General features: G+C 46.8%; 2 protein-coding genes across 2 annotated transcripts; one reads left to right on the top strand and one right to left on the bottom strand.

Annotated features, from left to right (window-relative positions):
- Nucleotides 1–2504: 2504 nt before the first annotated feature.
- Nucleotides 2505–59616, bottom strand: ALG10 (ALG10 alpha-1,2-glucosyltransferase). Its single transcript, XM_078679861.1, has 3 exons — nucleotides 59326–59616; nucleotides 12924–13121; nucleotides 2505–5697 (listed from the first exon to the last, which is right to left on the bottom strand). Exons 1-3 carry the CDS (start codon nucleotides 59488–59490, stop codon nucleotides 4648–4650), a joined length of 1413 nt encoding a protein of 470 aa, XP_078535987.1. The 5' UTR covers nucleotides 59491–59616; the 3' UTR covers nucleotides 2505–4647.
- Nucleotides 59617–60015: 399 nt separating this feature from the next.
- Nucleotides 60016–163335, top strand: TPRKB (TP53RK binding protein). Its single transcript, XM_078656957.1, has 5 exons — nucleotides 60016–60087; nucleotides 104890–105078; nucleotides 138470–138592; nucleotides 140655–140831; nucleotides 162978–163335. The coding sequence occupies exons 2-5, from the start codon at nucleotides 104938–104940 to the stop codon at nucleotides 163062–163064; spliced, it is 528 nt and encodes a 175-aa protein (XP_078513083.1). The 5' UTR covers nucleotides 60016–60087; nucleotides 104890–104937; the 3' UTR covers nucleotides 163065–163335.
- The last annotated feature ends 82687 nt before the right edge of the window (nucleotides 163336–246022 follow it).

Below are 246022 nucleotides of genomic sequence, written 5' to 3'. Positions count from 1 at the left end.
ACTGTTAAGACTGTTGAAACGAATAAGCCAGACCCAAATTCGGTGCAAAATCAGTGATTTATTCCGTGAAACAGAATAGCACCCAGCAAGCCCGCATGACGCGTTTCGCCTCTAGCCAGAGGCTTGATCACATGATACATTGCTTAAATGTGATGAGGGTACTTATTTAGCTCGTGAAAGAGGGGTGGCGCTCGTTGTACATAGCCTACCCTTATTAACCCTGTAGTGGCCAGTAAACATACCGACCTCTCTTTATGTTAAATAAATGGCACAGTGCCATGCTTTCCAAATTAGGACAGTTTGATTTGTGCAACACATATGCAGTGCAAAATACGTTTAAATAATTTAACATATTATGTAGTTGGTTACAATCTTAAAAAAATCACATTCAGGAGAAAAATGTATATATAAAAAAGGATTTGTAAATAGTTGCATTATTTACAATAAAAGACATAGTGTCTATTGTTTTATAAAATGACAAGTCCTCCGAAAATTTTTTTTCCTATATTGTCCAATCAAACCGCAATAAATGTGTGCAAAATTCATATTGTATATACAATTCTATAAAAGCCTTAATAAATATCATCATTAAAACCATCTTATTGTTAACATAAAAGACCAGTTGGAAAACATCAATTTCATAATAGGGTATACATTGGTTATTAACCAAGTCCTTTCAATGTAGTGTAAGCTCAAGTTGTAAAAGTAAGAATCCTCATTGTTAATCCTGCCAATAAAGTGCTCAATAGTGCAAAATTGTGTAATATACATCATTAAAAAAAATTTGTAAAGTCTAGGAAGGATATGAAGGGAGGTTATTGGTTCTTTATAATAATTCATACACCAATTCGTTTGTTATTCGTTGCTTTATCCCTTATATGTGACTTTGTTAAATTCATTATATATTCATTTTTTACTTGGATTGTAAAAAGAAACTGGGTATATATCTTTAACGCGAATTACGACAGTGCTGTTAAGATACCCTTGGTGTGTTGGTACTACAAACATGTGTACAAATCTTCACTCACGTTAAGACCACGTGGGGTCCTACTATCCAATTCTATAATATACCTAGTTTCCAATAGACGGAGCTTAGCATCTCTATCACCTCCTCTCTTGAGTGGCATGACGCAATCAATGGCATAATATTGTAAAACTGAAGGGTCACTATTGTGTAGATTCTCAAAGTGGCGGGCCACCGGGTAAGCTTGATCTTTTCCCACGATGGCCCTTATGTGCTGCAATATCCGCTTGTGAACAGGCAAGCGGGTACTACCCACATACCGGAGTTCACAGGGACACTGCAGCACATAAGACTGCAAATTCAGTCCTACATGTCATGCGTTTTTTGATCTGTACAGGGTTGCTTTTAAAAGGCACTGTGTATTGGGTTTTGTTACAACCATGTCTGCAAGCCTTACAGACAGAGCACTTCTTAAATCCTCCACTAAGGGCACCCCATGTAGCGGAAATCGGCTTCTCAAGTAAGTTACTTACTAGTTTGTCTGACATTGATAAGGATTTTCTAAACGTTATATTGGGTTTGTTTGTAATGTATTTCCCAATAACAGGGTCCCCGTTATTAAATTCCAATTTTTGTAGAAATGAAAAGCAGTGCTTCCCCTCTGTTGTTTTAACTTCTATACTCCGCCCCCTTGGTGTGGTCAGCATCCTCGTGTAGTCCCGTGTAGTGGAACTTCACATCCCACAATGTCCCAATGTTCAGCACAGTGGAACTGGATGCAAGCTGAATGGGGTGATATTTTTCAGAGACAGAGTCTGTGGGAGGCACAGCTGTAGGAATCCGCTGGGAGGTAAGCCATGTGAAACAACTCCGTGCTCCCTCGAGTCACGCAGTGCGGGCCAGGAGTAGTCGTCTCAGGCGGTGGGGAGGAGCCCAGGATGAGGATGAGTGTGACGAAAGCATATATATATTATGGAAATACAAGTATCTTACAACTAATTTCTTCCCCCTTAACGTTGTGGATGTGCTTTTATGTATATATATATATATATATATATATATACACATATATATACACACACACACACACACACACATATATATATATACACACACACACATATATATATATATATATATATATATATATATACACATGTATGTATATATATATATATATATATAGATCATATCATCATGTGATCAAGCCTCTGGCTAGAGGTGAAACGCGTCATGCGGGCTTGCTGGGTGTTGATTTTCTCAATGGAATAAAGCACTGAATTTTTGCACCAGAATTGGGTTTGGCTTGTTCGTCTTTGAAATAGTCCAAGTACAGGGATTGTAGACGTGTGGGCGTCGGACGAAGCAATTCGAGTTATTTATATATATATATATATATATATATATATATATATATATATATATATATGAAACACACTGTCGAGATCCCTTCATATTAAGGCAATAATAAGTGGGTTGTTGTCACATCAACTTGAACTGTACCGTTAAAAAAACTTAATAAACAATGGAGAAGACAGCATAGCTTACAGAACATTTACTTTATTGCTCAACATAACCGATGAAGACTGCACATAAATTACTAATTCCACTGCTGGTAACATTTAAATGTACGATATTTCCTACTGGCACTCCCTACACATCTCAGCCTGAAGTGAGTCCTTTTATAAGCAGACTTATTCAGGGCGCCAGAGTTTGTTTATCACGTTTTTTTGCAGTGCTGCACTAATTGCTGTCAACATTGTCTGAGGTCAGACCCAATTACGTTATATAATAACGAAGAAAACAGTTTATTTTAGAACAATAAGGAAGCCAGACTGTAGAAACAACATATCTAGAAAACACACATTCAAAGCAGCCTTCCAAAAATCGTCGCCACGACGTCACGCTGCCCTCCTCATCGCCAACCCCATTTCACCACCCCGTATCCAGTGTGATGAAACCAAATAGATTTCCAGGGTTCCAAAATCATTGAGCCTGTGTTAAAAGAGGGCATTTTATTTCAATAATATCTAGACGTAGTTGTGCACAGTCATAAATATTCCTGACAACTCCTCCTGAGCCACTTTCAACTGACTCTTCAAAAACGGTGTGACATTTCACTCCCAGCATTTCATATATCTCAAAGCTCTTCGGGGCATGAAGGGAGATCCAATATACTTCAATAACAACCGCGCAGCCCCCTCCCTCCCTCTCTCCCCCACTAAAGAGCATGGATGTTTTTACCAAATACCCGGTCTGCGCTACTCATACCCTATTACGGACACAATTACTTGGCTTTCCCTCCTCGTCCAGACTGTCTGCCTCTTGTCACAAACGTGACAGGCTGATGGCGAGGATTGTTTACTTGTCTTTTTGTAGAAGCCCGGGTACTAAATCTCTCCTCCCTCGCTGTCGACAAATACCTAGGCCCTGTCAACAATACAGGTGCAAGGCATACATGGACACGGGGGGAGAATTAAGGGCTTTTAACAGAGACCCTCCTGAGGTCTGTGTACTTTCAATCTAAAATAAGAACGTGCAGATGTACTTTTTGCAAGCTAAATGGAAAACATTTTCAGATTTACCAAAATAAAAGGGAAACTTGTTTTGTAAACCTCAACGAGGTCACTGCTGGTTTTAATTCAGCTCAACAAATGTGATCACTCCTCTAAAATGCATGTATTTAATTACTGCTGAGATGACCATAAAGTCATTGTAAGAAAACATGAACATTACAAATGTCATATTCGTACAAAAACAATATCCAGTCACTGGATAGTTCTAGCTATAAACGATCAAGACATGGCACAAGCCTGCCACCTCGTGTTGAAATTACAGAATACTGCTATAAGATCAGAACACATTGATGTCATTCTTGTTACACTGAAGTCATTTTAAATCAACGATTCGATAACAAACGAAAATTATCAAACAAATACGTACAAGCAATGTATCAAAGCTTGCAGTTACAGAATGAACATTATTTCCTGGACTACGTATTTAAAGTGGAAACATAACACAAATATTATTCCAATGTTCTACTGTGCGGGTTGCTATGGAAAAATAACAGACATGACGTTTAGAAGACCCAGTCATACTCTTCCAAGTAATACAAATCTTTCACACGTTACCTGTTTTAATATTTGTGCTGATCAATGGAAAAAAAATGATTTGGTTGGTTGTGAATCAAACAAACAAAAAAATCTAACTAATAAAAGAAGTTAAAACCATCCCTAAACCCCTCCGCAAAAACGTTAAGTATACGATGATGTGTTTTATTATTTACAGGTGTAAAAAAAAAAAGTGGTTTGTAACGCAAGGATGTTTTATGTTGGCTACATACTTCACAGTAAAACATCTTCCAAAGTCCAAAATAGCTTCCAAAGTCCAAAATAGCTTCAAGAAGTAAATCCTCTAGGAGAGCAAACAGGGTAGATGTGCACTTCCTTCAAATATATAAACTGGTGAGTTCGGTATGATGGCTGCAATTGTTGCATATTTCTTCCACATGATTAAAGCCAGCAGCCAATGGAGACCAAATGTTGAAAATACCATAGCTGGTCAGATTATCAGTGCGGTATCCCACTTCCCATTGGAAGAGGTCTATAACTTGGCCTGTGTAGAAGCATGATTAGGCATGTTACCCCACCAGCTATGTTTTTAAACCAGAATTATAAAAAGAGTTACCACATGAACCTCTGGGTTTCTTCACTATCCGGCCACTGAAAAGTTCGGTTTAGAAAAAGGTGCAAAGTCACAGCGTTTACGGCCCCGTACAATGTCAGTTCCAGCAGTAGTCTGGGCACCGAGGGGACCTGGACATTGAGCCTGTAAATGAGGTAGGGCAGTATAAAATAGCGGAACTCCAATAATTTCTGAGGAATCGTGGCCGCCAGCAAGCAGGCAAGAAACATCAAGTTCCAAAACACAGACTTGCCTTTCAGTTCATCGAGAACATTCCAACCAGCAAACACATAAACAGGGACAGCCACAAACTTTGCGAGCGCGTGCTTCTGGAAGATTCTTTGCCAGATATAGAAGGTGTAGTGCCGGTTATCTGCGAGCAAGTACTTGTGCACGTGGGTACATTGCCAGACAAGCAGCAGGCAGGCTGCAGTGAGGAGGAGGTAGCGGACAGGCTGCCTCCATACGGACTGAATGAAGTCTGCGATTCTACCAGGTGACAGCATGAGGCAAGGGAAGGAAAAGGCAAGGGTGAAGGCAAAAAAATAAAACAGTTGAGGGACGTTCAGACAGGCTTCATGGTTGCTCCTGTCTCCAACAACTATCCCACCATTAACAACTACAAAAACAACAAAAGTAAATATCACAACAAGGTATGGCCAAGTCAAAAAGGCGAGTGCCTTCAAGTTGGTGAATTTCATGAGGTGTTTAATGAGGAACTGCACCCCCCGCGCGGCTTCTGAAAGCGACCCCTTGGGTGGCGCTTGGCGCGCGTCCTTCAGCTCAGCTGTCCACGCGTCGCTTACCCGCTCGGCGACCAGGCTCCCTCCGCAGAAGAGCGTCCAGATGATGTTCGTCTGCCGAAACCAGACGGCGCCAAAACTCAGGAGCGCGGCGGTCTTGTGGTTTCCACAGAGGCACATGAAGTAGGAGAAGAGGACGAAAAAGGTGGAGCCCGCGTCCGTGTAGTAAAGGAATGTAAAAAAATAAAGAACAGGGAACATGGAAAGCGTGAACGCAGACAGGATTTTCTTGAAACTCGTAGCTCCCTGCAGAGGGAAACAGAAAAAGCAGCGTATTAAATAACGTTTTTGCTATACCATTTTCAAAGCAACTTGTATGAATATGTCATAGACTATTCAGCCAGGTTAACAGGAGAGAAATAACAGTTTCATTAAAAAAAAAGTAAAAGTCCTTATTTCGGGATTGGCAATTTTGTGTGAGCAAACAATAGGCAGATAGATTAGTAAAGGTTCATTAACCCCTTAGCTGTGGCGGCTATTCCACCGCAGCGCTAAGGGGGAGGCGGGGCAGCGCGGCGCTCCCGTACTAATGACGGAACCGCTCTGTCACGGCCCTCGGGTGGGCTGTGCTTGTGACGGAACGGTTCCGTCACAGCCCCGCCCGCTCTTTAGAACGTCAGCGCAGGCGCAGAATTCGCGCCGCGCAGACGCGGCGAGCGGGCCGTGACGGAACCGTTCTGTCACCAGCACAGCACAGCCCACCCGAGGCTTGTGACGGAACGGTTCCGTCACGAGCGCGTAAAGGGTTAAGGTGCTGATAAGCCACAATCTTTGCAATCAACGCGGTTTCAATAAAACATGTATTATTATGCTGAGGTATCACTGCTAATATTCCTGGAATAGATTTAGGCCCAGATCTCTGTACTGGGGTGAATGTATGACATTGTTCTGCATTCTATGGTGTAGCGCTCTAGTGGCTAGACCACGTGACCCAACAAGGCATGCTGGGAGCGGCGGTGGCCATCTTTTGCACAGGAGTATCTCTGTGCGGGAGTGACCATGGCGCTCTCCCTTATAGTTATAATAAAGATTCACCTGAACCACCACAATTCTGTTGCACGGTCTCATCAATTGCGGGAACCGGCTCCTACACATTCTGTCTATCAATTGCTATTTTTGCATTTGTCACTTCGAGTTTGACGGGTATGCCCAGACGTGGGTCCCGTGCTCTCCATGCCAATGGAGTCAAGCTATCCTGGCTGATGAGGGCGAAAGCCTGAAACTGGTCCTAGGATGCTTGTTTCCAGTCCAGGGAGGACCTGGCCTGGCAGTTCGGGCTGTTTCCATTAGCGCAGGGTCAAGACTGATTTGCATATGGCTGGATCTCAACTGGAATGGCATGGTGAGCAAAAAAACGATGGATTTAGGCCCAGATCTACCTACTGGGGTGAATATATGACATTGTTCTGCATTCTGTCCATCAATTGTTTATTTGCAATATTCCTGGAATAACAGGAAAATTGACATCCCAGATATGATAACGTATCAAAAATGTCACCTCTTTGTGCAATATTACAAGATTAGGTTAAATGAAAACAAGCATTGGCAAAGCCAATAGACTTGACACTATTCAAGCTCTGACGAAATAAATAAAAATGCCGCCTGAAATGCAAAACAATTTAGAAAAAAGTACTCCTCTATATAAACAATGCACAATAGTTCCTCATGCATTCCAGTGGAAGAATATAAACAAACAGCCAATAGAAAGGAGGTGAGACTAAAAAAACTCTTGTGAGGTGATGGAAGATGAGATTTGCAATGTCTTACATCAATGGCTGATGCTCCCTGACCCAAACAAGCCAATGACTAAAGGAGGCTGTGCCAAAGCCTCAAAATATTATCCACATAATACAACAAGTTTACCAGCAAAAATGCAATCACGTTTCCATGTCAAAAGTAGAAATTAAGAATTGGATATGTTCTTTCATGTTGTACAACATTTCATTTCCACAACCACTAGCATTTGTGGCATTTCATTTTTAAATGTTGTTAGGCTAGTCTACATCTGTTGCAAAGTCCACATTTTTGTAGAACAATTTACAATGTCAAACTTTGTAATATTGCTGTAAATGAAAATTGCCACAGCGCCCAGTACAGAATCAGCACAAAAAACGTTTAAGAGAGAAAAAGCATTTCAAGTCCTAAGGCCTATACTGTTCAATTAAAAGGCTACAATGGGGCATCCTGTGTATTCATACTTATTTAGAGTTTTTGTAAAGTGCTGAAAGTCGTCTTGATTACCTCAGAATGAACAGGTGATGACAAAAAACAGGTTACTGAGGAAAAGGGCACTTTAGAGTCCTAGCAGATAAGTGGGGACCATGACTGACATTTTCAGTCAATCAAGCAGGATTTCTAAAGTGCAACTAATCACCCAGAAGGGTATCCAGGCGCTGAGGGCCTTGCTGTTTCAGGTGGATTCAGTTTAACAGTCAGGTCTTGCATGCCTTTCAGAATTCTAAGAGAGGTGGAGGTCCCGAGGTGAAGGAGGAGGTTGTTCCAGGATTTAGCCACGAGGTAGGAGAAGGAGCGTTCTCCACTGTTGCTTCTGCGAATGGGGGGTGGGGGGGGCTAGGGAGAGGGGGGCGGAGCGAAGGTGTCTGGAAGGTTGGTGGAAACTCAGGCGATGGTTGATGTATGCTAGTTCTTGGTCGGGCTGGGCTTTGTAGGTGTGGATTAGCTTCCTTAATTGGCATCTCTTCTGTATGAGGAGCCAGTAGAGTTTCTTGAGGTGAGGGTTGGTGTGTTTGGAGAGGCCAAGGATGAGTCTGGCCACTGAGTTCTGTATGGTTTGCAGTCTCTTCAGAAGGTCAGTGGGGATTCCTGCATAGAGTGCATTGCCATTGTCCAGGCGGCTGGTGACTAGGGCTTGAATGACGGTTCTCCTGGTGTTGATGGGGAGCCATTTGATAATTTTCCGGAGAATGCTTAGAGTAAGGAAGCAAGCAGATGAGACCGTGTTGATCTGGCTTTTCATGGTGAGTTTGCTCTCCGGGATGATGTAGAGGTTGCAAGAATCGTCTGTTTGAGTGGGTGAGAGTCCTAGTTCGGAGTTGTCCTAGTTTCAATTGTCAACAATGGGCATGCCAGAATCTAAGGCCTCTTACACCAAGGGCTATCATTCTGGCCTTAAGCCTCTTAATTAGTCATGAGTTAGTCAGATGGGACTCAAATGATAGAGATTTCAGGTGAGGCATATTGAGCAGTATGTATTTTTTTGCTATTGTGGGCCACTGCCCCAATACACTTGGTGAACTTACATTTCATCCTAGCATCTACTTCCTGGTACTAGAGTGCTGTAAGGGAAGGTTTGATGTGATCCAGCTTGCAGAGATTTAAGCACATTCTGGCTGCCTGACTCTCGAATCTTTAGAGCCTGACCATAAGTTCCTTAAGAACGACAATGCAGATCATGTTCCATTAGTCAAGGTGTGCCATGGAAAGGGTTCTTATCAGCTACACATGATGGTCAGTATGGAATAGGAGATGAGGAGGTTGGCGATGGGCCAATACTTTCTTAGATTCGTAAAATATGCAGATGTTGTTTCAGGAGGGGTATGATGAATATATGTTTCAAGGATACAGTAATGATTCCAGAGTAGATGGAGGCAATAATCATATTTGCAGGGCCTTTAGCAAGAGAAGGGAGGAATTGTGTGGGTAAGCACCACTTCATTGTCAACAGGTTTTAAAGCACTTGTGTTAAAGGGTAAAGTATGAGAAGGTAAGATGGTTGCTCACAATTATTAGAGATGGACCTGCAAAATTTGGCAATTTTGGGCATTGAAGAGCTGAAGTAGGTTTTCACAATGTTACCAGTGTATGTGAGGTTTGCCTTTCCAGGCTTCTGGGATTATTCTTTCGTGGGAGATACAGAATATTTCATTAGCATTGACTTTTGAGCTTGCTATTTACACATTTTTAGTTCAGCTAATTCTTCAGTAAACCACCTACTGACTAATTTGGTGCCCATATTGGCTGTTCTAGCTTTAGCTGGTGCTAGGATGTCTGGAGAAGACCACATTTTGTCGTAGAGGTTGTCAAACATGATTCTGGTTTCAAGCGAGTCTAGTTGGTTGAATCTGCTAGTACTGCAGATAGAGTCAAATTCCTCTGTGCTTATGTTGTTAAGATGTGTAATAGGGACATCGTTTCAGATGCATGTGATAGGCTAAGTTTTGGTTTGACAGATTGATAAGAGTTAAAAGGTTGAGCCAAAATGATTGGTGACCGAACTGTCATTTCAGAAATTTCAAGAGTAAGTGTGTGCATCAGAGATCCAATATATGTCTCACTATACACCTGGGGCCAATCACCTCGAACTGGGTGTTGAGAGCTTCCTATTATCAAGGAGGTCTGCATTTGGTTTAGAATCTGACCTGTCAACCAATACATTGAAGTCTTCTGTGGCATGTAATAATATTTAGAGTCCTCAAACAAAAAACATACTATCAGAGTTACACATTTCCTGAAATAATTGGATTTAGTATACATTAGCAAAGGGTTGAGTTGGATTTAGTATACATTAGCAAAGGATTGAGTTTTCTTAACATCATTTCAGATAGTTACCAATCTGATGCGTGAATCCAGCCTCAACTCCTAGTCTTCTGTCAGCAAACACATTTCTACAGTATGTTTGTGGAGAAGTGTGGCTCAGGGGTTAGAGGCAGCAGACCCGGAAGCTGAGATCGGTCCTGGACCAGGGTTCAATTCCCCGCCTTGGCGGAGTCTTGGGCTAAAAATTCCACGGACTCGATAATTCTCGCCCCGGTGCCTCCTCGACTCACGGGTTCACACTCTGCGACTCTGGGCAATAGCTTGCTTAATCTCCACAACGGCCCCTCGCGGCGGGATGCCTGACTTTCACCTTGTGGATACCCTGCTATCTCACAGGGGAATACCAGGAAGGGTTCCCTAAGCAAGCGCCGGGAAACCCACTGCGGGTAGCTGTGCGCTATATAAGCTCAACTACATTTACATTTACATTTACCGAAGCATGTCCTTTGCATTTGTTGGTGATAACTACTAGAACCTTATAGAACAACATTAGTAAATGAACATGTACTTGTTCAGAGTCAGGTATATATGTAACTCTGCGGCTACAGGTCCAATTCTTGAGATGTCACACAGATGTGCAGATAGCCTGCAGTACACTGCTGAAGTAAGCTCTGGCCTCAGTACACATTCAGACTCAACATACGGGGTGAGGGGGTGAAGCCATTCCATGCACCCAGCACCTGCTTGGAATGATGAGAAGTTAAGCTGAGCGGAGTCCAATGTCGGCGACATTGAGCTCATTAGCGAAGCAACTGTACTTTTCCTATGCAAAATACAACTTGATCATAGCCACTGATTCCTTAACACAGACTCTATATATACATAATACAACACATGCTTAAGAGAGGAACAATCGAGACATATACCTGGTCAACAATCTGTGTAGTCAATGACATAGGATTGCATTCTTGTTTAAAGGCTACTTTGGTGTCTTGCCTGACACATATAACATTCACACAAAGGGAGAATTTGTGTATATTTGTAAGGATTGTGACTACAGCGTGTGTCTGTGTGTTGTAATCGTACAACAACCAAAAAACACTTTTAGGACAACATAGGATTCTGTGAAGACACAGTCTCTTTTTTAGGTGCACAGGATTGTTACATGTTGTCAATAAAATATGATGAATTAGGATACAGGCCACATTTTGCATTTGCTTGTAGCAAATCATAACGCCATAGCGAATGAGGAAGGTCAAATTGTTTTGGCAATAGAAGCTACACAAAAAAAAGAACAGAGAAACTGAACGAAATGGTCATTTGGTGATATAGTATGCCATAATAGCATGGACCATTGTCTATACTGATAACATGTAATCTCTCAATTGATATTTATAAAGGTACACATAGATGTATATTCAAGGATGGATTTACATTTTACATATAGATGCTCAACCATATGATCTTTGACGCATCTTGGGAGCTTTTGACTGACTTGGTTTCAGCAGTCCATTTATATTGACAATTGTGAACTGCATAATGGCTCGGCATATGCATGTTTGTCTACTGCACCATCTTGCCACAGCCTTAATGAGTAAATAGTCATCACAATAAAAAATAATTGCTCTAGCCTGCCAGTCTTGGTTTGTCTCGAGGGTTATCCAATCATCCCTTCGGTGCGTGCACACATCAACACCTCCTTCCAATTGTGGTGGTTTTGATTGCTTTGTCAATGACAGGCAGTGTGAGGCAAACAGAATCCTACCACCCGCCCCCAGACAACTATACACACAGCACTGTCCTTCAGCGTTTGGTTGATGCAGAACAGATCTGCCTGTGCTGAAAACTTTCTGCTCGTGGAGACTGATTTCCCACTTCTAGCAGCTACAGACCATGCCAGAACATTAGCCCAAAGCACATTCGTGTATGTATATATATATATATATATATATATATATATATATATATATATATATATATATATATATATATATATATATATATATGCACCTCACCTGTAACCAACTTAGGTCTTGATTCACAACGGTAAACTTACACTTTTGTATACCTTTACTATTTTCGGGGTATTCACAAAGTACGAGTTTAATTTCACTAATAGTAATTTTATGACTGCAGTGACTCTGCACATAAAAAATAGTCCTGTCCTATCAATTTATATGCGTAGTTCTCCGCCGTCGTAAACTTAGTGTTAGGAACATTAAACTCGATTTCTAAGGTGAACCACTCTATGAGCATTTCAATAGTTAGGACGAGTGAGAAACTAATGTGTAAGGAGGTGCAGGACAAAGTAACATTCAACAAACATAAGCGCAACCCAGGCAGGGTGATAATAGAGGCTGGAGGGTAGGGGCCGGTCTCCTCGAGGGACTGTAGTCTCGGTTTTTCCTGTGGAATGCCACAGTCCGTCTTGATGGGTTTATCATACGGTGAAACAGCCGGAAAATAAATAATTGGCTCCGCGTTACATCTTTGCAGTTCGCCCCTTGTTTATTTCCGGGAGAGTCGAGCGGCTCAGTTTACGCAGAAATTACAGTGGAACTGCAGCAACAATGCATTCACAAGCTCCCTTGAAGTGACTATCTACAGAGAGAACACAGTGAAAACTTATTTTAAGCAAGCGAGGCTGCGCTGCATAGTTCAGACACTCGCCGCTGTCTTTCATTTTCACATCACAGAAGCGCCATCCGCGAGACGTAAACAGTTGGAAAGTCGGATTAAATATGCTTTTGATTATTTTTTTCCCCTAAAATAAAGCGCTTCCATTAAAATACATTTTCTTTAGCTTCACTCCCGCGTGTGCACGGCCGAATACAAAAACCTTCGCATCAGAAGGTACAAACATCAAAAGCCCCCTGTTTACTGTTTATTTATAACGCTCGCTGGCTGCCAACAAAACAACCTCAGCGCCACTGCTGGTCCGGTTTAAGGGGTGTGCTTTGTGTCTGGTACCGTACCTTGTCTTTGTAGTGGATTCTGCAGACGAGTGAGTACAGCAGGTAAAGGTTGCCGACGCTGAAGAGAAGGTTCACGAAGCGGAGCATGGCGGCGGAGCAGACCACACTCGCAGGCCATCCCAGGAGCCAGGCCGCTGGCTTCACGATGCCAATGGACACCAGGTACAGGCCGGGCAAAGTAGTGATCATGGGGTCCCACTGTAACAAACACAAGCAACAGAGAGAGGAACGCAGACGACAAAAAGAGAAGAAGGAAGAGTATTACTGACATGGAATGAGACACAGGGCGAAGGCTTGAGAATGCATGCATGAACCACAGTGAGCATGGACAGTGAGCCAAATTAGGTTTCAAAATACACACTGCGAAAAGAACACGCAATTAGCTCCAGTTTCCTCTCATAGTAAGGAGGGCATCCCTGAAACTTCCATAAACGGTTTGGCACCCTTGGATGTTACTAGCATGCCAACTTGAAGACCATTCCATGCAAAAACCAGATATTACTCCAGACACTCTGTTTGGAGTAAGCGTGTAGAAAACAACATATGTGTAGTACACTGATCACATCCCATAAGGATGACTCCCTTAAGTCTGGTTTGTGAGGTGCAGCTTGAGTCCTGTGGCACAATGAGCATGGGTGCACCAGTCTGAAGTTGTGCTCTCTTGATAGGGGACCTGGCCTGGCCAATTGGGCAGGAGTGTTCCTATTGGAGCAGGACCATGAATGATTTGCATACGGCAACCACCTGAAGAGGCATGGTAGGCATTAAACCGATGGGCTGTGGCCCATACTAAATACCATTTGCTGACACTAAAACAAGTAATCCATCCATTTTTTGTTTTCCTCAGCCTGAACATAGCGGGCATATGCTTGCAGTAATATGAAATTAAACTGACTGACATTCCCCCCCTCACAAGACCTCTGCAACAAACATAGCACCTTCTTCCACCGCAAAATCAAGAACATCTAAGATAACTTTGACGAAGACAACCAACAGACGTAACCCCCAGCCATCACCCTGACGCCTCAAAGCCAACGATTGACAGCTAGATAACCCTCAACACGAAAGACACATTGAAGATGATGAAGTCAATCCACTCCGGGGCCCTCACGGACCTCTGCCCCCACCACATCTTGAACAGAGCCGCCGATACCATCGCAACAATGCTTCGCCACACCATCAACGGCTACATGGCAAACGCCTCCTTACCCGACAACTGAAAACATGCAGAGATCCACCCCTCCTAAAGAAGCCCTCAGCGGACCCCACCGAGCTAAAAAACTACAGACCCATCTCCCTGCTCCCGTTCCCAGAGAAAGTAATTGAGAAAGCCATCAACAGCCAACTCGCCCCCTTCATCGAAGAACACAACATCCTTGACCTGTCACAATCCGGCTTCAGAAAAAAACACAGCACAGAAACCGCCATCCTCGCCGCAACAGACGACATCCGCTACCTACTGGACAAAGGAGAAACAGTAGCCCTCATCCTTCTCGACCTCTCAGCGGCCTTCGACACAGTATCCCACTGCCCCCTAACACGCAGACTCCACGACGCAGGTACTCGGGACAAGGCCCTCGACTGGCTCTACTCCTTCCTCTCCGGCAGAACACAGCGGGTCAGACTCCCCCGTTCCTCTCTGACCCTACACCAACCACTTGGGTAGTCCACCAGGTGTCCTCCCTCAGCCCAAGGTTCTTCAACGTCTACATGCCCCATCATCAGAACCTACGGACTCAACATAGTTTCATACGCAGACGACACCCAAATCATCCTCTCCCTGTCCAACAAAGCCAACGCAGCCAAACACAACTTCCAAGAAGTCATGGAAGCGGTCGCCAAATGGATGAAAAGCAGCTGCTTACAACTCAACACTGACATAACAAAAGTACTCATCATGTCCCCACACCCCGACACCTGGAAAGGCACCTGGTGGCCCACCGCCCTTGGCAGCCAACTCGCCCACATGGACCACGCATGCAAACTTGGAATATTCCTAGACTCCGAGCTAAAAATGAACCACCTGATCAACTCAGTCACAACCCCCTGCTTCCACATCCTCCGCCGCCTACGTAAGACCTTCAAAATGGATTCCCCTCGAGCACAGAAACACACTCACCCACGCCTTCGTCACCAGCAGACTCGACTACGGCAACGCACTCTATGCCGGAATAAACAGAAACCTCAACCGCAAGCTACAAAATATCCAGAACGCCGCCGAAAGACTGGTCGTCAACTTACCACGACACTGCCACATCTCCCAACACCTGCGCACACTCCACTGGCTCCCCACCGAGGCAAGAATCACCTTCAAGATCCTCACTGATGCACACAAAGCCCTCCACAACACCGGACCAGCATACCTCAACAGCCAAATCAACTTCCATGCACCCCAAAGAACCCTACAATCAGGCCAGCTCTCCTAGACCAGGTTCCCTGCAGGTTCCCTGCACCGTTCCCTGCACCAGAAATACCAGATCAGGAGGTCGCTCCTTCTCCTTCCTTGAGGCCAGTGCATGGAACGCCCTACCACTCCACCTCAGACAGACATCACTCCCCATCTTCACGAGAAACCTCAAAACCTGGCTCTTCGACAGACCCCCTCCTTGATGGACTGGAAACTGCACGCCGCACCTTGAGACCCTTATGGGTGAGTAGTCGCGCTTAACAAACCCATGATTGATTGATTGATTGAAGATGGCAGGAGGCCATCTTGCTATGGTATTGTATATAATGTATAATTGTTTTAAAGTTCCAGTATTACCACCACATACAGAACCAAGAAGTTGGCTACATGGGAATGGCAGAGCAATGATATACTACAAACACAACCAGTTCATTATGTTGGTCTGGTTTAGGGGCACTTGCCATATAGGATGTAGTGCACTGCAGTTCACATAAACAGCAAGTGTCCCATTGACAATATCTAGGGAGCTGAAGTATGCTCTAAAAATTAACAATAAAAAGAGAAGGAAATAAATAAAAGGGGACCCTTAACAGGAGAAAATGGAAAACTAAAAGGACAAGCTCACCAGCCCTGCCATTGAAGTGCACTCATTTTCAGGTGGAGGTGCATATGTAACCAGAGAAATACTTTTATTCAAAGGGCAATAGAGCCAATGGTTGTAGAGGTAGGATGTGTTGTTATACACTGTTATTATGGAAAGCAGACTTTAAAAGACACTCCTACAGACAAATTACAGAAGACAGCTGACCAAAAAACCCTCTAAGGGCCAGATGTACGACCATGTTATTTTGCGCGCAATTTGCGACTCGCAAAATGACATGTACAACAGTGTCAGAGACACTGTTTGCGAACTCAGCAATATTCTTGAGGCACTCGCAATTTGCGACCCCATTGAGAATGGCTGGCACTCCCAGGTATGGTGGACTGCTGGGTTGAGCAGACCTCCATGTCTGGGACTGCTTTTAAATAAAGCAGTTATATATTTTTTTTAATGCAGCCCGTTTTCCTTAAAGGAAAACTGCATGCATTCCAAAAAAATAAATTAAAAAAAAATGAAATGTTTGTTTCATTTTTTAAGGGCAGATAGTGGTCCCTGGGACCACTGCCTGCCCCTAAAAAATATTTTCCCCTGCATTTTCCCCAGGGGACCCCTTCCCTTTTGCAATTGCATTTCCACTCTCTTGAAGAGGGCGGTAAATTGCGAGTGTTTTGCAAGCTAAATATTTGTACATGGCTTGTGGGGGTCGCTATTAAGAAGGGGACGCCCCTTCCTAATAGCGAGTCCCTAAACACTATTTTGCAAGTCGTAATTTATTTGCCACTCGCAAAATAGTGTTTGTTCATGGCCTACATGATTTTTGCATGCGCAAACGTGTCGCAAACCCATTTGCGCATGCATAATCCAATCGTACATCTGACCCAAGGTGTGTAGATGTATGTACATATATTACAGAGTGGCAGTAGACACTATGTAGTTATAGTTAGGATTCTGAGGTAAAGGAATTTCTCAGATTGTTGCTCACTAATAACTTTGCCCACATTTGGCGAATCTCCACATACCTTTGCAGACATATTCCTTACTCTACATTGGCAATAAATGCAGTTCTGGGTTGGTTGGTTTGTTAAGGGGTAAAAAGAAAAAGGGAAGCCCTAAAACACATTTTTCAACCAATGCATTTTCCATAGACTTTTAAGTTGGACGTAGCTGCAAAACGGATAAACGGAGTTTCATGAAATTTGGCACAATTATAAATTATGTTATGCAGATGACTCGTTTAGGGAGTACAGGTAAGTATTTTTCAAGTTATAAGGGATTTAAACCTAGTGATATCTTAGGCCACGAAACAGTACAATTTTGCAAAATACCGCAAAATGACTGCAGTACTTGCCGATGACATGGCAGTATATGATTGGGTGATGACTGCCTTTACAAAAGTGCAGACATGATGTTTTACCCACACTTTGGCTGTGTTCTGGGTTAGGGCCTTAGATGTACGTAAGTAGTAGGTTGTATATTTTCACTTTATTAAAGTGGTAGTTTGTAGAGAAAATTATGTAAAAGTTTCTATCTTTTTTAAAACAAATTTACGAAGTACTACAGTACTACCTAGGAAGTACTTCAGTACTTAAAATTTTAAAAATAATTATATGTATACAATTTTTAAACACTGTGCTACACTATATGTCACAAATACAGTGTCCTAAATTGAATTTTACATTTTTTACATATTTAATTTTTCACATAAAAAATCTGAGGACTGGAGTAATATCTACAAATTACCACAGTACTCAAACATATATTTTTCAAATTACATTTGTTAAAAAAAATAAAAAATACACTGCACTGCACTATATTTCAGTGTATTTTTTACATATTCTTTTTTTATGTTTTCCTGTTCTCAAGCAATACTCCATAAACCATCCTAAAAATATACAGAATATAAATATATTTCCCTATCTTTTATCACTTTAATACAGTGCACATAGATAGGGACCAACAATAACACCTACTACTGGCACGGGGGAAAACATGGCGGCTGCTGGTTAAGCAGTCGCAGTGCTCCGTGATCGGCTCCCGAGGAGAACGCCACATAAACATGGAAAAACCGAAAGGAATCTCGAGCGAGATGGGATCATAATCGCGGAGAGTTTTGGCGGCCTCTATTTCTTACCCATTTAACCTTTTGTTGCATTAAAACGGGGGAAATCGTTTTTGAGATCCTCGGTGATGCAGTGGGGCTGTGCAGGTATCGGAGTAACGGCTCAAACAGTCCGCTTTCGCTGTCCATGTGGAGCTGCGGTGGAGATCGGGGAGAGCACTGGAAGCTGTCGGGCGGAGCGGCGTTGTTTCTTCGCCTTTCCCGATTATCACTGTGGATTCAGCTCGAGCTATCAAGGTAGAGGTGGTCGACGGCCACTTTTTTCACTTGTCTCCCGCGGTCAGAGCAGCAATATGAGCTGATTTTTCCTCGTGAGGTGGAGGGTGTTTTCAGCGCGATTAGCCCTAGCAGAGCAGAGGCCAAAGACGGGGGTCTGCATTTCTATCACATACGGCGGTTCCCTGATTCTGATTCTGATTTTCACAGTGTTCCCAGCCTACAGGATTCTATTCAGGAGTCAGAATCTAAGGGAAAACAACTACCACAATTGCGTCTCTGGGCAGCCGCGCTGGAGCTGAGGAGAGGGAGAATTATGAGGGGCCTGGGGCTACCTTATCAAGCTGTTTCTTCTCCTGTTATCTCTCGAGGTGCCCCAGGGGATATAAGCTCCCAGGTAAGACTTGGTTATTCTTCCGAGACTACAGCACCAATATTGGAGGTGGAGGTGGATACAGATATAGATACAGAAGATATTGTGGATATTGTGGAGGGACTACCGCCTGGAGGCTGTAAGGAGTCTCACGACATAGTAGATCCTTCCTCTGCTATATTATCAGGTCAGGAGAGAGCAAAGCGGGTAGTACCAGCCTCTGAGACTTTAGGAAAAGTGCCACCCGCCTACAGTAAGGCTCACGCCAAAAGTTACGGCAAGAGAGGACGGAAGAAGCAAGCTGTGGTACAAGAGAGAAAGGGTGGGGTCCCAGGTCTGAATAATAGGGAGGCAGACCTAACTACAGCAGTGGAAGAGAAAAAAATCATCCTCTTACTTAAACACAGAGGTTAAAAGTAGAGGCACTAAGCATAACGCTAAATCTAAAGCTAAATCTAAAAAACAGTTATTAGTGACAGAGAAATGCTCTAAAATTACGCCATCTTTACGATCTTATTTCAAAGCTATCCCCCAGATACTACATCTTGCAGGGGATCAAGGAATGTTATCTGAATCGGAATTGGAACCCTCTCCTTTAACAGAAGTTTGCAATATGGCCTCTTCTCTTCTCGATGTTGAGCTGGGGCATGAAGGCATTGAAGAGGGAGACATTGACCACGAAGACTCCACGTTGGATTCAGGAGACGGGGTAAAAATTCAGCCTCCACAACCTTCCCAGCCAGATAAGGAAAAGGGCCCTAGTCCACAGGTCTTGCTCGTTCATGCGGTCTCAGAACGGGGGGCTTTACCGAACACTCCTTCAGGAGTTTCAGACCTAGATCTCCAGGTTCTTACTAGGGTTCCTGTTAGCGGATCCAATGTAGCAGCAATGGCCCTTGGGAGAGATCTCATCGATCAGATCGAATACCCCACGGTATCCCATACGGATCAAACTGAATCCGAGGCTAAAGATGACATAACTCCAGCTTCTATATTAAGTATGTTTTCAGCCCTTACGATGGAAATAAGGAAGGGGTTTGCGGAGTCTTCTGCCAACCAAGCTGATATAAGAAGTTATTGCGAGTCCTTGGACAACAAAATTGATGGGCTCACAATTAGAACTGGAGTCCTTGAAGAGACAACATCGTCATTATCAGTCCATCTGGACCAGGCCAAAATGGATATCCAGAGGCTTTCCAGAGAGGAGCAAGCACTTACCGATAGAATGGAGTCATTAGAAAACAACGGGAGGAGGGGGAACCTCCGTATTTTTAACGTACCAGAGGGCTCTGAGGGATCAGACATTAAGCAATACATAGCGGTATTGCTGAAAGAATCCTTGAGTTTAGATCATTCATTGGAAGAGCTTGCTATGGATATCCAAAGAGTACATAGGGATCCTTTCAAACGCAACGCTCAGAGAGTAAAACCACATAAAATCTTGGTTAACTTTCATACATATGTTCTGAAAGAGCAAATCCTCAACTTAGCGCTTAAACAAAAATCTCTGGCTGGAAAGGGGTTCTCTTTCTTGATAAGGTCAGATCTTTCAAGAATCACCTTGGAGAAACAATGGGAGTTTGGGAGGCGTCTCGAAGCCTTTAGAGCACTGGGAGCTACAGCTCAACTTACATTCCCTGCAGCCATGAAAATCATGTACAATAATAAGATGGTTAACATTAGGTCTGTCCAGGCAGCTGATGATCTCTTGATGCAGATGGGTAGTAAAAATAAAACATGAACAGCAGTCTATTGACTCAATTAGAGAGTGGCCTAAATTCTTAGCAGTAGCAATAAGCTTTGGGGCTAAACCTGTTATGCTCTCTTTTTCTGATTTAAAGTCTCCAATTGAAGAAGGAAGAAGGGGAAAGATGAAAAAGGAAAGGAAAAAAATAAAAATAAAATCACAGCAAGTTAATCTTAAAACTCTAAAAATTAGAAAGGGAAAATGTAATGATTAGCTATCACTAGGTATTTTCCTTTTTTCTTTTTTTTTTTCTCACGTATAGAGGGTGGCGTTTCTTTTTGGGAGTTCGCGGAGGGGCGCTATCAACCGGACATCGTTCCGGTCAGATATCGCAAGGGTTTTCCGTGGGTGGTGGGGAGGGATGGGGGGAGGCACTTAGCTAGGGAAGGTGGTGGTGGGAGGGAAAATGAAAAAAAGTCCTCAGTAAGCCAAGACATGTTAGAAAGAAAGAAGTCCTGCAATCTTATGGAAAGTCTTTTGGGCAATATGGGGTTCTATCAACAGGATATGCCTATATCTCCTTTGTTTATGAACTGTTATGACAAAGATGGTTAATATAAAATACTTCTCCTGGAATATTAATGGCCTGCGCACCAAACCTAGGGCAAATAAAATCATACAATACCTGCGAGATGTGGAGGCGCAGGTCATCATACTCCAGGAGACCCATTTAACATATCCAGAAATGGCTGACTTGATTAAGAAAAATAGATGGATTGACTTTGCAGTCTCAACTACTCAAACGGCAAACACTAGAGGTGTCTCTATAATTTTTAAAAAAAGGGGCCAAAGCCAGGCTATTATCTCAACAGGTGGACCCAGGTGGCAGATGGGCCATAGCATCTGTGATGATGGCTGGATCTCATAATTACAATCTTAGGCTATTACGGTCCGAATCAGGACGATCCATCCACACTGGAGGTTATCTTTTCTCAGTTGCTGGCTTTCCCAGAGCCTACCATCATAGCGGGTGATTTTAATGTGGTACTAGACCCGATCTTGGATAAATCCCCCAATAGTAGATCCTTAGTTCTATCTAAATCTAGGGTTATGCTACACTCTGCAATGAAAACGTATGGATACCTGGACATATGGAGAGAGAAGTCAGGGAACCAGCAAGGGTGTCCTTCCGGAACTATAAGTACAAACACCAATCAAGGATCGACTTTTTTCTAATTAGTCGGAGGCTGGCTGATCATGTCAAATCCATTGAGTATCTCCCAATACATCTTTCAGATCACTCTGCAGTGGTAATGGATCTAGCACAAGGAATGGAGAGGGTAATATCAAGATGGTCCTTCGTTCGCTCACTTCTCTCCTCTTCTGAGGACATGGTATACCTCAATCTTGAGTCTCACAACTTTTTTTTAGATAACAAAGACTCAGCATCTACCAGGATCATTTGGGATTCGTTTAAAGCGTTTCTGAGGGGGCTCATAACAGGGAAAGTATCATATAAAAGAAAGCAATACAAGGAACAAATTTCTTCAATTGAAAAAAGTATAGTTAACCTCCAAAATCTTATCGACACTAGTAGAGGGGCAGATGAATCCACCATTGAGACACAAAGTAGGGAAATGGCATCTCTGAAAACTAATCTTGGTACAGTATTAAATCTTAGATTGCAGCAGAGGTGGCAGGCAAGCAAACTGGCCCATTTTGAATACAGCGAAGGGGCAGGTAAAATGCTTGCCTGGAAGAACAAAACAGACCAGGCCCGGAAAACGTAGCTACTATTAAAATGGGTAACAAATCTTTTACATCAGATGTCGAAATAAGGAAAGCCTTAAAAGAATTCTTTGAAACCATCTATAGGGAGGAAACTGCAACTCGCCCTGAGGAGGTCACAGACTGGTTATCACATATAGACTTACCTAGATTAACGAATGAACAATCCCAATTTCTGGATAGAGCCATAACTGAAGGAGAAGTAAGGGCCGCTATAAATAGAAGTAAGAAGGGTAAAGCTGCAGGGCCTGACGGCCTCCCTGCAGAAATTTATAAAATCCTAGAAGCTGAGATAGTTCCCTTTCTTAGTCAGCTGTTTAATCAAATCCTCCTTGAAGGTCACTCACCGCCGACATCATGGGACAATGCATCAATCACGCTCATCCTGAAACCCGGGAAACCTAAAGACGCCTGTGAATCATATAGGCCAATCTCAATTTTAAACGTGGACTATAAGATCTTCACAACAGTATTGTCCTCCAGGCTGGCCATGGTAGCCCCGTCAGTTCTACACGCAGATCAAAAGGGATTTGTAAAGGGGCGACAGCTATACGAACTGACTTATGAGTTAATAGGGGCAATAGACACAGCGGTTTCACAGAACCTGCCCCTGTCTGTCCTCACGCTGGACGCAACCAAGGCCTTCGACAGGGTCAATTGGGTATACCTGTCGGGGGCCTTGGCCAAATTCGGCGTGGGTGAGGGATTTCGCCGTACAGTTGGTCTGCTGTATCAAAGTCCAATGGCGAGCTTACTGATTAATGGGGAGTTGTCAGATCCCTTTTCTATAACCAGGGGGGCACGGCAGGGTTGTCTGCTCTCCCCCCTCCTGTTTGACTTCTATATTGAGCCTCTCGCACAACAACTGAGGAGAGAGACTACCATCAGATCTTTTTGTCACAGAGGGTGGGAGAGAAAGGTGGCTCTATATGCCGATGACCTGCTTATCTTCACATCAGATGTCACCACAGCCCTCCCTGTAATATTTGAAATAGCTCGGCGTTTTGGCCAGATATCGGGGTACCAGATCAACACTTCCAAGCAGAGATGTTGGTTTGGAATGATGACGTCAGTGCTTTGGAAGTGCAGCCGGGTCAATCAATGCGTTATCTGGGCTTAAATATTATAAAAGATCTTAACAAACTCGCTATTACAAACCTCACAGCAGTCGCCAAAGAATGTAGAAAGTTGATGCAATCATGGTCCCATTTGCAACTATCCTTAATTGGTAGAGTAAATTTGATTAAAATGTCCATCTTGCCCAAAATCTCATTTCTTTTTAATACCATCCCTCTTTATTTTGAACAGACTTACATTTCTAAATTACAGTCAGATATCACTTCTTTTATTTGGAACAACCAACTTCAAAGAATTGCCTGGAAGAAGCTTAGGAGGCGATGGGAGAAGGGGGGCTTGGCTGCCCCTGACTTAAAACTATATGCTTGGGCATTTCAGCTGTCGCATATTTGAATGCTGTTAAAAAAAACGACAGACCATGGGGTAGGCCTGATGTTCTCAGCCATGTTGGAGGGGGAAGGTCTTAGTCAGTCGGGGTTCCTATTCAAATTTGGGAACCCGAAATTCTTTAAAAAGATTAAATTGAAGGTCCTATAAGGATTAGCGAAAATGTGGAATGAGTTAACAAACTTTATAAAACAAGGGTATTTCTGTGATAAGACACCACTCTGGGGGTTACCTGAAAGCCCGGCCTGGCTAGAAGACACTCTAGCCATCCCTCTGAAAGAGGCAGGCCTCAAAGTTTGGGGAGATCTTTTCTATGAGGGAGATTTGCTTTCGTGGGAGCACCTCCAGAATAGGACAGGGTCAACAATTTCGAGGTTTAAATACTTACAAATGACCAGCTGGACACAGGCCTATAATTCTATACCTTTAAAAAGAAACAGGTTCATTCTTGGAGGGTTCAGTCAAGTAATAACGAACTTAGTGAATACTGGTCCATCTAAAAAAAGAGGTCTCAAAATGGTAAGACTCCTGCTTGAGGAATCTGATGGTGAATTCACGCTACCAGTCCATCTGTGGGGAACCCTAATACGGGTCAAGATCTACTAAAGCTTTGGTCAACCTCATTTGAGCTCCTAAAGAAGTTAGTAAAACCCTCATGGCTTCGCAGGAATCATCTATACACCCTGCATAGAGCGTATTACTCTCCCCAGAGGTTATCTAAATTTGCTTTAGGGAACCCAGTCGTATGTCCAAGGTGTGGACTCCAGGCAGCACCGGACACTCATATGTTTTTTGAATGCCCTCGTATCACTGCATTTTGGGAAGCAATAGGGAAGACCCTCACAACAACGTTGGGCTTCCCAGTTATCATCGATCTATCCTTAGTAATCTTTGGGATCCTGACAGGAGCACAAGGAGCAGCAAGAAGTCTTGCCTTCTACACTATTCTCCTGGCAAGCAGGGAGATTTGCAGGAGGTGGAAGGACCCCCTGCCTCCTTCACATGGGGACTGGTTGGCATCCATTTTACAGACGGCCAGAACGGACCTAGCTAGATTGGGAAGTAAAAACAAAAGAGCCTTCTGGCACATGCTGGTTTGGGCACAATAAAGATCCGTTTTTTTTTTTTTTTCCCCCGGGTCCAATGATTACACTACTATGGTGCCCATGTTTTAGCCTTCGATGCAGCAGATAACCGGTCAAGCCCGGCGCAGGACATGCTGAGGGCTTCTCCAATGGCAGCCAAAAGTGAGACTAAGCTAGCAACAGCTGTGGGATGTCGGGCCCCCCCTCTCCATAAGACCCCATCCAGTATAACACTGAGACAGCGGTTCTTTGGCTTGTTTCTAGATGGCTTTCTTCTACCATGGTGGATATGAGGACAAAAAAATAAAATAAATAACACCTACTACTTACCTGTATGTAAGGCCCTAACTCAGTGTCTTACGTTTTATACTTTCTCAGTAACAACTGTGCATATGTTGGACAATATCAGAACTGTACAAGACGGACTCCAAGTATGCCATATGGATATTATGGATATGATGGCCTTAGTCCTGCTAGCTAACAGTGCACCATCGGTACCCCTAACCTGATAAGGTAACACATGTATTGTGAAACCATAGAACATGACAACCCTGACTCCCCAAGAAAATCGTGGTAACAGAACTACAACCCTTTTGCTTAGTTACTTATGTATACCAAAAGAGATACACAAGAAATGCACAGTAAAGTGTTTCAATATTTATTGAAGCATTGTAATTCTTGAGTAAAATACTTGTGCTGCAATAACAAATAGAAGGAAACAGAATAATGTGATTAGCATTACGAGAACGGTGAAAAAGATAAACCATTCAACCATTTTGCTTATTACAGAGAATACATGCTTGCAACAAGAACTGTAATATATTGCACTCCTACCTAGCGCATCCTAACCTGCATGTCTAGGGTGAGTAAATCGGCCTAATTACTGCAAGGCTATGTAACTCCCCGTTACCGGTGGGTAAGTGTCATCAGGCTGCCCGTCATGGTGGAGAGCTATGCAGCATCCCTCTCATGAGGTAAACATGAAGCAGCTGGGCTGGAATTCAGCCATGGGTCTACCTCTCAGTGCCAACGAAATGTCTAAATAAGGGAGTGATGTTGTTCATATAATAAACAGCATCCATGATACCTTGCCGAAGTCCCAGTCAAGCTGATATTATTTTTGCTATTCGGATAGCTCTGTCGCCAAACGGCAAAACAAATAGCATTTTGTGTATTGAACTTAGCCCATGTACAGAATGTTCAAAGTATTTGATAATGTGCTAGGAACAGGAAATGTAAGCATAGCTCAGTTCAGAGAACAAAATCCTGCGCAGGCACACAAACAAATGTGTGTTAATTGTCACCGTGTTGAAGAAAGAAGGCAACTTAACGTGATCATGTAAAATGGTGGTGTTTTCCTGAGACCATAATGTGACAATTAAAAAGGCATCACAATGAGAGCACCATAGCCCGTTACTGCACGACATGGACTGTAAAGTCCATGCTGTGCAGGAAAGGGGGTGCATGCAGACGGGTAGGTGGGGGTTCACCATGTGCCACCCTGCATGCATCCGATCTCCCTGAGTGAACAGGGGGCCCTGTAAGCCCCCCTAAGTTTTCTCACCGCCACCCTTTTCATGGCAGGCTCACCGCCATGAAAAGGATGGGATGTGAGGAAATTCGTAATATGCTTGATGGTGCCGCAGCAGCATAGCAGGCATATTTTTGCCCTCAGACTGCCGCGCCACCGCCACAGATGGTGGTTGCAGCAGGCCTATTGTAGTCCGACCTCAATACTCTTAGTACGGCGGTCGGACCGCTGGTGCAGCAGTCCACAACCGCCACCGCACCTCCACTGAGAGTTTGGTGGTCCTATGGAACGTCAAACTCTTAATCGGACCTAAGTGTTTTCTAGACATAACTTTAACAGAACTTTACCAATTTATAGCTGCAAAGATTACTCTTTCCACCCCATAATATATATTCCCGTCACATTTCACCTACTTCTGTTCAGCCATTTTCACGCTACGTCAGTTTAAACTACGCTCTGCTACGCCACTCTATTCAACTCTATGTCACTTAATTCCGGGCTATTCAACTCTACATCACTCCACTCCACTGTAGGGAATTCCACTCTACGACACTCAACTCCACAACACTCCATTGTATGTTATTCCACTCTACCCCACTCCAGACTTTTCTATTTCACTCTACACCACTCCACTGTATACCAAAACACTGTACGGAATTCAACTCTATGGCACTTGACTCTACGCCTCTCTACTCTACATTATTCCTGTGTACGCCACACCTCTCAACGCCCCTCCATGCTAAGCTATTCAACTTAACGCCACTCCACTCAAAGCCACTCAACTTAATTCTACATCAAGTTATTCCACTCAACGCCAGTAGACACTACGCCACTCCACTGTGCCCTACTCTACAGTACACCCCATAGTCTGCGCCACTCCAGACTATACTACTCCAGTCCACGCTATTCTGCTCTACGCCACTCAACTCTATGCCACTCTCTGCTATTCCACTCTATGCCACTACAGTCAATGCCACTCCATTCTACACAGTCCACTGTATGCCACTCCACAACACTGCACGCTATGCCACTTGATTCTATGCCACTCAACTCTTCGCTATTCCAGTGTACGCCACCCCTCTGTAAGGCACTCCACTCTATGCTATTCCACTGTATGCCACTCTACGCTTCTCCTACCTGGCGGCTAAAACCTGGAACTCACTTCCCACCCACCTTCGCCTCACTCAGAACCACCTAGCATTCAGAAAGCAACTTAAAACATGGATATTCGACAAGTAACTCCCCACCCTTCTCCAAGCGCCTTGAGACCCTCTGGGTATGTAGCGCGCTATACAAATTAACTGAATTGAATTGAATTGAATTCTCCACTCAACAACTCCACTCTACATTAACCCACTCTTTGCCACGCTACACCATCCCACTGTATGCTATTTGAATTCACGCCACTCCACTCAATGGCACTGTACTGTTCAGAACTCCACGCTATTCAACTCTATGTCACTCTGCTCAACACCACTCCGCTCGATCCCACTCCACTGTACTCCACTCCACTCCACTATAAGCTATTCCACTGTATGTCACTCCACTCTACAACACTCCACGCCACTCCATGCAGCTCGACAACACTCCGCTCGACAACACTTCACTCTATGGCATTCACTCCATGCCACTCAACTCTATGCCTCTCCACTCTAACATACGCCACTCCAACGTACGCTACTCTCTATGCCAGTAGATCCATCTGAAATGAACAACCAGGCCTATCCTAAATGTGTTTAAGGACATAAAACTTCCCCAATCTTCAGCCACATCTAGTTCTAGTGAGCAGATTACTTTACAACAGGGATATTCAATGTTTAAAGGGGGGGGGCCAGATTATTTTTTTAGGAAGTTACAGCGCCATTGTGAGTATTTTAGGAACTCTTATCATACAAGGCAGCGCTTTCAAATGAATCCTGCCACCAAGGATATCACAGGAAGCGACAACACAGAGTCACAGTAGAATGGGCTACTGAATCCAAACTTTAAAAACAAGCATTTGCAATGCAATAGGTCTCGCATTAGGAAAGTTTGAGCCATTGGTATTGCGAATTACATTTTTTTTATTTAGCTATAGTAATAGCTAAAGTAATAGCTTTGTCATTTACAATGCCAATAGTTTTAACTTTCACAAATGTGACACCTATAGCATTTGCAATGCAATATGTGTTGTGAACCTGGCTGCCTTCCTGTTAGAGACACTAAGATTGTGTAGATCTGCCCCTGAAGGTGCTAATCACATCGAGTAAACCTATTGGAAACCAATAAAGAAGAGGTTAATTGGGGCTAGAGCAAGAGTAGAAGGCAAAGAGATAAATAGAAGAGTAGAATGAAAGGTAGCAAGAAAGGGGCGAAAAGAAAAGGCAAGAATGCACAGTAGTTAGAGACAAAGGCAAAGATTAAAAAGATACAGAAAGACAGAAAAGCGCGGAAACTTCTAATAAAAAGACATACAGTGAGAGAAACAGAAAGAAAAATAGAGAGAAAAGGGGATAGAGAGAAAGAATAGCAGACAAACAGATAAAACTGTCTGTGAGGGTAAAATCGGAATAAAAAGAATGAAATAAATTCGGACAGAAGGAAAAACTTAGAGAGACAAAGGCAGTGAAAGACTGATAGATATAGACAAAAGAGGTGAAAGAGACAGAAACAGCACAGCTAGTGAGACAAAGACAGAAAAACACGGTGAGTGTAAGAAGAGAAGGGAGAAGCAGGAAGAGTGCCATCCTGCCATAAAGCAAATGTGTATTATCGGCAGAGTTTATCACTCAAAAACCACTAGTCACTATTTTACGTTAGTATAGGAGGCTGTGAACTCGGAAGAAAAGCTATCTTGCCTTCTGACACTGTGCACCTGTGTACAAAGGCTCTTTCTTCATATCAGCGCCTCGCCAATAAATAAAATGCACAAATGACCAAAGCACACTGCGTCCTTCCTCTGTTGGTCTGGCTGCGTTGTTGACCATATGTGATGACGATTATGGCACAGCCGTACTGGGACTGGAAGCTGCACCTGACCAACACGGTCAGATTTTTTACCAGATCAAATTATTTTGCAATGACGTTGGAACACAGAGGCCAAAAGGAAATGGGGCACGTGCCACAAAACGCGACTATCTTTTAAATTAACTGTCATCAGTTTGATCTGACGGAATGAATCAATGGATGAACATTGTGCAAATGTTGTGACACTTTTAATAGCACCAAACGATTACAAAAAAAGATGTACAATGTAGTACCGTTCAAAGTCACAAAGAAAGCTACTTAACAAATGGCGAGAATTGGCGTGGTGGGAAAAAGCGTGGATGCAGGTAGTACGAGTGAGAAAGCAATCGTGAGGGAATTCTCCTATCGATGGCATGTGAGCAGACATATTTTGGCCGGCTTTCAGTTCACCAACCATCAGACATGCGTGTTCTTTACAGCACTTTAAACATACGTGATACGCAAGCAGAACACAAAAGCAATATGCCACAAACAGCCCCAGAAAACAAACAGTGCTTCGTGCATCATGAGCTGGCGGCGCCTGCGTCCTGGTGTGCATGGGTGCACGCATCCTCGATTAAAAAGACTTCTACGAATGAATAGCAGATCTAAATTGGCAGACCCACAGCAAGCTCCGACATGAACACTCAGTGAAATAAACACTAGCAGCTGACGTCTGCTGCGAGCTGCATCCACTGTTTAGAATCGCGGCATGGCCAATTCAGTCTTTCATCCTTTCGAGGTAGGTAAACGGAGTAATGTCGACACCTATTCGAATAATGCTTTGAAAAACCGTCAATCTAAAAAGCCCGGCAGGTATTATTGATTTATGTTACTGAGTCATTAGGGAGGTGTACATGGCAAACCGAGTTCCCTTCACTCCATAGGCTTAAAACTCAAACTACATTCAAGAAATTGACGAAGCAGAAATGCACTGGTAGTCTCAGGGAACAACGGTCCGAAAAGTACATCTGGATGAAGTTACGTGCGCAACAAAAGACAACGACTACTATCTATCTGCACGGCCTTAGGAAGCCTGCAAGCTGCGCCAGGTTACTTTGCAGTGGATTCGAGCCGCGCTATATAAAAATGCATAAATACATGAATAAATAAATACCGCCTTCGGGTAAAGTCCGCGCTATATAAAAATGCATAAATACATAAATAAATAAATACCGCCTTCGGGTAAAGTCTGCGCTATATAAAAATGCATAATTAACTAAATAAATACATACCGCAAAACATCCTTGTTACTCTGCCGGCCTGCGACCAGGAAGTCAGGCAGGCCGGCGCGACACCCGGAAACAGGAAGTAGGAGGGCGGGAGCCTACCCCGCCTCCCACGGAAGAGCCGCGATTGGAGCCGTGTTGGGAGCAGGGAGCACCGGAGCAGGCAGGAGCCTACCCTGCGCCCCGGTGCCGAAGGAGGGAAGAAGAGTCCTGCTGCCGGGCCCTGCAGCTGAGGAGAGGAAGCCGGTGAGTGCGTTGCTGAGCGGCGGGCGGGCGGGGGGAGGGGGGGGGAGCATGTACGCGCGCGCGCGCGTGCGCGGCCTGTGTGTGTGTGCGTGCGTGTATGTATGTGTCTTGGAGTGCGTGTGTGTGACTGTGGGGGAGGGTGTGTGTGTGTGTGTGAGCGAGTGTCTGTCTGCGACGTGTGTGTGTGTGTCTGTGTCTGTCTGTGTGCATGCATGCATGCGCGGTAGGCTGGGAGGGCGGCGCAGGACGGAACGTGCGCGTTCGCGCACAGCAATCCAGCCTGGACTGCGCTCATGCACCTTCTCGTCCGTCCTTCCCTCGAGACAGCTGACTATACGTCTCCGTCCCTGGAAGCATCCTTTGGATGCTAATTCCAGGGCGAGACCTAAAAAGCACATTCCTCGTTACAATAGTAAAAATAATATTGTTAATGAAACATTAATCTGTGGCTGAAAAAGCCACATACTGAGATCTTTGTGGCTTCCCAAGGGGAATGATGTGTTATATAAATGCTACAGATCTATACATTTTAGAACAGATGCAGGCAGTTCTGCATTCTTCCTGTTCAGCTCCGAGAATTGCTACTGTCCTTCACCCTAACACCCTTGTTAGAATGTCTGCTGCCTTGTACAGATCACATCCCATTATTTTATGAGCAAAGTCAGCATCCAGTGTACTACCTTCTTCACTGGTTACGGGGACCCCCAAAAAGCATCTTCAATGGAAGTTCCTAACCATATTTTTTTTTATGTCAGATGCATTACCCTTTTTAAAAGGCCACAACTGGTGAAATAATGAGTTACCACTCCGGGGCAAATGACTGCTCTAGTTGTCCCATGCTCAGATGTATGATCAGTGAGCCAGATCTGAAGGTTGGTCAACTGGAATCTGTCCTCTTGCTCCCCATCAGTATTGGGGACACCAGTGATTCCTTATATGATTAAACTGACAGCTGGAGTAATTTAGGCCAATATTTAACTTCAGTTTGATGCTGTAACACACAGACTCCCGGCAGAGCTCAATAAAAAAAGTTATCCACTCAAGGATCATTCGCTTGTTAATCCCAAAGCTTCCAACTGTTTTTCTCTGAAACTTGCCTCCAATTCACACTTTCCTATCCAGTCTGAATTGGATCTTCACAGACTGTCGAAATTACATTTACATTTACATTTACATCCGAATGACATTCACATTTAATAGGGAGGTTTTGACCTCTCAACAGGGATTATTTTGAAAGGTTGATTTGCAGTTTTTACACTGATACAACAAGGCTACACATATAGGCCTGAAGTGGATGGCACATTAAGTGCTGTAGTCCAGTAGTGGCATTTACCTTCCAGGCCCTGGGTACATCTGGTACCATATATTAATACATCTAGGTAAGTAAAATATGCCAATTAGGAAAATGCTAAATCAACCATGTTTAAAGGGGAAGCTAGGGCACTTTATTACTCGATAGCAGGGGTAAAATGCACAGAGTTCTAAAACCAGAAATAGTTTCATACAGTCAGATTCTTAACTGTTGTTGCATCCCTAATTTCAACGCAAAAACAAAATGCAAGAGATAAACATGTTTCAAAGTCACAGGTTCAAGAATGATGAACATTTACACTAGCACATCGGTAATGCCATTTTGAATCTGTGTCAGTATGGTTTATTTCTATATTTGCAAATCCAGGGTCCAGTGACAATACTTAGGTGTTTCTACGTGAGTATACAGGTAAATGTTGGTGACTGCCCACATACTCCTATGCTTGTGGATATTCACCAATCCTTTGCAGGTAGTTTCTCCACCATAAAAAAAAATCACATAATGTATTCCAATCAGAGGCAGAGTGTGTGGTTCTTAACAGAAGAGTGTGTTACTTAATGGGAATGCAGTGGAAAGAGTTGTTTAATGTGAAAAATAAATTGGTTTCACACAAAAGGGGAGTCACCCTTATGGCCAAAAGGGACACAGTAGTTTACAACAGAATAAAAACAATTTCCCTTGCGTGCCATGCCTATATCTTTACACCTATATTAGCCACGCCAAAAACATATCTGCATGAGTACACATCTTAGGAAATATACAACAATATAAAAAAAAACACAGTCTCTGTCTCTCTTTAGTTCAAATAGGTATTTATTATATAGTTACAAAATATACACCTCATATACAACACATTAATTAGTTAAAACAGACCTCCTGCATACACATAATGTCCAGGTATATACATTATTTCCCATTCTCATCAAATATAGTAATTTGTAGAAAATCCGTCGAATTGGCATTTCGGTGGAAATCGATATCATTCACATCACCATGATCAAGACATATACTTTAAAACAAAAACTTTTAACTGGTTTCTTCAGAATTGTAATTGCATTAGCAATTCGGGAAATGATCGGTACTAACTGCACTTCAGCCAGGTCAGCTATTAACAATCCATCCTTTCACTCGAAGAACCTTCTTGTGCTAGACCGACCATGACACTGTCTACAATGCCTAAAATTACATATGCTAATGCTCGTATAGTGCTTCAGGCTATGTGGTTCGCCTACAAATTGACTTTTTGACTGTGAATGCAAGTTCACAGCTGAAAATAACTCTCTTATGTCTGCCTGAAATTCAAAAAAGAATTCCTAACAGGCAAAAATGCATTAAATACTGCAGATTTTTCTGCAACAAGTCCCCAACTCCTCTCGGCCCTTTTAGACCCCAGATATTTTATTACAAGACCAAATACTCATATTGCGCAGTCTCTTTTCTTACTCTTTTTGTTATTCACAGCACATAAATGCACTACATAGCCCAAAATCCTGCAGGAAGTGCCAAAACAGTCACAAAACAAACAATTAGAAACAGAGTATGAGCAGCACCAATTGTCGCATAGCATCCTCTTTTCTTGCTGCTGAGATAAGTTTTGGCATGGTGCTATGTGGCATTATTTTAGAAAGGAGCAAGTTTGTTATTAGATGTTGACTGAAAGTGTTGTTTGTAAACCGAGTGTGCAGTGTGGCAAAGAGAGCTTCTTCTCTCAAGGGAGGCGAGACACTATCAGTGTTTGTTTGTAAAGAGTGGCATAGTGCAAGTGTTTGTTCAAGGATTACTGTCGGGATAGTGGTTGCTTTCTACACCAGCAGGGCACACGCGGGTATAATGGCAGGCTTCTGCTGCAAGCAGATACAAAGTATCCATTCTCTCTTTTTTTTTAATGTTTGAAGCTGCGAGCATGATGTGAGGGTGGCAATAAATGCGCAATGCGGCTGTGTGCTAGCGCACCCTTTCATGTGTTGTTAAATGTGCAAATAAATGTTGGTTTGACCATCACAAAAGTATTGGAAACACATTAGAGATGTCATCGAATTCATAAAATGTATTTTTTGCTTTCGGTTTGAGTGTGCAATTATTAATATGCAGACATATTTATGATATTCTAATTCTGAATTCTTCTCCCCATTTAATAACACTGAATATTCGGTTGGGGAAGATTTTTTTGAAAATTAAATATATTTGAAGGAGGTTCAATTCCCCGAGTATTACTGACCAACAGGTAATTATGGAAATGAATGCTGGCACGGACCATTCAGATAATGGGGAGAACAGAGGATGAAACATTTTGACGATTTTTGTTGCTAATTCTTGGACAATTCTGCCATTAGCTCTAATACCAAATAAGAGGCCTCTTTTAAAAATCTAGTCGTTGATATAGGCAACCGAGTGGCAACCGTCATTAATAATTCTTCGTCCATGCCTATTGAAGGCAAAAAGATCTCAAAAACTCAGCACCTTGTGGTGCATCATGGTCCAGAGCAGGAAATGATTGGTAGTTGTTCAATTGCACGGGGTGCCAAGCACCCTGGGTCCAGTTGGTTTGACCCGTTATGGATTCAGATGGTGGTCATTATAAAAAAACATTTAATTATTTAAATGATTTACGGATTAATAACTTGTACTATGATAATTCTTATTAGGATCATTGTGATGTATCTGATGCAGCTAAAAAGCGTAAAAAAGAGGTTGTTCTGGATTCTGAGGGGAATCCTATCTTTGATCCCGCTCTATTGCAACATCCAAGCTCGGCAGAGTGGTTCCCACCATCATTTGTGGATGTTTACATTAAGTCCAGAATTAGGGGCCTGGTGGATAGGGCTACTCGGGGCCAAGAGGAGCGATGAGTGCCCTGGGCCTACAATTTCTGATAAGGTGGCATTAACCCCTTCATTTGCTTCAAAGACTGTTACTTTTCTAAGTAAAGGGATAAGGACACCAGGAAAGCGTGGGTATCTTGCCAGGATATGCTACTAGGCACTTTGGGCCCATTAGCACCTCATTTTGTGCTGGGCGGTGCAAGCAAAGCCTTCAGGGGAAGTCTAGTACCCTAAAATAGTATCCAGGTGAGCTCAGAGAGATATTTGTTTCTTAGGAAACGCTAAAGCTGGTATTTCCTACAAGAGGAGGAAGGGTTTGTTACTAAAAATTTACCCGAAAGCGAGGGACTTAGCAAGCCCCAACATTGCTTTGAACGTGTAGAGTTCCTTTATTGGGGATGAATTTAATAAGGAAATAGGATGTTATGTTAAGGTCTTTCTCCCTTAAACTAAGCCCGCTCTTCACAAATGAGATCACTTCTAAGGCCAGTGGAATATGGAGTTGTTTCGCTGGCCAGCTGTTCCCCTTCGAACCAGCTGCCACTTCACGTACACCAGGCTGATGTTTCTTCCAACAGAGAAGGAGGTGTGCATCAGCTTTGGACACTTTGGCGGTCAAGCAAGCCTCTTTGCAAGAATGGAGAAGTATTTCCAAAGACCCATGGGATCTGCAAAAATGGAGTGCTTATCAAATAGACTTTTATGCAACACTTTACCAACACGAATTTCAAGCCCAATGAGACATTCTCAAATGAATGTCCTAATCTAGAAAGAACCCATGTTACTTGCATGTATTCCTAGTAAAGCTCTTGAAGTCTGAGATCGTGGTCACTGGTAGATCTTCCTGCGTTCTTCTGAAAAACGGCAAATGTCATATTAAGGAAGTCGCCACAAATACTTCGAGGGGACCGATTGACTGAGGTTTTGGGTCACAAGCTTTACTAGGAATACACGCAAGTAACATGGGCTCTTTCTAAATTTGGACATACATTTGTGAATACACAACACTGTGGGTGAGCACCACAAAAATAGCAGGGGGATCACTAAGTTGATTAGAAGTGTCCCTTTTAGTCCTGATGAAATGCCACAGATCCCAGTGGGGCGGGTGGGGGGGGGGGGGGTGGACTCCTGGGAAAGAAACATGCAGACCTCAGATATGAACCAAAGGAACATTATTTCCAGTGTGGTTCTATCACTTTGATTTTAAACTGAACAAGGACACAAATATAACTCATTGTTTGATGTCCTTAGTTAATTTTAACTTTCACTTCTGCTCTCCAATCTACCACTGCATGTACTGAAAAAAATCCTCCAGGGTAAGCGTCTGTCGTTTTGAAGCTTTCCGCTTCATTTCTCACACAAAAAAAGATCTCCAGCAAAACGCCCCACCCCGAGGGGCCCATTAAGCATTGCAGCACCCACCCAACAAGGAACACGGCCTGATTATGAAGCATGCCACCTCAGTAGGCGAGGGCCTGTGCATCCCAAAAAGGATGTCTAGTGACCTCTGAGAAGCAACTGAACCCTCAAGGTGGGTTTCACTTCTTATAATTATTGGAACTGTAAACTCAATTGATATGATATTTCCAGGGCCACTTTACTACTGGGTGCTCCACAGATTAAAAATAAGACATTTACAGAAGCAGCCAGGTTATTCCCAAATGGTTCCACTCGACAAAAATGCAAAAGCAGAAGTTGCATGGTGGTTGGCTCACGTGGATACCTTGAAAGAAAAAACATTTTTTCCTACATTCCCAGATCTTGTATTAGAGCCAGATGCAAGCCTACAGTAAAGGAGCACAACATGTGGCACCTTTTGGACAGGAGGAACAGACATTGAAAAATCTACTTGCCCACTCGCTATGGCGAGACAGATTTGATCAGATCGAGCTATTTATAGGACCTACTCCTCCATTCATGTGAGTGAAATTACACTGGAAAGGAAGAGGTGTTCTGTTTATTCAGAAATTGAATAAGCAATAAAGACAACTTTAAATTGTGTTTTTATCTTGACACATTTGTGGTCTATTCAAGGACTGAGGTCAAATGTCACCTTGTCTTTTTAGAAATTGCTGCTTATGTTAACCTGGAAAACAGTGTTCACTTTTCTTTCTCTTATTACAGTTAGAGGTTTTTGTCAAGTGATATATCAGACAATAATTGCGAAACAAAAGGCTGTAAGATGTAAGTTTCATTCTTGCACACCACATTTAAAAAGCTTTTAAATGAATAGTACAAATATTTCAAAATATATCAGAAATTACGAAAGCACATTACTTCTGCAATTCTTAAGTGTGATGCAAACAAAAATTTAAATAGGAGCAAAACAAACAGAACACTACTTGGTAGTGAGCAAATTTTAACAATTTGCAGAAACTCGATGTGAGAAGTTGGCCTGATATATGGAAGAGGTGTGGCGCCGCGGCCAGGGCGACTGACTCCCGAATCTGGGGATCACGGTTCGATCCCCGGCCCCGGCAGCAGATTAGCCCAGCACCATGTGACTCTGGGCAATAGCTTGCTTAATCTTCCCGACGGCCCCCAGCGCCTAGAGATCCTTACGGGTGATTGTGCGCTTTACAAATGTGGAATATTATTATTATTATATGATGTTTCCAATTCTGGAACCACCTTGTATCAGTCCAAATATCCCCTTATGGTGTCTGGTTGTAAGTCAACCTTATAGACAAGCTATCTTAAGGGTAGCATAGACTAAGCAGCCTTAAAGGCTTAACTCAAGAGGTCGTGTTAAGCAAGCTGTTTTACCAATCACAATCCTGTAATATCAAATGAAAGGACACCACACAAGAATATATTATAAAAATATATGTATTTATTACTCACAATAATCCCCAGTACTCTTTATGAATAAAGGGGCACAAGCGTTAAATCAAAAGCACAGTATAACATACAAAGTTGCACAAATATGGATGAGGGCGAGGGGCCACTCAGACCATATACTAAACAAGTGGTATAAGAGATACCAATCGAACAGTGGTTAGGCCTAGGGCCTAGGGAATCGCTGGGAGCAGTCGGGACAAGCAATGCTGAAGTCGGGAAAAGCCCGCGGGATTCGGGTGCAGCGCTGAAAGCGCACGCATGCACCAATGTTAGTCAATGGTGCGTAAAAGTTACACAAATAGAAGTTAAGGACACTTCCGCTGAACCTAGAGGGACAAAACTTAAGACACAGACCCTAGAGGTGTGTACCAGTGTGGGAACACCGGCGTTGCAATGTTACCTCACCCACAGGAAGCGGGTGCAGAGGGTCGAAGTAGTGTCGGGTTTCGTCACGCTGATTCATGGTGCTTGAAGCTGAAGAGGCTGCAGGCGCTGTGAAGGAGAAGTGTCCGGTGGGATCCAAGGGTGGATCGAAATCGAAAAGTACCTGAAAGCAGAGGGGACAGAGTCTGGGTCACTCAGCAGTGACCAGGGTGGAACCAGGACGGAACCAGGCAATGTCGGGCGCAATCAGGTGGTTTTCGAGGAGCTTCTCTCCGCTGTCACGTGGGCTCTGGGGCATCTACGAAGTCCAGGAGCAGGTCACGATCTGTCCCACGCAGGCTCTCGCCGTCAGCGCTGTCGGCTTCAAGATTGGAGCAAACAACACTTGGCAAAAACAATCCACGCGGAACCGGAAGATTGCTTCTCACTCAGACCAGGAGGGTCAGAGTGGGGGCTCCTTTTCAGGGGAGCTGGTGCAAATCTGGAGCAACCAGAATCGCAAGTCATTTTTCAAGTTTCGTCGGCACAGGGGCCACAAGCCGGCTGGCAAGTGACCGGGCCAACGCGTTGAGCCAAAAGAAGCAGAAGGGCCCCACGCAGCACTCGTCGAGTGTGGAGGGCTGAACTTCAGTGCAACAGTGGCTCAGGGTTGGGGCTTCTCAAACCCCGGTGTACAGCTTCGAGGGTCACTCGTGGGCTGCACGGTCAGCGTCTCGTGGTCTTTCCAAGATGGCGTGCCCCACGCTTCCGGTCGCCTCCACGGGTCTCAGCTCTGCAGGGACTGTGGATCGGGCTGTTAGAAGGCAGGCAAGCTTGATCTCGTCGATCTCTGTCGCTCGAGTTCCGGCGGGAACTGCAACAAAGCAGACGTCGAGGGCTGGATGGTGCCTGTTTGCACAGGGTGGTCACTCCTTGACCACAAGGGAGATTCTTCAGTCTTCTACGTTGAGTAGGATGTCGAGGGGTCCAGAGTTTCGTTTCTTATGTTTCATCAGGATAATCTGAAGTGCTTTGGCACTGCTCCCACTCTTATTCGAATCTGGGGGGCTGGATTACCTGCTCGGTCCCCTCCTATGGGTGGGACCCAGGAAGTGGGTGGATACACCCCCTTCCTTTGATCCAGGCCGCGCTGGCACGAGGGCTGGAGTGCCCCAGGACCGGTTTGGCCGGATTATGCAAGGGGCAGCCTTGTGCTCCCCATGCAGTGTCTGGTTTCTTTCAAACCTCCCTGCTACAATCCACTATCTCCTGTCTGGGGGGGTGTAACACCTCCCTGCGACAGGAAACCCTTTGTCCAGGCCCCTTGGGCTGAGTTTCGGTCAGCTTCAGGGGGTCAGACTTGTGTCTGTGGCAGAAGCATCCATTTTGTGGATCTGAGGCCCTTTTAGAAATTAACCGCATTTAAGTAAAGTAACATGTCTTACCCCTCTAGAGGGGTGGAATGCTATCCCCGTCGCCAGAACTGGCGAGGGGATAGTATTCCAAATCGTAGGACACCTTACACGACATGTTTTGATAAAGCCAAACCAAAGTTGCTATATAACCGCGAGGATTATAATGCACTTAATAGTATATGGTATGGCATTATCCTGAAACAGCTTAGGGATTTGTTCCAGACGGCTGCAGACAGGCTCAGCTCATGCTGGAGCTCCATTTCACATTACACCACGCACTCTGCCTCCAGGATTGATAAGGCCTTCCATAGGAGTGGCTCACAGGTTTATATGTGTCCAGATATAGGTTTAGATATAGGTATACTATATCTAAGCAAGGGGTGATTACACCATCTTACCCCAGCTGAGTGATCAGCCAGTTGTGTCAATTTAAGAACCAGCCAGGGGTGGCAAAAGATATGCTGCAGCCCCTGGTAGGCCTTGGTGGCACCTATGCCCTGAGCACCTATAGTGCATGGTACAGGGGCTGACAAGGAGTCCATTTCCAATTGTGGTATGTACCTAGGGTACATGGAATCCATTTTACAGAGAGAGCAGATAGTAGGCCTGGTTCCCTGCTAATCAGGGCCCCAGGCTAAGTCAAAAACCAGCTAAACACAAGGCAAAAAATCTGGGGTAACCATAGTCAGGTAGCCACCTTCCTACATAAACCCCCCCCCCCCACCCCCCCCCCCCCCCAAACGAAAGGAGATAAGGCTATCCTTGGCCAGGTAAGCCTATATTGCCTGAGTGGCCATATAAGGAAGTACCTGCACTAGCATGGGTACCCCCTGTCTCATGGTCCACTAAGCAGTCCCTCACCCTTGGGGTATTAGAGGGTCTCCACCATAGGGAATCACTATCTTGGGTGTGTTTATGCAGAGTTAAAGGCTGGTTTGGATATGGAGTATTGAAGTGAGGCTCCACTAATTTAGGGCTCAGCTTCCTCCAATTATCTTCCACCATGTGTGCCTTTCTTTCTTTAACTGAGTTGCACTGTGCTCTAAGGGTCAACCTCTGGCTACCTAAAGCTGGACGCTGGGTCCCTCTGTTTGGCTTGCTGGAGGGACAGTTCAGGTTTGGGCCCTTTGGGTCCCAGGTTTGGCTGTGCCCAACAGAATCCATCTGTGGGAGGTCCCTAACTACTTTTTTAAGGGGGCTCCCTCAGGAGTTTTTAAAGTTTTCACCTCACTAGGGCTACTAGTTTTGGTGCCCCTAATCTGTTGATGGAGGTGCTTTATTTGACAGGGGGCCCTCTGGGTCTCACTGTCCTTCTTGTCCTCTGCAGCCCTGGGCTGACTAGGGCAAGGTAGAGAGGGGCAGGTTACCTGCTACAGACTGGGTCCCACCTGAGAAGGGTCCACTGACATCAGAGGCTCTGTCAGGCTAGGCCTAACCACCTCTGGGGCAGTTCCTTCATCAGGGGTAAGATCAGTTCCCTGAGGAGGCTGATCCTTTCCTAAAGTCTGGTGAGGGGGAGATTTCTCGTCCTCCTCTGTGCTCTCAGTTTGTGTGGAGTTATCCATCATTTCAGGCTTCACAACACACATATCAGTTTGAGTTTGGGCTGTGGCCATCACAGCCCCACCAACCTTTTCAGGCGGGGACTCAGTTTGGGTTTCTGCTGTTATCATAACAGCTTTGCTATTCTGTTCAGGAAGAGCTTCTGCTAAAGATGGGGCAGAGAGTTGCTCAGCCCTACCAACCTTTTCAGGAAGGACATCTTGAATTGGGACTGTAGCCAATACAGCCCCACTAACCTTTCCATTGGAATTTACCATTCTAGAATGGGTTTCCTGTTCAACCTCAGCCCAGGCTGAGATTTCCAAATCATTACCAAGTAGGCAGTCTACAGGCAAGTTTTGTGACACTGCCACTCTCTTTGGGCCAGTGACACCTCCCCAGCTGAGACTTACTACTGCCATGGGATGATTTGTTTGGATGCCATCAATGTTTGTTACCTGGTATGTGGCACCAGGTAAATGTTGCTTAGAGGGGACTATACAATCAGCCACCATGGTGATGCTAGCCCCTGTGTCTCTAAAAGCTTCAACTTTCAAACCATTGATGATGGGTTCTTGTCTATATTTGCTCAAAGTATTTGGGCAATCAGAGAAGTTGGCAAACCCCATGCCAGTCTCATAAACAAGATTATTTGGGGATGGGGACCTGGATAGGCCAGGGTCCTCCTGGGCTCCAAAAGTAAACCCACCCAGATTCCTGGGTGTGCTCCCACTTCCTGGGGGATTACTGCTGACAGTAACAGGAGGTGTTGGAGCTGGCTTTGGAGGTATATTCTCTTTATTGCCATTCTTGGGACAACAGTTGTCTGTTTTGTAATGCCCAACCTGCTTACAGACATGGCAATAGGGCTTTTTCTCAGTTGAGGAAGTGTCTTGGGACCCACCCCCATTCTTGGAGTTTTGGGGCCCTGGGGAAGTCTTTTCTTTACTTTTATCCCTACCCTTATCTTGAGGCTTGGTAGACTCCTTCTTCTGGTTACTGTCCTGATTCTTAGGCCTAATCCTGGTTCTGACCCATTTATCTGCCCTCTTTCCCAATTCTTGGGGAGAGATCAAATCTGAGTCCACCAGGTGCTGGTGTAAGAGCTGGTTCTGACAATTACTTAGGATCTGCTCCCTCATAATCAAATTATACAATCCTGTAAAGTCATGTACTTTGCTGCCATGTAGCCAACCCTCCAGAGCCTTAGTAGCACAATCTACAAAATCAGTCCAGTCCTGTGTCTGTGTCTTCTGGGTGTCTCTGAACTTCAACCTGTACTGTTCAGTGGTTAAGCCAAACCCATCTATTAGAACACTCTTCAGGACTTTGTAATTGTTTGCATCCTCATGTCTGACAGTGAGGAGCTTATCTCTCCCTTTCTCAGAAAAGGAGTACCATAAGATTGCAGCCCACTGTTCTTCAGGAACCTGCTGTACCATGCAGGCTCTCTCAAGAGCAGTTATCCACTTGTGGATGTCATCCCCTTCCTTGTAGGGGGGCACAATCTTTGTCAGGTTTCTACTATCATAGGACCTGGGATTCTCTCTAGGAATATTGCTGCCACCAGTGGCATCTAAGCCACACATTTTCTGTTCTCTTGCCAAGGCAAGTCTAGCTTGAGCCAGGGCTACCTCCTCCCTCTCTATCTGGAGTTTGACAGCCCTCATTCTTGCCTCATGCTCTTTTTTCTGAAAGGGAGTCATTCCTCTCTGAGATTCTCTTGAGGCACTAGAAATATGAGAGTCCCCTGCTGGAGATCTCACCCTTCTGTTGCCTGGGAGAATGTTATAGGATCTGGGGAGGTGCTGGCCCTCTCCATTCCCAAGTAGGTTTAAGTTGGCCTGGCTAAGCCTGGCAACTATAACCTGGCTAACCCTCTGATCATGATCTTCAGGGTCCTCTACCTCTGAGTCCTCCTCCTCTTCTTCCACTGGGGGAATCTCATTCTCAGGGGGTTGACCTCCATCTCCTGATCCTAAGGGAACTTCAGTTGCCTTATCTAAGTCATCCTGTTCTAGAATGGCTATCAGGGAAGGACTGGTGGGACTTCTGCCCCTTTTTAACCCTCTTGATATGCGCAAGGCAACCAAGTCTTTGTGGGTTAGTTTGTCATAACTGGAAGTTGCCTTGGTAAGGTCAACTGTCACAGGCAGAGAGCCTGAAGCTTCACCTGTGCCAGACATGACTGCTAGTGAGGTGTAAGTGGTGCACTTACCTACACTAAGTGTTTTCCTACTGTACCTTGCTAGTGAGTTGTAGTCAGGGTGTGCTAATCCCTTTAATCTACAACTGCTAAGTTCAGTAGAACTTAATATGCTAAGCTTTTGATTTATATGTACCTAAGGTACTTGATGTGATCTTTCAATTTGATAAAAAGATTGCAATGGTAAAACAAACAGCAAGCTCAAATCCGCACCGCTGCTCACCAATGTGAGAAGTTGGCCTGATATATGATGTTTCCAATTCTGGAACCACCTTGTATCAGTCCAAATATCCCCTTATGGTGTCTGGTTGTAAGTCAACCTTATAGACAAGCTATCTTAAGGGTAGCATAGACTAAGCAGCCTTAAAGGCTTAACTCAAGAGGTCGTGTTAAGCAAGCTGTTTTACCAATCACAATCCTGTAATATCAAATGAAAGGACACCACACAAGTATATATTATAAAAATATATGTATTTATTACTCACAATAATCCCCAGTACTCTTTATGAATAAAGGGGCACAAGCGTTAAATCAAAAGCACAGTATAACATACAAAGTTGCACAAATATGGATGAGGGCGAGGGGCCACTCAGACCATATACTAAACAAGTGGTATAAGAGATACCAATCGAACAGTGGTTAGGCCTAGGGCCTAGGGAATCGCTGGGAGCAGTCGGGACAAGCAATGCTGAAGTCGGGAAAAGCCCGCGGGATTCGGGTGCAGCGCTGAAAGCGCACGCATGCACCAATGTTAGTCAATGGTGCGTAAAAGTTACACAAATAGAAGTTAAGGACACTTCCGCTGAACCTAGAGGGACAAAACTTAAGACACAGACCCTAGAGGTGTGTACCAGTGTGGGAACACCGGCGTTGCAATGTTACCTCACCCACAGGAAGCGGGTGCACAGGGTCGAAGTAGTGTCTGGTTTCGTCACGCTGATTCTTGGTGCTTGAAGCTGAAGAGGCTGCAGGCGCTGTGAAGGAGAAGTGTCCGGTGGGATCCAAGAGTGGATCGAAATCGAAAAGTACCTGAAAGCAGAGGGGACAGAGTCTGGGTCACTCAGCAGTGACCAGGGTGGAACCAGGACGGAACCAGGCAATGTCGGGCGCAATCAGGTGGTTGTCGAGGAGCTTCTCTCCGCTGTCACGTGGGCTCTGGGGCATCTACGAAGTCCAGGAGCAGGTCACGATCTGTCCCACGCAGGCTCTCGCCGTCGGCGCTGTCGGCTTCAAGATTGGAGCAAACAACACTTGGCAAAAGCAATCCACGCGGAACCGGAAGATTGCTTCTCACTCGGACCAGGAGGGTCAGAGTGGGGGCTCTTTTTCAGGGGAGCTGGTGCAAATCTGGAGCAACCAGAATCGCAAGTCGTTTTTCAAGTTTCGTCGGCACAGGGGCCACAAGCCGGCTGGCAAGTGACCGGGCCAACGCGTTGAGCCAAAAGAAGCAGAAGGGCCCCACGCAGCACTCGTCGAGTGTGGAGGGCTGAACTTCGGTGCAAGAGTGGCTCAGGGTTGGGGCTTCTCAAACCCCGGTGTACAGCTTCGAGGGTCACTCGTGGGCTGCACGGTCAGCGTCTCGTGGTCTTTCCAAGATGGCGTGCCCCACGCTTCCGGTCGCCTCCACTGGTCTCAGCTCTGCAGGGACTGTGGATCGGGCTGTTAGAAGGCAGGCAAGCTTGATCTCGTCGATCTCTGTCGCTCGAGTTCCGGCGGGAACTGCAACAAAGCAGACGTCGAGGGCTGGATGGTGCCTGTTTGCACAGGGTGGTCACTCCTTGACCACAGGGGAGATTCTTCAGTCTTCTACGTTGAGTAGGATGTCGAAGGGTCCAGAGTTTCGTTTCTTATGTTTCATCAGGATAATCTGAAGTGCTTTGGCACTGCTCCCACTCTTATTCGAATCTGGGGGGCTGGATTACCTGCTCGGTCCCCTCCTATGGGTGGGACCCAGGAAGTGGGTGGATACACCCCCTTCCTTTGATCCAGGCCGCGCTGGCACGAGGGCTGGAGTGCCCCAGAACCGGTTTGGCCGGATTATGCAAGGGGCAGCCTTGTGCTCCCCATGCAGTGTCTGGTTTCTTTCAAACCTCCCTGCTACAATCCACTATCTCCTGTCTGGGGGGGTGTAACACCTCCCTGCGACAGGAAACCCTTTGTCCAGGCCCCTTGGGCTGAGTTTCGGTCAGCTTCAGGGGGTCAGACTTGTGTCTGTGGCAGAAGCATCCATTTTGTGGATCTGAGGCCCTTTTAGAAATTAACCGCATTTAAGTAAAGTAACATGTCCTACCCCTCTAGAGGGGTGGAATGCTATCCCCGTCGCCAGAACTGGCGAGGGGATAGTATTCCAAATCGTATGACACCTTACACGACATGTTTTGATAAAGCCAAACCAAAGTTGCTATATAACCGCGAGGATTATAATGCACTTAATAGTATATGGTATGGCATTATCCTGAAACAGCTTAGGGATTTGTTCCCGACGGCTGCAGACAGGCTCAGCTCATGCTGGAGCTCCATTTCACATTAAACCACGCACTCTGCCTCCAGGATTGATAAGGCCTTCCATAGGAGTGGCTCACAGGTTTATATGTGTCCAGATATAGGTTTAGATATAGGTATACTATATCTAAGCAAGGGGTGATTACACCACCTTACCCCAGCTGAGTGATCAGCCAGTTGTGTCAATTTAAGAACCAGCCAGGGGTGGCAAAAGATATGCTGCAGCCCCTGGTAGGCCTTGGTGGCACCTATGCCCTGAGCACCTATAGTGCATGGTACAGGGGCTGACAAGGAGTCCATTTCCAATTGTGGTATGTGCCTAGGGTACATGGAATCCATTTTACAGAGAGAGCAGATAGCCTGGGGCCCTGATTAGCAGGGAACCAGGCCAACTAAGTCAAAAACCAGCTAAACACAAGGCAAAAAATCTGGGGTAACCATAGTCAGGTAGCCACCTTCCTACACTCGACTTCTAAACATTGGTTGTACACAATATAGTTTTATCAGTAGGTAGCATGTCAGTGGGAAATGTTGTGGTCATTTCAATGGAACATCTGCTGACTGTAAATGAGTGTGCTACCACTTCATGCTTTAGGATTGTTTTTATTAAAAGTGATAGCTTCTAAATATTATTTGAGAAACATTCCTGCCCCAACCCGGATGACAATGCTGTTAATGAACTAAGAGGCAAGTCAGCGGTTATCCGTATCCTATATGTCGCTAGATTTGCGTTATATGTGGAGCAAAGGTGTAGTTGATTAAATCAAACAAAAGTGATTTTTGTACAGCAGGCATGCTGAGGAAAATGGTGGCTCAGTGAATATATTAACCTAGGATCACATAATTTGAAAACAGTTTATGGGTCAAAAGCATTACAATTTGGTCGAGTAGATTATTCACGTCACTAGACCTCCAGATCTAGTAATATTTTTATGATTTTCCGAGGCTTGTGGAAGATGGTTCATGAAGGAGTCTGCTATGCATATACATTGTTTAGAGCTTCTTGAAGTAAAAAGCAAAGCAAAGTTTCCAGTTCTCCTACATATGGACAATTTGACTGCAGTCAGTCACATCAACAAATTGGGGAGACAAGGTTGAAACTGCTGGCAGAATCAGCAAGGGTTCTGAGGGAAGTGGGTTTCACACAAGAAATCTCTTTGGTGCAGAGTATCTCCCAGGGTCAGCCAACAGGGTGGCGGATTGCTACTCACTAAATATGTTGGGCAGCAGTGAGTGGAGCTTAGATTTCTAGGTGTTCAAAGCTTTGGAAACTGTGTGGGGACCTTTTGGAATGGATCTCTGCTTCCAGACTGTCTTCCCAGCTAGTTAACTTTTTCAGTCAAAGGCTGTATCCGGAGCCCTTGGCAGCAGATTCCCGTCCCATGGATTGCCCTGAGGGATACATTATGCATTCCCTTCTCTTGCTATGGTAGCCAAGAGCCTAGCCTAAATATGCAGGCAGTCAGCAAGGGTGGTGTTTATTCCTGACTGTGTTCTCTTTCATATTACACTGTGAATTAGCAATGCAGCCACTTAGGTAGAATATCTCTGTTTTTCTTCACATTCAAACCTGTGTAGTGAGATGCCTTAAACAGTATATCTATATAAACAAAGGAAGTAAGAACATCTGCACCTAAACTATTGATAGCCATAAGGAAACCTTTTACACAGGTTATTTAAACAATGTTAAGTAACTGAGTAAAGGAGGTAATGTCCATGTCTAATGATTCACAGGGCAATTAGAAGCCAACTCAGCCAGGAGGGGCCTGTTTTCCAAAGCATTCTGGACTGGCGCAAAGCTAAAGGACATTTTAAAAGCTGCAGGCTGATCTAGGGTGTCAACCTTTAGAACATTTTTCTGTAGCTTTATTTAAACATGCATAATATGAGCCTCCAGCAGTCTTGTATTAAGATTGCAGATTCTCCTAGCCACTTGTGAATGAGAGTCCTGACTTTATTAAACGCAACAGAGGTGAGAATTATTCCAACTTCATGTTGCACCCTCCTAGAAAACCGTTGGCAGTGAAAGTGTTTCTCTGATTAGTTTAGCCCCTGGACAGCCAGCTAGCAACCATTTGAAGACTGGAGGAACAGAGAGGCTGGAGGAGCAGTCCAGTTAGACTCAGAGTTAATGTGATGGGAAGGAATCTGTAAAGACCAAGCGGATTTAATGTGGCTTTAATTGGCATTTCTTTTATTGTTTCTGATCTTCTGCTTTATTAATGGACTTTAAAACATTATCACAGTCACATCAAGCAACAAGGACGCTGTGTGAGGATTGGTGCAATTTATACTGTGTTTCTAATACGTAGTGTTTTGTTACTTCTTGCTGGGCCAGCAAGATTGTGAGTGTTGTAGTGTGTTTAAGTGCTGTGAATAATAAACACTAAGAAAAGAGAGTGCATAATACTTGCTTCCATTATCTTTAATAAAATCAGGACTCTCCTTTACAACTGACTATGACAACATCCAATTGACAGAGGTTTTTTGCACCTATCACAGATTCCCATTCCCCTGTCAGGGTGGGAAGAGGATCAGATTTTGTAAGGGAAGAGCGTTCCACAATGGGCAAAATGTTTTCCCACTCAAAGAGGAAAAAAAGGGAATAATATATGCACTTGTACAGAAGGCTCTTTCCCCTGCACAGATTACTGAGCTATGTAGAACTCTGAAAAGTAGGATGAGGAGCCCCCAGGAATAATCACAATATTCCCAATAGTATGCATTTGCAAGCGCTGAAGCTGCAGCAGCTGTCTCGGGTAAATTCTCCAATGAGCGTCCAGGTCTCCTTGAGTTCATCACAAGCAGGCCTGCAAAGGCAGCTGCCGGAGGGGGTCCTCGATGCTCCCCTGATGCTGGTAAATTTCATGGAATCCCCCCCATATGGAGTGAGGGGTGTTTGACGCTCCTGATGCTGGTCCTCAGTCGGAGCTAGGACCTGCTCGGATCACCACAGTGGTCTTTTTCTCTCGATGACGGTCTCGCCCAGAAAACGCTCCTTGCCATGTGCCGACATAGGGGTTCACTGTCCTTACTCTTTAAATGGCCTATGGACCAATCGGCCCGCAGCAATCTACGGGCAGCCCCACCTGGCAAACCGGGTTGACAACTTTGCTCCACACATCGGCAGAGCAGCAATCATCACAGCGGGCCTCCTATGGCATGTGGGGGTCACCAACTATTGCCTGAACGCAGGCAATAAACCGATTGGTGCAGCAGCCATCTCCTAATGCCTTGCTACAGGGATCCAATAGCCAGGATCATGCATTGGGCCTATCTCACGCCAATGCTCTCCTATTCCTCACAGGCTACACTGGTCTAGGCAAGCAGGCAGGAACTGATGCTTAAGCCTCCAGGGGCAGGTAGGTGGTTTTGAATTCCCTGGGTGATGTATCCTCACCTATCACGGAGACTGGCAGGTTTTGGACCCTAGACCTGGTCGCAGGCAGAAGTCTTGCAGAACTTCTCCTCCTCGTACAACCTGACTGGCTGCTTGACAGTTAACAACTTTGGGGGCCTCGATCTTCCCTTCTTATAGTCCAGTTCCAGATGCCAAATGTGAAATAGAGTCTGAGACTTCAAAGTTTATGTTGGGGGCCTACTTCCTTTTGAAGTGCCTTCTCCTCTGCCCTGCCTCCAGAAGGAAGTCTGTCACAACATGAATGACTCAAAATCTAATAACCCAACAACGCAGGCCATGGGAGTGACTGAGACTCACACCTGGATGCCAGCCACAGTGATATGTGTATCAAAAGGTTGCCCCTGAGCCTCTGTCCTACTCTTTATGATTCTCTTATCAGCCCCATCTCCTTCCCGAGATGTGCCCAGGTCCCTTCCCAATGATCTGTCTCTGAATCAAAGAGCACCCTTTGAAGTTTACTGAAGAGCCTGGCTCTCCCTTTCTGTAGTGTGTCCCATCCAGCACACAGGGATGCAGAAATCCACAAATGTGTTTGGGGGCAGGTGGGTTCCTCTACCTGCTCATTTCCTCCTGTTAGTTAACCCTACGTCTTCCAAAATGGAACCCAGTTTTCCATGTATTTACCATTCACAGGCACACATACATCCAGCACATATATATAACTTGCACACACTGCAGCACTACTTCTTTCGTGTATTGTACCATTCACAAGCACACTTACACCCAGCACATGTATTGCACATGCACAGTGTGAGACAACACACCAAACCGTTGTAGGCCCAGGGCAAGTTATGGGCATAGCAGCAGGGCTTTAAATGAGTGAGCCAGTAGAAAGGCCTGTTCACTCCTACTAGCTTTTTAGGGATGGGCCTCTGCCACACTTTGTATGCCTCAGTGCTCTTTCGTTTTGCCACCCTTCCTTGTTAAGAGTGCTTCAATAATAATGCTTCCTTACTACTCACTTCCCAATCCATCGCCCTTCCTTCTCTCAGCCTCTTCCAATTTCAAAAATATGTGATGTACAGTGCTTCCATCATATCGCACCTCCAGTGGGCTTCATAGTGTTGGTTATATTGTGTTCTGTGGGGAAGGTGAGCGCAATCAACTATACTACATTGAATCTGATCATGTAGCTATTACTCTACTTCCACATTAAAATACTTCCTTAATATATGGGTATGTGTGCGTGCGAGGGATAAGGGGGGGGGGGGCAAAACGTTCCTAGTTCTTTGGTGAACACACACAATTTATTTAGTTATTTTTAGGAACTCCTATATGTACTTCACACAGGGGGAAAAAGCACCATCAGAGGTACCCTCATCAGCTTCTGCAATGCCACCCCCCATCTCCAGCGACTGTGAACACTACATCTTCCTTAGGTTCTCAACTTCCATCTTGACCACCCCAGCAACACCAACAAAATGGATCTCCTGGAATGCCCGAGCAACATTGGCCTCAAGCAACTTGTCACCAAGCCTACCTACATCACAGGACACACGATCAACCCCATTTTTACTTCCAGCAACACAGTCAAGTACAACCACACCTCACAGCTAGCCAACACATAGAACCTGGAAAATGATTTCTGAAGACTAGGCGAACAGTACTCTCAACTCCCACCTCCCAGACACCAACATCCAACCCAGAACAAGGTGCGAAGAACTTCTGCCAGTGGATCACAGAAGGTGCCAACACAATCACCCCGCCAAGCTGGCCAAATCCAAAGGACTAGCAGAAGTGCCAGCTGGTTCACCGGAGAGCTGAAATACACCAATAGCAAATATCAGAAACTAGAAAGGAAGTGGCAAACCAGCAAAGACACAGGAGACCATACCCCTTCAAAACAGCACTCACCCAGTAGCACCACTTCCTGAAAGAAACAACAAAGAAAGCCCTAGCAGACCACAAGGAAGCCATCACAAACCACAGAAAGGAGCTCCTCGCCATTGTGAAAGAGTTCTCTAATCCTGCAGCTGCAAAGAACGCCATCACACCCACAAACACAACCCCCGAACACCTGCTCACTGATTGGGACCCTCTCACAACTCAAGCCACAATCTGCATCATGAACTCCGTGCACTCTGGAGCACCCACAGACCCCTGTCCCCGCCACATCTTCAACCTCGGGCGCAAGCCCATTGGCGACGAGCTCAATAAAGTCCTGAGCAACTACATCAACTCGGCCTCCTTCCCAGGGGGTTGGAAACATACTTAAGTAAGGCCAATCCTGAAGAAACCTTCCACTAACCCAGCAGAACCAAAGAACTACGAGCCCATCTCCCGGCTCTCCTTTCCAGAGAAGGTTCTGAGGAGGCAATCAACCAGCAACTCACTGAAAACCTGAAACACAACAACCTCCTGGACCCCTCTCAATCCGGATTCCGGACCAACCACAGCACCGAGACAGCCCTTATCGTAGCCACCGATTACATCAGAGCCCTCCTTGACTGCAGCAAAATGGCAGCCCTCATCCTCCAAGACCCATCAGCCGCCTTCAACACCACCTCCCATTAGATCTTAATCAACAGACTCTACCACATCGGACTACAGGGAGACAATATCAAATGGATCGCCTCATACCTCACCAGAAGAACTCACAGAATGAGTCCCCCACTGTTCACCCTGAAACCCAAGATGATCTGCGGCATCCACCAAGGATCCCACCCTCTTCAACACTTACATGACCCACCTGGGCAACACCGCCAGATCGCACAGACTCAATATTATCTTCTACACTAACAACACCCAGCTCATCCTTTTGCTGTCAGAAGACCCCTCCACCATCAGAGCCAATTTCCACAGATGGGGAACTGGACTGGACGAAGGACAACTGACTGAAGTACAAGAAGGAAATGCTCATCTTTGGGAACAACAGATCACCATGGAATAAAGCATGGTGGCCTGCTGAACTCAACCCAATCCCCGCCCAGACAGACCACGCCTGCAACCTCAGCATCAGCTTGGACAGCAAGCTATCTCTGAAGAAACAGGGAAACGCAGTCTCATCCGCCTGCTTCCACATCCTTCACATGCTCCGCAAAATCTTTAGGTGGTTCCAAGTCAACACCAGAAGGACAGTGATGCAGGCTCTCGTCACCAGCAGGCTTGACTATGGGAACTCACTCTATGTAGGTATCACTGCACGCCTTCTGAAGAGACTATAGACAATACAAAACTCTGCAGTAACACTCATCCTCGACCTCCCCAGACTGACCCACATCACACCACACCTTAAGAAACTACACTGGCTGCCGATCTAGATGAAATGTCAGTTTAAGGTGTTGTACACAAAGCCCTGCACAACATGGGACCAGCATAAATCAACACGTTTGACCTCCAACCAACCTACCAGACTCCTACGGTCCGCCTCCCTCTTCCTCGCAGACAACCCCTGGATCCGCTGAAGCAATAGCTGAGGACGCCCCTTCTCACACCTGGTGGCCAAAGCTTGGAACCACCTTCCCCTGCACCTCCAGACCACCTCAGCACTGCAGGAATTCAGGAAAGGCCTCAAGACCTGGCTGTTCAAATTACAGGATAAGCGAAGCCGCTAGCAACTCCATCACTTTGAGACCCTCATGGGTGATTTGCAGCACTCTATATATCCCTGATTGATATTTGCCAGCTGCCACTTAAAGTGTACCAGTGGTTGGAAGTGTTTGGCACTAGCATTTATTTCTGAAGACAGAGACATAGTTTTTATCATAAAACATTGCCTCAAAACAAGAGAGAGAAAGACAAAAAAGAAAAAAGAGAGGGAAGGAGAAAGATAGGAAAACAATAGCAAAAAGAGAAAGCAGGGTTGAAAAAGAACATCCACGATTAAGATAAAGCAAAGTAGGTGGTGGAAGAAAAAGGCATAATGTGGAGTCAATTTTAAGCTGCCTTGGTATTGAGAAGCCCCAGTACTTGGCCATCAGGTAGGGGTGCGTAAGAAATATTCTGGACTCGCAGCACCTATTTTTTTCATTTAATCATTGGGCAGCTGTGACTGATGCGGGTAAACATGCACAATCAGTGTTGTCCTTCTACTCTGCTTTCGTGATCTGGACCGCACTTAAGTATGTGGGGCATGATGAGCCGCAGATAAAAGCACAACCATCACTTTATAATTTCCATTATCTGCAACTTGTAGCTAGCGCTTGCAGTGTACCTACCAAGTGCAGGTCTTGAAAGGTACTTCGAAAGTTTTCAAACCCGTCATTGGGTAGGCATTGGTTTGTTTTAATTTTGCTTTCAACTCAGCCATAAAGTTGATCTATTATTACCTTTGCCTCAAAGTGAAAGCTCACCTAAACCAAGTTTACCGCTTCCAACAATTACTCTTCATTTTTACTGATAACGGAAAATGAGACACACTCTACTAAATCAAAATACACACTTTATTTGAAAATGTGAATACAGTTTTGGATGTGAACATCTGATTAGGAGCTATGCTTTTAGAAAAGATATGCGAGTGCTTGTCAGAAGCTTTACGCACCAAACCATAAGTTTATCAGTGCTGTAAGATGAAGGGTAAGTCTCAAAAAGCTCCAACTTGGCATGGATAAAGGGGACCTCGGAGTTCCGGACCTCAGGGCATACTACTATGCCTGCCAATTGCAATGGCTATCCCTTTGGATGGCCGGACGCAACCTACAAGAAATAGGATACACTGAGTGGGATATTGCAGGAGGAGCTTTGCATACACTACTTCCGCTGTGCTGCAAATTTATGCGACAGCTTCCTACCCTGTTGAATACAGCGCTGCAGTGTTGGAAAGCGGCACTTCACTACACGGGCACACATTCGGCCTATGCAGGCAATATCCCCCTGATGGGTATACCACTGTTGGCTGGACGTATAACAAAGCGTGCCATCGTTTCCTGGGCTGAAGCAGGAGTCAGCACTGTGTCTGACTTGTTCCATGAGGGACAGTTACTAGACTAGGGTAACTTTGTTCGGGAGACGGGAGTGCCCGACCACCTGTACATATTGCATGCAGCTGTAACACAATGTGTTAAAACACATTGGGCCTCACATTGACAGGAACCAGCCACACATGAGTTGGTTAAAATGCTATATTACATTGGAAGGGGTAGGCACTTAGTAAAATGGTTATATGTCGGGATCCGGGCACATGCGGGAATAGCCCTCACTACGTTACGAAATGCATGGTCGGGAGACATAGGGCGGGACGTAGAAGATAAAGAATGGGAGAAAATTATAGAACACCCTAGGAAAATTACAAGAAACGCAAGATTAAAATGTATCCAATCCATGATACTTCACAGGGCCTACCTTACCCCTCATAGGTTGGACAAAATGTTTCCACAAACGCAGCACAAGTGTCCTAGATGCTACGAAGTGGGTGCCGATTTAGCTCACATGGTGTGGTCCTGTCCACATCTAGGGGGATTTTGGGACTCGGTCAGACGCCACATATCTGCAGTCACACAAAGGGACATAACCAACACTATGGAGGAATGTATCCTGTGTCTTCATAAGTCCCATTCGAAACACAAGGTACAATATAGGTTTGCGAACCTGTTATTAATCCTCGCTATACTGGCCATCACCATGCGGTGGAAATCCAAGAAACCACCCCAAACACATGTGGCATAGCGACATGATTAGGTCGGGCAGTGCAGAAAGTGCGGCCCTAAAACGGGAGGAAGCCAAAGGATTACGTAAAACCCCGATAGCACTGGAGTGGGATACAATGTTAGAAACTCTTTAAATGCAGGAAGTGGATATTGTGGAATATCATAATGGTTCAGAATAAGGAGTGTGGGTCTCAGAACCCGTCCCGAACGTTATACTTCTGCTAGCAAGACTACAAATCCTTGGTTAGTGACAGTTAGCACTGTAATTCATGACAGAAGTGTTGTTGTTTTATTACAGATGTAGCCTGCCGGGCCCTGGGCATCATGATGCCCTACTATGCCGTTTCATGTAGACAAACGACTGGAGGGAGGGGAGAGGGAGAGGGAAAACAAGTTGGGGAGTTTATGTTTTCTTATAATAGACAAAGACATGTTGGGAGAACGGACACATACCCGAATGGGAAGTTGTGAATATCTGGGTACTGTTACAGGCACATTTGTCAATGCTTGTGCAACTTATTTATGTGATGAGCAGAAAGTATGTAATGACAATATTAGTATATTACTGTGTTGCACAGCAGACTCACTATAAATATTAAGTAATACTTTAGCAATGATGCAAACTGTAATGTCCCAATTGCCCTAGGTATTGTGATAGCCGTATTGTGTAAAATAAAAAGTTTGCTAATAAAAACTTTGTTTAAAAAAAAAAAAAGTGCCCTATGCCCCAGAGGGACATCAAGACATGCCACACAGATGGAAAGAGAACATATAATTGAAGCGTCACGGTATGCGCCTACACTCTCTTCTCTATTGCTATTTCCTTAGTACGGAAGAGTGCAGCCATGTCTATTTCACTGAGACCATACCTCTGATGTTTATCTCTACTCATCCTTCGACCCCCTGGGCAGGCAGTGGCCAAATGATGGAGCTAAAGGATAAAAGAAAGACCGCTTTTGTGCCTGCACCAAGCCTTCACCGAAGTCATGCAGAGGCACGTAGTAACATGCAACTTTTCAGAGCCAATGGCAAGGCGTTGTTTCGATAATATAGAAGCACTGCAATAATAAAACACTTTGGGGAAAAAATGCAGGTCATTTCCATTTTCAAGGCAAGTTAATTTTATTACGCTGCCATTCCGTGACGTAACACCTATTACAGGAAATGTGTGAAACGTTAAATCACGATATGCTGGAGGATCTCCATAATGCTGACTGTCTGCTCCTAAACACAGCTCCTGCTAGTTCAACGCGCAGTGAATATCCCCACCCCAACCCCTAGAGTTTGTCCCTACAATACATTTGCTGGACCATGTACTTCCAGTGCACGTTCTGTAGCTCTGAATCCAGCTCCTCCATCGTCATTGCTAACAATGCACTCCCTACAGTCAGTGAGCTTCCAATGCACTTGTTGCAGGCTTAGTCCACCCAATACATCTCGTGCATGCCCCGCACTCCCAATGAACCACCCGCTTCATTGCTGCTCTGAGTGCACCCCATAGAGTTTTAGCTCCCAATTCAAGTACTCAGCATGCACCCACTGCAACTCTGGTGTTTATAATGCACTACTTGTACCCTCAGTCAGTGCTTACATACCACCGTATGCTCTTCCTAAAAATAGTGTGGTTCCACTGCATTTGCTGCAGCTTTTGTCCTCCCAATGCGTCCAACGCTCTGAATGTACCATCCGCCGTGTTGCTACTCTCAGAGCACCTCCTACATCTTTTGCTTCCAAATGGCTGGTGCTACAGATGTACTTTCGGTACAAAAGGGGGTGGTGATGGACGGAGCATCTGAACCAATCAAACACTCACACCCAGTCAAAAGATCTGGGTTTAATCCATCACCGTTCTTTAGCCCACTCTGCCACCCCAGTTCAGACATGGCTACATGCAAATCAGTCTGACCCTGTGCCTCATGGGAACAGTCCAGCCCCAACTGCCAAGCCATGCCTTCCCTGGACCGGAAACAAGCTTCCGAGGACCGGTTTCTGGCATTACAGCCTTCTTCAGCCCGGCTTGCTTGAATCCAGTGGCAAAGTGAGCAAGGGACTCACGTCTGAGCATACCCTGCCACACTTATGGCGGCCAAAGCGGTACAAAAGGGGGTGGTGATGGACGGAGCATCTGAACCAATCAAACACTCACACCCAGTCAAAAGATCTGGGTTTAATCCATCACCGTTCTTTAGCCCACTCTGCCACCCCAGTTCAGACATGGCTACATGCAAATCAGTCTGACTCTGTGCCTCATGGGAACAGTCCAGCCCGAACTGCCACGCCATGCCTTCCCTGGACCGGAAACAAGCTTCCGAGGACCGGTTTCTGGCATTACAGCCTTCTTCAGCCCGGCTTGCTTGAATCCAGTGGCAAAGTGAACAAGGTACTAGCGTCTGAGCATACCCTGCCACACTTATGGCGGCCAAAGCGGTACAAAAGGGGGTGGTGATGGACGGAGCATCTGAACCAATCAAACACTCACACCCAGTCAAAAGATCTGGGTTTAATCCATCACCGTTCTTTAGCCCACTCTGCCACCCCAGTTCAGACATGGCTACATGGCTCGGAGACAAATTTGAGAAAGGCCTACTTACAAAAATGTAATAATTCAATTTTGATGCAAGACACATTCCAGGTGCAAAGAAAGCCAGAGCACATTTTCTGTTCAGGTGTCCAATGCAGAATGTGGGGGGAAAGGTTCTAGTTGATTAGGTTGAGTGCGTTCTTGGAAAAGTAGATGCCAAGGTAATTGCCAGTAAAGCCATTTCATTTTTGGATTGGAAGGAGTGTGCTGAGAAAGACACTTGTCAAGTCAAATTAAGACAGTTCATTACTAATGGTTGGCTTCTGGAAAGGAATGTGAGCGATGAAATTAGATTTCTTTTTACAAGATTAAAGAATAGATGTCTATTGAAGGTGAACTGTGTGCTTCCTGGGAGAAGACTCGTTTTCCCAAGTTTCTTAAGGAAGCGCTTGGTGGATCTTGCGCATCAAGGTCATGTTGGCAGAACCAGTACAAAAAAAAGGGTGCGTAATTTCCATTGGTGGCCGGGGATGGACTATGAAGTGAATATGTGCGTCAGCCAATACACAAGTTGTAGTCAGGCCAACAAATCCCTGTGGGTTTATCCGGCTCCCCTGTGCCCAGCTGTATATCCCAAAGGCCCATGGGAAACGTTGGGTGTGGATTTTATTGGTCCCATGTCTGATCTATTAATCTGTAGGGGATATACTTTGGTAGCTGTGGATTACAACTCCAAGTGGGATGAGTGTAGGTTTATGAAGAAACCTAATACGGAGGTAGTGGGATTTTTGTCATTGTTGTTTGGGAGGGGTATCCCAGGTTATCGTTACTGACAATGAGGTGCAGTTTAAGTCAAATACCACGTACAAATTTATCAATGACCATTGAATCACAATCTCACTGTTGCTCTGTATAGTCCTCAGGGCAACGGGATGGTACAAATGGTTAGCTGCATGTTGAAGGAGACTGTCCAGATAGCATTGGCTGCTGGGGTAGATTTAACAAGGGCTGTCCAAGATAGCTTCTCAGCTTATCTTAATACTCTGCATTCTTCTACAATCAATCAATCAATCATAACATTCAGAAGTTTTGCCTTTTGTTGAGATGCAGACATTCATCTTGCGATGTATCCCCTGCGTCGGTTGTTAAGACTGAAGCTAGTAGAAGAGTTCCTAGTTGTGAGGAGGTGTGATGCAAGGTGAGTCCTTCATCCGTCGCCGGAAGGGTATGCAACATAAGGAATACGGTTCTTCCCACGTAGTTACATGAATATGTTTTGCATTAATTACTTGATTTTATTACTTTGAATACAAATTGTTAATTTTTTTATTATTTAGTTCATGGTTCTTAGTTCATGTATATTAGTTACTTTTGTTTAGGTCTGTTAAGGGGGAAGATGTGTTGTGGGTTGTTTACTCGAGTTCCATTTGCAATGGAATAATTTTTTGGGATGTTGCCACAGTAGTTCTGGCAGAGCATTCTAGGGAGACGGTTAATCTACTTTGGACGAGATACTTGAAGGGCTGTGTGCAGTCTGTCAAGAATAAACCTACTTTACATGACACCTGTCACATGTTGTTTATTCACAACATACAACTTATACTCCCAATGCGCCTATGTCAGCCGTCGCTCTCAATGCATGCCCTATGGTAATTTATTTATTTAATGCAATTTTATATATCGAGAACTTTACCCGAAGGTGTCAGAGCGCTTTACAAAAGGACCAGTTATATTACAGAAGGACTTCAGAGTACATGTTACATAAAAGATACGAACAGAAAAACTCTAAATTCACAGAGAATGTAAGTATAAACGTCTACTTCAGATACTAGTGATTAGAGTTACAGATATACAATTTGGAGATTCACTCGAGGAAAGTTACAAGATACAAGCGGATACGCTCTAAAATCACATAAGAATGGTAGTAAGTACATAGGTCTTCTACAGATACTAGTGGTTAGAGTAATTTCTCCTTAAGTAGTAGCTATAGGTGTGTTCCCAATGTAGCTCCTGCACACTGCTTCTTGGCACTGTCACTCAGTAGTACAATCTTTGTTAAATGTAGCGCATTTAAGGCAGTGTAACCTCCAAAAATGTTTTTCTTTGTGTAGCATTTAACAGCTCTGATGTCCCCAAGTTACCTCTCGGAAGCGGCCCGCGCAGTAGAGCTGCGCCTGCTGGACGTGGAAGATCTCGTCCATATACGGTGTGCGCTGCTCCCGCGTCACCCTAGAGTAGATTAGGCAGGAGAGCAAAAAGCCCCCGCTCACCACCGCCGAGAAGAGTCCGTCCTGCATCACTCGCATCCTGCAGCCTTGGTATACTGGCAGTGAGAACAGGACCCGAACTTGAGTCCGGCGCAGCTGTACCTGTGCTGGGCAGAGCTGGCAGCAGCGAGATTGTGAAGATGCAAGAAGCCAGCATCAACTCGACCGCGAGGATCGGCGCCATCTTGGAAAATACAAAAATAATTACCAACCATGAATACTTACAGCAAAAGTGGCAAAAGAGATGAAAAAGTAAAAGGCGAATTACAAACATAAGTCTTTGAGCTACTAACCTCCAAAGCCCCATGTTAAAACCAGTTTTAATATAGATTCATTAAAGAAACTTAGAACCAATAACTATCGTTATCCATATTAGTCTTACTATTGCACTTTCGAACAAAATACTGTACATTTTTGGGCAACTGCTCTGGAGGCGGTCAGCCACAACACGGCTTCTGTATGCGCTATAGACGTTACAATGAGTAGAGTTCAGGAAGGGCTTTTTATAGGCTGCGGTCTTTCTATTATGTCTAGTAATTTGCCGCGCAGTCCTTTTTCCCTTTCCCTGATAGGAAATTCGTGGAGGGATAGTTTCAGCCCTGGTTTTCAGCACAGCGGTAGGAGCCCAAGGCACAGGTCAGTGCAGGATCTAGAGGGCCGCCTCAGTTTTTGATCGTTCTCTGCTCTGCGGAAACGGCCGTTAACGGTCATATGTGTTAATTTGCACGGGGACTGATCTACCTTTTCGAGTTATACAGACCAATCTGCGTAACGCTGTGGTCTTCAAAACTGTTTAATGCCGAGCCCCCTACAATTTCTTTTTTTTTAATCACCCATAACATTTTTCACAATTATTATATGAAACAGGTACTGTTGAAATATGTCTAGACTTATTTAAACACTGCGGGTAAGTTATGTTACAGTTTTAAAAATGCTGTCAAATACACGATTCTCAAACATACTATTCTGGTCAGGTAGGCCTCACTAACCTGTAAAAGTATCAACAGATCGATTATTAGAAACGGGGGTGGGAGTTTTGAAAAATAGTTGGAGTCCTTCCCATTTGACACCTTGTCCCAGCTAGGATATAAATGACAAATTATGTTGGTGATAGCCCAATAATTACAGAGCTGATTACTGCGCTTATTCTTTTCCACTAAAAAAAGAACTGTTATGTGCATAATGCTTCTTTTGACCAGAGCTTGGCGCCACCTCCTTTGATCACTTGAGGCCCCCCAGTATGAGACCTCTGGTAACATATTGGGAAGTGCACCATGTTTTGGATTTTTGTATTCTTTTCCACTCACCCATTGTAATTTATACCAAGTTTATCACATGCAATACACCATTAAGGCCAGTAGATAGCACCAAATTCACAGTAGAGCGGTCATCTAGTTTCTGGTCAGAATGCTGTTGACTTCAGTGAAAGTGGCAAGTTTGGGCTTCAATCTTTCAGATTTTGTACTTTAATTCCAAGGGGCCTTTGGAATTATGCGGCAATCGAGGACCACGTTTTGTGACAGAGCTGACTAAACTATGTAATAAAGAAAGGAGAAAATTACACAGTTTTTACACAATTTAATGCCAATTATCCACCATGTTGGACAGGCCGCATGGTCGGGCTGCCCCCCCTCCCCGCAATGGGACCTGGACCCTGGCTCTCCCTGCATCCCCCGCCAGAGTCCCCGACGACCACCCGACGTACACTGCAATCCCTCCACCACAAGACACCAGCTCCGGACCCAGCTGGCCCGGGTCACCATCCACGCCCCGGCCCAGCCGCCATCTTGGGGCACTGCAGCACGAGGCCGCATGGCCTCAACTTGACCCTAACCCTGGGCCCGGCCGGCCCCGACATCGAGGCACCAACCTCCCCCCAGGAGGCAGAGTGACCACTTGGCGAGTCAATGGGAGAAGGAATCGTCAACGGCTCTCCTCCGCCAGGTGTCGATCACCCCCGGCCGCCCTGGGCGCGGGCTCCACCCCCCTGCTGGGTGTCTGGACTCCCTCATCCCGGACCTCCCGGCCCCCAGGCGCGAGGGTCCGGACATCAAAGGGGACCAGACCTATAACTGGGGCAGGGCCAGACCAGGAAGGCAGTTGTATCCTGGAGTCGAGAGACCCGAGAAGAACTCATCCGTGACTCATCCGTGACTGGCGAGGGAGAGGTGTGGCGCCGCGGCCAGGGCTACTGACGCTGGAATCTGGGGCTCACGGTTCGGTCCCCGGCTCCGGCGGCAGGTCAGCCCAGCACCATGTGACTCTGGGCAATAGCTCGCTTAATCTTCCCGACGGCCCCAAGCGCCTAGAGACCCTTACGGGTGATTGTGCGCTTTACAAATGTGGACTTTACTGCCTGCTGGCGCTGCCGCGGCCCTCTGCCTCGTGAAACCATCGTCTTGGCCTGCTGGCGCTGCCGCGGCCCTCTGCCTCGTGAAGCCATCGTCTTGGCCTGCTGGCGCTGCCGCGGCCCTCTGCCTCGTGAAACCATCGTCTTGGCCTGCTGGCGCTGCCGCGGCCCTCTGCCTCGTGAAACCATCGTCTTGGCCTGCTGGCGCTGCCGCGGCCCTCTGCCTCGTGAAACCATCGCCTTGGCCTGCTGGCGCTGCCGCAGCCCGACTCACCGACCCTCCAGCTCGAGGATTGTGAGCTCGCCTCTTGCCACCCCCTGTACCGACCCGGTACCAAGACTGTCCCGCTACCCCCTTTCCCTCACAGAGACTAGAAGTGAGAGGACCCTCCGGTCCGAGATATCCTGTATCGCTACTATCCTTGCCTTACGTGCCTTATATAAAGCATTGAACTCGACCTGGTGTGGTGCCTATTTGTGGGGAGGGAGGTGACTTGTCTGTACGATCGCCGGAGACGGTCCTCATCGGGGACCTCTCCCTCAGTATTCGGCCGACCCTCAGAGTCCCCGTCTAACATTGGTGGCCAGCGACGGGATCCGAACCTACGCATAATCGTACAGAAAGTCACTCGCCCCACGACACACAACCACCATGACAACAGAGAGCGGAACAACGGAAAAATTCCAGATGGAAAAATTGGAAGACTACAACCACCGGGAACTGAAGCAATATTGCATAGAACTTGGCCTTCCAACCACAGGTCTTAGCACAAAGGAAGACTTCAAACGAGCCCTAGAAGCTTGGGCAGAAACGGGTACGGCCGTACCCCGAACACGAACAACCGAGACGAGCCCCGCACCAACTGAAGAAAGAAGAGCGGGTCTCTCCCTGGAAGAGATCCGAGAAAGAGAAAAAAGCAGACTCCACGAATTAGAACTGGCCCGACTTCGCTTGGATGGAGAACTCAAGCTGGCGGAACAAAAAATAACTCTGGAACACTTACGGCTCCGAGAGGAGCGAGAAGAGAAGCAAAAACAGAGAGAGCTAGAGGAAAAGAAACTAGCGTACGAACATGAGCGCAACCTCAAGGAACTGGAAATCCAGAAACAGAATAAAGAACTCGGGTTCCCCGAACGACCGACCCTGCCTGCCTCTACCGAGCCCAAGGTTCACATCCCCAAGGATGTCATCCGGGAATACCACAAGAACGATGATATACAGCAGTGGTTTAAAGCCTATGAGGTGGCCATGACCTCCCACCGGATTCCACGGAGCGACTGGGGAGCCGGGTTATGGGGGAGGTTTGTCAACGAAGGGCGGGACGCCCTGCTGCAACTCCCGGACCATCTGATGACATCCTACGACCACATGAAGGCCGCCCTCCTCACTCGATACAGGCTCACACCCGAGATGTACCGCCAGCGGTTCCGCGACTGCAAGCGGATTCCGGGTACAACCTGGGTGGAGTACGTGAACTTCTTTAGCCGAGCCTTCGAGGGGTGGATCAAGGGCAACAAAGTGACCACCTACGAACAACTCTTTGACCTTATCGTATGGGAGCACCTGTCGAACAACTGCTTTGTGGAGCTCCGGCAACACCTCTTGGACAGTAAGCTAACCGAACCTCGACAACTCGCCGCCGAAGCTGACCGGTGGGAAAGCACCCGAGTTGGCCGGAACGGACCCAGCGAATCATCCAGACCATACCCCGGGCCCCATCGCCCCCGAGGAGGAGGAGGAGGCCAGGGTCGGGGGAGAGACCCCGGCCCCTCGTCATCCCCCAGCAGCCCCTCGACCCCGGTCGGCCGAGGAAGCCCTGCCATCCGGGCCGGTTTCCGGGCCAACGTTATGTGCCACAGATGCCAGCGACCCGGCCACTACGCCAGTGATCCCAACTGCCCAAAGAATCCGAACACTACCCCCCGCCAGGTCGCAGCGGCCGCCCTAGGGGAAGAACTAATCCCGGAAGACCAAGAAGAGTATGAGACCGACCCCTCTGAATGGGCACCCGCCGCCATGGCACTGGTCTGCTTAGGGGAGAGAGAGATGATTCCGCGGGCCCCCCTTCCCGCCAACACGCAGAAGTACAGTCAATGGGTCAACATTAATGGCCGCCGGGCGGAAGCCCTCCGCGACACCGGGGCCAGTGTAACGGCGGTCCGACGCCACCTCGTCACTCCAGACCAAATCCTGCCGAACATTCTTTGCCCTGTCCGCTCAGCAGACAATTCCGAAAGCCTATGCCACATGGCCTGCGTCCCCTTCGAGTGGGGAGGAGTAACGGGGATGTTAAAGGTAACTGTCCGCGATGATGCCCCCGTGGATTGCCTCCTAGGAAACGACCTCGAAAGCTCTCCCTGGGCAGCTGCGAACGGAGGGAACACCTGGGGATGCTCGGCCTCCCCGAATGGGTCTGCGTCACGACCCGGTCCATGACCGCCCGCGCGGTCCCCAGTCTAGAAGAGCCCGAGTGGCCGGAACCTCCTCCCGCGCTCATCCCAGAGGAGGCCGCCCCAGAAGCCAGTCCCTCGACCCAAACAGAAGAAGGATCCGACCAGCTTCGGGACGTCCCTGACCTGGCACAATGGCGGCAGGAGGGAGGCCCCACTCAGGAACAATTCCGTGCCGAACAGAAAACATGTCCCTCTCTCGAAGGACTCCGGCAGAAAGCCCTGGCCCAGAGCACCGGGGATACCTCGGGGGCCCACTGGATCTACTGGGACCAAGACCTGCTCTACAGCGAGCAGAAAATTGCAGAACTAGGAGCCAGTCGGGTGCTGGTGGTGCCCCTTCGCTTCCGAGACTTCCTCCTGAACTTAGCCCACGATGTCCCCCTTGCCGGACACCTGGGACAGGATAAAACCTACGACCGCCTGGTGACCCATTTTTTCTGGCCCCAAATGCGAAAGGATGTCACCAACCACTGCAAGGCCTGCCCCACCTGCCAAGCCAGCGGAAAAAGTGGCCGAAAAATCAAAGCACCTTTGCAACCCTTTCCTGTCGTCACCACCCCGTTTGAACGAGTGGGAATAGACATTGTGGGGCCCCTCGACCCTCGAACAGCCCAAGGACACCGGTTCATCCTGGTCCTAGTAGACCACGCCACCCGCTATCCCGAGGCCATCCCTCTTCGGACTGTGACGGCCCCCGTGGTGGGCCGAGCTCTGATGGGGATCTTCTCCCGGGTGGGGTTCCCCCGGGAGGTCGTCAGTGACAGGGGCACGAACTTTATCTCCAGATATATGAAGTCTCTCTGGCAACAATGCGGGGTCACCTACAAATTCACGACCCCCTATCACCCGCAAGGAAACGGACTGGTCGAGAGGTTCAACCGCACCCTCAAGGGAATGATTATGGGCCTAGAAGAACCCTTTCGGCGCCAGTGGGACGTGCTACTTCCATGCCTCCTGTTTGCCTATCGGGAGGTCCCGCAGAAATCCCTCGGCTTCAGCCCATTTGAACTCCTGTACGGGCACCCCGTCCGGGGCCCCCTCAGCCTAGTCAAGGAAGGTTGGGAGCAGCCTCCCCAGAAAACTCCCCCGGACGTCTACAGGTATCTCCTGGCTCTCCGCAACCAGACCCGGCGGTTCCGAGACACCGCCAAAGCCAATCTCGAGGCCAGTCAGGAGGACATGAAGAGGTGGTACGATCAGCACGCGTCCTCCATTGAGTTCGAACCGGGACAACAGGTCTGGGTGATGTCCCCGGTTGAACCCTGTGCACTCCAAGACAGATGGTCCGGGCCCTTCAAGGTGATCGAACGCAAGGGGCCCGTCACCTATTTAATCGACATGGAGACTGCCCGGAACCCCCTACGGGTCCTCCATGCCAACAGGCTCAAACCCCATTTTGTGCGATCCGAACTCAGCCTCCTGATGGCTACCGATAATGGGACAGAAGAAGACTCCGAACCCCTTCCGGACTTACTGAGAGCCCTCGAGCAGGATGGCTCAGTGGAAGGGGTCCAGCTCTCCGAGGCCCTGTCCCCGGAGCAATGCCAAGACTGCCAAACGCTCCTGAGGCGGTTCGCCTCCCTGTTCTCCCTCACCCCCGGAGTCACCCCCTGGTGCCTTCACGATGTGGACACCGGGGACAGCCCTCCTATTCGTCACCGGGCGTACCGCGTACCCGACCGGGTGCGCGCCTGCATCCAGACCGAGGTGTCCAAAATGCTGACCCTGGGAGTGATCGAACCCTCAGACAGCCCCTGGGCGAGCCCAGTCGTCCTGGTTCCCAAGGCGGCCGCCCCGGGCGTTGCCCCTGAGCTCCGGTTCTGCGTGGACTATCGGGGGCTGAATGCAGTTACCAGGACCGACGCTCACCCCATCCCCCGGGCAGATGAGCTAATTGACCGGATGGGGGCCGCCCGCTACCTGAGCATCTTCGACCTAACAGCGGGCTACTGGCAGATCGCCCTCACCCCTAGGGCCCAAGAACGTTCCGCCTTCTCTACCCCGGACGGGCACTACCACTTTAAAGTAATGCCCTTCGGCATGAAAAACGCCCCGGCAACGTTCCAACGGCTGGTAAACCAGGTACTGGCGGGCCTGGAAGACTTCAGCACCGCCTACCTGGACGACATTGCTGTGTACAGCCACCAGTGGACCGACCACCTCCGCCACCTGCGGAAGGTTCTACACGCCCTCCAGCAAGCCGGGCTCACCATCAAGGCCAGCAAGTGCCAGGTTGGCCAAGGGTCCGTGACCTACCTGGGACACCAAGTGGGAAGCGGGCTGGTGGCCCCTCTCCAACTCAAGATTGCTGCCATCCAGGCCTGGCAACCCCCTACGACCCAAACGGAGGTCCGGGCCTTCCTGGGGCTCACCGGATTGGAGTTCTGGACTTTTTAGTACCGTCCAGAGGTGTCAGGGACAACACCCGAAGACCCCGGAGTTCAACCTGTCTTGGTACACTAATAAACAGAAACACGGGCTTCTCGATGGTGGCGTCAAAGACCAAAGGTTTATTACTGCAGGGACACAGAAGTCACAGAAACTACACATGGGCAGTATCTAGGAGCCTGTTCGATTTGTACAAAGAGGGTTGTTCCTTATATACTAAATATTGGGCTTCAGGCAAATTCTTTACATGTTACCACAGTTCTAAACATTCGTGTCTTATACAATAAATATTTGGCGTTGCTCAGGAATCGTCAACAGTATCTGATGTCAAAACATTACAAATGAGGGGTTCCCACTAGTCCATCATAATCCCATGTCAATTCTTCATTCAAGACCCGGACCGCCTCATCGTAAATTTCGTTACCACCCCCTACTAAAGGCCCAGAAGGAAAGGAGCAGAGCCAGGTGTGGAAGATAAAAAGACAGGATAAGAAATGTTTGTGGGTCGTAAATGGGCACGGTTACCAGCTTCGGCCGCCTAATCATGATCAGGCCAACGAACACAAGAACCAGTATAGCAGGACTGGCCTCAGGCTGGGGAGGCAGCTCTTGCCGAGTCATGCTTCCAGAGCGTTGCTGGCCTAAGGTGCACGTGTCACTTGCAAGGTGAATCGCCGGCCAAAGCCTACGTGTCCTTTAATGAAAAGAGGTCATTGCGTGTCCATTGACTATGTGAGGGCAAGGAATACAAAATGGCTTCCGTGTTCTAAGATGGATGCCATGGGTAGATCACAAATGTGTTGGTAACAGAAGTGCTCTTGCTCGTAGCATAGCGAAAACACCAGGATATACTAAATGGATCATTTGCGGTTCACCGATACCAAAATTATGTATTTACGACAATGTTACAAACACGAGTAAAATCGTCACGGAACCTCAGACCCTCCTTTTGCCCTTACATAGGCAATTACTCAGTCTATATCAGAGTCAGAGTCCATTTCTATGCTCATTAGGTCAGCGACATGTCGTTGTATCATCATCCTGCCTCGTGCCTTTTCTCCTAATGCAGGTGGTTTCCTGAAACAGGTTGCAGCGCAGAGACTACATAGAGCGGGACCACACTGGATAATAAGACAGCACGAGAACAGAAATACTAGGATGACACCAATAACCATCAGAACCTTCCATCCCCACGCTGATACCAGAGTCCAAAACCACTCCATGAAGGACCAGTTTCCCTTATCTACGTGTATAGAGTCGGAAATCTTGTGTAGCTTAGAGATTGCTTCATAGACTGTTGGAGCATTATTAGGAATAAAGACACAGCAGCTCGATTGGATCATTCTGCATACCCCACCTCGATCTGCAAGTATTACGTCTAGAACCATACGGTTCTGCAACGTCATGAGACGATCCGCCTGAAGCTCAGCTGTTAAGTTACTAAGGGCACCTGCAGTTTCTGTAATAGTAGATTCAACTACCCGTGTTAGTTGGCGAAGATTTCTACTATTGGCCATAGGCCCCCAAAACGGAAGGAAACCTTTGAAGAAGTCTCCTGCTTCTTGACCAGCGGTATCTTCCTTGCTGAAGACACCTCTTGCTAATCTGGGTTTATGATAATCTGAAGAAGCAGTGTATGTCGGGGGTAACAATCGAGCAATATAACATGAACCTGAAAAGTCAGCAGGCAGCCATGTATATGCTCTGTCCTGACAAATGAAGTAGGTACCCCTAGCAGTCAGAAAGGCAGGGGAGGAGTTAGACGGAAATACGTAAGTCTCAACGCACTCACTCTTCCCTAGCTGAGCTTTCGGATTTCTCCCATTTCCTTGCAAACAGACCTGACCTCGGTGAGGCACGACCCAAACTGAAGTGGAGCTTTTACGCTTGCTTTCTCCCAAACTAAGGCGATACTCTGTAGAGTTCCAACTCAGATACACCAGTAATTCATCTCTAGGATAAGATGGAGTATTATTGACGTCTTTAATCATATCAATAATTCCCTGGACTAAAGCTTTGTTGGCTGAGTTGTATTTAGTGGACCGTGGTGGACGCGGAGGATAGGTCTCAAGGGCATATGAAAAAATGGTCTGAAAGGCCTGAAATGATCCATTATAGCTAAAAGGCAAGACTAGATAGGGAATGCCTTTATCCATAGTGTGAGGTATCAAGCCACACACCCAGCAGTTTGTAGTATTAACTATCAGTTGGTGTTGATGCAAGAGCTGTACAAATGTATTATTAATAAATTCTGAGCGTCGAGCTTGTTCGTGTTCAGGAAATGAGTGAAAAGAATGCATAGAAGAAACCGTAGAAGTAGTAGGATCAAGGGGAGGTACTGTAGCTACTGGCACAAAATCAAATGTACGCCAAAGACGATTCCACCCACCAGCGTTATTAAAACAATTAAAAATGTAACTGCACATTGCATTAGAAAGCATTTGCTGTGTAGTATTCTGTACAGTCTATTTCTGCGAACATAAATTACATTTTCTCGTTGTAGCTCAGGAAGCTCCATCTTCTACGACCGTTCGCGACCACTGATGATGTGTACGTAGATGAAAATGCCTCTATCAGCCCTGGGAGTTCCCAGAACTAACAGAAAGATCGACCTTGTGTCAGATCCCTGCAGATTCAACTAGGCACACAGCCACGACCCTACGGCTACCCAGACGGCAAGGCAATTTTAAAACAAAAAGAAACAATACAAAGTATTAGCAAACTTCCTGGCTGGAGGCAATGTATAGCAAATGCAAATCTGAAAATAGGCAGTTTTTCTGCTTTATTTGTCCATATCGCGAGAACGTAAGTTGTATCTCAGTTTTGCAGGAGCTGTCTGATCTGGAAACAATGTATTTTCAGCTGACGTTGCAATGTTCACGTTCGCAGATGGCAAATGTTCTTTTGGTGCAGATGGCAAATGTTCAGGGTTCAAAAGAGCAGTTTCAGGAGGAGAGTCAGAATTTGGTGAATCCGTGATCAGTTCTGCATCGCTGAAAGGTATGAACCTGGGGACTCGTTCCGTTTCAGAGGCACCGATTCCTTTCTTTACCCAGTTGTCGTAAGGAAGTGGCAGAGGCACACGTTTAGCATGTGTCGTGTGGATCCAATGTTTCCTTCCGACCACACGAATAGCAGTTCTCGTCGCTAACAGGACTTGGAAAGGGCCAATAAATCTGGGCTGAAGATTTTTCGTTCTTGCAAAATTTCGGATGACCACCTGATCACCCGGTTTCAGCTGATGGCCTGGACTCTCCGGTGGCTTTGGCAATGCGTCGAAAACCTGTTGGTGAATAAGACTCAATTTAGCAGTCAAGTCGAAAAGGTAATCAATTAACATTGGGTATTCCAGCTGCTTAAATTCTTTCGGTCTAGGTACCCCCCAAACATTTGCAGGACGACCGAAAACTATTTCGTAAGGACTAAGCCCTACTCTAGAATGTACAGTTGCTCTTGTTGATAGCAAAGCCAAAGGCAATGCGTCTGGCCAGGACAAACCCGTGGATGCTTGTATCTTAGCGAGTTTCAGTTTAAGGGTGCCATTGTAACCCTCGACTAAACCCGCGGACTGGGGATGATTCGCACTATGAAATTTTTGCCTAATCCCTAGGCCGGCACACACACTCTGCATAACTTTCCCTACGAACTCACTTCCGTTATCTGACCATACAATCCGTGGCATTCCGTATCGGGAGAAGTATTCTTTAAGAAGAATTTTGGCAGTGGATAAGGCAGTGTTGTCCTTCAGTGGGTATGCTTCGATCCATCTGGAAAAAGCACAAACTACCACTAGGACGTATTTCAGGTTATTACAACGGTCCATGTGAATGAAGTCTAGCTGGATCACTTCAAAAGGGCAGGAAGGAGGAGCGAAGTGACCTGCAGGTGTGGGGATTCCCTTGCCAGGATTATGCATCAAGCATACCATACAATTTCTCACCACTCTCTCTGCACACTTACTAATTCCGTCATTCTTCCAGACCGGAGCCAACATCTTACAAATCCCTTTTGAACTGATGTGCGCTGTTCCATGCGCCATCGTCACTACTGCAAGCACATACGCATCAGGCAACATCCAACGCTGTTGTTCCGACAAATCAATCCAACACCCACTCGAGTCCAATTTACCCGTGCTCTCTCTCCATGCACGTTTTTCCTCCTCAGTCGCCTCTTTCTGAATTTCCTTCACGCTTTCCACTGTGTCTTCACACATTCCAGACTCAGAAATCCATCTTGCAGACGTTGCAACATACATTCTACTCATCATATTTCTAGCTGTCTGTTTTGCGATCTCATCAGCAAAAGCATTCCCACGACCAACATCATCCGTGATTGCTTTATGAGCACTGCATTTCACAATCGCAACTTCAGTCGGTAAGGTTAGAGATTCCAACAAGTCATTAACTAGCTGACCATGTTGAATCTTAGTCCCATGGGACGTAATGAAACCTCTCTCTTTCCACAAGCGGCCAAAACTATGGGCCACGCCGAACGCGTACTGACTATCTGTGAACACATTCACTCTCTTTCCCTTAGCTAAAACGCACGCTCTTGTTAGCGCGATCAATTCTGCAGCCTGGGCAGAATTCTGACTCACTCTTGCAGTCTCTACAATCGTACTCAAAGTCGTTACTGCATAAGCAGCAGTCACATCACCATTCTCCAATTTGAAGCAAGACCCATCAACATACAACGTGCCATCTGGATCTGACAACGGAGTATTTTTTAGATCGATTCGTCCTTTTGTTTCTTCCTCAGTTCTGAAACAACAGTCGTGTGGTTCGGAATCACTCGACTCTTGGCTAGTCGGCAACAATGTTGCTGGATTCAATACATTGCATCTTTTGATCTGAATATGACTAGCTAATAGTGTCAATTCATAGCCTGATAATCTAGCACTGGTAAGGTGTTGCGTCTTGGTTCGGTTCATGAGTGTATCCACAGCATGAGGAACCATAACTACTAGCATGTTGTTCATGACTAAACCAGCAGATTGTCGAATGGAAGCTGCAGCTGCGGCTGTAGCTCTCAAGCAACTAGGCAACGCTCTAGCTACTGGATCTAATGTTGATGAAAAATACGCACAAGGGCGTTGTTTATCACCAAATTTCTGCGTCAAAACACTCAATGCACAACCTTCTCTCTCGTGGACATAGAGCGTAAATGGCTTACTGTAGTCGGGTGTACCCAATACAGGTGCTGAACACAGTGCATTTCGTAACTCAGAAAAACTCTGCTGACATTCAACAGACCATGGTACCGGACTCGGAACACCTTTCCTAGTCAAGGCTACTAATGGTTTTGCTAAAAGAGAAAAATTTGGGATCCATTGCCTACAATAGGAGGTAATACCCAAAAAGGCACGCACTTCTCTCTGCGTGCTAGGAACATTCATCTGTGTAATTGCTTTTATTCTCTCTGGGGTCAACTTCCTTCCCTCCTTTGACAAGAGATGACCTAGGTAGGTCACTTCTTGGCAGCAGTATTGCATTTTTGAAGGTGACACCTTGTGATTCAAACCTGACAAGTGATGCAATAAAGAAATCGTAGCTGTTTTGCAAGTTTCCTTGTCATCGGCAGCCACTAGAAGATCATCGACATACTGTACTAAAGCAGAACCACGAGGAAGTACGAAGGAATCTAACTGACTTTTTAATGCTTGACTGTAAATGGATGGGCTTTCACAATAACCTTGTGGAGCGCGTTTGAATCTAAAACTTCGTCCTCCTAGAGAAAAACCGAAAATATCTCTGCTTTCCTCGGCTATCGGAATGCTGAAAAAGGCATTTTTCAAGTCGACAACTGAAAACCATGCTGCTGTAGCGGGAATCAACGTTAACAATGCAGTAATGTCTGGTACCACAGGAAACTGTGGGATCACAATTTTATTAACCTCTCTAAGATCAATTACGAACCTATATACTGGAGGCTTTGTAGGGTCAGTTCGTTTCAAAATAGGCAGTACAGGACTATTACAGACATTACCTCTAGTCTCTTCTACAACATCTTTCTTGATCAGGTCTTGTACTATCAGTAGGAGCGCACGCTCACCTTCACTAGAGATTCTGTATTGTGGAATTCGTGGAAGTTTGACATTTGCTTTCAAAGTTACTACATAGGGTGGAATTTCCAATAGACCTACATCATTAGGACCAGTCGCCCAAAGAGTATCAGGGAGTGAACGCAGCTCTGGTGGGAGCGCATCCATCGACAAGTACATCGGGGAGATGATTCTTTTACCCAACGTAAGCTGTACTCCCGCTGGAGAACAGTACAATGTCGCGTACAGGCGTTTTAACAAGTCTAAACCAAGCAGATTTTCGTTACAACCTGTCGTCAAAATCAGGGGTGCTTTCAATTGACGGGGTCCAACAGAAATAGACAAAGGACCAGAAACAGGGTTGTGAACAGGGGCGCCCGAAAAACCTACTGAAACGTTTGTTGAGCCAGACAAAGGTGCGCCAGGGAGTTTTGCATGTATGATAGAACTTTTTGCTGCACCAGTATCCAACAGAAACGGTTCGACTATACCTGATGTTGCTACTGCGACATAAGGCCCACTCTGATCTACTGGTACTGATACTACTCCCTCTCTTTGTCCATGGCTGTCCTAGTATTCACTTTGCTGACCTTCCTCACTAGCTTCATAATAGTCTTCAACATGATACTGTGGAGACCTATTCTGTTGGGCAGATTGTCCATTTCGCTGGTCGAAATAATTAGAGGGGCGATCACTTGTCTGTGGAGGCATAGCACCTCGTCCTCGACCTCTAGAGTTTTGCATAGAACTACCACGACCTCTCTGAGCTGCCGCATCATTATTTTGTGTTCGAACTGGACACTCACTTTTGTAATGACCTTCCTTTTTGCAATAAGCACATTGATTCCACTGGTATTGTGGCCTCTGAAAGTTATAATCCGTTCTTTGATATGACCCTTGCTGCATATTAGTTTGATTCATGCGAGGCGGATAAGCTTGTTGTAAAAGTACTTTAGTTTTTAAATCTTTCGTCTTTTTATCTGATTTTTCCTTCTCTTCTTTATCCCTATTTTCATAGTACTGAGCAGTCGCAAGTATTTGCGCAGTCGTAGAGACAGCCCACGCACTTTCAGAATTCTTTAATTTACTACTAAGTTCTGGCAACAGATTGTGCACAAATTTATCGACAAATAATCTCTGGCCTCCTTCTGTGCTCATATCCTGACCACTATGATCCACAAAAGTCTCCTCGAATCTTGTGAAAAAGTCGGAGACGCTTTCGTCTTTCTTTTGTTTGCACGCGGACAATTTGTCCCAGTTAACGCGCAATGCTGGCATCAAGGTTTTCATTAAATCGATTATTCTACCAGGTAAATTAGCAATTAAAGGTTCTGGTTTGGAACCACCTATTTGTTGACCATCCGCTGCAATTATAGCTGCCCAGTCACCACCTAGGGCAACTGGATGATTCTCTTTACGAATTTTAGCCCAAATTGGTTGCGGTACTACATTACCAAACAGCAGATCTATGTCAGTTAAATTTAATACACAAGCGTCAACTGTCTGAGCCAACTCTTTGTAGTACCCTGCAGGATTTTTACGCGGATCTGGCAAAGCCTGTTTTACTGCTAACACTTCAGCTCGCTTCCATGGAATATGTATCCATACTCTCTGGAATTGGGCCGGAGCGGCTGCAATACCAAGCGGTGCATTAGCTTGCACAGCTTCGCGCCAAATTGGTGGAACCTCTCTCATTGGATATTGACGATTTCGTTTCGTACTACGTTTCTCTAACTCTCTCGGTGAAAGAAGGGATGAGTCGGATCTATAACTTAGAACCAGTTCCATCGCTTCTTTTATATTTTGTCCAACTATCATACCTGTAGCAAACTCTTTCTGAACATTAATTAATTCTCCTAGATTTGATTCAGGGTCATCCTCTTCCAATTCCTCACGTAGAAGGAAACACATTTCATCGAACACATATCGTTGTGTCGGTTCGTTCCATTGCATAAATGTATCTAATACATTTTGTACATTATATCTTCCAACTTTCGAAACCCATCTAAGAGCAGTGGAATCTAGTATTCCTCTTTCTTCAGTACTGGGAAGCTGACTACGTCTCTGCACAGAGTCAGAGGTAGGAGTCTTAATCAGAGTTTTATAGAAGGGAGATAGAATATTAGAGACAGAATCAGTGATTCTTCGACGAACAGAAAGCGGAGTCATAATATTAGCAGAGGCAGTGAATAGAGTAGCAGTTGGAACAGATAGATCAGGAACAGTAGGAGTAGCTGGAAAATTAGCTTGTGAAGTAGCAGGTGTGAGCGACACAGGCATAGGTAAAGAAGTCGGCAACCCTAGAAGAGGGGTTGTCGAAGGAACATTAATATTGACCACAGGAGGTACAGGAACTTGATTCAGGGGAGCGAGAACAGGGACACCAGGTTGTCCAGCAACCGGTAATTGAACATTCGGTATAGGTGGAGCCGTAGCACCTTGTGCATACGGTGGGGGTGATCGTAACAAGTAAGACAACAGGGGATCCTTTTCAGGGTCCTCTACTATCTTAGCCGTACTCGATGGTAAAGCAGGATAGCACTTGTCTATCGCTAAATTACGCTCTCTATCGGCCACCTCCATCGCTTTCTCAGACTCGTTGAGTTGCAGCTGCCTAGCAGACTGTTCTAAAGTCAACTCTTGCTCTTTCTGTTCTTTCTTCAACTTTTTAATTTCTCTCTGTTTAGATTCTTTTCGCCAATAACGGAAAGAATCAAACATTGCCGGCCGGGCTTTCTTCTTAAACAACCTTCTTTCTAGATTATCGAGAACTTCAGGTTCAAAACTACCATGTAGTGGCCAACTAAGGACACCATCTTTTTCTGTATAGCGGATCCATATCTCGTTATAAGAGATAGGGCCCACACCAAATTTGCAATATAGATCATAAAGGGGAGTTCCAATCGGAGGAACCAAACACGAGTCCTCCAACTGGGAATCACTGTTGCAACTAAAACAAGACAACATACAATTTTTCCGACTTACCATTTTATAATCCGGAACACAAGACAAACAAAACACAAAAAGATGCGCACTTGAACCGAGAACTTAGGCCTACCAGAACTGATAATTGTATCGATACCTGAACTGAACAGAATGATTATCGTAACTAGAATAACCAGTGATAACCTTACAGAACTGAACTGAACTGAGAACTAAAAGGATTATCCAAATAGGAGCAACCCTCACAAAATAACCAACTAGCAACCACTAAATACTTAACTGAGGCACTGAAGACGTCACCAAGGAGAAACCCGTCACGTTTCGCCGTACTGAGGACTGCACCTCGGGTCCAAGACAGGGCGACGGTCAAGGCAACGGACCACTGCAGCCGTCTGAACGGGAACCCTCGTGGAAGAGGACGTCGGGGCCACTTTTGCGATATGCCGGGATCGATGAAGTGGGGCGCCTCCCTCTGAAATCTTCACACGAAGCTCCTCGAATTCTTCAGGCTTTTGGACAGGTACCGAATGACGTCGCCCCGAGTTGGGCGCCAAATGGAGTTCTGGACTTTTTAGTACCGTCCAGAGGTGTCAGGGACAACACCCGAAGACCCCGGAGTTCAACCTGTCTTGGTACACTAATAAACAGAAACACGGGCTTCTCGATGGTGGCGTCAAAGACCAAAGGTTTATTACTGCAGGGACACAGAAGTCACAGAAACTACACATGGGCAGTATCTAGGAGCCTGTTCGATTTGTACAAAGAGGGTTGTTCCTTATATACTAAATATTGGGCTTCAGGCAAATTCTTTACATGTTACCACAGTTCTAAACATTCGTGTCTTATACAATAAATATTTGGCGTTGCTCAGGAATCGTCAACAGTATCTGATGTCAAAACATTACAAATGAGGGGTTCCCACTAGTCCATCATAATCCCATGTCAATTCTTCATTCAAGACCCGGACCGCCTCATCGTAAATTTCGTTACCACCCCCTAAAAGGCCCAGAAGGAAAGGAGCAGAGCCAGGTGTGGAAGATAAAAAGACAGGATAAGAAATGTTTGTGGGTCGTAAATGGGCACGGTTACCAGCTTCGGCCGCCTAATCATGATCAGGCCAACGAACACAAGAACCAGTATAGCAGGACTGGCCTCAGGCTGGGGAGGCAGCTCTTGCCGAGTCATGCTTCCAGAGCGTTGCTGGCCTAAGGTGCACGTGTCACTTGCAAGGTGAATCGCCGGCCAAAGCCTACGTGTCCTTTAATGAAAAGAGGTCATTGCGTGTCCATTGACTATGTGAGGGCAAGGAATACAAAATGGCTTCCGTGTTCTAAGATGGATGCCATGGGTAGATCACAAATGTGTTGGTAACAGAAGTGCTCTTGCTCGTAGCATAGCGAAAACACCAGGATATACTAAATGGATCATTTGCGGTTCACCGATACCAAAATTATGTATTTACGACAATGTTACAAACACGAGTAAAATCGTCACGGAACCTCAGGATACTACCGGCGGTTCGTGAAGGACTATGGCAGCATCGTGGGGCCCCTCACAGAGCTCACCTCCAAGAAGGGCCCCAAAACCGTCAACTGGACCCCGGACTGCCAATCGGCCTTCGAGAAACTAAAGGCCGCCATGTGCACGGCCCCCGTGCTCCAGGCTCCCGACTACAGCCGGGAATTCATTGTGCAGACGGACACCTCCGATCATGGTGTGGGGGCCGTCCTCTCCCAACTCAACGCCGAAGGGGTCGACCAACCAGTGGCCTTCATCAGCAGACGCCTACTGCCCCGAGAACAGCGCTGGAGCACCATTGAGAGGGAGGCCTTCGCCGTAGTCTGGGCACTCAAGAAGCTCCGGCCATACCTCTTCGGCACCCACTTCCGGGTGCAAACAGACCACCGACCCCTGCAATGGCTGATGCAAATGCGGGGGGAGAACCCAAAGCTGTTGCGCTGGTCCATCTCCCTGCAGGGGATGGACTTCACGGTGGAACATCGTCCAGGCCAGGACCACGCCGACGGCCTGTCACGCTTTTTCCGCCTCAGCGAGGAGAGTCCCCAGGAAGATGGCTGACTCTCCCCGCCTTCAGCTGGGGGGGACGCATGTTGGACAGGCCGCATGGTCGGGCTGCCCCCCCTCCCCGCAATGGGACCTGGACCCTGGCTCTCCCTGCATCCCCCGCCAGAGTCCCCGACGACCACCCGACGTACACTGCAATCCCTCCACCACAAGACACCAGCTCCGGACCCAGCTGGCCCGGGTCACCATCCACACCACGGCCCCGGCCCAGCCGCCATCTTGGGGCACTGCAGCACGAGGCCGCATGGCCTCAACTCGACCCTAACCCTGGGCCCGGCCGGCCCCGACATCGAGGCACCAACCTCCCCCCAGGAGGCAGAGTGACCACTTGGCGAGTCAATGGGAGAAGGAATCGTCAACGGCTCTCCTCCGCCAGGTGTCGATCACCCCCGGCCGCCCTGGGCGCGGGCTCCACCCCCCTGCTGGGTGTCTGGACTCCCTCATCCCGGACCTCCCGGCCCCCAGGCACGAGGGTCCGGACATCAAAGGGGACCAGACCTATAACTGGGGCAGGGCCAGACCAGGAAGGCAGTTGTATCCTGGAGTCGAGAGACCCGAGAAGAACTCATCCGTGACTGGCCTGCTGGCGCTGCCGCGGCCCTCTGCCTCGTGAAACCATCGTCTTAGCCTGCTGGCGCTGCCGCGGCCCTCTGCCTCGTGAAGCCATCGTCTTGGCCTGCTGGCGCTGCCGCGGCCCTCTGCCTCGTGAAACCATCGTCTTGGCCTGCTGGCGCTGCCGCGGCCCTCTGCATCGTGAAACCATCGTCTTGGCCTGCTGGCGCTGCCGCGGCCCTCTGCCTCGTGAAACCATCGCCTTGGCCTGCTGGCGCTGCCGCGGCCCGACTCACCGACCCTCCAGCTCGAGGATTGTGAGCTCGCCTCTTGCCACCCCCTGTACCGACCCGGTACCAAGACTGTCCCGCTACCCCCTTTCCCTCACAGAGACTAGAAGTGAGAGGACCCTCCGGTCCGAGATATCCTGTATCGCTACTATCCTTGCCTTACGTACCTTATATAAAGCATTGAACTCGACCTGGTGTGGTGCCTATTTGTGGGGAGGGAGGTGACTTGTCTGTACGATCGCCGGAGACGGTCCTCATCGGGGACCTCTCCCTCAGTATTCGGCCGACCCTCAGAGTCCCCGTCTAACACACCATTTCTAAGTACCATTTTAATTGAGCTCTTTTGAATTTATAATATACATTGATATTTGTGAAGCCAAACGCTAAAGCAATTTTGAATATCTTGTGGAATCGAGTAGGCTGACTGACTAAATTATGAGATTAATAAAGCACACAGCTGGCTACTATGAGTGTGTCCTGGTGCTAAAATCAAAAAGAGATGCAACTCAAGCACATGCACCGTAATCCCTGTAGGAGAGGAACACATTTTCAAATGTCTACCAAAGGCAGCATCAAAAAGACTCCTCCGAAGTTTGAATGGGAGCTTGTACCATGCTTTTGAGGAAAGGAAATGAAAATGCTCTGCCATCCTTCCTGATGCTTAATGCGGGGAACAGCCAGCAACACGGTAGATGCAGAACTCTGCACTCTAGAGGGACGATAGGACAGAAACTCCTCTCAAGATAGCCTGGACTGGCTTGAACCTCTGCCCTATGAACCAAGACAAGGAATTTAAATACGATCAGCTTTTTGACAGACAAAAGCGTAAGGAATTGAGAACAGAAGAGACTGAAATATGGTTGGGCAAGTGCAAAATGAGCCTAGTAGCAGCATTTTGAACCACCTGAAGGTGACCTAACAAGACTTTTGATACTCCGAGATAGAGGGCATTCGCGTAATCCGGGCGCTGTGTAATCAAAGCATGGATTACAGTCGCCCTGCAATGTAAGGGCAGGAGGAAAGTACATTTTCTAAGAGTATGGAGCATCGCAAACCATTGACCCGCTAGATTAGAGATCTGAGATTGCATGGACAGATGATTGTTCAGCTTGATGCCCAGATTATTAACCACCACAGCAGGAGGAGGGGTGGAGGTGGTAAGGCAGATGTCTTCTCACCAGTCGGATGTGTGGAACCCAAACAGAAGTATCTCTGTTTTATCTGTGTTACGTTTTAATGGACTGCTTTGCATCCACTCAAAGACCGCAAGCAAGCAGTCCTTCGAAGTAGATTTAATGGAGGCCAAGGGTCCATCAAAAGCAAAAAGCAGTTTTGTGTCATCAGCAAATGAGATAATTTTACAATCAAATGACTCCACCACTGAGGCCAATGGTGACATGAAAATATAAAAAGGGTGGGACTCAGTAAGGAGCCTTGGGAGACACCTTGATTCACTGCTGTATCTGCAGAGGCAAAAGATGCTATCCCGAACCGACTGAGCTTTGCTTTCCAAAAAGGACTTAAGTCAGTCTCATGATTTACCGACCACACCCAGTTTATTAAGACGTTGTAAAAGAATGGTGTGGGGGCAGTATAAAACACGGCAGTCAAATCAAGAAGTATAAGTGGCAGGTTTTTGGCCTGATTTAACAACCATTTAAAGTATTTAGAGAACTCCAATACCGCCATCTTTGTACTATGACAGGGACAGAAACCAGATTGACTTGGGTGCAGCAACTTGCCCTGCTCCAGATATTTGAAAAGCTGACCATTAATCAGCTTTTCAAGTATTTTGGCAAATGCCAGCAACAGATAACAAGGAACAAGCATTTACAATGCAATGGTTTCGCCTTTGGAAAAGTTAGAGCTATTGGCATTGTAAATGACAAAATTTGTATTTATGTGTTGGTTTTGAAAACAGATAAATAAATGGCATTGCCATTTACATTGCCATTAGCTTAATCTCTGCAGTTACTCTGCACTCTCTAGCACTCCCTAGCACTCCCTACTCACTCTGCTCTCTCTAGCACTCCCTAGAACTCCCTACTCACTCTGCACTCTCTAGCACTCCCTACTCACTCTGCACTCCCTATGCACTCTGCACTCTGCATTCCCTATGCACTCTGCACTCTGCATTCCCTATGCACTCTGCACTCCCTATGCACTCTGCATTCCCTATGCCCTCTGCACTCCCTATGCACTCTGCACTCCCTATGCACTCTGCACTCCCTATGCACTCTGCACTCCCTATGCACTCTGCACTCTGCACTCCCTATGCACTCTGCACTCCCTATGCACTCTGCACTCCCTATGCACTCTGCACTCCCTATGCACTCTGCACTCCCTATGCACTCTGCACTCCCTATGCACTCTGCACTCCCTATGCACTCTGCACTCCCTATGCACTCTGCACTCCCTATGCACTCTGCACTCCCTATGCACTCTGCACTCCCTATGCACTCTGCACTCTGCACTCCCTATGCACTCTGCACTCCCTATGCACTCTGCACTCTCTATGCACTCTGCACTCCCTATGCACTCTGCCCTCCCTATGCACTCTGCCCTCCCTATGCACTCTGCACTCTGCCCTCCCTATGCACTCTGCCCTCCCTATGCACTCTGCACTCCCTATGCACTCTGCACTCTGCACTCCCTATGCACTCTGCACTCCCTATGCCCTATGCACTCTGCACTCCCTATGCACTCTGCACTCCCTATGCACTCTGCACTCCCTATGCACTCTGCACTCCCTATGCACTCTAGCACTCCCTAGCACTCCCTACTCACTCTGCACTCTGCACTCCCTATGCACTCTGCACTCCCTATGCACTCTGCACTCCCTATGCACTCTGTACTCCCTATGCACTCTGAACTCCCTATGCACTCTGCACTCTGCACTCCCTATGCACTCTGCACTCCCTATGCACTCTGCACTCCCTATGCACTCTGCACTCCCTATGCACTCTGCACTCCCTATGCACTCTGCACTCCCTATGCGCTCTGCACTCCCTATGCGCTCTGCACTCCCTATGCACTCCGCAGTCTGCACTCCCTATGCACTCTGCACTCCCTATGCACTCTGCACTCCCTATGCACTCTGCACTCTGCACTCCCTATGCACTCTGCACTCCCTATGCACTCTGCACTCCCTATGCACTCTGCACTCCCTATGTACGCTGCACTCCCTTGCACTCCCTAGCACTCTGCACTCCCTAGCACTCTGCACTCCCTATGCACTCTGCACTCCCTATGCACTCTGCACTCCCTATGCACTCTGCACTCCCTTGCACTCCCTAGCACTCTGCACTCCCTAGCACTCTGCACTCCCTAGCACTCTGCACTCCCTATGCACTCTGCACTCCCTATGCACTCAGCACTCCCTATGCACCCTGCACTCCCTATGCACCCTGCACTCCCTATGCACTCTGCACTCCCTATGCACTCTGCACTCCCTATGCACTATGCACTCTGCACTCCCTATGCACTCTGCACTCCCTTGCACTCCCTAGCACTCTGCACTCCCTAGCACTCTGCACTCCCTAGCACTCTGCACTCCCTAACACTCTGCACTCCCTTGCACTCTGCACTCCCTAGCACTCTGCACTCCCTAGCACTCTGCACTCCCTTGCACTTCCTAGCACTCTGCACTCCCTAGCACTCTGCACTCCCTTGCACTCTGCACTCCCTAGGGAGTGCAGAGTGCTAGGGAGTGCAGAGTGCTAGGGATCGCCCTCCAGCCACCCTGGGCGCTGGCTCCACCCCCCTGCTGGGTGTCTGGACACCTTCATCCCGGCCCCTCTGACCCCCAGGCGCGAGGGTCCGGACATCAAAGGACTCCAGTCCTATATCTGGGCCAGCCCTGGAGCAGGACGGGAGTTGTATCTGGAGTCGAAGCCCTGCTGACCTCGTCGCGGCTGATCCTGACCCGAACTCTTACACCTGGAACTATCGTCGAGGCCCTGCTGACGCTGTCGCGGCCTGTCCAAGCTGAACTACCTTTGAGGCCCTGCTGACGCTGTCGCGGCCTGTCCAAGCTGAACTACCTTTGAGGCCCTGCTGACGCTGTCGCGGCCTGTCCAAGCTGAATTACCTTTGAGGCCCTGCTGACGCTGTCGCGGCCTGTCCAAGCTGAACTACCTTTGAGGCCCTGCTGACGCTGTCACGGCCTGTCCAAGCTGAACTACCTTTGAGGCCCTGCTGACGCTGTCGCGGCTTGACCAAGCTGAACCACCTTCGAGGCCCTGCTGACGCTGTCGCGGCCTGTCCAAGCTGAACTACCTTCGAGGCCCTGCTGACGCGGTCGCGGCCTGTCCAAGCTGAACTATCTCCGAGGCCCTGCTGACGCTGTCGCGGCCTGAACCCTTGAACTATCCACGCACCAGTGGGTGCCAAGACTGCCCCGCTACCCCCTTTTTCCCCGAAATCGAGACATTACGGATCCCTCGATCCTTGCCGCTATCCGGCCAAGAACTTGCTTTGAGTACTTATATAAAGATTCTTGTGAACCTCCTTCCTGTGTAGTGTCTATCTGTAAGTAGTGTGATTACCCTGCTGTTACGATTGTAGGAGAGGAGCCTCGCCAAGGAGGCCTCCCTACGGTGCTCGGCCTATTCCATACAGAGAGGCGGGTCTCGGGGCGGACAGTCAGACCCCTTCTGTCTCCCCTGGGGTCGCCTTTCCAACATTGGTGGCAAGCGACGGGATCCGAGTCCACGCAAATCGTACAGCGAGTAACACGTCACTACTGACAGAGACCCACAGCCACGATGACTACTAAGGAAGCCGGACCGACCGCAGAATTCCAGAAAGACCTGTTAGAGGAGTATACCCATAAAGAACTTAAACAATTTTGCAAAGACTTGGGTATCGCTACCACTGGACTAAGTACAAAGGACGATTTCAAAGAAGCACTGCAAACCTGGGTGGAGACCAGAGAGACCCCACCCCAACCGAATGATGACATTGTCCGAGAAGTACCCGTGAGTACCGTCATAGCCCCCATAGAGGAAAGAACCGCCAACAGGGACCCGGCCCTCTCCCACGAAGATGCCCAGGAGCGAGAGAGGAGTCGGCTCCATGAACTAGAGCTCGCCCGACTCCGGCTGGACGGAGAACTCCAATTAGCAGGAAAAAAAATGGCCCTTGAACAACGGCGATTGGAGGGAGATCTGGAAGAGAGGCGGCGGCAAAGAGAATTGGAAGAAAAAAAACTCGCATACGAACACGAGCGTGGCCTCAAAGAACTCGAAATCAAAGCCAACCTCGAAGGAACTGGCGCCACGGTAGCCCGGAACCCCTCCCCGCCTGCCGATCCAAAGGTCCACATCCCGAAGGATATCGTCAAGGAGTACTACAAGAATGACGATATCCAGCAATGGTTCAAGGCGTACGAAGTTGCCATGACCGCGCACCGCATTCCGCGATCAGACTGGGGTGCCGGCTTATGGGGGAGATTCGTCAGCGAAGGAAGAGAAACCCTGCTGGAGCTGGCTGACGACGTAATGTCCTCCTATGACCACATGAAGGATGCCCTGCTTGTCCGGTATGGCCTCACCCCCGAGATGTACCGGCAGAGATTCAGAGACTGCAAGAAAATCCCCGGTACCACGTGGGTCGAGTACGTGAACTTTTATAGCAGGGCCCTGGAAGGATGGATAAAGGGCAGCAAAGTGTCCACCTACGAGCAGCTGTTCGACCTCATCGTTTGGGAGCACCTCTCCAACAACTGCTTTGTCGAGCTCCGACAGCATCTACTCGACAGCAAGCTGACCGAGCCCCGGAAACTCGCCGTCGAGGCAGATCGATGGGTGAGCACCCGGGTCCCCTGAACACCGATAGGAGAAACCGGTCTGGGCGGCCGGGGGCACCCCCGCCAGCGGGGAGGTGGAGGAGGACAGAACCAGAGCCGAAGTTTCCCGCCAGCCTCGGGCCGGGGGCCCCCTCCCGGGTTCCCCCCGAGTAACACTTCGCCGTCCCTGAGGCGGGACCCCCCAGCACGGCCGGGGCCCCACCCGAACATTACTTGCCACAGATGCCAGCGGACCGGTCACTATGCCAGTGACCCCCTCTGCCCCATGAACCAGCGTCCCGGCACCACTGGGCCTCCGACCCGCCAGTTCGCTGCTGCAGCTCTGGGAGGAGAGGGAGAAGAAGACGTAGAGGTCTACGAGGAAGAACAAATCGAGTATGAACCGGCCGCCATGGCCCTAGCCTGCCTGGGCAATAGAGACATGGTCCCCCAGGCCCCGCTACCGAGCAACACTCGAAAATACCGTCAGTGGGTCCACATCAATGGACGACGGACCGAAGCCCTCCGAGACACGGGAGCCAGTGTGACCGCCGTCCGCTGCCACTTGGTGACCCCCGAACAGATCATCCCGAACGTACGCTGCCCCGTGAGGGCCGCCGACAACTCCGAAACTCTATGCCAGATGGCCCGAATTCCCTTCGAATGGGGGGGGAGTGTCGGGCACCCTCAAGGTGACCGTCCGGGACGACGCCCCCGTGGACTGCCTCCTTGGGAACGACCTCGAGTGCTCTCCCTGGGCCCAAGTCGAGCGGAGGGAGCACCTAGGAATGATGGGACTACCAGAGTGGGTCTGTGCGACGACCCGATCTATGGCGGCCCGAGCCCCGGCCGCGACCGAGGCCGCCCCGACCGAAGAGCCAGAGTGGCCCGAGCCACCACCCTCGGCCATCCATGAAGAATGCGACTCCGAGACCAGGCCCTCGGAGCCCGAAAACCACCACGAGCTCAGCGACATCCCCGAACTCGCCCAATGGCGCCAAGAGGGTGGTCCCACCCGAGAACAGTTTCGGCAGGAGCAGAAGACCTGCCCTTCCCTCGAGGGGACCCGCCAACAAGCCGCTGCCCAAGCTACCGGGGACACCTCAGGGTCCCACTGGGTCTACTGGGACCACGACCTCCTATATAGTGAACAGAAAATTGCCGAGCTGGGGGCCAGCCGAGTGCTAGTGGTTCCCCTCCGATTCAGAGACTTCCTTTTGAACCTGGCGCACGATGTGCCCCTCGCAGGGCACCTGGGGCAGGACAAAACTTACAGCCGCCTGGTGACCCATTTCTACTGGCCCAAAATGCGCACTGATGTACATAACCACTGCCGCACCTGCCCGACATGCCAAGCCAGCGGAAAGAGCGGGGGGAAGGTGAAGGCCCCGCTCCAACCTTTTCCAGTAGTGACCACCCCCTTCGAGCGAGTGGGAATAGACATTGTGGGGCCCCTGGACCCTCAAACCTCGCAAGGGCATCGCTTCATACTTGTCCTAGTGGACCACGCCACCCGCTATCCTGAGGCCATCCCCCTCAGAACCATCACCGCTCCCGTGGTGGGGCGAGCCTTGATGGGGATCTTCTCCCGAGTAGGATTCCCCCGGGAGGTCGTGAGCGATCGAGGCACAAACTTTATATCTAAATATATGCGGTCCCTGTGGCAACAGTACGGGGTCACATACCAGTTCACCACCCCGTATCATCCCCAAGGGAATGGACTTGTGGAGCGGTTCAACCGGACACTCAAGGGGATGATACAGGGCCTAGAGGAGCCACTACGTCCTGCTGCCCTGCCTCCTGTTTGCCTATCGGGAGGTACCACAAAAATCCCTGGGGTTCAGCCCCTTTGAACTCTTGTACAGACACCCTGTCCGAGGTCCGCTCAGCCTGGTCAAAGAGGGCTGGGAAACTACCGTCCAAGGCGCACCCCCGGATGTCTACCGATACCTCCTGACCCTTCGAAACCAGACTCGGAAGTTCCGGGCCCTTGCAGAGGCCAACCTGGAGGCCAGTCAGGAGGACATGAAACGCTGGTACGACCAGCACTCCTCCTCCATCGAGTTCGAGCCGGGCCAGCGGGTCTGGGTCATGTCCCCGGTCGAACCCTGTGCCCTCCAGGACAAATGGTCGGGGCCCTTCAAGGTGATCGAGCGCAAGGGCCCCGTCACTTACCTCGTGGATATGGAGTCTCCCCGGAACCCCCTCCGGGTTCTACACGCCAACCGGCTCAAACCTCATTTTGCCCGCACAGAACTGAGCCTGCTACTCGTCACCGACGATGGGACCGAAGACGACTCCGAGCCCTTGCCCGACCTCCTGAAGTGCACGGAGAAGGACGGCTCCGTCGAAGGGATCTCTCTCTCCCCCGACCTGACCCCCGCGCAGCGTCGAGACTGTCAGGAACTGTTCGGTCAATTCACAGACCTGTTCTCCCTCACCCCCGGGGTTACCCAATGGTGTGTCCACGATGTCGACACCGGGGACAGTCAGCCAGTACGACACCGGGCCTACCGGGTCCCCGACCGAGTTCGGGCCTGCATCCAGAAGGAAGTCACCAAGATGCTGGCCCTGGGGGTAGTCGAACCCTCCGACAGTCCCTGGGCCAGCCCAGTGGTCCTGGTCCCCAAGGCAGCCGCCCCTGGCACCCCGCCAGAACTCCGGTTTTGCGTCGACTACCGGGGGCTGAATGCTGTTACGAGAACCGATGCACATCCCATCCCCCGGGCCGATGAACTGATCGACCGCCTGGGGGCCGCCAAGTACCTCAGTACCTTCGACCTCACCGCCGGGTATTGGCAGATCGGCCTCACCCCTAGCGCCCAGGAGCGCTCAGCCTTCTCCACCCCCGACGGCCACTTCCAGTTCAAGGTGATGCCCTTCGGCATGAAAAACGCCCCGGCCACCTTCCAGAGACTAGTAAACAAAGTGCTGGCGGGGCTAGAAGAGTTCAGTGCCGCCTACCTAGATGACATTGCGGTCTACAGCCGCCACTGGGTTGAGCACCTGAAACACCTTTGGGAGGTCCTGACCGCCCTCCGCCGGGCCGGGCTAACTGTGAAGGCCAGCAAATGCCAGATAGGCCAAGGGTCCGTGACCTACCTGGGACACCAAGTGGGGAGCGGCCAAGTGGCTCCCCTCCAACCCAAGATCGACGCCATCCTAGCCTGGGAACCCCCGGCCAACCAGACCGCCGTCCGAGCCTTCCTGGGGCTCACGGGGTACTATCGGCGTTTTATCAAGAACTATGGGAGCATTGTGGGGCCCCTCACGGAACTGACCTCGAAGAACCGGCCACAGAAAGTGCAGTGGACACCCGCGTGTCAGGTGGCCTTCGAGACCTTGAAAACAGCCATGTGTACCGCCCCTGTGCTCCAGGCCCCCGACTACAGCCGAGAATTTGTGGTCCAGACCGACGCCTCGGAACACGGCATCGGGGCGGTCCTATCTCAGATGGACCCCGAGGGAATTGACCATCCAGTCGCCTTCATCAGCCGGCGGCTGCTGGCCAGAGAACAACGATGGAGCACCATCGAGAGAGAGGCCTTCGCCGTCGTGTGGGCCCTTAAGAAACTCAGGCCATACCTCTTCGGCACCCACTTCCGGGTGCAGACAGACCACCGGCCCCTACGGTGGCTGATGCATATGCGTGGCGAAAACCCGAAGCTGCTGCGATGGTCCATCTCCCTCCAAGGGATGGACTTCACTGTGGAGCATCGCCCTGGCAACGACCACGCCACGCTGATGGCCTGTCCCGATTCTTCCGCCTCGACGAAGAGAGTCCCCAGGACGATGGGTGACTCTCCCCGCCTTCAGCTGGAGGGGACGTGTGTTGGACACGGCCTCGTGGCGTGGGCCTACCCCTCCCACATGGCGGGCCCCGGACGACATCGGGCCACCGTCGATCTGCTGTCGACCCCCCTGACACGAACATTCCCGAACCCGCAAGGAGGGCCGCCCCCTGGCAACCTACGGCTCTCCCTCTTCCTGGCCCCCGGCGGGCCCTGCTCGCCAACGCCACCGGTTCAGCAACCATGCCTGGCCCCATCTCTGGCCCGACTCCATCTTGGGCCCATCACGTCCCGAGCACGTGGCAGCCGCCACCCTGGCCCCGGCCCCAGCGAAGCCCCGACATCGGGGCACCAAGATCCTCCCAGGTGGTCGAGAGGCCACTTGACAGATCCGAGAGGCGGGAAGTTTCGATGGCCCTCCAGCCGTCCCCGGATGCCTGGTATCGATCGCCCTCCAGCCACCCTGGGCGCTGGCTCCACCCCCCTGCTGGGTGTCTGGACACCTTCATCCCGGCCCCTCTGACCCCCAGGCGCGAGGGTCCGGACATCAAAGGACTCCAGTCCTATATCTGGGCCAGCCCTGGAGCAGGACGGGAGTTGTATCTGGAGTCGAAGCCCTGCTGACCTCGTCGCGGCTGATCCTGACCCGAACTCTTACACCTGGAACTATCGTCGAGGCCCTGCTGACGCTGTCGCGGCCTGTCCAAGCTGAACTACCTTTGAGGCCCTGCTGACGCTGTCGCGGCCTGTCCAAGCGGAACTACCTTTGAGGCCCTGCTGACGCTGTCGCGGCCTGTCCAAGCTGAATTACCTTTGAGGCCCTGCTGACGCTGTCGCGGCCTGTCCAAGCTGAACTACCTTTGAGGCCCTGCTGACGCTGTTGCGGCCTGTCCAAGCTGAACTACCTTTGAGGCCCTGCTGACGCTGTTGCGGCCTGTCCAAGCTAAACCACCTTCGAGGCCCTGCTGACGCTGTCGCGGCCTGTCCAAGCTGAACTACCTTCGAGGCCCTGCTGACGCGGTCGCGGCCTGTCCAAGCTGAACTATCTCCGAGGCCCTGCTGATGCTGTCGCGGCCTGAACCCTTGAACTATCCACGCACCAGTGGGTGCCAAGACTGTCCCGCTACCCCCTTTTTCCCCGAAATCGAGACATTACGGATCCCTCGATCCTTGCCGCTATCCGGCCAAGAACTTGCTTTGAGTACTTATATAAAGATTCTTGTGAACCTCCTTCCTGTGTAGTGTCTATCTGTAAGTAGTGTGATTACCCTGCTGTTACGATTGTAGGAGAGGAGCCTCGCCAAGGAGGCCTCCCTACGGTGCTCGGCCTATTCCATACAGAGAGGCGGGTCTCGGGGCGGACAGTCAGACCCCTTCTGTCTCCCCTGGGGTCGCCTTTCCAACAGTCAGTATCCTTCATTATAATTCATTTATCAGAAGAGCGTTTTTTTGTTTTAACAGTAACTTTGGCCCATTTGCTGAATCTGCATGAAACGATCCTAAAAAAGTTAACCCACCTCAGCTTCTTAAGGAAAGTTTTAAGCTCCTCTATCACGCGGGGTCCAAGAAATAGGGGGGGATCCCAAATGTGTGATTTCCTATGTTAATTCCCCAAGGGAACTTTGCTCTCTAACACAGAAAACAAGCATTTACAATGCAACGGTCTCGCCTTTGCAAAAGTTAGAGCTATTGGCATTGTAAATGACAATATTTTTATTTATGTGTTGGTTTTGAAAACAGAGAAATAAATGGCATTGTCATTTACAATGCCAATAGTTTAATCTCTCGCAAATGCGAGACCTATTGGATTTGCAATGCAATAGGTCGCGTATTTGCCTGAGTTTGAGCTATTAACATAGCAAATAACACATTTTACTTATGTTTCAAAAACACAGACACACAGCCACACCCACACACACAGAGCCACACACACAGAGACACACACAGACACACACAGCCACACACACACACACACAGCCACACACACACACACACATACACAGCCACACACCCACACACACAGAGCCACATACGATCTGGTCGTCATAGGAAGAATAAAGTATAGGATCCTGTTAGGATTGAGATGTCATAGATAAATAAGACTGACGAGTATTATTGTGAATGTGCAGTATTAATGCATTCACCTCAAAGCATGCATGGTGCATAACAGTGTACATTCTGCTGTGTGCTCAAGACCAAAGCCCTTATCTCTCAAGGCCACTCACGCGGGCCCTCAAGCTTACACCAGTATCCCCATTGCCTGATCCCATTATCAATCATCCTATTTGCCCTATTGCCCCGCAACTCTTCATCTTTTTCCCCCTAGCTACCTCCTCAATGGCGCACATCAGTACTCGTACAGATGTGTGCCCGTGCCTAAGAGGGAATGTTTATAATTATGTAATGCACATACATGTACACTTAAGTACACACCCGTGCTTATTTACAGAGAGAGGGGGGGCGACGCGTGGGTTGATTTTTTTTCTCATAAAAGCAGCGGTTTCAAAGTCCAAATTCCACGGTGGTTTCATGTTATTGAGCGTGACGTAATTGTGATGAACCACAGACGTTATACATGATGCCGGCTCTTCGTCACGCCCTTTGAAGTGTCTTGTGCATGACATGTAAAGAAGGTCTGTCCCCCAGTGAAAGCTGGGGCCCCTGAACCCTGCAGACAGCAGTTCAAAACTCTCGACCTCTGTAGTCGAAATATGCTGTTTGTAGTGCCTGGCATGATCACTGAAAGTACACACTGAAATATCGTATGTGCTGGGTATACAGACAGCAGAACAGTCTGTGCAGGATTTCACTTTCTGTTTAAAAAAATAAATAACGTTTCTTGTTTGGAAAAACAAGCAACTTTCATACTATCGGCGCCCAAATAAACATATCACATAACTGTCTAAAATGTAAAAACCCTGAAATGCTAATTTGGGGTAGTGGTGAAATGAGAGTGTGTCTTCAGCCTGTTGGGTTTGTGTCTCTGTCGTTGGACCAGACCCCACGTCACCTTGGTGTGTATTCTGTGTGCGTGGGGCGGGGCCGATGTGGTGTTTTGCCTCGAAGCAGCCCCACGGCAGGCTGCAGAATGTCGGTAGCTCAATTTACAAACCCAATGTCCAATAAATGTATTAGATGCATGTGACAGCTAGAGTGAGTGCAAAAGCTGAAACAAACCGTAAATGCAATTGTATAGCAAAAAGACGAAATGTAAACAATAAAAAAACACAACATTGTAAAAGTTGCCAAAGTGAAAGAATTGGTCAAAAACCACTTTTTCCGCTCGTTCCATTCTTACCTTGCCGGGCATAGATGCAGAGGGGATAGCCCATGCTGAACGTACGCTCTGCCTCCCTGACTACTTAAACTCTGCCTCAGCGAAGCCTGCAGAAGACAGACAACAGTCTTCAAGGGGCGGACTGGAAGGGCAGAGCAGTGGAAACAACAAGCAGCAGGAGCAAAAGGGGGGAGGGGGAGCAACAGAAAATGCCCCCGGAATCCCGCCGCACCGGAAGTCAGGCAAGGTCGCCTGTGACGGGGGCGGGGCCGTGTCCGGACCGGAAGAGGAGGCAGGCGGAGTCAATGCGTCTCGCGGCCCGGGGCTCCTGTGAGCGGTGGAGAGCCCCGGGGCCGCGCCAGCAGGAGGTTGCGCGCCGCGTGCTGAGAGCATAGTCCCCCGAGATTGGCCAGGTAAGTTCAAAAGGGCTGGGGGTGCTTGGTGCACTCGTGTGTGTGTGTGTGTATGCTCGTGTGTGTATGTATGTGTGCGACGGTGACGGCGGCGGGGATGGGGGAGGGGAGGGGGGGGCCTTGGTGCACTTGTGTGTGTATGTGGGGGGGGTGTCTCTGTATGTATGTGCGTTTGTGCATGGGCGCTTGTGTGTGTGTCTGTGTGTATGCGCATGCATGTGTGGTGTTTCGAGCTTCCCAGGAGACAGCGCCTGGCCACAGCGCGCGTTTGCGTGCGCGTGGCAGTTTCAAATCGCCATGCGCGTGGCCAGGATTGTCTCCTGGGAAGCAGACACGGCAGCAATAGGTTCTCGGCGGAGACGCACTTCCGCGCGGCTAGCCGAGACCTAAAAAGGCTGAACGGGATTACTTGGAGAAAGGAAGTGTGGTGCAGAGAAGTCTGAGTTTCTCAGCATTTTGCCCTGGGCAATGATTACGAGAAAGGCTGAGCGCCATTAACATATAGCTCTTGGCGGGTGTTTTTTGTAGAAGTGTAACTTTGTACCTCGGCTTGTATATAGTTAAATTAACTTCTTGAGCTTAATCCTCCACATCCGGACATCGAATTCTACATTTCTTAAGTAAAAAACTATATACCCTTTTTAAATCATATTAAGATTGTTATTCACCAATGATTAATGATTTGACTTGCACAGAATTGCATGAAGGCCATTTTAGTTACTGTTACTGTCCTTTATGTATCACAATGTTGTACTCAATTGAAATAACCCTTCAATGTACACAAGTGTTTTAACAAAGGACATGCCACTCTAGATTTTACAATATTTTGTTTTGAAACCAGAATTGAACTTTGGTTTACTTACTGTTTATTCTATATTGCATTTAGAACTACCACTTTTACTTGTGGAAAAAGTGCTGTAGAAGAGTATAATGTCTTTCATTTTTAGTGTGTACATGTACTGAAAGGCTCTTTAGGGTTTAATATATTGGATACACACTATGCAACATGTTTTTGATTCTTCTAAACTTTGCGTGCTCTCTTGAAATACCAACTGCTTTTAAAACACAGTCTGAAATAACTGCTTATTTGAGAGCAGTGTCTATAAGCATGAAATATCATACACTGGAAACAAAACAGTTTTCATACCAAAGAAGGACTCAATCTTCCCACCTTTTGTTAAATTGCATCCTAAGTGTTTGTTTCCTACTGCAGGCGAAAGCTGTTTCCTTAGTTCGTCCATTGGGGATTTTAAAGTAATTGGGTAAAATTTGTCATTTCTTGCATTGCCTGTATATGGAAATAGGAGGCTGAAAAACGACTAGTTAACTTTAGTTAAGTGTTGTGCCTTGTGTGCATTGCTTGTAGTGGATTTTGATCAATTTGAGCTAACATTCGGTCGTTAATATCTGAAAATTATGTAGCAAATGGGGTATTACTTGACAAGTAAGACAATCTCTATGTAAAAAGAAGCATCTGAAAAACTAAGGCAGTCTAATGACTCTGTTTATACTGTTATAGACCGTTATGTTAAAAGTGCAGCAAACACACTAATTGAGAATGGTAATAGCCCCTTTCCAACCAAGTCAGCTCAAATCTCTTAGTAACACCTGCACACATTACACTGTGGTGTTTGCCACTGTGTAGTTATAGTTGGGTCAGAGTTTCCTTTGGAAGAACATTATTTGTTTCTTTATTGACATTGTCGGCATTTGCCAAAGCTGCACGAAACCGTCCACCTCAGCTTCTTAATGGAAAGTTTAGTGCTGATCTGTTAAGCGCGGCCCAAGAAAATGAGGACCCTAAAAGTGCCCTGTTCCATGTAAATTCCATATAGGTAATTTTGCTCTCTGATTCGGAAACATGGCGAAATGGAATTGCATCTAATTAAGCCAAAAGGCAAAATTCTACACAAAAAGCTTGCTTTTTTAATTAGGTGTACATTATTTCTGCTTTTCTTGAGAAATTACCAATTAAAGCATTGCTTGGGTTGGGCATGAAAGGGTCCATGCTCCAGAAAAAGTTAGGTATATCTGGATGGTTGGTCCTGCGAGAGTCCCACATTACCAAAAAGTCCAAAAATAGAGCCTTCTGATTGGGAGCTTTTTCTGCAGTCAGACATTTCAGTACGATACCGCTGTACAAATATTTGTGATTGGTTGGCAGCAACTCTGAACAAAATTTTGCCGATTATGCCATTAGGGGAATAGTTTTCATATTCCTGAAAAAATTGAGAAAGCCCATATGGGAGCAGTGTGGGCACATAGTCCCAAAAAGACACCTCACCCCCTTAAGACAAATAAAAAAAAATAGAATTTGGGATACTGGTTCTACAATAGGAGCACCTGGTACTCTGTGCCCATACTGCAGTATCTGTGATGGTTCAGCAGTACCAAAAAACAAAGCCAGACCCTACAGCCGACCACCATTTATCAGGCTGTAAGGTTTGCTTTCTGTAGTGGGTTGGGTAGGGGGCCAGCCCAAAACTTCACACTGCCAAAGGCTGTGCACAGTGGGAGATTGGGCGGTGCAGGAAGATTCCCCCTTCCGCCACCCCCTGCTGCATGCGGACATGTTAAATTACATCATCCAGTCATCGTGACAGCGCCATATAGAGTTTGTAAATGTGAATTTATTCCACACGCTACACCTGTGACCAATTTTCTATCGCCAGTCACGAGATAATGGACAGAACACTTGATCAAATAGTATATCTATCAAGTCACCCACATTTCTTGACTTTTACCCTGTTTTTATTGTTGTTCGCCAACTTAACAAATCTCCATAAACTTTAAAGTGATCACCCCCTTTTTAAACCTTGAACACCCTCCAAATAGTTCTTTCACAATTTACCATAATGTGATCACCCTCTTTAAGACTTCATGTGACTCACAGTTTTAAGTCAGAAGGTTGACGGGTATGCATGGCAAGACACCTTCATGCATTTACCACTGACAAGACATCTGCCAGGTGCTATAGACAATCCTCTGTAGTTTTCTAACACTACGCACTTTCTTGAGCTGATCTTAATGGCATACAGCCTTGGCCACGTGCTAACAACTCTAGTGTGAGTTAAACTACCTGTAAGTGGCTCATCGTTCAATTATTTAACAACCTACAGTGCCTCAAATGTTCAGAAAAGGTGTGGAAATAAACATCCCCACCCTCTAAACCCCTTCAATACATATTTTTCTAGAGCACTATGTTTGAACTATTGAACATGGGCACATGACCAGACATCCAATGGTGGAATATCTATTATCAACACAACCTTTGGCTTGTCTCACAGATTCTTTTCAACAGTCTTTGACTTCAAGCCACAACTCAATATGAACCATATATCTGCAATCCAGATCAGGTGTGTTTAGAGCCTTTATATTGTTTAACATGGAGTAGTACATTGCACTACAAACTTTTCTGATTTAAAAAAAATATATTTAAAGGTATACCGTTTAACTTTCAACATGCACAACTGCACTTGCATCCAGGGTTTACGCTATTTCCATTCTTTGCACCCATGCATGTACACAGTCACTCAATGCTATACATGACTATGATGTAATCAATTATGGCATTTAACATAGAATGAGTGATGTAATATGAGAGGTCATTAAGCAGTGCATGGTAGTGACACAAATTATAGTGAGCTCATGAAACTATAATTTGTGAATTTAAGTGTCTTATCTCATTTCAATACCTAAACATAACGTCCCGTTAATCTTTGTTTTTTCCATGAAAAAATGTCTGTGTGTAGTAATTACACCGTTACACAGCTGTAGTCTCCGCTCTGTAGTTTTAGTTCAGCTGCACTTTCCATTGAAAAGGCATTTTTGATTTGCCTGTAAGTTTTCCACCTGTGGGCGGATCTGCACTAAATTTGGCAGTCAGACAACGTATTCATCTAAAGTCTGGCATGATGATTTACGTACAGATCTGTTCAGGGGATACAAATGATGTAGGGGTGAAAAAAAATATTTTTTGCCCATTTTAGTTACCCTAGGGAAATTTTGCTCGAGCCTACAGCAAAAATTGATGAACAGGTTTACCCCAAACTTGTGAGAAAAACTTTACTGTATTCCTCTCTCTTGCCCATGTGCTTCTCCCCAGCAACTCCACATTGCTATGTCCTGAGTAAAACATTTTACGCAGGAAGCATGCTTATGTGATTTAGTGTAAATCCGTTCAGTAGTTTGTGAGGGATAAAAAGCACGCAGCGCAAAGCATGGTGGATTTTAAAGGAGTTAACACTTTTATTTGCACATTTAGTTTGCAGGGGTTCGAGGACTATGTGAGGACCCAATCCTCGACCCGTCCTGTCCCAACATACCCCCTACTCACATTAACATGAACACCCTCCTAACCAACGCCCAACCCTCAGACAAAACAACACCAATACTCTTGAGAAACATCCTCCACAATCCCCCCCATCACCGCCTATTGGAAGACACCTGCCTCTCCACTTCCCCTAACCCTCCCAACCCTTGACCCTCCTGTCCCAACCTACACCCTCAACCAAATCTGCCCCCCAACCCCTCCACCCCTTACCTTAACAACCCTCAACCCTCCTGTCCCAACTCACAGCCTCAGTCGAATATGCCCCCCACCCCTCCTCCTACCCCTGAGACAATGGAGGTAATAACTGAACGCCTCACACGCATAGAAAAACAACTCGACACCCTCTTACCTATGACCCTGACTCACCTCATAACCATAACTGAAAACCTATCCCTTCTCCACAGTCAAATCAACACAATCACGCAGGCCATAAACAAAATCCTTCTCAACACCACTGCGCCCTCCTCCCCCGCCCAACACTCAATACTCCCCTCTCTCATAAACACCAGTGAGCCACCTTAACAGCCTAATCACCAGATGACCAGCTGGCGCTCCTCCTCTCGCAACACCCAATCTCTCAGACCAAGAAGAACGAACCCTGAGATGTCTCTGAGAGAGACAACGACACTCGCTAAAACCTATGACCCCAGAACAACTCAAACTCCCCCTTCCAACATCTAGGTAATCACCGGAATAGGTAGAGACAACAACCAACCTTGGTCTACAAGACTTCCCTCCCAATGCACAGCCATTCCCCAAGTTCCCCCCTCCTCCTAAATCCATTCCAACAGTGGCAAGGTAAACTGCATGCTTATAAACTACAGATCCGCAGTCAAGCACGCAATAGAGATGGCTGATGCAATAATGAGTCACGACATTGACAACGCGTTCCTCACCGAAACCCTTCCCAATGAAACATCATAACCTCTCCTTGACCTTCTAGTCCTCCCTGGCTTCTCCATCATTAAAAAAGACGGAATAGACCAACACAGTGGCAGCATTGCCATCATCCATAAGAACAGCATCAATATAGTTGAAATCAAAACCCCCTCCTTCTCCACCTTCGAATACCTCAACACCAACATAACTCGTCAAAACAACATCATCCTGGGTGGCTTCAACCTCCCCTGGAAAAACAAAAAGGACACTGTTATACAGTCACTAAATGAACTCCTTCTCACAATTTAGCTCACCCAACACTGTAAGGGACAAACCCACAACAAGGGCTCTACCTTAGATGCAATCATAGCCAAAAGCAAAACTATAACCATCAAAAACATTCTCCCAACCAACTGGTCAGACCACCACATCTTTATATTCAACCTCAATCAAACAGCACCTCCACCAATCAAAACACAAATTACCCATCAAAGGAGCAGAAACCTTAAGGACATCCCCTTCTCTGAAGAAACCATAACATCACTTCTCCCAACCTGTACAGACCACCTCTGCATGATTGAGCTCACTACACTGTACAACAGGACAATGACAACTGCTCTTGACCAACTAGTCCCCCTGAAACTGAAATGAGGCAGAGGCATCCCCTCCCAAGCCTGGTTCAACAATGACCTCAACTCCGAAAGAAGAAAAGTAAGAGCCGCTGAGAAACTCTGGAGAGGGAACCTATCCACAACCAACCTCTCCCAGTTCAGGAAAGAACACAGTAATTAAGAAAAAACACATAATCCAGGAGAAAGCCTCCTTCTTCCGGAGCGCACTAGACAAAGCCAAAAACAGCCCCAAAGAACATTTCAACATCATCCAGGAACAGACCGCCAATATCGAGCTCTCCCTAGACCCCCACCCTCAATCCCAACACTGCAAATCCTCACCCTTAATGAAACCTAACCCAACACCAACTCACAACATGCTCCCCGAAGCCGAGACCTCTCATCTGTCTACCCCCAAAATCTGCCCTCACCCAAGTCCCCCATCTTCCTCCAAGCGGTGGAAGGACTTCAAACCTCTCTCCAAAGCGGACATTTCCAATGTGATTGCCAACTCCAAACCCTACAACCACTACGCAGACCCTCTACCCGCCTCCCTAGCTTAGAACCTCAACCTTCCCCAACCCCCACTGTGGACAAAGATTATCAACAGCTCCCTAATCAATGGACTGATGCCCGACTGCATCAAACAAGGCCAAGTCACCCCCTTCTAAAAAAACTGATGCTGACCCATATGACCTCAAAAGCTTTAGGCCCATCACCAACCTTCCTTTCCTAGCCAAAATCCTGGAAAAATGTGAGCTCTCTCAAATGAACCAGCACCTGGAATCTAACAACCTACTTGACTCCCGCCAATCCGGGTTCAGGAAGGGATGCAGCACAGAAACCGCTATGCTAAGCATTACCAATGACATTCACAACTCCCTTGACTCTAACAGGTGCTGCTTACTTGTCCTCCTCGACCTATCAGTTTCTTTCGACACGGTACATCACAATCTACCCTTAGATGCCCTACAAAAGCGTATCGGAGCAGATGGCAATACCCTAAAATGGTTCTCCTCATTTCTACATAACCGCTCCCAACTCATAAAAATCAAAAACTCGATGTCCGACACCTCCCCCTCAACTCGAGGTGTCCCTCAAGGCTCAGCCCTCTCTCCCACACTCTTCAACATTTACATGGAACCGTTCACTACCATTCTAAAACAAGCAAGCATTGCTGACGACACCCAGCTGTACCTCGAGATCTCTTCCCTCAATGACATCCTCCGTCTCAACTCCACTCTTTCAAAAGAGTAGAAAATTGGCTAACACTCAACCACTTCAAACTCAACCAAGAAATTTTTTCTTCAATCACGAACAACCCCCTCAGATCCAAGAATGGATAAGCAAACGTGACTCTCTAAACTGCACACTTACTCAAGCAAACTCAGATAAATCACTAGGGATCTCTCTAGACTCAAGTCTTAACATGAGCTCCCACATTAAATCCACATCCTAAAAATCCTCAACAAAATCAAACCTTTCATACCACCTAATGACCTAAAAATTGCAACCCAATCTCTAGTTCTGTCCAGACTTGACTAAGGAAATGCCACACTAACTGGGACAGCTAAAACACACACAGCCCCCATTAGAGCCACCCTAAACGCAGCAGCATTTTGGTCACGGGTACCAAGAAATACGACCACATCACCCTTGCATTACAGGCCCTAAAATGGCTACCCATTGAAGCACGCTGCGCCTTCAAAACTGCCTGTCTCACCCATAAAGCATTCCACACAGGCAAACCGGACTACCTCGCTGCCAAACTCACAAAAGCTGGACAATCAAGACATCTAAGAAGCTCCAAATCGCTCCGCTTAATCCCCCCAAAAAGACATAAACAAAAAGCCCTCTCCCACTCTTGCTCTGGGAATGCCCCAAAAATCTGGAACTCTCTCCCTACCCACATCAAGACTAATCCCGCCATTACGATCTTTTAGAGACGACTAAAAGAATTTCTCCTCAACCGTCATCTCTGTGCATCTGGCCAATGTTCTCTATCTTTTTGACCTCCAGTACTCTAGATGCTACTCACTGTATTGTAATGTTTATGTTTCTATACATGTATACTGTTACCCCCAGGTCTTGTAAGCTCTATATAAAACTCCAAAATAAATAAATGTGTGCAGACCTAAAAGTCATAAAATGAAGGCATACCATCGGTTAGGTGGAGGTTAATGTTCCCCATTTACTACTTTGGTTGCACAGAAATAAAATCGTGGCCATGAACTGTAACAATACTGATTGGCCGGCTGCATGACTCTCTGTTGCTTCTACACACCCCTCTCACCCTCCCCCTTCTCTCTGTAGTACTTCCCCAACCCATGCCATTCATGTTGCTTCTGCTCCAACCCATGTTGCTCCCCCACCCTTTGTTCCCTCTACCTACTTTAATTAAAAAGGTTTTTTTATTCTTTAGCAATTTTGCACGGCATCAGGGATGCTGTGCATCCTGGCTAAAACCACTGGCAAAGTCTGTAGGTCCCAAAGGCAATACCTATTAGCCTTGCCTGTGCTGGTTAAGTCCTGCCTGCTAGACAACACAAACATTTGTGGTGTTACCAAAATCTTACAGTGAACTCAGAGCCCATCCATTAATTACCACTGGCTGGCTTTATTGTTACACTTATTTGCTTGCATCTGTGGCAGTGGCTTGCCTTCCTCTTCTTATATGTGCCATCCTCTTGGAGCATTGCCTGGTTACTTACCATCTCTTTAACTGGCTATTTTTCTCTTTTGGCTAAGCGTTCCATGAGAGTGCATGTGTTTTTCTGCTCTCTTCCTCTTTTGCTTCTCCTGTTAATCATTCCATGAGTATACATGTGTTCTAGTTTTTTCCTTCATGTGATTCTCCCGCCTGACCCCACTCTGTGTTGTTTTTTCTCGTGTCCTGCTCTCTCTCTTGTACTTCTCCCACCTACCCTTGTTGCTCTCACTTGTATGCTGCATTTCCCATTACCCCGCACACCAGGCTTTATTTTCATTTTATCCCACACCCATCCAGCTCCTTCGTTGCTTCCCCCACCCCTACTAGTTACTCCACTAGACCTAAGCACTTTCACGCTCTTACAATGTAATGTTTAGGTCGAGCATTCAAGACCTCTTGTATATACTTTAGTATATATACTTAAGTATATACTTAAATGTGTATGTACTTTGTGGGCTCTGGAGATTTATTTGATTTATTTATTTTATTTAAAGAGTTTTATATAGCGCTGGCTAGACCCGGAGGTATCAGAGCGCTTTACATGAGAATCAACAATGTAACTGAAAAAGCTCAACAATTACACAATAAATCCCCAAAAAAGAATAGGCAATACAATTAGGAGAGGGGAGAAAGGAGAGAGAGAGGTAGTGGAGGGGGCAGGGGAGGTGAGAAAGGGAGGATAGGAGAAGAGACAATATGGAGAGACGAAAAGAGCTCTGTCTAAGGACCGACAGGGTAAGGTGAATACCAAGGAGAGAATCCACGGCCCATCGCACCTATAGCTAAACCAGGTAGCTCCATCAAGCATCAGACAAAAAAAGGTTCAGTCTCAATACATTGAGAGAAGGGAGAAGGAGAGACATAAAAAGAGGGAGGATGCGGGAGGAGACAGCAGGAGGGACGAAAGGAAGTGCAACAATGTGGTTTAACAGTATAACAGAAAAAGATCAACAATTATACCTTACAACGACCAGTCAGCAATACGTTAGGAGAGGAGAGAAAGGAGAGAGAAAAGAAGTGGGGGGTAGGTGAGGTGAGATAGTGAGGATAAGGACAGAGACAACCGTAGAGACGAGAGGAAGTCTGTCTAAAGACCGACTGGGTAGGTGACGACCAAGGAGGGAATCCACGGTCCGTCTCCCCTATAGCTAAACCAGGTAGCTCTATCGGGCATCAGACAAAGTATTTCGGTCTCAGGTGTCGAGGGAAGGGGTTTGCAGAAAAACAGGATGGGAGGGAGATATGGCAGAAAGACGAAGGAAAGTCTGCCCAAAGACCGGTTGGGTAGGTGACGGTCGAGGGGGAGTCCCAAAACCCATCTCCTCTATAGCTAGCAGGTAGCTCCATCGGGCTTTGGCCAAATAGCTAGGTCTCAATAAGAAACAATTTAAGGAACATGGATGGCAAAATAAATAGAGCGTAGAAGGGAGGGGACAGGGAAGGTGAGAAAGGGAGGATAGGGGAAGAGACAACAAGAAGAGACTAAATGAAAACTGTCTGAAGGTCCACTGGGTAGGTAACGACCAAGGAGGGAGTCCACGGCCCATCTCCCCTATAGCTAAACCAGGTAGCTCCATCGGGCATCAGACAGAAAAGTTCAGACTCAATACATTGAGAGAGGAGAGAAGTAGGGATAATAAATAGAGGGGGGAACCGGGAAGAGACGACAGGAGAGACTAAAGGAAGTCTGGCTAAAGACCGACTGGGTAGGTGACGTCCAAGGAGGGAATCCCCGACCTTTCTCTCCTATAGCTAAACCAGGTAGCTGCATCGGGCATCAAACAGAATAGCTAACTCTCAAATGACGCGGGAAAATGCACAGGTAAACAGGGTGGGGACTAGGGCCAGGACAGGTAAGGGCAGAAATCAGTAGCAGGAAAGTGGAGAGGAGTAAAGCGGGGAGGGGTAGGGGGTAGGTAGTTCAGTAAAAGTTACATGATTATAAACAATTACTGGATGTCTTGGCTGAGAACCTTCCGAAGTTTTGTCTTAAAATCCCTAAACATGCTCAGAAAAACGTCTTTAGTCAGGGCCATTTTGTCAGCTACCTCCGCAGGGTTCGGCGAGGAGCGCTTGTCCGCCGGTGCAAAAAAGTTTAAGACTTGTTGGGTGTTTTGCTGGACGTCTTCTTTGGCCTTGGTCTTCTAGGTCTCTAATGGTGGTGGTGTAGGACCTATCCGGCATTCAAAGCTTGAAGGCAGTGCAATGAACCCTGAGTATAGTGATGAATGGTAGGCCCAGTTAGGCCGCAGTTGGCCCTATCAAATTAGTACGTCAGCCTCTAGGTACTGTGTTCTAGCCAGGGGTCCGAAGCTAGTGTTCGTGTCCCTACCGCCCACAGTCCGTCTTACAGCAGTGGCTGTCTGGATAGAAAACAACCAGCAGAGGTCAGTAAAATACCTGAATTGCTTTCTGCATTTTTCTGGCAACTGCCTCTATTTAACTTTCTTGATAGAAAACGACCAGCAGAGGTCAGTAAAATACCAGAATCACTTTAGCATTCTCTAGATTCCAGTCCATAGAAATAGTCTTCCTCCAGCACCCGTAGACAATAATATTTTTTTCAAATCCTGTATTTTCAGATATATGACCTCCGAAGGCCCTGCTTCTATATTAAAAACAGAGCTTTGGACTATACCATTTACAGCTGAAAGGCAATATTTCTCTCCATGTGTTCCCATACCTGGCGTGTCACACAGTTTGGTGCTCACTTTCCCTCCATGTTAAAGAACAGTAGATGTTTCTGCACCCAGGCTAATGTGCTGCATAGCTAAATACATATAAGGTTCCAAAGGCGAGAACGATTGCATTGCAAATGCTTTTTTTTGATTTACCAATCAAAGTGGCATCCATCATCTTTGATCAGTCAATTAAAAAAGAAAATGGCGCCCAATCTATTCCAACTGAGCACAAAGCAACATGAAAATTAAAGAGCATTGCAGACCATATGAATACAATAGAGTTGTTTGAATTTTTCAGCAGGAAAAAAACAAATTAATTATACAATATTTTGTGTGCATAACAAATGATGTGAACATTCTCTGACATTGTTATTTAGACAATATAACATTTTAACAAAAACAAATGTTGGTGAAAATGGTTCCGAGGGCATTAGCAAATGCAGATTTTTCAGAAGAGAGATAACTTATACACCCAGCGGATCTTATTCAACATGTTCTTATTCATGAGTCAAAAAAATGTATTAATCAAGGTTTTGGAGCACTGTTTTAGAAGTAGTGTCCTTTCTATTTACCAGAATAAAATCGTTCTTGTGAAACATATACAATGCTGCACGCTGCAGTATGCAAACATTCACATACGAATCCAGCAATATAAATGTGATCAGACAGATGGTACCTTCTGCAAACTCTCACTCTCTGCTTTGCATTTTATAGGGAGCACTCTTAGTACAAATGTTCTCATTTGAATTGGAAGCTATTTTAATTTTGTTAGAATCTTCAGTTTATACAAATGTGGCAATTCTTCATAGTCTACAGCACCTGGCTTGTTGCAGAATGGGTGGTGAGTGTGTACCATATACAACCAAAAATGAATGAGTATGAATGAATAAACAAATCTGTGCATTTTTCGTCAATCGGACTTGTGGAGAGGAAGCTCGTTGCAGCTGAACGAGGATAGGAAATGATGCCCCAAACGTATTTTTCCCATTTTTGCATTTAAAAATACACTTTTAAGATTAAAACAAGTCTGAAATGTATTCTAAGATCGGCAAAGCACTATTTATAAAATTTTAAAATCACGTCAAAGATTTATTTTCTGGAGAGGATTTCCAACTACTAGACATTTAACTGGTGGGCTGATCAGATGTTTACCCTCTTATTTACTTGGGTAGGTATTGCAAATGAGCAGATGTTTGCATGTTCCGAAGAAAGCACTTAACTATAGATATCCGTATCAGGGCAACTTTGGGTATTGGACAAAGAAGTGCAATTTTTAAATATTTTTTTTCTGTTCTGTAGGCCCAGTTGAGGCGTTTGATGCCAAGGATAGCTCACAAGTAACCCTCGACCCACAATGTCAGTGTGGTTAAGCACTTCTCTTTACACTCTAGTTGGCAATGGTTATTTGCCCTCTACCGCTGAAGACCTCAGATTTGGGAGACTGCTCATAAAAGGGTGCTTGTGTACTAATGGCATCTGCTAAACTTTATATCTCTTAGTTTTTAGATTAGGTACAAACTATTTTATTTCAGAAATGTAATTACTTGGGGGTGGTTTGAGTCCATAAAGAGGTTGATATTGATCTAATAATGCAAAATTGATCAGCATAGCTGCCCACTAGGCCCCTATCTCGGCCCGTAAAACAATTTCACGGCGTGGTGGGAGCAATCACTGGCCAAAGTATGGAATCAGACATGTGTACCTGTTAGTCGAAGGTTCCTATCAATACCTGCTTGTATTGAACCACTTCTTTCCCTACTCGAGACAACTTTCTTCACAGTTGATTGTGGTGTTCCATGAAAGTGCTCAAACTAAAATCGTTTTTACTCTCAATCTGTTTGTGACTTCTGCAGATTTTCTTGTGACACAGCGGCGCATTTCATGTGCTCAGACTGCAGAGAATGATTTTGAAACAACAACTGGAGCTCTTTCCGGGTTCAAGTGTGTCCCTCATGCTGTTTAATGATGTGAAGAACGCAGCAAGTCTAAGGAAAATGGCAATGGAAGGATCCATTGATGGGGCCTTGCTAAGCCCTACAATGGTAAGCAAACATCACTTATGCTAATGATGGCGTTTATTTTCTAGAAAGATTGGGGTGTGGGGATAGAGTGTTTTACAAAATGCTTTTATAGTTAGAATGGTGTTGAATATATAGACTTTTAGATGGGTAACAGTGAATAATGAGGACGATTTTCACTGACGAGTTCTGAATGACATCAAATAGACAACAATAGCGAAGCTCATGGTGTTTATGATGTCACTTAGAATCCCAAAGTGAAAAACATCCCCATAATTAACTTTTGCCCATCTAGAATTTCATCTATGCCCTCTGAAATCATCTTCCCCTGCTGTCAGCTGCTACGCAGTGGCAGAGGAGTAATGGGAGAGCCATACATAACATGGTCTCTGTTGCGTATCCCTGTCCCAAGGTTAAAAAAACATAGCTTACCTACCATCCTTACCCCCAAACACCACCATCCCTGCCTTCAGTCCACCTCCTGCAGCTGTGCGTTCTCTTTTCAGTCAAAGCCGACAAGCAGAGCAGTGCTGACAGGCTCTCAGGGATGCCTGTCAGCCCGGCCTGTCAGGCCTTAATGACATCACAACAGTGGGTAAACCAGTTTTGTTATCAACAGTTGCTATGTCATAGCAGTGAGTTACGAGATTCAGAAACTGAACTAAACGATAGAGGCTCTCTATAAGATTCTTGCATAACGAATACATCTGTATTTATGCATTATCATTATTTAATCTAAATGCAATTTTTGTGATAAAATGTCATGTCTGTATGGGCCATCTCAGCAATCACAGATGGCATTGAGTTCAGAGGGTAATCTGCACAATACACAAACAAGCCTGTATTAACACAGTCCCACACTTTTTTCATTGTAAGAGGGTTCTATGCCTATTCTGTGGAGTGCAGAAGCCCGACCAGTGAAGGTGCAAACAGAATATTAGCAACTGGCTCTCTGTGCTAATAAAGGTTCGGACTCTCTTCAAAAGACAAGTCCTTGCATAGTTTATAATCGTAGGCTTTGCCCGAGGGAATTAACAGCCTGATTCATCAATCTCCCGTTTTGTGAGCCCCTAATAGCGATTCATAACGAATCGCTATTAAGGACTTGCAAAACGGGATTCATGTAGGAATTGCATAAAGAAATGCGATTCCTACACATTCCTTATTTGCGATTAGCAAATTGCTAATCGCAAATAAGGAATAACTCCCCATTCATTCCTATGGGCCTAAAGGCTCATAGGAATGAATGGGGAGACATTCCTTATTTGCGAATAGCAATTTGCTAATCGCAAATAAGATAGCGATTTCAAGGGTGCCAGGGGTGTCCAAAGGACACCCTGTAGCACCCCTGAAATGTAATCTACATTGGAGTTGCGCACACACATGTCCAAAGGACATGTGTGTGTGTAACATGCAAAAGAAAAAAATGCACTAAAGTGCTTTAATCTATTTTTTCGCTATTTACCACAAAGTCAGACTTCGTGGTAAATAGCGGCCAAATATAGCGAAATAGAAATTTAAAATTGGTTGATGAATTGCATTTAAGGAATCTCTAATAGAGATTCCTTAAATGCAATTCCTCACAATAGCGAATTCTGTAATAGCGATTATTGCATTTGGGATGATGAATCCCAAATGCAATAATTGCGCTCGCAAAGGGCCAGATTCTCAGAATCTGGCCCTTTGCGAGCCGATTTTCGTTTCATGAATCAGGCTGTTACTGCGTAAGTTCAAGGCCTCACTGTAGATCTCATTTCTTTTTGTTATTCTGCTCATACTCTAACTCAGATTCATGGCTGGCACAGCTCTTTCACTTGCAATGAAATATGCTGAATTAATAATTTCAAGATAGTGCAATTTGTCATTCCATTTTGTGTGTGCTAAATATTTCTGCGTTTATCGTGCTTACCATGATTTTCTGAACAGCAGTGTCATTTGTCTCCATAATTAAACAATATTTCTGATATAGGCAAGCGTGCAATGCTCTTTTTTTATTCATATTTGTATTCATTATTTTTTTTGCAGACACATGAAATGTGCCAGAAAAATGCAAACTTTTTCAAAATGTGAACATGAAGGAGTTGGCCTGCAGTTAAGGCTCACAAAGCAAATGTAATTTATGTTGCTGGTTTGGAATGGAAGGCGTGAGGAGTTACAGTGCCACTTACATCAGCCTCCGCTAAGCCAATAAGAAAGAAATGGATTGACACAGCTCCCAGTCACTTCCCTTCTAGCAACCTCTTTTAATTCACTTTTTAATCCCAGGTGGGAAGAGGAGTAGAGTGGGGCGGTTGGAAACACCATAATTTCCTAGTCTCCCTTGTTATTCATTCTCCCAAGAGAGAGAAAGAAAGAAAGAGACTAGGGAGACAGACCTCAAAAGCACAGTTGTAAGGAAAAGAGTCTTCAGAACAGAGACGTCATGAAGGAAGATGTAAAAGTTGCATGTGAGAGATAGGCTCATACCTCACACAACACAGGTGAGAAAGGTGTAGATTAAAGGCACAGAGGTAGCACACATGCAATGTTGTAAGAGGGGAGGCCTCTATGCTGGAAATTTGAGAGAATGTGTGTATGACACAGTAGAGAAGATCCGAGTTTAGACTGACCGACCTAGAAAGTTCTCAAAGCAGTGCTTAATTTAAGCCGGTGGTTTCCGGTGCTGAGCACCGGCACTTATTACAGTGCATCACATGGTGGCACTGTTTGTCTAGTTTAGAGATGAGAAAAACATCAGTTGTTTATTAATTCAATGCACATTAAAAATGGCTAATATCTGCCGCCAAAGCCATTCTTATATCTTTGGGGTCCCTGCAGTAGTCAAAATTGTCACACTTGTAGTATGATGATAAGAATTGTTGTTTGTTACTGTCCGTGGCAGTGCTGGCAGGGGCAGTGGGTGGTGCAAGTTGCAGTGACCGCCTGACAAGGGCCCTGGCACTTAATATTTTACAAACTAGGCACTTCCTCAAAGGTACATGTGTGACAGTACCTGTGTTTGTTTATCTTTGGAAGAAAACTCTTTGATATGTATGTGCATATGTGTTGCTGCTTTAACGTCGAGCCACCAGCACACGGTGTAGAAAAAAAGAAACAGTACAGAATTGACAGCAAAAGAGGGTGACCTTTGAGACCCAAGTTAAAGAGGTCGAATACAGACATTTGAGTGAAAGATTGTCACAAAGGCAAGAGGCTGTGAAAGATCTCCGGCAACTATATGGAAGAATAACAGGTCTCAAAGGCACATAGCTAAGTGTGATGGAGGTCAAAGTCACAGAAATGTGAGCATTTTATCTATTTATTTTGAGGCACTTGCCTAGCTTTTAATTAATTGAACGAGAGCTCAAGACAGACCCTGGAGGTACAAGATGAAATTGGAAGGCCAAAAGTATGACAAACAAGTTGTTAGTATGAGAGAAAGGCATAGAATTGTGTGATACCTCACAGGCACAAGGGTGAGCGAAAGATAGACCCACAGTGGTGCATTTGGGAGCAGGAAATAGATATGGCACAGACTACAGGAGATGCATATCTCAATTTTCCAGGCATAAACAAGGCTGAGATAAGCACAAAGCACATTTGCCAAAGGTTCCACAAGCTCAGCTAAATGAACGCACTCACATGCACCTAAGGATTCTCCATATAGACCCAGTAGACTCTGATAAACATACTTTGAAACACATTTAGTAATGCATATTAAAATATATCAAACTGCGTTTATTTACTGTGGTGCTTTTATTTTATCCTTTACAGAAAAGGGGGTGGTGATGAACAGAGTGTCTGAATTAAGCAGACCACTCTTACCCAGTCCAAACATCAGGGCTTGATCCATCACCGTTATTTATCTCACTGCCCCTTCCCAGCTCAGAACCTGGCTATATGCAAATTAGTCTGTCCCTGGCCCAGTGCATCATGGGAACAGGGCAGACCAAACTACCAAGCCAATTCTTCACCAGAAAGGAGACAAGCTACCGGGGACCGGTTTCTGGCATTTCAGCCTCTTCGGCCCGGCTTGCTTGAATCCTGATGGAGCAGTGAGAAAGGGACTCATGTCTGAGTATACCCTGCCACACCTATAGTGGCCAAAAACGATACAGAAAAGGGGGTGGTGATGAACAGAGTGTCTGAATTAAGCAGACCACTCTTACCCAGTCCAAAGATCAGGGCTTGATCCATCACCGTTATTTATCTCACTGCCCCATCCCAGCTCAGAACCTGGCTATATGCAAATTAGTCTGTCCCTGGCCCAGTGCATCATGGGAACAGGGCAGACCAAACTACCAAGCCAATTCTTCACCAGAAAGGAGACAAGCTACCGGGGACCGGTTTCTGGCATTTCAGCCTCTTCGGCCCGGCTTGCTTGAATCCTGATGGAGCAGTGAGAAAGGGACTCATGTCTGAGTATACCCTGCCACACCTATAGTGGCCAAAAACGATACAGAAAAGGGGGTGGTGATGAACAGAGTGTCTGAATTAAGCAGACCACTCTTACCCAGTCCAAAGATCAGGGCTTGATCCATCACCGTTATTTATCTCACTGCCCCATCCCAGCTCAGAACCTGGCTATATGCAAATTAGTCTGTCCCTGGCCCAGTGCATCAGGGGAACAGGGCAGACCAAACTACCAAGCCAATTCTTCACCAGAAAGGAGACAAGCTACCGGGGACTGGTTTCTGGCATTTCAGCCTCTTCGGCCCGGCTTGCTTGAATCCTGATGGAGCAGTGAGAAAGGGACTCATGTCTGAGATAAGCACAAAGCACATTTGCCAAAGGTTCCACAAGCTCAGCTAAATGAACGCACTCACATGCACCTAAGGATTCTCCATATAGACCCAGTAGACTCTGATAAACATACTTTGAAACACATTTAGTGATGCATATTAAAATATATCAAACTGCGTTTATTTACTGTGGTGCTTTTATTTTATCCTTTGGCTTAATGGGGATTGTATCATTCTCAACATCCCTCGTAACCTTGGGCTCTACACGGCTGGTTAAATGGGAGTGCTAATGTGGCTTTTTGCCCAGGCCTCACACTTAATGAGTGCACCAAATGCGTGTTACACCTCTGCTTACATAGCAAGAAGATGTATTTATTTATTTATTTTGAAAGTTTTGTAGAGCGCGAACAAGACCCTTGCGGATATCAGAGCGCTATACAATAGGTAAGGATTGTTATACAACGAATAAATGCAGGTAAATCAAGTATACATAACATCTTGTGCAACGTAAAGCAATAAGGTGCAAAACAGGAAAGTTCCGTTAAGTCATGAACAATGGTAAATATAAAGACTAGGTTGTCTAGTTGAAGCCTTGTCTTAGTAAGGGATCCTATTGAGGGTATGAATGATCTCAGACTTTCCTTAGTCTATGTTCAGGTGAATTTTGCCATGGGAATCGATTTTACTTCCGTTTTAGGTCTTGGCTAGCGTAGGCTGCGCACATGCGCAGTCTCGCTGGTGAGATTTAATGACTCTGAGTAGCGAGGTTAAGCCCCGCGCCTCTTCTCCATTGGCTGGCCTCCTAAACGGTGGCCAGCCATTGGAGAAGAGGTCCCAGTGACGACATTCTTTGGATCTAAGCCCCGTCTGTTAGACGGGGACCCTGAGGGTCGGCCGGATACCGAGGGAGAGATCCCCGAGGGGGACCGTCTCCGGCGATCGTACAGACAAGTTACCTCCCTCCCCACAAACAGGCACCACACCAAGTCGAGTTCAAGGCTTTATATAAGGTTCTTAAGGCAAGGATATCAGCGATACAGGATATCTTGGACCCGGGGGTCCTCTCACTTCTAGTCTCTGTAGGGAAAGGGGGTAGCGGGACAGTCTTGGTACCGGACCGGTACAGGTAGTGGTAACAGGCGAGCTCACAATCCTCGAGCTGGAGTGTCTGTGGATCGGGCCGCGGCAGCGCCAGCAGGCCTAGGTGATAGTTTCTTAAAGCAGAGGGCCGCGGCAGCGCCAGCAGGCCAAGACGAGGGTTTCACGAGGCAGGGGCCGCGGCAGCGCCAGCAGGCCAAGACGGTGGTTTCACGAGGCAGAGGGCCGCGGCAGCGCCAGCAGGCCAAGACGATGGTTTCACGAGGCAGAGGGCCGCGGCAGCGCCAGCAGGCCAAGACGATGGTTTCACGAGGCAGAGGCCGCGGCAGCGCCAGCAGGCCAAGACGGTGGTTTCACGAGGCAGAGGGCCGCGGCAGCGCCAGCAGGCCAAGACGATGGTTTCACGAGGCAGAGGGCCGCGGCAGCGCCAGCAGGCCAAGACGATGGTTTCACGAGGCAGAGGGCCGCGGCAGCGCCAGCAGGCCAAGTCACGGATGAGTTCTTCTCGGGTCTCTCGACTCCAGGATACAACTGGTTTCCTGGTCTGGCCCTGCCCCAGTTATAGGTCTGGTCCCCTTTGATGTCCGGACCCTCGCGCCTGGGGGCCGGGAGGTCCGGGATGAGGGAGTCCAGACACCCAGCATGGGGGTGGAGCCAGCGCCCAGGCGGCCGGGGGTGATCGACACCTGGCGGGGAGAGCCGTTGACGATTCCTTTCTCCCATTGACTCGCCAAGTGGTCACTCTGCCTCCCGGGGGGAGGTTGGTGCCTCGATGTCGGGCCCGGCCGGGCCCAGGGTGAGGGTCGAGTTGAGGCCACGCGGCCTCGTGCTGTAGTGGCCCAAGATGGCGGCTGGGCCGAGGCCGTGGTGTGGATGGTGACCCGGGCCAGCTGGGTTCGGAGCTGGTGTCTTGTGGGTGAGGAACTGCAGTGTACTTCGGGTGGTCGTCGGGGACTCTGGCTGGGGGATGCAGGGGGAGCCAGGGTCCAGGTCCCATTGCGGGGAGGGGGCAGCCCGACCATGCGGCCTGTCCAACATGCGTCCCCCCCAGCTGAAGGCGGGGAGAGTCAGCCATCTTCCTGGGGACTCTCCTCGCTGAGGCGGAAAAAGCGTGACAGGCCGTCGGCGTTGGCGTGGTCCTGGCCTGGACGATGTTCCACCGTGAAGTCCATCCCCTGCAGGGAGATGGACCAGCGCAACAGCTTCGGGTTCTCCCCCCGCATTTGCATCAGCCATTGCAGGGGTCGGTGGTCTGTTTGCACCCGGAAGTGGGTGCCGAAGAGGTATGGCCGGAGCTTCTTGAGTGCCCAGACTACGGCGAAGGCCTCCCTCTCAATGGTGCTCCAGCGCTGTTCTCGGGGCAAGAGGCGTCTGCTGATGAAGACCACCGGATGGTCGACCCCTTCGGCGTTGAGTTGGGAGAGGACGGCCCCCACACCATGATCGGAGGCGTCCGTTTGCACAAGGAATTCCCGGCTGTAGTCGGGAGCCTGGAGCACGGGGGCCGTGCACATGGCGGTCTTTAGCTTCTCGAAGGCTGATTGGCAGTCCGGGGTCCAGTTGACGGTTTTGGGGCTCTTTTTGGAGGTGAGCTCTGTGAGGGGCCCCACGATGCTGCCATAGTCCTTCACGAACCGCCGGTAGTATCCGGTGAGCCCCAGGAAGGCCCGGACCTCCGTTTGGCTCGTCGGGGGTTGCCAGGCCTGGATGGCAGCAATCTTGAGTTGGAGAGGGGCCACCAGCCCGCTTCCCACTTGGTGTCCCAGGTAGGTCACGGACCCTTGGCCAACTTGGCACTTGCTGGCCTTGATGGTGAGCCCTGCTTGCTGGAGGGCGTGTAGAACCTCCCGCAGGTGGCGGAGGTGGTCGGTCCACTGGTGGCTGTACACAGCAATGTCGTCCAGGTAGGCGGCGCTGAAGTCTTCTAGGCCCGCCAGTACCTGGTTTACCAGCCGTTGGAACGTTGCCGGGGCGTTTTTCATGCCGAAGGGCATGACTTTAAAGTGGTAGTGCCCGTCTGGGGTAGAGAAGGCGGATCGTTCTTGGGCCCTAGGGGTGAGGCCGATCTGCCAGTAGCCCGCTGTTAGGTCGAAGATACTCAGGTAGCGGGCGGCCCCCATCCGGTCAATTAGCTCGTCTGCCCGGGGGATGGGATGAGCGTCGGTCCGGGTAACTGCATTCAGCCCTCGATAGTCCACGCAGAACCGGAGCTCAGGGGCAACGCCCGGGGCAGCTGCCTTGGGAACCAGGACGACTGGGCTCGCCCAGGGACTGTCTGAGGGTTCGATCACTCCTAGGGTCAGCATCTTGGACACCTCGGTCTGGATGCAGGCTCGTACCCGGTCTGGTACGCGGTATGCCCGGTGTCGAATAGGAGGGCTGTCCCCGGTGTCCACATCGTGGAGGCACCAGGGGGTGACTCCGGGGGTGAGGGAGAACAGGGAGGCGAACTGCCTCAGGAGCGTTTGGCAGTCTTGGCGTTGCTCCGGGGTCAGGGCCTCGGAGAGCTGGACCCCTTCCACCGAGCCATCCTGCTCGAGGGCCCTCAGTAAGTCCGGAAGGGGTTCGGAGTCTTCTTCTGTCCCAGTATCGGTAGCCATCAGGAGGCTGAGTTCGGATCGCACAAAATGGGGTTTGAGCCTGTTGGCATGGAGGACCCGTAGGGGGTTCCGGGCAGTCTCCATGTCGATTAAATAGGTGACGGGCCCCTTGCGTTCGATTACCTTGAAGGGCCCGGACCATCTGTCTTGGAGGGCACAGGGCTCAACCGGGGACATCACCCAGACCTGTTGTCCAGGTTCGAACTCAATGGAGGACGTGTGCTGATCGTACCACCTCTTCATGTCCTCCTGACTGGCCTCGAGGTTGGCTTTGGCGGTGTCTCGGAACCGCCGGGTCTGGTTGCGGAGAGCCAGGAGATACCGGTAGATGTCCGGGGGAGTTTTCTGGGGAGGCTGCTCCCAACCTTCCTTGACTAGGCTGAGGGGGCCCCGGACGGGGTGCCCGTACAGTAGTTCAAAGGGGCTGAAGCCGAGGGACTTCTGCGGGACCTCCCGATAGGCAAACAGGAGGCATGGAAGCAGTACGTCCCACTGGCGTCGAAGGGGTTCTTCTAGACCCATAATCATCCCCTTGAGGGTGCGGTTGAATCTCTCGACCAGTCCGTTTCCTTGCGGGTGATAGGGGGTCGTGAATTTGTAGGTGACCCCGCATTGCTGCCAGAGGGACTTCATATATCTGGAGATAAAGTTCGTGCCCCTGTCACTGACGACCTCCCGGGGGAACCCCACCCGGGAGAAGATCCCCATCAGGGCCCGGCCCACCACGGGGGCCGTCACGGTCCGAAGGGGGATGGCCTCGGGATAGCGGGTGGCGTGGTCTACCAGGACCAGGATGAACCGGTGTCCTTGGGCTGTTCGAGGGTCGAGGGGCCCCACAATGTCTATTCCCACTCGTTCAAACGGGGTGGTGACGACAGGAAAGGGTTGTAATGGTGCTTTGATTTTTCGGCCACTTTTTCCGCTGGCCTGGCAGGTGGGGCAGGCCTTGCAGTGGTTGGTGACATCCTTCCGCATGTGGGGCCAGAAAAAATGGGTCACCAGGCGGTCGTAGGTTTTATCCTGCCCCAGGTGTCCGGCAAGGGGGACATCGTGGGCTAAGTTCAGGAGGAAGTCTCGGAAGCGAAGGGGCACCACCAGCACCCGACTGGCCCCTAGTTCTGCAACTTTCTGCTCGCTGTAGAGCAGGTCTTGGTCCCAGTAGATCCAGTGGGCCCCCGAGGTATCCCCGGCGCTCTGGGCCAGGGCTTGCTGCCGGAGTCCTTCGAGAGAGGGACAGGTTTTCTGTTCGGCCCGGAATTGTTCCTGCGTGGGGCCTCCCTCCTGCCGCCATTGTGCCAGGTCAGGGACGTCCCGAAGCTGGTCGGATCCTTCTTCGGTTTGGGTCAATGGACTGGCTTCTGGGGCGGCCTCCTCGGGGATGAGCGCGGGAGGAGGTTCTGGCCACTCGGGCTCTTCTGGGCTGGGGACCGCGCGGGCGGTCATGGACCGGGTCGTGACGCAGACCCATTCGGGGAGGCCAAGCATCCCCAGGTGCTCCCTCCGTTCGACAGCTGCCCAGGGAGAGCTTTCAAGGTCGTTTCCTAGGAGGCAGTCCACGGGGGCATCATCGCGGACAGTTACTTTTAACATCCCTGTTACTCCCCCCCACTCGAAGGGGACGCAGGCCATGTGGCATAGGCTTTCGGAATTGTCGGCTGATCGGACAGGGCAAAGAATGTTCGGCAAGATTTGGTCTGGAGTGACGAGGTGGCGTCGGACCGCCGTTACACTGGCCCCGGTGTCGCGGAGGGCTTCCGCCCGGCGGCCATTAATGTTGACCCATTGACCGTACTTCTGGGTGTTGGCGGGAAGGGGGGCCCGCGGAATCATGTCTCTCTCCCCTAAGCAGACCAGTGCCATGGCGGCGGGTGCCCATTCAGAGGGATCGGTCTCATACTCTTCCTGGTCTTCCGGGATTAGTTCTTCCCCTAGGGCCGCCGCTGCAACTTGGCGGGGGGTAGTGTTCGGGTTCTTTGGGCAATTGGGATCACTGGCGTAGTGGCCGGGTCGCTGGCACCTGTGGCACGTAATGTTGGCCCGGAAACCGGCCCGGACGGCAGGGCTTCCTCGGCCAACCGGGGTCGAGGGGTTTCTGGGGGGTGACGAGGGGCCGGGGTCTCTCCCCCGACCCTGACTTCCTCCTCCCCCTCGGGGGCGATACGGTCTGGATAATTCGCTGGGTGCGTTCCTGCCAACTCGGGTGCTTTCCCACCGGTCGGCTTCGACGGCTAGTTGTCGAGGGTCGGTTAGCTTACTGTCCAGGAGGTGTTGCCGGAGCTCCACGAAGCAGTTGTTCGACAGGTGCTCCCATACGATAAGGTCAAAGAGTTGTTCGTAGGTGGTTACTTTGTTGCCCTTGATCCACCCCTCGAAGGCTCGGCTAAAAAAGTTCACGTACTCCACCCAAGTTGTACCCGGAATCCGTTTGCAGTCGCGGAACCGTTGGCGGTACATCTCCGGTGTGAGCCCGTATCGAGTGAGGAGGGCGGCCTTCATGTGGTCGTAGGAGGTCATCAGCTGGTCCGGGAGTTGTAGCAGGGCGTCCCGCCCTTCGTTGACAAACCTCCCCCATAATCCAGCCCCCCAATCGCTTCGGGGAATCCGGTGGGAGGTCATTGCCACCTCATAGGCTTTAAACCACTGCTGTATATCATCGTTCTTGTGGTATTCCCGGATGACATCTTTGGGGATGTGAACCTTGGGTTCGGTCGAGGCAGACGGGGTCGGTCGCTCGGGGCGCCCGAGGTCTTTATTCTGTTTCTGGACCTCCAGTGCTTTGAGATTGCGCTCATGTTCGTACTCTAGTCTCTTTTCCTCTAGCTCCCTCTGTCTTTGCTTGTCTTCCCGCTCTTCCCTGAGCCGTAAGTGTTCCAGGGTTATTTTTTGTTCTGCCAGCTTGAGTTCCCCATCCAAGCGAAGTCGGGCAAGTTCTAATTCGTGGAGTCTGGTTTTTTCTCTTTCTCGGATCTCTTCCAGGGAGAGATCCGCTCTTTCTTTAGTTGGTGCGGGGCTCGTCTCGGTTGTTTGTGTTCGGGGTACGGCCGTACCCGTTTCCGCCCAAGCTTCTAGGGCTCGTTTGAAGTCTTCCTTTGTGCTAAGACCTGTGGTTGGAAGTCCAAGTTCTATGCAATATTGCTTCAGTTCCCGGTGGTTGTAGTCTTCCAATTTTTCCATCTGAAATTTCTCCGTTGTTCCGCTCTCTATTGACATGGTTGTTGTGTGTGGTGGGGCGAGTGACTTTCTGTACGATTATGCGTAGGTTCGGATCCCGTCGCTGGCCACCAATGTTAGACGGGGACCCTGAGGGTCGGCCGGATACCGAGGGAGAGATCCCCGAGGGGGACCGTCTCCGGCGATCGTACAGACAAGTTACCTCCCTCCCCACAAACAGGCACCACACCAAGTCGAGTTCAAGGCTTTATATAAGGTTCTTAAGGCAAGGATATCAGCGATACAGGATATCTTGGACCCGGGGGTCCTCTCACTTCTAGTCTCTGTAGGGAAAGGGGGTAGCGGGACAGTCTTGGTACCGGACCGGTACAGGTAGTGGTAACAGGCGAGCTCACAATCCTCGAGCTGGAGTGTCTGTGGATCGGGCCGCGGCAGCGCCAGCAGGCCTAGGTGATAGTTTCTTAAAGCAGAGGGCCGCGGCAGCGCCAGCAGGCCAAGACGAGGGTTTCACGAGGCAGGGGCCGCGGCAGCGCCAGCAGGCCAAGACGGTGGTTTCACGAGGCAGAGGGCCGCGGCAGCGCCAGCAGGCCAAGACGATGGTTTCACGAGGCAGAGGGCCGCGGCAGCGCCAGCAGGCCAAGACGATGGTTTCACGAGGCAGAGGCCGCGGCAGCGCCAGCAGGCCAAGACGGTGGTTTCACGAGGCAGAGGGCCGCGGCAGCGCCAGCAGGCCAAGACGATGGTTTCACGAGGCAGAGGGCCGCGGCAGCGCCAGCAGGCCAAGACGATGGTTTCACGAGGCAGAGGGCCGCGGCAGCGCCAGCAGGCCAAGTCACGGATGAGTTCTTCTCGGGTCTCTCGACTCCAGGATACAACTGGTTTCCTGGTCTGGCCCTGCCCCAGTTATAGGTCTGGTCCCCTTTGATGTCCGGACCCTCGCGCCTGGGGGCCGGGAGGTCCGGGATGAGGGAGTCCAGACACCCAGCATGGGGGTGGAGCCAGCGCCCAGGCGGCCGGGGGTGATCGACACCTGGCGGGGAGAGCCGTTGACGATTCCTTTCTCCCATTGACTCGCCAAGTGGTCACTCTGCCTCCCGGGGGGAGGTTGGTGCCTCGATGTCGGGCCCGGCCGGGCCCAGGGTGAGGGTCGAGTTGAGGCCACGCGGCCTCGTGCTGTAGTGGCCCAAGATGGCGGCTGGGCCGAGGCCGTGGTGTGGATGGTGACCCGGGCCAGCTGGGTTCGGAGCTGGTGTCTTGTGGGTGAGGAACTGCAGTGTACTTCGGGTGGTCGTCGGGGACTCTGGCTGGGGGATGCAGGGGGAGCCAGGGTCCAGGTCCCATTGCGGGGAGGGGGCAGCCCGACCATGCGGCCTGTCCAACACCGTCCTTTTCGGATTGGAGGGGCGTTTTTTTAACTTTCTTTCTACCTAGTGACATTCTCAGTCAAAAACACGCCCCCAGTCTGAAAAGGACGGGGCTTAGAGATGCCGAGCGCTTGTTTTGTTCCTTCTCAATTCTTCTGCCCCCCCAACCTCGCCCCTAATGTTTGTGCTGCAAACTGTGGGTTGGTTCAGACCCAGTGCCCCGAGTGCCTTCAGATAGCGGAATGTTTTTTTCTTGAGAAAATATACTGACTTGTTTTAGATTTTTCTTATGCGAGAAGTGGAGTACAGCTCACCGTGCGGTAGCATTTCTCGTTTGAATGCTTAGATGGTAATGACGGTAGGAGGGGGCGTTGTCAGTACATCGTACCTAAAGAGCAAAGAATTGTGGTTACAGACTGGGGCTGGCACCAGACTTATATTCATGGGAGAATCTTATCCTTTCATCTGGTACTGGCTGCCCGGGGATGATGTCACCTTGCAACTGATTGGCTGCTCCGACACCTAGTGCAGGGAAGAGAAAGGAAGATGTCGGCTCCAAGCTCAGTGCTGGATCTGTGGTCGGCTGAGGCTGTCTAGGCCGGGTTCTGAGAGTGGTCTGTCTGCTGTGTGAGCGGCCATGTGAGCTCCAGGGAGCGTCCTAGAGCCAGGGAGGACGAGTGCTGGAGGAATGGGCGGCTCATCTGCAAGCGGATCTGTGATTGTAAGTTGCAGAGCCTGATGGAGAAGCGAGTGTAGGGAGTGTTTGAGGATGTGCATCCGAGAATTTAATGCTCGAGACCCAGCCAGGGATTACCCCATTGATGGGGGCACACTGGAGCTGAATATTAGGTTAGCTTCAGTTGTCGTTCTTCTGCCCTATTTTGTTTAAACATTTTTTGCGTTAAGTGTGGCAGCGTGTCCTTGGATCATTTTAAACCGCGGCTTATTAACGCGAATCGGTATTACAATAACACCTCCATTTGTTCCGAAATACTGTGTTTTTATTTCTGCCCACTGCTCGGCCAAATCAGTGCAGCCTTGAAATAGACACCGTGGCATCTTCATTCTGATTCACAGACTTCGAAAGGAAAATGTTTAATTCATTATTGCAGTGCTTTTTGCAGTGTACCCAATTTGTATATATAATGCCAAGGATTGTTTGTGCTCTAGTGCATTTGGGTGTCGAATGATATGAAATGAGTATTAGATAAACACAAACAAGGGGGGCGTGGCTTGACTGCCGAGCGGAATGGCTGCCTGAACGCGCAGCTCCGCCGATCGAGCACATTAATGCGGCAATAATCCGTTCTTGAAGACGCTGGGGCTCGGATCTCGTGCCCCTTGAGCCAGCGGAGTATCCCCGCACTGAACGGCGGCAGCTTTACTACGGTGCGGCTTCGCCCCGGGGGCGTCCTGTCCCCCTTCCCTGTGAACGCTGAGAGGCCCGCTGTGGATTTTCAGGCCGGGACCTCGCGTTGAAACTGCCCGACCGGAAGTGGCTGCCACCCCGGCCCCGCACGAGTGACCTGTGCCGCTGAGATCGTGGTCTGGAGGCTCTGACCGCGCCGTCTGCCTGACGGGCATATTGCAGCGGGGGCTGGCGGCGGAGGCTACCTACATCGCAGCTCCGGCCACAGTGACCGAGGAACGCAGGGCAATTGAGGCGGAAGGACGGAGAAGAGCGCGGCTGCGAACCTCGCTTCCACAACTGCACAGTGAGTTGGTCTCTGTTTGCGCTGCCTGGTCGTGGCTGTCTTTGGTGACGGGGATAGTGCCCTGGGGCTAGGTCCACTCGCTGCTACATCTGGGCGGACGGAGCTGCCAGCTTCACCGATTGATCTTTTGGGCGCGAACCGCCATTTTTGTCCTGGTGCCTGTGACCGCATACATTACGGAACGTGGGAGATAACTGAATCGGGACAGTGGTCGCGCTTTGCCTCCTCATATCAGCGCACCATAGCCGGACTATCGTGGCCTTGTGAGACTATGCACCGGGATTCCAGACTGAGGTCACTGCTTGTAATACCATAGCGCGCTGCCTACATTGTGGACTATACCGTGCCGATATCACGCCCGCTGCCAGACGCGGTGCCTTGACTGGCTGACGCGAGTGGAAGAGGGGTGGATTCGTACAACTGTCGGTGGGCGCGCCGAAACCAGCTGCCATCATGGGCAAACCAGACACGAGACAGCCCAAACTCGCGTTTGATAAGACGACCAAGAAACCACAGGGTCCAGATGTCCAGGAGCCGGAATCACAAGGAGAAGCCCGGCCCGTATTGCCAGCGGATGACATCAAGGCCATGTTCCAAGATCTCAAATCAAGTCTGCAGGGCATAGATGGTAAGATGGACGCGTTGGCTGCTCGGATGGACGGCATGACAAGAAGAATGGACAAGCAAGAAGGAGTAGTTGGGGTGTTAGAAACGCGGGTGACGGAGACGGAGGAATGCCAGTCGGATCTAGACAAAAAGCTACGTGGTATGGACAAGGTGTTGGCCCTGATCCAAATGAAGAATGAGGATTTGGAAGCGAGGTCCAGAAGGAATAACGTGCGCATTACGGGAGTGGCAGAATCAACAGACATTGCAAATATGGAACGTTACATAGAACAAATGATGAAAGACCTCTTTGGAGAAGGACTGTCCCCCATGTTCCTGGTGGAGAGGGCGCATCGTACATTGGGACCGATTCCAAAACCGGGAGCCACACCTCGACCCATCCTGGCCCGGATCCTCAACTATAGAGATAGGGACTCGATATTGAGACTGGCACGAGGTATGGCGGAGATACAATACAAGGGCAACCGGATAGCACTGTACCCAGATTTCACGCTACAAGTACAATTAGCGAGGAGGGAATTTCTGCCTGCGAAAAAAGTGTTTCAGCAAATTGGCACGAAATACTCACTGATCTACCCGGCGAAACTGAGGGTTCAGGGCCCGGGCAAACCCACATTCTTCACAGATGCGAAAGCGGCGTTGAAATTTGCTAAACAGCTTGCCAAGGAACAGAAGGGACAACAGGAGGTGGCAGAGCAGGGGGACGCTGCACAGCTAAGTGATGTTGAATAATGCACAGTGCCTTTATGTCTCCCGTTGATGGGGACTTCTCATGTAAGGGAGGGGGGCTTGATGGAGGGAAGCCGGCCAAGCGCACAGCGGATAGGTATTGAGACGCTGCCCGTTTGGGTGAGGGATGTGTTACTGTTTGCTGATTGATTGCGATCTCTGATATTAAAACACTGTTGCTCCGCTTGGTTTGAGGGGCGGGGGGCCCTGTAGCTCATAGTGTCCGGCCTGCGCTCGATCGCCTTGCCACAAGTGCAGGGTTAGATGGCACATACCCGCGTACCCCAGGGGATGACTCCCACAATATGTTTCGACCATCTACTATTGTTGTTACTTTGTCCTGTTGGGATGGTATGGGTGGGGATGATTGCACGACCTAATTGGGGGGTTGGAGCGGGTGGTGGAGGTGGGATGGGGATTGGTTATGTTTGGTTTGCATTGTTAACCTACGATAACGCTATGTTGATATTGTCACCGGAGGTCAATTACATAAGAGTCTATGGCACCGATGCGGCGTGCTTGTGGATGGATTGGAGGTGGTCGTCTTTCCGAATGATTGTGGAGTGGGGCCTACTCGGCCTTGGGTGGACTGTGCTGGGCGCACTATTGGTCAGAATGTACACGCAACTCTTGGTATTACTATGGCAGCTGCTGGTGACTTAAGGTCTAGTGCACCTACGACTACTGATACGTCCGGCGCCATGGCATCAATAACTTGCCTGTCATGGAATGTGAGAGGAATGAATGACAGAAGGAAAGCGAGATTGGTTCATGCCTATTTAGCTAGGAAAAATGTGGATATCTGCATGCTTCAAGAAACACATTTACAGATCACTGATGCTCCACAACTCAAACACACTAGATGGGGGGTGGTGGTGCATGCCCCCTACTCGAATTATGCCAGGGGGGTGGCGGTTCTGATCCGAAAGGGACTACACTGGGTGACACACCAAGTGCTGAAAGACGGGAACGGGAGGTACACGTTAATCCTAGGAGTGCTGTGTGGAATCCAGGTACTGCTTGTGAATGTCTATGGTCCCAATGATGACAATCCTGCCTTTTATGAGCAGCTATGGGACAAAATGCGTCCATTCACCAATGCAGCGATACTGTGGTCAGGTGACTTCAACGTAGTGCTGTCTAACGCAATGGATCGACAGGGCGCTGCCCGTGAGCACCACCCGAAGGCGGCTGAGGCTCTGGGTGGTATTATCTTGGAAGCATCCCTGGTAGACTCCTGGAGGCTATTACACCCTCACGCGCGAGCGGGCACTTGCATTACGGCCCACAGGGCCGCATGGTCGAGACTCGACTACTGGCTGCTGTCCAGGGAACTGCATGCTTCGGTTTTGAAGGCGGTGCACTTGCCGAGATCGTTGTCGGACCACGCTCCGGTGGAAGTAACCTTAGCTACCCCAGCACAATACGCACAACCGTTCAGCTGGCGGTTTCCCTCACAGGCCTTACTAGACCAGGTGTTCAAAGAAGAGCTGAGAGATAAACTCGAAGAGTTCTTTGCGCTCAATGAGGGGACTGTGGACTCACCCGGTACACTCTGGGAGGCCTGCAAAGTGGTGACGAGGGGGCATTGCATGGCGCTCAAGACTGGCGTACTGAGATCCATAAGAACTACACTAGCTGCGCTCGAAAAAGACTTGGCAGCTCTGGAGGTAGAGCTTATTAGCTCACCTACGGCTGCGACCCAGGCGGCCTTCAGGGCAAAACTCACCCAATATCAAGAGGAGGCCGTACGGGAGGTGAAATTCCTACACAAATACGCTCAGGCTAGGAGGTATGGGGAGGGGGACCGCCCCGGGAGGACACTTGCCGCAATGCTCAGGAAACCTAGAGGTGCGGAATATATTCTGGAACTGACCACCGACACTGGCGTAACAGCACGGACGCCGGGAGATCTCCTGAAAACTATGGAAGCTTACTATGAGAGACTTTACACCTCCAGGGTGCAGCCAGCGGACGAGGTGGTCACGGACTACCTCGACACGGTGGCGCTGGCGTGGTTCAACAATGGAGCACGCGAATATATGGATTTGCCGATCACGCAAGAAGACATCCGTGTAACCATAGCTGGCATGCCCTCGGGCAAGGCGCCTGGCCCTGATGGCCTCACGGCATCTTTCTATAAAGAATATGCGGACATCCTAGTCCCTAGGTTACACAGGGTGTACATGGAAGCGATTGAGGCTGGAAGCCTCCCCCCGTCGCTTCGTGAGGCCATGATCATTACGCTCCTGAAGCCGGGCAAGGACCCCACAAGTCCAGATTCGTATAGGCCGCTGTCCCTCATAAACCTAGATGCCAAGATATATGCTAAATTGCTGGCGGAGAGACTGACACCTATGATACCGCAAATAGCGCTATCGGATCAATCGGGATTTGTGGCGGGTAGGTCCACATCACATAACCTGCGTACATTATTTGGACTGCTGCATTACCTAGATCCGAAGGCCCAGGCCGCAGCTGCTTTGTTGGATGCCACTAAGGCATTCGACTCCCTTGAATGGAAGTTTTTGCAAGCACTGTTCACTAGAATGGGGTTTAGCAAGCTCTTCATACAGAAAATTTGCGTTCTTTACAATTGCCCGACAGCAAGAGTGAAGATAAACGGACAAGTCTCGCAGCCTATAAAGATCACTAGAGGGACCAGGCAGGGCTGCCCATTATCACCGCTGCTCTTTGCCATCGCCACAGAGCCGCTGGCGGCGAGATTGAGACAACATCACACCCAGAGAAGCATAGGTTTTACCTCTAGAGGGTTGTTGGTGTCCCTTTACGCGGATGACATAACGATCTTTATGCAAAACCCAGCAGATAATTTTGACCCCCTCATGAGGGAAATAGTGCGATACAGTGGCTTGACCGGCATAGACATTAACTGGTCTAAATCCACACTGTTGCCGCTCACGGACGGCACAGTACGCTGTCATACCGAATTCCCCATCGCATGGGTTGAAGGGGAAGTAAAATACCTCGGAATACACATAAGCCGCTCCATACAAGATCTGTGGCTCTTAAACTATGGCACCACGGTGGATTGGCTAGAGACCAAAGTGAAAAAGTGGATCACCCTGCCGCTGTCACTGACAGGGCGTATAGCAATAACCAAAATGGTCATACTGCCTAAATTCTTGTATCTGTTTGCGAACATACCACTACCGCTTACGCTTGCCTTCTTCAAGCGCATACGCTCCGCCCTGCTCGAACTAGTGTGGGCGGGCAGACAACCTAGAGTACAATGGAAAGTATTGACGCTTCCCTTTCGCCAGGGTGGTCTGGCAGCCCCGGACTTCGAGCTCTATGCTTACTGCGCCCAGGCCCAGTACCTGCACTTCTGGCAACACCCAATCCCATATCAGCCTCACGTGGCGATTGAACGGGATGTATCGGCGCCTACCCCATTGACTACGGCGCTATACCACAAATATAAACGGTCGCCAGACGATGTGAACACGGTGGAAACGGTGCGATGGGCCTGGCATAACATCGCAAAGCGAGCGGATATTACTGAACTGTATGCCCCGTCCATGCCGCTGAGCGGAAATCCGTTATTGGGTCCTCTGCGAGATACGGCGATCTCTGAAAGGGCGCGAAAGTGCGGCCTGTTGGTAGCCGGCGACCTGTACCCCGATGACACATTTGTGGAACTGGGGGAAATCTGCGACTCGGAGGTCCCCACGGCTTCCGAATTACTGCTCTACTACCAACTGCGAGCAGCGTGTAAGGCCAGATACCCGATGTTCCCTGCGGTTCCGCCGTCACTTTCGGCGCTAGAAGAAGTGCTGTCGAACAGCTCTCCGAAAAAACTGATCACCCGGATCTATAGAATTACGCAAGCCACGGCACCGTGGGTACGGCCTCAATCGAAAGCTCTATGGGCGGCGGAGGCGGGAATCAGCATAACTGACAAACAATGGACGTTCTGCTGCACTCAATTAGAAAATTTGTCGCCTAATTACAGACTGCGACTAATACATTTTAATTTTCTGCATAGAACGTACCGCACACCTGCGCAACTCTTTAAAATAGGGCTACTGGCTGAGTCTCGGTGTTGGAGATGCGGTGCAGAAGATGCGGATTTCTTTCACCTCACTTGGAGCTGCGCGCCAATGCAGCACTACTGGGTAGAGATCTTCTCACAACTGGGACAAATAATAGGAGAAACGATGCTTCCTGACCCGTTGGTGGCCCTACTGGGATTTGTGGCCGGCGTCCCCAAAGCCTCACGGAAATTGGCTGCCCTGTTACTCCTCTTGGCAAAAAGGCAAATTGCGCTGCATTGGAAGCGTAAGACTGCCCCAAAGGCGGAAAATTGGATTCAGTCGGCACTATACTGTCGAGATCAACTGACCACATATGGAGAGCTGCTGCCACTGAGATCTAGACCTGCTGACGTCTGGCTGCCCCTGACAACCTGGCTGTCGGGTAGAACATCGGATGAATAGTGGATAGTATGGCACAGAGAGAGACTGGTGATGGGTGATTGGCAACGTATAGGACTTGGAGAGTTGAATGGCTGGACCACGAGGGAATGGGCTGGGCGAGGTGACGACTGCACACGGATGAACTTTGGGCATAAGCCTGCGAAGAAGAGACTTGATGACTTGCATTGACTGGTTTGCCTGCTGGGTTGCTACTCCTCCCCCCCCCACGCTGTCCCCCCCCTGCCCCCCCCCTTCTTACACACTCCACCACATCCTCCTCTTCACACAAGACATACGCTGCTGCCAAATGATCATGGTCCGGTTGACGAAGTACTCTTAATGATGACAAATGGTGATTGACAGAACTGAATGCGTTATTGGTTTAGTTTTACAGGGTTCTTATACATTGATGCTACATGATCTGTGCAACTGCGTGAGCTGTGTGACCACACAGACTGGTCCAATTGGAATTATAGATGCTGCCTGCCTCCGGGTTGTTGGCTAAATAGCAGTGTACTGGCTTCAAACGCTGAATAAAAGTTTATAACCCAAAAAAAAAAAAAAAAAAAAAAAAAAAAAGATAAACACAAACAATATTCTGACGATGCTTTGGTTAATTAAGTTCTTGATATTTTCACGCTCCGATATCATTGAGACTGGATGTTTGCTCACATTAATTTTATTTCATCATGGCTGCCCTGTTCCTGATTTGCATTTGCTTGCACTCTTGTCAATACCTTGCTGACTTATTAAAAAGCCTTAAGTGGGTTGGCACTTTCATACTCTATTAATTGTGCAACCAGCTCCTAGTTTCTTGCTGCTATTTTGCATGGAATGCGATATCAGTAATAAGTCGGGATTGATTCATTACACTTTTTTTTCATTTCAACTGAGGATCTGATTTATTGCTTTGAATTGGGTTGTGTGTACTTAGCCTGAAAGTGGTGAGCGCCCTAGTAATTGATTTTTCCTGGTTTCCAAATTCAAAGGGTTGAATTGGGTTGTAATTGAAGTAGGCGCGTGCTGCATGCTCTTCCTTACTCTGTTTGCTTGATGTTGCCAAATTCCACGTGTGCCGCATTTCGTCCTTGGAGTATCTGTTTAAAAGTTCTCCTTTTCATTTCTTTTCTTTCTGCTTGTGTCACCTCCCCTATTCATACACTATTGCCTGCATTGTTTACAGTACAATCCTATGACCTGCCTCACTGTATGCCTGTCTTGAATACATCAACCCCTGCTAATGCCTATTCTCCACTTTGTTCTCCTACATCCTTTGACTTCAATCTTCTCTAATGTTATGCCATTCTCGTCGTGTCCCTTTCATACATTTCTATTCCAGACTGTGTGTGAGGCTCTCTGTGTGTGTGGCTCTGTGTGTGGGGGGGGCTCTGTGTGTGTGTGTGGAGCTCTGTGTGTGTGTGGAGCTCTATGTGTGTGTGTGTGTGTGGAGCTCTGTGTGTGTGTGGAGCTCTTTGTGTGTGTGTGGAGCTCTTTGTGTGTGTGGGGCTCTGTGTGTGTGGGGGGCTCTGTGTGTGTGGGGGGGGCTGTGTGTGTGGGTGCGGCTCTGTGTGTGTGGGGGACTCTGTGTGGGGGGGCTCTGTGTGGCTGGGCTATGTGTGTGTGGGGGGGCTCTGTGTGTGGGGGGGCTCTGTGTGTGGGGGGGCTATGTGTGTGGGGGGCTCTGTGTGTGGGGGGCTTTGTGTGGGGGGGGGTTTGTGTGTGGGGGGCTTTGTGTGTGGGGGGCTCTGTGTGTGGGGCTCTGTGTGTGGGGCTCTGTGTGTGGGGCTCTGTGTGTGTGGGGCTCTGTGTGTGTGGGGGGCTCTGTGTGTGTGTGGGGGGCTCTGTGTGTGTGTGGGGCTGTGTGTGTGTGTGGCTCTGTGTGTGTGTGTGGCTCTGGGTGGGTGGGTGTGGCTCTGAGTGTGGCTCTGTGTGTGTGTCTGGCTCTGGGTGGGTGTCTGGCTCTGTGTGTGTGTGTGTGGCTCTCTGTGTGTGTGTGGCTCTCTGTGTGTGTGGCTGTGTGTATGTGTCTGTGTGTGGCTCTGTGTGTCTGTGGGGCTCTGTGTGGCTCTGTGTGTGTGTGTGTGTGTGTGGCTCTATGTGTGTGTGGCTCTGAGTGTGTGGCTCTGAGTGTGTTTGTGTGGCTCTGAGTGTGTGTGTGTGGCTCTGTGTGTGTGTGTGGCTCTGTGTGTGTGTGTGTGTGTGGCTGTGTGTGTATGTGTGTGTGTGTGTGGCTCGGTGTGTGTGGCGCTGTGTGGCCCTGGGTGTGTGTGGGTGTTGCTCTGTGGTGTGTGTGGCTCTGTGTGTGTGTGGCTCTGTGTGTGTGTGTGTGGCTCTGTGTGCGTGTGGCTCTCTGTGCGTGTGGCTCTCTGTGCGTGTGGCTCTCTGTGTGTGTGGCTCTCTGTGTGTGTGGCTCTCTGTGTGTGTGGCTCTCTGTGTGTGGCTCTTTGTGTCTGTGTGGGGCTTTGTGTGTGTGTGGGGCTCTGTGTGTGTGTGGGGCTCTGTGTGTGTGGGTCTGTGTGTTTGTGTGTGGCATTTGCGAGAGATTAATCTATTGCCATTGTAAATGACAATGCCATTTATTTATCTGTTTTCAAAACCAACGCATAAATAAAAATTTTGTCATTTACAATGCCAATAGCTCTAACTTTTGCAAAGGCGAGACCGTTGCATTCTAAATGCTTGTTGAAAGATGCAGTGGAGGCATTCAGTCTGGTTTCTGGGGGTAGAGCATTCCATATCCTGGGTACCATCCCTGAGTAGGAGCAATTATATGTTTTCTTCTTGTGGAATCTTTGTGGCTTCAGTAGAAGGTTTTCCGCACTTCTTGTGGATCTTAGAAAACCAGAGATTGTCAGTTTCTGTGTCAGATAGCTGGGTGCATTGTGGTGAATGGCCTTATGCGTCATGCACTCTATTTTCAGGTGAATTCTAGCCTCAAATGGTAACCAATTCAAGGATTTTAAGTCTGGAGATATGTGGGACCTTCTTTTCGAGCCAGTGATGAGTCTCGCTGTGGCATTAATCAAGGCTCTTGGGGTTGCTGTTGTAGCTTTAGGAAGGCCGCAGAGAGAGACACTTCCATAATCTACACGAGGGATAACTAGAGCTTGAACGGCCAACTTGAAGTCATTGCTTGGCAGGAAGGGTTTCAACTTCCTCAGAGTATTTATCTGGAAGTTTGCTCCCTTTGTTGTGTTGCTTATGTGTTTCTGCATATTGAGGTTGCAGTCAAGGGTTATACCCAATGATTTCACTGAGTCCACAATGGTTGGTTGAACGTTGAATGCAGTAAGATGTTTGAACCAGTCATGCATTATGGGGACTTTGGCGGGTGGCGCTATTAGGAGGAATTCCGTTTTTAGAGCGTTCAATTTGAGATGCTTCTCTGCCAGCCATGTCTAGGTGTTCCTAAGCGTTGTGTTAAGCAATTTAATATCTTCTAGGGTGTGGACCTTAAGGTGAAGTTGGGTACCGTCTGCGTACATGTGATATTGCACGTTGGACGCTTGTAGCAATTCAGTGAGTGGTTCCATGAATAAATAAACAGTGTTGGAGATAAAGAGGACCCTTGCGTGACTCTCAACGTTACTGGAATGGGTTTGGACAGGGTGTTGTTGACCTTGAATTTTTGGGTCCGGTTTTGGAGAAAAGAGGTAAACCAATTAAGCACTGACCCTGATAAACCCATTCTGAGATTCAGCAGATCTATCAAGTTCTCGTGTTTGACCGTATCAAATGCTGAGAAGAGGTCTTGAAGGATAAGAAGGCATGTACCGTTCTGATCAAGGATTTGTAGCGCATCGTCAGTTATGTGTGTCATAGCTGATTCTATGCTGTGACCTGCTCGGAAGCCTGATTGGTGTTTGTTAAGAAGGTCGAAGTGATCAATATGTTTTGTCAATTGGTGGTGTGCACATTTTTCCAATAGTTTGGCCAAAGTAGGAATATTGGAAAACGGGCTATAGTTGTTTAGGTCTGTAGGGTCAGCTGTGGGTTTCTTTAGTATGGGTGATACCTGTCCCACTTTGAGGGTGTCCGGGATGCAACCTTGTTGAAGTGAACAGTTAATGATTTTGGTCCAGAGAGGCAGAAGCAATGGGGTTAAGTCTTTGACAGCGTTTGCAGGGAGAGGGTCGGTGTGGTGATTGGCAGGCATCAGAGCACTGAGAATCTTGCCTATAGCCTCTTCAGTGTAAGTATCGAAGGATGACCAGGCTGCGTCGTTTTTTAGGTCAAACTTTGAAGTGATTTGTTGTGACGCTGTTGGGAGTAGTGGGGAGGTTTTGGTGTGAGGACTAGAGTGTAGGATTAGATCATAGAGGAGATCTTTCTTGATGTTGTCAGTCTTCAGATTTAAGAAAGTAGAACATTCTTCACAAGTGGGTTGTGGGTGGGCTATGTCTTGTAGCCATTGAGGTGCATCCTTAGATTGGGTTTTGATTAATTCAAAAAGTTATTTGGGACGATTTCTTGCTTGGTCTAGTTGATGGCTGACGAAGTCTGCTTTAGTGCGCTTAATCTTTCTATAGTATGCATTTATCTTTTTTCTTAGAATCTTAAGGTGCTTGGCAGATGGGAGTGATCTCCAGTTGCATTCCGAAGTTCTAAGAGAGTGTCTATCCTCGTTAAGTAGACCATTGTACCAGGGTTGCGAGTCTTTCGTGGAGACTCTCTTTAGTTGAAGGGGAGCTACCTTTGACACGGTCTCCCACAGGATCTTGCTTGAGCGACTGTGGGAGATCGGAGTCAGAGAGAGTGCCTTGGACTGGTTCGAGTCTTTTCTATCTGACCGTTCCTTCCAGGTACATGCTCCGCCGTACTCGTCCAGCAGGCACTCTTTGGAGTGTGGGGTCCCGCAGGGCTCGGCGCTCAGTCCCACATTGTTTAATGTGTACGTCCGCCCCCTGGCTATGTTGGCCCGAGATCGTGAGATTAAGTTAATATCGTACGCGGACGATACACAGCTTATTTTCACCTTCTCCAAAAACACCGAGTTGGACCAAACCAAATTCCAAGAAGACATCCTGGCCATATCAAACTGGCTGTCCCAGAACTGTCTTCAGTTAAATTCCTCCAAAACTGAGGTACTTGTAATAGGCAATGAAACCCAGAGATGGAACAATGACTGGTGGCCCCCACACACTAGGACCTCCACCCACTCCTAAGGAGGTAGTTAAAAACCTAGGTGTGATGTTGGACAACTCACTCTCTCTAGAGTCACATGCCAAAAAAGTGGCCGGCACCTGTTATGATCACCTATGTTCTCTTAAACCCATTCTTGGCTTCTTTGAGCCTCCCACTCGCCAGGTTATAGTCCAGGCTCTAGTCTTATCCCACCTAGACTATAGTAACGCTCTTATGCTGGGCTCTAACCTGACAGTGATTAATAGGCTACAAAGAGCTCAGAATGCTGCCGCCCGTATTCTGTTTGCTTTGCCTAAAACTTGCCATACCTCCCCAACTCTCCGACGCCTGCATTGGTTGCCAATCAAACAACGCATCCACTTTAAAACTCTATGCATAACCCATAGAATTCTGTATGGCTCTGGTCCACAAATTCTGCAGGGACTCTGTGCCCTTTATGCCCCCACGGGTGCCCTCCGCTCGGCAGATTTATCTCTTGCCGGCACAATTAAGATCCGGAGGAGTAGAGCCGGTGGCCGCTCCTTCAGGTACCTGGCCCCGAAGCTATGGAATTCGATCCCCCTAAAGACTTGGGCTACCACTAACCACATGCTCTTCCGGAAACAGATCAAAACCTGGTTGTTCTCTTCCATCTAACTTTCTCCCACCGGCCGCGCTGTTGCATCTCCTGTCATGTCCACTAGCGCTGGGACGCCCCGTTGCTGGGGTAGCCATGCGCTATATAAATAAAATTAACATAACATAACTACCTCATTGATTATCGAGGTCATAGATTCGAGGTAGTGGTTGGTGATATCATGTACGTTGGAAGAACCAGCAGGGGGCAGAAGTAGATTGTAGCTGGAAGAAGGTAAAGTGTTAGGGTTGAGTTTTTTCAAGTCTCTTTTCCATACCTTTTGGTTTTGTGGATTGAACTGAATTAAGTTTCACTGTTTCCTTGATGAAGAAGGTGATGATATGATGATCTGACCAATCACAGGGTTGGATCGCCTCAAGCTGAGTGGTATCCCTTTTGGAGATTATTAAATCCAAGACTGAGCCTTTTTTGTGTGTAGGGCTGTTGCAAATTTGGGTGAGGTCTAGGGTGTCGAGGAAGTTTTTGAGACTATTGACCACTGTATCATTGTGGTCGTTCCAATGGAGATTGAAGTGGCCATGGAATATTTGGGTGTTTTGCCGTCCGGTGTTCGTTGTGACCATATCCATGAAGTGTTCGGTAAAGTTGAGGTTGTCATCGGGTGGGTGATAGATGATGTGTAACGAACATAATGGTTTGCTGTTGCTGTTGATGTCGAGGCATTTGTATTCGCAAGAGGGAAATACAGGGGATATGGCTCTGTTTACGGCGATGTTACTACGGTGTATACGTGCAGTTCTTCCCCCTGTCTTACCACTCCTGTTCAATCTGATGATGTCTTAATTTGGGGGTACTAGAATGTCGATGAGTGGCGTAGAGGATTCTGTTAGCCAGGTTTCGGTTAACATTATCAGGTCCAGATCATGTGAGATAATAAGGTCAGCTATGTGCATTTAAGACTGGGTGTGTTGAGGGAAAGAAGGGCTCCTGACTGAGAGGGATTCTTCTTAGTTATTGTCAATGATTCCTCTATTGTTGTGTGTAGAGGATCTGTGAGGGTTGGGGGATAGTAGGGATGGCCATGTGGGCGGGTGATATGGGGATCGTTAGAGAGCGTTCGTAGGAGTGCAGAAGAGAGCGAAGATCGTTCTCCGAAAAAGGATTGATGCTTCACATTGGGCGGGTAGAAAAATTTCGGGAGGGAACTGATTTCCAGGTGGGTAGGCTAAGTTTAGGGGTAAGTGGTAGGCGAGTCGGGAGCTTGCTTGATCTAAAAGTTCTTGAAGATATAGAAGTTCTTGAAGATCTAGGGCGCCATGGTTGTCTCGATATCATCTCTTTAAGAGCTTGGAGTTCCTCTTTGATTTGGTGAAGTGCGGACATAATTTCAACCTTATGTCTGGAGTTGTTATGAGTTGTTATGAGTGGAGTAGGTGGTTGTGATATGAACGTGGATGGCTGGGAAGTGGAATGGTTATGAGTGTGATCTGGTGCAGAAGTGAGTAGGGTTGGAGGCGTTGTTGCTTATGCAGCTGGGAGAGTTGTTGATGTAGATGGCTGAGTTGTTGGTGTAGCTGGCTGCTGAGTGGGTGTGGGAGGTGTGATTAGGAGCGGTGGGTGTTCATAGGGTGGTGTGTTTTCGGAGTGGTAATGGGGTGTTCTATTGTGTGCCCACAACTGACCTGTGGGGGGTTGACTGGAATGGGGGGGTACATGTTAGGAGTGTTAATGTGAGGCAAGGATGAGGAAGGGGGAGAGCTGATTAAAGAAGGGGTGATGTTAGAGGGGGGAGCTATGATCGTGCCCGGAGTGGGTTCAGTTTCTATTGTAGGTGCATATGTTGTCTCAGTACGGGAATGGGGGGAGTATGTATTAGGAGTATCATTGTGAAGCAAGGATGAGGTGGGGGAGAGATGATTATGGAAGGGGTGATGATAGGTAGAGTGGGAGCTATGATTGTACCCGAGGGGGGTTAGTTTCTATTGGTTCAGTATCTATTGGAGGTCTGTATGTTGTCTCAGACGTGCTAGGTGGAGTTTTAGTGCGTGGGTTAGGTGAAGTGAAATGGGGGGAGTAGGTGGAAGGGGTGGTCAGGCTGGAAGAAGGATATGGGACTGATGCCAGTAGTGTACGGGGTAGTATAGGGGGGCTGTCAGAGGGGGTTGGAGATGTGACATCTTGTGTGCTGTGGGTGGGAATAACTTGGGTAGTAATTTGGGGATTAGACACTTGTACTTTAATAATGGAGAAGATGTTATCCAGGAGATTTAAACTACGGTCTGTGGATTGAATGAGGATTGTTTTGTTATTGTAGATTGTGATGGTTGGCGTCGCCTGGAAGAGCTGGGATGGGGCAATAGAAAAGACTAGACCGTGTGCGGATTTCCTAGTGGAAGATATCGTAAATGAGGCTAGGAATGCTTTCCTCCATTGGGCTCTTCGTTTGGAAATTGATGTCCGTGGTTGTGTTCCCGTTGTGTAGTGAGAAATAGGGATCAGCTAAGAGAGTTTCACGATGCGATCTTTAAAATTATGCTTGAAACGTTTGGCAGGTTTTTTGAAAGGTTGGGAGGATAAATGATGTTGTAAGTATGTGTGCCTGTGAGTTCCATGATATTTGCAGAGAGGTAGGTGCGGTGAAAGAGGCGTAAAAGTGTGTATGGGTGTAAGGGACTCAAGGGGGATCTGTGGAATCCGGTGAGAAGAGTTTGGGTAGGAGGGTGGGTAGGGGAGGATGAAATTAACAGCTGGGGCTGTGACTAATTTATTAAGGGCTGAGGGGGAAACGGGGTTGTATCTCAGATGTTCTGATGGTTGTATCTCAGATGTACTGATGGTTGCACCATGAGCGCCAGGTGCTGGGTAGGAAGTGGGGTAAAAGAAATGACACAGGCATAGAGATAGAGTAGGGGAGAAAAGATGAGGGAAGATTGTTTCTAAAGTCTGGCCTGAAGTGAAAGGGAGGAGCCGTCAGTAGCCGTTAAAAACGAAGGGTTATAACACTGTGGTGATGGCAGTCTAAGATGGCCGACTTTTTAGTAGAGGTCTTCCTAAACAGAAATGTGGTCCTCTGTTTGTTTCCATTAACTGTGGGGGAACCCGAGTAGTCCTGTTTTACTGTCCATCAAAGTGTTGGGGTACTATGGGAGAGCCAGAGAAGTCCTGTTTTACTGTCCATCGAACTGTTATGGTCTATGGTCCTATTTCCGTTGCAATGAAATTAGAATCCAAAAGTAATGCTGTAAAAATATATTTAGAGTGACCAGTGGGTGGGTGGGGGAGGCCCCTTGCCCTTGTTATATCAGCTATCATCCATTTTGAGATAGTAGAAAGCCCAGATCCACTGACCTACCAATGAACATGTGGGCATACATGAAAATAAGGTCAAAAAGATAAAAATAACGATAAAGTCAGTAGAACAAAGGTAAAATTACCTTGGCCTCAATGTCGTGGCTGTAGTCGTTTTCTGGTGTAGTTTAGATTGGTAGTTTTGCTGGCAGCGTTATGCCCCTTTGGTGCTTGTGGGTTCTGTTTCCGTGGTGATGTGGACGCTGTTAGAGTATTCTTTCGGATTCTTTAGGTTAGGCTGCAGATTTGAGAAACACAACGAACGCGCTATCGGCGTTGTTGTGTGTTGCTCCTGACGGGGGCGGGGCTGCACTGCAACCTCTCACCGAGGGCTGCCACGAGACGGACGACCCTGTCTGACCCAATCCTCCGGCAAACCGCAGGCACGATGGCCCCGCTGCTGTGGGGGGGGATCCTGCTCCTACGGGGATAGCCCGCCACCTCCTCCGGGGGCCTCCCTGGGGCGTGCGTCAGCCCCTTTGAAAGAAAGAAAGAAAGCAACCTCGCCGGGTCAGCCCGCCACCTCCTCCGGGGGCATCTGGGGTGTGCCTCGGCCCAGCTGAAGGAAAGAGAGAAAGCGATCTCCCCTGGTCAGCTTGCCGCTGCAAAACAATGAGGGCCAGGAGGATCCGCCACCTCGCCGTGGGGTCTCCGTGGGCCCGCTGCTGCCTTACTCCGGCAGTTCAAAGGTCTTGCAGCCCCGCAGCTGTGGGAACAGAGGGAGAGATTCTGACAACCTGGTCCCACTGACCTCGGGGGCCTGCAGCCGCAGCAACGAGGAGGGATCACAACCACAGACCTAGGGGCTCCGGGGGCCTGCGGCTCCAGCTCCCGGAAGCCTACAGTCCCGTCATGGAATACCGGGGGTCCCTACGCGGGAGAGGGATCCTACTGTATCGACCAGCGGGACGCTCTGGCCGCACCGAGTATCTCCAGACCAGCGCCGGGACCACACTGAGTATCCCCAGACCAGCGACCTCGTACCTCTTCCAGCTACCCCAGCAAGCGCATTGCTTCAATTACACATTGCAGCTTGGATGGGCCACGCTCACCTTTTGGCCCCTGTTCCCTAAAAGCTTCAGATATACCTCCCTCCACCTACGCCACTAACATGTTCATTTGCAAAATCAAAATTAATTAATTCCTGTTTTGAAAAATTGCAAAGAAAAACACAAATGTCATTTTTCTGATGTTTGTGAATGAATAGTAAAAAAAGATCTTCTGCCTAGTCCGAAAATGCCCTCATCCAGGTCCGTAGAAAATCAAGAATTACCGCACTGAATCCAGCTTGAGAAGCCCTACTTGAGATGACTTACTCAGTGTCTCCACACGTAATAGTCCACAGATGCTAAAAAAAAGCTAACAATGAGGCCACTTTGGCCAGTCCACTCCCCTGATCACATTTTCACCAATCAGAAGAAGGCAGCTACCATGCAATGGAACAAGAATTCACAGGCGGAGCTATTTTGTTATTTGTCCTCCAACAGACTGCTGAGTTTCGGGGAAATCAGATATTCTGCACTCCTCAACAGCATGTAGGGCACTGATTCTGGTCAACATACCATGGCCGTTGTCATGATAACTTCTGTATTCCAGGCTGGGACTAAAGTGCCCTGATGGAGGTGTGGGTGTGATTTCTGTTGTGTACTACCCCAGAATGCTGCAGGCCTGAACAATCCAGGTCCATGAATGTCAAATTTACCAAAATGCACCTACGATCCCGGATAAAATCAGAGTTGACTGGCCCACCCTTTGCCGCTCAACTACCTTCTATTTGTAGATGAGGGCCACAGAGAAGGTCTGCAACCCACTGTGATAGTATTTCCTTGGTCAAAGAGATCTTGGAACTGGAACAAGGAGGTCAGCAGCTTCCACTTTAATAAAGAGTTAGCCAGTGGGGGTGTGGATTCTCTTGTCTCCCTTTGCAGAGCTGGTTTGAGTAGGTTCCCTTTTATGCTGCCTTCTTAGACTGTCCTCCAGCCCCATCGTTTGTCTTTAATGATTCTTTCCACAGCAGGGTTGTTTCCAGGTTGGAGCATTCACATCAGTGCGCAGAGAGGCGTGTGCAGTGTTGCACCTCACTGTCAACAGCCAAACTTGATAGTGATCAGAAAGAAATACAAAGGTCTGCCCCCCTTATGAAGAATCCATCACATCCTGACACACACGCTTCAATTCCACCCCTCATCCCTGCCATCTACCAAAGTCAGTCTTAGGAAGACTAATCAGTATCCCTCTGTATCAGAAAGAGTCTAATATTAAGGAGAAGCCCCTCTCCTTTTTTTCCCTATATTAGTGTTTGGCTTCCCTCCCTCCAGTCTAGGGAATGTCCGCAACACACTTCCACTCTTCGGAAAAGCAACCAACCCTCACATTGTGTGCAGGCACATGGCAATGGCTCCCAAAATGAAACCCATAGGTCTGTGCATTCGGGTTCACTGAGGTGACATGCATTGCATGCCAGACTTCACTAGCATACAAACGCACATCCAGGCATGCAGAATCTCAGGGATAGGTTTCCAGGTTCACCGTTGGCAGCAGAACTTTTGGGGAATAGTTCATGGGAAAATGCCTTGTCATATTAGACAATAAAACATGGGATGCTCCCACCACCAGGCTTCATTTGTGAACCCATGACAAGAACAGTAGTACTGTTGTCACTACAGAGGATCTGCTTAGTATATCCCTTGTGGGCCAGGACAGGTCCAAGACCATTTTGGGGCCAACATCTTAATCTTGTGATCCCTGCAGGAGTGATGTTGAGCACTTCACTGTGTTTCTCTTAGTCTGAACATGAATTTAAGCGACATTTCTCTTGTTTACTTAGTGGGTATTCATTTTCGTCAGGGTTTTGTGGTGTATGTGTCTGTATAACATGTGTATGCATGGGAGTTGTGCAGAATGTTCCAGTGCCAGCCAGAGCTGAAGGCCTGTGCGGTGATGTCCTCATTGGACTATCAGGAACAGGTTCTGGGGTAACAGAGAATGTTCAATCAGTTGGGAATTGAAAGTCAGCATGCCCAGCGTTACGGGCTGATGAGAGAAGAGGTGGAGGCTAGGAACTACAAATTGATTGATTGAGAGAGAGAGAGCAAGAAATGCACTAGACTTGATAGATGAATAAAAGCGAAGATCAGAAAGCTGCGTTCATTCCAGTGAGCCGGACATGCAAAGTGATGCAGGGGAATTTTGGAGGACTGGGTGCTCAAACCCATCTAAATTCGAGTCCCGATTTACAGAATTGGAAAGGGCACATTTTGCTTGCACGGATGGGATTAGTGAGTACATGAAACTTTGCCAGTAGATTGAAATGTATTTATTCGAAAATGTATGGTTCAGGGCGGGTTTGTGGGCGTTCCAGGGAGTCCGAATGGGATAAGTGTGTGACACCCAAAAACCTGCAAGTTTGTATTCACACGGAAACACTTTTATATTTACTTATGTCAAGAGCAGGCGTTCCTTTTTTCCAGTATGGGATTGAAGAGGGAACATGCCCACATTTAATAGGGGTGCGGTGGATGGGTTCCTCCGTAGCGCAAAATATTTTTCCACCTGCCTATAGGAGAAACTGAAATTTTTGTATGTGTGCCAAGGCACGCTAGGTCTGATTACTGTGTGAGGGTTTTCAGAAGTACCTCTCAATTGTGTGAAAATGTCATGTACGTGGGCATTTGCCCCAGGGAGTCATTCTGCATGAGCCGTTTTCTGCCTCCTCCCCTTCCCCAAATTGTGTGAATCCGTCCCAAAGACACGTTTTGAGAGGCGTCTGAATGTACCGAGAAGAGGGCAAAGCCATCTTGGCGGAAGCACGCTTTAACAAACAAATCACACTTTGTTTAGCCTGTGTTATGGTTTGCCATAATGTGGATTTTTTTCTTCAGATTTTAGATCCTCTTCAGATCCTGGTGGCAGCCAACAAAGCGGTTCATTTACAGAAGCTTGGGAAAATGAAGACAAGGACGCTGTATTCGGAAGTCATATTCAACCTTTCTCCCACCAATAACGTAAGCTCTGCTCGGTGTTTGAAAATGCCTCATAGCTGTGATACATTTAGCAAGTGACGTGCTACAGAGTTTGAGGCGTGACCACGTCATTTTAATTTCTGTTGCAAAGGTACACTGTTCATAGTACAGTTTGTGCTGTATATTTCGTGTTTATGGAAGGCATTACTGTCGTCTTTATTTTGTAAACCATTTGCTCGCTGCTATTCGGGAAAGCTCGGAGGAGGATGGCAGGGGCATGTTCCTGGCACTGGTTGTGTGCCCCTGCTTCCAGCATGCGTAACAAAGTTGAACTCTTATGTATCTGAGTCAGCCGCTGACGAAGGCAGGTGAAACGTGCTTTCCACGTCAGTGCGGGCTCCTGATGTGCACGTGTCCTCGCCTTGTGATCCTGTCTTCAGCCCCAAACCGCCGCTCTAACCTTTATTACGAGTTTATACATGTAACCTGGGTGGCCCAGACCTTGACGTCATTGGCGTGGGCTTCCCAGCACAGATACGAGACAGAACCGGTAAGAAGCTGGTGAAACCTCCTTTAAGGTACTTCTGTCAATGGACGCTGCTGATCACAGAGAGACTTGTATGAAAAACAGTGTCCACCGTGGGGGCTCTTTTTAGAAAACTATTGGGCACCCTCATACATCTGTTCGGGGAAGCCCCCATTCAATGTAGAATTTCCAAACACCAAGTGGTGCCTATTCACTTTGGTAGTCTTTCATACAAACATAAGTGTAAACAATAATCAAATAATACTGGCAATGGTTTCTATGATGATTTCTGTATTATTTTCAAACACGTTTTATATGCAGATAATAACATTAATAACACGTGCAGACGACGCAGTGCTCAAGTATGACAAACATATAAAAAATATACACATAAGAAGCAAGATATCAAAATTCACTGGTTATATATTTACAGGGGAAAAAAGCACGTGTATATCCCATTAGTACATGTGAAACCATTATTGCTCAAAGCAACCAAGTGAAAACATATGTCAACGTTTCAACCCCTATAGAGTCTCAGGGTCTCCTCAGGACACTAGTCGTCTCACTTATTACCAGAAGATATCTTATCCACTAGTCAGGATGTAGTCCAATCTGGGAACTCGTCTAGATATCTGGATTAATTTTTCGGGGGAAACCTACTTTCAGGTGGTAATGCCAATGTAACCACCAATCCGTTGGGCATGTCCCACTCTGCCTGTACGTGCTTCCGCACTTTCAGGTCCTGGCTAAGTGCAAACAGGTATGGTGTCAGATGAGATATTTGGAAAATACGGACGCGACATGTCAAGATTCCATCTACGCACCCTGCTGGTATAGAACCGATCGTCCAGGATCACAGAGAGACTGCTCAATCTTCTGGCGCCTCAGAATATGAAAATATACCAAATGAAACATGTCACTTTTGTAGTTTTTGCCTTTCCCTTTCCACTCCATTTAGGCGCTATATAGTCCAGTTAGCATTCCCACATAGCCGAGGCACTGATCCGTTTTATTTGAGGTAGGTGATATACACTGCAGTCTTACCTCCAGTATACAGTGGTGCGCTCCAAAGATAATATTTTATTGCAGCAGGGGTGCTTCAAGCTTGCGGTGTTGAACGGAGAGGAGAACTGCGGGGTACAAGGCAGGTGGGTCCATGCTGGACCAGATGCTAGGCACAAAGGTGTGGTTGGGAGTCTGTGGTGCCTTGCAATGTGGACAGCACAGCTAATATTCTTTTTGAAGTATTATAACGCATACAGTTATTTCACATCTTCACAATACGGGTAGTTGAAGTCATTTTTCAAAAAACACAGAACATGTTACTCCTCTGCCCGCCATCAGGGTTCCAGAATCTGATTAATGTACCCCAATGTGTGTTGAAGGGCCTGGGCTCTGGAACAATTAGCATCTTAATGGAAACCACATTCTAAGCCATTTATGACATATGGGGACCCTCTTAAATATTTCAACTTTAAGGGGAGTTGAGGAACTCTGTCTATGGGAAAAACTGCTATTTTTCAAAGGCAATTTGTTAGTGCTGAAGAGTATTTTGTTGTTTTTCATTGATTCTCTCAGATTTCCGAAGCTTTCAAAAGGTTTGGTCTTGCAGACAATGACTGTGCTGTAATCGTCGTTTTGATTGAAGATGAGACGCGGCCCGTCAATCCTGACGAAGTTATCTCTCGAGTGGAAGGACAGCAAGTTCCTCTAGCCGAGTTATCAAAAATCGCAGACATTGAAAAGGTCAAAAAGGTACGCAAATGAACAAAGCAAAGGGAATGCATATGTCATCTGGCATTGCATTGTTATTGATTTCTTCACTAAATGAAAGTAAAAGCAGCTGGATAGGCAAGTGTATGTAGAGTAACAATTAGATACGATCTGCAGTCTAGGGTAAAGGAGCTGTATATATCTAAAGTCACCCGTTGATGTCTGCCAGAGTAATCGATTATAGCTTCCTGGTTGCAGTACAGTGGCCTCTGTGATGTGAGTTTCAGTCTTAGGGTTTGACCTGATGGGATACTCCATCACAAACGTGACAGATATCCCGTCCATTTTACAACTGCCTTATATCTAAGGTTCCCTGTATTTCGTTTTTACTGATTTTTACGGATAAATACAGACAGAAAACCATTTAAGTTCCTGTCTGTATTTATTTTTAAATGTGGATAAAAACGGAAATCAGTTGTTTTTGAGTGATTGTAAATGCTGTAAACCATGACTGCAAGGCTAATAGTTGTGAGGATTAAACAGGTAAAGGGGGGGTTAAAAAAGGAATTTAAGTAAAAAGCCCTAAACAGCAGTTTAAGTCTAAAAATTGCATGTTTTCTTATAAGTGCATATTTTATCATCTGAGTGTGTTTGTTATTGAAACCTGGCAGGCGTTCAGGCACGAGTGTACATTAACTGGTTAAATAAATGTAGAAATATACACACTTCAGCTTCATTTTTTCACAAAACCTAAAATAAATATGGATAAATAGAGAAATGTAAAAAAAAAAAATACCAATAAACCTGGATCCCTACTTATATCCTATGGCTGTTGTAATACTGTGAACAGGATATCCGTCATCTTGGTGAGGAAGTATTCCATCCTCCAAGCTTTAATGCCGGCCCATAGTTACTAATGTTGTGGATTTATGGCTTCACAAAATAACATTTGTTGATGTTGAATGATTGCCATCTAGAAAGCCAAAGAAAAAATGGCAACAGCTTTTCCTTAGTATGCTGATGAGGCCTCGGCTTTCAGGTGGGTTTAATTGGATGGACGCTGAGGATAGGTTTCTTCTGCTTGTGGAAGCGTGGAATACCCGTCCAACAATACCACTCAGTACGATCCACAAGAACATCTTTTTATTAGGAAATCAATATAATGTAGATGGTCTTCATTTTAATTTAGTCCAATCTTTTAACGATGCAAGCCAAAGTTTTAGCATAGTTTTCCAGGCGGCATGAATTACTGTGATCACTCTTACTTTGGAATTGCATTCTGTCAGAGAGATAGTTAATATAGACATTACTTTTTGTCTCCAGGGAGCTCAAATGATCAACTAATAATTGGCTTACATTTTATTGTGCTGGTGCGGTTGTGGATAGGAAAGTGGAATGATATGAAATAATAGTGTTTGCCCGAAAGTTGCACACAGTTACCTTTTTGCTTGGAGCTCAGTACACAGTTTCTGCCACCTCCTTATAATCACAAGGCTGCATTAGCAGAGGTAGACCACGTTGGTTCTTGCTCATTTAGGTACACTGCCACCTCCCTTAAATCATTGGTTAGTGCACACTCTGCTGATTTCTTGTCTGAAGTCTGTCATCTCCGAGCATTTAAGGATCTCGGGCTGTTCCTCTACATAATTAATTATGTGCTCGTGCACCTCAGCTCTGTCATCTCTCACGTTCCTTACATTGTAAAATTATTGGCCTGTGATGATTTGTTTTATTGCTGGACTCATTTTAATTAGCATGTCGATTTTTAGTTGCAGAGCCACCCCCATCTGCCAGCAGGTCACTTATTCCTTCAATAAAAGTGGTTTCATCTGAGACTCGATTAGAAGGTCATCTCGGCACTCAAGTTCTAAATCTAATGCTTCCTCCTCTGCATATCAAAGTAGATAAACTACAAGAGTTGTTTCCAAAGTACCAGTCTTATTTGGCTCTTGTGAAATTGTAGAGTTCCATCTGGTGCTCCAACCTCACATGGCTCCCTGTGGTGGCATTTTTGCTTACGGCTGAGGCAGAGTCTAAGTTCCTACATGTTCCAGCAATTCCTTAATCATGGTTCAAAATGTACAAAGTGATGTGCTACATTTATATTAGAAGTGCTTTGACAATTTTTCAGGGTTACAAAGTGCCTTGGTGTGGAATCACCATTAAAATAGACCTAATTCCACCCATTGTGAAAAGAGCCTTCATCCCTCTTGCCCCTTATTATGAAACACTATCTTAACGCTTGCTGCATGGACAACTACTATCCATTTCAGGAGTTCCCTATTTTTCCAATGCAACTTTTCCACTTGCATGAGTGTCTTGATCACTCATTATCCTATCCACTCAGGTATGTTCCTACAGGATAGATGGGATGCCACACTGCCATCCTTAGCTTGGGTTAAATTGTGGGTGTTGACAGTAGTTCTGGTATACCTGGAGCCAATGAGTTTCAAGCCTTCAGCGTCTGCACTGTTCTGCAGGGTGGAGCAGGTGTACCTACTCTGTTTCACCTTATTTTAGGCAAGGAAACAGCAGATATCTTTCATAAGCATTGTTGCACCATTTACCTCCTGGCGGACGTAATACAAAAATAACGGACTCTTGACTACCCGACAAGATCTTCATAAAACAGGTTTCTTACTTTGCTCTAATGGATTTCAATTCCAAAAGCAATCATGACACCTGGGTATACATATCTCAAGAACTGAGGACTATCACGCCGACACCAACCAAATCACGCAAACAAAAATCATAATATTTGATGAACTGATAGAGCCATAAAATGATGATCTTAAAATCCCAGATGTTTCATTTAGTGATTATGATAGTTAAGTTCAAGTTTGCAGATGTAATCCTTGCATGGTCGGGGCGTGGCCACCAACAACCGAGGCATCACATACCTTGGGACTAACCTGCAGTAGTCTCCTTCATACTCCGTGCATCAGCATTGTAGACATATTTTTCCTTACATCGCACAGAGGGTATGGATCTTCATGTATTATAGTACCCATTTCATAGCTACATAGAAAGCAATGAACGAAAGTAGGAGGTATCCACAAACAGATGAAACAATCTGTGTAGCACGGACATCCTACTTCAACATAAAAGATAAAAAAAATCTTTGGATCATTGGGGTCTTATGAAAGGAGTGATTTGGGTGGTTCAAATAGAAGTAGAAATCTGACTGGGACTTGGAATTATTTGCATGATTTGGATCTTAAATTCAATTAAGCCACCTCATTGACCTTGACTGTTGCACTGCACAACATTATTCCCAGAAAATAAGACTTTAATGGAAAGGTATTGCAGCAACTAAAACATCTGGTGTTTTTCTGTAATATTCTGTCTCAACCTTGTGAAAGGCAGTAGTGGCTGGTGAACCTTGAAAATGGTGGAGCCTCAAAGCACATCTGGAATGACTGCACAGTGAGCAAGCATGCCCGTCGGAAGGAGGATTTGCAGGATACCCCCAACTCAAGAAACCGCCTTACGAAAAGGTATAAAATAGTGCTCCTACCTTAGCTGGACCATTCGGAGACTGGCCCTGGGGTATAGGTGCAAGTGAACCTAAGGTGTACAAGAGTTAGGAATTAGTGGATTAAAATCGGGTTTAGCAAGTGTTAGAATTGGGGGTCTCTGGTTGGCGCAAGTAGGTACTTGTGACAAGCAGGGACCCTCTCCTCTAAGTCAGGGCAAAGGATGACCCTTCAGAATTACCCTTGCTCACCCTCTAGGTGCGTGGCGTGAGCAGCCAAGGCGATTCTCCAGGCGTTAGTCAGTTAAGCATTTGTAGACACACACACAGTAAAATATACCAATCCCCCCACAAATGGACACCAGGCTGTGAGTATATAAAAATACGCTTCTTTATGTAAAATATATATATCTCTTAGGTCAGACTTATCACAAGATCAAATAACGTTTTTGGTGTGCCCACAGGTTGTAAATAGGCAAGCTCTCTTTTAGTTGTAGTTCAAAAATGCACTGTTCTTATCTTAAGGTGTATTCCACAGTGTTCCCGTGAGTATTTGTTCGTTTCTGCCCAGATTGTGCACTTTTCCTCCCCTCTAGGTCCTAGGGGGTTCGGTTATGCACTCTGCCGCGCTTTAGACGGGTGAAATCCCGACGCCCTGCCAAGTCTCACGCTTCCCGCGTGAGGCGCGATCGGCCCGGCCGGGTCTCTGACAGCTGATGGCCCCCCTAGTCTGCGGGACCCCCCCGGGGGGGAAACACCGACCTCAGAGCTGTCCAGGTGGAGGGGAGGCCCAAGGACCCAGCGCAGCCCCAGTCACTCGGGCAGGGGCTCCGATTGCAGCCTCGTCTTCCCGACAGCTAAAGGATTCCAGCGGGAGGGGCTGGAGCGCTCTTCTCAGCGCGGAGCTGCAGGCAGGCACACAGAGCGGTGCGAGTCAGCGGAACAGGGGCGGCTCGCACCGCGGGGGATATTCACAATACCTTGGCCCTTGCAGGCAGGCTGGCAACCCCAAAACCAAGGGCAGAAACAAACGTTGCGGGCCCCGAGCCCGTTGACGGTCTCGGTGGCGGCTTTCCTCCGGGGACAAAGGCGAGGTGCCCAGCGGCTCAAGCAGAGCGAGGCTGGCACCCGAGGCGTCCGTCCAGCGGAGGTCTGTCCCCTGGGTCTGTTTGCGTCCGGTGGGGATTTCTGGCGGGAGGGTGAGGCACCGCAGTGGGCCTTCTTAGGCGGTCGACACAGCGATCCTCTCAGCGGGGGAAGAGCGGCTCAACGGAGCGGAGCTCTTCCTCGGCGGGGACGAGAGGACACAGTCGGTCACGGCCTGAGGAAAGGGCTGGGGGGCACCACAGCAGCGAGCCTTCCAGGCGGTCAACTCAGCGATCTCCTCAGCGGGGGAAGAGCGGCTCAACGGAGCGGAGCTCTTCCTCGGCGGGGACGAGGAGACACAGTCGGTCACGGCCTCAGGGAGGGGCTGGGGGGCACCAAAGTCACAGCTCCGGCAGTAGTAGATATCCCGGTTAATTACCGGCAGACGAGCAGAGGCAGGTTGAGCCAGATGGTCCTGTGGCTCAGGTCAGGGGGCAAGCTCAGTCAAGCCCTTGGAGAATGTTTAAGCACAAAGCAGCAAAGTCTTTTCTTATCAAGTCTTTTCCTCTCCTTTCTCAGCAAGGCAAGCAGCAGGCCAGTTCTCCCAGCGTCTCTTCTCCTTCTAGTCGGGCAGAGGTCCTTCGTGGTGAAACAGGATTCTAATTTACAAGGAGCAGGGCTCCTACTTTTATACACAGTTTCTTTTGTTCTCACTGGCCAGGGGGGCCTCTGCATAACTGCTCTCAGCTCCTGAGCACTTGTGGTGGGTACTTCTGCTTCTGCATTCAGTGTGAGGGCAGGCACATCAGCCGCTCCCCAGGGGGGCGGAGCCGGCATTGTGAAGACAGGGGCAGCCTGAGCACTCTGTTGACAAGCTTCGGTCCTTCCTGGGCCAGGTGCAGGCTGAGTCATCAGTCGCTCCCCAGGAGGGCGGAGCCAGCATTGTGGTGGCAGAGCACAGCCTGATGCATCATTCAGGGGAAACTCCCACCACCCACTAAGGTGTCATCCTGCTATTCACCACCTGTCAACTCCCAGCCCTGTCACTCACACAACTCAGACAGTCAGATACACACAAAAGCAGAGGCGGGCTGAAATGGTTAGACAAGCAAATGCTAGCTTTCTAAAAGTAGCATTTGCAAACACAGGATATTAAAATAAACTTTACTAAAAGAAGTATTTTATTATTCTGAGTTCAGGCATACTAAACATTAATTTCTACCATGTTCCCTGAGCCTGCTGGGATTATAGAGTGTAATAATTCCAGCAGCCCATCTGGCCTAGAAGGGAACTGGTAGCCTTACAATAGTGAAAAACGAATTTGGCAGTAATTCACTATTAGAACATGCCACACACATCAGGGCATGTTCTACCTTACACTTACAATGCACCCTGCCCTTGGGCCTACCATAGGGGTGACTAATATGAAGTTAAGGGAAGGTTTAGGGGCTGGCAAGTGTGTGCACTTGCCCAGCCAGCATGACAGTACCAGACTGCACGCAGGTTCTGCAATGGCAGACCCTAGACACATTTTAAGGCTGCTTCTGTGGGTGGCGCAACCAGCGCTGCAGGCCCACTAGCAGTATTGGGATTCACAAGCCCTGGCACTCCTGGTGCACTTTACTAGGGACTGACAGTAAATCCAATGAACCAATCATGGACATCAATCACATGTATACTTTTCACAGGGAGAGCATATGCACTTTAGCACTGGTCAGCAGTGGTAAAAGTGCCCAGAGTCATTAAACCAACAAAAACAGGTCAGAGAGAGTATTGGAGGAAGGCAAAAAGTTTAGGGATGACCCTGCCAAGAGGCCCAGGTCCAACACAACCCCCTTCCAGCCAAAACGCAGGGTAGACCAATCACCACTGTGATGGGCTTCCCTGCTTTGGGCGATAGAACCTGGACCTGGCCCGCAACAGCAGGGGCACATTCCAGTTCTACGCCAATCTGAACCTATTTCAAATCCTCTATCCATACTCTCAGAGTCCACCAAGCCAATCCCTGGGGCACCCTTTTCTTCCTCTGTGGACACCACCTGTGCAGCCTCTAACCTTAACTGGCTCACAGGTGTGTCCCAACAGGCAGTCATCAAATCACAGTGGCCACTGACGGTAGTCAGGGCTGAGACCCAGGCCTCATGCCTCTCAGGGCCCTCAAACCTCTGTGGCCTCAGAGAGCGGGGGGCAGTAGCCCCAGGTGCTTGGCACCCTTTGTCCCTTCTCTCTTCTGTTAGTCCAGGTATGCTATCCTGGCACTGACCCACCAGCCCCAGGCCTGTACCTGGCGGCTGGACCAAACACTGGGGTGGCCTCTCCCACACCCGGTCCTCTTCCTTGGGGCTCTGTACCCCCCCACCTGGAGTGGTACCCCCTTCCAGAATTGTCAGGGCACCTGTGGCAGGTGATCTGCACAATTCTCCCACCAGTTCAGGGGTGCTATCCTGCAACTGGGGCACCAGGTCAGGGGGGGCACCCTGCACCTGGCCCTTAAACCTATGGTCTAAACCCTCAAGTCGCACCGGGGTCAGAGGCGAGGGCTCCCTCCCTCTGCACCCCCTTCCAGGGTCCGGCCCACTCCCAACTGGAGTGGCACCCCTAGAAGTGACATGGGTCAGGACACTGATTACAGTGGTCCCACCCTCCAGGTCAGACAACACCTGAACCTGGCTCTCCAACTCAGGGACCCAACCCTGCAGTTGAACAATTGCCTGGCGCACCAGGACTTCTCGGGGAGCACACATGCCCCCCCTGAGGGTGGCACATAGCTCCTGTGCCGTGCAACAGTCTGCCTGGCGCAGATCTCCCTGCCCCTGTCCCTCTGACAGTGCGGGAAGATCCCCCAGGACAGAAGTGGTGTCCCCCTGGTCATTCACTGGGGACGCAGCCCTGCTGGCTGGCCCCTGACCCACTGGTTCTTCCACTGGGGACTCTTTCCCCCTCTCGCCCCTCTTTCTGGACTTCTGCACCCTCCCAACTGGAGTGGTACTGCCAGTCACCAGAACTACTGGAGCCCTGTTTACAGAGCCTCCACGTTCTCTAGCCACTGGGGGATCCCCCTTAAAGGGTGACTCATCCGGACAGCCTAGGCTCCCCACCTGGTGTTCCCTTAAAGAACCATCCAGGCTCTGAGACTGAGGTTGGGCACTACCGGGACAACACCCATTCTCACTCCTTCCCCTTAAGGACAGGACGTGAGGCCCTACACCCCTCTCACTGCTACAGGACCTAGCTGGGCTACTCTGCGCCACTTCCACCACTCTGGGCTGGAAGATACCTGAGCCACTCCCCACAGGATCACACCCCAATGCCTCTCCAGACCCTCTGGAATCCACCACAAGGTCTGCCTCCAATGTGAGCTCCCTGGGGTCAGAGAACTCACTCTCAAACAGGTGTTGGCATAGCTCTGGAAAACTGGGACTTAAAGTATGCTCTCCCACAATTGGATTACACAGCCCCCTAGCAGGGTTAACCAAACTATCCTTCACCTCACCATCCAGCGCCTCACACACATACTCCACACCATTCTCCTGAGACTGGCCAGACAGTAGCGGACTGTCTCTGTCGCACAACCCACACTCTTCTGGGCGGTCCTTACACTCACCCACCAGGACCTCAACCATGGGGGAATCCCTCCCACCACTAGGACCATGAACTCCTACGCCAGCCACCCTATTCCCTTCAGGGACGCTGCGCACTACTGGAGCTACCTCATGCCCTTGAACCTCCTGGTGTATGTTAACCCCCTCCAAGTCAGGTGCCATATCTCTAGGTGCGCGCGCTATGCTGTCAGCACTAGATACCTGAATGTTGCTGCCACCATCTGAGCTGGACTCCACCTCCAACTCAGCAAAGCTCAATCTGCGAGCTACACAAATCTCTGGATGTTGGGCGGAAGCCCTCCTGGCTTCAAGCTCCAAATCAAGTTCTTTCATCCTAAAGTAGTGATCTCTTTGGCGTTTTAGCGCCTCCATGGCTAATTTTTGGCTTTCCATTGCCAATTTATGCTTGTCCATTTCCATTTGTCCTTTTAATTTCGCCATCTCTATTTCATGCGCCCTGGTTGCTGCCTTGTCTGCCAACTCCTCTGGCGACAAGCATCTGGTTGCTGCCTTTTCCATCCTCACTGAACCAGGCATGACGTTTCACAAGCACATGGAGATCTCCCAGCAAAATTAGAAAAATGGAAACCTGTGGCTACGTTATAGATCTGCTCTCACTATGTGGTGATCAGTAATTCACTGTATGTAAACTACAAATGCAAATTCGCAAATCCTCACCGCTGCGTCCAATGTTAGAATTGGGGGTCTCTGGTTGGCGCAAGTAGGTACTTGTGACAAGCAGGGACCCTCTCCTCTAAGTCAGGGCAAAGGATGAGCCTTCAGAATTACCCTTGCTCACCCTCTAGGTGCGTGGCGTGAGCAGCCAAGGCGATTCTCCAGGCGTTAGTCAGTTAAGCATTTGTAGACACACACACAGTAAAATATACCAATCCCCCCACAAATGGACACCAGGCTGTGAGTATATAAAAATACGCTTCTTTATGTAAAATATATATATCTCTTAGGTCAGACTTATCACAAGATCAAATAACGTTTTTGGTGTGCCCACAGGTTGTAAATAGGCAAGCTCTCTTTTAGTTGTAGTTCAAAAATGCACTGTTCTTATCTTAAGGTGTATTCCACAGTGTTCCCGTGAGTATTTGTTCGTTTCTGCCCAGATTGTGCACTTTTCCTCCCCTCTAGGTCCTAGGGGGTTCGGTTATGCACTCTGCCGCGCTTTAGACGGGTGAAATCCCGACGCCCTGCCAAGTCTCACGCTTCCCGCGTGAGGCGCGATCGGCCCGGCCGGGTCTCTGACAGCTGATGGCCCCCCTAGTCTGCGGGACCCCCCCGGGGGGGAAACACCGACCTCAGAGCTGTCCAGGTGGAGGGGAGGCCCAAGGACCCAGCGCAGCCCCAGTCACTCGGGCAGGGGCTCCGATTGCAGCCTCGTCTTCCCGACAGCTAAAGGATTCCAGCGGGAGGGGCTGTAGCGCTCTTCTCAGCGCGGAGCTGCAGGCAGGCACACAGAGCGGTGCGAGTCAGCGGAACAGGGGCGGCTCGCACCGCGGGGGATATTCACAATACCTTGGCCCTTGCAGGCAGGCTGGCAACCCCAAAACCAAGGGCAGAAACAAACGTTGCGGGCCCCGAGCCCGTTGACGGTCTCGGTGGCGGCTTTCTTCCGGGGACAAAGGCGAGGTGCCCAGCGGCTCAAGCAGAGCGAGGCTGGCACCCGAGGCGTCCGTCCAGCGGAGGTCTGTCCCCTGGGTCTGTTTGCGTCCGGTGGGGATTTCTGGCGGGAGGGTGAGGCACCGCAGTGGGCCTTCTTAGGCGGTCGACACAGCGATCCTCTCAGCGGGGGAAGAGCGGCTCAACGGAGCGGAGCTCTTCCTCGGCGGGGACGAGAGGACACAGTCGGTCACGGCCTGAGGAAAGGGCTGGGGGGCACCACAGCAGCGAGCCTTCCAGGCGGTCAATTCAGCGATCTCCTCAGCGGGGGAAGAGCGGCTCAACGGAGCGGAGCTCTTCCTCGGCGGGGACGAGGAGACACAGTCGGTCACGGCCTCAGGGAGGGGCTGGGGGGCACCAAAGTCACAGCTCCGGCAGTAGTAGATATCCCGGTTAATTACCGGCAGACGAGCAGAGGCAGGTTGAGCCAGATGGTCCTGTGGCTCAGGTCAGGGGGCAAGCTCAGTCAAGCCCTTGGAGAATGTTTAAGCACAAAGCAGCAAAGTCTTTTCTTATCAAGTCTTTTCCTCTCCTTTCTCAGCAAGGCAAGCAGCAGGCCAGTTCTCCCAGCGTCTCTTCTCCTTCTAGTCGGGCAGAGGTCCTTCGTGGTGAAACAGGATTCTAATTTACAAGGAGCAGGGCTCCTACTTTTATACACAGTTTCTTTTGTTCTCACTGGCCAGGGGGGCCTCTGCATAACTGCTCTCAGCTCCTGAGCACTTGTGGTGGGTACTTCTGCTTCTGCATTCAGTGTGAGGGCAGGCACATCAGCCGCTCCCCAGGGGGGCGGAGCCGGCATTGTGAAGACAGGGGCAGCCTGAGCACTCTGTTGACAAGCTTCGGTCCTTCCTGGGCCAGGTGCAGGCTGAGTCATCAGTCGCTCCCCAGGAGGGCGGAGCCAGCATTGTGGTGGCAGAGCACAGCCTGATGCATCATTCAGGGGAAACTCCCACCACCCACTAAGGTGTCATCCTGCTATTCACCACCTGTCAACTCCCAGCCCTGTCACTCACACAACTCAGACAGTCAGATACACACAAAAGCAGAGGCGGGCTGAAATGGTTAGACAAGCAAATGCTAGCTTTCTAAAAGTAGCATTTGCAAACACAGGATATTAAAATAAACTTTACTAAAAGAAGTATTTTATTATTCTGAGTTCAGGCATACTAAACATTAATTTCTACCATGTTCCCTGAGCCTGCTGGGATTATAGAGTGTAATAATTCCAGCAGCCCATCTGGCCTAGAAGGGAACTGGTAGCCTTACAATAGTGAAAAACGAATTTGGCAGTAATTCACTATTAGAACATGCCACACACATCAGGGCATGTTCTACCTTACACTTACAATGCACCCTGCCCTTGGGCCTACCATAGGGGTGACTAATATGAAGTTAAGGGAAGGTTTAGGGGCTGGCAAGTGTGTGCACTTGCCCAGCCAGCATGACAGTACCAGACTGCACGCAGGTTCTGCAATGGCAGACCCTAGACACATTTTAAGGCTGCTTCTGTGGGTGGCGCAACCAGCGCTGCAGGCCCACTAGCAGTATTGGCATTCACAAGCCCTGGCACTCCTGGTGCACTTTACTAAGGACTGACAGTAAATCCAATGAACCAATCATGGACATCAATCACATGTATACTTTTCACAGGGAGAGCATATGCACTTTAGCACTGGTCAGCAGTGGTAAAAGTGCCCAGAGTCATTAAACCAACAAAAACAGGTCAGAGAGAGTATTGGAGGAAGGCAAAAAGTTTAGGGATGACCCTGCCAAGAGGCCCAGGTCCAACAGCAAGGGTGGAGCACTTCACAGAAGGGAGTAGCCTTACAACCAGTCAGGCCTCAAAAGCCGTCAAAATCTGTGACAAGGCACATGCGCTGCATTGTATGTGTATCAGTGCCCTCACTCCTCTTGATCATCAGGTAGTGGGTCAGTGTGACCATGCTAGAATAGCTGAGTAGGAATCAATTGATATATTTGATGTAAAAAATACAAAGCTCAAAATATGGTAGGGCTGGGCCCTGATGCCCATTATACGGGGCTGACACTGATAGAAAATCCAACTTGGAAAGGTCCAGGTAATTCAAATTACGAATGCAGGCTTGAGATGCCAGGCACCAAAACACCCATCCTAGGGGACACCTATAGATTACATTCATATGGATGAAGAACCCCTCCTCCCAGCTGTAAATTACTTGGCAAAGTGGGATTTGGCACTTATTAAAAAAAGAGGAGAGGGAACTAGCGGAGGGGGCAGGCCCGACTGCTTCCTCCAAACTGTACATTTTATAACCAAACAGGCCGTTAAGGGTTATCCATTACATTAGTTCAAGAAACTAAATCTCATATATGGTTTTCATAGAAAATTTAAGGCAAACCCTCACCCACCAACATAGGTGGCATGCTTAATCTTTAGGTTTGTCACATTCATTCGTGATTCTTGTAGGGATGTATGGACTTCCCGGTTTAAGGGAGTACTTTTTTTTTTGGGCACTGTGAACGGGATGCAAAAAGTGGGCATTCCTTCTAAATATTCCTAAGCATCCATTATTCTGGGACACTAGAGAAATGCTTAAAAACTTTTTGGGGGATGTTGAGGATAACTATTGGCCTTGCAATTCCCTGTTTGACATGTTTTAGCCATATTATTGGCCCCATCCGGGGAACCCGACTTTGTGCAGAATCTGGTTCCCTAACATACGTTTTATTGGCCAGATATTTCCGTTAGAGGCATATAGTGTTCACATTCTCATTAATTCATGCTTTCAGAGGCAATACATAATACTTAAATAAACTGACGAGAGAGCCCTTTGAAGACTGTAACTACAAGAGCCGAGTCCCCATGCACCCCTCTCTGTGGGGCTAGTATTAACATACAAATAGGGATATACCTTATGGAAGACTCCACCACAGACACAAGTATTACATCACACAGTCCATGAATGAATAAGAGAGTGAAGGTTGTATGGACCCCAGACATGCGTCAGTCATTTTAAATTCTTACTGCCCTTAATCAGCAGTACCTCCTTAGTGCAGCTCTTGATAATCTAATCCAAACATTAAGGGCTTGAGGCTTAAACTAGCGGTCACGGTTACCAGCCCCAATTTAATATGAATAATCATATTAGATGTACTTTTAGGGTGCCCCACATGCCCTTTCGAAATGTTATTCTCAGGGATAGATAACATGAGTATTGTCATTCCCCAAGTTTTCTCACTGTAATTGGATGCTGCCAAGGCCTTTGCTGCACACTGGTGTTTGTAGCCGTCTTATCTACCTTTTTGCCAAAAACAATAAAACAGACCCAGTACAAACCTGGCTCAATGACATAAAGCTTGACGGCTTCATACCCCAACTTTCACCAAATGTCAAGTCACTTGGACTCACCCTGGACACCACCCTCACCCTCAAGGAACACAATGCCAAAAAATAAAGATGGCCCGGTACACTTCGCTTTTCTAAAGAAAGTCAAACCATTTCTTCCCGAAAGCGACTTCAGAACTACTCATACTCTCACATCTGGATGGTGATAATGCCCTACACAATGGCCTCCCAGACTCCACATTGGCCCCGCTTAGGGGCATGCTACATGCTTCAGCACGTCTCATCCATGACCAGAAGAAAATGATCACTTCACCCCCATCCTGATGAAACTCCATTGGCTCCCCTAGTTGGCCTGCGCTGTCTTCAGACACAGCGACTTAATTTACAAAGCTATCATGACCAGCACCGCTGCTCATCTTGCAGACAAGTTCCCAATCTTTGGTGGATCTTGCCACATACAGAGCCAGGACAACATCAGACTGTAGACTAAGAAGTGAAAAAAAAGGAGGCAGCAGGGCCTTTTCCATCTATCCAGGATCTGGAGCAACATCCTTGTATTCATCAGGACTGCCCCAAAGGTGATCCAGTTTAGGAAAGAGTTGAAGATGTACCTCTTTAAAGAACACTTCATCAAAATGCATTTACCTTGCACAAGCCATTTTTCTCCCTGTTAATCGTTGACTTTATGCTTGTCTTTGATAATGTACATCACTCCGCTCGCTGCCTTTTGGCTTGGTTTGTTCTGTAGTAATACCATATACATGCATACTGACATACACACATAAATAATGTGTTGATGCATGTAGTGAGGAGTCATTTTGTGTAGATTGTTATGATTCATGGTTCACAGTTTGAATGGGATCCTGGCTGGAAGGTGAAGCTAGTAGAGGACCCGGAGGCTAGAATTTGTTTGCTTTGTGAACTGGTCAGTCACAGAATGGAGTATGGTTTTCAGTGGGTTTGGAGACGGAAAGTGTCAGATAAGATAGGGAGGACTCATGCCTTAATGGCATTTCCATAATCCAATCTTGAGATGATTAGGGCCTACATTAATACTTTTAGAAGATCCTCCGGGATTGACTGCTGGATTTTTCTTTAAGTGGCGGAGTCTTCTGCCCATTTACCTCACTCATATTTTCCAACTCTTACTCTCACTTCCACTATCTCACCCTCCATCTCAAGCATATTTTGCTGTCCTTTGATTTTCTGTCAACTCTACTGTTTCCTTCTTTCATGTTCGTCCTGTTAACACAGATCTATTTCCTTTTTCGAACCCTTTTCCTTTAATTCTCATTTTTGCACTCCCCTTCACTCTTCTATAGCGTGTTTCTATTCTCATCTGATGCAAAACACACCTTTCCCCCCTACTACACTCTCTCTCGCTACTTGTAATCCTCTCCCAGGAATAGAGCTTGATGTGGTCTGCAATTCAGGGACTTGTCCGTGTTACCGGATTTTCATTTGTCACCAACAGAAATGCTTACCGGCATCTTCAACTCAAAAGTAGCCCAAAACAGGTTAAAAGCAAGGGTAAGTTCCTTTATGAATGGCAGCACTGACCCTTCCTAGCAACCCGGCTGTAAGCCATGTGACACACAAGTGTTTGGTTGTGCCACAGAGCATTGCCTCAGGAAGCAGCAGCGTAATGCGGCCACTAACCCTAACTCTACAGTGTTGCAATTGGTCTAGGTCTTCAGAGCAGGAAAATGATGATGACAGTGGAACAGCTTTGACACAACCCTTTCCCACTTCATAAAACAAATTATGTCACAGAAAGGGGTGAGTGTCCTGTTCACATGCTCCACTCCCACCTGCAGCAAGGTGGGAAATACTACTGTTTTACTTCACCATTTCCCATCCTGACAAGGCGGGGGGTGGGACTACCGAGAACGACACTACCTCATCCTGTGATGTGATGGATTACGTACAATGGGCCACTAGGGTGTACTACATTAAACAGTGCAGATGATCAAATACGCTTGTTTTGGCCTCTAAACTCAATGATTACTGAGTTTTGGGTTATAATGAAGAGGAGGAGAGTGGTAGGGCGTAAATCATGGTAATTGGTGATTAACACAGTCGTGTTTTTCTTCGTTGCATGTGTCCGCTGTACAATAGAGTGAGTCCTAAGAAATTTTGGCGCATTTGCAATGCATTCTTAATTAGTGGTTTGTGTTTCTTCTGCCCCATCATGCCCATCTTGGTTAGGAGGTTCTGCATAATATCAATGTTACCTATGCACAATAGTTGTACCTGTCCAACCATGGTAATTTGTTCCTGGGCTTTATATTTCATTTTGTGAGATAACTTGACCTTTTTAAAGGCCATCATTTCTACCTCACTGGCTTCTTCATTTCTGCCTGTTTCATGGTTCATTGCTGTGTACACTGCCAGAGACAAGCTTACCTCTGCTCTGCTTTCCAAACATGTGCCCATGAGAGCAATTTGTATGGCTGAAATGGAGCTTCCCTGTATGCATTCTACTATTCCATGCTCTTGACTCTTCCTATTGGAATTATTCAACTTTCCTAAGCATGTGTTTGCCAAGAAGTTACTTGCTGTCCAGTGCTAGATTTAATTTGCCGCCTTTTTATTTTATCCGTCTTGCGGGACTAACAATGGGTTCAGATTTGCAGAAAGGTGGAACTTAAGAGTAAGTTAAAGTTATTTTTATTGAGTGTGACTCCTAAACTCTCTTCTACACGTAGCACTCTCTACCATCCATCAGAATGTTACACGGATTACGTCTTTCAAAAGGAACCTTGCCAAAAGTTAACTGTCCATGAACACACACAAGCACTGCGGTGAACTGCACACGTCTTTCTGTGAATTCTTTGGAGAAACTATGTCCAGGGCTGGGACAACTGGAGAGTGCCTTGAACTAGACGTAATAGTCTGCATAAAGAAACTTTATCCTGTGTTCAAATTGAGCAGTTTTACCAGGTTAGTAGATAGTTGTTACAAGGTACACAATAGTTTGGTGGAATCAATGGCACTTGAGTTCTCCAAGATCTTAAAGGTTTCTTGTAGTTTGCTAGTCTGTTGATACGTTTGTATAGTGAGGAAGGCTTTTGAACCTATATACTGAGGGTTAGGCGTCACACTGATTTTGCTGTGTGTCTTAGAGTTAAATCTATACAGATTGCTAGCACAGATTGTTGTGCACTCAATCTAAGCTTGATACCACTAGATACTACAATTTCATCTATTGTATTCTATGAGTTAGACTGTTTAGGATACCACCACTGTATTGCATGTGTTATATTGCATGATAAAATATTGCATGCTCTAAATCAAGTGTGCAACTCCCATTGGGCACAGCAGTCTGTAGCCCTCCACTCAACCCCTCATATGTATTTTGCAGCTCATTCACAGGATTAAGTGCATATAAAATTATGGTAACTGTGATCCTAGGTGGAATGGGATCAGGGCAAGGGTAATGGCTAAAAAAGAACTATCCCACTACTATTTTGTAGGTGTTTTACCTTCATGTAAATATTTTAACATGCAACATCCACACCTTAATTGAAAAATAAATGCAACTTAAAGTAATCAGTGGTAATGCATTATATTTTAATGCTACTGAAGCTCTATTGTTTAATATGATCACTGCATATTTCTGTGAGTGAACCAGACAGTAACATAACTGAACCTTGGTTAGTGCACTGAGGAATTATGATGTTTATTTGTAGTGCTATTGGGTCCCAGCCTGTGACCAAAAGCACTGCAAACAAACAAATAATTATTTTAAAATTGTATAACACACAGTATAAGGTGGCTACAAAATACACGAAGCGCTATAGGGCCTGATTACGATCTTAGCGGATATGGTTTCCCCTTCAGACAAATTCCAATTCCAATTCTATCCTATGGAACTAGGAATACAGTGGACAGGATATTCGTCATAGAGCATTACATACTGCCCCCTGTCAGCCAAAATTATCCACTCCTTCCTTCACCCTCCTCACGCTTCCCCCCGCCTTACAACTGCCCCCTGCACGCTTTATACACAGCCCCCACAAATATTTATCACCTGCTTAGAGCAGGTGGTAAATGTTTGTGTCAATTCAGACGAAAAAAGAAATACCAAGCGGAATACTACCTGGTGAATCTAGGCACGCACAGTAATTTCCTGTTATGTGAAGTGTCATTCGTAATTGAACTGTATTGGTGGGTTGTTACTGCACATTACTGATAATTACTGGTGCGGAATTTGCACCCTGCATTGTACCATGCAACTTGTAATCTGGGCCATGGTGGGGATAAATGAACAAGTATGAAAGGCCCAGCTACCACAGACATCCCACCACATCTACAAAAATACACAACAGGGGTACTCCACCGTTCCTTAACTTCAACAAAAGACTGAGAATGCTTTTTTCATCAGAACGTGATAGAGGCAATGATATTATATTGCATTGCCATTTGTGTAGCACTTTCCTAAGCCTTGAATGGTCCAAAGGGCATATCTGACCGAAACATAACTTTATTTTCTTAATGCTTTGAGATTCTGAACAGGAGAAGCAGCATCCAACTCCCTGGCCAGCAACCCATGTCTGAGGTCGCTGGGACCTTATATGGTCTGCTAGTGGTTGGTACATGTCTACACTGATTGGTGGTTGTATCTGGTGTTTCTATTGGATTAGGATTAGTGTCCTCATTGGTTGGGTATTTGAGGGTTCTGATTGGTTTCTGGGTCTGTGATTCAATCATTATAGAGTTGGGACTAGAGCTAGGGTTAGGATTTCTATTGGAAGTAGGGACTAGGGCTTCCCATGTTATTGGTTGTTGGGAGTAGGTCTAGGGTTAGACCTTTAATTGGAAGTAACGATTAGGGCTTCTGGTGTGATTGGTTGCTGGATTAGGTGTGGGACTTAGAGTAGGGTTAGGCTTTCTATTGGAAGTAGGGACTTGGTCTACCTGTGCCATTGGTTGCATGGACTTGTTTTGCGACTACTGGTAGGGCTAGGGCCTTTATTGGACGTAGAGATCAGGGTTTTTTAACTGATTGGGTGCTTGGACTAGGGCTGAGATTGGCTGTAAGGTCCTGGTCTACTATTGGTTCCTAGATTTTAGGGCTAGTGTTGTGCTGTAATTACACATAACAGACCTTCCATCAGTTGTCCAACAAACACCCTCCTCTCCCTTCTACCATAATAACATTAATGCACAACACACACTGCACACCACCACACTTTGTAGCTCTTGCAACACATATACTTTCAATGTAACTATGGATCTACATATTTATCACTATCTTCTAATTTAGCATTTCCAATGCACTACCCTATTTCTCAGCCTATACTTCGCTCAATATATCTTCTAGCCGAACCTTCTGACTCATCTCAAACTTCTTCTACTACTCCTTCCAATACACTACCCTATCCCTCATCCTATACATCTATCAATATATCCTCTACATCCACTCTCTCATTTATCCTAAACCCCATACCACTAATATGATTGCCAAAATAACCCTTTCTAGGCTCTCTCCTACTCTACCCCTCCTTGTATCATCTGACACCTCTTTTACTATACCGATCCCCTAAAACAAACCTTTCTAAACTCTTTCCTCTGAGTCCTCCCCTCCAAAACTCCTTTTTACTCATCCAAAAGTCTCCTCCTATTGCTAAGACCTAAAATAAAAAAAGAATAAAAAAAATATTTCACTCTTTTATCCCTCCACTATCCTTTTCAATCGAAATTAACAGACTGACATGTTCACTTCTCAAATTCCATATTAAACTATACTAATATACTACCCAAATAACTGAATAACATATCCACTACTCAAATTACTTCAATTTTTATTTTTTAACTATACTAATTTTCAACAGTAATCCTTTATGGGTTCCGGAGTGGCGTGCTACTCACCAGAAAAGCGATTCAACACCCATCAGGGGTAACAAGTGCTATATGAATGCAAATCTTTCTTCCCCTTTTATCCCTCCGCTATCCTTCTCACTCCAAGTAACTGACAAATAGCCACCACTGAAATTACTTCATATTTCACCATATTAATTCACCACTAATCCTTTGTAGGCTTCCTGAATAGCGTGCGTCAACAAGCGCTATAGAAATACAAACCTTTGTCCTCCTCTATCCTGCTGCTATCATTCCAAATCCAAATAACTGACTAACCTATCCACCACTTAAAATGTACTTGCATGTTTCACTATACTAATTCAACACTAATCCTCTATGGGTCCCAGAGTAGCGTGCTTCTCGTCGAAAAAGCGCTTTGATGCCTCATCAGGGGTAGTAAGCGCTATATAAATGCAATTACAATGCAATACAATACCCTTACACCGAAACAGGCTGCACTCCTAGACTTCTGTCCATCAAGTAGAATTAAATGCCTAAGAATCTTCTCTTTCACTAATTTGCTGTATAAATTCACACAGAGACATAGCAACAAAACCTATTAGGCCCATAACTCTGATCCTAACGCATGACAGCAAAAAATTATATATATAGATCACACAATAAATAGCCACTGTTCCATCTATGGCACTTCACAAAGTAGAGTGCTACCCTTTTTCGAATGCACTTTGGTGCTTCTTTAAGAGTATGAAGCACTGTATAACTACAACTACAATACAATACAACATAATCAAACCCTACTGCACTGCGAAGCCATAACCATGACAATACAAAACTAGGCAAATCTCTGTTGACATAAACTATCCCTGCCTTCTATAAACATACAGACTTTACTTAAACCCTAAATCAAAGTTGTGTTTTAAATTTAGATCCATGCACAAATGGATGTTGTCACGCAGATTGAAATTTTGAAGTGTGCTTTAATTACCACATTCTGTAGTTTTTGTACTGACAGATTTCACCTGAAAAAGCCTGAGGAAATCTATCAGGGTAAAATACTATAACAGAAGTGCAGAACTTGTAGTAATATGTGTGGTAAACGCTGATTCCTAACGTTAGGCGTCATTCTGAGGTGAAGCTAATTATATTACCTATTCAGTACCCCACACCATGGTAGCAGCAATTACTATGTCCACTAATTAACACCCAAATTGTACATATCTGTGAACCATCACCTTAGTCTCCAAATCTGTCTTGTGCTTCTATCATGATAATATCCATACAGGTACATAACTTACAATATGTTAGTTTGGGGTCCCCTAGCACACCTAGTTTGACCATTCCCCCCCCCCCCCCCACCCCCCCCCTGTATAACTTCATAGCCCATAATAGCCCAGGTGACGTATATCCAGTTAGGACTCTGAAATCTTCATCTGTGGTTATAGCATTTTACTGTGTTCATCTGGCACTGCCACTAGTGGACAGAAGAAAGGGATTGTCAGACTCCTTTTAAAGAAGTCAGTCTTGGACTGCGGGGCAGAAGCTAACTATACGCGTATGTTACTTTTGCCAGCAGTCACTAAAATTGGTGGATCGTAATGGCTCACTGGTTTTCTAAACATCTTTAAGTCCATGTTTTGGCACTGGTACTGCTTCTGTGGCTTTACTGAATGAGTTCAGACAAGAGTACAATAATAGAATTTCTACCTGCCTCATCCTGCTGTTGTAGTTACGCCATCCTTCTCCCCTAATGAGGAACTTGAAGAAAAACCTCCTTTTCATTTTGTGGCACTTGAATGTTGGTGTTGTTAATGCTACCAACATTTAAAGATTGAACTATGTCAATGCTTGCTGTATTGACCCTCCTCAGTCCCCTACTTACAAGTTGTCAGGCGTTCAGAATACAGTAACGTAAATTGAATATCAGGAAATCTGATGGGTTCTCAGAGGCTTGCTCTAAGCTGCAGTGGTTGCCTGTTTCTAACAGGATTCACTATAAAGTGCTGTGCCCAGGGAGCCCATTACTAAACAGGCCCCATAAAACGTATTTGTTCACTTCCAAGTCTAAGTGATTCCTTCATTTTGTCTCTTCCCTCCTGTTATCCGCCCCCACTTTAGAAAGGTTGGGTGGGGCATGTGGTATGAGGGGCCTATTCCCTAACTTTTGTGGCTTCCTCTATTTGGAGCTCACCCCATCTTGGCCTGTGCAAAATAGAGGAAGCCTCTTAATACTAAACTATTTTATTCATTGTCTTCATATCTTTTCTTGTTTTTCAGCACCAAGATGCATTTAGACATTTGTCGAACTTTATAAGTGTCAACTCAACTCATATCTTGCATGTACAGGTTATCAGTATATTTAGGGAGAACCTCAGGCACTAAACGCAGTCAGTAGCAATTTTTAAAGAAATCGAGCACAAAGGGTGGATTGGGGCTCTTGCCTTTTGGTGATGTCACCTTAGGGATAGCTCAGGTGTCCAAAGCCTGACCAGTGGGTAGACTGAGAGCTAGCTATGTGAAGCCTGAAAATATGACATACATCTAACTGGGGGCCTACCTCTGCCGCCTAAAGCAAACGCCTCCACGATCAGCTTCTCAAGTGCATGGTAAAACCGATGCAGAATTTACTTCAACATATGCCTTGCATTGTTTTTCTCTGAAATGGTGTCTATGCAAAGTCTCTAAAAACGCTCTGCACTATTATTTGAAGTGTTAGCCTCGCTTGGTTTGGTTGATCTACAACCCCAAACCACGAAGTTTTGTTCTGTCTTTGCCCCCTGCTGTACATCTACCTGAACATTACATTTCAACGTAAGTTCATGTCAAGGTAAGAATAGTAAGTTTAGATTTACCTTGACAATGTAACAGTAGGTCATGTTGGGGTTGCAATAGTTTGCGTCATGCAGCCATTTTTCCCTTAATGTATGTTTCATTCTAACTACCCATTCGTACAAATAATTCTAGGTGATCAGAAAATTACTGTTTACTTGCAAGGGGTAGGTTTGTGTGTCATATCATACATCTTAGACCGACTGAACAAATAAAGGGCACAAAGTAAATTGCGTCCGTATAAGCTTACTTGAAACCAATGCTAAAAAAAGTTTTATAATTTTTCCTTTTGTGGAACATCATTGATTTGGGTTTGAAGACTGCTCCTCTCCTAACTCAATATTTGTTTTGTCTTTTTTTTGTTTTTGTCTTTACAGCTGTATAAACTGACACCTCAGGAAGAGAAGATTGGCACTCTGTTGGAGGGTGTCATATGCAGGATGTCAACAAAAGATGTTTTGTGACAATTGACTTCATTGTTGGCTGACAGCGCTATCATTTTGTTACAAGGTGCAAAGATCCTAGCATACTCTGTTTGGACTATCTGTATCAGATAATTAAGAGAATGTTCACACTCTTTATTTTATAAAGTTCCTGTGTAAGATTTCTTAAAAAAGCACGTTTACGATTTTTTCCTCCATCAGGTTTGTTGAACTTTTCTCTTTGCGAAGCTGTAAAAGGATAATAATAATGTATTGCAACAAGTAATAAAATGAGTCGCCTTTTTATCAATAATCAATTTTTGTTGTTATTCACCAGAAAGGCTCTCTCATGGCGCCATTGCAATAGTTCTATTTGTGGGGTGAATGTTACTACTTAGATTGTGTGACGTGAGGCAGAGCTGTTCAAACTGTCTGACAAAATGTAAATCAGCTTGAGGGAAGTTAAGGTTTAACATGCTTAGAAAGTGAAACATATATTGCTGTACATATAGACTACTATACTTGTCCATAAACCTTATTATTTGCTTCATTACCACCTGTAGGAACATAAGAACGACAAATGGACCATAGTGATGTTCCCTTATATTTACCATTGGAGAGTGGTTTGCTGCAGTAGACCACATCTACTTAGTGTGAGAGGTAAGGACAGTGCAAGGACAGGGTGAGAAGAAGACTTGGAGCCAATAGGCTAGGTGAAGACTCTACTATGTTAGATGTTTCTCAAAGAGGGACTGTGAGTGCGAGCGAAGGCAGCTGAGTTAGCATACAGTGCAGCCTGCTTCCCTGGCACCTTCCCCTTCATTATCCCTGTACTGCCCCTTTGCAGCCCATAGCACATTGAGCATCAGGTGCGCTTCTTGTCGATTCTGCAGGACAAATTGGAAGACATGTTCCTGCACTCAGCGCCACTCCTGCACACTCATGTTCAGCTAGATAACAGCTGAGAGTGGGACATGGCAGTGTGTAGTCCAAAGAGTGAGACTGCCTTCTCCAACATTCCTGTGACAGGAGTAGCATTGATGAAGTCAGATCGGGAGACTTGAAATATTCCCTTTTATTTAGCATACGGCTATTCTCTTGGGATCTACTTCTTTTAAAAATGCACACAATACCTACATTTGCTCTTGTTTCCAGTTAGAGACCCAATATGATCCCTGCTCTGTCTCACTAGGAGTATTTCATATCTGCATGCTACACCTTTATCTGCATTATACACAATGCTGCATGGGGTAGAGGATTTTATCCAGAGTGCTTAGAAAATTTAGGTTTGAGGCATATAGGCTGCAGATCACACACTAGTGCATAGATCGCCATCTGGTGGTGGGCCCAGATGATTACACTTTGTTGTTGTCCTGGAAGAGTCTTTGTTTGGTAGATGACTCCTCCTGTGGAGCATAGTGCGCATGGGCATCGACTCCATCTTCAAATTGTTTTTTTCCGCCATTGGGCTTGGATGTGTTTATCGCTCTGTCCCATTACCGATCTCTTTCGACTTCCATTCCTCAATTCTACTGTTGGTATTGGATTCGATCACAATTCTCTTATTACTCATGTCGAAAAAGATTGCACTTCTCGATTCCAGCGATCGTCGGGGCCGTTGGGCCAAACTGCGCCAAGTGCCCTCGTTGTGGACACAAATTTTCCCACACTGATCTACATGAGGTGTGCAATCTGTGCTTGTCCCCAGAGCACGAGAGCCGAGATTGCCAGGCCTGCGCTTCGTTCCGGTCCAAGAAAACTATCAGGGACCGTGGAGCTCGAAGAGTCATGGCGCAGTCCTCTTCATGGACGCTGGATCTCATCATAGACGAAACTCCAGTGGATCTAGAGTCCGAAGAACAAAAGCAGGAACACGTTGTCATTTCCGAAGGAGAGAATTCAGCTTCCGGAGACGAAGGACAATCAGACGATGACTATCTCCTTCTAGCTGGTCAACAGGTCGTAAGTACAAGCGTCAACCCTGTTCACACCCCCATATCGGGTCAGGCTTCGGTTCCACCTCCACCTTCGGGTCCAGGTGCACACCCACCCACCACAAACTTCTGACGCCCCGCCTTCTGGCGGTAGTTTTTCCTCACTTCGGGTGGATACGAAGGTGTTCGGAGCACTTGTTCCAAATAAATTCTCGCCATTGGGTTGGCGTTTTTCTTTGAGGATTAATACTTGGGGAGAGGTACCTACGCAGAGTATTTATATAGGAGGGCATTATCTCGGTGAAAATAAGTTATGTTGTGACAAGGGCGAGTGCGTCCCAAACGTGGCCGAGTTCCGGTTGTGGTTTTGGCTTCAGAACTTGTGTGTAACCCTGTCCTGAAGAGGCCAACAAGGGAAAGGTTGAAACGTGGACACGTCAACAGTCAACTGGAGGAATCTGTATAAATTATTGATTCATTGTATTACTTTGTGCCTTAGTAGAGTTAGATCCACTGACTATACTGCCAATCCTAGGCACATTGGTCATATTCAATCTAAGTGGTTCTCCTGAATTGTTTAAGGGGACACTTATTTGTATATATATATTTTGTGGGTTATGTTATGTTATGTTTATTTATGTATTGATTTCATATATGTGCGAATAATTGTATTGAGTGGTTTGTTTCCACTGTTGATGAACGCCACTGCTACTTCAAAAAACAAGATATATTCATGATGAATAATAGTCATCCAAGAGAGAGTAATTAAAAGTACTCGCCTCAAGTCAAGTTTGTTATATTTATTCCTTTGATACCATTTTCTTTGTATTTCAATTTGTCCTTTACCCAGGTATTGAAGGGTTAGTTGGGTATATCCCTATGGTTTGTTCATCGCCGCCTTCTGGCTCGGCAACGAAGATTACCAAAAAGCCTCTAGGCGGCTCGAGTCAGCCTGTCGGTCCCGATAAACAAAAAGTCCTCAAACCAAAACTAACTCCGGCACCGAAGCAAACCTCGGTACCCAAACCAGTCGAGCCGAAAACAAGCTCAGCACCGAAACAATTTCCACACCGAAGACTATCGAACCGAAACCAACTCCGGTACCGAAACAAGTCGAACCAAAGTCCACTTTGGCACCGAAACACACTTCGGCACCTAAAGCTGTCGAACGGAAACGTGCTTCGGAACCAAAAACTACGGATCAGAAAACATCCGATCTGAACAAGAAACACGATACAGAGGAAGCTTCTCACCACAAGTCTTCGGAACCGAAACCAAAATCTGCTCCAAAGACTGTAATAGACACTGCTAAACCTTCTAAACAACTCGGCTCCAAGCAAGAAAAGTCAGTGCCGAAAAAGGATACTTCCACAGAAGAGCTTTTCCGTCCAGACCCAAAACAAAAGACTCTTCTTATTCATCCAAAGACTGGACATGTCATTACTGTGCCTGAAAAAAGAAAGCTGGACCCTCCCACCACACCTCCAGTCCCTCTCAAAAAGCATGCTCAGATTTCTCCTATAAGGGTACCTTCACCACTTCCAGAACTACCAGATCTGGAAATTTCCCCTGCACATTCACCATTCATCCCACACAGTCCTGCACCAGCAGATGATGATGAGTATGATTATTCAGGGGGGATAGAAGATGAGCAACCCATCGATTACCCAGAGGATATTCCTGGACCATCAGATGATCTTTGGGAAGATTATAATGCGCCAGATGCCCCAGATTTTCCACAAGATGATGCATGCCCTTCTGGGCCATCTCCTCAAGATGACACTATATGGTTTACACAACTCATTCATAGAGCAGCCACCTTTCATGGAGTCGATCTTCACACTGATCCAGTAGAAGATGACTTCCATATGGACACACTATTACCATCACATAAAACCATAACCACATTACCAATGCTTAAAGGAGTTGTAAAACACGCACCAGAGGTATTCAAAGATCCCTTCAGAGCCAGGGTAATTAATCCTAGATTGGAGAAAAAGGATAAAGCAGCTCCAACTGACCCAGCCTACATTAAAGGCCAGTTGCCATTAGACTCATTAGTAGTCTCGGAAGCCAGGAAAAGAGCTAATTCGCAGACAACAGGGGATGCTCCACCCCCTGATAAAGAGTCCAAACTTTTAGATGCTTCAGGCAAACGCACCATCTCGCAGGCAGCCAACGTTTGGAGAATTGCTAACACCCAAGCTCTATTAGCAAGATATGATAGAGCTTACTCCGGTGAGCTTGAAACCCTTATGCAACATTTGCCAGACAAATATAAGACCAGGGTTTCTGATTTAATACAGGAAGGTAAGGTCATTACTAATACTTCAATCCGTTGTGCGTTGGATACTGCTGATACAGCCTCATGGGCAATAAATAAAGGCATACTTTTACGTAGGCATGCCTGGCTTCACATCTGTAGTTTTAAACCAGAGTTAAAAAACAGTATTCTTAACCAACCTTTTGACCAGCAACATCATTTTGGTCCTACAGTTGATAATGCACTAGAAAAAAATGAAAAAGGATACTGACATGGCAAAGTCCATGGGGGCTTTACAAATTCAGACTCCCAGAGCGTCCTTTCGTCGCTCCTCTTACAGGGGCGCCTCCAAAAAATTTCCAACAGATAACACCTCCTCTTCTTACAAAGCACCCACCCAATCCTCACCCAATAGAGGTTATTACAGAGCAGGATATAGAGGTAACAACACTAAAGGTAGAGGCAGTGGTAACAACAACCGCAATGCCTCCACTTCCAAGCAGTGACTTCCCTCCCCTCCCTCCAGACCATTCCACTCCTGTCGGGGGGAAATTACAACAGTGCCTACCTGTCTGGAACTCCATCACAACAGACAGGTGGGTGAGGCAAATAGTTCAGTCAGGGTATTAACTGGAGCTCACTTCCACTCCTCCAACAATACCACCCAGACAGCGTCCCATGTCACAAGAGCATCTTACACTCCTAAAAGAAGAAGTTGCCTCTCTACTGCAAAAGAATGCAATAGAACCAGTTCCACTACACCATCGGAACACATGACTTTACTCCCTATATTTTCTTATTCCCAAAAAGGATGGCTCCCTTAGGCCTATACTAGACCTGAGACCCCTAAATCTTTACATACAATCCGACCGCTTCCATATGGTCACATTACAGCAGGTCCTTTCTCTGTTAAAACAGGGTGACTTCCTTGCTACCCTAGATCTCAAGGGCGCCTACTTCCACATTCTCATCCACCAAGCTCACAGAAAGTACCTTTGGTTCATACTGGACGGTCAACATTACCAGTTCAAGGTACTCCCTTTCGGTGTGACTACGGCACCTCGAGTTTTCACAAAAGTGTCTCGCTGTAGTAGCAGCACACTTGAGAAGGGACAACATCCATGTCTTCCCATATCTCGACGACTGGCTAATAAAAGCCAAGTCATTCCTCCAGTGCATGCAGCACACACACCAGACCATTCACCTGCTACACATGCTCGGGTTCACTATAAATCAAACAAAGTCACATCTCCAACCACCCCTGTCTCAACAGTATCTGGGTGCCACAATAGATACCTCCAAAGCACTTGCATCCACCAATCCAGCAAGGATACAAAGTATGCAAGCTCTTATGCACAAATTCCAACCGCAACACTCACTACCAGCGCCAGTGTTCATGCAATTAATCAGAATGATGGCGTATTGCATCTTCATAGTACCACATGCAAGACTCCAAATGCGCCCCCTGCAAGATTGCTTAGCAAGCCAATGGAACCAGGCTCAACAACAATTAACAGATCTGGTGGTGGTGGATGACCGGACCTATCGCTCTCTGCAGTTGTGGAACACCAAAAACCTTTCCAAAGGTCGGCCGTTCATAGAGCCGGTCCCACGGGTGGTGCTAACCACGGGCGCATCCCTTACCGGCTGGGGAGCTCATTTAGCAGAGCACACAGTACAGGGCACATGGACGCCACAACAAAAGCTATTCCACATAAACCATCTGGAATTGCTAGCCATATTTCTAGCTCTAAAGTAATTTCAACATTACCTATCAGGCAAGGCTGTATTAGTCCGCACCGACAATATGACAGCCATGTACCACATTCAAAAACAGGGAGGAACACACTCCTTGCAGATCTACCGGCTGGCGCAGAGCATATGGAGGTGGACCATTCCTCAAAAAATCTTCCTGTTAGCAGAACATCTACCAGGAGTTCACAATCAGGTTGCGGATCTGTTAAGTTGTCAAAGACAACAGCTACACGAGTTGGAACTTCATCCTCAAGTTCTTCAACCTTTCATTCACAAGTGGGGCCAACCAAAGAGAGATCTGTTCGCCACACACCTCAACTCCAAATGCCCAAGCTTCACCACCAGGTATCCACACCCATTGTCCAAAGGCAATGCGATATGAATAAGTTGGTCAGACAGATTTGCGTACGCTTTTCCGCCTCTCCCAATCATTCTGTTAGTGGTGCGCAAGTTACAGCAACACTCCCTCACATTGATTCTCATTGCACCAACGTGGGCAAGACAACTGTGGTACACCATACTACTAGAGCTCTCAGTGGTACCACATCAGAAACTAAAACTCTCTCTACACCTGCTAACACAGAACCGTGGAGAGATCATGCATCCGGACCCCATGCAGCTCAACCTAGCGATTTGGCTCCTGAGGTCTTAGAATTTGGGTATCTCAATCTCCCGCCTGATTGCATGAATGTTATAAAAGAAGCTAGACGTCCCACCACTAGGGCATGCTATGCAGCCAAGTGAAAAAGGTTTGTTGTGTATTGCACAAATAACGTTAACCCACTAGATGTTTCCATCCAAAACATCATATGTTACCTGCTCCATCTACAAAGATGTAATTTTGCATACTACTCAATCAGGTTACGTCTTGCTGCTATATCAGCTTACCTTCAAAACAGACATCTGTCATTATTCAGAGTACCTGCCATCAAAGCGTTCATGGAAGGTCTCAAAAGAATAATTCTTCCCAGAGTACCACCCTCCCCTGTATGGAATTTAAACATTGTTCTCACTAGACGTATGGGTCCTCCATTTGAATCCTTGCATAAGTGTGAATTACAATTTATTTCATGGAAAGTTGCCTTTTTAATTGCTATTACTTCACTCAGAAGAGTAAGTGAGATCCAGGCATTAACAATTCAAGAACCATTCTTGCAACTCCATCACAACGAAATGGTTCTAAAAACAAATCCCAAATTCCTTCCAAAAGTCATTTCACCGTTCCATCTCAATCAGTCTATTGAGTTACCAGTATTCTTCTCCCAACCTCAAACAGTTGCTGAGAGAGCTCTCCATACATTAGATGTCAAAAGAGCTCTCCTCTACTATATTGATAGGACAAAGCCATTTCGTAAAACAAAACAGCTTTTTGTGTCCTTTTCTCCTCTACATAAAGGTAATCTCATCTCAAAAATTGGAATTGCAAGGTGGATTGTCAAATGAATTCAAATTTGTTACCAAAAAGCAAAACGCACTCTAACCATTCCCCCTAGGGCTCATCCACCCGTAAACAAGGGGCATCTATGGCATGTTTAGGAAATATTCCATTAGAGGATATCTGCAAGGCAGCTACATGGTCTACACCGCACACATTCACAAAGGACTACTGTGTAGATGTACAAGCAAAACAACAAGCTAGTGTGGGCCAGGCTGTACTCAAAACACAATTTCAAACTACTGCAACAGATACTGGTGGTCGCCGCTAAGGGAGAAAACTGCTATGCAATCAATGCACTAGTGTGTGATCTGCAGCCCATATGCCTCGAACGGAAAATGCTACTTACCAGTATGCATCTGTTCTTGGCATGTAGGGCTGCAGATTCACACACGCCCACCCACCTCCCCGGCTACCTATATCTTTTCCAGTAGTATCTTAATTAGATACACTATACATGGGCATCTCTTTCTGTTCTCACATAACTCCATCATTTTCCCTAATGGCGAAAAACAATCTGAAGATGGAGTTGATGCCCATGCTCACTATGCTCCACAGGAGGAGTCCTCTACCAAACAAAGACTCTTCCAGGACAACAACAAAGTGTAATCATCTGGGCCCACCACCAGATGGCGATCTATACACTAGTGTGTGAATCTGCAGCCCTACATGCCAAGGTCAGATGCATACTGGTAAGTAGCATTTTCCTTTCCAGCCTATCTTCAGAAGGAACACCTTGCCAGAGGGAATTACCCATAGCGGGAACCAATGAGAATTACATCTAGCGTGTTTAGCAGCAACTAGATTAATTCCCCGAATTTGTCTGATTGAGGATGTGGCTTGACCTAAAGGGTACTGTCATTGAGGTTCAGCTTGAGCTCCATCAGAGCATTCTATAGTAAAAGGTACAAGCACAGACACATCGCCCATTGAATCTAGGAGATACTCACCGAACAAATAAATCCTGATAAATCTATACTGGAAATGAGTGTGAGGGGCGGGGAGATGGAGTAAGGAAAGGTCACAGACCCAGATACAGAAGAGATCTGAAAATACCTTAAAATGATCACTTCAGGACTAGTGTTCTATGAAGTTATTATTTAGGGTCATGACTACCCACCTCAAGGAACAATCACAACCCTTGTCAGTGTGAACACTCAAAGTCACGAAAATAACTGAGCTCATCCCCCTAATAGCTATGGCACAGAGCAGACTTAGCTTAGGGCAATGTCAAAAGTATTTATACATTACCAAACACAGTAATAAAGCTGAAATGCCAGGAAATATAAAATCCAAAACTGAATTTGGAAAATAGAGCAACAGTTAATAAACAAAATGACACCAAAATGAAAAGAAATCAATAAGGGAGAACTGAGATATCACTTTTTAAAGTTTTAAGCAGAAATAGCTCCAAGGAGCATCAAGTGCCAATCATAGTCGAAGGTTGTGTCAGACCGGAACCTAGGCATGATGTGATGTTGGCCAGGTAGGTTCATCCTTGTCAAAGGTTTTTTACCTCCTGACTTAGTCCTTTTAGTCCAAATCCACCACAGGAGTACACTTCTAAAGCACCCTTAACCCAGGGGAGGCACAAAGGCACTTACAGGTTGCCAGGCAGAGGCCAGCATAGGGTCCAGTCCAAGTCCAGTTGCCACTGGTCAGCCGGGCAGATGCAGGAACGGCCTATTGTAGCTTGTTGTATTCCTGCAGCTTGAACAGGTAGTCAGACTTATAACTCTCTGAGTCAACGTCTTTGTCCTTTGTACAAGAGGGAAAGCAGGTCCATTCCTTCCTCTCAGGTCACACACAGCCTTCTTCTCTTCCCCCACTGGTGTAGAAGTTACATTAATGCCTGGCACGAGCTAGGGGGTGGGCGAGTAATTCCTGGACATGCTCTAACCAATGGTGTTAATGTTCCTGACGCTAGCCCTTCCCTCTTTGGGCATTTTGCAGATGGGAAAATCTTCGGCCACACTAAACTTGGGCTCTGATGGCTGGGTGTCTGTGTGTTTGCGGAATGTACTATGAGAATCCTAGTGCCCTCCCACATCTAACCCTATAATCCAGTTTGGGGCAGCTGCTGTACCCATAATATATGCCCAGAGATAGACAGGTATATTTTGACAGGTTGAATTGCAGTTTTTACATTACTACAGTCATGCTACATAGGTAGGCCTGAAGCCATGTTTTACACTGTAACTGTAGCAGATGGCACCACAGATGCTGCAGTCCATTAGTGGCATTAAACTTACAGGGCCTGGGTAAATTTTGTACCATATACTATGACCTTATAAGGAAGTTTAATATGACAATTAGGAGTATGCTTACTCAACCATGTTTAAAGGCAGAGCACAAGCCCTTTACCACTGGTTAGCCGGGTTAAAATGCACAGAGTTCTAATGTTAACAAAAATACAGGGTCCAGCAAAAGGCAAAAAATACCAGATTACCACGCAGAAAAGGCAGAATTCCTACATGTGACAAGAATGGGACAAGGCTTACCATGGTGTGTGATATGATAAACAGAGTTTGGCTAGAATTTTGGTAGTCACAAATGTTTCGAAAACTTCGAAGGGAGAACTAAGAGGTGGCTTGCTGAATAAATCCCCGACACTGGAAAAAAACCTAGATAAAGAGGTTGCGTTCACATGAGCCTTGGCTCAGACCCTGCAACTTTTGTTCAGGAGCAGTATTAGATGGTAGAGAGCAGAGAGTGGAAGTAAAGGGGGTATTGTATGTTTAAATTAGAGAAGAGTAGGAGGTGAGGAAATAAAAACAATATTATATAAAAAATAATAAGTATATGTTATATATATATTTTTTTGTTCTTGGCTAGTTTCACTTGTTTTTAATGTTAGAATATGTTACGCAAATATCCAAAGAGCTGATACCCTAGCAGTACCTATACGTAGTGAAAAATCAAATGTGTCTAAAATACATCCTGTTCAGGATAGATTGACTCAAAATTACATATATGTCAGTCCTTTTGCAATTCTCAAGGCTTTAGAGTAATCATGTATAAGTACTGAGTGTTTTTTATGAATGCTTTTTATTGTTGCATTTTGTTGTGTTTTTGGAAATGACCATCTTTTTCGCGGTATTCTCCCATATTTTGACCTTTTTACTGAGCCTGTTTTTGTTGGCAATTAGGACTCTGCTAACCAGAGAGCCCACCCCATTCATGGAACACATGCACTTCCAAATCTTCCAAAACTTCACTATAACCATAACCCTCGCCTACCGACCATGAGCCACCTTTACCAACCTCATCACCAAATTCGTCGCCCTGCTCACCATCAACTCCAGAGCCTACATTCTCATCTGTGACCTCAGCTTTCTCCTCGGAGAATGAAACGACCCCTGCTCCACAACCACTTCTCGAAAGCTTGAGCAACATCGGACTCTCCCAGCTCATCCCAGAAACCTCTTCACCACAAGCAACCGCATCAAATACAACTCCACTACACCACTCACATGGACCGACCACTCCATCATCCATTTCAAAATCAACCATCTCAAGTCAACCCCCCCTACCAGGTTCAGCATTCCAAGCTACAGCTGGGGCAACAACACAAAAGCAGACTGGCTCAGAGCCCACAGTACAAATCAACCTAGCCCCACATACAACCTCGACAAGGCTATCAAAAACTTCAATAACTGGATCAAGAACTGTGCAGACTCCCTTGCACCCATCAAACTCAACAAGCATAGTAGGTCAAAAAAGCAGGGCATGGTGGTACACGGAAGACCTCTGAGACACCAAACGATTCTGTAAACAGCTAGGAAGGAAATGGGAACCAGCAACAGCACCACCAACAGAACTACCTGCAAGGCTGCACTTATACGTTATCATCAGCAAATAGGAGACACCAAGAAAAAAATGGATCACATTCAAGGAAGCTCAAACAGCTGCAGGGATATCTTCTCGGTCGTTTAAGATTTCACCTGGCCCTCAGTCAGTGTCAACAACATTGCTGCCTCCCAACAACTCGGTGCCAACCTATTCAACATTTTCCACAGCAAAATCGTAAATATCTACAGCTATTTTGCACACCAACCAAACCCCAGAGAGCTTGTTGCTAACCTCCTCACCGCCAACCAAGACGTCCACCTAACCAGAAACACCACAGCGGCAATCATGCAGACCATCCACTCAGGAGCCCCAACGGACCTATGTCCCCCCACTACATCTACAACTTAAGAAACTCACCAATCAGCATCACCCTGACCTGCATGATCAACACCTCCATCACATCCGCCGCTTTACCGTATAAGGGGAAACTTGATAAAATCAACCACCTCCTGAAGAAGCCCACAGCCAACACTAATCAACTGAGCACCTCCCCCCGCCCCCATCATGCAGCATCCCTATCCAGCCAAAGTGCTTGAATAGGCCATCAACAAGCAACTCACAACGAACTTCACTATTTTCTATAAAACACTGTTGGAAATGGGATCCCCGGCTGGCCAGGGCTTTCGCCAGAGTCAGTCAGAGACCACCACACCCAAGTCAGGGCAAGGGAGTTACACGCCAAGATAACCCCTACTCACCCTCTAGGTAACGTGGCGCGAGCAGCAAGGCTAAACTTGGAGGCGATGTAGGCTAAGTATTTGCGCACGCACCCCAGCAACAACAACCAAAGGCCCACCACAAAGGAAACTCCACACAAGGTTATATAAAAATAGCCTTTGTATTACACCAAAACACATTAGATAAAACACACACTTTACAATGTGCCAGAGGCACGGGCAGAATTTACAAGGGGATATTTACAAGACAGGGCCACCTGGACCACTGTCAGGAATCAGAAGTAGCACTTTCAGAAATAGCACTTAGTACATAGAATATAGCACAAAATAGCACACAACCAGTAATCACTGGTAACCAGGACCTCACTAGCACCACCTGTACTAGGGAGAAAACAACCACCTATGTATTACAATACCTGTAGGGGTGTAAGAGGAAAACACATGATGCAATGCATAACATTCATTCAGAGGTGTAAGGAGGAAAACACATGATGCATCACAATACATTCAGAGGTGCAGAAAGTACAATTGCGCCAAACCCACGTAAGTCACCACCTGTGACTGTCCCTGTGTCCCAATGTCTGGGCCTAAACGTAGCAGTTGCCCACAAAGTGCTGGGCAACTGGTGCAGGGAAGGTTTAGAACAACGTTGGAGCCTCTCAGGGCTCCTGGACAAGAAATGGGGCCCCAGAGCCTCTCAGGGCTCTCAAACAAGGGGGGCGCTCGAGCCTCTCTCAGGGCTCGCCAAGCAAAAGGGCTGGAGCCTCACTGGGCACCAGAATGAGGGAATGGCACCCTCAGAGCCTCTCTGGGCTCGCAGAACAACGACTGTGGGCTTGGAGGAGCCTCGGGGCTCTGAACAAAGAAATGCCCTCTCAAGAGCCTCGCTGGGCTCTGCACAACTGGTTGTCCCCTCTGGGAGCCTCGCTGGGCTCTCAACACAGATCACGGCCCCTGAGCCTCTCTGGGGCTCTAAAGCAACAATGGGGCCCTGGAGCCTCGGGGCTCCTAATTAACAATGCCCCCTGAGTCCTCTAGGGACTCGCAACGCAACCAATGCCCAGTGAGCCTCTCTGGGCTCGTAACCACGATGGCCGCCGTTGGAGTCCCTCTCTGGGGAACTCGGACTAGCAAAAATGCCCCCGAAATGGTGGAGTCCTTCCTTGGGACTCGGAACACAAATGCAACGGCCCCGGAAGCCTCTCTCAGGCAAGGCACTCACCGGCTGCTTCTTAGACGCTCTCTCCGCTCCCCGGTCAGCTTCTGGGGCGGCGGTTCCTCTCACCGGCTCCTCTCTCCACCGGCGGGACTCGTCTTGAGTCGTGGTGCTCTCCTCTTGTCCCGGGGCTCTCCTCTCCACTCGGGGAGCCTCGGGAACCCGGCCGGCAGCTTCTCTGCTGCGGGGGGTGGGACTTCCGGGTTGCCTGTCTCGGGCCGCGCTGCGATTGGTCAGCCGGCCCAGTGCTTCCGGGTCGCCACGGGCAGCGCGGCGGCTCGCTTTTTAGGCAGGCAGGCGGCTTCCCAGGATCCGAGGAGTGGGCTCCCTCGTGAATCCAATAAATCAAACAAATATGCGGCGTGGGCAGCCGCTCGAGCCGCGAAGTGCAGGGTGGGCACCTGCCTTACAGAAGCGCTCCCAGGCGCTGCTGGACAAAATCAAGCGCTCTCAAGCGCTAGGGGGGCACAAACTACAGCGCTCCCAGCGCTAGGACAAAATAAAGCGCTCCCAGGCGCTAGGAGGAATCTGCAAGCGCTTCCAAGCGCTAAGAGGCAATTCCAGCGCTCCCAGCGCTAGAGGACAGCCCAAAGTCCAGCAAAAGTCCTTTCAAGGGGCAGGGGGCAAGGCTGGGCCCAGAGCCAGCACACTGGGTCTCCAGGCAGGGAGACACCCCAAGTGGCGGTCCTCTGGCCCAGCAGCAGCAGCAACAGCCCCCTCAGGATCCTGGAAGAGAACAACTTCAGTGGGGACACAGCCCCATTTTTATACAGTGCATTCCTTTGTTCAAGGGTGTAGAGTGGGGGCGGAACCAGTCGCAGCTGGTTCTTGAGTACTCTGTTTACCTCAACCACCCTCTCTATTCACTGGCAGGGCTTGGGTCATTAGACACACCACAGGGGGGCGGAGCCAGCATTGTGTGGGGGAAAACCCAGCCCATCCAGGACACAGGTACACTCCTCCCACACATCACTCATGCTAATCTCCCACTCACCACCGGGCAGACCCATCCAGACTTCCTGGAGCCTGGCATGCCAGCCAGCTCCAGCCAATCACACGCCAGCACCCTCACAGCACATGTACAGCCATGTCTAGAAATGGCGCTTCGCTACTAGACACATACATGCTGCATACACCGTTGCGCAGCATTCACTCACACGAGTTCACACATACCAGACTCAAGCCTGTACACCCCACGCATCAGGAACTACCAGGGACACATACATTCCCCATGCATTCCTATGGGCGGGCAGGCCTAGCTCAGCACATGCACTCAGAGTGCGCACGCACTTTCCACTGGGACACAGTGAAAGTGCGCGGAATCCCAAAAATCACCATTGCCAGGTCACCATTTCACGCAAAAAGTCTAGGGGTGAACCTGCCCTAAGGGCCAAAGTCCAACATAACCCCCTTCCAGCCAAAACGCAGGGGAGACCAATCACCACCGTGATGGACTTCCCTGCTTGGGGCGATAGAACACGGACGTGGGCCCACAACTGCAGGGACACCCTCCTGTTCTACGCCACGGTGAACCCATGGGATTCCTTCTAAACACACTGTCTGGACCAACTGGGCTACCCCACTGGTACTCCCAAGTTGTCCGCGGCCAGGACCAGGCCCTGGGCCACCCAGGTGCCACTGGTCCATGCCAATTCGCAGAGCGGGGGGTAGTAACCCCTGGCAAATAGGAGCCATTCTCCACTCTTCCTGTCTGCAAGACAGGACTAGACTGCCACTGGTACTCCAGCCTAGGGCCTACAACCTCAGGCGGACCAGGAGTCTCAGGGAAGGCTCTCCTCCCCTTACCTCTTCTTCTAGGGTTCCTCCTCCCTCTGCGAGGGGTACCCCTAGAACGCCATTCCAACCCAGGGCTGATCCACTCAGGTTGCACCGGGGTCAGAGGTGGGCTCTCCCACCCTCTGCACCCCCTTCCAGAGGTCTGCCCTCTCCCACCTGGAGAAGTTCCTCTGGAAGAAGAACCGGTCAGGACACTGGTTACAGTCGTCCTACCCTTCAGGTCAGGCTGACCCTGAACCTGGCCTTCCAACCTCTGGTCTAAAACCTTCGGTGGAACAATTGCCTGGCACTCCAGGACTTCTGGGGACTTACACTCCATCCCCCTGAGGCTAACAAATGTCACATCTGTTGTGTGACTGTCTGTCTGGCGCAGATCTCCCGCCCTCTGTCCACCTGACAGTGCGTGACGATCCCCCAGACCAGAAGTGTTGTTACCATGGTCACTACACGGGAACCTAGCCCAACTGGGTAGTCCCTGACCCACTGGTCCTTCCACTGGGGAACTCCCCCAATCACTCCTCACTCTGGACTCCTGTACCCTCCCTACCGGAGCGGTACTGCCAGACTCTAGAACCACAGGAGCTCTGGTTACAGACACTCCAGGTCCTTTACTCACTAGGAGATCCTCCTCAAGTGGACTAACAGGACAGCCTAGGTCCCCAACCTGGTGTTCCCTCAAGAAACCACCCAGGTTCTGAGACAGGGCTTCGGGCCTCTGGGGGCTCTCAGCCACCCACTGACTCCTGCTCCACTGAGCCAGGCAGTCAGCCCCTACACCCTTCTCACTAACCAGGGACCTAGCTGGGCTACACTGAGCCTCTTCCACCACGCTGGGCTGGAAGATCCCTGACCCACTACTTTTGGAGTCACTCACCAATGACTCTACAGAACCTCTGGTCCTTTCCCAGCGGTCTGCTTCCTCTGCCAGCTCACATGGTTCAGACAATCCACACCCTAACAGGTGTTGGCGCAACCCTGGTGAACAACAACTGAGCAACTGCTCTCTGAGAACCATATCGAACAATAGGTCCCAATCACATTTCGTGGGCTCCCGTACCCAATCACACAGGGCTTCACAACAGTCATCCTCAAAGTCTTCCCAAGACTGATGAGACGGTTTCCTAAGGTTCCTAAACCTCAACCTATTCTCCTCCTCTGGGGAAACAGGAACCATACTCTGGGAACTGGGACTTTCTAGACTGAGATTTAAATAGCTGCCACCACTGGACCCAACCCTCCCTGGGGGATCCAGAAACTCAACACTGCGCGCAGGGGATAGTCTACCCTCCAGAGCTACTTCGCCTCTGGTGGAGGCCCTCTCAGCCTCCTCTATCCTTTCCTGCGCTAAGACCCTCTCGGTCTCTAGCTGTTGCTTCTTAACCTCCAGCTCTTGCTTTCTAATGCCCAGCTGTGCCATAGCCTGGGCATGCTCCAACTTGAGCCTCTCTAAAGCCAGCTGGTGCTCCCTTTCTCTCCTCCTATCTTCCAGCTCCTCTGGGGACAGGGAAAGGGATGAGGCGCTGCCTCCTAAACTGGACCCAGCAAGGGACTCCCTATCTATGGGGTCCTCACTATCTGCTGGCGTCCCTGTGCTATCATCTTCTTCCTCCTCAGACTCTTCAGGGCTCCCCTCTGACCCACCACCCTCATGGTGTGAGACCCGGGCCCTCTCTGCACTGTGCTCACGCTCCCAGTCATCCATCTGCCATTGGATCAGGTTACCCCTAAGTTGGGACTGGGTGTCTGACTCATTCACTGCAATGTCTCTCTCTTCGCAAAACTCTCTCAGTTCATGCAAAAACAGACCCCAGACATGAAAAGCAGACTCCATCTTGGCAGGATGATCACAGACACGTGCAACACAGGGGACTGAACAATCTGAAGTAAGAGTACACAATTCCAAAATTTCAACAATCTCCTTATCAAAGAGAACTCATACTCATGCGTCCAGGAAAACACACCATTCATCCACACACACCCTCCCCTCGGATCGGTAAGGCAGTTTCTACCACCCCTGACTTCTCAACCTGACCAAAAGCGACACAGGTACCAAACTCTGGAAGCAGGGCGGGGGACAAATGTACTGAACACAATCAAATGACACTCTTCAGGAGAAGAAACAATGGAATTTCACCAAAAACAATAATCCCCAAAAATGTGGTCATCTAATATGCAGAGTTTTGTGGTGCAGCCAGCTGCTACTAAGGTACAAGGCAAACACAAATCCTTATCCCGCCGCTTGCCGCCAATGTTGGAAATGGGATCCCCGGCTGGCCAGGGCTTTCGCCAGAGTCAGTCAGAGACCACCACACCCAAGTCAGGGCAAGGGAGTTACACGCCAAGATAACCCCTACTCACCCTCTAGGTAACGTGGCGCGAGCAGCAAGGCTAAACTTGGAGGCGATGTAGGCTAAGTATTTGCGCACGCACCCCAGCAACAACAACCAAAGGCCCACCACAAAGGAAACTCCACACAAGGTTATATAAAAATAGCCTTTGTATTACACCAAAACACATTAGATAAAACACACACTTTACAATGTGCCAGAGGCACGGGCAGAATTTACAAGGGGATATTTACAAGACAGGGCCACCTGGACCACTGTCAGGAATCAGAAGTAGCACTTTCAGAAATAGCACTTAGTACATAGAATATAGCACAAAATAGCACACAACCAGTAATCACTGGTAACCAGGACCTCACTAGCACCACCTGTACTAGGGAGAAAACAACCACCTATGTATTACAATACCTGTAGGGGTGTAAGAGGAAAACACATGATGCAATGCATAACATTCATTCAGAGGTGTAAGGAGGAAAACACATGATGCATCACAATACATTCAGAGGTGCAGAAAGTACAATTGCGCCAAACCCACGTAAGTCACCACCTGTGACTGTCCCTGTGTCCCAATGTCTGGGCCTAAACGTAGCAGTTGCCCACAAAGTGCTGGGCAACTGGTGCAGGGAAGGTTTAGAACAACGTTGGAGCCTCTCAGGGCTCCTGGACAAGAAATGGGGCCCCAGAGCCTCTCAGGGCTCTCAAACAAGGGGGGCGCTCGAGCCTCTCTCAGGGCTCGCCAAGCAAAAGGGCTGGAGCCTCACTGGGCACCAGAATGAGGGAATGGCACCCTCAGAGCCTCTCTGGGCTCGCAGAACAACGACTGTGGGCTTGGAGGAGCCTCGGGGCTCTGAACAAAGAAATGCCCTCTCAAGAGCCTCGCTGGGCTCTGCACAACTGGTTGTCCCCTCTGGGAGCCTCGCTGGGCTCTCAACACAGATCACGGCCCCTGAGCCTCTCTGGGGCTCTAAAGCAACAATGGGGCCCTGGAGCCTCGGGGCTCCTAATTAACAATGCCCCCTGAGTCCTCTAGGGACTCGCAACGCAACCAATGCCCAGTGAGCCTCTCTGGGCTCGTAACCACGATGGCCGCCGTTGGAGTCCCTCTCTGGGGAACTCGGACTAGCAAAAATGCCCCCGAAATGGTGGAGTCCTTCCTTGGGACTCGGAACACAAATGCAACGGCCCCGGAAGCCTCTCTCAGGCAAGGCACTCACCGGCTGCTTCTTAGACGCTCTCTCCGCTCCCCGGTCAGCTTCTGGGGCGGCGGTTCCTCTCACCGGCTCCTCTCTCCACCGGCGGGACTCGTCTTGAGTCGTGGTGCTCTCCTCTTGTCCCGGGGCTCTCCTCTCCACTCGGGGAGCCTCGGGAACCCGGCCGGCAGCTTCTCTGCTGCGGGGGGTGGGACTTCCGGGTTGCCTGTCTCGGGCCGCGCTGCGATTGGTCAGCCGGCCCAGTGCTTCCGGGTCGCCACGGGCAGCGCGGCGGCTCGCTTTTTAGGCAGGCAGGCGGCTTCCCAGGATCCGAGGAGTGGGCTCCCTCGTGAATCCAATAAATCAAACAAATATGCGGCGTGGGCAGCCGCTCGAGCCGCGAAGTGCAGGGTGGGCACCTGCCTTACAGAAGCGCTCCCAGGCGCTGCTGGACAAAATCAAGCGCTCTCAAGCGCTAGGGGGGCACAAACTACAGCGCTCCCAGCGCTAGGACAAAATAAAGCGCTCCCAGGCGCTAGGAGGAATCTGCAAGCGCTTCCAAGCGCTAAGAGGCAATTCCAGCGCTCCCAGCGCTAGAGGACAGCCCAAAGTCCAGCAAAAGTCCTTTCAAGGGGCAGGGGGCAAGGCTGGGCCCAGAGCCAGCACACTGGGTCTCCAGGCAGGGAGACACCCCAAGTGGCGGTCCTCTGGCCCAGCAGCAGCAGCAACAGCCCCCTCAGGATCCTGGAAGAGAACAACTTCAGTGGGGACACAGCCCCATTTTTATACAGTGCATTCCTTTGTTCAAGGGTGTAGAGTGGGGGCGGAACCAGTCGCAGCTGGTTCTTGAGTACTCTGTTTACCTCAACCACCCTCTCTATTCACTGGCAGGGCTTGGGTCATTAGACACACCACAGGGGGGCGGAGCCAGCATTGTGTGGGGAAAACCCAGCCCATCCAGGACACAGGTACACTCCTCCCACACATCACTCATGCTAATCTCCCACTCACCACCGGGCAGACCCATCCAGACTTCCTGGAGCCTGGCATGCCAGCCAGCTCCAGCCAATCACACGCCAGCACCCTCACAGCACATGTACAGCCATGTCTAGAAATGGCGCTTCGCTACTAGACACATACATGCTGCATACACCGTTGCGCAGCATTCACTCACACGAGTTCACACATACCAGACTCAAGCCTGTACACCCCACGCATCAGGAACTACCAGGGACACATACATTCCCCATGCATTCCTATGGGCGGGCAGGCCTAGCTCAGCACATGCACTCAGAGTGCGCACGCACTTTCCACTGGGACACAGTGAAAGTGCGCGGAATCCCAAAAATCACCATTGCCAGGTCACCATTTCACGCAAAAAGTCTAGGGGTGAACCTGCCCTAAGGGCCAAAGTCCAACAAACACTCAATTAGGATTCAGAAAGAACCACAGCACCGAAACAGCACTTATCGTGGGCACCGACTATCTTCAAATCATCTTGGACCGAGAAGAAACCGCAGTCCTCATTCTGCCCGGCCTCTTCATGGCCTTGAACACTGACTCCCAGAACACTCATCAGAAGATCTCACTAGATTGGCATAAAAGGATCTGCTCTCAAATGGATCTGTATCTTCCTCACGGGAAGAACCCAAAGGGTCAGGCTGCCTCCCTTCACATCAGAGACCAAGAAATTGATATGCCGATTCCCATAGGGACCACCCCTCAGCCCCACCCTTTTCAACATATGCATGAAACCGATTTCCAACATCATCCGATCACACCACATCACCGTCCTCTCCTACGCCGATGATACCCAACTCATCCTCTCCCTCTTCCACGGCACATTGAGCAAGACAACCACCACCAGAACCAACTTCACCAACTGCATGACCATGGTATCTAACTGGATGCAAACCAACTGCCTGCAGCTCAACTTCAAGAAGATGGAATTGATGATCTTCGGCAACAGCACTTTCTCATGGGACTCCACCTGGTGGCCATCGGAGTTAGGACCAACACCCACAGACCACACAGGAAATCTAGTGAGAAGCTCAACATGATAGCTCAAGCCAACGGAGTGTGCACCTCCTTCTTCTACATCCTCTGCATGCTTCAAAAGATCTTCAAATGTTTGCCTCAGAACACCAGATAGTCACACAAGACCTCATCACCAACAGGCTGGTCTACAGCAACATTCTCTATGCAGGAATCTCCAAACAACTGCTCCACTCCAGAACTTACAGAACTCCACTGCAAGACTCATGCTCGGCCTCCTGCGCTGCACCTACATCACATCACACCTCAAGGAGCTTCATTGGCTCCCCATTCACAAGCGTAGCCAATTGAAATTTCAGATGCACACAACACAGGACCATAATACCTGAACAGCCGCATACACTTTCACCAAACCACCAGACACCTACGCTCTGCCTCACTCTCGCTCGCACCCTTTCCCCGCCCCTGCAAAAGCAACACAGACGGTCGCTTATTCTCCTACATCGCACCCAAGACATTAAACAACCTCTCTTAACACATCAGAGCCTCATTCTCACTTTCTCACTTTCTGGGTTCCGCAAGAAGGTGAAGCTCTGCGTATAAGCACCTGGGGGTCACACACCTGCCCAAGTACCTGAATAACCTCTTGGGTGATTAGTGCGCTAATCAAATCCATATAACATAACATAGTATGCTCTTTCTTTCAAACATGGTAAAATTGGTATGCACCTCATTGGCAAATTTACATATTCAAAGTCCCTAGTATGTGGTACTATATGTACCCAGTACCTGTAAATTAAATTTTATCAGAGGGCTACATCACTCATTGTGATGCCCAATAAATTAGCACCGTAAAACATGCTCCAAGCCTGCCACTGCAGCCTTGTCTTGTAGATTTTAACAGCTATTTCAACCTTGCAAAATAAACCTTTTGCAAGGCCTAATCCTACCTTTTTAATTCTTATATATCGAGAAAAATACTTCCAGGACTCATTTCAATAGTAATCTAAAATCAAAGTTAATGGTCAAGTCAGATTTTATATTACTATTCTGGAAAATGACACTTTAAGAAACTTTGAATGCTTCTGTCTAAAATCAAAAGGCTTTCCTGCCAGTGTACATCTATCCCCTGTGGTGCGATGTGTATTGCTCCCAGACAGAGAACAAAGAGCTGTGGTTGTGAGTAGGATGGTCTCCTTCCTGGACAGGTTGGCCTGGGGGCTATGCCCAGCCCTTCCTGAGCTTCATAAGGCACCTACCCTGTCAGTGGCAGATGACTCTCGCCTCTAGCGACACCTCCCTTTCATCTCTCTTTTCAGGCTGGTTCCAAACCCATTGGGAGAGGAGGAACTGACCAGAACAGGTTTAAGGGGTGGACAAAGGATTGCCCTCCACCCACAGGCTGGCACTTGGAATAAATGTGAAACCCACAGAAGTGACTCCAAGGTTCAGTTGGCTGACCTCCTGTTTGAGCTGTAGGGACCTAACAAGCTTTTTGAGGCCTCTCTCCCTGCAAAAACCCAGATAATTAGTTCAAACTGGATCTGCCCTGGAACCGGCTGCTGGCCTCTGTAAGAGTGGGTCCTAACCCCCAAGTGGTACTGCTCAGACTTCATTAAATTATCACATCAAAACCTTGTAATTTGTGTTCACTTAGGAAAAATTGAAAACCTACAGTCTGAGACTGCCATTCATAAGTTATGTTTTTTTGGGCTTCGAACAATTGTTTTGCCTTCAACAAAAGATTTTGAATATAAATGATAGTACATAGCTGACTTCCTTACTTAATAGGGCATAGAGGAGCTCTACACGCCTTAGACATGGTCAATTGTGGTAACCCCATAACATTCCTAATCAGGTATGTTATCCAGTTGATCAGTGTCTCTTACTGCCCTTACACTCCATCGCTTTGGGGATACCTACAATTTAGAGGTTAGTGATTCTCTTGGTATTACTCACACATCCAATCTAGGACCCCTCATCTTTCATAGTTTTTCTGCCTGCTTGTCTGAACCCCTGTTTCAAGGGCATCTAGCCATTCCTCAGCACCACAACAAGAAATCAGAGAGCTTGCCTTAGATGACTTATGAGGGGGTGGGTTATTTAACTCTCCGACGATGCTGAAGAGTTCTTTGCCGATGTTAGTGCAGGACTCTAGTCTTAACACAAGGGCACTTTTCCTGGCTTCTTTGTTCTGGGTGCGGTACCTTCTGAGTGTGGATTAGTAGGAATCTCTAAAGGTGCCATCTTGGTTAGTTCTCATTCTTCTTTCTAGTTGTTTCTAATAGCGCTTGGGGTCTCTAAGGTCTTCCGTGTACCAGCATGCTTGAGCATGACTTCCTGTATGCCTGATTTTCTTCATGAGAGCCAAGGTGTTGGTGTAGTCTGAGATCCAGTTGTTGAAAGAGGTTAAGTCAGCTGTAGGTCTTCTGTGAGGAGAGGCTGGTAGATCTGAGGGTGTGGGTCTAGTTACCTCTGCTATGTTGTTCCAGTTTCCTCTGTTATTGATGGCTGGTTTTGGTTTGCTGGGGTAGGGTGTGTTGATGTATAAATGTACGATGGAGTGGTTCATCCATGTGGCTGAGGTGATCCTGTTGCTGGCTGTAAAGACTGGGTTATGGGTGTGCCCAGTGATGTGAGATGAGCTGTGTGAGACTGGTGTTGTCAAGGCTCTCTAGGAAGACGGTGGCGTTGTGGTCCGTTGAGTCATCAAGATGAATGTTGAGGTCACCTAGCAGTAAGAAGTTGTTTGATCTGATGAGAAGGTTACTGAAGTGCTGCTAGGTTCTGACAGTCGATAAGCGTGGGTGCCCAGGACGGTCGTGGAATGGCTAATATGTTGTTGGAAGTGCATGTGTTCCATGAGCATGGTGGGTTCTTCTGTTGCTGTTGTGCAGGTGATGGTGTCTTTGTGGGTGATCACAAGACCTCTGGGTTTGTGGTGCATGTCTCGGCAGACAGTCTTGTACCCAGGAGGGATGACCTCACTGATAGCTGGACTGGAATACAGGTTTACCCAGGTTTCAGTGAAAAGAGGCTGTCCGGAGAGTGTGTGTTGACGAGGTCCCAGATCACAGTGGTATGTTTGCAGAAAGATTGGATGTTGAGGAGGATGCAAGCAATGTGGGGTGAGTTGTGGGCGGTTGGTGGAGTATGAGAGATGCAAGAGAATCAGCAGTGAGCGTATGAGATTAGTCCAATCATGTGATGCAGTGTGGAGCAGCAGACATGTCAGCATCTGATGTTGCATTCTAGCAAGTCTGATGAAGTGTGGCGCTTGTACGGTCTAGGGTCCTTGGCATTGGGCACGTTCCAGGCTTAGATCGGTACAAATGGGCTTGCCTTTGGCATGCCAGTGGGACAGTCGCTCATCGCGAACCATTAATTAGGTCCTAGGACAGGTAGGAGGGGGGGTGGGGCTTGGGAGGGGCAGGCATCTACAGCGAGAGACGACATGGGAGAAACATGTGAGAGGAGGGGTGGAGGGAGGCAGGAAAAAACGGGTTGAGAGGTGGGCGGTGTCCCAGGAGCGAGGAGAGAAGAGGGGAGAAGAGTAGAAAGAGCAGTCAGTAGAAATGATTCAATGCAACGAAAGGGACACAAAAAAGTCGAGGGAGCACAAAACAAAGGTCAAGGATGAGAAACAGCACAAAGCACAGGTCAAAGACAGGAGAAGTGTGGCTCACTGATTAGAGCGGCAGACTCTGAAGCAGAGATCAGGCCCGTGACCAGGGTTCAAGTCCCGACGCGGCAGGGTCTTGAGCTCAATGTCCGCGGACTCGATAATTCTCGCCTCGGCGCCTACTCTAATCATGGGTCCCACGCTGCAACTCTGGGCAATAGCTTGCTTAATCTCCACAACTGCCCCTACAACACTGGGATGCCTGGCTTCACCTTGGGGGTTCCCAGGAGGGGCTTCTCACAGGGAGAGCCAGGAAGGGTTCCACAGCGTTATACAGCGCCGGGACGCCCCGTTGGGGCAGCTGTGCGTTTTACAAAATACACTACAAAGACAAGAGGGCACAAAAACATTCACAAAAGCCAAGGCTCAAAGGACAAACTGGCACCAAAGCCAAGCACAAATGAAAAAGCACATGTCAAAGTGAGAGTGTGAAGGAATGAGTGAGAGGAGGAGTGAGCGAGGCGGTCCTTGAGCCAGACGGCCTGTCCGAAAGGGCCTTTGACTGGTCATTTACTTATTGTGAAATAGTTTCAAGTGGAGATGACTTGGGTTTGGGAGGTGGGAAGGGAAGTGGCCTAGTGGATTTTAGTGTCTTTTAAAGCTCAGTCTGACGGTGGCAAGGCTTCCTCAAAATGTATTTCTCCATGTGCAGTAATGGACCTTTGTGTATGCGCTTTCCTTGGCTATGTGCAAAACTGAGTTATATTTTATGTCACTGTCACTGACCTATCACTGTCCGAATAGGTTGTGTATGGGGTTGGGGAGAAAATAGGAGGCATCCTTGGCCATTTTTGGGTTCTACTTTGCGCAAAATTGTGCAATTTAAAAGCATTTTATATAGTTGCTCTATATAAACGAAATATTCTGTAGACAAATAGATTGACATGCTGTAAAACAGCACATAGTTCCAGAAGGCATGACTTTCTGATTCTTCAACCTTTTTGAGGTCCCCATCCCAAAAACAACATAATTTTATTTGCATTGCTCTACAACCAGCAACTAACATAATCCACTATGGTATGCAGCACACCAGAAAAGCACAGTAAATGCAGAACATAACAAGGTTTTGCAATGCAATAGGTTTCGCATTTACGAGAGTTTGAGCTATTGGCTTTGTAAATGATAATGCCTTTATTTATGTGTTTTGAAAACCTGGAAGCCGTGCGTAAACACGCACTTTGTACTTGTAGTCCTTGCTTACGAGAAGCAAGGCTGGCAGTAACTACCCCTCTTTTACTGCCAACCTTGCTTCTGGTAAGCAAGGACTATAAGTATAAAGTGCGTGTTTCCGCACCACTTGCAGGTTTTCAAAACACATAAATAAAAGGCATTGTCATTTACAATGCCGATAGCAAAAATTCTCGCAAATGCGAAATGTACTGCATTGCAAATGCTTATATTGCTTTAAATACTGTGGTATTACGGATATTGGACTGGCAATCAGCTTTACGCAGTGAAGAAACTGCCCTGAAGTTTTGTAATAACTGGCCTCCTGTCTTTACATACTGGTGAAATAATGCAGGGAGACATGATGGCTTGGTTAGAGCACCTTTCTTGCTAAGGCATCGTGAAAACTCGCTTTGTCAGGCTGCGGTTCAACACATCTTCTAGCACCATACTAGTGGTAACTGCCGAGTGAGATTCTTTGTTATTAATAAATAAATCTGGAGAGTCTATTAATAAGTAACGTGTTAAAGCCGGAGCGCAGCATCAGAGCGGGGCATAGTGAATTATGACCTCTCAACTCACCCACTCCTGATTACCACACCGAAGTACTGGGATAATTTATTAGCTTTCGTTCAGAATTGCCACCGTAAAATACTGCTAAATTTTCTGTATAGTTCATAAATTGTCCAGTGAAATCAATAATCTGGCCCTATTTTTTCAAACTTTCCTGGGAGTCTAAAGTCCTGCAGGCAGGGGCCGCGCCCCTCCCTGTGTCTGCTCAGCGCTGGTGGGTCACGTGACGTTAATATTTTTTCCAGTTCTGCTTTGCATTTCCAACCCATCGTTGATCCAGTGTGTGCTTGCACCACTGAGCATGTGAACCCCACAGGGAGCTGATTGGATGAGTAAAATTGTCAGCGCAGTAGACAGAAATTCATAAATAGCCATGAAATGCTTTAATTGTTTTAAAGCATGTAGTGTCTTACTAGGTGGGCGCAACCACTATAGCCCACACTTAGTATGGCTGCGATGTTGTTTATTACCCTCAGGCGCAGGTTCAATGGTTTGGCCCGACGTAGTTACGGAGGGCACGTTCGAAAGCTAATAAAAAGCCCAGAGCGCTGGGCGTGGCAGGCAGTGTACTGCCCACTAAGGTATACATGTGTGGTCTCCATTTTGTCCTCCTATAGGCCCAGCCACGACACCACATTGGCGACGAGGTGGTCTCGCCACCCCACCGCGTGCCTCACTCCGCCCCTCTGCACCGGGCGAACTTGCCCCTGTGGCCCCTGCAACGTGCCCGCCCCGCGAGCTCGGCGCGGCCCGCCGGCGGAGTGTTCCCGGCCACGCTGCACCCTGCCTCTTCAAGCGGTGACCCAGCCGCACCCCTCCGGCGCCCTGCCGCCCTGTCTCACCGCTGTCTCCAGCATCTCCAAGCGGGTGGATCCGCACACGCGAAGCCTGCCAGCGGGCGGCCCCGCCGCCTACGACCAGCGAAGTCGGCCCCGCGGCCTCAGGTGCGTGCACACTGCCGCAGTGCCCCAGCCGCGCTCCGGCACATGCCTGCTTCCGCCCCCAGCACCGCGCCAGCCCGCCGGGCCTGCCGCGCGCCTCCAACGTGCTTCCTCACACGCATCCCGCGTGCAACGCTACGGCTCCTGCTGTCTCCCACGCATCTTGCGTGTGGTACCCTGCCATTTCCCCACGTATCGCGCGTGCAACGCTGCTGAGCCTCCCTACTGCCGTTTGAAGTCGCTTGAAGGCGCCCCCTGCTTGCTCCTGGACTTCTGGCCCTCTGGTGACAAGGCGCCTCTGGCTGTCGAGCCCCCACACCTTCCACGATGGCCATGGCCACCATCCCACCACTGGAACCCTTTGCGGTCACAGGCACGCCTCCATCCTAAGCTGCTCGATGGAGGAAATGGGTGGAACGCCTAGAAAACTACTTTGTGGCGGCGGACATCGCAGTCGAGCGGCGGCGTGCGATGCTCTTACACCTGGGAGGGGAAGCTATACACGACATCTCGAAGGACGTGGTAGAGGGAGGCCCGCCCTGGAACTACGACACGCTACGCCACGCCATAACGGTATACTTCGAGCCATTCGCCAGTGCGGATTACGAGAGGTTCCTACTCCGCCAAGCCCGCCAGCTCCCAGAAGAGTCAGTAGATGTATTCTATGCAAGACTTAAGAAGCTAGCCAGCACATGTACCCTCCCGGACGCTGATGACGAGATCCGCGCTCAATTCATACATGGCTGTGCCTCCTCGAAACTGCGAGAAAGAGTCCTAGAAACAGACAACATGTCCATGCGCGACATCCTAGCGCTGGGGCGATCTAAGGAACTATCAAAAGCCAGAGCTGCACATATGGAGCCAAAACCCACCGTCGCAGTCAAAATTGAACCCGTGTGCGCCATCAAAACCAGTGCCACAGACACGCGCACGAAACCACCTCGAAGAGGACGGCCAGGCCCAGCTCATTCACCCCACGACCGCAACTGCGTATGGTGCGGAGGAGAGACACCCCACAACGGGACATGCCCTGCACAAGGAAAGATCTGCAGCGCTTGTGGAAAAGCCAACCATTTCGCGAGTGTATGCCTATCATCACAGAGGAAAAAGTCCAACGGCCCACCCCGAAGAGTGAGACAAATAGAGCCACTGCCAGACATCTCCGCCAACAGCGACATGGACGACGACGAAGCGGACGCAGCGTCCGTCCACGTGGTGAGAATGCTCAAAACTTTGGCCGCTACACCATCCGCAGAACCAATGTGCACAGTAAACGTGCAAGATCAAGCGGTGGCAGCCCTAATCGACACAGGGGCAACGATCAACCTAATGGCAGCCAGCGTATACCGGACATTAGACGCTCCACCAGAACTCCATCCTACGAGGGTGCAGGTGTACGCCTACGGCACCAGTCGACCCCTCCGCCTGTGCGGAGTTTTCCAGACAGCAGTATCACATGACTCCCATCACCTAAACACCAAAATCTATGTGTCGCAAGAGGGATCCGGGTTTCTGCTTGGATGCAGAACCGCCCAAGACCTAGGGCTGATTCACTTCGCCCTCACAGTCCAAACCCACAACCTCGACCATCTCGTGCTGCAACACACCTCACTGTTTGACGGGATTGGCTGTTTGAGAGGACCCGCCATTCGCCTTCATATAGATCACTCAGTCGCTCCAGTAGCCCTCAGGCACCGACGCATAGCATTCCACCTGCGACCCAAAGTAGAGGCTGAACTACGAGTGCTTGAGAGGGCCGGAATCATAGAAAGAGTCAGCGGGCCCACTCCATGGGTGTCGCCCATTGTGGTAGCCAAGAAACCGAAGCAACCGGACGCTGTACGGATTTGTGTGGACATGCGCATTCCCAACCTTGCGATCAAGAGAGAACGCCATCTGACGCCAACCATAGACGATATCATCGGCGAACTGTCAGGTTCAAAGTGGTTTTCGAAGATGGACCTGAGGTCAGGATACCACCAGATTCCTCTGCACCCGGACTCCCGCCAAATAACGACTTTCTCCACCCATGCAGGCCTGTGGAGATACACCAGACTCAACTTCGGGATATCCAGCGCAGCCGAAGTATTTCAGAACATCATTCAGAACGTCCTGCAAGGGTTGGAAGGCGTGCTGAACATGAGCGATGATATCTTGGTCCACGCGGCGACGCTGGACGAACACATCCGACGCCTCCAAGCTGTTTTTTCCAGACTGCAAGAGCGGGGCCTAACCCTGCACAGGGAGAAGTGCGAGTTCCTTCGAAAAGACATCAGCTTTTTCGGATACAGATTCTCTGACCAGGGCGTTGGACCAGACCCCGACAAAGTCAAAGACATCCATGATGCTCCCGCCCCGACGTCAGTGACCGCTGTCCGCAGTTTTCTTGGGATGGTGACGTACTGCGGACGTTTCATTAAAGACCTGTCAGACCTCACCGGCCCTCTTCGTGACCTCACAATGTCCACAGCTACCTGGGAGTGGGGGCCGGAGCAGCAAGAAGCATTCCAGAAAACCAAAGCGCACTCTCAGCAGACACAACTCTAGCCTACTTCAACCCTCGCTACGAATCCCAGCTCGTGGTGGATGCCAGCCCAACCGGCCTCGGCGCGGTCCTGACCCAACTACAACCATGCGGAGAGTGGGCACCCATTGCGTATGCAAGCAGGACCCTCACTGCGACGGAACAAAGATATTCACAGATTGAAAGAGAGGCCATCGCCATCCTATGGGTGTGCCGCCACTTCCATATCTACATATACGGACACCCATTCGTGGTGATTACAGACCACAAACCACTTCTTCCCCTATTCCAAGGATCATCCTCACGACCCCCCCCCCTCTCGCATCGAGAAGTGGGTGCTCCAGCTCCAGGAATACCAATTCACAGTGGAGTACCGGCCGGGCTCCAGGAACCCCGTCGACTATCTGTCGAGGCATGCCCGCCCAGTCACTGAGGCAGAAGCCGCAGAAGCCGACACTACTGAAGAGTATGTCAGAATGATTGTGGAGCGTTCAAGACCCCTGCCAATCTCCCTAGGGGACGTAACGCAAGCTACCAAAGACGACGACTGTCTCCAAATCGCCATCCAGGCCATCCAGTCAGGAAACTGGAAACCACTCCAGAGCCCAGCGTCATTCCGCACCCTAGAGGCCCAGGCAACGCTAAAAGCACTCTACCAAGTCCGAAGCGAATTGACCATCTCACCGGAAGGATGTCTCCTGAGAGGCCCCCGCCTAGTACTGCCAGACAGCCTCACACAGCAAGCAGTCCTTCTAGCCCATGGCGCCCACCAAGGCATTGTGAAATCGAAGAATCGCATCCGAACCAAACTTTGGTTCCCAGGGCTCGACAAGAAAGTCGAAGAAGTCATCCAACGATGTCCCGTGTGCCTAGCGACCAGCCTGCCCAACCCCCCAGCACCTGTAATCACAGAAGAAGGGCCGGCCGCCCCGTGGATGCGGGCTAGCGCAGACTTCGGTAGCCTCCCGGGCGGGAAGTATATGTTCGTTGGGGTAGACGACTTCTCAAGGTACCCTGAGATTGAAATCCTGCCCTCCACCGCAGCCTCTGAAGTGATCCCCAAGCTAGAGAAAATCATTGCGACCCATGGCCTCCTAGGAGAACTACGCACGGACAATGGACCCCTCTTCAATGGCTGTGAACTAGCTGAATATCTACAATCACACCGCATCAAACACCGGAAGATAACCCCAAGATGGCCTCAAGCCAATGGCGAAGTCGAGAGACTGATGAGAACTCTAAATAAGACTATCCAGATTGCAATGACAGGTGGCCAGAACCTTGAACTAGCCCTCTTCCAGTTTTTAAGAGAGTACAGACTGACACCCCACTGCACCACGGGGATTCCCCCAAGCCGCCTCTTTTTCAATAGAGCAGTTGTGGACACTCTCCCACACCATCCCAGGTGGGCATCGACTCCAACTCCGGGCAACCAGTCCATGGAACGGCGAACGAAATCCAACAGAGAGGCCTCAAGGCGAAGAAGAGCTGCAGACAGCCCCATTCAAGTTGGCGACCGGGTGCTGGTGAGAGATCGCCACCCCGGAGGAAAGTTCCGCCTCCCTTTCGAGTTACACCCGTGGGCTGTCACCAACGTCAATGGCACCATGATCACAGCAATGAAGGGGAGAGAGAAAGTCACCCGAAATGTGTCGTTCTTTAAAAGGATCTCGAATGGAGAAGACGACGGGTTCCCCGACTTGGCAGAACAATGCACAAGACCGACCCAAGGCCCACGAGAAACAGAGGAGGAGGGCACCCCCGGCGAGGAGGAAGTCCCAGAAGCTGTCTCAGCTGCGCCAGCCAGGAGCGAACAAGAGTCACAGGTGGCCCAAAGCCACCCAGGAACTGCGGAAGCCAAAGACTCTGGTGAGCTGGCTCCAACCCCGTCAGGCGAGCGCAGCCAGAGCAGGTACAATCTGCGCCCCTGTCCGAAGCCATCCCAGAAGTACCATGACTTTGTGGCCCGCTGCAGACGCTGAGAGAGTTTAAGATGCACTCCAACCAGCGAGAAAGTAAGACTGTTCCCTTTTTGCATTTTGCAGTTCTCAGAGACTATGATCGGAAGTATTGATATATAGTATGTCATGTTTATTCTGTTTTCACCTCAGGTTAAAGGAGGAATGTAGTGTTGTACTAGGTGGGCGCAACCACTATAGCCCACACTTAGTATGGCCGCGATGTTGTTTATTACCCTCAGGCGCAGGTTCAATGGTTTGGCCCGACGTAGTTACGGAGGGCACGTTCGAAAGCTAATAAAAAGCCCAGAGCGCTGGGCGTGGCAGGCAGTATACTGACCACTAAGGTATACATGTGTGGTCTCCATTTTGTCCTCCTATAGGCCCAGCCACGACACCACAAAGCAGTTGACTGGCAGAAGAGGATATCTCCGCCTTGCTCTGTTAACGCCGCCTCAGAGGTTGTGCTGCTTCATTCTGCTGCTGATTTACAGCCGTGAGTCACATTCTTTACCGATCAGTTTAACTGGGTGAAATTTGATATTAGCAGATACAGCAAGGGAAACGGCCACTACAACGCGGCCGTTTCCACGCATAACCTTAACCATGCATGCATTACAACGCATGCGTAGTTAACACGAATAGCCTTTACCACGCATACCTTTACTACGAGATACGTAGTAAAGGCATGTGTGGTAAAGGCAAAAAATCTAAAAAGGAGGCTTGGGGGGTCCCACTCCCCCCAAAAAATGCGTGCGAAAAAAAATGCACCATGTTTTAAATGCGCAAGGTTTTTATTTTCAGATGTGGGCAGAACATGGAAAGTGCCTGCATATTGTCTCTGTGTGAATTTAAAATTAGAAGTGTCTCGAGCCATGGAACGCACTCGCCTACCTTTGTTCTCTATGATCGTCTTGTGCAGTTTCTTACTTCCATATCTGATTCCCCACGTGTTGAACACGTCTGCATTAGCAATGTGTTCTTCTGTGACATTTTCACCTCTCGCATGCTGCTCTGCAATGTTATGAAGCGTGTCTTGCCTGCAAGCCACCCGGCGCGGCCGTCACTACGTGCCGCAGTCTTGTGACTGGAGGTGTTTTGCAGCAGTGTGCTGAAAAAATGCAAACCACGTCACTTCAAGCGTGTTACAATAAAGCTTCAACATGGACAGTTGCTAACTGGTCACAACGTAGAGCTTGTGTGGGCACTCCATGTTCAAAATTAAAAAGGACAAGGGGACTGAGATAACCTTTAGCAAGAATATGCCCTTACCATGCATGAATTTAAAACGAAAATCATTGTAAATGTATGCTTGGTAAAGGATTATTCGTGGTAAAGGTAATGCGTTGTAATGGCATTCGCGTTGTAACGCATGCGTGGTAAAGGCTTGCGTTGCAATGGAATGCTTTGTAACATCATTCAACCATACAGCAAAGGATCCTGCAACTGTGGCAGATGTTAGGCTGGGTCTTCAAGGCATCATGGCCTTCTAGAGAGAAGTGGGATTAGTGGGTGAGTGTAAATAACTCTGCTGTCTCCTCTGAACCAGTGCGGAGGAGGGGTCAAGGAGGAGAGGGCTGAGAGAGGATGGGCCAGAGAGGGTAGGCGGCGTTCATATTCAACCATGGCTTTCACCAAAAACCTTGTAGATGCAAAATAAGTGCGTGTTTTGCTGGCTGCAGTGGAAATGTGTCTCAGAATCATTGTTGGGGCTTCGGCAGTGCACCCCGGATTATCTAAATGAACCTGATGTATAGAGCAAGAATGCTCTGCAAATGAAAAGGGAAGCACCGCCAAACAAAAGAAGGAAAGCAAGAAAAAAAGTCCCCTATTGAACACATAAACAAAGCGTAATGATAAAGTAGTTATTCCCAGCTGTGTAGGAGGAATGAAAGAGAAAAGGAAGAACAAAGAGGCAGGACTGACCACTAGAAAGCAAGGATTTATAAAGCACAACCAACAAATCAAAAGCAGCGGGTGGCTTTAAGCCCACAACAGAAGTATAGTAAAATGTACAAGAGGTCCTACGCTTACGCTCGGCCTTAAAACTAAGTAGGTAAGTATATATGCACATTCTGATCTGAATCAACTCTAGGCACATGAGTATCATGTCCCCCACGATAGTGCTGGAGACAAATGTAAGTAAAGGTGATTAGCAGTGCAAATTCCATGCTATAGACTGTGCAAACTCTTATGTTTATAGTTATGTATTCCATATGGATGTTTTCCTTTCTAGAAAAGAGATTTGCAAAAAGTACCATGAATTAGTAACAGAGTGCACACATATTCTGTATTACTCTGAATTTAACAGTTTTCTTGATTAAACAATAATTTACCCATGGGTGAAATTTGTGTCTAAATCTCTTTTAATTAAATATTACTGAAAAGACCACAGAAAATATGATCATTAAAATACTGGTGAACTTTGAAAGGGAGAACTGCAACCCAGCACTAACCTTTGTAGGACACCGTGTACGGAGAAAAGAGTAAAGAATAACTGGCATGAGTGGAACTGGTTATGTCTGCTGAAAGGGAGAAGATTGAAGCTGAACTGACCTCGACAGGACTAGCAAGCTCTGTGGAATGAGAGAAGAGCATAGCAAAACTGACCTAGTTAGGACTGATTCATTTGGTGGTTGGAAGGAGAGAAGATAAAAGCACACCTTCTACCTTTTATGATTTGTAATTTATATAGTGCTGCATACCACGCTTGTGGTATTTCTAAGAAATGAAAATAACCGATATTATCATTTCCAATGTATGGTACTCTGATTGCCTTTATGGGTCTGCTCTTATGTAAGGCAATGCTCTGACAGTGGCATAGCTAGACAGTCTGCCACCCAGACAGCCCTTGCGGCCGCCGCCCGCGTAGACCGTATGTAATTGGGGTGGGGGGGATTTCTGGAGCGGCCACCCCGCCATGGCCGCAGATAAGTGCAGGGTGGGGAGATCGCCACCCTCAAACCAAATCCTGTGCTACCCCCGCCCCCTTGCTACTCCAATGTGCTCCGAATTGTATTGTCAGCACTCAAGCAAAAGCAGACCGTCTTTCGTGAGTATCTCTACTTCTGCTATTGCAGCCTGTGTTTTTTAGGTCTCGCCTAGCTATTGCGTAAGCGATGCTCTGTGAGATATTTAGTAAGGGATATAAACAAAGTCGGATGGCTGGGTGATAATTGCGCTGATTTGTGGCAACAAAGTCTGTATATATACAGTAAGGCAAGCTCAAAGGATAAGGTGAAGGCCATCCACCATCAACCAAACAGGTAGAGAAAAATCACTACCATGTAAAATGTAAACACAAAATATACCCTGAGCTAAGAAAACATTATGAAGTTTATACAATCAATGACAAGTTGAGTATTCTTCGTTTCTTCCTTTATACAAAAAGTGATCTTCTCAACACAGTCTAGCCGCCCACACGTGTTTCGTCTATAGTGGTATCGACCACAGACTTCTTCAGGGCTATAGCTAGGCTACCAATTCTTTTTCATCAAACAGTAGATGTTGATAATGTGATGATGCTTCTCATCTGATTATGAGATCGGGAATTCCAAGTTCAATATATAAAAAAATTCCAGTGCGAACTCCAGCGTAATGGAAGAACCAAAAAACCACTGGGGACCGAGTGTCGTCCAACACGAGAAGTAAACAACGACGTCTGGCGTATTTAGTAAGGGGCTTTTGAAAATGCTCCCAATGGCTGCAGTCGGATCGGGTACAGTGCATGTGCGCCGGGCGCGCGCATCATTTGTCAGTCTGCGCGATCACTTTTGCGGCCGCTTTGATCACAGTGAGCCGCACAGCCACTGAGAACATCAAAGCGGCCGCGAAAGTGATCACCATTTGCCATCCGAAAGATTCTGTAAGTCCGCCGCAAGTGCTGCAGTTTACCATACAGTGCATGTGCACCGGGCGTGCGCACCATTTGTCAGCCTGCGTGATCACTTTCGTGGCTGCTTTGATGTTCTCAGTGAGCCGCGCGGAAACTGAGAACATCAAAGTGGCCGCAAAAGTGATCACACACACCCTGTACTGCTTCCTTCCCAAGTGTTGCTTCCCACTACCCGCTTAAAACCAGCACCTTTGCATTCAAACCACCAGCACTCATGACCATACCCATCAGGAGAATATTGTTACAAACTACCCTTTCAGTCGCAATGCAGTCTCAGATCAATCATTTGAAGCAAAGCCCCACACTGCCACCTCGCAAGAGCAGGCACACCAAACACATGCACACAATGATCCAAACATATGCATTGACGCCTTCACCAATCTCTCGCATTCAGCATGAGCATGTAGCCACACAAGCACTCTCTTATCCAGTTTGAGCAATACCATATCCAGCCTTCATTAGCATGACTACATCTTTCACCCACCCATCAACAAAGATGGCATCTTTGAACTTCTCCAAGGTGATACTTTAGCTGAACCAGACCTTGCAGCTTCCCTCTCATGAACCTTGTTATAATAAATGCAAATGCATTTGATTTGGTAAGAATTACCCCTTCAGAAGAAAACATTTTAGTAAGTGATTGTAGAGCGTGGTGCCATACACTGTTAATTTCAAAATGTACCGCATATGTGAGATTGGCATACGAAACATTCAGAACCAGATACAATTTGATTGATAAATGTGCACTGTTCAATCAATGCCTCCCTGCAGCATCAGTGGAAGAGACATGGCACCCTCGATATTAGCATGGCTACATATTGCACCCACCCATCAACAAAGATGGCATCTTTGGACTTCTCCAAGGTGATACTTTAGCTGAGCCAGACCTTGCAACTTCCCTCTCATGAACCTTGTTATAATACATACAAATGCATTTGTTTTGGTAGGAATTACCCCTTCAGAAGACCACATTTTAGTAAGTGATTGTAGAGTGTGGTGCCATACACTGTTAATTTAAAAATGTACCGCATATGTGAGATTGGCATACGAAACATCCAGAACCAGATACACTTTGATTGATAAATGTGCACTGTTCAATCAATGCCTCCCTGCAGCATCGGTGGAAGAGACATGGCACCCTCGTTCAAGTTCAGGTTTGCCTCATGTGGCAGAGGACCACCCATCACACTTCCACAGAAAAGTGGGAGGGCCAGTGGGTTCCATTAGCTTTCATGTGAAAAATAGCTGCATTGTTATCAGTTTGACATATTTGCCTCAAAGTCATTTACATGTGTATTTGTTCTCTATGTGCTGCCTGCACAACTGATGGCCATATATGCATTTTTAATTTTCTTCTTTCTTTTCCACGTTTCCGCACAAGCAGAACTCAATTATACAGCCATGTGCAGATGGAAACCTATGTGTCCTAGCAGAGAAACACCCCACTTGAGGAAAGGAATGACCTCTTGCATCTCATTGCAATAATCCTTTCCTCTGGGCACCTCGTTGAAGACAGGAGAAGCCCGGACTTACTTGGCCAGCCAGCTACAGTTCACACCTGTTGTTACATCTCCCATTATAGTCAGAGTAGAACCTTTTCCTCCTCCACATGCAGGTTCCCATTGACTGAGACCAACCCTTGGAGTCATGCACCACTGCCACATTATGCACTGTTCTGGGGTCTGTCCTCATTAGGATCTTGTCTTCAAGTTCTGTGCTCTTTTCTTTGTGGCCTGCTGTGAGCCTCTATGAAGGAACATGTCCACATTTATTTCTCTTTCCCAGGGGTCACTACTGCGTCCCTTATCTTGCCCACCAACCCTCTAGGTGTGGAGCAGGTTGGCAGCAGGTTGGGTGCAGTATTCACGCGGCCTCCAAATTCCACTTTATTTTCACCTGTTGCTATGGGAATATATTGTCTCCCTCTGTGTCATGCAGCCCTCTCTGGTCGCCCGAATGCTCTTTCCAGGGCTCCCCATGACGATCTTTAAGTTCGTAATTGCAAAGTAATAAAACACCTGACTCACACATCGGCACACTTTTACATTTAAACACGGGGCAATCTGATGTGAGGAAAGTACTCTTCTGCTACATCGTCCCTACGTGTCCTGGCTCCTGCTCCGGGCACAGGGGCGTAGCTAGAACTTGAGGCGCCCGGGGCTATACCTCAGATTGCCGCCCCTTGGAGGGGTGGGGAAATAGGACGGGGAGCACTTGAAAGATGTCCGAGAGATGCGTAGTATTGCTGCTAATAGTTTCCTCGATCATGCACATACATGACACAGTCAAAGGCTATACAGTTGAATACACCGGTGACTGGCTGAATACATCGTATGGGACGGAATCCTCCTTGCTATGAGACAGGCAGTGTATCAAATTTCCTAGGATTCTCAGTGCTGGTGGGCCATTAACACCAGGGATGACGACCAGGCACTCTGCCGCGTCAGCCTGATGTGGGCGCTCCTTGGAGTATTGGAAAGAAAATGTAGGCACTTTATAAAATTAGGTGAACGTGAGAACAGAAACTAACAAGCTCCAATAAACTCAATTGTTTTGATGTTTGGATCTAGAAATATTTTTATGTGTTGCAACAACTATGTTTTGTGTGGTATTCAGACCTACCCAGCCGGTTTCTCTTATTTCAGAAATGATGAGAGAGAGAGAGAGAGAGAGAACATAAGAGCTTATGGAGAACGTAGTCCCTTAAAGATTTCACTTTTTGACATTTTCCCAAAAAATGCTGAATCAGCATTTTTGTAAAAATTCAGTTTTTATAAAAAAAAAATCCCTAAAAAGTTAACAAACAAATGGGCCCGCCCTCCTTGTATCTGCACTGCTGCTGAGTCAATCAAAGCAGCGCTAGCAGCAGGCAAGAGAGTTGTGACCTCTGATTCACCTCCTTCTGTCCTGTTTTACTTCTGGCCCCCATTTCTCTGCCATCACTTGTCACCTGTGTCCCACCTCCTTTGTTATCCTGTGTCTCCTCTGGTCTCCTTTTCTCTGATGTCTCTTGTGAAGTTTGAAGCCCCCCCACTGCTGTCCTGTGTCACCTCTGTTAACCCTTCCTCTGCTGCCTGGTGTCTTCCATGCACAGCTCTTTGCCTCCTGTGCCCACTTCCCCTGTGCCCAATGCCTCCTCACCTCCTGCTCCTTCTCGCCACTAAATTGTGTCTCTAACACCACCTACCCGCGTAGTTGTGTGTCTCTAGTGCCCACTTCCCATGACTCCAGTGCCCCACCACCCACCATTGCCCTGTATTTCCTGTGCCCATGTCTCTAGTGCTCTCCTCCCCCCACTGCCTCATCCAGCTCTGGCCCCGTGAAGCTCAGAGCCACAGCTGGAAAACGAGATGCCTGGTGCCAGAGACATTGTAACCTTTAAACTTAATTCTGCCCTTTCCCTGGCAACTAACTGCCCTCCTATTGCAAGGTGTGGTGGTCCTGGAGACTATGCCAGGACATCAACAGACCAAGCTGTATTTTTGTGACAGACACGTTTTTAGCCTGTTGCAAAAATATTGCAAATGTTGGGGTTTGTGGCCGCTACAAATTTGCAAAGTCCGACTTCAACATCCTGTGATGTTTGTGTGGTACACATCAGGGAATGGAGCCCATCTCACACTTTAACGACTGTGCCACAATGACGGGACTTTATTCTGCAGGAGACCGATTGAGCCAGATATCTCATATCAGTGCGCATGTAAAGTTGTTGGGCCAAATGGCCATTGATTTTATCCACCAAGAAAGTTTGAAGATAGTACTTCAGGAAATTGCACACCAGAGAAGGGCTTCCTTTGGGCAAAACACATCAGGCAGAGTACTTTGGCGATTACACATCAGAGAGATGTGAACTGAGTGTGCACATCCTAGAGTGCAGTCCATCCTGACATAAAGAAGGGGCTTCAGCCTGGACTGGGCGGCGGCCGCGGCACTGAAGGCCCGTTGCGGCCGCCTCAATCATTTATTTGGGACACTGTGTTTGTTTGAATCGTTCCCCCAAATAAATTATTAAGGCCGCCGCGGCCGCAACGGACCTCCAGTGCCACGCGGCCGCCTCAAAAATGGTGCCGCCTGGGGCGGCCCGCCCCCCTCGCCCCCCCCTAGCTACGCGGCTGTCCGGGCACAGTTTTCTCTATCAGCCTCGCTGGTACCCAGAGCAGTCACTACTCTCCATCTAGCATCATCCTTTACAATTAACTCCTTTTTCTCTTTTGCAATTAAGTCTTATCTCTCTCCTACATTATAATTTGCTAATCATAGATCCTTAAAAACAGTATGTTATGCAACGCCTGGGATGCATTTTCGAATACCTTGGTTTTCCAGTAGAAATGCCATTCATAAACACTATATCCAGGCACCACTGCAGGGGCTACTCCGTGGCGTGCAGAGAGTGACAAAGTTTACCAAATGACCAAGTGACTCTCTCTATTACCAGACTCATACACCTCAAGCACCAATGAAATAGGCAATTGGGTAGTGAAGAAGAAATACTCCTCTGGGCTGACCCAAAATCAAAATGACGCTTGTTTTCCAAAGCTGTGGCTGAAAGAACAAACCAGTGGATAAAGGGGACATATCCCTTTTCCCTATCACACATAGAGTGCCTTAGGGCTCCATACTGTCACCTGTCATTTTCAACATTTACATGGAGTCGTTTGGTGCTCTACTAACAGATAACAGCATTAAGAGCCACCAATGCCGATGATGCAGAACTGTATTTGAAGGTTTCCTCTGCTTCCACATCCAGTGCCTCAGACTCTGCCTGCACATCACCCAGATCTGGCTGCCCATCACTTACCTGAAGCTCTACACAACCAAGATAGAATTAATAATATTTGCCAAGAACAGCAAACAGGATACACTACAAACCTGGCTCAAGGACACAAACCCTGTGAGAAAATGGGTTATTGGGTGAAACCCTAATCAAGAAACATCCAGAATCCTTGTCTGGGTGACGCAAAAAAGTCACTAAATTAACCAGTCCTTATCCCTCTGGTAGCTATTCTCAAAAGCAGTCAGGTTCGATTGAAGATCCATGTTCATGTCGTAACTGTAAGTGGGAAGCTTGGCCAGTAAACAGACATTCCATCAGCTCCCCAAACACTACTAACCACCCAGCTACTACACTCTTAAATGCATATATTTTAATGCAAGATAATTACCCAAACACTCCATCGAAATCTGGGACCTGATCAGGGATGAGACTAAAAATCCAGTTTGTATCACAGAGACTTGGTTCAATGAGAATTCCCCCTGACATTGTCGTCTCTCTGCCCCCGAACTATAATAAATTAAAATGCGACAGAGTAGGATGCCAGAGCTGGTGCATGGCATAACCTTTAAAGATATGAGCATCTGTTCAAAAGAATGCTGTTCATCATCTGCTGATGGGGAATGTTAGTATTTCAACTATCCCTCACGGAACAGAGGCTGATGAATGATACTATTGTCTGTAGACCACCGGGCTATAACACTCACTGCGCTGCCAAGCTGTTTTGCTTACACCACCCATTTTAAAACATGACATGTACATGGTAATTGGTGACTTTAATTTACATTAAAAAACAATTTGAAGACTCACTTTCCAAACAACTAGAAATTGATATGCTAACCCTGAAAATTGCTAAAAGAATTAGCTGCCTTACACACTGTGCCAGTCATACCTTAGACTTGCTATTTTCTAATTTCAATAGCACAACAAATATTTACATTTCCCCTCTCACATTGTCCGATCACTCCAGTGTAAGCTTCTCGATTTCTCTTCCTCTCTCTCAAAAACAAATTTAAAAAAGCTTGTTTATCCCATCCGTGGTTTGTTCCTCATACACTTCCTTTCAATATGCCCATATCTTTTCCACACACACACACAACCACACACACATACACACACAACCACACACACACACACAACCACACACACACAACCACACACACACAACCACACACACACAACCACACCCACAGCCACACACAACCACACACACACAACCCCACACACAACCACAACACACACACAACCACACACAACCATACACAACCACACACACAACTACAACCACACATACAACCACCCACAACACACAACCACACACACACACACACAACCACACACACAATCACAAGCACAACCACACAACAACACACACACACACAACCACACAAACAAGCACACACAGACACACAACCACAGACACACAATCACACAACCACACAAACAAGCACACACAGACACACAACCACACACAACCACAAACACACCACACACAACCACACACAACCACACATACAACCACACACACACAACCACAACCACACACAGCCACACACACACAACCACACACACAACCACATGCACACAACCACACACACACGCACAACCACACACAACCACACATACAACCACACAACTACACACACAACCACACACACAACCACACACAACACACAACCACACAAACACACACACACAACCACACACACAATCACAAGCACAACCACACAACAACACACACACACAACCACACAAACAAGCACACACAGACACACAACCACAGACACACAATCACACAACCACACAAACAAGCACACACAGACACACAACCACACACAACCACAAACACACCACACACAACCACACACAACCACACATACAACCACACACACACAACCACAACCACACACAGCCACACACACACAACCACACACACAACCACATGCACACAACCACACACACACGCACAACCACACACAACCACACATACAACCACACAACTACACACACAACCACACACACAACCACACACACAGCCACACACACACAACCACACACACAACCACACACACACAACCACACACATCTACACCACACACAACCACACACACCCACAACCACACCCAACCACACATACACAACCACACACACAACCACACACACAACCACAAACACAACACCACACACACAACCACACACCCACACAACCACTCAAACAACCACACACACAACCACAAACACAACCACTCAGACACAACCACACACACAAAACCACACGCACACAGCCACACACACACAACTACACACACAACCACACACACACAACCACACACACAACCACACACACACAACCACACGCACAACCACACACACAACCACACACACAACCACACACACAACCACACACACAACCATACACACACAGCCACACCATCAGTGCACACTTTCACCAGACACAGACACCATCAGTCATCAGTGCACGTTTTCACCGGGCACAAACACTACCAGCTGTCAGTGGACGCTTCCACCAGGCACACACCACCAGCCGTCAGTGCACGCTTTCACCAGGCACACACGCACCACCAGCCATCAGTGCACGCTTTCACTGGGCACACACACATCACCAGCCATCAGTGCACGCTTTCACCAGGCACACACCACCAGCCGTCAGTGCACGCTTTCACCAGGCACACACACAACCAGCCGTCAGTGCACGCTTCCACCAGGCACACACACCACCAGCTGGCAGTGCACACTTCCACCAGGCACACACACCACCAGCCAGCAGTGCACAATTTCTGCAGGCACACACACCACCAGCCATCAGTGCACACATCAATGGTTAACGCATCCACAATTAAGTATTGTAGCAATCGCAGTATGGCGCACTTTACTTTAAAACATATTCATCTAAAGCGCAGCATGCCACCATTGCTACAAAAATAAATACACATTTTTTGGGCCTACAATTTCAAGACTTTTGTTGCAATTGGTGTTGCAATATTTAGCAATGCCAATAGCTCAAATGTAATTAATGCAAGACCTATTGCATTGCAAATGCTTGTTTTACTAGGCTGAGCACTAGTGTTAGAGGGCTGAAATCGATGTGAAGGGGAGCAGTTTTGGATACACTCAGCAGTCTGCCTTATTCCAAGTAGCAGCTGGAAATGATTTGTTGTTCATTCTCTGTAGAAGCCCTTCTGAATACATTAGCCTAAGAAGACACAGGTAAACACGACAAAAGCACATATTTCAACTGCTCTCTGCCACCATATAATGGCAAAGATATTTTTACACTGTATGTCCTAAGGCCCCCAAGTGAGCGTCTGATTCATAGAGTGGAAAGGTGTAAAGCACTGTTTTAAACATAAAGGGTTTCTCTGTAGGGGATGAGTCCAAATTCATCAGTGTGAATGCCTGTTAATTGTGCCCTTTCTTACACCCTATACTCTTGTTTCTGAGGGGGAAGAGGGTTGATAAAGCCCGCACTTAAAAGAGAAAACCTGACACAGACTCAGGGTGTTTTATTCATTCCTAATTGAATTAGAATTGTGCGCTCTCCTAGAATTGAAAGTAAAAATAAGTATGGGGCCGCTCAGATGCTCAACTAATAGGGAACATAGCTCCTCCTGTCCCCAAACTGCAAAGATTGGGATTTAATTTTTTATTTTTTTCTCCAATTTTCTGCCTGGAATGTCTGAATGTAAAGGACTTTACCGAGGCCAAAGCTGAGCAGCATCCGATAGGCCTTCCCGGGCACAGACTTTGGACTTCTCCCCCTCAGAGCTTCCCTCCTTTGTTGATGACCGCACCAGTACCTCGCTCTTCAGCACCCACCATCGTTGAGCCCTGCTTCTGATCCACTTTTTCTCCATAAAGGTTTTTAAGTCAGAAGGCAAACTTTCCACTTGGACGAGCCTTGTCTCTGTATCCTCCGTGTCATGCATCGCAGACTGTTTTTACCTTTGGCTTTGACCAGGTCTAACACGACCAGATACCTGTAGTTGGGGCTTTCTGCTTTTAGGCACAATTTTTTATTCAAATTTTAAGTATTCATATCTCCAGTTCTGCTTATTAGATTGCTGTTGTTTTGGAATTGTTTTGTTCATTAAAATATCTTCATTTAAAAAATAAATTGAATGACATTTTTCTTGTAATGTGTTTTCACTGTATTACATTTTTGAATCCTGCGTAAACAATTTAAGCCTTGCCTCCAAGATAAGCCTGATTGGTTTGCTCCAAGCTACCGGAGTGTTAAGCACAGATGTATTAGTGACTTCAGTGGTACACGCTGACTATCAGTGTGATTATTATTGGAAGTGGGTTCTCACTCCTTTCAACTAATACTCCAATTTCTTATAGTCTGCCTATTTGAAAACGGAGTAGATTTTATAATCAGAAAATGGCACCTTCAGCTATTACCTACCCAATGTGCCTGTATAACTCGCCCATTTCAAAGGTGCTTTGATGTGGGCCCATGACATTATTGCTATGCCACTGTTTCTAAATCCGCCTTCTAAAAAAAATGAATCTCCTAAAAGGATTTAGAGGTTTGGAGTTCGGCCCAAAATATAGCAACAACTATCCAGCTTGTATTAATGTTGGGTTAATGTTGCCAAATTAGGTACTTGGCTTTGTTAGCGAGGCACATGCGGGCCTTTGTCAGCTCTTGGCTTTGTGACAGTTCTTGCTTGTGCAAACATTTCCTTTCCAGATCAATATTTCATCTCCCTTTTATGTCAGGTTAGAGAATGACCGTAACCAGAAGGGAAGGCATGGCTCTTCAAATAATTTTTTTAATAGCCCTTTGTTGGGTATAACGTGACATTCGTTACATATGTACATAATGTTTCCAACATACAATAACATTGATCACAAGGCTGATGTTGTGATGGATTGTCAATCTCGAGTTAATTTCTCCTTTAGACGACCAAATTCTCACATGAAACTGCTGGCATTCATTCGTCTCTTGAATAGGAAAGTTACCGATTCTGTTGCTGCACATTGCCCCAAGTGTTTACTGATATAATTAAAATATTGAGCCTGTTTACTGCACAAATGGTCTCCTTTTCTATGATGGCAGTCACGTTGCTCAGTCTTCTTAATTAATTCTGTTGTGTATTCATTAAGAGCCTAAAAGATGTAGCACATCTCTCTCCTTTAGTGGTGTTTATTTCAGTGGCGGCTGGTGACATTTCAAAGTGGAGGAACGTAAAAGTTGGGGATGAATGCCATGTTGCAATAAAAGCTAGTGAGACGGTTGTCAAAAAGGGAGGATCAGTGGAGAGGTAGTACTCTCCAGAAATTTTGAAAAAAAGAGTAGGCAAATGGTGCATTTTAAAGCACATTTGAGCAAGCATGAACGTTTATAAAACAATTGTGAATGCATATCCTTGAAATATTTAAACTCTAGAAACCTGCCCCATATATTACTGCATTACTGCACCATGTCATAGGTTATAAAAGTGAGGTGATGTGTCAAGTTAAATTTCACAAAAAGGATATCCTGTTTTAACTAAATCAGTATCTCCCACTTGCAGCTCTATCCACGCTCAAACTAGACACAGTCTTCATGGTCTCTCAGATTCTCAGCAACTCAATACTAAAAACAAACTCTGGCTTTCTGGATATTGCTGTAACCTATACATATGATGCAATCACTATCCTTTTCTGTGCAACTACAATAGTTAACGTTCTATTTTTACTAGGCACTCTATAGTCAAGTTGGAAAAAATAAAAATAAAACATTTCCTGCCATAGAGTTTGTAGCCTGCCCAAGCCCATAGATCACGATTACCACCACTTTCATCCCCATCAAATACAGATAGCCATCCATCACCAGTCCAGTGTTTATTGTATGCCAAATCCTTTGCCTTTATTGCTCGCATTTTAAAGGAGTTTGAGAAGGAAAACCTCTGCTACTCTACACAATATTGCTGCGTGGTGACAAAGTCCTACTCTCATTCACGCTCCAGTTGACGCATGTATTTAAAACAAAGAAATACATAATTCGGAAAGTAAAACATTACTTTTTCACAGCAAAAACACTCCATGACTGCCCACAATGCCATGCCAGGATAAATATAGGCAGGCAGGGCTCTTCAAACTCTGGGCAGCAGGGCCAAGATAAGGCGCGCGTGCCCCCTTCTCCCATGCTGCGCATAAACAATTAACCAGGCCTGTCCATTATAACCTTACTCTGCTGACTCATTCAAAGCCATTTACGACGCCCACGAGTAAGTCACCACACGAAGGTGGTGGGTGAGATTTGAAAGTGGTGGGGGGCAAAGTGATTTGCATACAGCACCGTAGCGAGCGCAGCGTGCAAACCCGAACCCCCAAAGGGGGGTTTGGGTGGGTTACCCCCCCCCCAAGAAAATTTTGAAGAAAAATTGTGGATTTTCAAGCAAATTTGAGAAAGCAGGAAGGTTAATAAAGCAATTGTGAAAGTGCAGTTATTACATTAATAGCTGGCATAACATAGGTAGCTGCTTATTCAGTATAACCACACAGCTTCATACATTCCGTCCTATTATGCTCAGGTGCTGAATTCAGACTATAAGACTTTCATGGAAATCTCAGCTCTAAGAGTAGAAGAAGTTGCACAGCAGTGTAATGGTTGCGAGGCTCGTTCTGCAGGAGCATCAGGAACTTGAAGAAAATACCACAGTCTTCCCCTACGGCCTTCCGACTCTATCAGACTCTAGAGTAACAAATGGCACGCCAGGGGAAAACAGGGAAACAAAACATGGAAAGGTGGGGGGAGAAAAACAGGTCTTGAGCGTTGGAACCTCTTCGTGAATTCTTGAAGAATGGGCAGGCTGTAAAGGAAGGAAGATGTTACACTCTATTCCTATCTATACTACAGAGAGTATGAACACACTTGTATATACAACCTACCACAGCTTTCAGTCTCGGTTGTAGTAGACAAATGGCAGGTTAACATAGGTTGTACCCCTGTGCAACAGAAGGATAAGATTATGAGCACTATGGTCCAACACAACGTCAGTATATACAATGATAAGGTATGTATGGCTCACCACTCTATTCCCAGAGAGGAGTAAGAGGAGTGCGTATTCTTCTGTAGGTTATACGTACAATTAAAGAATAATGTGCCAGGAGAGAGTGGTCATAAAGGTCACATGAAAGACTAACAATATACTGAATATAAAAGAGGTAGCTCAACGTGCTGTTACCGTGATTCTGGTTGAGCTGAGCTTTGTATACACACTTCACATAGGTCCATGCAAGTACCCCAAACATAAATGGTATAAAGGTTTTCGCAAGTTGCCAAGGGGAAAGGTTTGATAGGCAACACAAGCAACGAATCGTTCACCCTGCGGGAGACAACTCTGGCCAGTGAACAAAGGTGAGCAAATCTGTGTAGTCTCCAAATAGAACAAACACAACAAAACTTTTAAAATCAGAGATAACAATGCATTTCTTACCTCAATCAGAATTTTTTGTATTCAAACAAGTAGCAGCATTCACTTTTTGTAAATGAAATCAGCACGTCTGTCTTTCAGTGTAGCAAACTTGTCAATTACTTTCATGTTGAAGTCCGATATCTTTTGGACTAGCTTGCTCTCTACATATAGCATCGCCAAAGCATTTAGTCTTTCCTCTAGCATGGTGTTCCTGAGGAATGTTTTTATGCGCTTTAAGGCTGAAAAACATCGTTCAGCTTCTACTGTTGTCATTGGAGTCGTAATCACAATTTCTAGTAAAGTCACTGTCTCTGTAAGTGAGTTTTCCATATGCAGTTTATGAATTAAACTCAGCAAAGTCAAGGCGCTTGTGGCCTTCCGGTACACAGGCATTCCGTAGAGTACAGTTAACTCAGTTCTCAACTGCTCTTTTTTGAGCATAGGATATGCTTTCACAGCCTGATTCAGAGCACGCTCAGGGAAGGATTCATCATAGTGTGCAAATTCTTTACTTTGCAATAAAGTAGCACTCACCAAATGTTTTGTGAATGAAAAACGTTCTTGTGCCTGCACAATTACAATGTCACATATCTCCTTTCCAATTCGAACCAGAGAGGTGATGTTTTGTCTGCGGTTTGCAAAAATAGAATGCTCCGGCAGTTTGCTCTCTAAATCGTCAACCCCATCTCTCACTTTCTTTATCTTTTGTACAAATGTAGATGTAGAGGCTTTCACAGAGACAGTATCTGTGTCTTTTCTTCGTAACTGATCATATAACGTATCAATATGACGCATTATGTCATGAAATAAAAACAGTAAGAACTGAAACTCTTTGTCTTGTAGTGTTCTAAAAAAGCCATGGGCTTCTCTCTGACTTGTGTGATCAAAGTCTTCTCTGGATGCTATGGCGACAAAACATTTCTCAAGGCCCTCCCTCTGTTCAAAGATTAAGTTGACTGTACGAATGTGAAAGTTCCAACGAGTTGAGGATCCCCTTGGTATGCTTTTGTCCACAATCTCATGAAGGGCTTCTGTTCTTTTGGGGGAACGTGTGAAGAATGCTGCTATGTCTCCGATATCCTGAAAGAAAACTTGTGTCTCTCTGATCTTTGATACCGCCTGTTGCATAATAAGATTGCGTTGGTGGGCGTAACAGTGCACAAAATGAGCATTAGGGTACACATCTCTAATTCGTTTCTGTACTCCACCAAGGCTTCCACTCATTACAGACGCACCATCATAGCTTTGTGCGATAAGATTTTGTTTTTGAGACAGGTCCGGGAAAATTAAGTCCAGTTGACACAGTATAGCTTCAGTGATGGTTGCTGCACTAGAGTCTCTTAAATGTGTGAAACCATAGAACCTCTCCACAACGTTTCTGTCACTGTCAAGGTACCGAAACACTAACAGGGACTGTGTTTTAGTGGCCACATCAGTGGTGTCATCAGCCTGAATAGCCACAAAGTCTGTGTTTCGCAACTCTTGCACAATATGGCTTCTTATCATTTCGAGCATTCAGTCAAGGAGTTCATTTTGTATTATATTAGAGGTGCCCTTAAAGACTGTAGCACGTGCTAAATGTGTTTCCAAATCCTTGTCTATGGTTGACATTAAATCCACTAGGCCTCGGAAGATCCCAGGTTTTGAGGAAGTTTCTGATTCGTCATGGCCTCGCAATGCCAGTTCGAAAGCACCACAGAAACGAATGCAATCAATGATCTTGGATAGATTTTGTCTGTTCTTATCAACAGCTTCATTGTGTTTTTGAATGTATTTGCGATATGCATCATTTATCTGCTGCTCAATTGGTGCGTCTTCCCCCAACATTCCCAGTCTTGTCAGGTTTTCCAGATGATTTCTTGTGAGTGCATGCTTCTTTATTTTTTCAGAGATGTGCTTGAGGTCAACCAATCCTTGCCGTGTCCAAGAAAAGTCACCATCAAACAGCAAGCAGGGGAAGCAGAACAGAGAATTTATTATAGGGCACCCTGTAAGACAATCAGCTTTTGTGTACCAGGCATTTGAGAATGTACGTTTTGACATTTTTCCTCTGTCCTGTGTAGTTTGCTGTAGGTTTATTTCAGGCTTATGAGGTCCTAATTGCTTTATCTGTAGTTTTTGTTCAAGTGGCCGTGCCTGGAATGACCTTGCAATCAGCTCTTGTAATGTATTCATGATGGTGTGTTGCTGGCCTTACCAATATATATATATATTCACTGAAAAAACCATAGGTTATAGACCATATATAGTTAGGAATTAGCATTTAAAAAACCTTATTTTACTCACACAAAACCATTGAAATTCCATATATAGTTAGTTGTACTAACTATATATCGCGCACCCGCAATCCACTGCTGATCATGTCACATATTACATCATTCATGACATGGTCAGTGACATCACTGATGACATCACTGATGACATCTCAAATGACATCACTGATGACATCACTGATGACATCTCAAATGACATCACTGATGACATCACTGATAACATCTCAAATGACATCACTGATGACATCACATCACAACTGAATGAGTGGATGTATAAGTGTCTGAATGAAGGTTTTAGTAGGTGCGTGACTGACTGTATGAGTGAGTGATTAAATGTGTCTCACTGAATGCATAGGTTAGTGACTAAACTGTCTTAATTTGTGCATCATTATGTCTGGTATTCTGTAAACTGCTGCATGTGTTGATCAGTAGCTATATGAGTAACTATATGGGTTATTGATTGATTGTCCAAGTATTTGTATGGGAGACTGAGTGTGTGTGTGGCTGGCTGGGAGATGTGTGACTCTGTGCAGATCAATGTGTTCTTGTATCAATGATTTATAAGAGAGTAAGTATGTGTTAGAATATGTTTGAAAATGTAAGGTACTCTATGTTTAACTGTATAGATTAGAAAATGGAAGTGTGATTGATTCTTTACAGGACTGACTAGGTGTGTGAGTAACTCCAAGGATGAGTGGCAGAGTGTGAGTGTCTGTATAGGGTGTATGAGTGCATATGATAGTGTTGTAAAGATGAGTGATTGTATGTATGAATGATTGTATGGGTGAATGAGTGAATGTGTGTGTAGACGTAGGAATCAGTGAGTGCGTATATAGTAACTAGTATTGGTGTGTCAATTGTTTAAAAAAATATATTCTGTATTTAACACTGGGTGTAACAGAGGTTATATTAAAGTGTGAGGAGATGCATTGTATTGTCACATGAATGATATCATCAGTGATGTGACCATTGATGTCAAATGAGATGTCATCAGTGATGTCATTTGAGATGTCATCAGTGATGTCATTTGAGATGTTATCAGTGATGTCATTTGAGATGTTATCAGTGATGTCATCAGTGATGTCATTTGAGATGTCATCAGTGATGTCATCAGTGATGTCATTTGAGATGTCATCAGTGATGTCATCAGTGATGTCATTTGAGATGTAATCAGTGATGTCATCAGTGACGTCACTGACCATGTCATGAATGATGTAATATGTGACATGATCAGCAGTGGATTGCGGGTGCGCGATATATAGTTAGTACAACTAAATATATATGGAATTTCAATGGTTTTGTGTGAGTAAAATAAGGTTTTTTAAATGCTAATTCCTAACTATATATGGTCTATAACCTATGGTTTTTTCAGTGAATTTTCAAGGTTTTGTAAATGCTAATTCCTAACTATCTATGGTTTTTTCAGTGAATTTGATTGGTTTTTTAAAAGCTAATATCTATAGCTGTAAAATTTATTCTTCTTTAAATCCAAAAATATATTTTATATGTTTATTAATAATTTTTTTTAAATATTTTTTTTGTTTCGCTCCCGGTCCGCGAACCGGGAAGCTTCCCGTTAGCTCACTTTGATTCCGCGACCCGGTCCGCGAACCGGTAAGAAATCAACATAGTGACGGTATCGCGTTGCCGCGTAATGCGTCTTATGACGTACTGCGTTAGCGCACCCGGAAGTGCCCCGGGGCGCGGACAGAGGCGCGAAACGCAGCTCCCCGGAAGCGATCCGCGGCGCGTCGCGAAAGCGCGACGTATCGCGTTGCCGCGTAATGCGTCTTATGACGTACCTCGTTAGCGCACCCGGAAGTGCCCCGGGGCGCGGACCGAGGCGCGAAGCGCAGCGACCCGGAAGCTATCCGGGGCGCGGACCGCAGCGCGTAACGTAAGCATAACAGGTCATGTGACTTGTTAATAACACTTTTCATTGGTTCATTTCACTTTTGGTTTCATAATGATGTAAGGCTAGGTCAGGTGACCTAAAAATAACACTTTTCATTGGTTGAGAAATATTGTTTTTCCCAAATGATGAAAACCCCTCCTTCTTTCCTCACTCTGACTTTCATCATTGTGAGAGGAAGACCTATTTTGCTTGTTGGAAAATGGCTTCATTGGTTGCTTCAGCTGGTGGACCCCCACCACCACCACCACCTCCTCATGGGAAGAGAGGACCACCTCCCCAGGTGATTACCAACACTGAGGAGGAAGATGAAGAAATGGATGAGGAGGGAGAAGAACAACAGTTCTTAAAAGAGTTGCCCCGGGTTTCCAGAAAGAAAGCCAGTTTCATCTGGCAGTTTTTTTCGATGCCTCGTGGCCAAAAAAAAGTCAACGCGAGGTATGTCACCTGCCTCATATGCAAGGAACAATTGTCCAGAGGGACGGACAAAAAATATAGCTATGGAAATCACACAATGCACAGGCACATGACAAGGAAGCATCCCCTAAATTACAGCCGGGCGGAAATAAGGGATATGCAGGACAATCCCAGACCAACTCCTATGGCCAGACCAACAATACCGATTTCTCTAACACCAGAAGAGGCACGGGAAACTGTGCCAAATATTCAAGAAAATTTTGGGCACATGATTCACTTATGTATGCACTGTCGTGCATTATTAGCTTGTGGCAACATGAGCATCAATGCACTCAACCTGGCGTATGAACACCATGATTGCCCTAACCGCCCCCAGTAAAATTTTTTTGCTCCTGTTGAGCCCTTTTCAACGCCTGTTTTTTGTTGTTTCCCCCCCCCCCCAAAAAACCAAAAAAAATATAAAATCGTTCAAAAAATACAAAAAAAACAAAAAATGTTCAAAAAATAAAAAAAAATATAAAACAACAAAAATATATAAAAAAAAGTTCTTTTCAGAACTACCTTCCCTTTCAAAAAAAATTGCTAGAATGTTTAGCACTCTGGCAAGCTCTATTTCTTTTGGTTCGCTTCCGGGTTAGCTTCCCGGTACGCGGACCGGGAGCTAACCAAAAAAAAAAAAAAAAAGTGTAAGTATAAGGAAAGTAAACAGAGAGTGATGTTAAAAGAAAGACAGCTATAGGGAGTAAAGAAGAGATACTGTTTAATAGATCTATTTACCGAAGAAAAGACAGAAGAGGGTATAATTGTGAAAAACAAAATAGATAACGAAGTGAAAGAAAAAAAAAGAGAGTATAACATTAACAAAGAAGAGTTTCTTGGAGAATGTGAGTGAATGTTCAAAATAAGATTAAAACATGAGGAATAACAGAGAGAAAAAATAGAAAACAGAAAACAAAAAATAACAGAAAAAGATTAATTGAAACAGCAAAGAAATGTAATTAACATAGAGCCATATCATCAACATAGGCAATAAAAGTTTTGCATCTTTTATTGGCAGAAATGTGTCGCTAAAGCTGCTTTTGTGGCAGAAAACTGCCACTAAAACCACTTTTGCACCAGTTTTCTGCCAATAAAAAGAGCAATAATTTTATTGGCTGTGTTCATAATATTCCCCTTAGTGTGCTTCAACTACACAGAGAAAGCATTATGAACAAGTAGTGATAGAGTGATCAGTCAAAGACACTAAGAGTAATAGAGACGCAGTGAGTGAACAAGAGTGAGGAACTATGAGAAGAGAGGGACTGAGAAAAAGAGTGGAAGGAGTTGAGTAAGTAGGTAATAGAGAAAGGAATGAGGGAAGTAGCAAAGGCAGGAAACTGAGGGTTAAAGAAATGAAGCAGTGGAACTAATAGTAGTTAAATGTGATAGAAATGTAACGAAAAGAGTACAAAATATTTACCTTATAATTGTCGTTAAATTACTCACTTTTTGTTTTTATACTTTCAATCTGTGAAAGAGAGAACAAACATTTGAAAAATATTAAAACATGTATTTAAAAATTAGAAAAGACAAGGGAAAAGATTGAAGGACAAACAGTTTTTCAACAACTTTGACACTTACAGAAGCTTCTGCTTCTCCAGGCCCCCTACACAGTCCTAAAGATATACATTTTAAACTAACAGTATCTTGATGCAGATGAAGTGAGGCCTATCTTAAAACATGGTGCATCTTTTGCATTGCTGTTGTTTCAGAAAAGTGTCGCAAGACACTAAAATTTTAAATAATTGCTTCAGGATGCCAATAAGATGTCTACTATCCAGAGGTTTGTTTGAGGTGAGGCCTACTCAGGGTTGCAGATGAGATTTACACTTGTTGAAGAGTACAGAGGAGATAATACATGTGAAGGTCTACCAATGAAGTGAGTCATGTCCACTGCACTTTTCAACAAAGTCCAAACCTCCTATGTTTCCCTGGACAGACCTAAACTTGATCTGCACAATGTGATTCGTAATGATAGGAAACACAGGTGATGTAATTGAAATACGTGCAATTTATTTTGCTCATTTCACAATCACATCACTTGTGTTTCCTTTGCTTAGGTATCTCATTGTGCAGATGTAGTCTAGCATATGAAAGAATACGCAGAAGTGCAGCACTGCATGCAACAACTTTGACACTTACAGAAGCCTCACCTTCTCCATGCCTCCTACACAGTTCTACATGTACATCATAAATGCAAACAGTACAGAATTAATTATACATGTTAAATGGTTTATTTTTGCTGTTCTCAGAATGTATCAAAATTCACTAAAAACAGTGACTTGAAGGTATTCATCATATAACAGCGGGGAAAAAAAACACAATCAAAATGATTGTGTTTAAAAAACCCATACAACATCAGAAATCAAAATTCAAAACTCCTTAAAGTTAACTTACTTTCCATGACGTCCAAGGATGTCCTATGAACAGCTTACACTCTTTTGTGCTGTTATTACTTTCAGCCCGCCACTTTCTGAAAGAAAATCTCCATCGTTTTTAAAAACACGTTACATGCAATAAATGACTTCTTGCTCTCTACCACAAGATTCCACAAGGCCAAATCTTGTCAGAGCCATTTATAACTCTTGGATTTCTTGTAAGCCAATCCCGTCATTTGGCATTTCCGCAACTTTCAGAATTAAAATGTTGAAGATCATTTTCACAATCCTGGAATAGTAATATCTTCCCCTTCTTGCTCAGTCATGTTCTACATTTCCTATGACACTGATACTGCTTACTATGAAGCAGACTTACACTACCTCTATGACTACTACAATTATTTAATTCTCTACATCACTTTTAATCACAAAGCAATGTAAAACAGTAGACAGCATTGCAGACTTACATTCCCTCTACTCCATGTTTTGATTGGCTGCTTCAATTAGCTTATAAAAAGAAACAGTTTTTCTGAACTCATTCAAAGTGCACGTATTTCTCCATGACGTCCAGTCCTATGGTTAGAAGTTATGTCTCTGAACTACACTTATCCTCAAGGCCAAATTGTGTAGGAGCCATTAGAACTTCTTGAAATTCCACAGAGCACATCCCGAGATTATTTCCCTAAAATTTTGGTTTTAAAAACACCAGGTAAGAGTTTTTAAGGTCATACGGCAATTTTTTTTTGAAAATTAAAACAGAATCATTGCAGAATGACCAGCCATTTCTAGACTTTAAATAAGCTGTGTAATGTCCTGATGTTATTGAAGGGCCGTCATGATATATAATTGCTGCAGTTACAAAAGTCCTTCCTGATATTGACAACTGCGAAGCTACAAAATTTTTAATTAAAGTTGTCAATTTTGTTCCATCAGGCCTACATCGTTGGAACATTAAAATGACATACTGGCCATATGTTCGTATAAATAATGTGGACATCATTTCAGATTTACATTGGCTACACTCCATGTTGTGATCAGCTGCTTTTACTAGCTTATTAAAGGAGACTGATTTACTGTCTGGCAAAGTTAAATATATAAATCTTTCTGAGTCTACACTAGTAGTACTTGATACCATACAGTTCTCGCAGTCATGCTGCCATTGATAAGAAAGCCCAAACAGCTGATCTACATCTACACCTTCAGCATGTAATACATCAAGCATATACATTAAAAACTCCTGACAATCTTGCTGAATATTTTGAGAGAATTGTGTTTGGCCTGAACATCTGTCTAACAGATTTCGAATTTCAGACACACTTTCTATGTTTCTTCTATCAGTGCTACATTTCTCTAACACAGAATTTAACAAACTGCAAAATCTTTGATCAGAATTGACCACAATCTCTTCTTTTACATTTTCTAGAGAAAACAAAACATTAACCACTACATTAGCATAGCAGTTGACACCAGAACTGTTTTCAAACTGAAAACCAACAACATCTTCAACAGAATCCTTTTTGTTTCTGCTTGTAATTTTAGGTTCATTGACTTTTTGTCTTTTTGCTACAACCTCCCCAGTATTGGTCACATTTCTTCGTTTCCGGCCTACCACACGTTTCTCAAACAAAGGATACTGAGGCAAATGTGGCGCATACTCTCTTCTTAACCTATTGTATTCCTTAACACAATCTAGATCCGCACAAATGTTTGTGACATCACACTCAATCAAGTACAATCCCGATAAAGTTCTAACTCGTGACAATGCCACATATGCCATACCCTCCTTGAACACAGAACTGCCAATATTCACCAATGCACTGTCTACACTTAAACCTTGCGATTTATGGATTGTCACCGCATATGCCAAGCAAACAGGAAACTGCTTACGGCGAACATATAAGTCTTTTACAAGCAAAAATCTAGCAGAACAACGACCAATTAGCTGTACTTCCTCAATGCCATCAAATTTAATTTTTAAAAATTCAATTCCATCTCTATTTCTGTATTTCACAAAATCAACAACATTACCCATTGATCCATTTACCAGACCTCTTTCAACATGTAAATTCCTTCTTAAAATTATACGGCAGTTCAAGCACACATTCAGAGTCTTTTCAAAACCTGCAGTTTTAGATATACTCTTCTCTAATGAATCCAATTTTGTTTTCAGATTCTCAGACAAAATAATTGTTGATCCCATATGCTCTACTCTGTCAATAGCTTCCAGTTTCACAATCTCTTGCTTTTCTAAATGCAACATTTTGTTGTTAAATTTGGCACATTCTGCAAGAGTTGGCATCAAACATATTCCAGATTTCTTCTCAGTAATTTTCTGAAAAATATTCTCAGGCACAACATCTTGTTCTGGATATAAATTTGACAGTAATCGTGCATGTAAAGCTTCTTTCCCATGCTCGGTCACTTTTCCAATTCTAACATCTTGTAGAATAGTCTTGTAAACTTCATCCTTCGCCTGACGCATATTTTCATGCAGTTCAGCATAATTGAAGTTTAACCATATATTGACGTTGCCAATGCTGCCTAGGCACTTCCTGGTATCTTCATGCGTGAGCATTTTGAACACAGGTTGCCCTTTCACTGGTGTCAGCTGCAGAAGATCTCCGAAAACAATGATGTGTTTGCCACCAAATAACACATCATACTCTGTTTTGAGAACTTCTTGCATCCTCAAATGCACAAAGGCAAGCATGACATTGGAAACCATGCTTACTTCGTCAATGATAAGAAGTTTCATTTTCCTCAAGATTCTTGAAACTTCAAAACAAGCATCTCCAGATAGCTTGTGATATTGTAATTTGTTGTCATGCTCCACTGGCAGCATCAGTAAACGATGTAAAGTAATCCCTTTAATATTATGTGCTGCCAGTCCAGTTGGAGCAGTGACAACACAAGACAGCGATGACTCTGTCCTTTCCTGCAAATAGCATGAAATTGCTTTAATGAGGAAACTTTTTCCAGTTCCCGCTTCTCCACTCACGTACAGTCGGACAGGCTTCAACGACGTACATGAGCACTCTTTCTTATCATGACTTAATCCATGATCAATTTGCATGGTAACTTCGTCATATATTTTCCTCTGCTCAACGTTGAGTTGTCTTTCCAACTCTTCTAAGTTAACCGCATCCTCTTGAGCATGTGCCATGGCTCTTTCCACTTCATTCATAGCAGTGGCAGCTTCATTTTCGATAACAGGTCCTCCTAGTGGATCCTGACTCAATGAAGCAGAACTCTGACTGTCCTGAGAACTGTCTCTGGCAATCTCGGCTGCAATCGTTGCTTCCTGCTCAATTTCCGCATTCAACATTTCTACATATTTGGGAAAAGCAGGACATTCTATGGTCTCCTTGGCGGCATTGAAAGAGTCTTCGTAACAGAGGAAATCTCCAAGCAGTTCCTCTTCTGCACGCCAAGGCTTGAAAAGTTGCAAAAGTGCTAAATAGAAAAACTCCTTTTTTTCAGGAGATTCGCCACTCAATTTTCGATGGTTTACCAAGTGGCATTTTCTTTGCTTGACCAGACATCCCTCACTTCCTATTACAGCATACACTCCTTTCTCAGTATCTTCTTTGATGTTCCTCTTGAATATGTAATTTTGAAGAACCTCATACAGACAAACATTCTCGAGGTGAATGCTTCGATTTGGATAATATGTATCCAACATGTTGGTCTTCAAAATGTCGGTACTGTTTGGCTCCTTTTCCGCCAAATACTCAATTTCCCGCACAGGTTTGAGAACTCGATTACGCGTTGCAGCAAGACCAAGACTCGCCCAAACGATACTCCTGGACTTGGCATAGAGACTTGCTGAAGACAACCGGTCAGAACATTCGTACACTCCGATTTCTCGATGCGACAACATCTTCAGACTGAAACTGTACAACTTCTTGCTGAGGCTCTTTTCATGGGAAATGTCCTCCCACATATCCTGTGGAAAAGTAAATTCTGCCATGTTCTGTGTCCCTACGCGTCCTCCATCATATGTTATGTGTGCATGATTAATATGCATATGTATTCCCCATGTTCGATTAATGACGCAATTACAGTTGTGTCCCTCTCTAGTATGCCTGTTTCCAGTTCTCGTGAACACTACGAATATCAGGCCTATGTAAAGTTACGTTGCCACGTTTCTCAGTGTGCACGTTATTTCATTGTAAAGTTCCCGTTTCTAGGCCTCAAAAGGGCCTGGACACCAGATTCAGCTTCTGTCTCCTGAGCCTCGCTGAGGAGCGATACAGCCCCCACCTGTATTCCTGACCCTTCACTTACTTCCTGCCTCACAGTGCCCGGTTCAGCCTGGCTCTGCCTCTGAGTCTGCCAAGAGTATGTTATGATTCTAGTTATCAGTCCAGCCCTCCTTCTCTGCATTCCTAAGCTACTGAACCGCATCAATAGTTTCCGTCATTGTCTAGCCTGTACGTCTCCATGTAAGAGAAATACTGTATTTATGGTCATTTAATATTCTCCATCACGCACTACATGTAGAATAATGCATGCACCAGTCTTAGAGTCTGTTAGCCTTTACCCCGATAACTTTTGGATTCTATCAACATGTTCTCTAAACATCAGATACTAGATACTGCTTAGGTACATGTCGCCCTGACTCTCCAGACTTCAGTCTCTGCTCCTAGCACAGAGTTCGTAGCCCCCAGCTTCTCCTAGTAACACGTCATTGCCAGTTTGCGCGCACCATCAGGTTAGAGGTCCCGGCTCCTTAGGAAGCCCCCTCCATGTTTCCGCCCCATTTATGACATATTCTGTTACGTTTACATCACATGTCTATGTATACGCCTCTTGTTACACCTACTTTCACCCTTATCTTTCGCGACTGCTATTGACCACACCCACTGCTCCGCCTATCATATGTACTGTAATGCAACTGTTTTAGTATATATACTTGTGTATTGTTATTAAATGTTGCGCCGATTCCGATCCTGCCCCCGGCAGCGCTGCCATCCTATTCCTGTGCAGGTTGTCCTGTTCCTGTCCTTTATGCTGTAATAAACCTGCAAACTCCTACTACCTCGAATCTTGACTCTTATTTATTGAGCTATCTGTTATTGCCTAGTCAAACCTAGATCCGGTATTATTTATTTATATACCACATAATGGCGCCCGTAGGGACTTGCCCTTTCCCCACGCGCCGGTGAAGCCACGCGTGCCCCCTGACCCTCTGCAGCCGTGACGGAACCATACCGTGCACGTGCAGATATTTCTGCTTCAAGTATCCCTCAGGCCCACGGAGGAGACGGAGGTTGCGGTCCAGCATCCAGACGAGGCGGTGGAGGAACGCGGCGAGTCCCGACCAGAGCCCAAGCCGAGAGTCCAAGGTCCGAGGTATCCGGAGGCCCACCCGTAATAGAAGTCCGAAGTTCGTCCGTCCGGCGTCGAAGCAGTCCAGTCCAGTCCGAGGCCTTCCGTTCTTGCTGCCCGGTGAGTACCGTTGCTGGGGTAGTATCTAGACAGGGTCAATCTAATTGTCTCTGGTCCGTGGGGTTTGGTGGTACACATATCCCAAACGAAGTGTCCACTCCGGTGGATGCGGGTCCTGACGTGTCTCTTTATGAGACCGGTAAGTTTCGTACTGTTTTAGCAGTACATCTAGTTCCTGTTCTAGTCAGTTCGGTTCTCGAGAAAATTCATTAATTCATGTATTCTGTTTTCCGTATTCTAGGTAGTATTCTGTTCGAACTGTTATTCTCAATGTCCTTCATGTATTTTAATGTCGTGGTATGAATGTGGAATAATTATCGTGTTTATTGTGTATTGTATTGTGTCCAGATTACAGTTCGGTCATGCCGTTATTTTCTAAATTACGTCAGCTAAAAACCAGAAAAGGTCTGCTAGAAGCAGCAGTTCCTGTCCCGCCTAGGGACAGTCCAGGTCATTTTATGTATCAGAAACATGGCATAAGCGCCATATTGTATCTAGATTTATGGGTAGAGTATACCAAGGAGTTGGAAGAAAAGTATAGCTGGCCCGTATCAGGTACGTGGGATGCCGAGTGCATCATGAGAGTAGAAGAGGCGTTATGGAAAAAGAAGGCCAGACAGTCACAGAAAGACGCCATCGAGTTATGGCGCAAGGAATCTCATAAAAGAACCGAAAAAGAAATCAGAAAGTCTGAATTAAGTAGAGAATCCTTAGAGCGAGCCCAAGAAAAAGAATTAATCGAGATAGGTGAACGAGTTAAAACCGAACAGTCAGACAGACAGAGGAACGCCCTCATTAAGGGTATGTACCCTCTTCTTGCCGAGGGCTTGCCAAAAGCGACCCCGGAGGCATCCAGTAATTTCCCGCCGCCATTAGTTCCGCTCAAGCTACGTCACAAACCGACCGCAGCTGATATTTTCATCTCGTCCTATTTGGACGACACAGTCCCGGAATATGCAAATCCCGCTCCGCCAGTCCCTGTAAATCAGGCACTTCCTGCTCCTCCAGACACCGGGGCACCCCTTAAAGTACCTGCTACGGTACCCCAGATCCAGCCTGCATTTCAATTTCCCACTCTGCCAGCACGAAGAGTATCAGTCGACGATTCCAGTTTAGGGGCCGCAGGAGGAGGTCCTCCTGGTACCCCGCCACCACACCAACGAAAAACGTTGGCCGAGTTACATGAATGTGCGTCACAGCGTACGCCCAAATATCAGTCCGCTGCAGATATCCGACGAGTCCTTACTGAATGTCGCTATGATCCAGTCACAGGTGATGATAGTATGATCCTATATTCCATACGTGTAAGACGGGTGCTCGGGTTTTTAGACACCCTACCAGATATGAAAGGAGATCTAGACAGAATATATCGTTTCATCCGTACAGGGAATGATCCAGAAAGTATTAGCGAAGCCATGTCTCAAAGGAAAGTTGAGATCCAGCTCATGATATTAAAGTTTCTGATTAATTGTCTAATAAGAGAACAAGATTATCCGACCACAGATCAAGCCGAAATGAGAACCCTGACAAGGTGGAGTGATAATATAGCCGACGGTAAGCACAGAACTATCGGTGGTATAGAGAGTATGTACAAGAAAATTCGTAAGGAAATAATAAGGTTACACGATCAACGTAAGGCAGCACAAGTAAGCGAGAAAGAAAATGACTCTACTGAAGAGGTAGAGGACGAGAATCCCGCCAGAATAGCGTATGTAGGAAAATCTAGATTTCCGGATCGTCATTCTCGCCTAGAACACAAGCCAGTTTTTCATTATCCAGCACTAGAACAAGGTTCTCTAGAACAAGTATTTCAAGCTACCGATCACATTCTGAAATCACGAATCGGTTATAGCGAGTTAAGTACTATGCATGAACAAGAACTAGTCCGATCAGCAGTCCGATGGATTACTGATTCTACCACTTTTCCAGACGAAATAGTGGCACAAATGTTTCTGAAACTGCCCCCAGCCGAGCAACGACTGGTGGGTATGTATATGATTCAGCACCTCATTACTTTGTATGAGGGTCAACATTCTGATCCAGGTCCGTTACACGATGTCCTGAACGAGTTACTCCAGTATAAATGGAAAGGTTTAGGTACCGATTTAATTAGTGTCAATCTAGAACAGCGCCACAAATATAGAACGTTTTTTAACCCGCATTTTGTTCATGTCTCACCCCCAGAAAGTAAACCCTTTTACATAGACAGACAGAATCCGTTACGAGAAGTGCATCCAGTTAAGACAGAGGGTGGTGAAATGCAACGAGTGTTTGTTTACACCCCGATCACAAAGATGGAACTCTTAGAGATGAAAAAATTAATTCCCTGTCATGATAAAGATCCAGCAGGGTTCCACCGAGAATTAAAAGACATGCTCCGTATGGGAGAATACACGTATCCAGATATTATTAAAATGTTAAAAGTCTTGTTGCCCGCAGGGGTATATGAGAAACTCAAGGAAAAAGATTGGGAGGTGGGAGAGAAAAAGATCGATTGGGCGGTTCTAGAAGCTGAAGACAAGGCACGAGTACCAGGTACCGGTCTTGGAGATAAATGTAAAGAATTACCAGAATTGTTAATACAAGTTTTGCCCAGATTATTAGCAACTAGAAAAGAAGACTGGGATGCAATCTCAGCCTGTAAACAGAAACAAGATGAAGATACTAGTGATTTTTACTCTAGATTTGAAAAATGTTTTACCATAAACAGTGGCCTCAAGACAAGCAGCGAGTCATACCTTCATCTTTTTGTTACTAAATTAGTCGAGAATTCAAGTCCACAAGTTAAGAACCGAGTTTTGAAAGTCGAAAGTACCTGGCAAGCTAGTACTCCGTCCCAGATGTTACAGATGCTCCAATACCACCAGAATAGAATCAGAGAAGAGCAAGAACACGAGAGAAAACGTATGAAGGACACGAAAATGAAAGTACTAGTTGCACAATCTGTTCCTCAGGACAGTCAGAAGAGGGGTCCGAATCAAGCCAGTCATCCTGCAGCTCCCGTTAAAGGAAACTGCAATTATTGTAAACAGCCAGGTCATTTTATAAACGAGTGTGCAGTTCTGAAACACAACATAGCTACCGGTAAGACTAAAGAAAGACCACGTCCGCCTAGACAAGAACAAGTTACACAGACTCCTCAGCCACAGAATGCACCGCAGACAGTTACATCACCGCAGCCTATTGCTGCAACACAGCATGTTACACAGCAGATGTACCAGTATGCACAGTCCGAGTATCCAGAGTATCAGCCATATTCATGAAACAGCCTAGAGAGGGAGGTAGGCTTGCCTCTCATCGAGATACCTGTAGATCAAGAGGGTCCCTATGTTCACAGTCAAGTATTAGGGAAAGACAGAAAGTTTCTGATTGATACAGGGGTGAGTAGGACCACCATCAGCCACGCCGAAGTTCCAGGGGCTCCACTCTCAGGCTCTAGAAATGTTTCCCTTGGATTTTCAGGAAAGCCTATTATAAACGAGATATCAAAGCCAGTTACTCTAGAAGTAGGTCCATTGTCCCGCACTACTGATCTGTTACTTACGAAGTCATGTCCAGAGAATCTGTTAGGCATTAAAACACTGAAAGAGTTAGGTGCAGTAATTTGCTGTTCCCCCGAGGGAATACGATTGTTCCTACGTGACTTCAAGGGTCACTATGTATTACGAGATTTTGATCCAAGATTGTCTAATGTTCCGCAGCATCTATGGGCGCAAGGCCCAACTGATGTTGGCTATATGCAAATCACACCCCATCGTGTGACTCTCAAGCCAGGTGTAGTGTTACCACGAATCAGACAGTACAGATTGCCACCTGAGGCTGTAGCAGCCTTATCCAAAATTATTGACGAGCTCATGGCTCAAGGAGTAATTGTAGAAACTGACTCCAACGTATGTAATTCTCCGATCATTCCTGTCATGAAACGTACTGATCCGAATGCACCTCCAGTATATCGATTAGTTATTGACCTTCGAGAACTCAATAAATGTATTATTCCCCAGTATCCAGTTGTCCCGGATATTTCTTCCCTATTGACAGCCATTGATTCCGAAGCTTCATTTTTTACAGTCATAGACCTCAAGAACGCGTTTTTCAGTGTCCCCATTCATCCAGACAGCCAGTTTCTTTTCGGATTTTGTTTAAATGGAAGGAGCTATATGTTCACACGCGCTCCTCAAGGTTTCACAGAGAGTCCTAGTATTTACAGTCAAGCACTCAAGAGACAACTAGACAACATTCACATGCCAACTGACACTGCCCTGCTCCAGTATGTCGATGATCTACTGATCACAGCCCGTTCTGAACGTGCTTGCGAGCGAGCATCACTCACAGTCTTGTATTTCCTAGCAGAGATGGGGCACAAGGTGTCCCCTTCGAAGCTTCAATTCTGTGTCCAGCAAGTGATCTATTTAGGCCACTTACTGTCCAAGAGGGGTAGGCAGTTGACACCAGATCGTATCCAGTTAATAGCGAGTCTTCCTCAGCCCAAGACCCAGAAGGAGGTACGTGCTTTTATCGGCCTTACTTCTTATTGCAGACAATGGATTCCTCAGTATGCATTTCTAGCTAAACCACTGATACAGTTAACGACACAGGAGGCAGCCGTATCGACTGTCCTCCCTTGGACATCTGAACATACACTTAGTTTCAATGAGTTAAAGAAAGCTTTATGTCAAGCTCCAGTTCTAGCTACACCGAACTACAGTAAGTCTTTTACACTTTTCGTCACTGAACGTGAAGGTACAGCATTATCTGTTCTCACACAAGATCAAGCAGGACAATACAAGCCTTGTGCTTATTTTTCGAGCACATTAGATCCTGTAGCCCAGGCTCTGCCTGCGTGCCTCAAGTCAGTTGCAGCCACAGCACTAGCTATCAGACAAAGTGATTCCATAGTGTTAGGACACTCCCTGACAGTACAAGTTCCACACTCCGTGGAAGTTCTTTTAAACCGAACACAAACTCAGCACTTGACAATTGCACGTTTAACAGGTTATGAATTGACACTGTTCCAGCCACACATAGAGATCAGACGCTGCAACGTTCTAAATCCTGCTACACTGTTACCGTCAGTTACTTCAAATCCTGCCACACACGACTGTGTGGAAGTAGTTAACATTATGACAAAGCCAAGACAAGATCTGACAGATATTCCATTACCAGATCCCGACCTGACACTTTATGTGGATGGTTCATGCATGAGAACCAGTACAGGAGAACTAGTAGCCGCGTATGCAGTGACTACTGACACTGAAGTTATTGAAACACACCGTATTGACACCCTGTCTGCTCAAGCAGCAGAGCTAGTTGCTCTGACTCAAGCCTGCATACACGCCAAGCACCTGAAAGTTAATGTTTACACAGATTCACGTTACGCATTTGGAGTCGTACACGACTTCGGAGTGCTCTGGCAGGAGAGAGGTTTCATGACTTCTCATGGAACCAAGATTCAGTATGGTCTCCTTATTCAGGCTCTGTTAGATGCCATACACTTACCGACATCTATTGCTATCATGAAGTGCAAAGCACATACGAAAGTTACTGACACTATTTCCCAAGGTAATGATCTAGCAGATCGCACAGCCAAGCTTACAGCACAGACTCCAGACATTTCAGTTAAGCCAACACAGACACTTACTCCAGATCCGACTACCTGTATGACAGTTAAAGATCCTACTCAAGATGTCATAGATATACAGTTACATGCTACTCCCGATGAAATCAAGAAATGGTCCGAACAAGGAGGGGTCCAGACAGATCAGGGATGGGTAACGAAGGGTAGAGCCACATGGTTTCTCCCCGACTCTATGGTTCAAGTTATTATCAATACCGCACATAGTCCAGCACATTTAGGAGAAAAAGCTATGCTAGACAGTATCCAGAACATTTGGTTCAACAAACATTTACGAGCTGCAGCCAAGCAGAAAGTCCGTACATGTATGATATGTTGCCAGTTTAATCCAGGTAAAAGTGTCCCGGTGGAACAAGGTGGATTCCAGCCTCCTGACCACCCCTTTGAAGTCCTCCAAATGGATTATATTCAGATGGAGCGATGTCGAGGTTTCAAGTATGTCCTTGTAGTTGTATGCGCTTTGTCCAGGTGGACAGAGGCATATCCAGTCCCTGATTACACAGCCACGACCACTGCCAAGCAGTTGGTTCGTGAGTTCTTCCCCCGTTATGGACTCCCTAGAGTCGTATATTCTGATAACGGCCAGCCATTCTCATCTGAGTTGATGAAACACGTTTCCTTGTTGTTAGGGTACCAGTGGAAGTTCCATTGTGTACGTCATCCTGAAGCAGCCGGTCTCGTAGAGAGACATAACCAGACTTTGAAAATTCGCATTGCAAAAGTATGTCAAGAGAAAGGTGTGGACTGGCTAGTAGCTCTGCCAGTTGCTTTATTTTACATGCGCATGGTCGCACATTCCAGATCAGGCCTGTCCCCGTACGAGGTCGTATTCGGCCGCCCCCCTAACATGTGGGGTACACCTAGACCCCGAAGTATTACCGATGTTTCAAGTAATATGCTGACAGATTACCTAGCTTCCTTGATGTCTGCCCTCAATTCTTGTCGTTCACAGGTTGCCGCCGCATTTCCGGACAATACCGAGGTGGCACCGCATGAAATCGTTCCTGGATCCATGGTCCTAGTGAGAAACTTTGATCGTTCAAGTCCGCTGGAGCCTCGCTGGAAGGAGCCCCGACAGGTCCTCCTGGCCACCCGTACAGCCGTGAAGTTGGAGGGAAGGAAAGGCTGGGTGCATCTATCGCATATCAAGAAATTTTATGGATTGAAACCAGTTTCAAAGAACATTTCCGAGGATTTAAAGGACTGCCAAAGTATTATTCTTAAGGACTGTCCCGCAAAAGACACTGTTACTGAACCCTCCCTGTTAGAGAAAACTCCGCAACAGGAGTATAAGCTCAAATTAAGGTCTAGTAAAATAAGTCAGCCAGTTTGATTGTCTAAGTCCTCCCCTAGGTGAAACGGTTAGACCGGTTTCTGACATGTATAAAATAGACCCCCATAGTGAGAGAGTTAGTCAAAACTCAATCCGATGTATCGTTTTTCTAAGTTTCATATTATTTTTCAGCCTTATGTTCACCTGCACCAGTTATGCGTTTTATTTGTATTTTCCAGTTTCTCATGTAAATATGTCTTCTAATGTTACAGTAGAGCACACGTTTAGTGATCTGCCTCCTCATGAACTTTCATATCGTCTCGCTATGCGTAATAATTCCTTTATCCGCATGTTACATGATTCACACCAGACCAGCAATGCCACTAATTGTTGGGTGTGTGGTCGACTCCCCCCTTTCCAGACACCGAAGGGAGTTCTGCCACTCTTTCCGTATCCCTTTTCACATAATGGTTCGTGTGGAGCATGGTCCACGTTAACGTCATCCTCAACAGATATGTCTTTCCTTAACAGTACATGTTTCCCAGACAAGCAAGGTCTGCCCCACAGAACAGGGTTAGATCTAGAGAATGAAGTTTACAACTTAGGTAATTATTCTTCGAATTTTATGGTCCTGAATGTTCAGTCTGATACTACTCCAGACTTACCTGCTATTTCCGTATTACCAGTCAAAGGCGAATTATGTGTCCGAAATTATGGTTCCATACATGTAGGACATAGTGATTGTACTACTATTGTCAAGTATAGTGACAGTAGGAAATCTATTTTCAAAGCCTCACGTCATTCTTATTTTGTTTGTGGTCAGACCGCATATGTTCGTCTGCCCCTCGATTGGGAGGGAACCTGTTACATTGCCTTCCTACTGCCACCTGTTTTCCTAGCCCCATCTGATTATCATAGAAACACACATCTAGTACACATTAGACATAGAAGGGAGATCGAGTCCCCGATTGTCGATTATACTGAAACTGCTCTAGAACAGTATACAGATTTCAATAGAGGTTTCTTCTTCTTTATAGGACCTATCCAGAATAGTAAGCTAATCCGTAGGTTAACAAGAACCCTTGAAGCAGTAGTGAATGAGACTGCCTCTGCCCTAGGTAACTTAACTGAAGAGCAATCTGCTATGAGATTTGTCGTGCTCCAGAATCGTCTCGTCCTTGACGTCATACTGGCCGATAGGGGCGGGGCATGTAGAGTCATCGGATCTAGTTGCTGCATTTTCATTCCTAATAACGCGCCGTCTGTTTATTCAGCTATAACCAGACTCCATAAAATTGCCCATCTGTTACACCAAGATCCAGGCACCTGGACATGGTCCGGTTGGTTCTGGAATATAATTTCCGCCTGGGGATGGAAAGTATTGTCCTTTCTAGGTATTGCAGTAGCGATCATATTCAGCTGCTGCCTCTGTATACAATGTGGCCCTGCGATTTGCGGCATTTGTGCTACCTCTTGTATTCCTAGTCCCAAGCCCCGTTCTAAATCCCGTTCCAAGAAAATTCGAGACGAGCAAATGATACTGTATGAAATGATAGATGGTATCATGAATATTGATGCTTCCTGATGGAAACGTAGTGACAAGGAGGGAATGTGGAAAAGTAAATTCTGCCATGTTCTGTGTCCCTACGCGTCCTCCATCATATGTTATGTGTGCATGATTAATATGCATATGTATTCCCCATGTTCGATTAATGACGCAATTACAGTTGTGTCCCTCTCTAGTATGCCTGTTTCCAGTTCTCGTGAACACTACGAATATCAGGCCTATGTAAAGTTACGTTGCCACGTTTCTCAGTGTGCACGTTATTTCATTGTAAAGTTCCCGTTTCTAGGCCTCAAAAGGGCCTGGACACCAGATTCAGCTTCTGTCTCCTGAGCATCGCTGAGGAGCGATACAGCCCCCACCTGTATTCCTGACCCTTCACTTACTTCCTGCCTCACAGTGCCCGGTTCAGCCTGGCTCTGCCTCTGAGTCTGCCAAGAGTATGTTATGATTCTAGTTATCAGTCCAGCCCTCCTTCTCTGCATTCCTAAGCTACTGAACCGCATCAATAGTTTCCGTCATTGTCTAGCCTCTACGTCTCCATGTAAGAGAAATACTGTATTTATGGTCATTTAATATTCTCCATCACGCACTACATGTAGAATAATGCATGCACCAGTCTTAGAGTCTGTTAGCCTTTACCCCGATAACTTTTGGATTCTATCAACATGTTCTCTAAACATCAGATACTAGATACTGCTTAGGTACATGTCGCCCTGACTCTCCAGACTTCAGTCTCTGCTCCTAGCACAGAGTTCGTAGCCCCCAGCTTCTCCTAGTAACACGTCATTGCCAGTTTGCGCGCACCATCAGGTTAGAGGTCCCGGCTCCTTAGGAAGCCCCCTCCATGTTTCCGCCCCATTTATGACATATTCTGTTACGTTTACATCACATGTCTATGTATACGCCTCTTGTTACACCTACTTTCACCCTTATCTTTCGCGACTGCTATTGACCACACCCACTGCTCCGCCTATCATATGTACTGTAATGCAACTGTTTTAGTATATATACTTGTGTATTGTTATTAAATGTTGCGCCGATTCCGATCCTGCCCCCGGCAGCGCTGCCATCCTATTCCTGTGCAGGTTGTCCTGTTCCTGTCCTTTATGCTGTAATAAACCTGCAAACTCCTACTACCTCGAATCTTGACTCTTATTTATTGAGCTATCTGTTATTGCCTAGTCAAACCTAGATCCGGTATTATTTATTTATATACCACAATCCTTCAATTCTGTCTTCTCTTTTTTGGTGATGTAAGACGTCACATACCGAGCCACAGCCATACAGTTATCAGCCACAAACTGTATATCCATGTTAGCATTCCACATGGACAAAATCACCGGGTTGTAGTCGTTGATGTACTTGGACTCTTCGTTCCTCTTCAAATTGTAAGTGTTTTTAGGTGATTTCTTCATGACATTGTGTCGCAGCGAAGACATCAAACTGTTTACTCTTCCTTTAGAAATCACCGGTCGTGGAAAGCCGAAACGACATTTAGTGTAGAACTTGTCCTTGTTTCGGAATTTACGACGGCAGTACTTTCCACATCGATGGCTTTGGAAACGCAGAACTTTTTCTCTTAGGCTTTTCTTCTCCTTTGCGTTTGGAACAGCACACGTAGAATACTGTTGGATGAAACTCATCACTGAGTCTTCTGGATCCGTTCCAAATTTAGGTGCATCCTTGATCCACAGCAACATATGTATATGAGGAGCACCTCTTGCTTGGTACTCCTTTCTCCAGAAGAAATCCAACACCTCTCCAAGAGGTGGATTCTTCTTATTCATGATGAAAGACATCATAGCTTCAAATCTATGATTGAAGTACCTACATACATTGACTGGATCCAAAGAGCACAGTTCTCCGGGTGTCTTGAATTCGATGTTATCTACGTTAGCATTTGCCTCTCGTAGAAATTCAAGTAAGTCTTCCCAGCCATACTCGGCACAGCTCAGAGTGAGGAACCATGTGGGAGTACCTAAGTTCCTCAGCATACATTTTAAATCACCATGACGACGGTACCAGTACTCATTAGTACCACGCTGACACGCCATGAGATTAATCAGGTGAGAATCCAAAATACTGTCTTGGACATTGACTTTATCCATAAAGTCACTTGCCGAGATGTTTTGCATGTGTATACCACTTTTCAAGATGTGGTTCACTGCATATGACAGTCCAGACAGATCGCTTTCAAACAGGAGATGAAACAAATAAGGAATGCATTGTCGAAACCTAGCATCTCCTGCATACAATCGCAAAGTCCGGTATTCAGAAGCAGGAATTTGATGAGGTCGCTCATCATATCTTCCTCCCTGACCTGTTGGAAAAAGCTGTGGGAAACACCGAGCTTCCAAACTTTCCTCCCAAACACTAATGGGACTCCCTTTGGCTTGTTTCATTTGAAACAACTCAATAGCATTCCCCATGACTTCCTTGGAATGCAAAGGATGAACACTATAATGTTCATATATTTCTTCACTAGTAGAGGGTTCTACTTTCTCAATTTGACCAGCACACAAATCGCTATCCTCTTCCTCACTTACTTCCTCTTCTGCAACATATACATTCTTATAGTATTTATTATTTTTTTTCAAATACAATGTTGCCTTTTTAACTTTCCTAACATCTACTAAATCTTGCCATATTTTCTTATTCTTTGTCGGAACCCCATTAACTAAGATAACCAGAGGTTCCTCTTCCACTTTTTCTACTCCAATTGTGTTCATGTTTTTCTTCAAATCTAGAGGCAAATAAACAACTCTTCCCTTTAATCCTCTCTGTAAATCTGATGGAGGCAATTTCCCTGTCTTTGGCTCCATTCTTACAATAGCTTGAAAGGGATGAATACTTTGAATCAAAATAGATTCATAAGTATTTAAATCCTTCAATTCAGAAGGAATCTCAACCAATTCCAGATTATTATGAACTGCTCTAGCAGGCATCTGGTTTTGATTTAATTTGCAACAACAATAACTACACACACGTTGATCCAATCCCAAATCAAAACAATTTTCTACCATCAAGTATGTTGCGAACTCCTTCCATTCACTAATTTTTTCCCTTTCACTTTTTGCATATAAATCCACTAACTTAGTCTGATTCTTATAATAAGTGCGTCGACAACACACACAAGTGAAATTAGGCCTCTCACTTGATTTCACCTCAAACGTCGCAATTTCCCTCTGGAAATTATCTGTACTGGAAACCTGTACACTATCTTCCACATGACCCTCTTCTTCTTGCTCAATTTCAACATTCTCCTCTTTACTTCCAAAGTAACAAAACTCAATTTCTTCACATATATTCTTCACATCTATTTCAGAACCATGCAAAAGAGCAGCGCATAATTGTTTAAGCATAATTGCTGGACTCTTAGCATAATACAACATTCTAACTAATTTCCTCACTTTATTATGATGCACTGCTAGCATCCTGAAATGATGAAAAACACTCTGGCATACTCTCCTGGAAAGACAGGCCAGTGAATGACCATGCAAACCTGTCACTTCTCTTACTCTGCAAGGATCTAATTCTTGCAACAACCTTATTTTCTGCTTCAAACTTTTCTTATTAAATGACCGTACAAAATCACAAAGCAAATTGATGGAATCCTGTCGCACACTGCAAATACTACTACACTTCCAGGTGTACACAGGACCCTTAGCACGTCTTCCTAAAACCTCATTACCTAACACCTCTTCTGCCTCTGTTGTCACAAGTTTTTCTTTTTCAACTGGACAACCATCTTTCACTTCATAAGCACGACCACTGGTGTCAACTGCATGCACCAAATCATTATCCTGGAAATAACTCTCCTCATTAAAAAATGCCTCACAGCTTGAACTATGCATCCATTCTCCAGAAAAAATTTCACAAAAATTACTACGATTAACTATTCTCTTCCATCTACTATTTCTTTTGAAATCATAAATTGCCTTGTTTAGCTTCCTAATTCTATTGATTATCAAAATAAATAACTTACGTTTAATTTCAAATGCCTGATCAATAACTTTCTCAACTTTTTTTTTTCTCTTATAAAAAAACAGTTTCTGTTGACCTTTCTTAATATTTTTTAACAAATTGCCAATTATCCTGTTCCGGAACATTCGTTTACGAATCTCCCTAAACTGTTGTTTCCTTCTACTATCATGCACAGAGTTATCTCTTGCTCTAGCAGTAACATTTTTGATTGGCCTTTCCTTTCCATTTGAAATGCTTCTCTTTTTATGGACTGAAACATTTTCTGTAGTAATATTTTTTTTACTACACATATTTCTTATAAAATATTTTGTGCTCTTACCCGGTGCTTTCTTCGTGACTTGACAAATCTTTTTGTTAGAGGACTGCTGCTTATTTGATTTCACCTGCTGTCTTTGACGTTTTGCAGCCTTTCTCTGTCTTACTATTGTTGGTATGGTGAAATCTTGAAATGATCTGCAGTTGAATCTGTGGTAAAATATAATAAAAAATGTTATTAACCATTATCACCAAACAGTAAATCAATAACAGTGATCAAAAACTTAACACACTACTTGACATTGACCCATGGTGTGCCGTATTTACAATCAGATAGGAGAAAGCTGCGTCAAAACCCTGCGCCTGCTTTAAGCAGGCATAGGTCTTGACGCAACATTGTGGAGATGGGTCATCCCTGAGCCTTGCTTGAGCTGCATCGCACTTGCGATACAACTTCAGCAATCACTACCTTTACAGCACAGATACGTCACGCATCTGTGCCATTTTTGCCCCATGATGCCCCGCATTGTAAATGCAGCACACCATGGGTGGGGGAACAGCGGCGCAGGATGACTGACACATCCCTGGTGATGCACCAGTCATCATAAATCTATCCCTAAGCTTCTTATCTTGTTACAGATGAACCGCCATATGTACCATCAAACTATTTTGCATTTCCTAAATAGCGAATTTTAAGGAATAAATAGCAATTCTTTACCATTCCTAATTTGCAATGAGCAAATTGCTAATTGCAAGTTACCCATTCATTTCCATAGGCTAGGAGGCTCATAGGAATGAAGGTTTAATTTGCGATTAGCAATTTGCTCATCACAACTTAGGAATTTTTCCAAGGGTGCAGGGGTGTTTCAAGAACACCCTGCTGCACCCCTGAAAAAGAAATTTGGGGGCATATGGCACACATAAATGCCCTAAGGGCATGTGTTGGCGTCATATGGGACCTTTTGTTTTTTTGAAAAAAAGCTTTTTGAAAAGAATTCACAAATTACCACCAATTTACCACAATAGTTTCCAAATCCTTAATGTAATTTTTTACATATTTTTTGTTTGATACATTGCATTTAAGTAGTCACAAAATTTGCAAATCCTTCAGTGCAATTGCAAAATAAGGAATAGCAAATTTTGCTACTCCTTATTTTGCATCAAACTTGTTTGATACATACCATTTGTCTAATTAACATTCGCAAAGGCCGAAATTCGTAGAATTTTGATCTTTGCGAATGCTAATTAGCTTGATACATATGGCTCCAAGTGAGGCCTGTCTTGCGACATGGTGCATCTTTTGCATCACTGCTGCATCGGTTTCATGTGATACGTTTTTTTTACACCATGACATATCTGCCTAAATGCATCAATTTGTAATGTTGTCGCCTCATAGCAAATCTTTTGCACCGCCGCTGCATCATAAAAGTGACGCACAGTGGCACAAAAGAGGCATACACCTATCATAAATCTGTCCCTAGCATTTTAAATGATTAATCCAGGATGACAATAAGGTGTGGCCTATCCAAAGGTTTGTTTAAGGTGAGGCCTACTCAGGATTGCAGATTAAAGTTACGCTTGATGAAGAATACAGAGGAGATAATACATGTAAAGGCCTACCAATGAAGTAAGTAATGTCCACTTTATTGCGCCAGTCATCATAAATGTATCCCTAAGCTTCTTATCTTGTTACAGATGAACCACCATATGTACCATCAAACTATTTTGCATTTCCTAAATAGCGAATTTTAAGGAATAAATAGCAATTCTTTACCATTCCTAATTTGCAATGAGCAAATTGCTAATTGCAAGTTACCCATTCATTTCCATGGGCTAGGAGGCTCATAGGAATGAAGGTGCAATTTGTGATTAGCAATTAGCTCATCAAAAAATAGGAATTTTTCCAAGGGTGCAGGGGTGTCTCAAGAACACCCTGCTGCACCCCTGAAAAAGAAATTTGGGGGCATATGGCACACATACATGCCCTAAGGGCATGTGTTGGCGTCATATGGCACCTTTTGTTTTTTTGAAAAAAAGCTTTTTGAAAAGAATTCACAAATTACCACCAATTTACCACAATAGTTTCCAAATCCTTAATGTCATTTTTTACATATTTTTTGTTTGATACATTGCATTTAAGTAGTCACAAAATTTATGACAAGGACATAATGGTGTATGCTTCTTTATAAGGCATTTCAGTGTCTCTGATGTCATTTTTCCCATATTACATTATAAGACCTTTCCCCATAGAGCACATTCCTTGTAAATATGCTCCCACCTGTGCATGGTGAATTCAGATTTTGACTGTTTGAGTCACATAGCCATGTTAAAAGTCACCCAAAAAAATTGCAAACACTTTAAAAAAACACATTCATGTGTCTTAAGGACATTTTAAGTCATTTCCCCGTGGACAGTGTTTTGTAAGTGGCGCAAAAGAGGCATACACCTATCATAAATCTGACCCTAGCATTTTAAATGATTAATCCAGGATGACGATAAGGTGTGGCCTATCCAGAGGTTTGTTTAAGGTGAGGCCTACTCAGGATTGCAGATTAAAGTTACGCTTGATGAAGAATACAGAGGAGATAATACATGTAAAGGCCTACCAATGAAGTAAGTAATGTCCACTTTATTGCGCCAGTCATCATAAATGTATCCCTAAGCTTCTTATCTTGTTACAGATGAACCACCATATGTACCATCAAACTATTTTGCATTTCCTAAATAGCAAATTTTAAGGAATACATAGCAATTCTTTACCATTCCTAATTTGCAATGAGCAAATTGCTAATTGCAAATTACCCATTCATTTCCATGGGCTAGGAGGCTCATAGGAATGAAGGTGCAATTTGCGATTAGCAATTAGCTCATCGCAAATTAGGAATTTTTCCAAAGGTGCAGGGGTGTCTCAAGAACACCCTGCTTCACCCCTGAAAACGAAATTTGGGGGCATATGGCGCACATAAATTTAAACAACATTCCTTTACCTCAAAAACGATTTTCAATTCATAATTTGAAAACACTGCCCACAGGGAAATTACTTAAAATGTCCTTAAGACACATAAAAGTGTTTTTTTATTTCCTTTCCAGCATGGTTGGGTCACTTTTAACATGACTATGTAACACAAACATTTAAAAACTAAATTTCCCATGCACAGGTCGGAGCATATTTACAAGCAACTTGCGCCACAGAGAAAGGTCTTACATTAAAATGGGAAAAATAACATCAGGGACAGTCAATTGCCGTATAAAGAAGCATACACCATTATGTCCTTGTCATAAATTTAAAAACAATTCCTTTTCCCCAAAAACGATTTTCAAATCATAATTTCAAAACACTGCACATGGGAAAATTACTTAAAATGTCCTTAAGACACATAAAAGCGTTTTTTGATTGCCTTTGCAGCATGTTAGTATCACTTTTAACATGGCTATGTAACACAAACATTCAAAATCTAAATTTTCCATGCACATGTGGGAGCATATTTACAAGCAATTTGCGCCACATAATTCATAATTTTCTCCTTAAAGCACACTATTCTCTATCTAAATTAAAGAAATATTTTCTCACCTTAGCAAATACTTTGAGTTTGAAAACAGTCTCAGAAACACACCAATTTGTCTTCAGCAGAGCAAAGGGTATGCACTCCAGAGTCTGCAGCTATCAAAAGCACAGAAATGCTGTAATTCTTCACACATATCTCTCATGTCACCCAATCAAAACTCTTCCCTCACTTTTTTTCAAATGAAAACCCTTCCCCCCTCTGCCCTTTCTGCTTTTTCTGCATGGCAACCACCTCCTGGAAGACCTCTGGTGTTTGCAAGTTCACACAACAATGTTGCAATTGAACTCTGAACTCTCAGTGCACCTGCATATCCAGTGCAGTCTTTCATTTAATGATTTTTTATTGACCATTCAAAATACATCTTTCAAATAACTCATCCGTGCACCCTAACTTTCTGTTTTCAGCAATCAAAATCCACCAATCACTGTTACTGCTTCATGAACACAGACACTCCACAGTTTTTTTCATTTTAAACTCTCATTTTTTCAACTGCCATTTCATTGCCACACTTCATCTGACTGCAGAAGAACCTTCTCTCACCATGTTTTCTGTCTGGATTGTTGGACATAGTTATATTCACTGGGCTCAAAGGTACACTGAAAACAGGAATTTACCTAACCTCAATTTACAAGATGTGGAAATTAAGTGGTTTGGCCACAGAGGATTAAAATGTCACCAATTGATACCATTGGTGAAAACCTTTATGCATTTGCCCAAACCTGACCTGTTAATTGTGCACTGTGGAGGTAATGACATGGGCACTTTGACTGGTGTAGGTCTGGAAATGCTTTTAAAGGACACCTTTGAGCAATTAATGGCACTTTTTCCTCAGACTGCCTTGGTATATTCAAATATATGCCAAAGACAGAAATGGAGGTGGTCAAACCAATTTTGTCCACAAATTGAGAAGTCGAGGAAGCATGTAAACAAATCTGTTTCAGCTTACATGAGAGACCATGGAATGGGCTCCCTGTACAACAATAACTTGCGTTACTACATGCAAGATATCTACAGAGGAGATGGAGTTCACTTCTCAGATGAGGGCAACAGAATTTTCACTCTGAATTTAAGAATGTGCATTGGTACCTACTTATAAGTACCTAAATGTACCATAAACCCAAAAGCTCTTCTCAGAGCTACCCTACATCTAATCACTCACAATTATTATTTTACTCTAACATTTTTCACTAATTTTCAACAAAGTACGCTCCCTGGGGCGCTACCCGGTACGCGAACCGGGAGCTAACCTCGCGAAATTTTTTAAAAAAATGTTTTTTTTTCCGCACATATAAGCCTCCTCAGCCACCCTCACAAAACCTAGGGGGTCAAGATAACTCTACCGTGCCCCCTTCTACCCATTCTGAACATTATTTGCCCTCCATCTTGTATCTTAATTCGACCGAAACACAAAATGGTGGACTCCCGGAACGCTTAAGGTCCGCGAACCGAGGCGCTCAACGGTTCGCGTACCGGGTCGCTCCCTGGGAAGCGCACCATCAAAAAAGGTGGGAAAGTAGTTCACAGAAAAGCCACTGGAGACAATTTCACCAAATATAGATTAGCTCATACTACATACCAATCCTCACCATTTTCACAAATTTGATTGGAATTCCATTGAGCCATTTAGCCTGTAGACCTCTCTAAATACCCTGAGGTAAATTACTTCACAAAACACATCTGAAGTGTTGGAATTGACAACCAATGAAAATGTTACTTTCATTTTCTACTTTTTTTACCTGACATTTCATTGGTTATATACCTCAATATATATAAAGGAAGAGAAGAAAACACAGCCATTTTGACTACTACTTCTTGGTGTACATTTCAATAGTATTTTCACTAATTCCTTCAACTTCTTTCTAAAGGTAAGTTTTTATTTTTAAAACTGAAGTATATTGTGCACTATAAGTTAATATGGTAAACTTTTTCTGATAGTTATATACTATCCCTCTGTAGTAGTTATAGATTTAGATAGACTTCTCTGTTATAGTTATGGATGGAGTTAGGCTTCTCTTGTATAATTATGAATTTACTTTCGTTAAATCACATACACTTTTTTATATTCCTACTTCCACTCTGATACTATACACTGCCCAAAGATAAATTCACTGATAAAAACTGCCTATCTAAAATTAATCCCAACAGTGCCCTATATCTACTAATATATATTTTTTTAATCTAAATTTCAGGCAAAATGGAAGGCGAACAGAAAGTTGAATTTCAAATTGTCCTGCAAGAGAGCAGCCAAGAAATCATTGATGAAAATGATATTGAATTTTTCGATGAAACTTGGGACAATGAACTACTGCAATGTGTACAAGCAGTAGATAACCTCCTTGCAAATGAGGACATTTTACACCCTCAGAGACTACAATGTATATTCCATGATAATTATGAAATTTCTGACAATGAAATGTTAGAAAGTTTAATAAATTATGAAACACAATCACAATAAAAAAAAATGCTTAAAAAATAAAGAAAATAAAAAATAATCAACAAAACCAACAATCAATTAACATACAGCATTTGAAAAGTCTATCATTCATTTTTCATTGTAGTACGCTGCCCAGAACGCTTCCCGGTTCGCGGACCGGGCGCTACCCACGCAAAAAAACAAAAAAAATATTTTATTTTTTTTTGCCCCGCGGGGCCCTTTTAAAGCCTCCACATTAAACCTAGGGGGTCAGGGAGGATCTACTATGCCCCCTTATGGTTATTTCCCCCTTTGTTTTGGCCTCCTCTTGTCTCTCAATCCTACCGAGAGACAAGATGGCGGCCGCTCCGGACTGTTTGGAATGTTGACAGACGCCGGAGAGCCAATCAGCTTCGCTACGCGAAGTTCTGGTACGCGCCCCGGTCCGCGAACCGGGGAGCTGCCCGGTCCGCTGTTACAGATATATATCTTTTTTTAAACGTTAATTTCTCAAAATCCACTGGAGCACATATATTGAGACCTACAAAAGGCACATCGGGCTACCAGTCCCTACAATTTTGCCAAGTTTCGTGGAAATCCATTCAGCCGTTCGGCCTAAAAGTGAGGCCAACCGCCCTATGGAAAACTCAATGTTAAAAACACGTTTTGGGACCCCCCTTTTTTCTCGGCCCCCCCTGGACGAACCCCCCCCAAATTTCCAGGGGCTGCTCAGAAACAAAATGTTCCATTTTCCAGAAAATTTCAGCCAATTCCGTCCACAAACGCCAAAGTTATTAGACATAGAATTTTAAAAAAACCCATAGGGAAAAAATCCTAACTATATATACCTACTGGCGACCGCCAGTAGGTAATTAAATAAACCTGTCAATAATCAAAGTACAACGTATAAGGTGCAGTGCAATAATATGAAATTTCAGTACAAATACATATATCTTGTGCATTATCGTAATACATCTCCAACAGCTCCCCTTCCCACAAAATGACTGCTAAAATACAGCCGTACTGCCTCCTGCCTCTCTGTGCCATAGTGGTTGCTGGAGGCAATGAAAGAGACACTGCTTGAGGGCCTTCAGAATGACCAGATACATAGCCTTAACTCCCATGTAAAAAAATATATAGCATCAGTTTCCTTACCTTTAACACTGGTGTTTGCTGGGTTGTAGCCGGGGTGAAAGAGCAGCAAAGGAGGTTGGGGTCCTCTTGTTTGCTGATAAATCTGTCAATAATCAAAGTACAACGTATAAGGTGCAGTGCAATAATATGAAATTTCCGTACAAATACATATATCTTGTGCATTATCGTAATACATCTCCAACAGCTCCCCGTCCCACAAAATGACTGCTAAAATACAACCGTACTGCCTCCTGCCTCTCTGTGCCATAGTGGTTGCTGGAGGCACTGAAAGAGACACTGCTTGAGGGCCTGGAGAGTGACCAGCTACATAGCCCTAACTCCCTTGTAAAAAAATATATAGCATCAGTTTCCTTACCTTTAACACTGGTATTAGCTGGGTTGTAGCCGGGGTGAAAGAGCAGCAAAGGAGGTTGGGGTCCTCTTGTTGTTTGCTGAGAAATGGCCCCGAAATGCGGTAATGTTTCAGGTTGTCAGGTGCTGAAAATGAAAAGATAACAATTTATTTTTGAAACAGTAGGGTAATCAAACAAAGACTGTGGGTGCGGCAGGGTTGAGTAAATTATGCAGAAGAAAAGGATAGTTTTGCGGGTTGGCTGCACATTTTTTAATAGATTTACTTCGTTATTTTGTACTTTTTACACTTCTTAACACTGTCTGGGTATTGGGTGGACGTCAGTAATACTGTTCAATACCCAAATATAACAATAAACAACAGAAAGGTGACCGCGCAAAAGTCCTACCACTGCGAGGAATCACGTGCAGATGCGTTTTTAGTAACTTTTTTACCTAGAAACAAATATTTATTGGTCAAACTCTGCCGATTACGTAACATATGATGGATTATGAGGCAAATGGAGCAAATCTATAAATATGCTAACATTGCTACGGCCGCACAGTCACATAATTCCAGTGGGTTGTCAGTTAGCAGGCCCCACTGTAAGTGAACCACACCTCAAGTGGAATCTCTAACGTTCATGCACCCATCTCGGCAATTCAGTACTGCCACCATATCAAGTGTGGCCCCCTCGAACCTGGAGTCTTCGGTTCTGAACTTTGATAGGCATGTAAGATGCTAAGAAGCACAACATCTGCCTGACTATGAAATGCAGCCATGTTTCTGACTGTGTTAGCTGCACGTTTACAGAGGAGCTGGCGCAGCCCCATCTCTTTGCATTCCTGAGAAGTGATACCAATTAAATTACCAATTTAGTAATTAAAAGTAAAGCATGCCTGGTGATTAAAAATTCGTACATACGATTAAACAGTAATTGCTACCAGAAACGTTTTTCCAGTGACTGATGACTGAATTAATGTTGAACTTTTCCATGGTTCCTCGAGCTTACACAGCCAGAGAGGAGCAACGTCAGAGATTGAATGGTATAGAGCCGTCAATGAGAAAAGAATTAGAAACAAATCAAGCAAGGAAAAGAGGAACAGAGAAAAGCAGGAAGGATGGAGGGAAGAGAAACAGGGAAATTTCAAGAGACAAAAGGAATCGGAGGGACGGAGGGAGCATGGGGGGGAAAGGAAGGGAGGAGGGATGATTTGAAGGAATGGTTGAAACAAGTAAGGAAGAATGTAAGGACATAAGGTAAAAGGAAAGGGAAAATAGGGGGAGGAGGGATAAGAAGACAAGGAAACAGTGGATGAGAATCGAAGGGATGGAGGATGAAAGGAAGAAGGAAAGAAAAAAGAAAGAACGAATAAAATAAAGAAGGAAAGGATCGTGGAAGGGAATGTGAAAAGTAGGAAAGGTGGATAGTATGGAAGAATTGTTAACGTCATTGGTCTGGAACATATTAGACTGAGGGGGTCCTTTAGCTTTAGCGATTAGTCCGCAGGTCTGCTGGGGCGGCAGAGGAGCGTCCGCACTTTTAGGAGAACGCCCCGCATACCTGGAGAGGAGCTGCCGCCATACCACCGTTCACAGCACTGATGGATTGCCAAAGTAAGCCGTGTTCAAAGCGCTAGCTGTGCCCACATTATTATTTCTTGTAAACAAACCACCGAAGCAGGAGTTTGTTTTCTTTAAAATAAAATACATGCCCCCCAACGTGTGGATAGATTTCTCTCTGTGCCTGGGGGCCATTCTGCATTTTCATTGTCATTGTCCGTTACTTATGCATCGCATAGGCAACATATCCCATCATCACCCAGGACTGTCATCACCTTTAGGAACTCGGAACTCAATACCAGCATACTGTCCCTATGTTCACAGCCCTAGTGGACCTCAGCCTCCAGCAGCGCAACTCAGGTGCCGAAACATTTCCAGACCCATACAATCCAACTGACAAAACACGTCACAGCCCCTACCCAATAGATGCACTGTCTACGTACGTGTTCATACACCGAAAAGGTCCCCTTGCAGAATGCGCTGCTCATATTGAACTGTCATCAAGTCTGCACGTCCCTGGTGGTGAAACCAGCCTCTAAGACATGATCCTGTGAGATCCTTAGAAACGCTGCTCTGCTCTCTCTGAGGCACCTAACATTAAACTCCAAACGCCTACCCTAAGCTGTTTATGAAATCCTCTATGTCCTAAAGCTGACTCACTGTAATTCCAGGAGGAGAAAGGTGAATCTTATCTTAGAGCTTCGTCTTTGATGCCTTTGGGGCGGTTTGTGTCATCATGAGGCAGGCACTGCTGCGGTTACCGCACAGCCTTAATCTAGAAGAACCCTGGCTGGCTAAACATGTTACGTTTTGAATTCAATCCGGTGTTTTTGTGCTGTTGATCAGTCACTGGCTCAGTTGCAGATGGTAAGGGACGTAGTCATGGTCTCTCTTTTATTATCCGATAATTGTTTGGGTCTGTTTAATTATCTGTTTCTGGGCAGCAATGACACCGAGTACTTTACTGTATTCATTAGGGTTGTATTCACTCATTGCAATCATCACAAAAGGACTGAAATTTGTTCAAAGCATTGAGGCAAGATTAGAGCTGCAGTGCACTCAGCAACAGTGCTCGTCGTTAGACGACAGAAAGGAGGTGGGTGCCTCGTCCAATGGAGTAACGAGAGATACCATATCAGCCATACTGCAACGTGACGCCGGTCACTCATTTCATAATGTGTTGCTCTACTACTAAAATGGTAAAGTTCAATTGCATACCCATCAGCTCATATTTTTAAAACTCACAAAAGGAAGAATTAATGATCTGGAGAGTCATCTATTACCCCCCTGTCCCTCCTGTCCTTATTCCACTCATGACATATAGAGACAACCATCTCCCAGTGACAAAAAATGGCCCCCAGCCCAATACACACAAACAGAACCTAAAATGCGCA

The sequence above is a fragment of the Lissotriton helveticus genome, chromosome 1_1 (assembly GCF_964261635.1).
Source record: "Lissotriton helveticus chromosome 1_1, aLisHel1.1, whole genome shotgun sequence".
Lineage (NCBI taxonomy): Eukaryota > Metazoa > Chordata > Amphibia > Caudata > Salamandridae > Lissotriton > Lissotriton helveticus.
This window is presented reverse-complemented; position numbering and strand designations above follow the sequence as displayed.

Bases quoted from the DNA above. Each gene is read 5' to 3' on its own strand.
- ALG10 (XM_078679861.1), bottom strand. From the start codon at position 59,490: ATGCGAGTGATGCAGGACGGACTCTTCTCGGCGGTGGTGAGCGGGGGC. The intron at 13,122-59,325 runs GTAACTTGGGGA...TGTTTGTTACAG, and splicing joins GCGCGGGCCGCTTCCGAGAG to TGGGACCCCATGATCACTAC. The intron at 5,698-12,923 runs GTACGGTACCAG...TTCCCTCTGCAG, and splicing joins GAATCCACTACAAAGACAAG to GGAGCTACGAGTTTCAAGAA.
- TPRKB (XM_078656957.1), top strand. From the start codon at position 104,938: ATGATTTTGAAACAACAACTGGAGCTCTTTCCGGGTTCAAGTGTGTCC. The intron at 138,593-140,654 runs GTAAGCTCTGCT...TGATTCTCTCAG, and splicing joins ACCTTTCTCCCACCAATAAC to ATTTCCGAAGCTTTCAAAAG. The intron at 140,832-162,977 runs GTACGCAAATGA...TTGTCTTTACAG, and splicing joins ACATTGAAAAGGTCAAAAAG to CTGTATAAACTGACACCTCA.